Source organism: Lathyrus oleraceus, chromosome 3, assembly GCF_024323335.1.
Source record: "Lathyrus oleraceus cultivar Zhongwan6 chromosome 3, CAAS_Psat_ZW6_1.0, whole genome shotgun sequence".
In the NCBI taxonomy this organism is placed as follows: Eukaryota; Viridiplantae; Streptophyta; class Magnoliopsida; order Fabales; family Fabaceae; genus Lathyrus; species Lathyrus oleraceus.
The window spans coordinates 1,707,870-1,996,227 of record NC_066581.1 but is presented as its reverse complement, the minus strand read 5'-3'; the positions used below and the strand labels follow the sequence as shown (position 1 = coordinate 1,996,227).

The window sequence follows — 288,358 nt, the reverse complement described above, 5'->3', positions numbered from 1 at the left end:
CTACTGGTTAAGGGCTTGACTATAAATCTAATAAGCATCAGTCAACTATGTGACCAAGGTTTAAATGTTAACTTCACTAAAACTGAATGTCTGATTAACAACAAAGAAAGTGAAGTAATCATGGAAGGAGTCAGAACCAAAGACAACTGTTACATGTGGAACTCTCAAATTAGTTACTCCTCAAAATGTACCTCAGTCAAGGAGAAAGGGATGAAGATGATTATATCTACTAGAGAAACTCCCAAATTGAAAGTCTGTGGGAAATTTCAGACAAGGATGTCACACCAGAAACTCAGACTTAACATCACTTCCAAAGGGTTGAAACTCCTCCATATGAAGTTGATGGGACCCATGCAAGTGGAAAGCCTTGGTGGAAAGAAGTTTGCAGTGGCAGATGATTTCTCCAGATACATCTGGACCAAAAACAAATCTGATGTGGTTGAAATCTTCAAAGATTATTATCTGAAACCTCAAGGAGAAAAGCTTATGGTGGCTCAAACAGATGTGGATAATATTGGGTATGGTAGGAGGTCAGATCAGATGGTAGAACATGTTGCTCGTCAATGCAGTCTGAAGTTGGGAAGAGCTTTGTTGGACTTGGGCTACAAGTCAAGCAGATAGAAGAGTCTATTTTTCTATCTCAAAGCAAATGTGCCAAGAACAATGTTAAGAAGATTGGCATGAAGAGTGCAAGGACTCCTGCTCCTACACATTCAAAAGTCTTCAAAGATGAAAATGGTGTTTGTGCTATATATCGAGCTGAATACATAGCAGCTGGAAGTAGCTGTTCTCAACAGGGTTGGTTGAAACTAATGGTGACTGAACACAATGTCACACAAGATGTCAGGACAGATGCGCATACCTCAAGTGAGAGGTCTAATTCTCAAGATCAATCTAGTGGCAGTTCTAAATCTGAAAGTGAAGAAGATGCTACCTCCTCAGACTAAGTTGTGATGATGGTCCCCCTATTATGATGACATGCGTGTTGTTCTGGATGTTGTTATGACTGTTTTAGAAGCTTGGATGTTTTGTTTATGTTGAAATGTTTGTATCTTGTGACAATCCTTACTGATGCCTTGATGTAATATTTGGTCTCTTAATGAGTTCCATGGATTTCTAATTATCTCACCTTTGGTCAATTTTGACTTAAAAGGGGGAGAAATGATCATGTGGAGAGTTGCAGTTAAATATGTGGTTGTGGAGATCTACAGTGCTGATGTAGCTAGCTAGGCTAAACAGATGACAACTGATGATGTTGAATAGAATGATGTTCTATGATGTTCTGTTCTGTGATGTTGGAAGAGATGTCTGATGTAAGACAGAATGGTTCTGTTCTGTGATGTTGAAGGAGATGTTAGAAGGAAATTCTGAATGTTAACATGTTGAAGCAGATGTCAAAATGATATTCTGATTGTTACAGGTGATGTGGTTACAGGTGTTGTGGTTACAGGTGCTAAGAGATGTATGTGGTGCACAAATTTAGGGGGAGAAGTAGTACCGTTGTGCATTTGTGTGTCTTACTAAGTGCATCCATAACTAGTAATTCTGTTTCTATTGCACAAATTTAGGGCGAGCATAAGTACCCTTGTGCATGTGTGCATTACTAGTAGCCATAACTAGTAATTGTTTTGCTTCTGCTACTGATTAAACTACTGTTATGTTGTTTAACTGCTGATAGTTTACCTTGTGAAGAAAAAGGACAGATATATCTTTTAGCCAAAATTTGCCAAAGGGGGAGTTTGTTGATTCTAAGTGTTGGCAGCGATTTTGGTAAAACAAAGAGTGTTCACAAGATGTTATGTGTGATGTCTTAACATGAGATATCCTATGTACCTGCTGGAGTTCAAGAACATGTTCATGCAGGATTGTTTCAGAATGCCACATACAATGCCATGGCTTCTGATATTGGATGTACCTGCTGGAGCTTAAATGAAAGACATGTTCATGCAGGATTGTTTCAGATGACATACACAAGGTCATGGCATCTGATATGGTTGTACCTGCTGGAAGTTATAAAAGGAATTATTGGATTATGAAGGATTTTTCAAGGATGTCAGACCCGATGTCATGACATGCTGTACACAGAACATTCAGTGTGAATGTCTGGTGTTTTGTGATTGCATAATTAATGGCAATCTTTGTATGATTGAAGATCTGATTAGCTGGCGCATTCAATCATGGATTACAACCAGATTTACTTATTTTCCAAGGAGATCTAACCAGCTGTTATAAAAAGATTTGATTGGAAAATAGATTTAGGGTTTTCAAGATGTCCAAGCCCAGCTGAAAGCTTCCATAAAAAGGGACTTAGAAAACCTGTTTGAACACACAACCAATACTGAGCGAAATATAGAGAGAGAGCTAGGGTTTGTGTCTGTTTAGTCGTGAGACTTGTAAGCCATTCAAGTCATCCATTGATGATTGAATTGGACTGATTTTTGGTTGTAATTTGTCACTCTAAAGCTGTTAAGCAAGAGTGTGTGTCTTCTTGATCAAAGCTGTGAAGCAAGATCAAGAGTGTGTCTTCTTGATTCAAACTGTGAAGTAAAATCAAGATTGTGTAATTGAAAAGTATTTTCTTTTCTCAAGGGATTGTTATTTAAAATCACTAGTGTGTGATTGTAGGGAAGTGAGTGGGTTCTCATATCTAAGAGTGCTTAGGTAGAAAATGCACGGGTAGAGATTAGGTGAGAAAGACTGTAACTTGTTGAAGTGTACGGAGAGTCTTTGAACTAATTCTATTTTAGTGAATTTTCTCCTTGGCTTGGTAGCCCCCAGACATAGGTGAGTTGCACCGAACTGGGTTAAAAATTGCTTGTGTCTATTGCATTACTATTATTTATCTTTATCCTGTTTGCATTATTCAGATATTAGTGTCGTGACATTACCTTCGACATCTCATATCTGATACCAGAATTTCAATGATCAATTTGAAAATGCCCAAACAATGTTCTCTTCTCCCTTACGCATAGGAGAAGGATTTTAAAAATTATATAAAAGCAATTACTTAGATCAATGCAAAATAACAAGAATATCAACAACAGTCCAATTGTCGCAAGCCTTTCCATGTGTCACAAAATTGGTGCAGTCTTCCTCTTTGTCATCCTCTAGCACAGTAGCTAAGTGTTGTTCATTGCCATGAATGAAGCCTCCGCTATGGAAGCTAAGTTGCATATCTTCTGTCTTTGCAGTTGATGAATCTTTCTGGAACCCCAAATTGGTTCTGCCTTTGTTGTCGGAGACCTCTACCATACGCCCCCACTGATCAACATTGCCTTCTTCCACAATCTTCTGAGCATCTTTCAATGAGGACATAGGTGCCCCAACTCTCTTTTTAGCAGCAATAGATAAGGCTTGGAACGGAGTTCAACCTCATCCTCAGCTTCAACGTAAGAGAAAGATGATAAGTTACTAACCAACAACACTTTCTCTCCACCAACAATCACTAGCTTGCCATTCTTCACAAATTTGAGCTTCTGGTGCAAAGTTGAAGTAACAGCTTCTGCCTCATGGATCCATGGCCTTCCCAACAAGCAACTGTAGATCGGGTGGATATCCATTACTTGAAAAGTAATTTGGAAGTCACTCAGACCTATCTTGACTGGAAGATCCACTTCACTAATAACCATCTTGCGCGAACCATCAAAAGCTTTGACGATTACACCGCTATACCTCATAGGCACTCCTTGGTAAGATAACTTTGACAAAGTTGACTTCGGAAGTACATTCAGTGACGACCCAATGTCAACAAGCACATTTGACAAAGCATCTTCTTTGCAATTCATAGAAATGTGCAAAGCCAGATTATGATTTCTGCCCTCCTCAGGGAGCTCTTCATCATAGAAGCTAAGATTGTTGCAAGAAGTGATATTAGCCACAATATGATCGAATTGATCCACTATAACATCATGTTATACAAATGCTTTCTCTAGAACTCTCTGCAGTGCTTCTCTGTGTGCTTCGGAATTCAGGAGTAGAGACAACACTGAGATCTTTGAGGGGGTTTGGAGCAACTGCTCCACCATATTAAACTCACTCTTTTTGATTTACTGAAGTACCTCATCATCATCGTCGGGTTTCAAATTGCTGGATTCACCAGACTTACCTTTTGAAACACCAACCGGATCTACACTAGGTACCTCCACCTTCTTACTCACAACTGATTCTTCCTTATCCTTTGGGAACACCGGCACAAACACTCGACCACTGCGGGTCACCTTGGTAACATCAGTAATGCTCACTACTAAACTAGTCATAGATCAACATTGTAGCATTATATTGATACGGCACAACTTTATCAGATGAATAAGAGACTGGGCCCGCTAACCGTATTACCAACTGCGATACTGATCTTTGACTGTCGTTGTTATTGGAGTCATAATGGATTACCAACTTCTCAGGCTGCTTGAAAACAGGCACTATGACATTAACATCGTCATCTAAATGACGGGATTGAACAATTTGAATCATGCCTTCATCCATCAGTCGTTGGATGTCCCTTTTCACAACTTCACTACCCCTCAGGTTAACACTACAAACAGCACAACCATCATGGTCGTGCTCACATTCACTTACCAAACAAACATCCTTATGCATCTGCACTAAGGACCTCCTGATAAAACGCACATCAAAAACTTTGAATTCGCCAGGACAACCATCCATCATATTCATGGAAGAGTTCCCATGAGCGGGCAAAGGGTTCGCTTTCGCATTCGGTGCTCGGTCCTCGAAGGACACCATACCACTCTTCATCATCTTTTGAACCTCGTACTTGAGCGGATAACAATTTTCAATATCATGTCCTGGTGCTCCTTGATGAAAAGAACAACGGATTTCAGGTTTATACCACCAAGGAAGTGGCTCTAGAACCTGTGGCGGGTTTCTTGGTTGGATCAGGTTCTTGAGAACCAAGGATGGATAGGTACTCCTAGGGAGCCCTTTTTGTGTGCATATGTATTTGGTACAAAATGATGTTTACAAACAAATAGAATGGGGGGATGAGAAAATAAATCATTAATTATATTTTTGTGTTTGGCAAGACCTTCAGTCTTGTGCCTACATACCAACATAAGAATGAGGGATCAAAACCTCATAGTTCGTGATACAAATTTCAAAATGGATGCATTGCTTTTAACAAAAATTAAGTTTGAAAGGCACAAAGGCCTAAAAATGGTTTGAATGAGTTAGTTCTTTTTTGGCTTTTTGAAAGTTTAAGTCAAGTATAGTTAAGTTTATTTACAAGTTTGGTTCAAGAAAAGAAGTTGGAAGATGCAATGGCATAAGGCCAAAGTTTCTATCTTTTTGCAAAGTGGTCAAAGTTTAGAACAAAATAAGTTCAACCAAAGAAGATTTTTGAAAAGGGAGGGAGAGATTTTGAAATTAAAGAAATGGGGAGAAGATGAAGAGACTAATCCTATGCACAAAATTAAAAGTTGAGAGTTGAAAAGATCTGACCAAATGGGTAGCAATCCAATAGACAGGAATGTTAATAGAAACCCAGAATTCCCTTGGACTTTTAGAATCAAGAAACACACAAATGCACAATTATATTATCTTGAAGAGTAAGGGCATCAAATCAAGATAGCCACATCTAAGCTTTATCCATTCCATGATCTTCTTCAAAATTAGCCCATGTAACAGATCAATTCCACAAGTCACAGGTTCAAAATAGCAGCTTCACAATGATCATGTTGCAGATGAACTCAGAAGGATCTTGAATGATATATCAGATGAGGTTTCAAATTGCAAGCACTTGGTTTCTCAATAAGTTGGCATTGTCCAAGTCCTTTAGCATAGGAATGTGGCCTAAGTTCTAAGTCCATTTGTCCAAGATCAAGCCAATAGTCCACACAAATGTTTTAGGGTTTTTGTTGTTATTATGTACATTAATGGTCAAAGACCACATAAACAAGCAAATTATATACAAACAAGATATATCACACAATATGGTCCAAATGGACAAAGTAAAAATTGCATTAACATAAACAATTAGAATGATATGAACAATGGCAAATGTATAAAAGCTAGAATTAAATGACATTAAAGTAAATGGCTTGAAATTAAAAGTTAGTAGTTAATAGGTTAGAAGTTAGTATTGTTTTGCTTTTGCTTTTCATTTTTTAGACATTCTTTGGAGAACACTCAACCCACTTATCACAAGCATGGATCCTTGAACCAAGACATCGTCCAAAGGAAGGAAAAAAGACTAAGTTTCCACACAATACCATGAAAGAGGGGAGACTTACAATCTCACTAACTAGAATGCTATGCCTTTTATGTCACAAACTTAGTGCTATGTTAAGCAATCGTAATTGGACTTATGTAAAAGTCACAACTATTTAAGGTCGGGCAATAGAATTTTGGTGTTAATGCATGTTAGAGACATAATATTATGGACTATGCTCATGAAACATACCACACACAAAGAATATGCAAAAGGTGTGGCCTAATCTCATCCATACTCATGTTAATTTTTCAATCAACTAGTTTTAAGACTTTGAGATATCATAGGCCAAATAGATGAATGCATAAAGAAGGGGAATGAAATGAAGAGGGAGGGGAATAGATGAAAACTCCAATTGATCAAAGGAGGACTTTTAACAAATTAATATCATCCATTCATTTTTGGAGATGGAATGTACATTCCATCAATCCCCTAAATCCAATGATATTAACTTGACAAAGTCAAATCAACCTTGATCAAGGCCCAAAACAAGAGTCAAACTCAAACAAGTCATCACAATTGTTCAACAAATTTATTTGGCATTTATTCAAATTAAAAATACTAAAATAATACATTTAAATTAAATATGGTTTGTCAAATTCCTAAAACCTCATCAAAACACCAAATAAATGGCCATGAGATTTATCATAGGTCAAACAAGGTCAAAGGACCTTGGAGAAAGGTTTTCAGAATTTTTGAAGACTTAAAAGTATTTTTAAACAATTAAAAACAAATGCAAAATCAATTAAATCATGAAAAATATTAATAATGATCCAAAAAATAATTTTAATTTAGAATATGGAAGAGGAAATTATTTGAAATTTTTGGTGAAACTCTCATATTTTTTTTATCAATATTAAAATTAATATGAATTAATGAAAATCAAAGGAATAAAAATTAAAACCAAAAAATCAAAAAAACGTGGACCACTTGATCTGCCTGATTAATTAAGGTGGTAGATCAAGTGGTTGGGCGCGCGCGTTCCGTGATGCGCTTGAGTCAAACATCCACACGCTTGGTAATCAAGATGTACGCTCATGATTAGAACAATTTGAATTCATCTAATGGCTTTGGACCATGCCACATCATTTCCGGAACCAAGCGTTGGGCGTCTTCTCAGGCGACCTTGGTCGGACTGGTCCATTCATCACCACATCATAAATGAAAAAGGAGGACATGATCTGAAAGAAAAAATGGCGTAGAGCACGAATCTGGCCTCAATTTTAACTAACTCCTCAAATATTGAAAGATATAAGGAGTTGAATTTTGAGGTATTTCAACTGAGTTGCTTCGATTTGACCTCTAAGCAACTCAATCTTCTAGCCTACATTGGTAGGACTTCAGACAACCAAAGAATCAAGAGAATTGAGCAAGATTGAGAGAGAATCGAAGAGATGGAATTTTCTGGAAAATACCTTCAATGTAGGTCTGGATTCAACTGTTCTTGGCTTGGCTCATGCTTGATCTCACTCAAAAAATTTGTATAAGTAGAATGAAATACACAAAAGGTCTTGGATCCCTGGAGTTTTGAATCTCAAAACAGTGAGCTTCAAACTCAATTTCAAGATGAAATTCTCAGGATTATCCTCTCAAATGGAAGGGTTAGGGGTTTAGGATCAAAGCTGGCGCGAATCTGTGTTCAATTTTGAGCATATGGACCTCTATTTAAAGCTAAATCAAGTGATAATTGCACCTTCCAAATCATTTTCCAAAATTTGCAATGGATGATGCCTGGGTGCATGGGCGTGTACAGACCCATGAGATCATTGCTTTAGGTCCACAAATGAGTGTGAGAGAGTCTGAAATCAACTTGGATTGCAAGGCAAGTGTACATGAAGACTTGAAGTTTGATCTTTGCCAAATGATGATGCCATGTTCAACCCATGCGCAACCTATTCAATTCTTATCCAAAATGGATGAACTTAGACTTTTTGGAAAGGTTAGATCAAGAGGAACAACTTTCATGTTCAACATTTTTCCATTTGAAGCTTGTATCATGATGCATTTTGAAGTGGAAATTTGGAAATTTCAACATGTTGAAATTTTTTCTAAGTGTCAAGCCATATATCTCAACATTCCACCTTGCTTAACTTTTTATGTGAGCTTCAAATGAGAAACGTGTCTTCATCAAAATTGTATATATTTCAAAGAACTTCAAAATCCTAACCAATTTCATGTCATTTGGATTTGAAATGATAGAGTTATACATTTTTGAAGTTTGGAAAAATCATCTGTTCAATGGTATAGGTCAAAAGTGACCTATAATGTAGCCTCATATTACATGCTCATAAAAGTTGAATTAGCTCTCACTCCAAACATCAAAGTTGAAGTAGACATCTTGAATATGATTTTGAAACTTGGAAATCTTTCATCTCATAAAAATTGAAAAAGTTATGGCCTTGGGAAGTTGACTTTCAAATTAGGGTTTAGAAAAAAAATGACCTATAATGTTTCAACATAGAAAATTCTTTACCAAGCAAAACTAGCTCTAGGTCTCAACACGAAAGTTGTTTGGAATGTCAATTAGAGTAACGTTTCTCTTGGAATCATTTTCATATGGTGAAAATTGTAGGAGATAGGACTAGGGAGACCCAGTTTTGATTAGATGAATTCATCTGGCCAACCACCATCAACCAACTTGCTAATCTTCAATTCTCTTGACTTTTTAGGCTCATGGTAGATCATATATGCATAAGATGATGAATTTTGAAGTTTACCTTAAGAAATTTTTAGGCTCAGTTAGAACGTCTATTCTATAAAGAAGGGAAAAGATCCCTAACATTTGAAGAACAAAGTGGTGCATGCTTAGCACAATATGCATAGAAAAGGAAGATTTGAGCTTGGTCCATGTAGCTGTGTAGATTTTGAAGCTTGCACTATTTGGGTAAAGAAGAGAGCTTTGGAGCTTAAGATGTTGTACGCCTGCGAAAGACCTATGTCTATGGTTGTGGATGAGCCATCAACTCTCCCTAACCAATATGTAGAGGAGTTGGAAGACGCACTCTCCAAGATAAAGCAAGAGAGAGAATTGTGGGAAGACAGGTTCCATGCCTTGAACCTAGAGCACGTAGAGTTGCAGCTTAAGTCGAGAGACAAAGATGCACTTATTGAGGTTCTTGAAGAGCGTGTAGTGAAGAGACAAAGAGAGCCAAAGGATTTATTTTCCTCCGGTGTTCCTCAACCTTCCGGTGCTTGGAAGAATATTGTTGATCGAATCGTCGTTGAGAAAGCTCAGATGCATACGGCCTTTGAGTCCGAGATCAGACGCATCCGAAGGAAGTATACTCCCGTGGACAGTTTAGCTAATTCACTTAATAGGGATCCTTAGGATGATATTTTCCTTTTCTCTTGTATTTGTATTTTTGGTTTCTGGAATTGTACTCAGTGTAATCCTTCCAAGTTTTATGAATAAAAAGAGAGTTTATGGTCAAAATTGTTATTATTGTTATTAATTGAAACATTTTAAAATACGACCTTATATGTTCCTTGAAAATTAAAATAAAAAACATTACATTTCATGCATCATTTTCATAAGCAGGTTTTTCTTCAGCCAGATGCCTTATGGGTTCTTCTTCTATGTATCAGTCAAGCTGACTCATCACTACTACATTTGCACTAATCGCCAAAGAAGAATGAAGCATCTTAAACAAGAGAACAAAGAGCTTAAGGATGAGATTTCTAGAATCACTGCCTTGATGGAGTCCGTGATTGCTACTCAGAATAAACCATCTCTGCCTCCTACAACTCCTCCTCACACGACTGTTATTTCAGAGATTGCTTCAACATCTGTGCATGTGGTTGCTAGCCAGTCTTTGCCTTCCATGCCTGTTGGGTTCCCGTGGGGAAATCCACCCAACTTTTTACCTGCAGGTTATGCTCTAACCTTTTCTTCTATGTCGGCATCTAGCCTGGTCATGTCTATACCTCATCCTGTTGTGTATACTTTGCCTCGTATTGAGGAAACCATTTATCATTCTGAGCCTTATGAAGGCCCCGATGTTTATATAAAGATGGACGAGATGAAAGACAAATTTCTTGAGCTGCGAAAGGAATTGAAGACCTTAAGGAGGAAATACTTATTTGGTAAAAGTGATGTTGAGTTGTGTTTGGTGCCCAATGTCAAGATCCCAGTCAAATTCAAAGTCTCAGACTTTGAGAAGTACAAAGGGGATACTTTCCTTATGAGTCATCTTGTCATGTATTCTCCCAAGATGTTTACTCATACCGACAATGATCAGCTACTCATCCATTACTTTTAAGATAGTTTAACTGGTTCTACACTCAGATGGTATATGGGCTTAGATAGTGCTAATGCACATACTTTTAATGACTTGGGCGAGGCCTTTGTCAAACAATACAAGTATAATGTTGATATGGCTCCACATCAAGATTAGTTGAGATCGATGTCCCATAAATACAAAGAAATATTCAAGGAGTACGACCAAATATGCAGAGAGCTTGCTGCTCAAATCAACCCACCTCTAGAAGAGAAAGAAATAACCACGATCTTTTTGAAGACACTGATTTCATTTTACTATGAACGCATGATTGCTAGTGCTCCTAATGACTTCACTGAAATGGTGAACATGGGGATGAGATTGGAAGAAGGTGTCCGAGAGGGCCGTTTATCCAAAAATGAAGCTTTTATGAGCAAAAAGTACGGTGGTAGTTTCTCTAAAAGGAAGGAAGGGGAAACTAATGCAGTGTCAAAGGGGAGCCAGAGAAGGCCTCTTGTGAAGAAGAATTCCCAATACCATCAACATCATCATCAAGTATCATCAGTAATTCCCGTGTTTACCAATAATTTAGTAAATCAATAAGTTTCTGTTCAGCAACAACGTCAGCAATAACCATAACAACGTACCAACTACAACAACAACAACAATCATCATTAGAATTTATCCTTCTTTGGTTATCAAGAATCTGATCCAACTAAGGAATCCTCCACATACTCCTGAACCTTTGCCATCATGGTTCAAACCTGACTTGCACTGTTCTTTTCATTAGAGAGCTCCTGGCCACGATATTGAAAACTGCCATCCTTTGAAGTATGAGGTTCAGAAACTGATTAAGAGAAATATGGTATCCTTTAAGGATAGAGAACCTAATGTTAAAGCAAATATGTTTCAATCTCATGGAAATTCCTCTATGAACATGGTAGATGGTTGTCCCGAGAATTTCAGAGTCTTCGACATTTGTTATATTCGCTAGTCTTTGGTGGAGATCCACAAGACTTTATGCTTAATCAGTGATTGTGTACATGACCACGACGGTTGTGTTATCTGCAACATCAACCCTCGAGGATGTGTGATAGTCAAGAGGGATATCCAGAAATTGGTAGGTGAGGGTAAGATTCAGAGCCAGCAGTCCTGAGATATGGGTAATTATGTGAACGTTATAGTAAAGATGTTCAAAACCCCTGAGCGGGTTGTTATTCATTTTGATAGCAGCAGCAACAAGAATGTTAATAGATCGGTATTGCCCTTGGTTATACGGTTAGTGGGCCCCGTCCCCTATTCATTTGATAAAGTTCTGCCATATAAGTACAATTCCACCATGATTGAGAATGGGCAAGAGGTTCGTCTTCCCGCTGCAAATTCAGGTGTAAGCATTGCAGATGTAGTGAAGGTGACCTGTAGCGGTCATGTTTTTGGCCTTGTATCTCCTAGAGTTATGGAAGATGTTTCTGACCCGTTGCGGTCGTGTTTTGTGAGAGTTAATGGCATACTTGTTAATTTATCCAAGTTGGAGCCCTTCTCATATGTGATGTCATGGTTTATGTCTTCATATTTGTGAATGAATGGTTGAGTGTTCTCCAAGGAATGACTTAAACAATAAAAACTCTTCAACTAACACTTCAATAACTTCTTCTTATTATTGCTTTAATTCCAAGTCATTTACTTAATGTAATTTAAATTTTAGTATTATTATCATTCATTGTCATTTAAATTTCATACAAGATGTATCTGTTTCAATCATTTTTACATTGCTCACTTGAGCCATATCATTTGTGCTTGTATATACTGTGTGCTTTTAATTTTATTCTGTTTGTGGTCTTATGACCTTAAAATGCATAATAAACACAAAAACCCTAAAAAATATGTTAGTGGACTGCTGGACCTTTGCCCTTGACTTAATCTGAACTTTTGGACTTAGAAGTAGGAAACATTCCCATGCTTTGAAGGACTTGGCCAACGTAATTATTTTAAGACTGAGCTATCTTTGAATGTGCCTTTCATCTGATGCAAACCTTGAAGTGCTCTTGGTTCACTTGTTACTTTGTCTATGTGCTTAATTGTTATATTGTTATTATGATTGATGTCTGATGATTATTTCTTTGAGTTTTCCAAAGAATATTTCATCTAATACATTTGAAGACAACGAAGACTGCTTACTATTGGAGTGCTTGCTTGGATATTATGGCTATCTTTATTTGAAGCTTGGGTCTTCATATTATTTTCTCGGATGTATGCTTATGCTTATTGCTTGCTCAAAAGTCCAAAGGAAATGGGTTTCTATATGATATTCTTGTCTCGAGGATTGCATCCCATTGGTCAAATATTTTCAACTTTTAAATTTTAAATTTTTGTCTAGGGTAATCCCTTCATCTCCCCTCATCTTCTTAAATTTTAAAGTCTCTCCCTCTTTTTAAAAACCTTCTTTGCTTGTGTTTTCAACTTAGACATGTTTAAATGAGTAGAAACTTTGGCCTTATGCCATTAATTTTCAAAGTTTTTTTTCTTAATCAAACTTATGAATAAACTTAATCATATTGACCTCAATTTCAAAAGATAAAAAGAATTAACAACTTCATTTAAATCTTTTGGTGTTTTTCGTGCCCTTTTCCTTTTAAACCTTTGTTAAAATCAATCCACCAACATCTTTGAAATTTTTACTATGAACTACGGGGTTTTGATCCTTCATTTTTATGTTGATACGTAAGCATAAGACTGGAGGTATTGTCAAACACAAAAATATAATAAATGAATTATTTTCTCACCCCCATTCTATTTTTTTTCAAACATCTTTTCAACCAAAACACCTGCACACAAAAAAGGGCTCCCTAGGAGTACCTAGGAGACTTTGGGTGCTAATAAATTCCCTCTGTGTTACCAACCCCCTTACATGTAATCTCTGACATTTTGTTAGTTTTGATTTAAAAACTTATTATCTTTTGGTTTTGTTCATACTTTTCCCTTTTCCCTTGGAAACAATAAAAGTGCGGTGGTGACTCTGATTTTTTAGTGGCGTCAGGTTTATCTATAACTCGACGGTCACGAATGCACCGCTACACAATACACTATAAGGTACGATGCACTTTAGTGATTTTATTTAGCTTGAAGCCCAGATAAGCGATTCTATAAATAGAACTCTTGTGATGAAGTTTTCTCACTTGATGAAATTTGTGTTGTGAAACCCTAGTTGTATTCTCTCTCTCTCTCTCTCTCTCTCTCTCTCTCTCTCTCTCTCAAAGTCTTCATTCATAGTAGCTAATATAACGCCCCCATTTTTATTAAATTATTTTAATTGAGTTATTTCTGAATTCTTTGTGATTTATATATATTTTATTTAATTAATGTGTGTGAATAGTTAAATAGATAAGAGGGTAAGGGTGTATCTCTTATAGATAGATGTGTAGAGAATAAGTTGTGACTTATTGGAGTCAATAGAAATTATTTAGAATCATAATAATTAGAGTAAAGAGTATTTTAATTAAATAGATAAATAAGTGTGATGGGGGTTTGTGACCTTGAGAGGGGAGTATGAAGAGTAATTAGAGGTTGATAAATTTATTTAGAATTATTTAAATAATTAAAATAACATTTTAGTTTATTATTTAAATAAATAATAAAATAAAAAGGGAATAAGAGTTTGTAGAGATTTTGGGGGCAAGGTGGGAATTAGAGAGAAAGGTGAGGGTAAGGTAAGAATATCCTAATGAGGGAATTAGGTTTTTATTTTAAAAAGAGAGTTAGGAGAATGGAGTGATATAGTACGTAGAAAAAGGGAAAAGAAGCAAAAGAGAGGAAAAACTAGGGCAAAGAGAAGAACAAGAGGATAGCTAGAGCTTGGAGAAGAAGAACATCATCCAATTCAGAATTCTTGCTAGGAATCAAGGTAAGGGGGAGAAAGGGCTTTCAATATGTGTGTATTGTATGATGGGGTAAAAAAGAGAAGTCATTACTCTCCTTAGGGTTTATGTATTTACAATGATTGTATGATTGATTGTTGTGGTTTCTCATCAATCCATGATTGAATGCTGATTTGTAATGTTTATATATGTGATTGTGTGGTTGAAAGTATGTTGATTTATCAAGAATTTATTAGTATGAATTTCTTTAATTGATTAATGTTTGAAGATTGTGACCATGAAGGTGTTAATGGTGAATTGGAGATGATGAACATGATAATGGATGTTGTAATGTGTTATTAATTTGTGAAACCATTGAGTAATAGAGGAGTTAAGGGTGTTATAATAGTAGAAATTTAGCCTAAACTAGTATATTTTCAAAAATAAGTTGTTAGTATGTTAGGGAGTGTTTGGAAGAAGTTTAGAAAAATGTGATTTTGTGATAAAAATTGAAAACTGGAATTTTTCGAAAATCGACTTAGACAAATCGATTGGTCTAAGGGTGTAATCGATTGGTTCTTTTGAAAAAAAGTTGAATTTTTTGGCAGAAGAAGCAACCAATCGATTAGTATGGGTGTACAATCGACTGGTTTGGTAAAAAAATAGGAATTTGGGAAAAACATTCAGTAGCCAATCGATTAGCTATAGTGTGTAATCGACTGGTTCCAGTCTGGGAGTGGAAAATCAGTGAAACAGAAAGACGTGACAGTCGATTAGTCCCAGATAACAATCTTTTGGTTCATACGTTATTTTGACCATAACTTTTGATTCGTAAGTCTGATTTAGGGGTTTTCGAAGCGTTGGATAGATAATGCACAAATATACCTCATAATAGTCCTTGATGAAATAATTTAGTAATATTCAAGTGTCTCATGTATGGATAATTGTGATGGTCTGTATGACTGATTAACAAACCATTGAGTTACAATAATGAGATGTTGATGTATCGTGAATTACATGATTGAATATTGGTGATTATGATATTTTTGGGTTGCTAAAGTTGATGTTGTGGTTAGTTGTAGTAATATTGATTAATTTTTGTGTATGGTATATGATGTTAAGATATGATATTGAGAATAATATTGATGATGTTGTTGTGATTGGTGAATAATAGTTTGGGTAGGGAGGACTATTATTGTTGGGTCAATGCATATTTTGTTTATTGTCGAGAGAGGAATTTAAACATTATTTTGTTGTTATATTGACGTGTTTGACATGAATTCATGATGTTGTTGTTGTTTATGAAAGAGGCAAGTTGCAATCCGAGCAAGGTGGATTGATGACTTGTCCCAAATCGGAGCAGGGTGGATTCAGGATTCGGGTAGGGTGAACCCAGCTCACTAAGAAAACTTTTGGTGATATGATACCACATTCATATGAGTTGTTGTTGTTCCATGATTCATATATCATAAATGAAATGTATGTGTGAAATATGATTATATATGATTAAGATGATGTTGTGTATGTTGTTGATGATGATTATGATGTTGTTATGTATAATGGTGTTGATGATTTAAGTGTGAGAATATGTTGTTGTTTATTGTGTAATGAATGTATACTTATTGTATATTTCTATACCATAGCATTCCTTACACCGTTCAAATTGAATGTTCTTTCTCACCCCTTATGTTTGAATGTTGCCTTCACATGAGCCTCGTGCAGATCTTCAAGAGTAGATCTCGCTGAAGTAAGTGGAAGTTGACTCTTGGAGTACTTCCTTAGTTTATCATTTTCATTAGTGGTGTATTACTTTGATTATGTAACATCGGTTTGGGAACGCTTGTTTTACTTATTATGTTACTTATGTTGAGGTTAAGTACCATTTTTGTTTCAGGGAGATTCCGACTGGTTCATTCGAGTTGATCGATATAACTCCTTTTATTTATGTTATGAAAGTTAAATTTTTAGACTAAATATCATGACATGTTATACCTTTAATAATTGTTTAATGATAATTCTGTTGTGATGATACCCTGAGAGAAGGTGAGCATGCGATGACAGGTTTATATGAATTAAAGTAACTCGTGTTATGAAGTAGGATATGTTTTATGTGTGTGACATCCTATGTGGTTATACTTTTCATTAAATTATGCGATAATTTGTATGAGGGTAATAAGGTGTTACAACTATCATTGAGATTGAAGGCACTCTATTCATGTGGACCGAGTAAAGGTGTTGTTATTTAGTGCTCATGATCATTCTTCAGATTCTGCATCAACAACTAATCACCACAAGAGGTAATTAATCTATCATTGATTATGTTTATTCATAATGACTGACTTAAGGGGGATTTTGTTTTCTGTTGCATTTTACATCACAATTTCCCTTCAAGAATACCTTCCAAAAGAGAGGTAACTTTAAGGTCCCTCCTCAAATACCATATTTCTTCTTCACTCTTTATTGCATCTTCACAATCAACAAGGAAGACGTTAGAGAAAGGGTAATTCAAGTAAAAATGGTCTTCTTCTCCTTCTCTAATTTAGCATCAACGTGTATGAATGAACCTTTTTAATTGTTTTCTTTATGTTGTGGAGGGGAGAATAATACCACCAACATAGCCAAGCTTCTTGTATAAGTCCATATTATAGTTCGTAAAGTATAAATCATCATGGAACTTATCCTCCTCTTTATAGACATGGGATCTTTCCCTGTCATGAAGTAACTCTAACTTATTTACTGAATAATTCGTGCACACATATGGAAGACCAAGTTCTTCATTACAGATCTTGGCATGAGCTTCTTTAGTAAGAGGGGTAACCAAAGTGATCCTTAAAATTATTCACGTTGTTAGAGTAAGTCTCGAAGAATAGTGTTTTTCCTCAAAGAAAACAAGCATGAACCATGAGTATAATTGGGACTATTTTGAGTTTTGAAGAGATGGAAGAACAATGTCACTTTCAGCTTACCTGTCTTTGACTCACAAATACTGGAAAACCTTGACAAACTTCTAGCTCACCAGATGCAACAGTGAATGGGCCATCAACAAGTGGTTCATAATACTAACTTAAAACTCATTAAAAGGAAAATGGAAGCCTATAAGAGAGGAAATAAACACTATTAAAGAGGATTCATACCCGTCATATTGGATGCATATCCTCTTATCTCCATCTTGGAAAATACTCCCTAGTTAGAGGAAGGAAACACGTCAATCGAATACTAGTCTAAAACGCCCTCATAATAGAAATGGTCACCAATATGTCTCAGTCCATCCAGTTGCTCGAGATGTCCCTATTTTCCTTCCTTGTTGAAGTTGATTCAATCTCCATGATCAAGAGTGAAACAAATAAAAAATCAAATACATACAAGATGTGTCAAGCAAGCAAGTTCTGACACTAGCACTCGTAGTAGAAAATGGCAACAAGAGAAAAAAAAACTCAAGAAAGAAAAAGAGAGATCAAGTGTTAATTATTCCGAAAATCCTTTAAAAAAAGTTGAAATAAAAGAAAACGTTAAAATTTACCTTAGAATATGGATCAACCCAACATGCATGGAAAGTACTGATGAACAATATCTCTGAACTTGACCAAATGATGGAACAGGAAAGCTCACGGAGAAAAACGACAAAGAAAGCAAAAAAAAACTCTTTTGCATATCGCTAATGGCAGAAAATTTCAAAATGAAGCTTCAAAAGCCTCTTATACAATAATCATCCACAAAGGATTGGACGAACCAATGTGCACCACCAACACTTGAAATCTCCTCAAAATTTGTTTGAAGTACTCAAGTATTTTAAGAAAGAAGAAACATCATCACAAACTAGCGTATGGACATGTGTCAGTGGTTCCTAAAAAAACATTACCTACTGAGAAAAAAGCATTTAAAACACATGTTCCCATAAAGAATGATTCCTCATCAAAGACCTTCAAATCTCTATATCATGTATTAAAAACATACTATATCCACCACCAGGATAGCAGTAATATGAATTTTGTCAGGTCCACCTGGAACAAGATGCAGTTACTCCTAAGTTGCTTAGAAAATTAGAAATTTCCCGATTTTGACGCCTAACGATACTCCTTCTACCCTCCCGCCACATTTCCAATGATTTCCTATAGGATGGTGAACCTGCGCAAAAAACACATGAGCGCATCGCACGCTCGATGATACAATAGAGTCACAATCGAACTTTATTTATTCCCAAAGGAAAGGGAAAATCTCGATAAAACCCGTCGCATCCGCGAAAAACAACCGGCGGGCTAAAACAAAACAAACAGAGCCGCCACCGTGCGTTATTTATCCCAAAGAGGGAAAGGAAACGCTTGAAGTAAACCTGGAAAAGACAGACATGGTCTCGCGACCAAAGAGAGATGGGATCGGGAGTCGGTTACACAAGGGGAAGGTATTAGCACCCCTCACGTCCGTCGTACTCGACGGGATCCACGCTCAAAAGGAAAGAATAAGGTTGCTAAATATTGCTCACAAACATCACACACACACACTAGAAACAACACAGGTGGAATAAGAGGGGAAAGGGCTTGCTAGGATATCGCATCCTATGCCTACGTATCTCATCTGGAATGAGAATCAGAGCTACCGTAGTTCGGCTCACGCACGCCGAAACAAACACATGCACAGACGCTGAGACGTCAAAACAAACGCACAAGCAGGCAAACATGGAAACCGAATGCCAATCGCTGGACTTACATCAGACTCCACACAAACAAGCACCAATAGGATACGGAATGCCAATCGCTGGTCTTACATCCATATCCTAATACACACAAGAAGGTTAACAAACAAACAAGTTAATAGGGAGTCTGGAACTCGAGCCTAATAACTGACAAGCAAACACACACAAAAAAGGAAAAGGGTGCCCGGAGAGATCTCGCACGATCTCCTGCCTACGTACCTCATCTGGTATGAGGATCAGGGCAACGTAGTTCCCCTTAACAGGGGAGAAACTTTCTCCTAACCAGAGACTGGGAAATGACATACTAGAAGGGAGACTAACTCGAGCCTAATAGTTATCATGCAATCCACAATGGTCCTAGGTCAAGGTTTCTATCTAATTTGCACAGGGAGCAAGCTAAACCTAAGCAGCATAAGCAAAGCAAACAATCCCACAAATAGCACACACTATATACAAACAAAGTGGGCTCACACAAGGTTAGGCTGTGAAACACAAGGCAACTAGAATCGAGTGATGTTAGCTCTTAACACTAACATTGAGAGTTAGGGTGAAGCAGATGAAATGGGAAGTGAAGATAAGACTTCACAGCTCTTATCCCTGGCCTGAGAGAGCTTCAGATGATAGAAGGTGTGGGAGTTCAGAAAGTTGGAACTCTCTCCACAAGTTAATGACTCTATAGATCTTGGGTTAATATCCACAATGCATCAACATGTAATGTGAGCAAAGGGATGACACACAGACTAACAGGAGATGGGTTACACATCTATTTTATCTATCAATTGCCTTATCAAAGGTCTTTTCCTGCTTGGCACAAACATAAACAATCACAAGCATTGCCTCTTAAGGAGGACTTCAGACAGGTGCCTGACCACATAACAGGCCAGGTCTTCCAGACTACATGGAGAAGAGATGTTATACCTAGGTTAAGCAACCCACAAGCAAATGCAAGTTCACAATGAACTATAGCAACTAAGGTACCTGAAAACAGTCTAACACAATCAGTATACAAGTCAACAAAAGTCAAACAGACAGACTAGTGGTCAACAGTCAACAGTACACAATCAAACAAGCAAAGCAACATTGCACAATGCACAAGCTCAACTCAAATGAGATAAAATCCACCTACAAAACCAATCAAGGTTAGTCAGCATCAAACAAGTAATGCAAACATTAGCAATGTGAATCAATCCTCTTAAGGCAATGCACTTCCTTGACCTGAAACCAAAACTCAAACATAAGTCCAAACCACTAGGACAAGGCCTAGGGTCAAAGTTGGAGAAATAATTCAAAACAGAACATGAAAATTGACATGAATCAAATTAAACCAATCAAGAACACAATCCAAAAGGTCTCATGTCATTATCATCAACCAATTTCATTTCACAAAGCACATAAGGCAAAGCATGCAAGTTGAAAGCTCATTGAAGCAAACAGAATGAACCAATCCACATCAACTCAAAAATGGTTCAATAAATCCCAAGAAAAATCATGGCTAAATAGCATACATCACATGATCCACACACCAAAATTCAAGGCATTTGGACAAGTAGAAGCATGGTAATAAAATTATTAAGTCAAGGTAAGCACAAACAAGCTCAAATGGGGCACAATTTCATACATCAACTTAACACAAGCCTAAAACAGAATTGACAAATGATAAATGTCTCAAACCAAAGCCACAATAAACTCCAAAGTGTCTAGAAACAATATGCAAAATTTCAAGTCCATATGATAAACATCAAGCATTTCACAAATCATTGAAGTTCATGACTATCCAAAAGTCCACAAATGGTCAACCAACAAGAAAAAATACCAAACAAATCAGAAAACATTCCAAAAATTCCATAAACATTCATGATCCATCCTAACATCCAGAAGAAGCATCATGCAAGAAATCACATCATTTGGCATTTAATTGGCATGGTAAAGAAAATCCACAAATTGAGCAAGCAATGGTGTGACACACATTGTCACACCTACATTAATCAGATCATAACTCATCAACCAGAAATGCTAAAAATACAAACTCAACACCAAAATTTCAATAAAAGTGTCTAGTTTAAGCATGCAAAGTTTCAAAATCATTGGATCAAAACTCATCATTTCACAAAGCAAATGGCAAGGTAGGTACAAGATAGCATACATGTGAACAATCCCTAAGCCAAATTAAATTCCAACCGTGCACAATTTCTGGAAAAAATCTCATAAAAAACTAGAAATCATGAGGAACAACATGCAAAAAATCCCAGGCCAATTAGATCATTATTCATTGAGTTATGAATTTTTGAAATGAATGAAAAATTAAAAAAAACACATGAAAGCATGTACATGAAATGGCATGGTATAACATGGAATAATACAAAACCAAATTTGGAAATGTTCATGGCCGGAATCGAAGTGAGCTATGTTTCAAATTGAGGCGCGTTTTCAATGAAACTCACCGTTTCATTTAAACCTATGTGGCACGGGAATCTTCCTGGCCAATCAATTTGACACGCCATACTCAATGCAACCAATACATGGCCAGCAACAGAAAAACACATGCATAAAGGCGCGAGAGAGATCAAAAGCGTTCTGGAATTAAAAACCCTAGGTGCTTCAACAGATTCAACGTGTTCTTGAGCTTAAGAACACTTTTGTCCAGAAATTCATAAAATTCATACCATTGGATAGGTCTTTCAACAAGCAACACGAATCTGAGATTATTTTGCCCTAATTCATCCTATGTTCAAAGTTTCGAAGCAAAACATTTTCATGTGCCAAACTTATAATCAACATAACTAAGTCATTACTCCATGAAATTCAATGATCTAAAGTGCAGATTAACCACCAATAAAAAACCTACAACATGCATCTATCAATTTTAAGAATCATGACATTCGAAATCTGACCTTCAAGGATGTGCAGAAGTGGAATCGATGCTCTCAAGCTTGGCAAGGCACAAACAGATGCTCCTCAGCTCTTGGATGAATGAATGGAGGAAAGTTTGGATGTTAATCGTGCTTGATCTTGCTCAAATCTCCACTTTCCATTAATGGATGCAACCTTCAACAGTCCTCAAAGTGCACGATTCTTGCTGGATCTAGCTTCAAGGATACTCCACAATGCTTATTGATGAGGATTTGATCAAGAACAATGCAAGGTTTATGAAGAAAATTGAAGAAACGTAAGAGAGAAAAATTGTGAAGATTTGTGAATTAGATCTAGATCTGAGAATTCTGTTGTTGTTAATCCCAAAACAGTTATGCTTATCCTTTTATATGGTGTGCTAATGATGTTGGTAATCACAATTAAGCCAAATGCAAATGGATTAGTGAAATTGAAGGTGTTTTGGCCAATTTGCAAATGCACCCTACATGCATGAAATAGATGCTACAGTACATGAATTATGCTTCAATTCACTTCAAAATGACATGTAGAAGCCAAATGCAATGCTTGGAAGTGAAAACAATGCATACTTTTTGAATTTGGATTTTCCCTCCAAAATTCAAATGAAAATGCCAATATTTTTGTGACCAAAATGCATGGAATATGATGCATGTTTTGGATAGCTCATGTAAAGATAGAAATGTTGCAAAAAGAACCACTTCATTTGGCCTTATGGTTCAAAAGTTACGCACTTGTGAAGTTCAAATTTTCTTGACCAAGATTGATCCATATCTTCTCAACCATACATGAGAAATTCATGTTCTTGGACCTTTTGGAAATGGTAGAACAAGATCTACAACTTTCATGTTCAACAAAATTTCATTTGAAGCATTTTTGATGATGTAATCTTGAGGAGAAAACCTTTCCATTTTTGGCAATTTTGAATTACAAGTCACTTACTATTTTTGGAAACTTTTTGTCCTGACTTTATTTTCTTCAATTTTGATGTTTGAAATGTCAAATGAGACTTGTTTGGACATGAATGAAGTATTTATAACCACTTCCCACCTCCAAATCCAACAATTGACTTTTGGTTGACTTTTTCAGTTGATAGATGACTTGGTCATTCACTAATGAATTTGAGCCTCAATCTCCTGATGAAATGGCTCCAAAATGAAACCCTAGCTTACACAAGCTCATTAAAACCATATGATGATCCCCATCTCCACAAAGACCCCATCTCCTTGACAAACCCTAATTGGTACAATTCAACTGATTAGGGTTGACCAGAGGTCAAAACCCTAATCCCAAGGAACTGATCAAGCACAATGAATCTCTTGGTGATGATAAGACCATGATGATGATGATGTACCATTTCAACCAAGATAATGATCAATCTCCTTGAGGAAACTAAGAAACCCTAATTGAAGCACAAACCCTCAGATGGCTAGTGATCAATTCATGAGACCCTCAGGCTTGAATCTTTTAACCTCTTTATCCTATGAGAAAGACCTAGGAGGATGACTTGCTTATTGTCTCCACATGATATGCAAAGATGCAATGCCTAATGTCCTAAAAAACGAAATGCAATATGTTAAGCTAGTCCCAAGAAAGGAGGGCAAATTTTGAGGTGTTACAGTTGCCCCTATTCAATCCACTGTGAACCTGTCGATATGAATAGCCTCGGCTTTCAGATGATCAGGGTGAAGAGTGATTGAATACCGAGAACAGACGAACAATTTACGCTCTGATGGGAAATAATTAACAATTCCTGTCGGAGTTGGAAAAGAAGCAATCTCGAAAGAAGAATCCGTCTGGTACGGAGAAAATCGGCCTGAATACCGAAACAGAAATGCTGTCTAGATTCCAAAATAAATGGTAACTCGAGAATCACCGTGGCCTGAACGCCGCTCATCAGTCTGACTACTGACCATCAGAATATGAAAGTATTGATATCAGTCTGAATACCGAGAGATTGGCCTGAATGCCCAGCAACTGGCCTGAATGCCGCTTTGGTCTGAACACCACCTCGGTCTGAATACCGGAAAATTAGCCTGAATGCCGCAAGCTGCGTCGATCTGAACTTCGGAAGCTTCCTCGATCTGAACATCGGAAACTTGGGTCTGAATACCCACCTCGGTTTGCGCACCGGAAGACTGGCTTGAACGCCACTTTGGTCTGAACACCACCTCGGTCTTAATACCGGAAACTTGGCCTGAATGCCACAAGTACTTCAACCTGATTGTTGGAAACTTCTTCGATCTGAAAATCGGAAACTTCCTCGATCTGAACATCGGAAACTTGGGTCTGAATACCCACCTCGGTCTGATCACCGGGAACACGTCTTGCCTGTCAGTATCGGCAGAAAGGAACAATGATACATGAGACGGCACGCGTGCCAATGACCCATGCTGGGAATAACAAGCCACGAACCGGCTATCTTATATTCAACCCTAGCCAACAAACACTTCGCGTTTAGTTGGGGATTATTTCTTCCTCTTTTCTTTACGTTTTGGACCCTGAAACTTCCTGGATCATAATTCCATCTCCGCCCGACAGAAGTCTTTCCTCCAATATCGCACTACTGGGGAGTACTGTTGATTCAAATCATGATACCAAACTCCTCAGAGTAACATCTTCACCTTCTGGCGAAACCACCTCTCAAACAATAACCACGGTCTGAGACTAGCTTATGCTTGCAATGCTGATGCATGACTTTTTTCAGCGTAATGCTCCATAATCATGGAAATGCTACGCGATTTATTATGCAATATGCTATGCTTATCTACATGATGAATGCATAAAAGGTATCCCCCTCAAGGGACTCCTGGGGAGCTCAAGGCACTCTGCTGAGGAGCTCGACAACACTCCAACTCCACCCTGCTGGGGAATACCACTGTTGCTGGGAAATAGGCCACCCTTACCAGGGATAACCTCCTCTGCACTCGATCCGCTTGGGGACTTCGCTGGGGAAAGAACCACCAACTCAACTCTGTGGGGAAACAGCAACCTCTGACTTGCTAGGGATATAGCAATCCCGACTCTGCTTTAGAAAAACCAACACCAATGGATACTTCCGCTGGGAAATAGCAACCTTCAGGCCTGGCTGCTGAGGAATCACCGATCTCAAACCTGCTGGGGGAGATAACCATCCTGACCCTGCTAGGGAAGCCACAGACCTAGAATCTGCTGGGAAATAGCATCCCACTCTGCTTGGAGAAACCAGGAAAATCTGGCACGGAACACCCGTCGACTCGTCGAACCAGGGCATTCACCCTCCAAATCCAATGTCAGCTTTCCGATTTTGAGAACTCCCAGACTCGTCTGGACTTTTCTGATTCATCACCTGGTATTCCTGACGTCTCCGTACTCCACGGCGATCGAACTTCTGGGATTGGTACAAACTTTCTAATCTTCAGACTTTGTAGAGTCTTCTTGATTAATATCCAGGATCGTCGTACGTCTTCGCCGTCTTTTCACCATTCTTCCATCCATTCGTCCCTGATCGGACTCCTCGGGGATCTTTTGTTAAAAGCTTCCACATCACAACCTGCAAGTGAGTGAAAATATCTAACAGTACCTGCAAAAGAGATCGTTAGATAAAACCGTGCCCCAGGCGTGTCAAGATTTCAACACTTGGGTCGCTCAACCTTCCGAATAAGATTTCAAGCTTTCAGTCTTATAAACATGCATTGGAAGGGACCTGTACGTCTTAAAATGCAAAAATTCTTTATCACAAACAATTGGATATTTTTGCAATCAAAGCGATAATGAAAAACAAAAACAAAATTATTTGACTGAATATGCATTTTATTGATTGAAAAAGTGTGGCTCAAATTGAGCAATACAAAGGAAGCAATTCCTGAAAAGAGGTAATTACGCACAAAAGGAAAAATCTATCCTAATGGCAATGTCAAACCGCGATCTCATCGAGTTCCAACTCGGTTACACCCCATATGTCCTCAGACTCTCCTTGCTTTCTGCCTTCTGAACAAGACGCTTCCGACTGATCCCTACCGGGGATTATCCATGTCATATCCAAAGTACAAACGATCATGCCAGACGCAGTTGTTCGTTTCAATCCCTCTTTTGCCTGGACCGCCCTTTCGGGTTTTCAGTCCACCGGGATACCCCTTTTTGCCCAAGTCGCCCTTTCAGGTTTTCGACTTGCCGGGTGTACATTTTTCTCTTTTTATCCCTAATTTTTGCCCGAACCTTTTTTCATTTTTTTTCGGTTCGCCGGGATGCTTATTTTTGCCTGGACTATTTTATTCTTTTCGTCCAGCGGGTCTCTTATACGATGTATTTTTTAACTGCGTCCGCATTCACAGGGGATGGAAAATCTTTGCCATCCATGGTCGTTAACAACAAGGCTCCGCCAGAGAAAACCTTCTTGACCACGAATGGACCTTCATAATTGGGTGTCCACTTGCCCCTACGATCGTTTTGAGGAGGAAGGATCCTTTTCAGCACCATATCACCTACGTGATACACACGAGGTCGCACCTTTCGGTCAAAAGCACGCTTCATCCGCTGCTGGTACAACTGCCCATGACAGATGGCCGCCAACCTCTTTTCCTCAATCAGGCTCAACTCTTCATACCGAGTTCTTACCCATTCAGCCTCTTGCAATTTCACGTCCATCAGGACTCTCAAAGAGGGAATTTGAACCTCAACCGGTAGCACGACTTCCATTCCATATACCAAAGAGAAAGGCGTTGCCCCAGTAGATGTACGCACCGACGTTCGATACCCATGCAATGCAAATGGCAACATCTCATGCCAGTCCTTATAGGTCACAACCATCTTCTGCACAATCTTCTTTATATTCTTATTGGCCGCCTCAACCGCCCCATTCATCTTCGGACGATAAGGAGAAGAATTGTGATGCTCGATCTTGAATTCACGACACAGTTTTGCCATCATCTTATTGTTCAAATTAGAACCATTATCAGTAATGATTCTCTCAGGAACCCCATATCTGCAAATGATGTCTTTCTTCAGAAATCTGGCAACGACCTGCTTTGTCACGTTCGTATAAGAAGCTGCTTCCACCCACTTGGTGAAGTAATTAATAGCCACTAATATGAACCGATGCCAATTCGAAGCCGTAGGCTCTATCTTCCCAATCATATCAATGCCCCACATAGCAAACGGCCATGGAGACGACATCAAGCTCAACGGATTTGGAGGCACGTGTACCTTGTCAGCATAAATCTGGCATTTATGACACTTCCGCACGAAATTAAAACATTGGGCCTCCATTGTCATCCAATAATAACCCGCTCTCAGCAGCTTCTTCACCATTGCATTCCCACTGGCATGGATACCGAACGACCCCTCATGAACCTCTTTCATCAACTGGCTTGCTTCTTTGTCATCAACACATCTGAGCAAGACCCAATCGAAATTCCTTTTGTACAAAACCCCATCCTTATTCAGATAGAACACCATGGCCAACCTCCGCAGAGTCTTTCGGTCCTTCTTGGATGCTCCCTCAGGATACTCTTGGGTCTCCAGATAGCGCTTGATATCGCAATACCACGGCTTCTCATCATCAGGCGTTGTGTCAACAACAAACACATAAGCCGGTCTATCTAGACGTCCCACCTCAACACTGGGGAACTGATTCCACCACTGCACCTTAATCAAGGCAGCCAGAGTAGCCAAAGCATCTGCCAACGGATTCTCTTCTCTCGGTACATGATGCAATACCGCCTTGGTGAAAAACGTCAACAATCTCCTCGTATAATCCCGGTATGGAACTAAATGAGATTGATGCGTATACCATTTTCCGTTAACCTGATTCACAACCAAAGCTGAATCTCCATATATAACAAGGTTCTTGATCCTCAAATCAATCGCCTCTTCCATCCCTAGGATACAAGCTTCGTATTCAGCCACGTTGTTGGTGCACTCAAATGTTAGCCGGGCAGCAAAAAGAATATGGGATCCTTTCGGCGTAACCAAAACAGCACCAACTCCGCTACCATTCACGTTAACGGCCCCATCAAACATCATAATCCATTCGGATTCAGGGTCAGGCCCCTCCTCCGGGATCGGTTCCTCGCAATCTTTCGATTTGAGAAACATGATGTCCTCATCAGGGAATTCAAACTTCATCGGTTGATAATCCTCAATAGGTTGCTGAGCGAGGTAATCAGACAATACACTCCCCTTGATTGCTTTCTGAGAGGTATACTGGATATCATATTATGTCAAAATCATTTGCCACCTCGCAACCCGTCCGGTCAATGCTGGCTTCTCAAAAATGAACTTGATTGGATCCATCTTGGAAATCAACAAAGTGGTATGAACCAGCATATACTGCCTTAGTCGGCGAGCAGCCTAGACCAAAGCACAGCAAGTTTTCTCGAGCAGTGAATATCTTGTTTCACAGTCGGTAAACTTTTTGCTAAGGTAATATATGGCATGCTCTTTTCGACCAGACTCGTCATGCTGCCCCAATACGCACCCCATAGACCCCTCGAGGACTGTCAGGTACAGAATTAACGGTCGTCCCTCCACAGGAGGCATCAGAATCGGAGGCTCCTGCAAATACTCTTTTATTTTTTCAAATGCCTGGTCTTCTGTTGCTGCGAAAAGCATTGTCATACTTCCAAGGAACTGCCCTACTGTTCTCAACAAATCTCCTACCGGAAGCAACAATGGTGGTAGGAGTACCAACATTTACTGGTGCAGATATGGTTACTGGAGTACCAACAGTTACTGGCGCACTGACAGTTCTTGAAGCACGTCCAGGACCCTCGGACGGTTTAAAGTAGATGGTGGCAGTTGATACCACCCCACGATCTTTCACAGCCCGACTAAACTGTAGGCAACCATCATCCATCAAACCCTGGATACCTCTCCTCAACTTTTCACAACCATTCTCGTGATCACCACAATCTGAACAACTTTCATCACAACCCGAGAAACACTCCCCCTTTCAACAGACGTTCTTTTACCACACACAGCGAAGTCTGAACATCGTCGACATCCACTACCAAATCTACAGCTTCCCCATCTTCCACATTGTTCACCCTAGGCCCACCATGCTGAGGCATAGGGTTACTCACAACATTCGGAACAGGAGCAAAGTGGATTGTCTTAGCATGAATCAGATCCTAGACTTTATGGTGAAAAGCCCAACAATTTTCAATATGATGCCCCGGTGCACCGGAATGAAAGTCACAACGGACATTGGCATCATACCCAACAGGTATCCTCGTCAACGGAGCCATGGTGCGAAGCTCAACAAATTTCAACCTGAGCAGTTCAGGAAGCAACTCAGCATATGTCATCGGCAACGGATCAAAATGACGCTCCGACATTCTCTGTCTTGGCTGAAATGGGCATTGTTGTTGTTGTTGTTGTTGTTGTCTTGGATGTTGTTGTTGAGCTTGAGGTTGGGGTGTTGGGATAGTTATAGCGGCGACTTGACGATATTGTCCTCTGTTTGCACTCCTCCAACTGTGCACAGCATTAGTCTCCTCCCTCCTTCTGGGTGCCCCAGAAAATGGCTTCTTCGAACTGGAAGATGAAGAACCAGAATCTTGAATCTTACCGACTTTAATGAGACTCTCAGTCCTTTCTCCGCATATAACAACGTCAGAAAAGCTACCGAACGGGCAACTTCCCATACGGTCCATAAACACACCCTGCAACGTTCCAATAAACATGTCAGTCAGCTCTCTCTCCAACATAGGAGGTTGCACCCTTGCAGCTAATTCACGCCACCTTTGGGCGTACTCTTTGAAGCTCTCACCATTCTTCTGAAACAAACTCTATAAATGAGTTCGGCTCGGAGCCATATCCATATTATGCTTATACTGCCTCAAGAAGGCTTCACCCAAATCCCTCCAGCTTCTAACAGATTCTCTCTTCAGGTTCATGTACCAGTCCAAAGACGCTCTAGACAAGCTGTCTTGGAAAAAGTATATCCACATCTTCTCATCATCAGTGTATGCGGAGATCTTTCTGTAATAAGCCTGCACATGAGTGCGAGGACAAGAAGTGCCATTATATTTGTCAAAGGATGGCGCCTTGAATTTGTAAGGGATTCTCAGCCCATCAACCAAGCCCATATTCGTGACATCAAAGCCCAAAGAGTTCTGACACTCCATGGCATAGATTTTCTCAGCAAGGGCATCAACTTTTCTATCCCTCTCTTCAGTCCTTCCCACTTCATCATCATCACTAAGGAGAGTGAACATATCCTCTTGTCTATCAACCAACGGAGCGGGATGACGAGCCGGAGCACGGGCCGCTCGAACATTAATAGTCTCTGGAGCGATAGGTTGTTCGTTGATTCTGATACCCCTCAATTCATCACCCACAGCATAGTTATTGACGGGAATGGTGGCAACAACAGTGTCACTAACAGGGACTCCCTCTGGCGAATTACGGTTGACAGGTGGAATCACAACTTCCTGTCTCTGGGCCAAGGCTCGCAGCTCCTCTTGCCCTTGTACAACCCCTTGCATCATGCTCATAAATTGGGCCATATTCGCCCTCATCTCTGCCAATTCAGCCTGAACTTGATCCATGCTTCTTTGTTGATTCAGTCTTGTCGCGTAACGGTGCAGACGATGATCAGCAATCCTGCCTACGTAGGGAACCAGAGTGAGAAATCTTCTTCAAGAAGGCCTGTAATGCAAGAATGATATGTGTATGATGCGTGTAATGCGTATGCTGGTTAACTTTTTTCTTTTTATGCATTATATTTTTTTTGAAAATAAACATGCTATGATGCAAAATGATGGAACCATGGCAGGTTGGCTGAGTATCACAAGGCATAGGACCAGAACTTCGGCATCAGAACCCTCGGTCACCAATAGAGGAAGTCATCATCTGAGCAAGTCATCATATGAGAAAGTACCCTCAAATTCGGCCCAGGGATCCGAAATGCACGGAACCCTCTGATAAACACCACGGTCAAACCTTCGGCGTCTCAGAAATAAATCCATAAGTCTGACTGACCCAAAGTCACCATCACAGAATTACTGGCAGAAACTGTACCTGTAAGGATCAAACCCTCCCCTCACAGCTGAATTCTAACAAGGTCATCCTAAGGCGGATAATGGTCTCGACAATCGGGCAAGATACTCAACGGGTTTGCCCTTTCGGGTGTGCCGTTGTAGCTCTCATAAGATCATCTCAACCAAAGATCCGGGAAAGAGTGGTCACCGAATTCAATAGCTCAAAAGAGATAACCCAACCTGAGTGGAATACTCCAAATGGAAGGACTCTCTCAAATGAACCTCGTCCGGCTGTGGCATCACAGCTCCGCATCATGTCATACAACAAGTGCGGAAACATGAGACCACACTAATCCTAAGTGTATACTCGGGCCTGGGTTTTAGCCCCACTCAGAACACCCACCCCAAATCAGAGGAACCAACCTGTATAGACTCCAGCACAATGATAATATGATGCATGCAACAGTGTAGCACACATAGAATGCAATGCAAACAGATAAGTATGCAAAGCAATAAATAACTAACACACAATAGACAGTAAACAAACAAACGCTAGGAAAGGCCCGCTAGGGAAAATAAGTCCCCAGCAGAGTCGCCAGCTGTCGCTCCCCAGGATTTCCCGAATCCAGGTACAAACGCGAAAAGAGGCGGCGAGGAGAAAAAGAATAGAGTCGCCAGCTATGTACTTTTATCCCAAGAAAAGGGAAAGGTAGTACTGCATAACCTAGGGAGAATGGATAAAACAAGTCTCGAACCAAAGAAATCTGGGTAAGGGGGCCGGTTACATGAAGGGAAGGTTATCGCACCCCTTCACGTCTGTGGTACTCCACAGGATCCACGATTGCTAGTCTATGTCTAAAGTGTGTATAAAAGTCCTATATGCAATGAAAAAGAAAGAAACTCAAAGTAGGGAAAACAAAGAGTTATTGCTCGCACAGGCCCTACCCTGTTGCATACGTATCTCAAGAAGGATTGAGAATCAGAGCATCGTAGCTCGGCTAACCTATTTCTATTTGTTGTGTTTTTTAGATGGACGACGTTACTGCGCAATCTACCGGATGCTCGACCTTTGGAGACTTACTCACCTATAGTAGAAGGAGTCAACGCATCCTTAAGGGAAGATAGAGTTTGTTTGTGTTTTAGGATGCTCATGCAAGAAAGGAAGTCCTAGACGAAGGAACCGTGCTACCTTAGTTGACATGCAAACCAGAGACTACGCGGAGTCTAGCAATCCTATGGGGATACAACAAGCAAGTCTCAAGAGAGAACAACAAACTGGAAATGGAATGCCAATCGTTGGGCTTACATCCAACTCCACAAAGCAAACGGGAAATAGATAGCCAATCAATGGTCTTACATCTAACTCCACAAAACAGGAAACAAGCGGGAAACCGAATGCCAATCGCTGGTCTTACATCAGACTCCACAAAATAGGAAACAAATAGCCAATCGCTGGTCTTACATCTGACTCCACAAGCAAACAAACAAACATGCTAAGTAAACAAGCAATCAAGCACACACGCTATATGCAAACAAGAGGCTTATACAAGGTTGGGCTTTAGTCAAGGGGTCATATCAACCTCGACAAACAAGCCGGCACTGGAAGGGTCCTGAAGAAGCTCTTAACCACTGACATTGATCGTCAGGGTGAGCAGATGAAAGGGAATGAGGGTAATACCTCATAGCTCTTAACCCGGGCCTGGGTGAGCTTCAATCAATGAAAACGTGGGAGTCTAGAATGTGGGACTCTACTCCACTTGACTGACACTATATACAAGGATCTTGGGTGTTTATTCAAAATGCATCAGCACGTAGTGCGAGCAAGATGAAAGACTCAACTGAATAGCAGGGGATTGATTGTAAATCCCTTCTATCTTCCAATTTCCTCTTCACTTAGGAGGTCTTGAAGTACATGGCACAAATATAAACAATCACAGACATTGCCTCTTAAGGAGGGCTTCAGACAGGTGCCTGCCAAAAGAAATGACAGGTCTTCCAGACTACATGGAGGATAGAATGGTTACCTAAGTGGTATACCAACCACAAGCAAAGCAACTCAAGCAATGAGTTAGAGCGACTAAAGTACCTGTAAGAAAGTCAAACAAGTCAATATTCACATCCAGATAAACCAAACAAACAGTCAACAGTGTTACAACCAATCAACAGACAACAACAGTGCAAGGCATAAGATGCAAGCAACTCAAGTTGTTTCATCATTCAAAGGACCTACAAAACAGCAAGGTTAGTTAACCAAAGTAACTTGTATCTCATGGAATGAGATCACATCAACCATTATTGCTAATTGCTTGAACCTGAAATACAAAGCTCAAAAGATGAGTACAAACCACTAGCACCAAGGCTAGAGTCAAAGGCAAAGTAAAAAGTCAAAACAGCAACCAATATTCAACATGAAGCACATTTATTCAAGTAAGAACATGTCCTAAAAAGGACCAAACCTAAATCAAATGGCAAAGTCATCTAATGATCATGCTAAGGCAATGGCACACACAATGCACATAATTGGACTTCAAGAATCAAAATTCCATATTAAAACAGAAATGAATCAAACGATCATGAAAATTTTTATGTGCACACAACATGTCAAACACAATCACCATGCCAAAAATTAAAATCAACAGAGCTCAATTGATATGGAAATGAAAATGAACAAGATCAACATCAAATTGTGTGACATACATTGTCACACCATGCACTCATGTGTCTAAAACAGAAATGAAAAATGCTAAAAATGCACAACCAAGCCTCAAAGATCATGCAACATGTTGGGAGTCATCACATAAAATTTCATGGCAATTGGACAATTATTGGGCATTTCACAATAGAATGAATGAAGCATGTCACATTTGTATACATGTCCAAAGAAGCCAACACAATTAAAACTCCAGACATGGTAAAATCATGAAATCACACCACAAAAATACTACACATCTCAAGGATCATGTAGAAAAAAGTTTGGAATTAATTGGATCATTTTCTATTTTTTAGTGATTTTTTGAATTTGGCATGAAATAATGAAATAAAATTATGAAACATGGAAAATAATATGAAATGGATATGGAAATTTGAAATGCATTCATGCAGATTCGAACAGAGGTCATGAGGCTCAAGGAGCGCCTCTCAAAATGACAGCGTTTTGCTGATGAGGAAATAAGTGGAAAAAAAGAGGAAGCGCTCATGACTGGAATCGAACACACGACGCAAACATGACCAGCACGCTAACAGTAACATTTAAAGCCTGAACCAGAGCAAACCCTAAGCGGTGGTTGACACGGTGGTTTCTGTAACACCCTTCTAAATACCCCAAATATTTAATTAAAAATATTAACATCAAATCAGAGTAATTATGCCCCGAAGGGTGTCACACAATCATCCAATATCCTGTCATGCTCATTTATTTAATCAAATAAAACAATTGCATAATTCGCAGCGGAATTAAAATCCAATATCAATGCAAACATGCATCACAATACATGTAAGCTTATTCGACAATCATCAATGAAAACAAGTAGAACATCCCGACCCGATGTTACATCTATCAGAGCATGACCACTAAGGACAACACTAGACTCCAAGGACTAGCTTCTACTCAACTCTGCTCGTTACCTGAAAAATAGTTGTAAGGGTGAGTTCCTCAATCAATATAATAAGCATTATACAACATCATGTAATGTTAAGTAAATAACGCATCAATTCACCCTAACCAGACTACACGCTCAGCAACGGCAGTATCCGTTCAAACATCATATTCAACAATCACATATAGCATATGTATAATCTCAACCATACTCAACATCAACAACACAACACACAACACACATATAATACTGGAATACATCCATTCATATTATATGCCATACATTCATTATGCAATGAGACTCCACACATGCGGTACCGACTATTCTTGAACATATAGTTCAAGCTCACCGATCAACTCCAGATACGGCTACTAAGCTCACTAGTCCCACTCATTTGAGATCTAATGACTCACTCACTAATTCCTCACCATGGGAATTAGCTACAGCCCCGAAGGCTAGACTATGCACACTAATCATCTAGCATGCAAACATCAACAACAAACCCACAATGGTTCACTCACTAATTCCTCACCATGGGAATTAGCTACAGCCCCAAAGGCTATGCTATGCACGCTAATCATCTAGCAATGCAGCACCAACAACAATTCACAACGGACATAAGCTCACACTCTAAGCCATACAACAGTCCATTCGCACATGCATGCATAATATATACATTCACAGTATCATGCACATTATTATACATCATCAATATTTCATCACATAAGCATGTCAGATTATGCCAAACAACAACCACAATATTAGTACATTCCACTAATCCTTATACTGCTCAAAACAGCGGGAATTAATCCCTATTACACCATAGGTCAACATAGACCAACCCTCAAATAGGTACACAACATTTAAACAACAATTTTTCCATCTCAACTGGAGGGAGTCAGCGCAAAAGCCCTTTGCGTCGACGCATACAGTCGACGCTTAACTCACGGGTCAGCGCAAAAGCCCCTTGCGTCGACGCATACAGTCGACGCTTGCCTCACGGGTCAGCGCGAAATGCCTTGCGTCGACTCGTGCAGTCGGCGCGTGCCTCACGGGTCAGCGCACGCCGACCCTATGGTCGACCGCTCGCGCGCAGACTCAGATTTTCTGCGTTATTCCAGGGTTCCGTTAGCTTACGCTTATCCTGTTTTCCGGCCGCTTCCTCATCTAAAACCATCTCTAAAAAAAAACACAATTTGTCTTGTAAATTGGTAGCGTCGATTCAAGTTTTCAATTGGGATTCATGCCATAGTCTAACATTTACGACTCACACAACTATCGATTCAATTTACAGATTTTAACACAGTTTATCCAACATCAATTTCAGCATATACAGTCCCAATTAGGGTTAAATCGACGGCTTATCACTACCCATTACATATTATCCCATAATACCCATTAATCGATGATAAACCCCCCTTACCTGAGTTAATCTGTCGAACCTGTAAGCTTCAAGCTCTTCCTTCTTCAACCTTTGCTCTACAGCTCTTTGCCCTTTTCCTCTTCTCTGCAGCTTCTCAGTTTCACGTGAAACCTTCTTTTCCAAAAAATGAAATCTTTTTACTGATTCCAACTTATATATTTTTCCAAAATAATAATAATAATAAATCCAAAATTCCAATTATTTAATTAAATTAATAAATTAAATATTAATTTAAATTAAATAAGTGTCTTATTTATCTTGGGGTGTTACAGTTTCCACCGTCTTCTTCATGAAGACGGTGGCACTACAGTGCCATGCTCAAATTTTTTTCCAGATTTCATAAACAAGTACACTAATCGAAAGCTTATCAGATGTAGGTTCCAAATTTATCATCAATTACTCCTAACAATCCATGAATAATGAGAATCGAAGGAAAACATTTTCACATCCAAAACATTAACTCAGCATAACTCGGCCAATTCTCAACCATTTTTCATGAATTTTATATCAGCAGGATCAGCAAGAGAAGATCTACAATATTACATGCATAAGAGGAAGAATTAAGAGACTCGAAAACCTAACCTCTTGAAGAGCAGTCACTGCAATCTGTAGATTCAAGGCCTGGCAAGTATCCAGATCTACTCCTGAGATGATATTATGAAGCTTTGTGAGTGAATTGAAGCTTGGAGATGCTTGGATCTAGCTCAAAAGTCAGTTTCCATCTTCATGTTCTTGAGCTTGCACAACTTGATTCTAGCTTGAATTCTTCAAATCAAGGCTTGATCTACACTCAATGATGATCAGAGAACAATAATATCCAATAAAATCAATGGCTTATGTGAAGAAAATTGAAGTTTCAATTTGGAGCAAAAATGGAGGGAAGAGAAATTTTGAGATCTAGAATGAGCAAAAACTGAAAAATTCTGTTATGATTAGCCTTTTATATGCTTCCCTAATCACTTTGCTAATTACACTTAGGCATGGCTAATGAAAGTTTAATGAGATATGAGGTGTAATGCCAAATGGAAAATTCACCCTATGCATGGCCATCATGAACGTGAACAGTAGTATGCATGGTGTGTTTCCACTTAAAATGATCTCATGCACATGATATAATGGCTAGAAAACTCATATGATCAACCAATTTTAAATTCATGATTTTCCCTCCAAAAATCACATACATGGCCAAATGATTATATGAATAAATTTCATGCCATGTAATGAATGATTTGGAAAATATATGTCATGAGGAGCATAATGCAAAAAGAGGCACTCCATTTGGAGTTTTGGATCAAAAGTTATGGCTCTTGGAAGTTCCATGCACACTTGGCAATCATTTGGCCATAACTCCTCAATCATTCATCATATGCTCACGATCTTGGACTTTTTGGAAATGGGAGAGAAAGATATTCAACTTTTATGTTGGACAAAATTTCATTTGAAGCTTCTTTGATGTTGGAAAGTCAAGTTGAATGTGGTCCAAAAACATGCCATTTTTGGAAACTTGAAATCACAGGTCACTTTCCATTTTGGGAAACTTTTGATCTGGCTTCAAATCCTTCAAGGTAGATGTTTGACATGATGAGTAAACCTCTTTTGTACATGAATGAAGTGTCTCAAACCCTTTCTCCACCTCCTAGCCCTAAGTTGACTTGCAGTTGACTTTTATGGGCCCAGATGACCTAAAACTGCACTGTGGACTTTGAGCCTCTAACACTTGGTCAAGTTGCTTCAAAATGATCCTTGGTTCATATAAGCTCTCTAGAATACTCATGTGGCCTTCATCTCAATGAAATGCTTGGTCTCTTTGCACCGATGAATTCTCTTGATGCCAGTTCTTGACTGATAAGATGCAATGTAATATGCAATGTTAATGCAATGTTAATGTAATGTCAATGACCTAAAAATGAAATGAATGAATGAATGGGGGGTGCAAATTTGAGGTTCTAAAGTATGATGGATGAATTTCATTAGGTTTTTTCCCACGGGTTTTAAATGTATATGAATGTATAAATAATGCCTTGAATGCTTAATCCTTATCGTGTTTCACTAACCCTTTTGTTGAGTTTTTGTGAAGGCTCACATGACTTTTGCAGGGATAGCTCGTTGGATATTTCACTTTGCTCTTGGGATACCATTTGGGAGATTTATTTAGATTTCCTTGTTGGCTCATTTACTTTATGCATGTTTGTTTTGTATGTGTTCGTATCCCCACAGATAGCGCGGTTCCTTCGTCGAGGACTGCCCTTTTTCCCTTGAGCATCCCCCAAACCCTAAAACCCAAAGCAACACGTTAACTCCTTCTACTATAGGCGAGTAAGTCTCCAAAGGTCGAGCATCCGGTAGATTGCGTAGTAACGTCGTTCGTCCAAAACCCAATCCATAACCCCGTAGTTAGCCGAACTACGGCTTGCTCTGATTCTCATTCCATATGAGATACGTAGGTGTAGCACCTCAAATTTGCACCTCCCATTTTGTACATTCATTTTCGTCTTAGGTCATTAAAATTACATTGTCCACTGCATAGCATTGCATTGTCCATTTGCCTAAGTACAGGCCATCAGTCAAGACTGGTTAGGAGGATCAGTTGTGCAAACAAGCAAGTGAAATTCCTATTGAAGCAGAGCCCTATGATTGATCCAACATGCTCATGTGATCTAGGGATCATTTTGAAGTGGTTTGGCCAAAGGTTGGATGATCAAAGCTCAACAGTCAAGCTGAATTTCATCTGAAACCCTAGAAAGTCAATTGTGGTCAACTGTGCCTGAAATCATGGATTTGAAGGTGGGAGATGGTTTGAAAGGCCTCATTCATGACCATACAAGTCTCATTTGACATTTCAAAGATCAACATTGAAGAATTTGAGGTCAGATGAAAAGTTTCCAAAAATAGTAAGTGACCTGTAATTTCAAACTGCCAAAAATGGAAAGGTCTTCTCCTCAAAATTACATGTCCAAAGAAGCTTCAAATGAAATTTTGTCCAACATGAAAGTTGAAGATCTTTCTCTCAACTTTCCAAAAAGTCCAAGAACATGAATTTCTCATGTGTGGTTGAGAAATTATGATCAAATCATTGTCAATGGAATTTGAACTTCAAGAAGGCATAACTTTTGAACCAAAAGGCCACATCATGTGGTTCTTTTTGGAACATTTCACTTTTGATCTCTTCTATCCAATTCATGCATCATATTTCATCAAATCTCATCACAAAAATATTGCATTTTCCATGTGAATTGAATTTGAATTTGGAGGGAAAAAGTGCAATTTGAAAAGTAAGCATTTTCCACACTTCCAATCAATTGCATTTGGTCTTAAACAACATTTGGAGTGTGTTTGGTTCATAAAACATGCACTGTAGCATTTTTTCCATGCACATGAGGTGAATTAGTAATTTTGCATTACACTTGCATTGCACTTAATTTCATTTGCATTTGGTTAATTGGGATTAAGAACTTGATTAACAGCACATATATATTGCAAATCCTAACAGAATTGGTAATTAACACTTCATTTGAATCAGATCTAGATCAAGTTGCAAAATCTCAAGAACTTTTTCTCTCACTTTTTTCTGCAAATTCTTCATAGACCTTGCCAAGTTCTTGATTCATCCTTGATCTACAAGCATTATTGGACTTTCTGCAAGCAAGGATTCATCAATTTCGAGCAGAATTTGGAACTGTTGCATCAAGCTTCATCAATGGCAGTTGCTGATTTGAGCTACATCAAGAGCAGTTGAGCCTCGTTCCTTCATCCATTCATCTTCCTCAACACTATAGAGCTTCTGTTTCAGCTTTTCCAAGCCAGATTCACACGATTTTAACTCTGCATCTTCATTGAGGTAAGAATTCGATGCTCATGATTCTTGAAATTATTAGATGCATCTTGTAGATCTTTGAACATAGGTGATGATGAACTTTAGATCGTGGAAAACCATGCAATATTGAAGTAGTTATGTGGATTTGAATTTTGGTTGATAAAACTTTCTTTGATCGATCCAGGCTTGATAGTAAGAATTAGGTGAAATTGATGATAGCATGTTAATGTACATTAGAAGACGAGTGTAATGATGTATCGTTTGTGAATTTTCGTGAACATTTGTTCTTGAGCTGGAAATCCATGAAGAACGCGCATGAACCCTAATTTTTCTTATCCAGAATGCGTGTTTGATCTTCGTTTGCCTTTGCTGCATGTAATTTCTTGTTTGTCATCATGCATTGGACCATCTGGCAATGACTTGGCCGATTCATTGGTTATTAGCGCGCGCCGTGTCCACGTAGGTTTAATGAAACGCATAGTTTCATTGAGCGCGCCAGGATTTGAATTCAAACGGAGTTCGATCCTCCGCTCCAGCATGTTCATAATTGGCCTTTTGCATTTTTCTCTTGTATGCTATCCATGTTCACATGCCTTCATCATGCATTTTTTTATTTTTTCTCCACATTAAAAAATTCATAACTCCAAAAATATTTGTCCAAATGAGATGAGATTTTTTCCATTGTGTTCATCAAGATCTCTACTATTTTTTGAGGATTTTTCCAGAATTTGTGCACGTGTGGATTTTTATTTTTCTTAGGGAATGTGTGAACATGTGTTTTCTTTCACCTTGCTTGCTATTTTGGTTGTGAAATAGTGATGGTTAATCCAATGAAGCTGAAAATTTGCATGTGTAAACTAGAGATCCTTAGGGACATTTTGGCATTGAGTTTGTGATTTTATCATCTCTGGTTGTGGAGATATGCTATGATGAATATAGGTGTGACAATGTGTGTCACACCATTTCTTGTCCAACCTGTTGATTTTCTTTACCATGCCATATGAACTTCAATTGACGTGAATTTTTGCATGTTGACTCTTCTGGATGTTAAGTTTGAGTGTGAATGTTTGTGGAATTTTTGAGTGTATTTCCAATTTGTTTGAGATTTTCTTTGCTGATTGGTCAAGTTTGTACTTTTTGATAGTCATGAATTTAAAAGATTTGTGAAATGCTTGATGTTTATTGGATGGACCTGAAATTTTACACATGTATTCTAGACCCTTTGAAGTTTGTCTTGGCTTTGGTTTGATGTCCATATCATGTTCGGATTCTGTTTTATGCTTGTGTGAAGTTGATGTATGAAATTGTGCTTCCTTTGAGCTTGTATGTGCATACCTTGCCTTATGGATTTTATTTGACATGCTTCCACTCATCCAAATGACCTGAATTTTGGTATGATGATCATGTGATGAATGTTGTTTAGCCATGATTTTTCTTGGGATTTATTGAAATGTTTTTGAGTTAATGTGGATTGACTCATTCTGGTTGCTTCTATGAGCTTTGAACTTGCATGCTTTGCACTAAATGCTTTATGACATGAAATTGGTTGATGCTATGGATATGAGACCACTTGGACCTTGTTCTTATTTGATCAAGCTTGATTATTGTCAATTTTCATGTTCTGTTTTGGTTTATTGATTCCTCTTTGACCCTAGGCCTTGTCCTAGTGGTTTGCCTCTCACATTTGAGCTTTGTTTCAGGTTAAAAGCACAATTGCCATGCTTGATGAGGTTCACTCATTTGGAGTTGATCCCTTGCTTGTTGATGACTAATCTTGAGTTTGTTTTGTAGGCTTTGAGACTTAAGCCCAGGCCTTGTGGCTTGCACCTTTGTGCATTGATGCTTGTTTGTCTGTTTATGTACAGTTAACTGTTGACCATTGTCTGTTTGACTTTTGTTTGAGTTGTGTACTGATTATGTTGGATTGTTTTCAGGTACCTTAGTTGCTATAGTTCCTTTGTGAACTTGCTTTTGCTTTGCTTGATAGCTTGAGCATTGAGGTATAATGTCCCTAACTCCATGTAGTCTGGAAGACCTGACCTGTTATTTGGTCAGGCACCTGTCTGAAGTCCTCCTTAAGAGGCAATGCTTGTGTTTGTTTATCTTTGTGCCAAGCAGGAAAAGTCCTTTGATAAGGCAGTTGGCAGATAAAAGAGATGTGTAGTCCATCTCCTGCTAGTCAGTTGAGTCATCCCTTTGCTCACACAACTGGTGTTGATGCATTGTGGATATTAACCCAAGATCCATGTTGAGTCAGTCATAAGTGTAGAAGGGTTCCCACTTTCTGAACCCACACTCCCTTTGTCTAAAAGCTCTCCCAGGCCAGGGATAAGAGCTGTGAGGCACACCCCTCACTTCCCATTTCATCTACTTCACCCTAACTCTCAATGTTAGGGTTAAGAGTTAACATCACCCGATTACAGTTGGCTTGTGTTTCACAGCCTAACCCTTGTGTGAGCCCACTTTGCTTGTATATAGTGTATGATATTTGTGATTGTTTGCTTTGCATGTGTTGTTTAGGATAGCTTGCTCCCCGTGCAAGTTAGATAGCAACCTTAACTTAGGGATGATTTGCATGATAACATCTAGGCTCGAGTCGTAGTCTCCCTAGTTGTGTCTCCCTTTGCTATCTGGTTAGGCTAGTCCTTTGTCCCTGCGTAGGGGAACTACGTCGCCCTGATCCTCATACCAGATGAGGTACGTAGGCAGGAGATGAGCTGATCTCTCTGGGCGCCCTTTTTGTTTTGTCTTGTGTGTGTTAGGAGATGGATGTAAGACCAGCGATTGGCGTTCCGTATCCTCTTGTTGTGTGCTTGGAGTCCGATGTAAGTCCAGCGATTGGCATTTGGTTTCCAGTGTGCGTGTGTTTGGTTCGGAGTCTGATGTAAGCCCAGCGATTGGCATTCGGTTTCCATGTTTGCCTGCTTTGTGTGGAGTTTGACATAAGTCCAGCGATTGGCAGTCGATTTCCTGTGTTGTTTTGTTTGGCGTGCGTTAGCCGAGCTACGAGTGCTCTGATTCTTCTTAGTCCAAGAAGATACGTATGCATAGGATGCGACACCCTAGCGAGCACATTTCCCTAGTCCGAACTACGTCGACTCTGATGTCTATGCCTGATAGACTATGTAGGCCCAGGATGCGATATCCTGCCGAGTCAGTTTCTTTTGTTTTCTTGTGTCTCTTTCAGCCAGTGTGTTTGATGTTTGTTTGAGCAGTGTTTAGCAACCATATTCCTTCCTTTTGTGCGTGGATCCCGTCGAGTACGACGGATACATAGGGGTGCTAATACCTTCCCTTCGCATAACCGACTCCCGATCCCATTCTCTTTGGTCGCGAGACCATGTCTTTTCCAGGTTTACTTCGAGCGTTTCCTTTCCCTCTTTTGGGATAAATAACGCACGGTGGCGGCTCTGTTGTCTTGTTTTCCCGCCGGTTTTTTGCGTAATGCGATAGCTGGCGACTCTGTTGGGGATAAGAGAAGTTGACCTCTTGCTGGTCCATCTTCCCTAAGCGAGTCTCTCCTAGCGCTCTCTAGGTTAGGGTTTTGGTTGCTGTTTGCTGCTGTATTTATTGCATTCATTTATTTATTGTTTGCATTTATGTGTGCATTAATGTTTGAATTCATTCATATTCATCTGTGTTGGCTGTGCTGTGTTCTCTCTGTTGGGGTGGGAGTTACTCGAGGTAAAATGCCCAATACCCAGGCTATGAGTGAAATCTAGGAAACCTAGGAATAGAGTGATTCATGGGAAGCGGGTGGTATGCGCCACTTAGCGGAACATTGATATCACGAGCAGTTCAGACCCTGGTGGGATATTATCGTTACATACTTCGGGTGTGTATATGATGATATTCTGCGAAAGGTTATTTATGTTGCGTTTCTTTCGACCTTACCCTGGCCTAGATGACACCCGTGAGTTGGGAGGGAATGATCATTATTACAGGTACAGTTGGTGACTTGTCGGTGACTTGTTGGTGACTTGTGGACCTGTTGGTGACTTGGTTCCTCAGATTGGTTTCAGATGACAGTTTATCAGATGACTTTGGGTTTCAGATGAATTGTGGTTCCGAGTTTGAGCCGAAGCTTCGATCCTGTGTTCTGAGATGCACAGCCTGCCAGTCTTGTCTGCATCATTTGCATCATAGCATGTTTATTTTCAAAAAAAATACGCAATAAAAAAAAAGAAGAATTGAGGAAAAAAGAAAAAAGAAAAAGCTAATCTCTGCATGCATATCATTTCTCAGGTACATTCCAGAGTCTGTTCACTGATAGAGATGGCAACAGTCCCAGAGCCGAAGCGGAAGACTTGTTCCTATAGCTTTCACTGTGAGCCTTTGACGTCTCTGATAGAGTTGAGCAACCTTGTGACCAGTGGTAATCTGAAGGGGTTTGTTGATCAGTATGGGGATATTCTGACACTGTTGAAGATGGTAGTTGATCCGGTGCCGTTGCAGACTCTTCTTCAGTTCTACGACCCAGAGCTTCGTTGCTTCACCTTTCAGGATTATCAGTTGGCGCCTACTCTCGAGGAGTACTCCATTCTGTTGAATGTTCCTATCTTACATCAGGTGCCTTTCTTGGACGTGCCTAAGGAAGTTGATTTCAGAGTTGTTGCTAGAGCTCTCCGTTTGGGTATCAAGGAAGTCAGTGATAATTGGAGGTCCAGTGGGGATGTCGTGGGTCTGCCTTTGAAGTTTCTGCTGAGGATTGCTAGAGGAGAAGCAGAGAAGGGGAATTGGGAAGCTTTTCATGCTCAATTAGCCATCATGATCTATGGGATCGTCTTGTTCCCGAGTATGCCCAACTTTGTGGACTATGCTGCAGTCATCATCTTCCTTGGAGGAAACCCGGTTCCTACTCTTTTAGCTGACACTTATTATGCTATCCACAATAGGCATGGTAAGGGTGGAGCTATTCGATGTTGCCTGCCACTTTTGCTCAGATGGTTCTTGTCTCTTCTGCCAGTCAGTGGACCTTTTGTGGATGCTCATAACACTCATAGGTGGACTCAGAGGGTCATGTCTCTTACTTCATATGATATCAGATGGCAGTCATACCGGATGGATGTGCGTGACGTTATTATGAGTTGTGGAGAATTCCGGAACGTGCCACTTATGGGGACTAAGGGTTGCATCAATTACAACCCGGTTCTTTCTCTTCGCCAGTTGGGGTTCATGATGAGTGGAAGACCGCTTGATGCTGAGATAGCTGAGAGTGTGTATTTTGAGAAGCTAAGCGACCCTGCTAGATTGGAGCAGATTGGAAGAGCTTGGAAGTCTATTGGTGTCCAGGATGGATCTGTCTTAGGGAAGAAGTTTGCCATTGCTATGCCTGATTACACTGATTGGGTCAAGAAGAGAGTGGAAACTTTGTTGTTGCCCTATGATAGGATGAATCCGTTGCAAGTGCAACCACCTTTGATCCTTGCTGAGAGTGTACCTGCTGAGCAGTACAAGCAAGCCTTGATGGAGAATCGCAGGGTGAAGGAGAAAGAGCAAGATGCCCAGATGGAGTTGTATCAAGCCAAAGCTGATAGGTTGAACCTGACTCATCAACTCAGAGACATCCGGAGTGTAGATGTTGGTGGAGTAAGGAGCAAGAAGAGATCTTATGAAGAGATGGAGAACTTGCTGAATGCAGAGCATAGAGAGTGTTTGAGATTGCAGAGAGCTGAGGCCAGTTATCAGAAGAAGATCAGAGACTTGGAGAAGCAACTCAGAGACAAAGATATCCAGTTGAAGAAAGAAGTCGACCAGAGACTTGCATCAGAGAACCAACTTGGAGCAGAAGTTGTAGAGCTTAGAAGACAGTTGAAGGAGAAGATTACTCCCTTGCCAGAATGTTCAGAGTGTGAACTGTTGATAGACCAGTGTCACTACTTGAAGACGCTCATTCCTGGAAGTCGTTTGTCTTAGCTTGTATTCCTGATGTATATGTTGAGAATCACCCCCAGGCCTGTTGGGTGGGATTCGTTGTTGTACTTTGATGTATCTGGATCTTTGTTGACTTTGTTGTATGATCCTGTTGCTCATTTATAGATGAGGTTGTTGGTTTCACTCTGTACTTTTTGCTCTTGTATGTTGTTCCTGTGCTTCCGTGTTGTTCTTGTTGCAGGTTGCCATCTTTTGAAGATGAATCAGGCTTTTTGAATGCCTGAGAAATGAGCATATCACGTGCATCATATGCATTAGCATCATACTCATACTCATATCATATTGCATAACAGGTGTTCCCGTTCCCGACTTCTCACTCTGGTTCCTGTGTCAGGCAGGATAGCTGATCAGAGACCGCACCGGTATTCAACCAGACTCAATCAACAGAGAAGTATGGATCAGGTTCAGACCGAGTTGGCCGAGATGAGGGCGAACATGGCCCAGTTTATGACGATGATGCAAGGGGTTGCGCAAGGTCAGGAGGAGCTTCGAGCCCTGGTTCAGAGACAAGAGATCGTGATTCAGATGTCCAACCGTGCTTCGCCTGTTGTTGCACCTGCTCATGAGAATGTCAATAATGCTGCTCCCGCTATCGACTATGCCGTCGGGGATGAATTAAGGGGGATAAGGATTAATTGACAGCCTCTTGCTGCTGAGACTGTCAATGTTAGAGCTACCCGGGCTCCGGTTCGTCATCCTGCTCCTATTGTCGATAGACAAGAGGACATGTTCACGCTGCTGAGTGAGGATGATGAGGTGGTCAGAGTTGAGGATAGGGATCGTAAGGTTGATGCCCTGGATGAGAAGATCCGTGCGATGGAATGTCAAAACTCCCTTGGCTTCGATGTGACTAATATGGGGTTGGTTGAAGGGTTGAGGATCCCTTACAAATTCAAAGCACCTTCTTTTGACAAGTACAACGGCACTTCCTGCCCTCGCACCCACGTGCAGGCTTATTATCGGAAAATCTCTGCTTATACCGACGATGAAAAGATGTGGATGTACTTTTTCCAGGATAGTCTATCTGGGGCTTCTTTGGACTGGTACATGGAGCTAAAGAGAGATTCTATCTGTTGCTGGAGGGATCTGGGTGAGGCCTTCTTGAGGCAATATAAACATAACATGGATATGGCACCGAGCCGGACTCAGCTGCAGAGTCTTTGTCAGAAATCCGGTGAAAGTTTCAAGGAGTACGCCCAGAGGTGGCGTGAACTGGCTGCTAGAGTTCAACCCCCTATGCTGGAAAGGGAGTTGACTGACATGTTCATCGGTACTCTTCAAGGTGTGTTCATGGACCGGATGGGGAGTTGCCCATTCGGTAGTTTTTCCGATGTGGTCATATGTGGAGAGAGGACGGAAAGTTTGATCAAGGCTGGTAAGATCCAAGATGTTGGGTCCTCGTCTTCAAAGAAACCTTTTGCTGGGGCACCTCGCCGAAGAGAGGGTGAAACTAATGTTGTTCAGCACCGCAGAAATCACAACAGAAATCAGTACTGTCAGGTTGCTGCAGTGACCATTCCTGCACCTCAACAACGTCAACAACCGCAACAACAGAGGGTTCAACAACAGATGTCGCAACAACAACAACAACAGCAACGTCCCTATCAGCCGAGGCAGAGAATGCCTGATAGACGTTTCGACCCGCTGCCCATGACCTATGCTGAGCTACTGCCTGAGTTGCTCAAACTAGGATTTGTGGAATTGAGGACTATGGCGCCATTGACAAAAATACCACCTGGGTATGATGCCAATGTGCGCTGCGACTTTCATTCTGGTGCGCCGGGACACCATATAGAGAACTGCAGGGCTTTTCATCATAAAGTCCAGGATCTGATTGATGCCAAAACCATCAATTTCGCGCTTGTGCCGAATGTTGTGAACAACCCTATGCCTGCGCATGGTGCCCATCGGGTGAACTATATCGAAGAGGCAGAAGATGAAGATCTGATTGTTAGAGTTGAAGATGTTCAGACTTCTCTGCTTGTTGTCAAGGGACGTTTGTTGAATGAGGGTGTCTACCCGGGCTGTGATGAAGGTTGTGTTGATTGTGCTGAATCAGATAATGGGTGTGATCAGTTGCGAGCTGGTGTTCAGAATTTGATAGATGAAGGCAGTTTACAGTTTGTCCGGGCTGATAATAGAGATCATGGGGCAGTGTCAACTGTCACTATATATTTCAAACCGTCTGAAGGACGTGGGCAAAGAGTTGGTAATGCGCCTACAACCAGTGGTACTCCGGTCACCATATCTGCACCAGTTACTGCCAGTAATCCGACAACCATCGTCGCTCCGGTCAGAAGGGTTGTTGATAGCCGGGTTGTTCCCTGTAAATATGATAATGCCTACCGTAGCAACAGAAGGGTTGAGAATCGGGTCAGGTCGACCAATTAAGCGCCTGTGACAATCAGTGTGCCAGTTAGTAGAACTCCTATGGTTGTGAGTCCCGTTGTGGACAACGTTGGTGGACCAGGAGGGTTTACTCGCAGTGGACGACTGTTTGCTCCCCAACCGTTAAGGGACGCTAGTGCTGAGGCTTCTGCTAAGTCGAAGGGCAAACAGGTTGTTGTTGATGAGGAACCGGCTCAGAAGGATACGCCTGAGGGTTCGTTTGAAAAGGACGTGGAGGAATTTATGAGAATAATAAAGAAAAGTGACTACAAGATCGTAGATCAGCTTAACCAGACTCCGTCCAAGATTTCAATTCTTTCTTTGCTGCTGTGCTCTGAGGCACATCGCAACGCCTTGTTGAAGATGCTGAATATGGTGTATGTACCTCAAGAGATTTCCGTCAACCAACTGGAGGGTGTGATTGCTAACGTGAGCACCAGGCATGGCTCGGGGTTCACTGACCTTGATTTGACACCTGAGGGGCGAAACCATAACAAAGCCTTGCATATCACGATGGAGTGTAAGGGGGCTGTTTTGTCGTATGTGCTGGTCGACACTGGTTCGTCTTTGAATGTGCTGCCGAAGCAAATTCTGAAGAAGATATCTGTTGAAGGAGTTGTGCTTACTCCCAGTGACCTGATAGTTCGTGCATTCGACGGATCCAAACGTTCTGTGTTTGGTGAAGTTACCTTGCCTGTGAAGATAGGTCCGGAGGTGTTTAACATCATCTTCTATGTTATGGACATTCAGCCTGCCTACAGTTGTTTGTTGGGACGTCCGTAGATCCATGCAGCAGGGGCAGTCTCGTCGACTCTCCACCAGAAGCTCAAGTATGTCTGGAACGGTCAGATTGTGACCGTGTGTGGTGAAGAAGATATCTTGGTGAGTCACCTATCCTCGTTCAAATATGTCGAGGTGGATGGCGAGATCCACGAAACCTTATGCCAGGCGTTTGAGACTGTTGCTCTCGAGAGGGTGGCGTTTGCTGATCAGAGAAAGCCAGGTGCTTCGATTACTTCGTACAAGCAGGCCAAGGAGGTTGTTGACTCTGGCAAAGCTGAAGGTTGGGGCAAGATGGTGGATTTGCCGGTTAAAGAGGATAAGTTTGGTATTGGCTATCAACCTTTGCAAGCGGAGCAGGGTGTACAAGCAGGTCCGAGTACCTTTACCAGCGCTGGGCTGATGAATCACGGTGACGTCTTTGCGGCCAGTAGTGAAGATGGTGACAGTGATTATGATCTCGACAACTGGGTTCGCCCGCGTGCACTAGGGGAAGTGATCAGCAATTGGACAGCAGAAGATGTAGTCCAAGTTACTCTTCAAACAGAGTAATTTTCTTTTGTTTTTTCATTCTGCACAAAACCCTACGTTCTGCCCAAGACGTAGTGGTTCATTGTAGGGCCACAGCATGTTTTACAATGATTATCATTAATAAAGGACATTTTGCAAACGATTTTGTGATCCCTGTCTTTCTATTTTTGTTTTCACTTTTTCAAAAATAAAAATGGCAATGTTTTTGTTTTCGTGACTTTATTGAACTCTTTTTCTAAAACAAAGCATTAAAACATGCAGAAGTGATCTCACGGCATCTACTATGAACAGTTCTGTTATGGCTCAGTATGATTTCGACAATCCCATCTACCAAGCTGAAGAGGAGAGTAAGGAAGACTGTGAACTCCCTAAAGAATTGGTTAGATTGTTGAAGCAAGAGGAAAGGGTCATCCAACCTCATCAGGAGGAGTTGGAGATTGTGAATCTTGGTACTGAGGACGCTAGAAGGGATATTAAGATCGGGGCTGCTTTGAAGACAGAGGTCAAGAGCAGGTTGATTGAGATGCTGAGAGAGTATGTGGAGATATTCGCCTGGTCTTATCAAGATATGCCTGGGCTGGATACTGATATTGTGGTGCATAGACTACCTCTCAGAGAAGAGTGCCCTTCGGTCAAGCAGAAGCTTCGTAGAACGAGTCCTGATATGGCAGTGAAGATCAAGGAAGAGGTTCAGAAGCAGTTCGATGTTGGTTTCTTGTCAGTGACGACATATCCCCCGTGGTTGGCCAACATCGTTCCCGTGCCGAAGAAGGATGGCAAAGTCAGAATGTGTGTCGATTACAGGGATCTGAATAGAGCGAGTCCGAAAGATGATTTCCCATTACCTCACATTGATGTATTGGTGGATAACACGGCTCAATCCTCGGTATTCTCTTTCATGGATGGTTTCTCTGGTTATAATCAGATTAAGATGGCGCCAGAGGACATGGAAAAGACGACATTCATTACACCTTGGGGCACGTTCTGCTATAAGGTGATGCCATTTGGGCTGAAGAATGCCGGTGCTACCTATCAGAGGGAAATGACAACTCTCTTTCATGACATGATGCACAAAGAGATTGAAGTGTACGTGGATGATATGATTGCGAAGTCGCAGACAGAAGAGGAGCACCTGGTTAATTTGCAGAAGTTGTTTGACAGATTGGTAAAGTTCAAACTGAGGCTGAATCCAAACAAGTGTATGTTTGGTGTGAGATCAGGGAAGCTGTTAGGCTTCATTGTCAGTGAGAAAGGGATTGAGGTTGATCCAGCGAAAGTCAAAGCTATTCAAGAAATGCCTGAACCGAAAACAGAGAAGCAGGTTCGTGGGTTTTTAGGGAGATTGAATTACATTGCGAGGTTTGTATCTCACCTAACTGCCACGTGTGAACCTATATTCAAGTTGCTAAGAAAGAATCAAGCAATCAGGTGGAATGATGATTGTCAGAAAGCTTTTGACAAGATAAAAGAGTATTTACAGAAACCTCCAATCCTTATTCCTCCAGTTCCTAGGAGACCTCTGATAATGTACCTATCAGTGACTGAGAACTCGATGGGGTGCGTATTGGGACAGCATGACGAGTCTGGTCGAAAAGAGCATGCCATATACTACCTTAGCAAAAAGTTTACCGACTGTAAAATCAAATAATCACAGCTTGAGAAACTTGCTGTGCTTTGGCCTGGGCTGCTCGCCGACTGAGGCAGTATATGTTGAACCATACTACCTTGTTGATTTCTAAGATGGATCCAATGAAGTACATCTTTGAGAAGCCGGCTCTCACCGGACGTGTTGCCCGTTGGCAGATGATTCTAACAGAGTATGATATTCAGTACACGTCGCAGAAGGCCATCAAAGGTAGTATTTTGTCAAACTATCTCGCCGAGCAACCGATTGATGATTATCAGCCTATGATGTTTGAATTACCAGATGAAGACATCATGTATCTTAAGATGAAAGATTGTGAAGAGCCTCTTGTCGAGGAAGGACCGGATCCTGATGACAAATGGACACTGATGTTTGATGGGGCGGTGAATGTGAACGGTAACGGTGTTGGTGCAGTGCTGATCAATCCAAAAGGTGCTCATATACCTTTTTCTGCCAGATTGACTTTCGATGTCACCAACAACGAAGCTGAATATGAGGCTTGTATCATGGGGATAGAAGAAGCCATTGATTTGAGGATCAAGACGCTTGACATCTTTGGAGATTCCGCTCTAGTGATTAATCAGGTCAATGGAGATTGGAATACTAACCAGCCGCATTTGATTCCCTACAGAGATTACACCAGAAGAATACTGACGTTCTTCAAGAAGGTGAAGTTGTATCATGTCCCTCGGGATGAGAATCAGATGGCTGATGCTTTGGCTACTTTGTCTTCTATGATCAAAGTTCATTGGTGGAATCATGTGCCACATGTTGCGGTGAATCGACTCGAGAGGCCTGCGTATGTGTTTGCAGCCGAGTCTGTTGTGATTGATGAGAAGTGTGAAAGAATTCTTTAACTTGAATTAACTTTTAATGATAGCAAATTGTGTGATCATCATCCAAATTAGTTGTGCATTGCATTACATGATATATTTGTGTTCTTACTTTGTCCTTTATCCCACTTTATTGTTACATAAACATACATATAAATCTACATTGAAAATTCCCTTAAAATAACTATTAAAATGCATTTTATATCAGTATGTATCAATACATGAGCCTTTGCATCGATACATGTAACCTGTGATTAATCACAAAACAATTTTTGTTCAGTATGCATCGATGCATACGAGCCATGCATCAATACATGGAAGGCCAAAAACTCTATGTATCGATACACACGATTCCTGCATCGATACAGGACTACTTGAGACTGCCTGTGCATCAATACATGAGCATTAAGCATCGATACATATCAGTGTAAAAATCACATGCATCGATACACACGATTTATGCATCGATACATGAGTAATTGATTTCACCAAATATTCACACAACTTACAGTATGTATCGATACACACTCCTATGCATCAATACACAAAGTTGTTTTAAGTCATAACAGCAACTGTTTTTGCAGAATATAAGAACAGGTTTCAACAGCAGATGCAGGCAACGAATTCATTGAGGGAAAACAATTGAACACAGATCAAAAGCAGTGTTGGAGCAATTGTTTGTGAGCACATAGAAACCTGAAAGAGACTTCATCTTGTTCATCTTCTCAATCACTTTTCTTCAAGAACATTTACACATAACAATTCTTGTTCTTTGGATTAAAGAAGCATCGAGATAACGTTCAGTGGTACGATCAAGGATCTAGCTGTGGGTTGCAGTGGAACGATCGAGGATCTAGCTGAGTCGAAGATTGAAGGGGGTTTCTAGGAAAAACCTACTGGTTTGTCCTTCAAGAACTGGTGTGTTCTTGAGGGTTTGGGAGTCACATTTGCAGAACATATTCAGCCGCAGCGTTGCGTTTGGAGATCGGGGGATTTCGCAAGCAGGTCGTGGAACCGGTGAATTGTTTGCAACTTTGTGCAGGAAAATCTTGATCGAGCTCAGATCAAGTGAAGGTTTATACAAGAAGAGGTTCTTAGATTGTAGAATTCTGTCTTTGTATCAAAACCTTGTATCAACGGATTCGGCAATAATTGATAATCAAAGTTCTCAATTTCATTTGAAATTGAGAGGGAGACGTACCCACACGCGAGGACGACGTGGGGAACTTCCTTACCAAATCTCTGCGTATCGTATTCTTACCTTAATCTTCTTTACGTTTCAAAACTGTTTTGCAATTTCTATTAGTGTGTGGTGATTGATCATTTTTCTGGACAGCAGTGATAATAAAACCTTTAGTCATACACCATTGCTGTTTATCATCAATCACATACACACCAACTGTTTGACAAAATGGTTAACTTGATTGTGTTCATTGGAAATAGAATTTAAGGATAAGCGCATTCAATTTGTTAGAATTCTGGTGTGAATTATTTCTGTCATTCTCATTAAAATCCAGCAACTGCACTTGCGTGTCTAGCTTTCTAGTAGCGGTTCAGAATAGACGGAAGTCGATTCGGGACCGATTTTTCCGCCATTTTTGAAAACTCTGATAAAACGTTAAATCCGTTAACTTTTTAAAGAGGTGATCTATTCACCCCCCCTCTCGATCACTAGCCACACCGTCTAACAAGTGGTATCAGAGCCTGGTTCGCTGGTGCTCTGTGGCTGCCTGTAACAGTATGGATTCTGAACCAAAGGGGGCGTATAATAGAGCGCCTATTTTCAACGGTGAAAATTATGGCTACTGGAAAGACTGCATGCGAGTTCATATAAATTTTGTGGATAGGTTAGTATGGGCTGCCATTGAAAACGGTCCGTTTCAAATTACAATGACTAATGCGGCTGGCGCCATAGTACCTAAACCAGAAGATGATTGGAATGAGAAAGATGAGAAAAAGTGGTCGTGTGATTGGAGAGCTCGAAACATGTTAATTTCAGCACTTGGTGTTGATGAGTATTATCGAGTATCCCATTGCACGACAGCTAAAGAAATGTGGGACGCTTTAGAAGTTGCCCATGAGGGTACTACTGAAGTAAAACAGTCCCGCATTAACACACTCAATCAAGAGTTTGAGCTCTTTCGCATGAAACAAGGAGAATCCATCTCCGACATGCAAAAGAGATTCACCCATCTAACTAACCGATTGAATGCTCTTGGAAAACCTATTTCCAATGAAATTGCTACTAATAAAATTCTCAGGTGTCTTAGCAGGGAGTGGCAACCTAAAGTTACAGCAATCAAGGAAGCCAACGATCTTACAAGACTTACGATTACAACACTGTTTGGAAAGCTGGAAGAACATCAGCAAGCTTTGGAAAGTCTTGAAAAATATGAGAATAAAAGTAAGAAGGAAAAGGAGAAGAAAAGAGACAAAGAGGGAGAGAAGAAGCCAATAGCTCTTATGGCCTCTAGCTCTAAGTCCTCACGAAAAGAGCAAAGCGACAATGATTCAAGTAGTGACAAAGACTCGGATGATGAAGAAATGGGACTGTTTGTAAGGAGATACAATAGATTCATTCGAAAGAATGGAGTCAAGCATTCCGACAAAAATCTCATGAGGTTTCGAAAACAATCTACAAATTCGAAACAAGAAGAAAACAAGAAGAGTAGAGGAAGAGGATCATGCTTTAATTGTGGTAAATCCGGACACTTTAAAACGGACTGCCCTATGAAGTATAAGGACCAAAGAAAAGATTCACCAAAAGGGTACAGCAAACAAAGAAGAGCGTATATTGCATGGGAAAGTGATAGTGATTCATCAAGCACACAAAGCTCAAGTGATGGTGATGAAGCTGCAAATCTGTGCCTTATGGCTCACACTAAAAATCTGTCCTACCACAAGAAGAAAAACAATGACAAAAAGGTAAAACAAGTCTACTACAATAATTTCTCCTCTATGTCTTTTTCGGAATTAAAAATAGCTTTTGAAAAACTGCATAACGAAGCTGTAGATGCTTTTAAACGACTAGCTTCCGACAAACATATCTTCTCCTTTTTGGAAGGAAAAGTAAATAAAGCTGAAATTGATTTAGAAGCATTGAAAACTAGTATTGCAGAAAATTCAAAAACTATTGACATTGACGGATGTAGTAGAGTTAGGTATTGTGACGCTTGTTATGTTTGGCAAAAAGAGGTAAACACTCTTAAGGTCAAATTAGAGAAAGCGCTACAACCTAAAATTACTTATGCCGTTGACCCCAAGTTGTTTAAGAAGTCATTGAATCCTCCATATGCAAAATACTCTTTTATTCTAAAGGATTCAATGAACAAGAAACAACAAACACATCATCATGGTTTATGTCATTATTGTTGTCATGCTGGCCATACCATTGAGAAATGCAAATTTAGGAGATTTCTAGTCCCTAAAGGTATTTATCAATGGAAGCCAAAAGGCAACCATGTTAACACTTACCCTCTTGGACCCAATGAAAATTGGGGACCAACTTCTCTCTTTTGATGTTGTAGGATGAGTGCCTTGCCTTCGTAGATAGAAGATGGTTTCTTGACAGCGGCTGCTCAAGGCACATGACCGGTGACATATCGCTTTTTATAGACTTCAAGGCGAAGAAAAAGGGATATGTTACTTATGGAGACAACGACAAAGGAGCTATACTCGGCAAAGGTAGTGTAGGTAATCCCTCCACCACTACTATTTCAAATGTCCATTTAGTTGAGGGACTTAAACACAATTTGTTAAGCATAAGTCAACTATGCGACATGGGCTATAAAGTGTCGTTTACAAAAACTTGCTGCATAATTGAACATGTTGAACAAAACATTGTGTTTAAGGGTGTAAGAGTAAACAACATCTATATGCTTGACTTGTTTGATGTACCGTTAACAAATGCTAAATGTCTAGTCACCTTGAATGATGATTCTTGGCTTTGGCATAGACGTTCAGCTCATGTTAACTTCGATTTGCTAAACAAGGTTGTATCTAAGGATCTAGTAGTCGGTCTACCAAAAATAAAATTTTCAAAAGACCACCTATGTGACGCGTGCCAAATGGGAAAGCAAACAAGGGTGTCTTTTAAATCTAAAAATGTAATTTCAACTTCACGACCCCTTGAGCTTCTCCATATGGACCTCTTTGGACCTTCTAGGACAAAGAGCCTAGGTGGAAATTACTATGGCTTTGTAATAGTTGATGACTACTCTAGATTCACTTGGACTATATTCCTTCATAGCAAAGATGAAACCTTTTCTGCTTTTAAAAATTTTGCAAATCTGTCCCAAAACAAAATGAATTCCAAAATAGTTACAATTCGTAGTGATCATGGTGGTGAGTTTCAAAATTACCACTTTGAGAAGTTTTGTGACAAGTATGGCATTGAGCATAACTTTTTTCAGCTCCTCGCACTCCACAACAAAATGGTGTTGTGGAGCGTAAAAATCGTGTTTTAGAGGAGTTGGCAAGAACAATGCTTAATGAGGGTGGATTACCAAAATACTTTTGGGCCGATGCTGTTAGCACAGCCTGTTATGTTCTAAACAGAATCTCAATTCGCCCTATTTTAAACAAAACCCCTTATGAACTTTTGAAAGGAAGAAAACCAAACTTGTCACATCTTCACGTATTCGGTTGTAAATGTTTTGTTCTGAATAACGGTAAGGAAAACATTGGGAAGTTTGATGCAAAAGCGGATGAAGGTATTTTTCTTGGTTACTCAATGTCAAGTAAAGCATATAGAGTGTATAATAAGCGTTTACTTACTGTTGAAGAGTCGGTTCATGTTTCGTTTGATGAGTCTTATCCGAAAAATGTCGGAAAAGGTATTTCTTTCGATGACGCATGTATATCTACAGAAGACATACTCAAGGAAGCTGTTGAGGAAACTGATCAGTCCAAAACAGCTGCCCATGAGAAGGAGGGAGATACTAGTCATGAAGAAATTGAGGAAGAAAAGACAGCTGAAGTGAATGATCTTCCAACAGCTTGGAGATCCTCAAAAGACCATCCCATCGACAACATTTTGGGAGACATTTCAAAGGGAGTAATGACCCGGTCTAAGATAAGTAATTTTTGTTCTCACTTCGCGTTTGTTTCACAAGTAGAACCTAAAAATGCCAAAGAGGCCTTGATTGATGAATTTTGGCTAATGGCCATGCAAGAAGAGCTTAATCAATTTAAAAGAAATGACGTTTGGGAACTTGTCCCTCGTCCGCGAGATCATCATATCATAGGCACTAAGTGGGTTTTTAGAAACAAACTTGATGAAAACGGAGTGATTACTAGGAACAAGGCACGCTTAGTAGCACAAGGATATAACCAAGAGGAGGGCATAGACTATGAGGAAACTTATGCTCCAGTTGCTCGCCTCGAAGCTATACGTCTTTTGCTTGCCTATGCGTGTTCTAAGGATTTTAAGCTTTACCAAATGGACGTAAAGAGTGCCTTTCTTAATGGTGTCATAAATGAAGAAGTATATGTTTCACAACCTCCCGGTTTTGAAAATGCTGAAAATCCAGATCATGTTTACAAATTAAAAAGAGCTTTGTATGGTCTTAAACAAGCCCCTCGGGTTTGGTATGAAAGGCTTAGCAAATTTCTAATTGATCATGGATATTCAAGAGGTAAAGGGGACAATACTCTCTTTATTAAACACAAAGGGAAGCACATTCTTTTAGTTCAAGTTTATGTCGACGATATCATATTTGGTTCAACTAACATACACTTGGTCGAAGAATTTTCTAAGGTTATGCAGGGTGAATTTGAGATGAGTCTAATGGGGGAGCTGAACTACTTCCTAGGACTGCAAATAAAGCAACTTGATGAGGGTACAGCAGTATGTGAAACAAAATACTGCAGAGAACTACTCAAGCGCTTTGGAATGAATGACTCAAAATCTATTGACACCCCAATGCCTACCAACGGAAATCTAGACAAGGATGAGCATGGTAAGTGTGTAGATGTCAAAAGGTTCAGAGGTATGATCGGATCTCTCTTGTATCTTTCTGCTTCTAGGCCTGACATCATGTTTAGTGTTTGTATGTGTGCACGCTATCAATCAAATCCTAAGGAATCGCACCTTAAAGCGGTAAAGCGCATATTTAGATACCTTCACGGAACACCTAAATATGGGCTTTGGTACTCTAAAGGAAGTGATTGTAGCTTAGTAGGGTACTCCGATTCTGATTTTGCTGGCTGCAAATCAGATAGGAAAAGCACCAGTGGCACATGTCACCTGTTTTCAAACTCCTTGGTCAGTTGGCATAGCAAAAAGCAAGTTTCTGTGGCTTTGTCAACTGCTGAGGCAGAATACGTTGCAGCCGGTAGTTGTTGCGCTCAGATTTTATGGCTGAAGCAGCAACTACAAGACTTCAACATTCAACTCAAACGTATTCCTATCAAATGTGACAACACTAGTGCCATAAACCTTACAAAAAACCCTGTTTTACACTCACGCACTAAACACATAGAGATAAGACATCATTTCCTTCGTGATCATGTTGAAAAAGAAGACGTTGTCTTTGAGCACGTTGATTCCAAAAATCAGCTCGCTGATATTTTAACTAAACCATTGGCAACGGAACCGTTCTTCAACATTCGTCGCGAATTGGGAATCTTAGATCTTTCTCAATTGATGTCATAAGCATGTTATCTCTTAATTATATTATGCCTCACCATGGTTAATAAGAGCTGTTTTAGATGTCAATTATCCATCTCACGAGTTCTCCACCAGAGGTAATATCAATCCTTTCTACAATCTTCTTATTGCTAAGTGATTGTGTATGTTACATCAAGTGTTCTTACTCTAGTTGATACAAAATTTGATCACTTATACTCCTGTCCATATTGTGTGCACACTAAAATTTGACTTCTGAATCTCTGTTGAGCATAATCATCATGACAGTGCATAATGCATATTCATACTGCATTAAAAATTCATTAAAAACTGGTTCAGCATCAGTATGCATCGACACAAACAAAGCCTGCATCGATCCACATATTCAAAAATTCAATTTTTTTAAAAACTGCTTCAGGATGTATCGATGCATCCATCGCATGTATCGACACACAGGGCAATTGCAAACACTTGGCATCGACGCATCCATCGCATGTATCGATACACAGGACAATTTTGAATACTTGGCATCGACGCATGACTATCTGCATCGATACATACTGATGCTATCTGCATTAAATGCATTTCTTTCTCTCTCATGCATCGACACATCAGCCTATCATATCACTTCCTATCTCATTACTTCATCTCATCTGCCCTCAAAACCCCAAAACCAGTGGCTAACCCTAATCCTTCTCATCTTCACTCTCTCTCACAAACGTAGTAAAACCCTAAATCTCAAATCACCATGCCTCCACGCACTATTCCAGTCAGAGCCAAAGGAAAAGGAAAGGGAAAGGAAGCAGCCGGTACTTCTCAGCAACCACCAGATGTTCCTTCAAATGCCTTAGACATTCTTCATCCTGCCGTTGTTGCTGAATTTGAGGAATCCTTCAAGGCCAGGTTGGTAATGAAACCTCATATCTTTGATAAAACAGATGTTGTTCATTTGCACCTAAATGAAGTAGTTGAACTGTTACATGCACAAAGACTTGGGTCCTTTCTATCTACAAAAGATGAGTATCATGAGGATTTCATCCGGGCCTTTTATGCTGGTTTACAAACTGGTAGAGGCTATATGTTCCGGTGTTCTATCGGAGTCAGAACATATACCTTTGAAGCCTCTGATTGGGAAACGGTGTTTCAAATGCCGCTTCCGTCGATGGCTGTCAAGTCCTGGCATGACCTGCATTTTGATCCTGAATTTGACCTGAGGGACTTTACAACTTCTATCCTAAAGATTGACAGACCGTTGAGTGAGGACGAACACGTCACGTCAGGTATGATCAAACAAACTCCGCGTATTCTTCACTGGATCATTACACACATTCTGCGTCCAACCAACAGTGGCCACTCTCGGTTGGATAGGCCTAGCATACATCTTCTCTACATTCTGCAAAATAAGATTCTCTTAAATTGGGCGAACTACTTTGTAAAACGTCTATTTTATGTGCGAGACAGCTCCAAAACTGTGGCTCTAGGGTATGCCTCTCAAATAATGAAAATTCTTAAGTTTTGGAAAGTTGCAATACCTATTGTGCCTCTCCTATCTCCGTCGGCAGCTCAAGAGTTTGATTCTGCCACTCTATCGCATATGGGATATAGGTGGGACAAAGACCGTAAATGCTTCTATTTCTTCGAAAGAAAATCCAAAACCAGAATTTACAACTTTGACGTGCCTTCGGAACGCATCCATGTTGCTGAAGAACAGCCTGATGAAGAAATGCAGGATGCGCCTGAAACAGATGTGCCTCAAGCTGAGGCCAATACTGGTTGGGGTGAGTGGGTGCCACGAAGGTGGTCTCCCACCAACTACGTACCTGAACCTACAGCCCCTCCATTCTCCGGTGGTACTTCAGCCTCAACACCAAATGCGGACATCACTCATATGCTTCAACAGATGGAAATTGTCAACAAAGAACGCCATGAAGAAGCCCGGTACTGGCATGTTCAACAAACTGAATGGCACAACGAGCATCGGGACTGGCATGATGAGCATACACGGATGTATCACAATCAACACGCTTGGCACCAAGACTTGGTTAAATGGCATCAGGTTTTCTACAACGAAATGTCCGGCTTTATGGATGACTGCCGTGAAAATCCTGGGATTATGGACAGCTTTAGAAGCATTGAAGTTCAGAACCGATTTCGGCAATACTCCTTCATGGGCCAAAATCCAGACACAATGCCTCCTCCTCCGCCTCCGCCAAGCTACCGAGATCCCGACAGACATGATGAAGAGTCCTGTGGTGGCAACAATCCAAATTAACCCACCATCCTTGCATCTCACTGCATTTCATTTCATATTGCTCAAGTATCATATTGTTGCACAATATACGGTTTAGCTTATGTAACTCTTAAACTCGTCCGTACCTTTAAAATGCTTTTCAATTTCTGTTTATCTCTATTTGTTATTGCCCTTACCTTTTGAATGATTCTTTGTGAATGATTCTTTAACTTGCAGCTTCTTTCTTTGTGATTGATAGCCTATTATCCATTTTTGCCATGCCCTGCAACACTTTCTGCCTGATAACTATGATTCTTCCTCTTTTTGATGTTGACAAAGGGGGAGAAAATGCAGATATGCACAAACTCAGGGGGAGTATCACACATCTTGCCAAGAATTTGCCATCATCAAAAAGGGGGAGTTTGTGAAAGAATTCTTTAACTTGAATTAACTTTTAATGATAGCAAATTGTGTGATCATCATCCAAATTAGTTGTGCATTGCATTACATGATATATTTGTGTTCTTACTTTATCCTTTATCCCACTTTATTGTTACATAAACATACATATAAATCTACATTGAAAATTCCCTTAAAATAACTATTAAAATGCATTTTATATCAGTATGTATCAATACATGAGCCTTTGCATCGATACATGTAACCTGTGATTAATCACAAAACAATTTTTGTTCAGTATGCATCGATGCATACGAGCCATGCATCAATACATGGAAGGCCAAAAACTCTATGTATCGATACACACGATTCCTGCATCGATACAGGACTACTTGAGACTTCCTGTGCATCAATACATGAGCATTAAGCATCGATACATATCAGTGTAAAAATCACATGCATCGATACACACGATTTATGCATCGATACATGAGTAATTGATTTCACCAAATATTCACACAACTTACAATATGTATCGATACACACTCCTATGCATCAATACACAAAGTTGTTTTAAGTCATAACAGCAACTGTTTTTGCAGAATATAAGAACAGGTTTCAACAGCAGATGCAGGCAACGAATTCATTGAGGGAAAACAATTGAACACAGATCAAAAGCAGTGTTGGAGCAATTGTTTGTGAGCACATAGAAACCTGAAAGAGACTTCATCTTCTTCATCTTCTCAATCACTTTTCTTCAAGAACATTTACACATAACAATTCTTGTTCTTTGGATTAAAGAAGCATCGAGATAACGTTCAGTGGTACGATCAAGGATCTAGCTGTGGGTTGCAGTGGAACGATCGAGGATCTAGCTGAGTCGAAGATTGAAGGGGGTTTCTAGGAAAAACCTACTGGTTTGTCCTTCAAGAACTGGTGTGTTCTTGAGGGTTTGGGAGTCACATTTGCAGAACATATTCAGCCGCAGCGTTGCGTTTGGAGATCGGGGGATTTCGCAAGCAGGTCGTGGAACCGGTGAATTGTTTGCAACTTTGTGCAGGAAAATCTTGATCGAGCTCAGATCAAGTGAAGGTTTATACAAGAAGAGGTTCTTAGATTGTAGAATTCTGTCTTTGTATCAAAACCTTGTATCAACGGATTCGGCAATAATTGATAATCAAAGTTCTCAATTTCATTTGAAATTGAGAGGGAGACGTACCCACACGCGAGGACGACGTGGGGAACTTCCTTACCAAATCTCTGCGTATCGTATTCTTACCTTAATCTTCTTTACGTTTCAAAACTGTTTTGCAATTTCTGTTAGTGTGTGGTGATTGATCATTTTTCTGGACAGCAGTGATAATAAAACCTTTAGTCATACACCATTGCTGTTTATCATCAATCACATACACACCAACTGTTTGACAAAACGGTTAACTTGATTGTGTTCAATGGAAATAGAATTTAAGGATAAGCGCATTCAATTTGTTAGAATTCTGGTGTGAATTATTTCTGTCATTCTCATTAAAATCCAGCAACTGCACTTGCGTGTCTAGCTTTCTAGTAGCGGTTCAGAATAGACGGAAGTCGATTCGGGACCGATTTTTCTGCCATTTTTGAAAACTCTGATAAAACGTTAAATCCGTTAACTTTTTAAAGAGGTGATCTATTCACCCCCCCCTCTCGATCACTAGCCACACCGTCTAACAAGAAGCCGTGGTACTTTGATATCAAGAACTTCCTCAAGAGCCAGGAGTATCCTGAAGGTGCGTCAAAGAATGATAAGAAAACCCTGAGAAGGCTAGCTGGAAGCTTTTATTTGAATCAGGATGATGTGCTGTATAAGAGGAATTTTGACATGGTCTTGCTCAGATGCGTGGATAGACACGAAGCAGACATGTTGATGCAAGAAGTGCATGAGGGTTCGCTTGGTACCCATGCTGGTGGTCATGCAATGTCGAAGAAGTTGTTGAGAGCCGGTTATTACTGGATGACTATGGAATCCGATTGTTTCAAATATGCTCGGAAGTGCCATAAGTGTCAAATCTATGCCGATAAGGTGCATGTACCACCAAGCCCTCTGAATGTCATGAATTCGCCTTGGCCGTTTGCCAAGTGGGGCATTGATATGATTGGGAAGATTGAGCCTACTACTTCGAATGGACATCGCTTCATCTTGGTTGCGATTGACTACTTCACCAAGTGGGTGGAAGCAGCTTCCTATGCTAATGTTACCAAACAGGTGGTTGCCCGGTTCATTAAGAAAGAAATCATTTGTCGTTATGGAGTTCCTGAGAGAATCATCACTGACAATGGTTCGAATCTCAATAACAAGATGATGAAAGAGCTGTGTAAGGATTTCAAGATTGAACATCACAATTCTTCTCCTTACAGACCAAAGATGAATGGTGTTGTAGAGGCGGCAAACAAGAATATCAAGAAGATTATGCAGAAGATGGTCGTGACGTACAAGGATTGGCATGAGATGTTGCCTTTTGCTTTGCATGGGTACCGTACCTCAGTGCGTACGTCGACCGGGGCAACCCCGTACTCCCTTGTGTATGGTATGGAAGCAGTCCTAGCTGTAGAAGTGGAGATCCCTTCTCTGAGGGTTTTGTTAGATGTCAAGCTGGACGAAGCCGAGTGGATTCGAACAAGGTTTAACGAGTTGAGCCTTATCGAAGAGAGACGGCTAGCAGCTATGTGCCATGGGCAGTTATATCAGAGAAGAATGAAGAGAGCCTTTGATCAGAAAGTGCGTCCTCGAAGCTATCAGATCGGTGATCTAGTTTTGAAGAGGATCCTTCCTCCCGGTACAAATAACAGGGGCAAGTGGACTCCTAATTATGAAGGTCCATATGTTGTGAAGAAGGTCTTCTCCGGTGGAGCCTTGATGCTTACAACTATGGATGGTGAAGATTTCCCGTCCCCTGTTAACTCAGATGTAGTCAAAAAATACTTCGCGTAAATTGACCCGCTGGACAAAAAGAATAAAATAGTCCAGGCAAAAAGGGCATCCCGGCGAACCAAAAAAACAGAAAGAAAAGGTTCGTGCAAAAATTAGGGATATAAATGAAAAGAATTTTTACACTCGGTAAGTCGAAAACCCGCAAGGGCGACTTAGGCAAAAATGGGTATCCCGGTGGATTGAAAACCCGAAAGGGCGATCCAGGCAAAAGAGGGATTAAAGCGAAGACTACAGTCCAAGTTATCTGTACTTCATCGCGCTTTGTCGTCTGCCATCTCGAAAGATGTGATCAGTCTAGTCATTCTTCTTAGAAAGCAAAGAGTTGGGAGAAAAGCTGATGATCTGTGAGTTATAACAGAATTGGGAAATAGTGGATGTCGTATTCACATTGCCATTAGGATAGATTTTTCCTTTTGTGCGCAATTACCTCTTTCTAGGAATTGCTTCCCGATGTATTCGCCTTGTCAGGCCCATTTTTCAATCAATAAAAGTCGTTATTCAGATAAATAGCTCTCCTGTTTTTTATTTTACTGTTTTGTTTGCAAAAACGTCCGAATTTTTGATAAACATTGCATATAAAAACATGAAGGCTAAACAATAATGTGCTGAAAGCTAAAACATTTGAAAATCACTTTGAATGTTGAGGACACTTGAGCGTATCTTGTCCATGTATCCCCTGGGGCATTTTGTTGTGCTGTTTTGCAGGTTGTCATCTGTAGGGATGTGTCCACAGCAGATATTTCCCAAGCCAGTACGGAAGTTGTCAGAGCTATGTTCCCCTGCAGAGACGCCTTTGGATATTGTCTTCTATCCCCAGCAGATCTAAGGATTGCCTATCCCCAGCAGGCTTGGAAGTGGGTGTATTCCCCAGCAAATATTTCCCCAATTGAGATCCCCACTGAGTATGAAGGGTGTGGTATCCCCAGCGGAGGTGTCAGTGGAATGTTGTTCCCCAGCAGTTGAGTTTGAAGTATTGTTATCCCCAGCGTGGTCGTGAGCACTCATCCCTAGCACGGTTGTGTATGTCTCTCCCCAGCACAGAGTCTGGTATATGACTTTCCCCACCAGCGTTTTGCTCTTCCTCAACAGAGTTGGTGTGTTATTCCCGACAGAGTTGTTTTCCCTAGCAGATCTCCCGAGTAGAGGTTGGTGTTGATGATTTTCCTCAGCGAGTCCCCGAGTGGAGCGGGTTCAAAGAAATTTATCTCCAGCAGAGTTTATCCTACCTGTGGATTGGATGAGTTTTCCGTAGCGGAAGGATATCTGCATCACCAAGCTGAGTCTATCCTACCTGTGGATTGGGTGGGTCGTCCCCAGCGGAGTAGCATTTATTTCCCAAAGCAGAGTTTATCCTATTTGTGGATTGGTTGGCTTTCCCCAGTGAAGTCACCTGATTATCCCTAGCAAAGTCGATTTGTTACTCCCCCTAGCGAGTTTCCTTGTTTACTTTCCCCGGTGGAGTAGTATTGATGGTTCCTCAGCGCAGTCGCCGTTGGGTAGTCCTCAGCAAAGTTGCTTTGATTATTCCCCAAGCGGAGTCCCCGAGTGGATTGGGTCCTATGAAGGATGTCCCTAGTGGAGTCTATCCTTTCCCCAGCATCAATGTTATATTTTCTCCAGCATGAGTGGGAAGTCGGTGCTCTCCCCGCAGAGTATTCCTCAGACAGAGTCTCCCCACAGAGTTGGAGTATCTGATCAGTTTGGCTCCCCAGCCAGAGTTTATCATTTTGCATGTAGTAATCATTGCATCCTCAAATCGCGTAGCATTCCCATTCAATATGGAGCATTACGCCAAAGAAAAATTCAAACATATGTATTCATGTGTTAACCTAGTCAGACCCTATCCCCGGCAGAGGTGGATCTTTGTTCAACATCCGTACGGCACGTTTGCTACAGTTGCTCCTGACGCCATTCAGGGTTGATACCCCAGAGAGGTTTATTTCCTCATCCGTTGGTGAAAGGAAAGCATGTTTTCTCCCCAGTGAGATCCCCAGCAAGTGTTTAGCCTTGCCCCAACATATGTAGATGTCATCTTGTGATACTAGTCAATGTCATATCAGCACCCGGGTGTGTTATTTCTTTGGTGTCGGTCAACGCCATCTTTCGGTGTACACTTCGAGTCTTTCCCAGTCATTCGTTGATGTCTGGTCTTCTTTGGATGTCGGTCAACATCATCTTTTGATGTTCGTAACACCCTTTATCCTCCCCAGAGGTCACCTTTCCGTTGGTGTCGATAAACGTTGAGTTTTTTCTATTCGTCCGTGGATGTCTAGTCGAATTATCCCCAATAAGAGTCACCTTTCTCCGTTGGTGTCGATAAACGTCGAGTTTTTCCTATGCGTCCGTTGACGTATAGTTGCTTGTGCCCCACAGATCATTTGTTAATGGCTGTTGATTCCCCTCAAAGTTACCTCTCCGTTGGTTTCGATAAACGTCGAGTTTTTCCCGATCGTCCGTTGACGTTTGGTTGAGTTATATTTTCTCTCCCCAGAAGAGTTACCTCTTTGTTGGTTTCGGTAAACGATGAGTTTTTCCTAGTCGTCCGTTGGTGTCTAGTTGTACCCTTCCCCATGTGGATTTACCTCTCCGTTGGTTTCGATAAACGTTGAGTTTTTCTCATTCGTCCGTTGACGTCTGATTGTATATCCTATTCCCCAGTCATTCATTAATGTCTGGTCGATTCCCAGCCAGAATCCCCAGTAGAGTCGTCGGTGGACGTCCTATTCTGTTTCCGGTTGTTGTATCCCTTCCTTGGTGAAGTGGTCTCCTTCTCCGTTGGTGTCGATAAACGTCGAGCTTCTCCCGTCCGTCCGTTGACGTCTGGTCAAGTCTTCTCCTTCTCCGTTGGTGTCGATAAACGTCGAGCTTCTCCCGTTCGTCCGTTGACGTCTGGCCGAGTCTTCTCCTTCTCCGTTGGTGTCGATAAACGTCGAGCTTCTCCCTTTCGTCCGTTGACGTCTGGTCGAGTCTTCTCCTTCTCCGTTGGTGTCGATAAACGTCGAGCTTCTCCCATTCTTCCGTTGACGTCTGGTCGAGTCTTCCCATTCATCCGTTGATGTTTGGTCACCTCTCTGTTGGTTTCGATAAACATCGAGTTTTTCCTGGTCGTCCCCAGTAGAGTTACCTCTCCGTTGGTTTCGGTAAACGATGAGTTTTTCCCATGTCGTCCGATGACGTATGGTTGTATCTCTTCCAGTCATTCATTAATGTCTGGTTACCTCTCCGTTGGTCTCGGTAAACGTTGAGTTTTTCCTATTCGTCCGTTGACGTCTAGTTGTGATTTTTGTTCCCATTCATCGTCGTTTGATGTCTGGATGTGGCTGTATCTTTTGAGAGAAAAACCAAAATCAAAATTCCCAGTAAATAAATATCAGATCCCAGTGGACGTTTCTGTAGGTGGATCCCCGCATTGTGCAAATTTCTACGGTTCTTGGTATTCAATCCCTGTTTACCCGGAAAGTCTGACAGCCGTTGCTCTCATCCGTTCGGGTTCCCAGTTGATTGAATAGGGGCAGCTGTAGCACCTCAAATTTGCACCTCCCATTTTGTACATTCATTTTCATCTTAGGTCATTAACATTACATTGTCCACTGCATAGCATTGCATTGTCCATTTGCCCAAGTACAGGCCATCAGTCAAGACTGGTTAGGAGGATCAGTTGTGCAAACAAGCAAGTGCAATTCCTATTGAAGCAGAGCCCTATGATTGATCCAACATGTTCATGTGACCTAGGGATCATTTTGAAGTGGTTTGGCCAAAGGTTGGATGATCAAAGCTCAACAGTCAAGCTGAATTTCATCTGAAACCCTAGAAAGTCAACTGTGGTCAACTGTGCTTGAAATCATGGATTTGAAGGTGGGAGATGGTTTTAAAGGCCTCATTCATGTCCATACAAGTCTCATTTGACATTTCAAAGATCAACATTGAAGAATTTGAGGTCAGATGAAAAGTTTCCAAAAATAGTAAGTGACCTGTAATTTCAAACTGCCAAAAATGGAAAGGTATTCTCCTCAAAATTACATGTCCAAAGAAGCTTCAAATGAAATTTTGTCCAACATGAAAGTTGAAGATCTTGCTCCCACCTTTCCAAAAAGTCCAAGAACATGAACTTTTCATGTGTGGTTGAGAAATTATGATCAAATCATTGTCAATGGAATTTTAACTTCAAGAAGGCATAACTTTTGAACCAAAAGGCCAAATCATGTGGTTCTTTTTGGAACATTTCACTTTTGATCTCTTCTATCCAATTCATGCATCATATTTCATCAAATCTCATCACAAAAATATTGCATTTTCCATGTGAATTGAATTTGAATTTGGAGGGAAAAAGTGCAATTTGAAAAGTAAGCATTTTCCACACTTCCAATCAATTACATTTGGTCTTAAACAGCATTTGGAGTGTGTTTGGTTCATAAAACGTGCACTGTAGCATTTTTTCCATGCACATGAGGTGAATTAGTAATTTTGCATTACACTTAATTTCATTTGCATTTGGTTAATTGGGATTAAGAACTTGATTAACAACACATATATATTGCAAATCCTAACAGAATTGGTAATTAACACTTCATTTGAATCAGATCTAGATCAAGTTGCAAAATCTCAAGAACTTTTTCTCTCACTTTTTTCTGCAAATTCTTCATAGACCTTGCCAAGTTCTTGATTCATCCTTGATCTACAAGCATTATTGGACTTTCTGCAAGCAAGGATTCATCAATTTCGAGCAGAATTTGGAACTATTGCATCAAGCTTCATCAATGGCAGTTGCTGATTTGAGCTACATCAAGAGCAGTTGAGCCTCGTTCCTTCATCCATTCATCTTCCTCAGCACTATAGAGCTTCTGTTTCAGCTTTTCCAAGCCAGATTCACACGATTTCAACTCTGCATCTTCATTGAGGTAAGAATTCGATGCTCATGATTCTTAAAATTATTAGATGCATCTTTTAGATCTTTGAACATAGGTGATGATGAACTTTAGATCGTGGAAAACCATGCAATATTGAAGTAGTTATGTGGATTTGAATTTTGGTTGATAAAACTTTCTTTGATCGATCCAGGCTTGATAGTAAGAATTAGGTGAAATTGACGATAGCATGTTAATGTACATTAGAAGACGAGTGTAATGATGTATCGTTTGTGAATTTTCATGAACATTTGTTCTTGAGCTGGAAATCCATGAAGAACGCGCATGAACCCTAATTTTTCTTATCCAGAATGCGTGTTTGATCTTCGTTTGCCCTTGCTGCATGTAATTTCTTGTTTGTCATCATGCATTGGACCACCTGGCAATGACTTGGCAGATTCATTGGTTATTAGCGCGCGCCGTGTCCACGTAGGTTTAATGAAACGCATAGTTTCATTGAGCGCGCCAGGATTTGAATTCAAACGGAGTTCGATCCTCCGCTCCAGCATGTTCATAATTGGCCTTTTGCGTTTTTCTCTTGTATGCTATCCATGTTCACATGCATTCATCATGCATTTTTTTATTTTTTCTCCACATTAAAAAATTCATAACTCCAAAAATATTTGTCCAAATGAGATGAGATTTTTTCCATTGTGTTCATCAAGATCTCTACTATTTTTTGAGGATTTTTCCAGAATTTGTGCACGTGTGGATTTTTATTTTGCTTAGGGAATGTGTGAATATGTGTTTTCTTGCACCTTGCTTGCTATTTTGGTTGTGAAATAGTGATGGTTAATCCAATGAAGCTTAAAATTTGCATGTGTAAACTAGAGATCCTTAGGGACATTTTGGCATTAAGTTTGTGATTTTATCATTTCTGGTTGTGGAGATATGCTATGATGAATATAGGTGTGACAATGTGTATTACACCATTTCTTGTCCAACTTGTTGATTTTCTTTACCATGCCATATGAACTTCAATTGATGTGAATTTTTGCATGTTGACTCTTCTGGATGTTAAATTTGAGTGTGAATTTTTGTGGAATTGTTTAGTGTATTTCCATTTTGTTTGAGACTTTCTTTGCTGATTGGTCAAGTTTGGACTTTTTTATTGTCATGAATTTAGAAGATTTGTGAAATGCTTGATGTTTATTGGATGGACCTGAAATTTCACACATGTATTCTAGACACTTTGAAGTTTGTCTTGGCTTTGGTTTGATGTCCATATAATGTTTGGATTCTGTTTTATGCTTGTGTGAAGTTGATGTATGAAATTGTGCTTCCTTTGAGCTTGTATGTGCATACCTTGCCTTATGGATTGTATTTGACATGCTTCCACTCATCCAAATGACCTGAATTTTGGTATGATGATCATGTGATGAATGCTGTTTAGCCATGATTTTTCTTGGGATTTATTGAAATGTTTTTGAGTTAATATGGATTGATTCATTCTGGTTGCTTCTATGAGCTTTGAACTTGCATGCTTTGCACTAAATGCTTTATGACATGAAATTGGTTGATGTTATGGATATGAGACCACTTGGACCTTGTTCTTATTTGATCAAGCTTGATTATTGTCAATTTTCATGTTCTGTTTTGGTTTATTGCTTCCTCTTTGACCCTAGGCCTTGTCCTAGTGGTTTCCCTCTCACATTTGAGCTTTGTTTCAGGTTAAAAGCACAATTGCCATGCTTGATGAGGTTCACTCATTTGGAGTTGATCCCTTGCTTGTTGATGACTAATCTTGAGTTTATTTTGTAGGCTTTGAGACTTAAGCCCAGGCCTTGTGGCTTGCACCTTTGTGCATTGATGCTTGTTTGTCTGTTTATGTACAGTTAATTGTTGACCATTGTCTGTTTGACTTTTGTTTGAGTTGTGTACTGATTATGTTGGATTGTTTTTAGGTACCTTAGTTGCTATAGTTCCTTTGTGAACTTGCTTTTGCTTTGCTTGATAGCTTGAGCATTGAGGTATAATGTCCCTAACTCCATGTAATCTGGAAGACCTGGCCTGTTATTTGGTCAGGCACCTGTCTGAAGTCCTCCTTAAGAGGCAATGCTTGTGTTTGTTTATCTTTGTGCCAAGCAGGAAAAGTCCTTTGATAAGGCAGTTGGCAGATAAAAGAGATGTGTAGTCCATCTCCTGCTAGTCAGTTGAGTCATCCCTTTGCTCACACAACTGGTGTTGATGCATTGTGGATATTAACCCAAGATCCATGTTGAGTCAGTCATAAGTGTAGAAGGGTTCCCACTTTCTGAACCCACACTCCCTTTGTCTAAAAGCTCTCCCAGGCCAGGGATAAGAGCTGTGAGGCACACCCCTCACTTCCCATTTCATCTGCTTCACCCTAACTCTCAATGTTAGGGTTAAGAGCTAACATCACCCGATTACAGTTGGCTTGTGTTTCACAGCCTAACCCTTGTGTGAGCCCACTTTGCTTGTATATAGTGTATGATATTTGTGATTGTTTGCTTTGCCTGTGTTGTTTAGGATAGCTTGCTCCCCGTGCAAGTTAGATAGCAACCTTAACTTAGGGATGATTTGCATCATAACATTTAGGCTCGAGTCGTAGTCTCCCTAGTTGTGTCTCCTTTTGCTATCTGGTTAGGCTAGTCCTTTGTCTCTGTGTAGGGGAACTACGTCACCCTGATCCTCATACCAGATGAGGTACGTAGGCAGGAGATGAGCTGATCTCTCCGGGTGCCCTTTTTGTTTTGTCTTGTGTGTGTTAGGAGATGGATGTAAGACCAGCGATTGGCGTTCCGTATCCTCTTGTTGTGTGCTTGGAGTCCGATGTAAGTCCAGCGATTGGCATTTGGTTTCCAGTGTGCGTGTGTTTGGTTCGGAGTCTGATGTAAGCCCAGCGATTGGCATTCGGTTTCCATGTTTGCCTGCTTTGTGTGGAGTTTGACGTAAGTCCAGCGATTGGCAGTCGATTTCCTGTGTTGTTTTGTTTGGCGTGCGTTAGCCGAGCTACGAGTGCTCTGATTCTTCTTAGTCCAAGAAGATACGTATGCATAGGATGCGACATCCTAGCGAGCATATTTCCCTAGTCCGAACTACGTTGACTCTGATGTCTATGCCTGATAGACTACGTAGGCCCAGGATGCGGTATCCTGCAGAGTCAGTTTCTTTTGTTTTCTTGTGTCTCTTTCAGCCAGTGTGTTTGATGTTTGTTTGAGCAGTGTTTAGCAACCATATTCCTTCTTTTTGTGCGTGGATCCCGTCGAGTACGACGGATGCGTAGGGGTGCTAATACCTTCCCTTCGCATAACCGACTCCCGATCCCATTCTCTTTGGTCGCGAGACCATGTCTTTTCCAGGTTTACTTCGAGCGTTTCCTTTCCCTCTTTTGGGATAAATAACGCACGGTGGCGGCTCTGTTGTCTTGTTTTCCCGCCGGTTTTTCGCGTAATGCGACAGTAGGCATAAGACGCGATGTCTTAGCGAGCACAATTCCCCTTAACCCCTAGGTAGCCAAGCTACGAAGACTCTGATTCTCCTATTCAGATGAGATACGTATGCAGTGGATGCGACATCCGTGCGAGTCATTTTCCTTTGACCCCTTTTTTTTAGTAAATAACACACTAGATAAACCCACACCCTTTAGACAAGAACTACAAAAGTGGATCCCGTAGAGTACTACGGATGCGTAGGGGTACTAATACCTTCCCTTCGCATAATCGACTCCCGAACCCAAGATTTGGTTGCGAGACCCTGTCTTGTCCTTTCCTTTTTCCAGGTTTACTTCGAGTGTTTCCTTTCCCTCCTTTGGGATAAATAACGCACGGTGGCGACTCTCCTGTCTTTCTTCGCCGGTTGTTTTTTTTCGCATTCCATTTTTCAGGTTGCGACAGTTAGTAATTAAGCAAGCATCGAAAGAATACAGGTGTGTTAAAGAAAATTTAATCATGTATTTTGTGGTTACCATCAGATTACTCAAGAGGTTTGAGCAAGTCAACCTCCAACACATACCACGGAAAGAGAACCAGAGAGCAAATGATTTGGCGCAGGAGGCTTCAGGGTACAAAGCGTCGAAAGACCCGGATGAAGAGGTCCAAGTAAGAGATAAAGTACGAGCGACATTGTTATCACCATCAGACTTGTCGATTATGAAGTTGGGAGTTGTAGATAAAAATCATTTTTAAATTCTGACCGTCGACGACGGGGGGAAAGTGATTGGCGTAAACCGCTAGTCGATTATTTACGCAATCCTGTAGGGTCGACAGATTGAAAGATAAAATATAGGGCCCTTAGCTACGTCTTGGTGAATGATGAATTATTCAAAAAGACAGTTGAAGGATTGTTACTAAAATGCCTGGGAGAAAGTGAGGCATATGTGGTTGTGTCTAGCGTACATAGTGGAGCGTGTGGGGCACATCAAGAAGGTTTGAAGATGAAATGGCTCTTGATGCGCTCAGGAGTTTATTGGCCTTCAGTGTTGAAAAATTGCATTGAATTCGCTAAAAGATGTCAGGAATGCCAATTGCATGGGGGCATACAGCATGTGCCTGGAAGCGAGTTACATACAATTGTGAAGCCCTGGCCATTTCGAGGGTGGGCACTGGATGTTATCGGAGAAATAAAACCAGCCTCGTCGAAACAACAAAGGTATGTTTTGGTCGGTATAGATTATTTCACAAAATGGGTCGAAGCCGTGGCATTAACAAATGTAGACCAAGAGGCTATGATGGATTTTGTCCAAAGCCATATCATCTGCAGGTTTGGCAGAAACAATCACAACCGACCAGGGGTCAGTCTTCATTGGTCGAAAAGTGCAAGATTTTGCAAAAGAAATGGGAATCAAATTACTGACTTCTACCCCCTATTACGCATAGGAGAATGGCCAAGTCGAGGTTGCCAATAAGGTGATCATCGGCCTAATAAAGAAACATATAGGCAAGAAGCCAAGAAATTGGCATAAGATGTTAGACCAAGCTTTGTGGGCATGTCGAACGTCACCAAAAGAAGCAACTGGAACAACTCCATTTCGACTGGTATATGGGCATGATGCAGTGTTGCCAGTAGAGATTCAGGTTCATGCAGTCAGAACCCAAAGGCAATATGAAATACCTTCTGAAGATTATTGGAGCATGATGACAGACGAACTGGTCGACTTAGATGAGGAGAGAATGTTAGCCTTGAATTCCCTACGAAGGTAGAAAGAAAAAGTCTTCAGAGCCTACAATAAAAAGGTGAAAGGAAAAATGTTTGTTGTCGACGATCTAGTTTGGAGAGTGATCTTGCCTATGGATAGAAATGATAGAGTTTTGGGTAAATGGTCCCCTAATTGGGAAGGACCATTTAAGGTTTTGCAGGTTTTTCCTAATAATGCCTACGAGGTCGAGGAGTTGGCACCATATAGGAGAATCCTAAGGGTGAATGGAAAGTACTTGAAAAAATATAGGCCTCTCCTTCAAGAGGTCAAGATTTTGACAGACTAAATGACTGTCGAATGAACTATGTTGGAGAAAACTATGTTGGAAACCAGCTACAAAAGGCACAGAGAATAAATACACAGTGCTAAAATAAGAATGATAACATTAAAGTGGCAAGAAGCCATTGTTGATACATTACACAAAAAACAACACAAAAAAAAAATAAAAGCGGTCAAAGTTGGCCGAACTTGGATTGAAAAGATTTAAGCTCAAAATTGTAATGAAGAGACGTAGGCTCCAAGGTGTCGGCCTGGGCTTTAAGCTGTTCAAGATTCTTCTCAACAGTCGAAAGCTCTTCAGCTACCGCTAAGGCATCACCGGTCGTTTGCTCCACAGTGGCCTGGGCAGGTTTCAGAACCTCGTCGATAAAGCACGACTCCTCCTTGGTGATTGACTCCAACTCACTGTCCAAAGCAGCAATTTGACGTCGAAGGGCATCAATTTGTTGGCGTATTTTAGTGGCCCTTGTTTGTTTGGAGATCAACTCTCTTTTCTTCTCCTCCATAATCCCCAACAGTTTGGCGACCTCCGCGTCGGTGTTCATCACCAACTCCAGTTTTTCCTCAACGAAGGCCTCAGTAGAAGCAATCTTGCATTCAGTTTCCCTAACACTATCGAGATGGAGCAACATGGGAACCAGGAGTTGTTCTAGAGCGGCGGTTGCATGCTTGGCATATTTTGAGAGCTGGAGATCTTTAAGTTGGGCAAGCACGCGCAAGATCTCTGGACTGACAGTAGGCTCATGCATGAGCACAAAAGGGAGGTCAGGATTCAAGGCGTGAAGGAAAACTTTATCCATCAAAGCTTTGGTTTTCGTCGCCTCAGAGCGCATTTTGCCAGAGTGATGAAGCTGCTCAGAGTCAGAAGAGGCATCACGCGATCTCACCAGGTTACAGAGCCTAGCAATTGCTTTTAAGGCAGAAGGCTTTATCGCCAGCCCCTGGAAAGATGAAGGAGAAGCAGCCGACAGAGGAGTAGTTTGAGAAGAAGGAGAAGCATTAGAGAGAGGAGGTGGTTGAGGAGGTGGTGTCTTATTGGTGTCGACACCCACTGGTCCCCTTGGATCCTGCAAAGGCAGGGAAGCTGAAGAGAGACTAGATTCAGAACTAGTCGAACTGGAATCCGTATACATTGCAGGACTAGTAACTGAGTCAGAGTCACTATCACTAATCTGGATAGGGAAGCCAATGAACTCACCAACGGTGTTGAAAGATTGTAGTGGTTGAGCTGGAGAAGAAACCGGAGACGAAGGAGTGTAGTCGGCGATGGGTTGAGACGGCTCAGCAGAAGCATCAACCTGTTGTAAGGAAAAGATGTGTGTAAGAGAAGTACAATAATCCAAGGGAGTAGACAGGAAAACAAGCAATTACCTGTGTCGACGCAGGGGAGACGGAACCTTGATTTTTTTTCCCAAGGCAGCAGCAGCGGAGGTGTTGGTCGACTGCGAAGTCCCCACAACTAGATCAGGGGCCTTGTTAAGAATGGAAGTGTCGACCACAATGGTGTCGACATCTACATCAGGAGCCTTTGGAGTGGGCACTTTATGGTGTCTCTTTTTCTTGGTTTCGCCACTCCTAGAGGGAGAGTCATGCTTCTTCCTTTTGTGGCCATGGTGGCTTTTGGATTTATGCTGGGAAGTTGGCTGGAGACACGAAGAGAGGTTATAAGCAGATATTCTAGCCAGAAGATCAAACAAGCCGACAAGAAATACCTCAGATCCTGTGGCGGTAGAGCATTTGTGTTTTTTGGATTTTTTGGAGTGAGGGGAGACAGGGGGGTCTGTCGAACGTGGTTGACCCTACACATAAGTAAGAAATTAGAGACCACGTAGTGTTTCCCTTAAAAAATCACAGGAGTAAATGAGATTGCTTCATATAGTTGCATACCGAAGAACTAGGTTTTTTCAAGACTTGAGCAATGGGACGCTCATCATCATCAGAGGATTTCTCAAGAGCAGCCTGCAAAAGGGAAATGATGATTAAGAATAAAAAACAAAAAGGTTAAAGGAAACGGAAACTCAGTCAGAGTCAAACCTGAGCCTCTTGTGTCGAAGGAGTAGGTTCTTTGGCAAGAGCAGGATCCATAAGGTCTAGAGGGATTGCTGCAAACAAACAGAAGAAATACAAGTGAGCGACGAAATCCAGCTGAAATGAGGTGTTAACTTTCCAGAAAAGTGTTACCAAGTTGTGTGGATTCGAACAAGCTAACATATTGAGGATCAATATGAAGTGGCCCTGAGTAGTCAGGCAGATAATGCTTCGTCGGGACCACTCTGTCGGCCTTTTTCTTATAGGCATTTTGTACGTGTGAAATGGGACAGTAAAACCACTCCGGGACCAAATGGCCAAGGGGCTAGATGGCAAAGGAGGGAACTTGAGGTTTCCAAAATGAAGGGCGTAAAGATACTTGTCTTTCGCGTAACCAGGGATTTTAAGTTTTGGGAGCCTGTCGGTTACTTTCTCCTTTAGTTCGACCGCGGCCTCCCAGATGGTCCGACGAAAATTATCTGGTCGATACACAACATGGAAATAGTTCTGGAAAGCGCGAATTTTCTTGACGTGGAGAGCCTTACACTTGGTCGACTTCGCCTACAAGTAAACAAAAGATTGAGTTAGTTCAGATAGTTTGGCCTCAGGAGCGCCAACATAAACAGCAAAATACGACTGCCACCAATCATCGAATTCCTTGGTGCAGAAGAAGGTTGGTCAAAAAGGAACGGAGGGGAGTCGTGGTCGGTTTTCCCATATGGTTTCAAGATCCTCCTGGATCTCACTCCAAGGTTAACCACAGAGGATATTGTTGAGCAATTCTTGAGATGAGAACAAGGACTTGGGAATAAATTGGCAAAGGCCAAATTGTCTGGCCACCAAGTTAGGTTGATAAGCCACTAAGCCAGGATTGCTACTGGAGGTTTCAGCCGACAGGAATCGAGGGACCAGAAGAATCTCCATATATGACAAGGTTCTTACCCATTCAGCCTCTTGCCACTTCACGTCCATCAGGACTCTCAAAGAGGGAATCTGGACCTCAACTGGTAGCACGACTTCCATTCCATATACCAGCGAGAAAGGCGTTTCCCTAGTAGACGTGCGCACCGAGGTTCGGTACCCATGCAATGCAAACGGAAACATCTCGTGCCAATATTTTTAGGTCACGACCATTTTCTGCACAATCTTCTTGATATTCTTATTGGTTGCCTCGACCGCCCCATTCATTTTCGGACGATAAGGAGAAGAATTGTGATGCTCGATCTTGAACTCCCGGCACAGTTCTGCCATCATCTTATTATTCAAATTAGAACCATTATCAGTAATGATTCTCTCGGGAACCCCATATCTGCAAATAATATCTCTCTTCAGAAATCTGGCGACGACCTGCTTCGTCACGTTTGCATAAGAGGCTGCTTCCACCCACTTGGTGAAGTAGTCAATAGCCACTAATATGAACCGGTGCCCATTCAAAGCCGTAGGCTCGATCTTTCCGATCATATCGATGCCCCACATAGCAAACGGCCACGGAGACGACATTAAACTCAATGGATTTGGAGGCACGTGCACCTTGTCAGCATAAATCTGGCATTTATGACACTTCCGCACGAAATTGAAACATTGGGCCTCCATTGTCATCCAATAATAACCAGCCCTCAACAGCTTCTTCACCATTGCATTCCCACTGGCATGGGTACCGAACGACCCCTCGTGAACCTCTTTCATCAACTGGCTTGCTTCTCTGTCATCAACGCATCTGAGCAAGACCCAATCAAAATTCCTCTTGTACAACACCCCATCCTTGTTCAGATAGAACACCATGGCCAACCTCCTCAGAGTCTTTCGGTCCTTCTGGGATGCTCCCTCAGGATATTCTTGGGTTTCCAAATACCGCTTAATATCATAGTACCACGGCTTCTCATCATCAGGCGCTGTGTCAACAACAAACACATAAGCCGGTCTATCCAGACGTCCCACCTCAACACTGGGGAACTGATTCCACCACTGCACCTTAATCAAGGCAGCCAGAGTAGCCAAAGCGTCTGCCAAAGGGTTCTCTTCTCTCGGCACATGATGTAATTTCACCTTGGTGAAGAACGTCAACAATCTCCTCGTATAATCCCGGTATGGAACTAAATGAGATTGATGCGTATACCATTTTCCATTAACCTGGTTCACAACCAAAGCTGAATCTCCATATATGACAAGGTTCTTGATCCTCAAATCAATCGCCTCTTCAATCCCCAAGATACAAGCTTCGTATTCAGCCACGTTGTTGGTGCACTCAAATGTTAGCCGGGCAGCAAAAGAAATGTGGGATCCTTTCGGCGTAACCAAAACAGCACCAACACCGCTACCATTCACGTTAACGGCCCCATCAAACATCAGAATCCCTTCGGATTCAGGATCAGGCCCCTCCTCCGGGATCGGTTCCTCACAATCTTTCGATTTGAGAAACATGATGTCCTCATCAGGGAACTCAAACTTCATCGGTTGATAATCCTCAATGGGTTGCTGGGCGAGGTTATCAGACAATACACTCCCCTAAATTGCTTTCTGAGATGTATACTGTATATCATATTCAGTCAAAATCATTTTCCATCTCGCAACCCGTCCGGTCAATGCTGGATTTTCAAAAATATACTTGATCGGATCCATCTTGGAAATCAACAAAGTGGTATGAACCAGCATATACTGTTTCAGTCGGCGAGCAGCCCATACCAAAGCGCAGCAAGTTTTCTCGAGCAGTGAATATCTTGTTTCACAGTCGGTAAACTTTTTGCTAAGGTAGTATATGGCATGCTCTTTTCGACCAGACTCGTCATGCTGCCCCAGTACACACCCCATAGACCCCTCGAGGACCGTCAAGTACAGAATTAACGGTCGTCCCTCCACAGGAGGCATCAGAATCGGAGGCTCCTGCAAATATTCTTTTATCTTTTCAAATGCCGCTTGGCAATCATTATTCCACCTGACCGTTTGATCGTTTCTCAACAATTTGAATATGGGTTCACACGTGGCTGTTAGATGAGATATGAACCGTGAAATGTAGTTCAATCTACCTAAGAAACCACGAACCTCTTTCTCTGTCCTCGGTTCAGGCATTTCTCTTATTGCTTCTACTTTAGCAGGATCAACCTCGATTCCTCTTTCGCTTACAATAAACCCCAGCAACTTACCGGACCGCACTCCGAAAGTGCACTTGTTCGGATTCAACCTCAGTCTGAATTATCTCAACCGGTCAAACAACTTGGCTAGATCTACCAAATGCCCCTCTTCTGTTTGGGACTTTGCTATCATGTCATCAACATAGCATTCGATTTCATGATGAATCATATCATGAAACAAAGTCACCATGGCTCCCTGATAAGTAGCACCGGCATTCTTGAGACCAAATGGCATCACCTTATAACAAAAAGTGCCCCATGGTGTGATGAACGTTGTTTTCTCCATATCATCTGGCGACATTTTGATTTGATTATAGCCAGAAAAGCCATCCATGAAGGAAAACACCGAGAACTGAGCGGTATTTTCTACCAACACGTCAATGCCAGGTAATGGGAAGTCATCCTTCGGGCTAGCTCTGTTCAAATCCTGGTAGTCCACACACATTCTCACCTTCCCATATTTCTTTGGCACTGGCACAATGTTTGCGACCCAAGGCGGATAATTAGTGACAGCGAGCACAATGTTCACTGGAGGACAATCTGCTCTCAATGGTAACTTGTGCACAACGATATCGGTATCTAATCCTGGCATGTCTTGATAAGACCAGGCGAAGATATCAACATACTCTTTCAACAAGGCCACCATTCTGCTCTTGACGTTTGCCTCCAAAGCAGCCCCAACTTTCACTTCTTTCCTGACCTCGTCGGTACCCAGATTCACAATCTCAACTTGCTCCTCGTGCGGCTGAATCACCTTCTCCTCTTGTTTCAACAACCTGGCTAATTCCTCCGGTAGTTCACAATCTTCTTCGCCTTCTTCTTCGGCATGATAGATCGGATTGTCGAAGTCATATGAGGGTGTAACGAGATTGTTATCAATGAGATCCGGCGAATGATCGCATCTGCATGAATGTTGATTCATGCATTGCTTTAGAACCGGAGCGAAGTAAATTGAAAAGGAAAATGAAAACAAGCATTCCCATTTTTATTTTTGTTTTTATTAAACTTCAAAAATAAATGAAAAACAGGGAACACCGCTTTTATCTGAAAAACATCCTTTTATTTATGATGCAAAAAATTGCAAAATGAAACATGAGGTGGCCCTTACAATGAACTGTTACGTTTCGGGCAAAACGTATGGCTTTCATGCAGACAAAATTGAAAAAACAGGAAATATTACTCTTCAAGTAGAGTGACAGTGATGATCTTTTCAGCCTTCCAGTTCTGGACTTCCATCCCTGGTACGCACGGCTTTATCCATTGATCTATCTCGCAGTCACTGTCAACTTCTTCACCCACCATACAGATGTGATCTAGATCCAGCATTCCAGCACTGGTGAACGTGAATGACGGACGACATCCTCTGCCCTGTCCATACGAGCCTCGGCCCGGCTGATAACCAACCCCAAATCTGTCTTTCCTGGAGGCAATGTCCATCATCTTCCCCCAACCTGGAGCTTCTCCATTCTTCACCACCTCGGCAGCCTGCTTGTACGAAGAAATGGACGGCTTCTCCTCCTTAGCAAAAAGAGCATTCTCCACCTTGACGGTTTCAAATGCTTGACTTGGTGTTTCCATAATTTCACCGTCCATCTCCACATATTTGAATGATGATAGGTGGCTGACGAAGATGTCTTCCTCTCCACAAACTATGACGACCTGCTCGTCCCATATATACTTCAATTTTTGGTGCAAAGTCGAAGTCACTGCTCCAGCAGCATGGATCCACGGCCTACCCAACAGACAACTGTATACCGGCTGAATATCCATGACATAGAATACAGACTTAAACACCTCAGGCCCGATCTTCATAGGGAGCTCCACTTCCCCGAACACAGCCCGCTTAGAACCATCAAAGGCTCTCACTACCAGGTCAGTGGGCCTCAAGATCAACCCTTCACAATCCAGCTTCGCCAAGGCTTTCTTTGGCAACACATTTAATGATGAGTCGGTATCAACCAACACGTACGAGAGCACTGCCCCTTTACACTCCATGGCAATGTGTAATGCCCTATTATGATTCCGCCCATCCACGGTTAGATCAAGATCAGTGAAACCCAGCCCATGGCTGGAATTGACGTTTGACACCACCGTCTCTAACTGATTGATTGTGATCTCCTGGGGAACATAGGCTTTCTTCAGTATTTTCAACAAAGCCTCCCTATGCCCCTCGGAGCTCAGCAATAATGACAAAATTGAAATCTTGGATGGCGTCTGTTGCAAGTGGTCAACAAGCTTGTACTCTGACTTCTTGATGATCCTCAGAAATTCTTCAGCTTCATCATCAAGTTCTCTCTCCGACCCACCAGGCGCCGGTGTCACCACAGGAGTGAAGGAGAATTGCGGTCCAAAACGCAGCGGAAATGAAAATTTTCTCCTTTAGAGATCCTTACGAATGGTCATGATCAGTGATAGAATATTTACCTCTTATGACGATTGAAACCTTTGGTGCAGATCTCTTGTGACGATCAAAACCTTTGATGCAGATCCACGAAGCGATCATGAACGTTGAACAATGACAACGTCTCTACTTAGTCCACACGAACGGATTCCTTCAATCTCAGTGCTAGCTGTTATGAATGAAGGCTTTGAGTGAGAGAGAGAGAGAGAGAGAGAGAGAGAAAACGAAAATAATGCAACCGCTATTAATGGTTCTGCACAAGGGTTCTATTTATAGAACCACTTGTGTGGGCTTCAAGCTAAAAACCCCACTTAAGTGTATTTTGGCCCATATCTTATAATATGCGCAAATTCACTTAAGCTCATGGTACCTTACCATATTTCGTATTCTACTCAAGTACACCGTACCTTACGATGTTCTATAACTTACTTAAGAGCACCGTACCTTACGGTATTCCTTAGTTACTCTATCTCTCATCAATCCGTCCTTTGTGTGTGACCCTGTAGGTTTTCGTGACGTTGGCAATTATATTAAATCACACATTTAACATAATAAACAGTGAGCGGTATCTAGCAACACATCACTGCTATCCAATACACAAAAATGTCATGTGATCTGACAAAACCTTCTGTGATAATACTTATGTGTATAATTACCCTTTTGCCCTTATGTCTATATTGAACACAAGGCATAGACCGTGTCATCCTTGTCCAGTTCAATATTGGGCCCATAGACATTTATCCTGTTATGCAGGATGGGCAAATTCCATCTAGGTCACTCATGTCCCTCAGCATGCTTCATGGAGTACCCATCAACTGTCTTTATGGTTATCCAGTTACGGACAATGTTGGATCAGCAATAAAGCACTCGACTCTACATCTAGGGTCCATAGTGGTTTCAGGTCGAAGAGTGGAATACACTATTATCACCATGAGAATAACTTGTGACACTTCGCATAACTTTCTATATAGTATTCCCATAGCAGGTCAATCCGGTATAAATATTACTCCTAATATTCATACCTATGTTTAAGACTCGATAACTCTTTATCCATGATCCATGAGATGTGATCATCAGTCTACAAACATAATAGTCTTAATGCTTTAGTGTTATCCCACTTCACACTAAAGCTCGACTACGGATACTTTAAGAATAGTGTCCTTATGTTTAATGTGTTCTCATGATTAAGTCACACTTAATACATTAAACGGACTATCTATTCCAGGGACTTTATTAATCGACCATAATAAAGAAAATGCCTTTTTATTATTAATAAATAATTCGATACAAGTACCAAAAAGTATTGGCCTCTAGGGCTTACACCAACAAGGAGTACCCTCGCTCACCACCTGTTTCCGTCTTGCCCTGGCTAAAGCCTCGACCTTATCTTTCTTTTCTTTCTCTCCACCCCCATTCCTCAAAGTGTCTGGTGCAAACAACCTTCCACTGCGAGTGAAACCACTGGGTCCGGCATTATCCACCTTTGAAACGGTGATTTCATCCGCAGCCTGATCATCTAACTTTTCCCCATTACAGTATACTTCTCCACCATAATGCCACGGCACGGCATCATCATTGTCATAAGGAATAGGCCCAGGTACCGTGATGGTAACTGGAGCCACATCTGCCAGCGTTGACAAATCAACCGGGTCGAAGTAAATAGTTATGGTGGATACATCCTCCCTCTCCGAATCAATTTTCTCAAATCTGAGGCTTCCCTCATCCATCAGCCTCTGGACAGCCTCCCTCAATAATACACACCCATCAGGAACAACGGTGCACGCAGCACAACAGTCATCACAGCCCGGGAAGACCCCATTTCTCAACAATTGCCTCTTGACCTCAGCCAAGGGAGTCTTCAACTGGCTCACATCCGTCACCCAGATTCGGCCCTCATCCTGAGAAATTGCATTCACCCCCATTTGACCATGCGCGGGCATGGGATTAGCATTCACGTTTGGAGATGGAGCAAAATTGATTGCCTTAGAATCCACCAAGTCCTGGACCACATGCTTAAAAGCTTTACAATTTTCTACATTGTGTCCAGGGGCGCCTGAGTGGAATTCGCACTTGGCGTTCTCATCATAGCTGGGAGGCCTCTGATCGGTTATCACTGGAGCCAAAGTTCTCAGCTGAACCAACCCCAAGTCCTTCAACTTTTTCAACAGGAATGAATAAGTCACAGGTGGTATATCAAATTGACGGTCAGTCATTCGCCCTCGCACCTGATACCCGGCCCTCTGCGGTCTCTGTTGAAATGGTTGTCGTTGTTGCTGCGGTTGTTGTTGCGGCTGTTGATTATCAACAGGAATTGTTACCGCAGCAGTGTGCTGGTAGTAACGATCCCTACTCTGTCCCCTCTGGGTATACACAACACTTGTATCACCCTCCTTCTTCCTCTGACCGTTACCAAAGGGTTTCTTTGATCCTGATGACGAAGCACTACCTTGTATCTTCCCCAGCTTCAACCAGCTCTCAATTCTCTCCCCGGCCACCACTATATCAGCAAAATTGGTAACCGGGCATCCAACCATTCTTTCTGCAAATGTCCCCTGAAGGGTACCCATGAATAGATCTGACATTTCTCTATCCACCAACGGAGGTTGGACCCTGGCAGCCAGCTCCCTCCATCTCTGCGCATATTCTTTAAACCCCTCATTAGGCTTCTGAGACATACCCTGCAGCTGGGTACGACTAGGAGCCATGTCAGCGTTAAATTGATATTGTTTAAAGAATGCATCGCCAAGATCCTGCCAGCTTTTAATGTCAGAAGATTTCAATTTGGTGTACCATTCCAAAGATCCTCCAGACAGACTGTCCTGGAAGAAGTACATCCAAAGTTTCTGGTCCATTGTATAAGCAGAAATCTTTCGGACGAAAGCCTGGAGATGAGTTTCCGGGCAAGAACTCCCATTATACTTGTCAAACGCAGGCGCTTTAAACTTTTGCGGGATCACAATCCCCTCAACAAGCCCCATATTTGACATATTAACAACCCCCGGAGTAGCATAACTCTCTAGAGCCCTGATTTTCTCCGCCAGCACTTGAATTTCTTTGTTTGGTGGTTGGACACCGTATTGCCCAAACTGTTCATTAAGCACGGAGAACTGGTCCTCTTCTCTATCTTCCTCGGCCCCGAAGAAAGGAGGAAACAGACTGTCCTTCAAATTGTTGCCCACCGGACCTGGTCTACCGCCTATGGCAACACCAAAACCACCAGCATTATTAGTCACCACACCAACAGTTGTCTTCTTTCCGAGATCTCCTCCATCCTTGGAACCATCAAGGCCATGGTTGGAGACACCCTCTAAATTAATACCACTGTTCGCAGCCGAAGCCCGCTCGAGCTTCTCCACTTTATCAGCAAGTGCTTTCTGCCCCACGGCAAACCCTTGCATGACATTGATCAGTTCATTCATTTTCTCCTTCAGCTCGAGAAAATCTGCGTTGGGTAGATCCATCAGCCTGGATGTGTTGCGTCTAGTAGGATATCTGTGCGGACGTGCTGCATGCAAAGGAATGATTCTACGTGCGCGAGCAATGATTCCTAAAACAATCAAGCACGTTAGAAACTGACACCTGTAAAATAGACGACAAGTTATTATGATTCATGCATGAATGCAATGTCTATCCATATGAGAAACACTCTGTCTTTCGATCCTGGCTTCATCGAGACAGATAATAATCCGGCAGCAATATTCTGACATTCAATCATCTGGTTTCATTATACAGAGCAGAAAATTATGATTTAGCAAAGATATCACCCAACCATGTGTGTGCTGTGTAAGTGAAGCATGGCAAAGCAAATAAAGCTTGAAGATCAATCACTGAATGAAAATAACCACTGTATATCAAAAGTGCACTATATGTGCGAGAGCCATACATCAAGTTTGATGCAAATCAAATTACAATTCTCCAGAAACAGAAAGGAAATACAAGCAATTGAATTCCGTCAACATGCCTGACGGTAATCCAACACAAATAAGAAAGGTCTAATCTGACGAAGGTCCCACAGAAGGCCCTACATCATCAACCATCCTGGTAAACTTCGCGGCAAACCTGAGCTCAGTGTTCTCCTGCTGCAATCTCCCCACCTCTTTCTGGTGAATCTTCATCTGTCGGAAATAATGATCCCTCTCAGCAAGATAATGATCTCTCTCGGCAATATAATGTTCTCTCTCAGCAATGATCTTCACATTCTCTGCTTCCTTAATCTTCAACTTTGCCTCCCACTCAGCGATAAGGGTTCTAACTCTGTCTTCCCTCTAATCCCTCACAAGGATTTGTCTCCTCTTGTCGTCTTCGATGACCTTCGAAGCTCTAGCCAACCTCTCCTTGGTGATGTCGTGCTCCCTCATGGATGACTCTAAAGCTTGGCTGACCTTGCCATAATAAGCGGTGTCTATCTCAAAGCGCTTCACCACAAGAGCATGTCTCTTATCCTGGTCTTCCATTTTTCCTTTGATTTCCTTATTAGCCATTTGGATTCTAGCAACACTCATCTCCAATTCAGTCTTCTCTACATGCAGCTGATCTCTCTCCCTCTTCATCTCCAGGAACTCTTCCATACTGACAGAAGAATGAGATTCCTCAATCAACAGATACCAAGGATCACCCACAGGAAATGGTAGACGAATGAGCTTCACTCTCTTGCTGAGCCAATCATCAAACGGAGGAAAAGACCTATTATTAGCTCTACCCCAAGAAGACTTGCCTTTCCTTTGAATGTTGTGCCATGCATCCGACACTTGCCTCAACCGTGACTGGTTACCCTCAATCGGGAAGTAGAAAGTTTCCTGAATCTCACTCTTGAGAGGAGGAAACTCCATAGAGAATCCCATTTGTCTCTTAAGAAGTGTCGGGTTATAATTAATGCAACCCTGAACTCCTATAAGATGCACATTAGGAAAACCCCCACAACTGCAAATGAAATCTTGTCCAACCCCACTACTATGAGTCCAAGCTATGCCTTTGGCTCGCAAACCCATCAACTTGGTCGCCCAATTTACAGTATGGTCAAGAAGAACAAAAGCACCCTTGGAAGGCAAATATCCCATGAACCATTTGTATAACAGCTGAGCACAACACCTGATCAATCCCCCAAGCCGCTTCTCATTCCTGTTATGGATCGAGTAATAAACATCCCCAACCAGGGTAGGAATAGGATTCTTCTGAACAAACAAACGGATGGCCTTAATATCCACGAAGTTCTTCTGATTAGGGAACAAGATGATTCCATAAATGCTCACAGCAATCAAAGCACAGACAGGTGTAATCAATGTTCACACCTCACGGAACATCCCCACATGGTCAGGTGTAATCAATGTTATCATCTCCTTCAGCACACTGATCTCTGGATCAAAGAAACTGTAGACAACATCGTCCTTCAAACCGGTCCTCATATCTGAGCAAAGAAGTCTCTCAACCAGGATCTCAATCAAGAATGTCCCCTGCATATGGATAAACATGATTTAGATGCGGATAAATGCAAAATGTGAATGATGCTGATGTATGAATGCAATGCATTGTGCCATCCTCTAAGTCATCTGATCGTCAACTGTACAGAAGCCCCGGTCTCTGAACTGATCACAACCATCTGAGGTACTGAGTAACCACAAATCCTACTTGGGATTCCGAAATAAACGGAACGGAAGGATACACCACCATCATCACCATCATCATAGAGAAAACACTGAACTGATAGCCACAACAATCTCTGAATCAACCCAGGGAATCCTAAAATAAACGGATCCCTACTGATAAATACCACAGACAGAACTCCGGCGTCTCAGAAATAAATATCCATAAATCCGACTTATAAACAGGACTCTGATCAACGGCTGAACCATTAGTCACCATCAAAGTCACCATCAAAACATACATCTGTAAGAATCAACCCTCCCCTCACAGGTGAATTCTAATCAGGTCATCCTAAGGCGGATAATGATCTCGATAATCGGACAAAGATACTCAATGGGTTTGCCCTTTTGGGTGTGTCGTTGCAGCTCTCATAAGATCATCTAAACCAAAGATCCGGGAAAGAACGGTCACCGAAGTCAATAGCTCAAAAGAGGTAACCCAACCAAAGTGGAATACTCCACAGTGGAAGAGCTCTCTCAGATGAACCTCGTCCGGCTTGTGGTATGTCACGTCGCAACAACATGCCCAACCAACATGTGAGGAACGTGAGACCACACTAATCCTAGGTGTATACTCGGGCCTGGGTTTTAGCCCCACTCAGAACACCCACCCCAAATCAGAGGAACCAACCTATACAGATTCAGCACAATGATAATATGATGCATGCAAACATATATGCAAATAATCACAATATAATAAACATAAATGCAATAAATAGAGCAATAAAAGCAACCAAAAGAATAGAATTAGCACCCCCTCACGTCCGTCGTACTCGACGGGATCCACACTCAAAAGAATAGAATTAGGTTGCTGAAACTGCTCAAAGAATGCATACACGCTGGAATAAGACACAAATAGAAGAAGAGGGGAACGGGCTCGCTAGGATATCGCATCCTATGCCTACGTATCTCATATGGAATGAGAATCAGAGCTACCGTAGTTCGGCTAACGCACGCTGAAACAAAACACACACAAAGACGCTGAGACGTCAGAAGAAACACATAAACGGAAATAGACTGCCAATGGCTGGTCTTACGTCCAACTCCGAACACACAAACACAAACTGGAAACCAAATGCCAATCGCTGGACTTACATCAGACTCCACACACAACAACAAACAAGGAAACCGACTGCCAATCGCTGGACTTACGTCAGACTCCAAGCAAACAAGAGGTTAACCGGATGCTGGGTCGTCAAAAGCAACAAAAAAGTTGAACAAACAAGCTAACAGGGAGTCTAGTACTCGAGCCTGCTAGCTGTCAAGCAAACACACACAAAAAAGGAAAAGGGTTGCCCGGAGAGATCTCGCATGATCTCCTGCCTACGTACCTCATCTGGTATGAGGATCAGGGCGACATAGTTCCCCTTAACAGGGAAAGAACTTCTAACCTAACCAGAGACAAGGGAGATAACAAGCTACTAGGGAGACTACGACTCGAGCCTAGAAGTTGTCATGCATATGATTCCTATGTTGAGGTCTCTATCCTAACTTGCACAGGAAGCAAGCTAGCCTAAACACAGCACAATATCACACACAAGCACAAGAGAGCAAGCGCACACACTATATGCACACAAGGGGGCTCATACAAGGCTAGGTTGTAGAAACAAGCCAACTGGAATGGGGTGTTTTTAGCTCTTAACCCTAACATTGAGAGTTAGGGTGAAGCAGATGAAATGGGAATGAGTGTTATGCCTTATAGCTCTTATCCCTGGCCTGGGAGAGCTTGAATCAAATAGAAAGTGTGGGAGTTCAGAATGAAGGAACTCTTCTCCACATATGACTGACACAACAAGATCTTGGGTTATTATTCAAAGTACATCAACACATGGTGTGAGCAAAGTGAATGACACAACTGAATAGCAGGGGATGGATTGCACATCCCTTTTATCTGCCAATTTCCTCTTAAGAGGACTTAACCTGCTTGGCACAAAATTAAACAACCACAAACATTGCCTCTTAAGGAGGGCTTCAGACAGGTGCCTGCCAAAGTAACATAGCAGGTCTTCTAGACTACATGAAGATCAAGGAATTATACCTCAGTGGTATGCTAACCACAAGCAAAGCAAAGCAAAGTTCAAATGAACTTAAAGCAACTTAGGTACCTGTGGAAACAACTAAACCAATCAGTACAAAATTCAGACAACAGTCAACAACAGTTAATATCAAACAGATAACCCAATATGCAACACATAAGCCATAAACACAAGTGAATTGTCCTCAAAGCCTACAAAACAGCAAGTGTTAGCCAACCATAACAAATGATCAAGCTCAAATGAAGGAGCAACATCAATCATGGAGGTGCATACTTGAACCTGAAATTCACAACTCAAATGTAAGTAACAAGCCACTAGGTCAAAGCCTAGGGTCAAAAGTGGATCAAAAAGCCAAAACAGAACTTGATATTCAACACAAAGCATGTTTATTCAATCAAGAACAAGTCCTAAAAGGACCCAACCAAAATCAATAAGCAAGTCTATTTCATGTGCAAAGGAAGTCAAAGACCAATTCAAGGAATACATTTGATAATCATGAATGAAAATTCCAAATCAAAACAGAAATGATTCAAATATTTCTGGAAAAATTCATGAGCATTCAACACATCCAAAACATCCATCATACAAAAAATCAGAAGCATTAGAGGCCATTTGATATGGAAATTAAATTGCACAAGTAAGACAGCCAAATGTGTGACACTAATTGTCACACCATGCAAACATATCCATAAAACAGAAATGGTAAATGAGAAAAATGTCAAACCAAAACCAAAACATCCAGCAATGTGTCTAGAATCATCATTCAAAATTTCATGCTCATTGGATTAAAATCAAGCATTTCACAATAGAAAGAGTAAGGCAAGGTCACAAATGCACCTATGTTCAATCAACCTAGAGCAAACAAAATTCCAGCCATGCATAACTTAAAAATTCACCATCATAAGAAACTAGACAAATAGAGGATCATTTTGCAAAAAATTGGGAACGATTTGAGGCATTTTTCAATTTGTTATGAATTTTGGAAGTTAGCATAAAAAATTTGAAAAGAAAATGAAGCATACATGAAAATTGGAGGGAAATAGGAAAAGAGGAATTAATTTGAAAAAGTGGCGTAGGCAAGAATCGAAGGGAGTACGCCCGTTTAATCAGACAAACCCTAGCATGTGGTACGCGTATGGTACGCGTAAGGTACTCGTAGGCGTATGGTACGTGGTGGTTTCCACCGTCTTCTTCGCGAAGACGGCGGAGCTACAGTGTACGTGCTTCAAAAAAAATCCAGAAATAGGCAAATTGTACATCATTAGAAAGCTCGTGCTATGTACATTACAGATCAATCAATAACTAAACCTAATTCATCACCAATCATGAGAATCGATCAAAAACATTTATGAACATCAAACTTTAATTCAACATATCTCAGCCATTTCTCAACCAAATTCCATGAAATTTATATCAGATTGATCAGCATGAAAAGCTCTACCTAAACATGGCAATGGATTGAAGAATTAAGAGATTCGAATTTTTACCTCTTGAAGAGCAGAACAATAAAACCAGTGATTCAAGCTCCTAAAGCGTCCAGATCCACTCCTATATTGATGACTTGAAGCTTTATGAAGAAATTGGAGCTCGTAGTGGCTTAGATCTTGATTAATTTTCCACTTCCATCTTCATGAATTTGCTTGGAGTATGCTTGATTTCTGCTCAAATTCAATGATCCAATGCTTGATTCTTCATCCACTACACTTAATAAACCAGAATATGGAAGAAAAATACTATGCTATGTGGAGAATTTTCAAGTTTTGATTGAGAGAAAATTTTGGAGGGAAAAATTTCTTAGATCTAGAAATGGTGAAATGATCAAGTTCATCTCAAATTCTGTTAGGGTTTCTATTTATATGATGTCCTAATCTCAATTTAATTAAAAGTTAATCATGTTTAGTTGAAATTAATGAAAATAAGGTGTGGTGACAAAAATTGAAATTTTGCATGGTGCATGTAGTAAATGGACGTGAACAGTACCAAACCAATGATCAAATGCACTTAAAAACACTCCATGCACATATTAGCAATGGTCATTTGTTCCCATGATGCACCAATTTTAAATTTTCAAGTTTCCCTCCAAAATTGACTTGAATGCACAAATGATCATATGTTCATATTTCATGCAATGTGATGGATGTTTTGGAAACTTCATGTCATGACAAGCATTTTGCAAAAAGAACCACCAAATTTGGAGTTATGAATCAAAAGTTATGCCATTTTGAAGTTCCATGCACACTTGGCAATGATTTGACCATATCTCCTCAACCATTCATCATAAATTCATGATCTTGGACTTTTTGGAAATAGGAGAAAGAGATCTTCAACTTTCATGTTGGACAAAAATTCATTTGAAGCTTATTTGATGATGTAAGATCATGTTGGATTTGAATAAAAAACTTTCCATTTTTGGAAACTTTCAATTACAGGTCACTTTCCATTTTTGGAAAGTTTTGATCTGACCTCAAATTCTTCAAGATATGCATTTGAAATTATTAATAAGCCCCTTTTGAACATGAATGAGATGTTGAAACTCATTTCTCCACCTCCTAGCCCTCAGTTGACTTTCTGTTGACTTTCTGGTTGAGAGATGACTTAGAAATGCCCTGATCAGCCTGAGCCTTAACCACTTGATGAAATGGCTCCAGAATGAAACCCTGGTTTATACAAGCTCAATAAAATCAATATGATGATCTCCATCTCAAGAAAGACCTCATCTCCTTGAAAATCCCTGACTGGTAGAATGCAACTGATTAGGGTTGACCGGAGGTCAAAACCCTAATCCCAAAGAATCTGAGCATAAACAATGAGCCCTTGAGGATGACATAACCATGATGATGATGTACCCTTGCCAATAAGATAATGCTCAACCTCCTTGAGGAACCAAAAAAACCCTAATTGAAGCACAAACCCTCAGATGATTAGTGATCAATTTATGAAACCCTCAGGCTTGCATCTCTTAACCTCTCCATCTTCTGAGAAAGACTTAGGAGGATGACTTGTCTATTTTCACATGATATGCAATATGCAAATGCCTAATGCCCTAAAAAATGAAATGCAATATTCTAAGCTAGTCCCAAGAGAGGAGGGCAAATTTTGAGGTGTTACACATTGTACTGGTACAGTGCAACCTTATCAGATGAATACGGGACTGGGCCCGCTAACCGTATTAGCAACGGTGATACTGATCTTTGACTGTCATTCTTATTGTTGCTGCTATCATACTGGATTACAAACCGCTCTTGTTGCCTGAAAACGGGCACTATGACATTGACGTCGTCATCTACATGACGAGATTGAACAATCTGAATCATGCCTTCATCCATAAGATGTTGGATGTCCCTTTTCACCACATCACACCCTCTTGGGTTCACACTACAAACAACACAACCATCATGATCATGTTCACAGTCACTCACCAAACAGATATCCTTATGCATCTGCACCAAGGATCTTCGGATAAACCGGACATCAAAAACCTTGAATTCTCCAGGATAACCGTCCACCATATTCACTGAAGAGTTCCCATGAGCGGGCAAAGGGTTTGCTTTCACATTCGGCGCGCGGTCCTCAAAGGACACCATACCACTCTTCATAAGCTTTTGAACCTCATTTTTAATGGATATCAATTTTCAATATCATGTCCGGGTGCTCCTTGGTGAAAAGCACAACGGAGCTCAGGTTTATACCACCAGGGAAGTGGTTTTGAGATATGCCGTGGGTTCCTCGATTGAATCAAGTTCTTGAGAACTAGCGAGGGATACAGCTCTGCATACGATATAGGAATCGGGTCGAAAGAGACCTTCTTCCTCTCAAAGTTCTGCTGATGCTGATTATTGTTGGTATTGTTGTTGTAGTTGTTCGTTCTTTGTTGCGGTTGTTGTTGATGTTGATGTTGTTGTTGTTGTTGAATTGGTGTTGCTTGTTGGTTAGAAAATACTGGAATTACTGATGACACTTGATGATGATGATGATGTTGACGGGGGTTGTGGATTTATTCTCATCTGAGGCCTCCTCTGCCTCCCACTGATTACTGCATTCGCTTCACTATCCTTCTTCTTGCTGAAACTGCTGCCATATCTCTTACTTGTCGATGCCTCATCTCTTGACAAACGTCCTTCACACACTCCTTCCTCAAGTCTCATCCCCATATTTAGCATTTCAGTAAAATCACTGGGGGCACTCGCGATCATGTGTTCATAATAAAATGAACTCAGGGTCTTCAAGAAGATTTTTGTCATCTCTTTCTCCTCCAAAGGAGGAGTAATCTGGGCAACCAACTCCCTCCATCTTTGTGCATATTCTTTGAATGTCTCTTTGTCCTTCTGATACATAGACCTTAACTACTCTCTATCCGGCGCCAAGTCCACATTATATTTGTATTGCTTCACAAAAGCCTCTCCTAAGTCATTGAAAGTGTGAATGCTTGCACTATCCAACCCCATGTACCAATGGAGTGCAGCACCAGTCAGGCTATCCTGGAAGTAGTGGATAAGCAATTGGTCATTGTCTGTCTGAGTTGACATCTTGCGGGCATACATCACAAGATGACTGAGCGGACAAGAGTTCCCCTTATATTTTTCAATGTCGGGCGCCTTGAACTTCATCGAGATTTTAACATTGGGCACTAAACACAACTTGACAGCACTCTTCCCAAACAGGTATTTACCTCTCAGCGTCTTCAATTCCTTGCGCAGTTCAAGAAACTGATCTTTCATTTCGTCCATCTTCTTATAAACATCCGGACCCTCAGAATGCTCGAAATGATAGATGGTATCCTCTACGCGAGGCAAAATGTGCACAACGGGAGGTGGCACGGACATGACGGGGCTAGATGTCGGCATGGAAGCAAATGTAGGCGCAAAGCCTTCAGGCACGAAGTTGGGCAGCATTCCCCACGGGAATTCGACAGGCAAGTTCGGCACGAAGTGGGCGGTAGCAGCAGGCATGGTAGAGGTAGTCACCTCTGAAGTAACAGTCCTCATAGAAGGAGTTGCATGTGTTGGAGAAGCTTGACTTTGAGCGGCTAGAACTGACTCCATCATGGCAGTCAGATGGGCGATCTCGTCCTTCATCTCTCTATTCTCTTGCTCTAGATGCTCCATGATTTTCTGATGATTGGCTCGGGTATTGTACCGGTGAGCCAGCTTGGCTAAAGCACAGAAGAAACACCAATCAGACATCTGGCGAAAACTTGCTTATGCAAATGATGCATGAAATGCAATGCTTAATTATTTTTATTTTTCAAGGAACTTACTATATCATTTGCAAATATATAATATTTAAACGGTAATTGCAACAATTTGATATAACCAAAAATCTCTTTTTATTTATATAAATTGGAAGGATTACACTGAGTACAATTTCATAAACCAAAATAAAAAGATACAAGAGAAAAGGAGACTAGTCATCCTAAGGATCCCTAACAACAATGTCAGAAGATTTGGCTGAAGGCGCGTACTTCCTTCGAATGCGACGGATCTCGGTCTCAAAAGAAGCTTTCATTTGAGCCTTCTCGACGACAAGCTGATATGAAATTCTGGTATCAGATATAAGATGTCGAAGGTAATGTTACGACACTAATATCTATTAATATACAATGCATAATTAAACAGAATTGTAAAGCAAATCACACAAGCAATTGTTAACCCAGTTCGGTGCAACTCACCTACGTCTGGGGGCTACCAAGCCAGGAAGGAAATTCACTATAATAGAATTAGTTCAAAGACTATTCGTACACTTCAACAAGTTACAGTCTTTCTCACCTAATCTCTACCCTTGCAACTTCTACCTAAGCACTCTTAGATATGAGAACCCACTCACTTCCCTTACAATCACACACCCGTGATTTTAAACAACAATCCTTGTGAAAAGAAAATACTTTTCAATTACAACACTCTTGATTTTACTTCACAGTTTCAATCAAGAAGACACACTCCTGATCTTGCTTCAAAGCTTTGATCAAGAGGACAAATCAGTCCAATTCAATCATCAATGGATGACTTGAATGACCTACAGACACAAACCCTAGCTCTCTCTCTAAATTTCGCTCAGTCTTGGTTGTGTGTCCAAACAGGTTTTCTGAGTCCCTTTTTATAGAAACATTGGACATCTTGAAAACCCTAAATATATTTTCCAATCAAATCTTTTCATAACAGCTGTATAGATCTCCTTGGAAAATAAGTAAATCTAGTTGAAATCCCTGATAGAATGCGCCAGCTAGCGATATCTTCAATCAACCAATGATTGCCATTAATTGTGCAATCACAAAACACCAGACATTCATACTGAATGTTCTGTGTACAGGATGTCATGACATCGGGTCTGACATCTGGAACATTTAAAGCAGGTACAGCCATATCAGATATCATGACATTATATATGTCATCTGAAACAATCTTGCATGAACAAGTCTTTCATTTAAGCTCCAGCAGGTACATCCAATATCAGAAGCCTTAGCATTGTAAGTGGCATTCTGAAACAATCCTACTTTGCATATGTTCTTTAACTCCAGCAGGTACATGTGATATCTCATGTTAAGACATCACACATGACATCTTGTGAACACTATTTGTTTTACCAAAATTGCTGCCAACACTTAGAATCAACATGATCAACAAACTTCTTCCAAACAACGGAAGGCTGAGGCATGCTAGAATATGAAACCTCTGGCTCTCTCTGTCTCTTCGTCACTCGGTCTTCAAGTAGCTCAATCAGTGCATCTTTGTCCTTAGACTCCAACTACAACTCTTCATGCTTCTTGCTCAAAGCACGAAAACGCTCTTCCCACATATCCTTCTCTTGCTTCATCTTGGCGAGCGCATCTTCGAACTCCTCTACATCTTTGTTAGGAAGAGTTAATGGCTCACCCACAACCATAGACATAGGTCTTTCACAAGGATAAGGCATCTTCAACTCCAAAGCTCTCTTCTTCACCCAAAGAGTGTAGGCTTCCAAAGCTACACAATTGCATGGACCAAGCTCGGATCTTCCTTTCCTATGCACATTATGCCAAGCATGCACAATCTTCTGCTTCAAATGTTGGGGATCTTTACCCTCTTGATAGAAAAGACCTTTTAACAAAGTTTTATTAGGTTTTTCTCTCAAGGGGAACCCAAGTTGTCGACAAGCCAAAGCAGGGTTGTAGTTAATTCCTCCTTGTGTACCAATGAGAGGCACATTAGAGAATTCACCGCAACTATCAATAATCTCCAAACTGCTTAAGGACGGATCATACCAAACTATATCATCATTAATGAGAGACATAAGTCTCTGATACCACCTTAGACATTGTTTGTTCTCCAGAAAAGAAGGCGTCTGAGGCAAGTGCGAAATAAACCACTTGTACAGAAGAGGAATGCAACAGACAATCGTTCCACCACCCTTAGAATTCCATAGATGCAAAGAGAAATACATATCACCCAACAAAATAGGCATAGGATTCCCAATCAAGAAAAGTATAATGGCGTTAACATCAATAAAACCGTCAATGTTAGGGAACAAAACTAATCCATAGATGAGCAACACAAAGATAGCTTCAAAAGCATCCATACTACTAGCTTGAGCAAAAGTGGTAGCTTCCTTGATGAGGAAAATAGATGGCAATCCAAAAAATCCTCCTTTCTTCACCCAATGAGCCTCTATCTCAAACTTCTTCAAGTGAAGAGCTTCAGCAATAATACTAGATCGGGGAATCTCCTCCTGTCCACTAAAAGGCACACTACTAGAAACAGGTATCCCCAAAAGATGAGAATACTCCTCCAAGGTAGGCACAAGATGAAAATCTGGGAAAGTGAAACAATGGTAGAGAGGATCGTAGCACTTCACTAGCGCACTCAAGAGTCCTTCAACCACATCAATAGACAAGATGGACAGAAGCTTCCCATGATGTTGTTTGAAGTCCAAGGGATCTAATACAAAAGATGCTAGCTTCCTTAACTCTTTCAAGTCGGGACATCTGAAACTGTACTTCTTAGTGTTCCTTCGTCCACAATCCATGGTCTGAAAATATTTGCAAATGATACCTTAGTTCCTTGAAATTTTCGTGTGATGGATGTTATGATGTGCATGAATGCATGAATGCAACAATCACAAATAAGGGATCACACACAAGGTAAACAAAGGTCAAGGGATGAATCAAGTCATTGTCAAGATCAATCATCCATTTTGGTGGATTATGGCTTTCGTCTTATCAACACCCAAGTTCTATTGATATTGACAAGACTTGATTGGATCAACCAAGAATCAAGGGTTTGTTACAAGTCACGAGCATGGAGTCTGGGTAAGAACCATCCCAAAGGAGTGAACTAAGGATAAAAACCTGTAGATCATGTTCTAAAAAGTTCCCAGAGTCTTAATTCCATCTATCGGATATTACAGGTTAAGATGACTGACTCATCGACCCATAATATTCTCAAGAGAAACTTGTCTGAGTGTAGTATCGCGTAACAACTATTATCAAGTCTACACTTGAATAGTTTCCGCACTACGTCCTAAATAGGCCAAGATGGGTTAAATGTTCTAAGGTCCTCAGCTTCTCGGACCCAATTAGAAATAGTAATGCCTAACCATAAATACTTGTGTGACATTTCCAAATCCAAAGGAGTCTCCACTTAGCGGATGGATCTCAAGCCAACTTGTTAAGAAATACTCCACACAAGTCTAACATGACTATACCATCCTCCTATCTTAATTGCACTCAAGTTCGGGTTAGAACTTATCTCACCACTCAGAGATCACCAAGCACAACAAGCAGATTATATCACACATACATATATACAAACATTACATATATACAAATATATTCACACAAAAAGTAGGCCAAACCCACTGGAGACTACTCCCCAGCAGAGTCGCCACTTAATTTATGTAGCGGGAAATTCATGATCGCCAAGCTATTGACAAGCTAGAGATCAAATAACAAGAGTCACCACCGTGCTTTTATTGTTTCGAAGGGAAAAGGGAAAAAGTACAAACAAAACCCAAAAGTAAGAAGTTTTCAAATAAAAACTAATAAAAGTCAGAGATCACTGGTAAGGGGGTTGGTTACACAGAGGGAAGCTGTTAGCACCCAAAGTGTCCTAGGTACTCCTAGGGAGCCCTTTTTGTGTGCATATGTATTTTGTACAAAGTGATGTTTACAAACAAATAGAATGGGGGGATGAGAAAAGAATTTATTAATTATGTTTTTGTGTTTAACAAAATTTAAGTTTGAGAGGCACAAAGGCCTAAAAATGGTTTGAATGAGTTAGTTCTTTTTTACTTTTTGAAAGTTTATGTCAAGTATAGTTAAGTCTATTTACAAGTTTGATTTAAGAAAAGAAGTTTGAAAATGCAATGGCATAAGGCCAAAGTTTCTATCTTTTTTGCAAAAGTGGTCAAAGTTTAGAACAAAAGTAGTTCACACAAAGAAGATTTTTTTTTGAAAAAATGGAGGGAGAGATTTTGAAATTAAAGAAATGGGGAGAAGATGAAGAGACTTCCCTATGTACAAAATTAAAAGTTTAGAGTTGAAAAGGTCTGACCAAATGGGTAGCAATTCAATAGATAAGAATCTCAATAGAAATCCAGAATTCCCTTGAACTTTTAGAATCAAGCAACACACAAATGCACAATTATATTATCTTGAAGAGCAAGGCATCAAATAAAGATGGCCACATCCAAGCTTATCCATTCCATGATCTTCTTCAAAGTAGCCCATGTAACAGATGAGTTCCACAAGTCACAGGTTCAAAATAACAGCTTCACAATGATCATGTTGTAGATGAACTTAGAGAGATCTTGAATGATGTATCAGATGAAGTTTCAAATTGCAAGCACTTGATTTCTCAATAAGTTGGCATTGGCCAAGTCCATTAGCATAGGAAGGTTGCCTAGATTCTAAGTCCATTTGTCCAAGATCAAGCCAACAGTCCATTCAAAAGTTTTTTAGGGTTTTTGTTATTATTATGTACATTAATGGTCAAAGACCACACAAACAAGCAAAGTATACACAAATAAAATATATCACACAATATGGTCCAAATGGACAAAGTGAAAATTGCATTAACATAAACAAATAGAATGATATGAACAATGGCAACTGAAATAGAGTACTAAAAATAAATTGCATTAAAGTAAAAGCTTGAAATTAAAAGCAATTAGTTAGTAGGTTAGAAGTTAGTATTGTTTTTATTTTGCTTTTCATTTCAAGACATTCTTTTGAGAACACTCAACCCACTTATCACAAGCATGGATACTTGAACGAAAACATCTTCCAAAGGAGGGAAAGAAAGCCAAGTTTCCACACAATACCATGAAAGAGGGGAGACTTATAATATCACTAACTAGAATGCTTATGCCTTTTATGTCATAAATTTAGCGCTATGTTAAGCAATAGAAGTCACAACTATTTGAGGTCGGGGTATAGAATTTTGGTGTTAATGCATGTTAGAGACATAGTATAATGGACCATGCTCATGAAACATACCACACACAAAAAGAATATGCAAAAGGTGTGGCCTAATCTCATCCATACTCATGTTAATTTTTCAATTAACTAGCATTAGGACTTTGAGATATCATAGGCCAAATGGAGTGAATGAATGAAGAAAGGAAATAAGATGAAGTGGGAGGGGGATGAATGAAATCACAAATTGGTCAAAGGAGGACTTTTACCAAATTAATATCATTCATTCATTTTGGGAGATGGAATGTACATTCCATCAATCCCCTAAATCCAATGATATTAATTTGACAAAGTCAAATCAACCTTGACCAAGGCCCAACAACAAGAGTCAAACATAAACATAGTGCATTTAAATTAAATATGGTTTGTCCAATTCCTAAAATCTCATCAAAACACCAAAGAAATGGCCATGAGATTTATCATAGGTCAAACAAGGTCAAAGGACCTTGGAGAAAAAAATTCATAGTTTTTGGACATTTAAAAATATTTTTAAACAATAAACAAATGAAAAATCAATTAATTCATGAAAAATATTAATAATGATCCAAAAAATAATTTTAATTCAGAATGTGAAAGAGAAAAATATTTGAAATTTTTTGGTGAAAGTCCCATATTTTTTGGGTCAATATTGAAGTTAATATGAATTATTGAAAATAATGCAATTAAAATTAAAATTAAAATATCAGAAAAAAACGTGGACCACTTGATCTCCCTTATTTATTGAGGTGGCAGATCAAGTGGCCAGGAGCGCGCTATACACCATAGTCCTTAGTCAACGCGTGGCAACTTTGGTAATCAAAACCAACGCCTAGGATTAAAACAAAACGAATAGATCATGTGGTTCAGAGTCTTGCCAACGCATCGCCGGGGCCAGAGCTCCGTGTAGCGGGGTATTCGTTACCATTAGAGATATTGACTAAATCCAAGGTAAACCATACAAGTCGAGTCGCCACCGCACTTCTATTTATCCAAAGGAATGGTTAGAAAGCGAACAAAAACCTAAAAGTTTTATCGAATCAAAAACTAGTAAAAAATGTCAGAGATCGGGGTAAGGGGGTTGGTTATGCAATGGGAAGGTTTTAAGCACCCAAAACATCTTAGGTACTCCTAGGGATCCCTTTTCACACTTGTTGTAAGGTTGGTATTTTGTGAAAATTTGCTTGTGCAAACATGATTGAAGAGATGAGAAAAGAATATACAAGTTATTTACAATTTTGTGTTTGAATGGATAAACCCATTCCTACATACCATCTTAAAAAAGATTAGGATCAAAACCTCGTAGTTCGGGGTAAAAATCTCAAAAAACAAGTCGGGGAATTGATTGGTCCAAAAGCCTTAAGGTCTTTTGTTATCCAAGGGAGAAAACTCAACCCAAACAAACCACAAATCCACCATGTGAGGATAGCTTCAACATGCTAGTGAGGGGTTAACCCTATAATAAGCATGGAAGACTCATTGTCCATCACTAAGGATATAGGTGAGTATTATATCTACCTCAAGGATAACTCAAACCTAATAGCTAAAGGTTATGAAAAGTTTTAATAAGAAAGTGGCCATTGAAACCACAAAAGTATTTGAATGGGTTATATTTACCAATGAAAAGTATTTACAAAATATGGTCAAAGTTGAGTTAAAGATTCAATTCAAAATAAGTGTTATGAAAAGAAAGTTTGAAAATCAGAAGCATAATGCTTAGGTTTCTAATGTTTGAAAACAAGTGTTAATGTTTTCACAAAAGTTTTGGCTTGGGTTAGAATGCAGAGAAGAAGAAGAATGGCTAAAGTCCTAATCATACAAGAGATGAAGGATAAGAAACAAGACCACAAATGGAGTTCCTCTCTTGAGATCATATTGATGATCCAAGTAGCTCCCATCCTTTGGAATATGCAAGCAAAATAAGTGTAAGCTCAAGCAATCGAATTAATCAAGCATGCTCTTAGAAGATCCCCAATGGCTCTTGTATCTTTCATTTTGGATGAACATGGCAATGGTTCTTCAATTTGGCTCAAATAGGATTCCCTAGCACAAAAGCACACACATCAAAGAGTTCTATGAAGTAAATCAAGAATGAACAAGAGTGAGTTTAGAGATTTGTTCCTTCTACTCCATCTTCAGCATTAAGGCCATTTTACTCCAATTTGCATAGGGAATGTCCTAAAAACTAAGTCCATTTGTCCATTTTTGCATTTTTTGGTCCACAACAATCAAAACAAAACACAAGCACAATAATATATACACAATTATGTGCTCAAGTGAGCAAAAGGCAAATTGCATTAACATAAACATGTGCTCAAATGAGCAAAGGAAAAAGCAAATGAATAATATGTACAAGAATAGTAAATTGCATAAATGTAAAGAGTAAGGATTAAATGTTAATGGTTAATGGTTAGTGTTAGAGTTAATGTTAGTGTGCCATAAGGCAATTTAGCGCTATGTTAAGCAATCGTAATTGGACTTATGTAGAAGTCACAACTATCTGAGGCCGGTCAATAATAATGTAGGCAACAACACAAGTTAGAGATTTTGATTAGTGAATCAAACTCCTACAACTTCCCATGCCAAAAAGAAGATGAGAAATGATCTTGTATTGATTTAGGTTCTTCGCTTGATTAGGAATCAACCTATCCTTAATGCAAAGCCATTCACTTGATCCATGATCAAGTTGAATTAGATTTGAATCAAGAAAGGTTAAACCTCCATGTATCAAGGCTAACCACCAATCTTTAACTCATTCATCAAAAAAGAAAAAGAAGAAGAAGAAGAATAAGATGAATATTAAAGTACATTAATGGAAATGGAATGAAATAATCAACAACCATTGACCAAAGATAGAGAAGATCAAGGTCAAACAATGGTAAACAGAAGTAGGATGAGGATTAGAAGTCAAGAAACAAATAAAATATTTTTGGTATTTTTCAATATTAAAATAAAACTTGAATTAAAATAATAAAGAAAGGTCAAACTTCAAACTCACTTCAAATCAACTTTGAAAAGTCCAAGTCAATTATCCCAAGTTCAACAAGGTCAAACAAAGTTTGACAAAAAATTTCAGCATTTTTAGAAGTCAGAAACTATTTTAAATCAATTAAAAATGCATAAAAATAACCTAATTGAACTAAAATCTCAAATAAATCTCAAATCAATTAATAAATTGATGAGAATATTTTTCATAGATCTATCATCATTCAAAGAGGTTGGAAAAATATTTTTGTATATTTTGGATATCAAAAACTATTTTAAATGAATTAAAAATAACCAGAAAAGAGAAAATTCCTAAAAAATATCAAATGATAAAATAAAAAATATTAAAAATCATTTTTAGAAACTAGAAATTAAAAGGAGAAAAATGAAATTGGTCTCATATTTTTTGGACCAATAATGAAGGAGCTATGAATTTTTAAAAAGAATGGAATTAAAAGAAATAAAAGAAATAAAAATCAGAAATTAGAAAATGTGAAAATGTGTGGACCGTCTGATAAGACCTCATTAATTGACGTGGATCATCACGCGGCTAGGAAGCGCGCGTTCACCATATGCACGAGTCAACTGAATAACACATAGCCTTTAAATAAGTCATAACGTTGGATGGACGAGATCTGATCTGGAAAATGAGATGGATGGTTCAGATCTAATCTGGAGATGGGACGGTGACCAGCGCCACCGTCTTCTCCGGCCAAGCTCAAAATTGCAGAGAAACAAATGTTAACCAAATGCTACGATCCAGGCACCAATCGAAAGCTAGGGTGATGTACATCACCCCTGTACCGACCAAATCCACTATAGGTTTCTACATTGAGAGAAATCAGAGATGGAATTTTAATGGTGTTCAACTGAACTTGCTAGATTTCAAAAATTTGAAGCTCAAGAATGTTGCCTCTATGCAGAGGACTTCAGATCACACAACAACAACAAGAAATAAGCACAATATAAGTTGATTTGAAGAAAATAAAATGTGAAATGAACCTCTGATTTGCAGAGCTTGGAGTCATAATTTCTTGGTGCTAATGCTTGCAGTACACTCTATGAATCAAGGTGATGAGGTTTAGGAACTTTTAGATCTAAGAAAACAATCGATGTAAGTGAATTCTAGATCTGAAAATTGAGAGAAAAATGAGAGAGTTCCTTTGGAGTGAGGGTGAGGATTCAGTTGCACAGCATTTAGGGCACCTTCAGGTTAGTGAAATGAAGAGCAATGGCATTGTATTTATAGGCAAGGCAATGCTTAAATGCATGATCACAACTTTGCATGAATGGAAAGGGCCTCCATGCATGGGCCTGTACAGGCGCATGGAGGGCCCAATTCCACTTAGATTTGGCAGCTGATTCTAAGCATGTACAAAAATGGACGTGCAAATTGTGTATTAATGGATCAAGCAATGTAAATTTAAATGATTTTCAAAAATGGACCATTATGTTCAAGTCTTCGAAAATGCCATGTCCAAACTTGAAACACCACCTCATGAGTAATGGTTGGAAAGATTTTTGCATGAGGATTAATTGTTATGTTGATCACAACTTCATTTGATCCTTGGAAATTGATGAAAAGTTGTCATGAAGTGTAGGGTGCAAAACATGTACATGTGAGATTTTCAAAATTGGCCAAAGTTCAAGCCCTTCTGTTTCAATGATGAAAGCTCCAAATGACAAAGTCTTCAATATCAAAGTTGTAGATATTTTCAAGGCAATAAATTTGGACTTAAATTTTGCATCATTTGGATTTTCGATGAAGAGGTTATGGGTACTTGAAGTTGGACTTTTTCTCATTTCAAGGCCTTTGGTCCAAAGTGACCTATAATGTTTTGCATTATCACATGTACTTATTTTAGGATTTTGAAATTTTCATAAACATAACATTTAAAGTAGACATCTTAAGCTTTCCAATGTATTTGATCCCACCTCAAAATCATGAAAAATGCAGGAGTTATGTCCTTGGGAAGTTGACCCAAAATTAGGGTTTCAGTCAAAATGACCTATAATGTCTTGGAATGGATGATGACCTTACAAGCTTCAAATAAATTTTGGATGAACATGAAAGTTGTTCATATGGTCCTTAAGAACATGTTTTCTCTTCGGGTCATCTCCATTTGACAAACACATAAAAAGTTAGGTCTCAGTGTATTTCAAAATAGTCTGATGAATTGACTAATCAACTTCTCAAGTCCAAACCTCATGTCTTGATGAATTGATGATTGAGGATACTCAAATAAGTTCAAATATGCATGAAATGATGAATGAAAGAACTTCCCTCGATTGCATTTGATCATGGGTTGAGGTTGCTTCATGAGCAAGGCACAGTTGATGAATAGATGAATTAGGGTTTCCTTGTGAAACAAGCCTCAAACCCCTTAATTTGCTTTGATAAAAATGATGAATTGAGATACTTGGGAGGCATATTTGATGGATGAGAGCTTTGGTAACCATTGCCATGTTTGCTTTCATCTTCTCTTGGCCATATTAATGCACATAGGATCTTCTAGAAGCTTTGGATCTTGTGACTGCTCCAGCTACAAATAAGAGATGTTAGTGACATATTTTTGTGCTATTGGTTAGTGAATAAAATGATAAAATCAATAATATATAATTCAAGCATGCTTGGTGATCTCAAACCAACTCTCAAGGGATCCCCCCAAAGGTAAGGAGCCAAGATGCTTATGATCCTTGAGGCAAGATGTAAATGCAATGTTATGATGCCATGAGGGATCTTAGGGTCAAAATTAGGGTCTTACACTCCGGTCATCTTCTCCGATGGACCTCACCGGACTGGTCCACCATCAACCATCACCAACATGAAAAATAAGGACATGATTTTAAAGTAAAAATGGCACTAAGCTCGAATCTGACCTCAATTCATCCTAACTCCAAGTATATTGAGAGATACATGGAGTTGAAATTTAAGTACATGAACTGAGTTGCTTTGATTTGACCTCAAAGTAACTCAAACTTCTTGCCTACATTGGTAGGACTTCAGATAACCAAAGAATCAATAGAATTGAGCAAGAATTTGAGAGAATCGAAGAGTTCAAAATTTCTGGAAAATACCTTCAATGGAGGTTTGGATTCAACTGATCTTGATCTTGCTTGTGCTTGATCTCACTTCACTCGCTTGCAGAAGAAGGATTAGATGGTTAAGAGGCTGTGGATTCCTAGAGATTTGAATTTCAAAACAGTAGAAATTCAACCTCAAATTCAAAAGAATTTCTCAGGCTTAGCCTTTGCAAATTAAGGATTTGAGATGGGTGATCAAAGCTGGCGCGAATGTGTGGTCATTTCTGAGCAATTGAAGCTCTATTTATAACCAAAACAGTTGATAATTGCACACTTCAAATCACTTTCCAATTTTGGAAAATGGTGATGCAAGGGTGCTTGGGCACGCACAGGCCCATGAAATCATTGCTTGAGGTCCACAAATGAATGTTGGATAGTCTGAATTGAGCTTGGATTGCAAGGCAAGTGTGCATTGATGTTTGAAGTTTGATCCTTGCCAAGTGATGTCACCATGTTCATGCCATGCGCAGCCTATGCATTCCTTGTTCAAAATGAATGAATTTGAGCTCTTTGAAAAGGTGATATCAAGAGGAACAACTTTCATGTTCAACACTTTTTCATTTGGAGCTTGGAACTTGGAGAAATTTGAGGTGGAAGTTTGGAAATTTTTGACATATCAAATTTTTTCTAAGTGTCAAGCCATATGTCTCAATATTCCATCTTGCTTAACTTTTTATATGAGCTTCAAATGAGAAAAGTGTCTTCATAAAAGTTGTATCTCTCTTAAAGACCTTCAAAATAGTCACCAATTTCTTATCATTTGGATTTGAAATGATAGAGTTATGCATTTTTGAAGTTTGGAAAAATCACTTGATCAATGGTATAGGTCAAAAGTGACCTATAATGTAACCTCATATCACATGCTCAAAAAAGTTGAATTAGCTCTCACTCCAAACATAAAAGTTGAAGTAGACACATTTAATTTGACTGTGTAACTTGAAAATCTTTCATCTCATAAAAATTGAGCAAGTTATGACCTTGGGAAGTTGACTTTCAAATTAGGGTTTAGACAAAATGACCTATAATGTTCCAACATAGAAAATGATTTTCCAAGAAAAACTAGCTCTAAGTATCAACATGAAAGTTGTTTGGAATATCATTTAGAGCACGTTTTCTCTTGGAATCATTTTTATATGATGAAAATTGTAGGAGATAGGGTCTAGGGAGACCTAGTTTTGATCAGATGAATCCATCTGGCCAACCACCATCAACCAACTTGCTAACTTCCAATTCTCTTGACTTTCTTGGCTTATGGTAGATCATATATGCATAAGATGATGAAATTTGAAGTGTCCCTTGAGAAATTTGATCAATTGGTGAGATAGCTTGTTGGAGAAGTTACTCAAGATACCCAATCAAACTAGGGTTTCCAAGGCAAATCACCCTCAAACTCTTGAAGAAAACTTGATCAATATAACATGTAGAGATCGTTGGGATTCATATATAATGATCACAACCATTCTTGAATCAATTCTTGGTTGTGCTCTTTGTTCATGAGGGTCTCAAACCCTAGATGTGAACTTGATGAATCAATGAAATCATGCCCTTCCTACAAAAGAGTTAGGCAAACACAAAGACATATTTTGGTATTTTAGTTAGTAAAATGATAATATACAAGTATGATATAATCACAAAGTGCTTGGTGATCTCTTCCAAAACAAACCCAATGAAAAGGGGTAAGGAGGATGCCAAGATATGATCCCAATGCTAATGCATATGATGAAATTGCATGAGGGATCTTAGAGTCAAAATTGAGGTCTTACAAATAGAAACATGAATAGTGATTTTAGTGAAAATAATAGGAACAATTATGAGCTTTTGTTTAACTTCAATAGAGAGTTAGCACAAAATATTAAGAAAATTAAGATTTTCATGATTAAATGTATTGCCAAAAAAGTCTACGGATATTTTTAAATAGTTAAAAATAAATTTAAAAGAATAAAATGAAAAAAATTTGAATCTTTTTTAATAAAAACAAATAAAAACAAAATGATTATTTATTTTGTCTCTATTTATTTTTTTCTTAATATTTTGATTAAAAAAATAAAAATAAAAGGAATTAAAAATAAAAAATAATCGGACGCGAAAATGCGTGAAAAAATAAAATGAACGCATTAAAATAATATACGCGAAATATACTTCCATAAAACAGACGAATAAAAATCAAATTTTATAATGAAAAATGTTCGGTTGAAAAGACTCAGGTTGATCAAATTTCGAATGTAAATGAGATCGAAAAAATTAAACGAGCAGACCAGGTTAAACTATGGGAATCGTAGATAAATAAAATTGACAATTGTAGGCTCGAACTCGAAAATTTTTGTCCACTAACTTTATGCGCATTTGAAAATCAATTTAACTGATTTGTCTGCAAAACAGAAATTTTATTGTAAGCAAAACAAAATGAAGTTGGATGCATGAAAGTTAGAAATGCTCTGACAAAATTGGGGTATGAGAGATAGGCATGACAACATAATTCGTACCTCCAGATACCCACAAAAACCTGCTCTTATTTTGATGGAGAAAATCTACTTTGACTGGGTTTGCGTTCGGATTTGCGTTTTTTCATATTAGAAAATATGATGGAGTTTCGAGTAATTGGGACACTAGTCTCACTCTGAACCCGTCCCATTCATTTCATACATAGTTTATTATTTAATTTTGATAATTTAAAATATTAAATATATGACCAGTGTTTTGATATTTTGATTTCCACTTATTATTTTAAATATTTGAAATGCATGTACGTAATTTTTTTAGGTTGTTTTATTTTATTATGTGTAATGTAATTTAATTTTAAAAATAAATAAATATTTCTTCTAAAAAAAATAATTTTACTAATGGATGGTGGCGGACGGAGATATCCAAATCCAACTCAAACTGGTCGTTTGAGACAAATTTGAGTTTTAATTCTCCATCCTAGATAGAGATAAGACTGGAGAACGAGAATTGTTTGAACATTCGAGTTTGGGATGGTAATAGTCGCCTTCGATCCACCCGTTGCTAAATCTAAACTCATAGATAATATATTATAATATATTAAAATCTAATGCAACAGGTTATGCTGCGACAAATAATATGTCATGTAGGTTATATTTTCCACATCAATTAAATGGCCCGTTTGTTTTGCCTTTTTTAAAAATGATTTTTATAGTGTTATATATTTTAGTGTAAAAAAAAATTTACAAAGAAACTTTTCATAAAAGCTTCAAATGAAAATTTTGTTTGAATAGTTATTCTTAAAATCTTATTTTAGGTATTTTATCATTTTATCGAAACTTTTTTTGGATATCAAAATTTCAAAAAATCACTTATTTTTGAAGCTATTTCAAATAGCTTTTTCTAAAAATCATTTTTGAGATACAATTTTTTTTAAAAATTGTGATTTTGACTATGTTTTGATCTTCAATAATGTATAGTTATGTTATACAATGAACAATTCAATCTTTTAATTTATAAAAAATAAATTTAGAAAAACTTGTAATATTTCGAAAAACATTTTTATAAAATCCATTTTCAAAAATATAAAGAAAAAATTCATTTTTTTAAAACTAAAACAAACTGGCCCAAAATCTGATATATCACCTTTGAGATTGAATTTTGGAACAAATTTACACAATTATACTTCAACTTCTATTCCAAAAATCATATATTACAAAAAAATTATTATTAAATATCTCGTAATAATTAATTACAATTAAACATAATTATCACTTTTTATATAATTAAACACAATATTCAAATAAATATAATTTAATTAAAAAAATATATTAAAAACATCCTTGCAACTTGGGGGTTACCATCTAGTGGCTATAAATACTTGAACAGAAAGATTTGGGGAGATACTTCACTAATTTCACATATTCAAGTTATGCAAACTATCTTTTCTCTTAAGTGAGAGGAAGATTTTTGTATTTTTCATGAGTGCAATAATACTTTTTTATCTAAAAATAAAAATATGTATTTAAGTTTAATTTTAAATTTGATGAAAATTTTAATTTAATTTTTCTTAATCAAATATCATCTAAATCTTATATAAATCCAAAGAAATCAAATATAAACCTAATATAATTAAATTTAAAGTTAAACTTTTGTAGTAAAAAAAATATTTTTGATTAAAAACTAGAAATTGAGATTTTGTATAGACGGTGGTCAAATATTATCTTCATTCAACGACGCAGAAAACATTTAGTAACTTACCATTTGCAAGCAAGTAAATAAATAAAAAATCCGGGGGCAATACAGGGGCGCTTTTTCTTTGTTTCGTAACAGATAGGCTGGCATATGACCGGTCATTATTGAGAATCAAATGTATTGCGTTGATCACGTTGATGACGGCTCATGCTTAACCACATTTTACCTGTCATTGTTTTCTTCCCATTATTTTATTTCCTTTTAATCCTATTTCCAGACTTTATAAATTAAAATACTAACCATCTTTGTCTGTCTATTATAAGTGAGTAACGTGCACCCAAGTACTATTCTTCTTAGTTAGAGTCATTGATTCATAGTGCCCATCATCATCACTCATCAACACACTGTTTCTTCTTCCTTCTACTATATTTACAGATCAATTTATCAATCAAAACATTCATACATTGATCTGATTCATGATGAGCAGCAGCAACCACAACAATGGATCACAGTTTGGGGACACTACGCTGACCAAAGTGTTCGTCGGAGGTCTTGCTTGGGAGACTCCGAAAGACACACTCAGGGAACATTTTCAAAAGTACGGCGAAATCCTTGAAGCTGTTATCATTTCCGATAAGGTTACCGGCAGATCCAAAGGCTACGGATTTGTAACGTTCAAGGAAGCAGAGGCGGCAAACAAGGCTTGCGAGGAACCGACTGTCATGATCAATGGCCGCCGAGCCAACTGCAATATCGCATCTCATGGTGCTCGCCGTCAAAGGTCTTCTCCCGCCACTCCTCCTCTTTCTCCTCCACCTGTTCCTCCTCCATACACCCCAGGTACTTAAGAGTGTATTAATAATATTTATTATCGATTGTATAGATGAATATGATAGTTCTCTAACACTAACTTAAAATGTATTATTACTATAGCAACGAAGAACTGTGAGAGCCAGCAGGTTCAGTGGTATTATCCGGTGGGAACACCCACACCTGCACCTCCTTCTCCATTCCATCATCACGCCATTCCTTTTTACGGGTATATCTATATTTTTTTTCTTTTCCTGCTGTCGTAAGTAACTACAAATGAATTAAACATTTGACAATTAAGGAGTTTCATTTTACTGTTGTAAACTAAAAAATGGGCGTTGAGTAGAGACAGGATGGGCCAGCATAAATATGATAGGTAGATCTTTTCTTTTGGGTGAAAGGGACATTTATAATTTAATCTGTTTCATTTTAACTATTCAGGTATACACCCACCACCTACATTGCACCAGATCATATGAATTACAATTATTATAACTACAATTACAATTACAATCACAATCAGGTAAGTGATTAATTTTACATATTTGCAGCAATATGATTACATAAGCCAATTGATATTTATTTATTCTGAAAAAGTGGTGGACGTATGCATGCAGAAGGTGAACTATGGAATGGGTGGGATGTATGTGTACCCGGCTCGGCAGGGTGTTGTGCCAGTGATGCATCCTTTCTACAGAACCGAAGCTATGGGTGTCCCTGCACCTCAAATCTTCCATCCACTACCACCTCATTATTCCCCCTCCATCACTCCTACTACTGCTACTATTACAGGTAACCACACTGTCTCTGTTGTCAGGGATATAAGCTTTTCACCTAATAAGAAGTGAAGTGAGTTATTCTTCTTTTATTAATTTCTAGGCTGTCATATTTAATAATTGTTGAAAAAAATGGTACTATATACTAACATTTGCAATAGAACATGTCAGATCGTGTTACCTTGAAGATTGGTTTATATTTTACTACTAGACTGAAGTGAAAGTTTGTTTTTGTGACTGATAGGTCCAGTTGGCACTGGTGAATGCTTCAAAAGAGTAGTGGTATGAGTGAGTGAGAGAGAGAGGAGCTTAGTTGGCATATGCATGGGTGATGGTCGCAAGTGAAAGCACGCAGCTGCATTATTACATCTCATATTTCTTCTGCATCTGCTTTTGGATTCTTTATTTTTAATTCTTAATCTCATTCTTTCATTCTCTCTCTAACATCTCAACATCATGAGCTGTCAACTCTTTCATTACTACAACAAAAAAAACAATTAATATGCCATTGTCTATCTTCAATTACCCATACCTAGTGGGTTGCTAGCTTTTCCTCACTTCAACTCTTCAACCTAAATAAAATTTATTTATTTTTTTCTTTTTTAATAATTATTTTTATTTATAGTCTTATTATAAATAAATAAGAAATATTAATTTCTATTTTTTCGGTATGGTTATTCAATCTAAAAAGAGGTTCAATAAATTTGACAATTTATATAGCAAAAATTTATTTTAAAAATATTGTTTTTGTCCTTGGGCTACGCAAATTCAATGCAAATATTGAATTTAAAATCAAATGACAATTTCAAATATGTGATATCATTAATGCTGAAAAACTCACCAAGAATCTTCGTCTCAATCAGGAAGAGAACTAATAGAAATGCAACTGAAATAACAGAAAGTAGTTGCAATGTAAACTTGATTATCCGAATGCTTCATTAGACTGGAAAACTTGTACACTATTTCATACATATACAAGAAAAGAATGGATAAATTAGTGGCAATCTATGTATACATGTGTCACTATACGAGTGGACATGATAGTGTACGTTAACCTAAACCCCAAAACTTATATATTAAGATTTACACGACAATCTAAAATGTCATCAACGACAAATCCTCTAATAAATAAAACAATTCACAAACATGCAACCGAAAATATTAACATTATACAACACATGTCATTGCACGCTCATCTTCACTTAGTATATCATTACAACGGTATCGATTTATTTCAAATGATAAAATATTGCAACTTAGACTTTTTGTCTCAATCTTCAAATCATGATAAATTATTTTCAAAATAAAGAGTTATCATATTCAACTCTTGAACAACTTCAACATAAATTGAATAAAAAATGAAACTCCAACAAACATTATAAGCAAACAAACGTTCCTAATCCTGGCGTTACAGGATCAGAACAAGACTTCTAAACAAAGATGAAACTAAACGAAGTTACTCCAAGAGCTAACTCCCACTTACAATAACAAATTCTACTCTTGGATTTCTGCAATATGTCCATGATGGACAACATGAAAGTAAAGAGGGTGAGAAACAACAAACTAATATAAACAACGTAAAGAATGCTAAGATAGAGAATACACAACAAACACATATTCATTACACAATCAACCACCACATAGTCTTACACCCTTCACATAAACATGTACAAATTTACAACCTATCATCAACATCATGAAACAATCAATTACATAATACGGTTATGTATGCAAATGTACTCCACAACTGACTCATTATGCATGCGGTATCATTCATGAACACTCAGGTTCATTTCGCTCCCGATCCCCACCATAGGACCGGAGCAAACCAAATCGTTACCATCACCATAGGTAACGCTTCACCAATCCCCACCTGGAACCGCTACTCGCTCTCGACCTTCATCATAGAACCAGAGCACACCAAATTGGACCGAAGTACATACACTATGATGCATGACTCTTAATAACATGCTTTTTCACCAAAAGGTTCACCAAAAGAATCATCATGCATATCTCACCATTTATGTACATCATCATTCATCATAAGAAACAATTCATCAATGTTTAACCTCAATAAACAACAACAAACAATAGCAACTCAACAAATGTAACTTCATAAGCATTCATTCATGTTACTTCACCAAAACAACAACACATCATCGTATAAACCTAACGATCCGCTAACTGATCATACAAGTCATCACAAACATCCCTACAGTGGGTAAATAACTAAAACTCAAATATTTCACCAAACACTATCATGGTGTAGCTTTGCGCGTTAGACTTCTAACGCTTCGAACGACACCTCATTTGGACTTATAGAATAAAAGATACAGCCAAAATCGTCAAACAACGCAATAAAACAAAAGCAAGGTTTTTACCATTTAGCCTATGACAATCGATTGTCATAGGGTGACAATCAATTGTCAGCAAACATGTTTCGCTAATGACTTCACAAAAAATCACTTTTTTGGGATGTGCAATCATTTGTAGCCCTGGTGCAATCAATTGCATTGCTTGTTTTTTTTCAAAAATTCAATTGTTGCAATTGATTGTCATCTGGTGACAGTCGATTATCACTGTAGTTTTTTTCCAAAAATTCTAAATTTTACCATACGATCTCCACCCCTCTTACCCCTAAACCTTAATACATGTCTCCGACTAATTTTTCTCAAAATTCATTTATTCAAAAACGAATTTAGCAGTGATTCATGTTAGCATAATCATTAGCATAAACAACACTAATTTCATCACAACTCATAACAATTTCATCAAAGATTTTAACAGAAAATTCATTATCAATCATGAATAAAACTTAAGATTTCACATCCTCATCAATGGAAAAACTTCATACATACGTATTCATGCTTATTCAAACATTGATTCAATCATAACAACACCTATAAACATAAAATCAGCAAAATAATTTCTAGAAAATTCATCATATAATAATTCATCACAAGAAGCTTAGAACCCTAGTAAGATTAAGGACTTATCATCACTACCTTATCATGTAATACACCTAAATTTGTATCACTTTCTCCCCCTTACCTTAAACTCTCAGTAATGATGATGAATCAAATAACTTTTATGGCTTCCCTCTTCAAAACCCTGACTTTTGCTCTTCTCCCTTTAAAAGTTTTTTCTCTCCTTTTATCTCTTTTCTCAAATTAAAGGTACTGATAAAATAGGCTCATTTTCTCTTACTTCCAATATATCCTTAGAGTTTTCTACGCACTTCTTTCCAATTACCTCATTAACCCTCAATTTTCTTAATTCACACTATTGCCCCAACTCCCAAATTCTCCATATTGGCTCAACTCTATCATTTTACTATTTTATTTAATTAAATCAAATAAAATACTATTGATTCTAATAATTAATTAAAATTCCAATTAATCCTAAACAACTACACCAAACTCTTACTCTCTCTATACCTCTACTTCAAGGATTCTTACCCCCGCAACCACATAACAATTAATTAAAATACCAATTAATCAAATAAGATTCTAAATAATTCAATTAAATTAATTAATCAAATTTGGGGTGTTACAACTCTCCCCCACTTAGAAAATTTTGCATCCTCGAAAATTACCTGAAGGAAACAGAGTCGGATACGACTCCCTCATCTGACTCTCCAGCTCCCAAGTTATTCTTCCATCAGATGGTCCTCTCCACACTACCTTCACCAAGGCAATCCCATTACCATGGAACTACTTCACTTCCCGATCCTCTATCCGCATGGACGATGCCTCAATAGTCAGATTCTCACTCACCTGTATATCATCCACTTGGATCACATGAGACGGATCTGAAATGTATCTCCTCAACTAGGACACATGAAACACGTCATGAAGTTTAGCAAGCGGCGGTGACAAGGGAATCTGATAGGACACATATCCTATCATTTGCAAGATCTGGTATGGACCAATAGAACGCAGCATGAGCTTTCGAGACTTCAAAGCTCGACCGACACCGGTTACTAGAGTAACTCTAAAAAGTACATGGTTTCCCTCTTGGAACTCAAGTATTTTCCTCCTTTGATCATGGTAACTCTTCTAGCCAATCTGTGAAGCTCTCATCTTATTTTGGATCATCTTGATCTTCTCAGAAGTTTGTTGCACAATCTCATGTTCAATCACTGTACTCTCTCGAGATTCATACCAACATAAAGGTGTCCTACACCTCCTACCATACAACTCCTCAAACGGGGCCATCCCAATACTCAAATGGAAATTGTTATTGTAAGTAAACTCAATCAGCGGCAAGTAGTTATCCCAAGCACCTCCTTGTTCTAGCACACAAGTTCTCAATAGATCCTCCAAGGATTGGATATTGCTCTTTGTTTTCCCATTAGTCTGCGGGTGATAAGCAGAACTCAATTTCAGCTTAGTACCCAAAACTTCTTGCAAACTCTGCCAAAACGTTAACGTGAACCTCAAATCTCTATCCAACATAATGCTCGATATAATACCATGCAGACTAATAATCTTCTCAATCACTACGTCAAATAAGGGAAAAGAGGGCGCTTTTTTGGCCTATAACAGCGCTTTAAAGCGCCCTCTAATCTGGCGCTGGCATAGGTAAAGACAGCGCTTTTTTTCCTGGTGAAAGCGCTCTCTAAAGTGGCTCTTTAAGCCCTTTAAGGGCCACTTTAGAGGGCGCTTTTTAAAGAAAGCGCCCTCTAAAGTGGAAACTTTTAAGGGTTTAGAGGGCGCTTTTACTGGAAAGCGCCCTCTAAAGTGGAAATTTAAAGGGTTTAGAGGGCGCTTTTACTGGAAAGCGCCCTCTAAAGTGGGTGGTTATTTAAATTTTTTTTTTAAAAAGCGCTATATTTTTTTATTTGTTTTAGACAACCTGTATATTGAAGCAGTACACCTAAAACTGTATAATTTGAAGCCCTTTTTCACACATTGCATTCAATAAGCCTTATATACAACAATCCATACATATACAACAATCCACTGATATATAATCGTTTAACTTCTAAAGTTTCTAAATATACAATCAATTCATAACTTAAAAAGAAATAAAACTAAGTAGCAAAAGCATCTCTGAGATGTATGTTTTTTTTGCTAGCCGCAGTCTTCTTAGCAACAACCTCTTTTTGTTCAATATCAATAGCATGAACCTAAAATATCATAAAATTAGTTAGGTGAAGTATAAGATCAAGAATTAACATTTTCTATGCATAAATATCATATAATTGTGTTTATACCTTTTTTTTATGCAACTGACTCGATTTGCTGTAATAAAAGCCATTTTACCTGTAATAAAGAAAACAATTAAAATCATTTGACCTGTACGTTTTTCACTAAGTTCTCTTTCTTTTCTTGGTTGGAATATGTTCTACATGTCTCTTAACAACACGGACGGTTGGATTGATCCAAATACCCTCATTATGATCATTTCTAATATATGAATCATTTGATATAATATTCTCATCTTGATCATTTTTGGTAAACGATTCAATCTCAACATCAATATCACCTTGATCTCCAGTGTTTTCATCAATTACTTTGTTGGAAAAAAGAACTATAGACCATTTCGTACTTTTCGGATCATTGACATAGAACACTTGTCTAGCTTGAGAGGCTAAAATAAAAGACTCATCTTTGTATCCCACCCTATTAAGATCCACTTGCAAAAATCCTGACTTATCCATTCGAATGCCGTTATTATTTTCAACCCACTTGCAACCAAGTATAGGAATCTGAAACTTCTCATAATCAAACACCCAAATGCGCTCGATAACACCAAAATACGACAGATTTGCAAATTTGGGGTTTAAGTCCTTCACACTTGATATGTGCATTGCTTCAGCTACCACGATGACACCACTATTCTGCATAGTACTTTTATCATCTTGTTCTTTGGTATAAAATGTGTATCCATTAATCGCGTATGCGCTATAAGAAAAAACATGGAAACTTGGACCATATGCTAAGCATCTCAACCTTTCTGTTATTGAAGCGGGATCTGAATAATACTTTGAATAAATATGATCCTTAAACCAAGGTATAAAACATCGATTGTGCTCTCGTACTATCCAATTTTCATTTCTATTGGGATTTAAACCTCGGAGAATATCCTTGTGAATTTCAACATCCGGCTCAACCTCATTCTCATTGTGCAGAACATACAAATGCACTTGATCCCGTTCGACCCTTGATACTGCCACGATTTTATTTCCAATTAGATTTTTTCCTTCTTTCTTTTCGACAAGCTGAGACTTGGGGAGTCCGATTGACTAAACATTAGACAAATATTCAGTACAAAACTCAATCGCTTCTTCAACAATGTATCTTTCAACCATACAACCTTCTGGTCGACTTCGGTTCTTCACGTACCCTTTTAATATTTTCATATAACGTTCAACAGGGTACATCCATCTCATATAAGCTGGTCCACACAATTGTGTCTCTTTCACAAGATGAACAACTAGATGTACCATTATGTCAAAAAATGATGGAGGAAAAAACATTTCAAGCTCACACAAAGTAATAACGATTTCTTTTTGCAACATTGGTAAGATCGCAGGATCGATCACCTTACTGCAAATTGACTTGAAGAAAGAACACAACTTAGTTATAGAGCTTCTTACTTTTTCTGGAAGAATAGAACGTATACCTATTGGGAGAAAATGTTCCATTATAACATGGCAATCATGGGTCTTTAAACTCTTTAACTTGAGGTCTTTCATAGACACAAGTCTTCTAATATCTGAAGAGTACCCTTCTGGAACTTTAACTTCACTTAGAACAATTCTCGTTACTTTTCTCACCATGCAAATTCCAACATGTATAACTTCGATCAATTCCATGCCTCATTAGATGCGATGTCAACTGAACTGCGTCAACCCGTTTCCCATAACAACAACCCAAGCAAGGACATATCATTCTACTGGGGTCTTCGGCGTGCGCAACGGCAAACTTAACGAATTCTGATACCCCATTCTCGTACTCTCTCGACAATCGATTGGAAGACATCCATGTATTATCCATTACTAATTAGAATAAACAAAAAACAATTTCAGAAGAGAAACCAAAAATGGGATGAGACAAAACAATTTTGCTTTATTGAGTTAGTCTCTGTGCAGGGCATTCATGTCTCCAACAACAACCCAAAACCAAAACAATTTTGGTTTATTGAGTTAGTTTCTCAACATTTTCAGATATCTCTGACTTCAATAGCATGAGAATGTATGAACCATGCATTAAGCATTAGTGGTATGCACTAATTTGTAGCATAGTTATATATCATCATATAGTTTTTACAAAAGATAAACATTGACTAGAAAATATATATGTAGAATTGTATAATGGTCTAACTGAAAGCTAACAGAAGAATAGTCGACTCTAATTTACTCTATCAAATAACATCCATACCTAATCTTCTTAAGTTACTAGCTACGCTATGTATGCTAGAATAAATACACTCATAAGCTGCATAGTGTACCTTTGATTGGTAGAAGGTGTTTTAGATATTGCTGCCTCCTTTTTCTACATCGAGAAACAAATGGAACAGTTGGTGAAATTTAACCCATAATGCCTAGTCTCCATTGCTAGCATTGCAACACAATAATTATTGTTGAGAATACTCAATAAATGTATGAACCAAGAAAAATGAAACCAAAAATGAACAATAGCGAACGTCAGAAGAGAAACCAAGTAATATGAAGATTAGAAAAATACCTATGGTGTCAAAATCGAACAGCTAACAACGAATTAATAGAAGGAGGAAACGTCGTAAATCTAACAGAGGTGGAAGGAGAACGCCTTAGAAGTAGCGAAAATCGTAGCAGTGAGAACCCTAACGTGAAAAAGAACGAAAATAACAGAGAGTGAAATAACAAAACGCGCAGTATGTTATAATTTTAATGTTTACTAAAGGGGACCTTAGAGGGCGCTTGTGGAAAAAAAGTGCCCTCTAAAGGGGGCCTAAGAGGGCGCTTATGAAAGCGCTCTCTAAGGCTTTCCAAAAGCGCTTTATAAACTGGAAATGCACATGGACTTATAGAGCGCTTTTTTAAAAGCGCCCTCTAAGGGTAACCTTAGAGGGCGCTTTCTAAAAAGCGCCCTGTATTGTTGTCCCTCTATCTCCTCCTTATTTTTTCGCTTCACCTTAGAGGGCGCTTTATTACAAAAGCGCCCTCTAAAGTGCGTTGTCTATTCCAGTTGTTCGCTCCTTATTTTTTCGCTTCACTTTAGAGTGCGCTTTTGTAATAAAGCGCCCTCTAAGGTGCGCTGTCTATTCCAGTTTTTGGCGTAGTGAATATAGAACTCAATTAACTTCTGCAAAGGATAACCGATCTTAATCGGTATGAAATGAGCTGATTTAGTCAGCCTATCAACAATCACCCAAATAGAATCACATCCCTTCGTAATTTTCAAAAAACTTGTCACAAAATCCATAGAAATTTTATCCCACTTCGACTCCGGAATACTTAATGGTTTCATCATACCCAACAACTTTTGATGTTCAATCTTCAACTTTTGGCAAGTTAAAGAAGCATACATAAACTCAGCTACTTCCTTCTTCATTCCTGGTCATCAAAACAATTTCTTCAAGTCTTGATACATTTCAGTGGCACCTAGATGAATACTCAACCCACTTCTGTGACCCTCCTCAAGAATACTCTTCTTAAACTCAGGTACGTCTGGAACACAAACCCTGTCTCTGAACCTCATCACGCCATTCTCATCAATCTTGAAGTCACCACCCTTATCTTGATTGATTAACACAAGTCGGTCAACCAAGCCCACATCCATCCTCTTACCCTCTCTGATCTCTTCAAAAATACTACTTGTCAGTTTCAACATACCCAACTTCACACTACTAAGAGTCTTTTCACATGCCAAACTTATGTCTCTAAATTTCTTAATCAATTCTAACTCTCTAACTATCAACATCGACATGTGCAATGACTTCCTACTCAATGTGTCGTAACCCAAAATTTGACTACCTAATCTTTCTATTTTCACCGGGTCAACCCCAATAACAAAAAGTCAAAGGGGGGACCTTTTTTACTTTTTATGAGAATTTTTTGTTTTATGTTTGTTCGTTTAGGTTTAAATCTGGTTTTAAGGATAACATTAGGGCTAGGATTGACTTCAATTATTGATAAATGTTTAAATATTAATTGAATTTATTTTTAGCAAATTCGCTTAGAATATTAAGCTGTTTTAGGTGGGCTGAGTTGATCTTGGTATTTTAATTGGATCTTTTAAAAATTAATTAGTTTTGGTCAATTTCTAAAAATTTCAAATTTAATAGTTATATTTTCGAGGGTCAAAATTATTAGTTATTAAGCATTATTATTTATTAAACATTATTATTATTATTATTATTATCAATATTATTATTTATTTTTATTTCTCATTATTTCAATATGATTATTTATTATTTAATAAATATTAAAATTAAGTCATTATTTAATCAGGTTTTCTATTTGGCATCTTGGGTCATCATTATTGGGGTTTATCCATGTTGGTCATTTGAACTAGCCCAAACTGGGCCCTTTCCATGTGGGTCAAGTATGACCCACTCTAATTGGGTCAGACGTGGCCCAAATCCATCCCCAACCGGGTCAGGATAGTGACCCGCCTCCGAGTCCATCATCTTCAACCTCTAAACCATAAGACACGCATAATTGAAAACAGAAAAATATCAAAAAATTGCAAATTTCAATTCCATCCAAACTTTCCATTTACATTGAAATCACGAATCAAATATGGACTAAATACATCATTTCAGTTACAATTCAAACCTAATTTCTATTTCTAAACAAAATCAGAATTACAATCAATCAAATCTCAATCAAATCCGGACTTCCTAAATCAGATAATCTAATTAAAAACTAAAACCTAAAAAACTCTATAAAAACCTAAGTGGAATCAGAGTTGAGGACGCAAAAATAAGAACCCAAAAAGAATACTTGTTACTGTAAATATGATCCCTCGCATAAAGCTCGAATTTAAATAGAGATTAGGGTTTCACATTGAAACCCTAATTCTTTAGAGCCGACCTTCTTTCCAATCCAGCAACACCTTGCATAAAAAAGAAACAAAAAGGGGAAGAATAAGAAACCAGATCGAACAAAGGAAAGACAAGAATGCGGAATTTACCTCGTCACCGGAATAAGCCTCAATTCCGTAGGTTGGCCTTCATAATTTCATACTCTTATTTGAACTGTTGTCTGTGTTGATTTGTTGTGGTTTTAAATTTTGTTTTTTTTATATATTTGAAATGGGGGTTTTGGTTTGATTTTGATAATTAAGGGTTGGATTGGGGTTGGGGGAAGGGAAATGTACGAATCGGCTAAGGCTTAGGGTTTAAATTAGGGAAATTTGGGGGTTTGGGGGAAACTTAGGATTAAGGTTCATTGGGGTTAGGGTTAGGGTTCCTCGTATGAACCCTAGGGTTCTTTGCTTCCCAGGTAAGGTTATGGTTCATCACAAACCCAGGTTGGGGTTCATAGGGTTAGGGCCGAGGTTCTTAAGATCTAAGGGTTTCTTGGTTGATGTTCATCACCCAGATGAACATCGATTGAAGATCCCGATTGAGCTTCAACTGAAGATATGGGGTTTGCGACGGTTTTAGGGCGGAGGGCGGTGGTCTCTGGGTGGGGGTTTGCATCTCTGGGTTGATGTTCATCATGTTTATGATGAACATGATGAATGTGGCGGTCTGGTTGGTGGACCACTGTGGGGAAGGGTGGCAAGGGAGGGGGATTCTAGAGAGAAGTTAGAAAAAGCTCAGAGTGAAGAGAGAGACAGAGAGAGAGAGAGAGAGAGAGAGAAAGGAGAAGAGAGAATAAGAGTTTACTAAGGGAGTGCGTTCATATACCTCCCTTATGATCTCTCAGATGCGTGCCAAGTGGCACTCCAATGGGAGCTAGATTGGTTGACCATCCCGGTCAACCAAGGATCTGGTATAGGCATGTACACCGTCTTTCCCTATTGATCTTAAATTTGGACCTCTTAACTTGCGTACTTTGACCAGTCAACCTGATCAAAGGTAGGGGTTGCGCCTCACCATCCCCTTCAGATCATGCAGATGGTGTAGAGGGAGTCAATGGTTGACTCTCCCTCATCGTAGGCTTTGTCTCATGAATGGGCCTCAGAGTCTTAGTGGACTTTTCCCCTTGTTATTCGCACCCCCTCCTAATGGCCCATTACCAACTTAGTATAGAATACACCCCCTTCATTTGTATTCATTTTTAATTTATTAATTACTTAATTAATTACTAATTATGATTTATCTTTTTTAATATTTAGAATTAATTTAAATAAAATAAAATTATTTTTTTGTTATTTTTTTTTATTTGTGACATGTTTATCTAATTAATTAATTATGATAGTAGTATTTTAATTGATTAGGGATTTATATTATTTATATTAGGGGTAATTAAATCAAGAATTTGGGAATAGAATCGAGAATAATTATTAGGGTTTAAGGGATGTAAAAATGGGACAAAATAGGGATAAAGAATATGTCTTGTGACATCTAATTTAAATTACTTAATGTGAGTGATTTTGTATTATATTTTTATATCATATTTAATATATTATTTTTAATCAAATTTAATGATATTTTTAAGTTAAAATGGATAAAGACATGTGATATAATTTGGGATAAAAGGAGTTATCTAAGGTTAAATTGAGATTAAAATCAGGATAAAGGGGTTATCACGTAGCTATGACTCCTAATTTATTTTCTTAAATAAATTAAAACAATATTTTTGCAAGGGATAAAGGGATAAAATCAATTCAAATTCACTTCAAACCGTAAGACCTCTACCCTAGTGTATTGAGGCATTTTCTAAAATCATTTATCCGCCCCTGATGTGTAAGAATTTTCAAGGGATAAAAGCAATCAACCAATCAATATTTTCAAGAAGAACTATGGTACTCTGATCCCTCGCCTAGTGCGGAGGTACATAGGCATGGAGTTGTAAACTCTAGCGAGTACAAATTATAAAAAAAGTTGGGTCTCTCATCCATTTAAATGTAGTACCTTCTATAAATAAATAAATAATCAACAATTAATTAGAAATCTAGCAAACACCTTAGAAACATATACTAGTCCTAGAATTGGAGGAGGATCCCATTGAATACAATGGAGGTAAAGGGTGCCTAATACCTTCCCTTCAGTTAACCGACTCCCAAGACCTAGCGTTTCACCCTTAGTCTACAAGTTTTATCATTATTTTCCTGTTCCTTAGGAATGAATAAAGGAATGTGGCGACTCTAATTTTCCAGCCGCGACAGCTGGCGACTCTGCTGGGGAATTCTATATAATTTCCTTGAAGAGAGACCGTCTTAACCTCTGGTTTTAGGGTTTTGTGTGTTCCTTTGGTTTGATTGCTTTTATTTTTTTATTTTCTTTTATATTTTATGCTCCTTATTATTCTCTTATATTAAACTGTCATATCATTGGTTAGGATTGATACTATGTGAGAAGCTAAAACCCAAGCTTGAGAAGAAATATAAGCTTAAGTAAGGGGTTGTCCTGTCTTCGCCACTAGGGTTCTCATCCCGTGGGGTCTTTGATCATAATTCCGTTCATAGTATATCAATTCAAAAGGTTTGTCATGAGAAGGCGAGCACTTCTTCGTGATGGAACTCTGAATTTGGTCCATGACTTTAGGGACCTCTTCTAGAACACCCTCAAATCAGGGTGACCTTATGCTATCAACTCGCAAGGGTGGTTAATAAGGTACCACCTAGATGAGAACTATCCCGAAGGATTACCATAGGAAGGATTGCTCCTTCTCATGGTAAAACAAGGGTATAGTCTATGACTCTAGGGATGACATCTTACCCAAAGCTTTATATCCTACAAGTGAGGAGGTTAGGTAGTCTAACCTTAGATCCAACCTAATCTTAAGAATCCTACCCAATATAGGGCATACTTACATGATTACGCCAACATAAAAAAAACTTTAAAGTTAAGAGACATTTATATCATCATACCATTAGCATTAAAATAAACCTTTTACGTATATTTACCATCATTTAGGTAATTTTCAAAATCTATTGTAGGTAGTTTATGGGAATGAATAAAAGGACAACCCTCTATATCAAGGAAACCGTGTCAGATCTCCAAAGTTTAAAGGTTTTTCAAGGGCTGATGCCCAACTCCATGCAAAGATACATCTTCTCATACATGTGGTGGTTTAGATGAGTATTCTTCTTAAGATGACAACTTGTCTCTTCTTCAAAAATCAACTAAACATACCCTTTTATCATTTGTACCCCGAACTACAGGATTTTGATCCTTCATTGGTACGTAGGCACAATACTTTATGTCTTTTCAAATCAAAAAGCAATAAAACACAGTTCTCTTCTTATCTCCCAAATCTTTAGCAAGCAACAATAACCAAATACAAATATCTCAAGAGGTTCCTATAGGATATTATAGATGATTAGGGTGCTAGTACCTTCCCTTTTCATGACAAAACCCGTGAACCTTCAATCTCTTTATTGCATTGTTTTGCATTGCATATTTATGGGTTATTTGATCTTTTCCCCTTCCCTTGTATAAATTAAATTTTGGTGGTGACATTTTGTTTTGTGAGTCAAGTTAACCTAATAGCTTGGTCTTCGATTCTCACCATGATAAAACCCATGATATTTCTTGCATGATACTTGTGCTTATGTTTCAATCCAGGGAAAATGGATTATATTTGACTTATTGTTGTCGCATCGCGCGAAAAACCGGCGGGAAAAGAAAGAAACAACAGAGCCGCCACCGTGCGTTATTTATCCCAAAAGAGGGAAAGGAAACGCTCAGAGTAAACCTGGAAAGAACATGGTCTCGCGACCAAAAAGAATGGGTTCGGGAGTCGGTTATGCGAAGGGAAGGTATTAGCACCCCTACGCATCCGTAGTACTCTACGGGATCCACGCACACTAGAAAGGAAAATTGGTTGCTAAACACTGCTCAAATACTCACACACACTGGCTGAAAGAAACGCAAGAAACTGACTGAAACTGACTCGGCAGGATGTCGCATCCTGGGCCTACTTAGTCTATCAGGCATAGACATCAGAGTCGAAGTAGTTCGGATTGGGGAAACGACACATGCTCGCTAGGATATCGCATCCTATGCATACGTATCTTCTCGGACGAGAGAAGAATCAGAGCATTCGTAGCTCGGCTGACACGCACACAAACAAACACAAACACAGGCAAACGTGGAGCCCGACTGCCAATCACTGGACTTATGTCAGCATCCGAACCTAAACTCACACAAAGAGGCAAACGTGGAGCCTGAATGCCAATCACTGGACTTACATCAGCATCCGAACCAAACGCACGCACACTGGAACCCAAATGCCACTCGATGGACTTACATCAGCTTCCAAGCACACAACAACACAACAGGTTAATAGGGAGTCGGGGACTCGAGCCTATAACTTTCAAACACACAAAAACAAACAGACAACAAATTGCTAAGGAGTCAGGCACTCGAGCCTAGCAACTGTCAAACAACACACACAAAAAAGAAAAAGGGCGCCCGGAGAGATCAGCTCAATCTCCTGCCTACATACTTCATCTGGTATGAAGATCAGGGCGATGTAGTTCCCCTACGCAGGGACAAAGGTTCTAGCCTAACCAGACAACAGAGGGAGACACAACTAGGGAGACTACGACTCGAGCCTAGATGTTATCATGCAAAATCAACCCTAAGTTAAGGTTTCTAGCTAACTGGCACAGGGAGCCAGCCTATCCTAAACATGACTTGCACAGGAAGCAAGCCATACCTACACTTAACTTGCACAGGAAGCAAGTCTAAACTAATCCTAACTTGCACAGGAAGCAAGTCAAACAACCCTATCTTGCACAGGAAGCAAGTCAAACAATCCTATCTTGCACAGGAAGCAAGTCAAACAATCCTACAAGCACAGATAGCACACGCTATACACAAACAAGTGGCTCAAACAAGGGTTAGGTTTTAGTCAAGGGGTCATATCAACCTCGACAAACAAACCTCTGGAACTGGGTGAATGTGCTCTTAACCTTGCCATTGAGAGACTAAGGTGAAGCAGATGAAAGGTGAGTGAAGATGAGACTTCACAGCTCCTATCCCTGGCCTGGGAGAGCTCAAGACAAGAATGTGTGGGTTCAGAAAGTGGGAACCCTTCTACACATTTAAAACTGACTCAACTGTACAATTGTACAAGATCTTGGGTTTGTATCCGCAATGCATCAACACAGTGGTGTGAGCAAAGCAGATGACACACTGAATAGTGGGGGATAGATTGCATATCCCTACCTTCCACTAATTGCCTCTTCACTTAGGAGGTCTTTGACTCTATGCAAGGACAAAATTAAACAGTCACAAACATTGCCTCTTAAGGAGGACTTCAGACAGTTGCCTGGCCAAGTAACAGGCCAGGTCTTCCAGACTACATGAAGTAAAAGAGACATACCTCAATGCAAATTGCTTATACAAGCAAAGCAAAGCAAAAGTTCACAAGGAACTAAAAGCAACTAAAGTACCTGAAATCAGTCAAGCACAGTTAGTATACAAGTCAGAGTTAAATCAAAATGAAACAGACATCAACCAGTCAACACAAGCAAGTGAATGTGCAAGGCACAAGGCTTAAGGCATGTGAGCCAAGCCACCTACAAAACAAACAAGTTAGACAATGATATTCAAGCAAGCTCAATCAAATTGTAATGATCTCTTTGAAGCATTTGTAGCTTAACCTGAAAACATAAGCTCAAAAGTGAGTACCAGGACCACTAGGGCAAGCCTAGGGTCAAAAATAAATGAGAAAGTCAAAACAGCAAGGGATATCCAATCAAAGTCGAGTTTAAACATTCAAGAAACAAACTCAATTGGGTTCACATTCATATCACTCACTACCATCATTTCATGAACCATTTAGGTCAAAGCATGGCAAACAGAAGCTCATAGAAGTCAACAGCAAGACTTGCATCAAAAGCAAACTAAAACATTTCCAAAAATCACCAAATAAATCATGGTCACTCCTAACACATAGCATGGTAAGCATGTCAAATTTCATCCCATTTGGACAAGTGGAAGGCAGTCAATGAAAATCAGAAAGTCAAAGCAATTTTGAACATGCTCAATGAAGTCAACCAAACATGCATCAACTTAGAAAAATCATAAGTCAGAGATGGTGTATGATAAATGAATGGGACTAAAACCATGGCAACGATGAGGATGTCTAGTTATCTCATGTCAAATTTCATGTCCATCCAATAAAGTATGAGAATTTCACAAATGAAATGGGAACATGTGTCACAAAAAGTCAACATTTGACTAGGCAGGGGAGAAAATCTCAAACAATTAGGAAATGCCACAAATAATTCCAAGAAAATTCACAAGCCAACTAGACATACAAGAGTAGGTTCATGCAAAATTTCAATCCATTTTGAGGTCAAGAAGCATGGTAATGAAAATCATTAAGTTGGACATCAATGGTGTGACACAAATTGTCACACCCTAATTCAAAAAATCATATCTCACAAACCACAAATGAGAAATTCACAAACTCTACACCAAAATCACCATGAATGTGTCTAGTTCGAGCACAAAATATTTGGGAGCCATTTGATACATTCTCATCATTTCACAATTGATTTGGCATAGTGTACAAAATTTGGTCACATGTCACAAACCCTAAGGCCATTTAAAAACCACTCATCCAAAAATTCTGGAAAAATAATGATAAAAAAGTAGAGATCATGATGAACACAACACAAAAAATCCCATTCAAATTGGATCAAAATTGGGCAAGTTATGAATTTTGCAAGATTGGTAATCAAAGTGAAATAAAATGAAGAAATTAATTGAATTAATATTGAAAGAATGGCATTTTTGTAATTCCCTGATTCACTTAACCAAACACAGTCGTTTTGGGCAAGAATTGAAATGTTTCTATTGGCTAGTGAAATGAAAAGCCATGCACGTGGGAAAAGGGAAGAAATTCTGGGCAAGCTTGAAGAAAATTAGGGTTTCCACTGTTCATCACCATCCCAAATCGTGATTTTCAAAATTCTCCAGAAATGTCAATTGAGCATACCATTGTGTTCATCAAACATCAAACAACAACATCCTAACATTGGTTTTCATTAAATCAAGCTAGGCAAAGAGAAATAAGTAAGACAAGTTTGGATCATCAATGTTCATTTCAAAATATCTCAACCATTACTTGACCATTCTTAAAACTAAAACCATCCATGAAATCAGCATCAAAAGATCTACATTAAGCATGCATCAATTTGACAAAATAGGGAGGTTGAAAATTTACCAAATTGGGAAGGGCAGTTGTGTTCTTGATGTTGTTTGGTGCTATTGAAGTGAAACAGTTGCCCTAGAGCCCTCCTGATGATGAATGGTGAAGGTTGTTTGGATTGCAATGGCTTGGAGTGAGCTTATGCCAAGCCTTGCAACTTTGGATTGCTGTGCTGCTACTGATTTAGGATGATGCTTTTTGTGGTCATGCCAAGCCTTGCAACTTTGGATTTTGACAGGCTTTCTAGAAAAGTGGCCAAAGTGCAATTTTTGGAACAATGTTTTTATGCTGTATTGTGGCTGCCAAGCTGGTTTGATTTTGATGAATGGATGAAGGAAAAAAAACCAAGGCCAAGGTTCAGTTCATTGAGGGCTCTTGACTGAGTTTTGAAAGATGCCAATGAGTGAATTTTTTGGAGAATGAGTGCACAATGGTTTGTGTTTGTTGGTTAGGTTGGCTGCAGAGTTTGTTAGTGACAGAAAATGAAGTTTGGTTTGCTGTTGGATGTTGCTCTTGGCATGGCAGGGTTTGTTCCTTGGGAATTCTTTTGACAGAAAACTTTTGAATGCAAACAGCAAGATGAATGCAGTTTTAGGATGAGTGAGCCATGGCTTTGTGTTATGCAGCTGTTGTCTACAAGTGACAGGAAATGATGCAGGATATGTTGTCAAGCCAGGTTTAGTTCATTGTGTTTGGACAGAAGCATTGGAAATCAAATAGCAAGGTGAGGGCAGTTTTAGGATGAGGGAGTTAAGCAACGTTTTTTTTTTGCTGTTGGATGTTGCTAGCAGTGTTATCCAAAATGATAGAAAAATTCATGAACCAGGCTGCCCTTAGCAGTTGCTTTTGGTTTTTAGTTTGAGTGAAAATCTTGGTCTGTCCCATATGGCTGCAGCTAGTAGTGTTCAGTGACAGAAAAAATCCATCACCAAACCTGCTGTTGAGAGGTTGCTTCTGTGGCAAGGCAGGGTTGCAACTTTGGAATTTTGGACAGCTGCCTTTGAAAATGTCAAGGCAAGGTCTTTAGCATGAGTGAAAATTGGTTGGTCATCTGTTGCCAAGGGTTTGTGGTAAGACAGAAAATGAACAAGACTGCTCTGCAGTACCAAGCATGGCCATGGTAATATGGAGTTTTTGACAGCTTTCTTCCAACAGTGCCAAAGTGAAGCCTTTGCAGCATGGTGTTCTGCTGTGTTGTGCAGCCAGTAATGTACTCCCATGACAGAAAATATGATGCACAAAACTGCTATGCTGTGGTAAAAGCATGGTTGTGGAAGTATGGTGAAAACATGTACTTTTTCTCAATCCAAGCAAGCAAGGGATGGCTTTCTTTTTGCTGGTTTTTTGGATGCAAATTGAGGCTTCAAACTGACAGAAAAATGATTAAGAATGCTGCTAGAAGTACCAAGCATGGCAAGGTTCATGGGAGTATGGAGTAGCATAGTGAAACTTGTACTTTTATCCAAATTTCAAGCAAGTTAAAGAATGGCTTCATGTACTGCATAATTGAGCTTGCAAACATGTTTTAAATGACTTTTCTGAGCTATTCCAATTGGCCAAATGTTAGAAAAATGTTTATTTCAAAAAGTCAAACATTGGTCAAACTTGCATTTAAATGAGATAGGTCAAAAAATGCCATTTTGATTGGTGAAGTTTTGGCTCATGAAATTTATATTTTTGGAAAGAGGGGATCAAATGTGACTTGTAGGAAAAAACCCCACCAAAATTGGCCAAACGGTTTGGGAGATATGGCCCTTTGAAGTTCAAGATTTTCTGAAATCGATTTGATCATAACTTGCCAACCACACATGGGAATTGAGAATTCTTGGACTTTTTGGAAATGGGAGAACAAGATCTTCAACTTTCATGTTGGGCAAAAATTCATTTGAGGCTTGTATCATGATGTAAGTTTGAGGATCAAGACTTTCCATTTATGGCAGGTTTCAGTTACAGGTCCAGTTTCCATTTTTGGAAATTTCTGATCTGGCTTCAAATTCTTCCATGATGGTGTTTGACATGATATATGAGGACTATTTGGCCATGAATGAGCTCTCACAAACCAATTCCAATCATCAAATCACTGATTAAATGGACAGTTGACCAACAGTTGACTTTTAGGGTTTCTGACTGTCTGTGTATGAGCTGATGATCTCCAAGCCTTCAACCCTTGACTTGAACACTTCAAATGGACCTCTAAGTCATGTGAACTTGTTGGACAAACCCTAGAGCCTTGGCTCCTTGAGAATCACCCTTGCTTGATTGGTTGACTGATCCCCTGATCAGTTTGACCTAATTCCTTGATTGGCTTGCACTTGAGGCAAATGGGGCAATGCAATGCTATGCAATGGACCATGATATGCTATGACCTAATATGAAAATGTATGTACAATGATAGGTGCAAATTTGAGGTGCTACAATTGTCATACACATATTCATTGTATGTGTGTGTGTAGCTTCATTTACCCACCTTGTGCCCTTTAGACCCTTCTAAACCCTAGTCCAATTTTAGGATTTTTCAAACTTGAACGTCTTTCATAAAAAAACCTTTACTTTAGGTAATTGAATTTTCAAACTTTCTTTCTTAATAAATGCTTTAAAACAAACTTTAAGCATATCAAAATCTTTTTATAAGACTAAAAAAGACAAATCTCATTCAAAACTTTTGTCACTTGACTTTTTCATTTTTAAACCCTTTCTCAAAAGAGACTAGACATGAATCATCTTTATAGTTAAGATATAAATCTCCTACCCCATATTAATGATTGAAATTGATGTTGATTCTTTTCCATATGAAGGAGTTAGTGGCATACTTGTAGATTCTATATCCAAGTTGGAGCCTTTCCTTCATAATGATGCAAAGATCCATCTTCTCATATTTGTGGTGGTTTAGATGAGTATTCTCCTTAAGATGACAACTTGTATCTTCTTCTAAAATCAACTAAACAAACCCTTTTGTTATTTGTACCCCCAAACTACGTGATTTTGATCTTTCATTGGTACGTAGGCACAAGACTTTATGTCTTTTCAAATCAAAAAGCAATAAAACACACTTCTCTTCTCATCTCCCCAATCTTTAGCAAACAACAATAACCAAACACAAATATCTCAATAGATTCCTATAGTATACTATAGATGATTAGGGTGCTAGTACATTCTGTTTTCATAACAAACCCATGGACCTTCAATCTCTTTATTTCAATGTTTTGCTTTGCATATTATAAAATGTATTCCATTTTGAATTTTCAAAGCCATCTCAGCATCATCATCAACCTCGCGTCTCTCTCTCTCTCTCTCTCTCTCTCTCTCTCTCTCTCTCTCTCTTATTCTTCTTCTTTCATTTTTTTCCAGATTTTCTATCAATCATATCTCTTTTGTTTCTTAATCATTCTTCACAAAATAAGACCAAAGTTGCTTAGAAAAATGCAAGGAACACAATGATATAATTGGTTTCAATTAACACTCAAAGATGAGGATGCACGAAGGCCAAAACCAGACCTGAAACCCTAGGTTTCGTGCAACATAAACTCACATTAAAAACAAGATAAATGACATGTGAGCTAATGATCATTCAGAAATCAAAATGAAATGACGTATGTATGATAAGTTTCAAAGTGCAAGAATGCTTACATATTGGAGCAAGGTCCAACTCTTCTTCTCAAAATTCCAGAAGCAATATAATGTTTCTCCTAATGCTTATGAGTTCCTAGAAGTTGGTTGGAACCCTTAGTTTGCAAAATGCACGAGCAAAAATGACAGAATGGAGGTTAAGGTTGAAAAGCTCTCAAGAATGATTTTTTTCTTGGAAAGCTTGATGTGTGAATAGCTGAGGCCTTGCCCTCTATTTATAGTGATCCTTGAGGGTTTAATAAATATCAAATATCATAAAATAATCATGTACTTTACTGGCTTGCTTGCTTGGTTGGTTTTTGCACAAAACACTAAGTGTGAATCATGGCAAAACTGTGAAGTGCATGGAGTGTTTTGCATTGCTTTTTCGGAAGTATAGGGGTTGACTTGAAGTTTAGAGTTGGTGTGTATCTGAACCAAAACCATTTGGGATCTCAATGGTACTAATTATTGGATTAAAGTCACTTTACATAAGTGGAAGTGGGACCTTTATGCCAAAAATGGAATTATTCAATGTGTAATGACTTAATTGCTTGGATGACAACTCACAAGTTTGTGTAATCTTCTGATTAGAGTGAGGTTTAGAATCAAGAAGGACATGTACTTAGAGATCTTGCAGATTTACTTGAGTTTTCAATGTAACATTGGCTTGTAACTTGAGTTATGAACCACTTCATGATGCTATCTTCCTAAATTCGATTATCTTAGCTCAAGCATGGGAAATTCTTGGCCTTGGACATTTTGGAAACATGAAATTATTATATACAACTTTCATGTTTTAAGTTTTCCTTGAATCAATTGCATAAAGTTAGTCATTTGACTAGGTCAGCATGCTAAAAATTTCACTAAGTACTTATCACTTGAAAAGCAAATAAATCCTCCACTTCATGGCCCCATATCTCTTCATCCATGCATTTTTGGGGTTTCAGCACATAGGATAAAGTTTGAGTATGAAGCAGGACCTTTAATTTTATCATTGGAGCAAAGAAAATGGTGGCTTGGATCACAAGTCATGGCCTTGGAAAGTTGGATACTTGGACATGATTTTTAGGGACTTACTGAAAATTCCAAATTCTCAATATTTGCCCCTTTTACAAGTAATCTTGATTTTTCTTGATTAAACTTGATCAAATGACTTCATTGATCACATTTTCCTAATACTTGACTTGAAAAGTCCATAGTTGACCAAAAATCTTAAAAGTCAAACTTTGACTTTAGGCATTTGTTGACTTTTAAAGAATTGTGTTCAAAACTTTCATCTGCTCATGAACCTAACTTCTTGAGCCATTTGAATTATATGAGTGGGTTATGAGGACAAATTTTAGGACCTTGGATCATGCCTTAAGCCATAGGATCATGCTTTGGTCAAAGAGTTAACATTAAGATGACTTTGACCAAAAAACCTTAATTTGGAGTGTCAGATGAATTGTGGCTTGATGAACTTGAATTAAGGCGAGTACAAACTTTGATTGTTGATGGAGGGAGAATCTTGATCACCTTTAGATATTTATGATCACACTAATCCTCGATTGATCCATCCCTTTAACTTCTTGATGTTAAAACCCTAACTTGCAAACAAAGCAAAGCAAGACATATATAGTTTTTTGTATTTTTTTGAGGTTAGGAAAGCATAAGGATAAACACAAAAGTATTTGATGACCTTGATGTTATGAAAATGATAAAAATGATAAGGGATATTAGGGGTGAAAATTAGGGTATTACAGCTTCCCCTATTTAAGTTTCCTCCATCAGGAGATATGAAGGTTGAAATCTTCGTCTCGACAAGATTGGAGAGGCTTAAATATTAAAATGCATAAGTTTTTTACCCTAAGATACCACAATGATGCTTATGATAAGATGTGAATGCAAGAATATTAATTTCATGGGTAAGGATGCTACGTGAGACACACTACTGCTGGAGAAACCAAGCAGAGGGAAGGAGGGGTAAGACTGGGGAATAACACCAAAGGCTAACAAACTAGGGAAAGTCTTTAAATTACCTGGGGTAAAATTAACACTCCACCTGGGAACGAGAATGTAAGTTCTGATAATTGAATGAGAACCAACTTCCAATATTAGAGAAAGGATCCAGTTTCTTCTTTAATGGACTTTCATTTGAGAAAAAAGTGTTCACTAAATGGGAGATGGGGACCAATTATGAAGAAAAGCTTCTCAAAGTGTTTTGATGAAGACATGCTCAACAAATATGCATTGCAAAAAGAATGCCCCAAGACTCAAGCACAAGCTTCTCTTTTAAAAGCATTTCAAAGTCTTGAAGATATATATTGATTTGATCAAATTGTTAAGGTATTAAGTTCTCAATCTCTCTATGATAAGTCAAGTGCTCTAGTTTTTGTCATTTATACATATCTTGACGGTTTAGGTCTCTTAATATTTTTCATTTGTCATTCATTTCAATTCCAAATGCATTCTGCCATTCTGCTTGTGTGGTAATCGATTACCAATACTAAGGTAATCAATTACCAGCTATGTCTGCTGCCCTGTGAGACAAATTTTACAGCATGTAATCGATTACATCTTTTGGGTAATCGATTACACAGTGCATTTTTTCAATTTTTTTAACATTGGCTCAAGTGTAACCAATTACACCATATTGGGTAATTGATTACCACTGAATCAGTGGTAGAAAACATTTCTTTCTTTCATGAAAATTTTCTATGAAATGTGTTCTTGAAGCATGACATCCTTTCATGTATCATAACCATTTAGAGAGGTATCTAAGGGTTATATATAACACATTTCTGCAGAATTTGAACACACCTCCTTTTTCACCAAATATTTTCAAACAATCTTCTTCATTCATCTTTTCAAAATTATTTCACCAAAATACTTTAAAGGTGAAGATCAGTCAATAGGTTGATAGATTATTCCATTTGTCAAAAACTTGTAAAAACACATATTGTTGCTTTGTCCTTGTTGTCCAGGATTGTTGGAAATAAGAGGTTCATTAAAAGGGAGGATTGTTCTTTTTTTGAACTTAGTAAAAATCCAAGAGGATTGTTCTTGGTGTGATTGTTAGTGTCTATATAGAAAGACTAGAAAGAGTCTTGTAAAAGTCCTAACAATAGTAAAAGCTCTTTCATATTGAAAGGGGACTGGAGTACTCTCGATCTGTAAGGGGAACCGGGATATCTCTCCGTGTTCTTTACTTTCTGCACTTTACCGTTCATTGCATAACCAAACCAGAAAAGAAATAACAAGTTTTCATAAAACCGGAATTTTTTTCAAAGAACCTAATTCACCCCCCCCCCTTCTTAGGCGCATACTCAACTTACACCAATGACTCCATTGGGGATCTTCAAAACAAATTTCTCAAGTAAAGAGAAAATAGCATCATCTGAAAGGAATCTCGTCAAACTTCTCTAGTGGAAATTTTCCAGAGAGATAGCCATTTGATGAAAGGATGATTTTTGATAACGGACTTACTGGGGAAATTTCCATTAGCCGTAGTTAACTGGTGGAAGATGTCGATGACAATTGAAAAAGATGTCGATGATGAAAAACAAAAGATGATTAATGAAAAACAGAATTTTGTATTTAAAAATTGTGAATCACTTTCTTTTCAAATTTTCCAATTAAAAAGGGTTCTTGAAAGGTATGAGAAAGGACAAATTGGGTTGGAAGGTGTCCTTAGCCAACAAATATATTCTAATGACAAAAGTGGACTTGGTTATTCAAAGTTATCCAAACCAAGTTCTCGTAAAACTATCTTTGTTAAAGCTAATGACCAACCAACAAAAGAGAAAGTGAATAAGCCAAAAGATGTTCATCACTATCCTAAAAGAAAAAGAATTTCTAAAAATAAATCTTATGTTCCTAGATATAGAAGCAACTTTGAACCTACTTGTTTTTATTGTGGAGTAGTTGGCCATACTCCTAATGCATGCTATGTTAGAAATCTTAGCATAGCAAGTGAGCATTACGTATTGGTAAAGAAAGGCACTAATTATGAAGGATCCAGAGAAATTTGGATACCTAACAAAATGTAATTTTGTTTTGTAGGTATGCTTGAAAACCACATGAAACCTTTGGTATCTTGATAGTGATTGTTCCAAGCATATGACGGGACACATTAACAAATTTTCAAATCTAACATTAAAGGCCAAGGGTTATATCACATATGGTGATAACAACAAAGGGATAATTCTTGATATAGGCAAAGTTGGAGCACCACATTTCACATCCATTGAAGATGTCCTTTATGTCGAAGGACTAAAGCATAATCTTCTAAGTATTAGCCAACTTTGTGACAAAGGCTTCAAAATCAAGTTCACCAAGGATAAATGCTTGATTGAAGATGAAGTCTCACATGAGGTAAAACTCAAAGGTACGAGATTTAATAATATATTTTTGATTTTCCTTGATGATGTGTATTTGAAGGTAAAATGTCTTATGGAAAATAATAATGAGTCATGGCTTTGGCATAAAAGATTCGCTCATATTCATATGGAACATTTGAATAAACTTATAAAGCATGATCTTGTTATTGGATTGCCTAAGATAAAATTCGTCAAAGATAGATTATGTGATGCATGTCAAAAGGGAAAACAAACTAAGTCAACTTTCACATCAAAGAATATGGTGTCCACTACAAGGCCACTACAATTGTTGCATCTGGACTTATTTGGTCCATCAAGAACAAGAAGCTTCAGAGGTAATGTATATGCTTTAGTTATTATTGATGATTTATCTAGATACACTTGGACTTTCTTCTTAGTGCAGAAAAGTGATGCATTCAAGGCGTTCAAGAAATATGCAAAGCAAATTCAAAATGAGAAATCTCTAACTATTGTCTCCATAAGAAGCGACCATGGTGGAGAATTCTAAAATGCCTCCTTCGAAGAGTTTTGCGAAGAACATGGAATATTTCATAATTTCTCGGCACCAATGACTCCTCAACAAAATGGAGTGGTGGAGAGAAAGAATAGGTCACTTGTGGAACTTGCAAGAACAATGATTAGCGACTCAAATCTTCCAAAGTATTTTTGGGCGGATGCGGTAAGGACGACATGCTATGTAAGTAATAAAATTATTATTAGACCTATCTTGAAAAATACCCCTTATGAACTATTCAAAGGAAGGAAACCAAACATCTCTTACTTTCACTTTTTTGGATGCAAATGCTTCGTCCTCAACAATGACAAAGACAATCTAGGTAAGTTCGACGAAGGTATATTTCTTGGATATTCTCTTACTATTAAAGCTTATAGAATATATAATAAAAGAACTTTAACAAGTTAAGAATCTATGCATGTTACCTTTGATGAAACTAACCCCTCCAAGGAGGATATTGTTTTGTGATGATGATGATGATATTGTAGAAGTTCCTCAAAAATATATTTCAAGTGAAAACAATGATAATCAACAAAAACATCAAGATGAACAAGATCTACAAAAGATAAACGACAATGATCTACTTAAGGAACAAAGAACTCTTCAGGATCATCCAATTGATAAAGTCATTGGTGATATTAGTCAAGGCGTTGCAACAAGATTAAATCTCAAAGATGCATGCTTAAATATGGTGTTTGTTTCATAAATTGAACCCTCCAAAGTTGATGAAGCTTTAGGTGATGACCAATGGATAATTTCTATGCAAGAAGAGTTAAAACAATTTGAAAAGAATAAAGTTGGGAACTTGTCCCTAGGCCAAGTGGTAAACACATCATAGGTACCAGATGTGTGTTTAAGAACAAGCTTGACGAGAATGGTATAATTGTTCGAAAAAAAGCAAGGTTGGTGGCCCAAGAATACAATCAAGAGAAAGGCATTGACTTTGAAGAAACGTTTACTTTAGTTGCAAGGTTAGAAGTTACCCGTTTATTACTTGCTTAAGTATCTTCATTAAATTTTCAATTATTCCAAATGGATGTCAAGAATGCATTCTTGAATGGCTACATCAATGAAGAAGTCTATGTAAAATAACCTCTGAGTTTTGAAGACTTCAAGAATCCTTCAGATGTTTTCAAATTGAGGAAATCTCTTTATGGCCTAAAGCAAGCACCAAGAGCATGGTATGATCATCTCAGCAACTTTCTTTGTGAAAAGGGATTTGAAAAAGGTAAAATTGATAAGACCTTGTTTAATAAGAAAATAAAAGTTAAAATTATTGGTTCAAGTCTATGTTGACGACATCATATTCGACTCAAAAAACAAAGAAATGTGTGAAGAGTTTTCATTAATGATGCAAGGAGAATTCGAGATGTCCATGATGAGTAAGATGAACTATTTTCTTGGACTCCAAATTAAGCAACTAAAGGATGGCATCTTCATGAACCAATCAAAGTACTGCAAAGAGTTGCTAAAAATATTCGACATAGATAGTTGCAAGGCATTGTCTACTCCAATGGGATTCAGATCTTATGTTGATCAAGGTGAATCAGGTGTTTCGATAGATACCATAATGTATCGAGGTATGATTGGTTCCTTACTTTATGTGATGGCAAGTCGTCCTGATATAATGTTCAGTGTGTGTCTTTGTGTGTGTTTTCAAGCCAATCCAAAGGAATCACATCTCACTGCTGTTAAAAGGATCATGAAGTATCTCAAAGGAGCAACAAATGTCAGCCTATGGTATCCTAAAGGTAGTATTTGCAATTTAGTTGGTTATTCTGACACTGATTATACAGGAAGTAAAACTGATAGAAAAAGCACTAGTGGTACATGTCACATTCTTGGAAATGCATTAGTATCATGGGCTTGCAAGAAACAAGCATGTGTTTCCCTTAGCACTGCCGAAGCGAAATACATAGCAGCAGGTAGCTGTTGTGCTCAAATACTTTGGCTTAAGCAACAACTTCATGACTACGGACTCGATCTTGTATGCATTCCTATATGTTATGACAACACAAGTGCGATAAACATTACAAAGAATCCGATCATGCACTCAAGAACCAAACATATTGACATTCGACATAATTTTCTTCGTGATCACGTGCTTCAAGGAGATGTCGAAGTCACATTTGTGGATACTCATAATCAACTCGCCGACATCTTCGCAAAACCATTGGCACGAGAACCGTTTTACAAAATTCGAAGGGAACTTCGGATTTTAGATGATTGTGACATTTGATTGTTCAAAAACTAATCAATTAAAATACAAAGGTACACTCTCTTCTTATCCAATATCTTTTATTTCGAAAGATATATATATATATATATATATATATATATATATATATATATATATATATATATATATATATATATATATATATATATATATATATATGCGTGTGTGTGTGTATGTCTGTTTGTGTCTTTTGGAAATTCATTGCATGGTGACCTTGGCGAAGTCACTGTTTTTTCTTTGGAGGTAATCAATTACCACTTTGGGTGTAATCGATTACATCCCTGATTTGTGATTCACTACTGTTTCTATTTATGAGGTAATCGATTACATCCCTGTTACGTGACTCCTTTTTGTCTCTGCTTTATGGTGTAATCGATTACACATATATATATATATATATATATATATATATATATATATATATCCCAGTTTTTTTTAAATAAATTTTGTGTCTTTTGGATAAGTATTTTTTTTTATATTTATACTCAATTTTTTTTACAACTCTCATTTATCACTTTCCAATATCACTCTTCATCTACCCTAAACCTTCAAACTTCTCCTCTCTCATTTATCTCCATAACCTAAAATCCATTTAAACCCCACTTACAAACCCTTCTATACTTCCATTCTCTCTTCCCTAAACTCCTTTCCAAACTCCTTCCAAACCCTAAACCAAAACTCTTTCCTAAAACCCTAACTTTTCCAACTCTCATGGCTCCATCAAGGGAAGATAAAGGAAAAACCAAAATTGATGAAGGTAGCTCAGAACATCAAGAAGCTGTTGTAAGACCCCAATTTTGATCCTAAGATCCCTCATGATATCTCATCATATGCATTAGCATTGGGATCACACCTTAGCATCCTCCTTACCCCTCATTCATTGGGTTTTCATTGGGAGAGATCACCAAGCACCATTAGATCGTATCATACTTTGTATTTTATCATCTTTACTAACTAAAATTCCAAAAATATGTCTTTTCATTTTGTCTAACTCTTTTGTAGGTAGGGCACATGCTCACCTTTGATCTATCAAGCTTATATCTAGGGTTTAAGACCCTCATTGCTAAGAGCTCAGTCAAGAATGAGTTACAATGACTTTAGGCATCATATATGAATTCCCATGAGTTTCACATGTTATTTTGATCAATAATTCATCAAGAGTTTGGAATTGGTTTACCTTGGAAACCCTAGTTCTTCTCGGTATCTTATGTAACTTCTTCCACAAGCTTCTTCGCCAATTGATCAAATATTTCAAGGGATACTTCAAATTTCATCATCTTATGCATATATGATCTCCCATGAGTCCCAAAAGTCAAGAGAATTGCAAGCTAGCGAGTTGGTTCGTGGTGGTTGACCAGAGGAATTCATCTGATCAAAATTGAGGTTCCCTAGACCCTATCTCCTACAATATTTGTCATATGAAAATGATTCCAAGAGAAAAGTTACTCTGAATGACATTCCAAACAACTTTCATATTGAGATTTAAAGCTAGGTTTGCTTGGAAAGTTATTTTTTATGGTGAAAGATTATAGGTCATTTTGTCTAAACCCTAATTTGGAGGTCAACTTCCCAAGGCCATAACTTGCTTAATTTTTATGAGATGAAAGATTTCCAAGTTGAAATATCAAACTCAAGATGTATACGTCAACTTTGATGTTTGGAGGAAGACCTAATTCATCTTTTATGAACATGTGAAATGAGGATACATTATAGGTCATTTTGGACCAATGCCATTGAACAAGTGATTTTCCTCAACTTCAAAAATGCATAACTCCTTCATATTAAATCCAAATGAGGTCAAATGTATGACCATTTTTAAGGAAGTTGGGAGAGCTACAACTTTGATGAAGGAACTTTTCTCATTTGGAGCTCACATAAAACGTTAGACAATGTGGAATAAGTGAACATATGGCTTGGCACTTAGAAAAACTTTTGATATGTTTAATTTTCCAAACTTCCACCTCAAAATAAGCATGATAAAAGCTTCAAATGAAAAAGTGTCCAACATGAAAGTTGTTCCTCTTGATCTAAACTTTCTAAAAAGTCCCTTTTCATCCATTTTGGACAAGATTTGAATAGGCTGCGCATGGCTTGAAGGTTGCATCATCATTTGGCAAGATTGAACTTCAAACTTCCATGCTCATTTGCATAGCATTCCAACATGATCTCAGACTTACGTACACTCAATTATGGACCAAATGGAATGATTTCATGGGCCTATACACACCCATGCACCCATGCATCACTCATTGACAAATTTGGAAGTTCACTTAAAGGGTGCAAATATCATTTGAATTAGCTATAAATAGAGACTCTATGCATCAGAAATGAGGACCCCTTCGCGCCAACTTTGATCCCAAACACCAAACCCTTCCATTTGAGAGGATAAACCTGGGAATTTCCATTGGAAATTGAGTTTGAATCTCACTATTTTGAGATTTAAAACTCCAGGGATCCAAATCCTTTTGATCATTCTAATCTACTCCCACAAGCATTCTGAGCAAGATCAAGCACGGATCAAAGCAAGAACAGTTGAATTCAGACCTGCATTGAAGGTATTTTCTAGAAAATTTCATCTCTTTGATTCTCACTCAATTCTCCATAATTCTCTTTGATCATTGGTTGTCTGAAGTCCTACCAATGTAGGCAACAAGATAGAGTTGCTTTGAGGTCAAATCGAAGCAACTCAGATCGTGCACCTCAAATTTCAACTCCTTGTATCTCTCAATATACTTGGAGTTAGGATGAATTGAGTCCAAATTCGAGCTCAGTGCAATTTTTACTTTGAAATCATGTCCTTCTTTTTAATTTTGGTGATGGTTATGACTGAACCAGTCCGACAAGGCTCGCTTGAGAAGGAGACCGGAGTTGTAGCTCCGGTGTTGAGTTGGTGTGTTCAAAGCCACATGCGTTGGTTGAATTACCAAGTTTGTGGCGCACTAACTAGAGTCCATAATGGATTGCGCGCTTCTGACCACTTGATCTGCCACCTCAATTAATGAGGGAGATCAAGTGGTCCACGTTTTTTCTGATTATTTTATTTTCATTTTATTTATTTTATTTTTATTAATAGATATTAATTTTAATATTGATCCAAAAATATGAGAGTTTCACCAAAAATTTAAATAATTTCCTCTTTCATTTTCTGAATTAATATTATTTTTTGGATCATTATTAATATTTTTCATGATTTAATTGATTTTGTGAATATTTTTAATTGTTTAAAAATAGTTTTAAGTTTCCAAAAATTATGAAATTTTTTCTCCAAGGTCCTTTGACCTTGTTTGACCTATAATAAATCTCATGACCATTTATTTGGTGTTTTGATGAGGTTTTAGGAATTTGATAAACCATAATTTAATTTAATGCATATTTTAGTTGATTTTAATTATTTAAATGCAAAATAAATTGTGTTGAGCTTCTAATTTTGACTTGTTGAGTTTGACTTGTGTTGTTGGGTCTTGGTCAAGGTTGATTTGACTTTGTTGAGTTAAGATCATTGGATTTAGGGCACTGATGAAATGTACATTTCATCTCCCAAAATGAATGAATGATCTTAATTTGGTAAAAGTCCACCTTTGACCAATTTGTGTTAATTCCATTTTCCCTCCCTCTTCATATTATTCCCCTTCTTTATTCATTCATGTCATGGGCCTATGATATCTCTAGATCCTAAGACTAGTTGATTGCAAAATAAACATGAGTATGGATGAGATTAGGTCCACCTTTTTGCATATTCTTTTTGTGTGTGGTATGTTTTATGAGCATAGTCCATTATAATATGGCTCTAACATGCATTAACACCAATATCTCTATTTCCCGACCTCAAATAGTTGTGACTTCTACATAAGTCCAATTACAATTGCTTAACATAGCGCTAAATTGTTGACATAAAAGGCATAACATTCTAGTAAGTGAGATTGCAAGTCTCCCCTATTTCATGGTATTGTGTGGAAACTTGGCCTTTTTTCCTTCCTTTAGAAGATGTCTTGGTTCAAGGATCCATGCTTGTGATAAGTGGGTTAAGTGTTCTCCAAAGAATGACTTAAACAAAACAAAAGCAAAAGCAATACTAACTTCTAATCAACTAACAACTAACATTTAATTTTAAGTCATTTACTTTTATGCACTTTAATTTTAAATCTTTATTCATTTGCCATTATTCATACCATTAAATTTGTTTACTTAATGTCATTTTCACTTTGCTCATTTGAGCCTTATCTTGTGATTATATTGTGTTTGTATATACTTGTTTGTGTTTGTGGTATTTTGACCTTAATGTACATAATAAGAACAAAAACCCTAAAAAACATTTTGTGTGGACCGTTGGATTTGATCTAAGACATTGGACTTGGAATTAGAAAACACTCCCTATGCAAAGGACTTGGCTAATGCCAACTTTTCTGAAACCAAATGCTTGTGAAGTGAACTTTCATCTGATACAATTATTGAAGATCCATTTGAGTTCATCTACAACATGATCATATTGAAGCTATTATTTTGAACCTGTGTCTAATGCTCCTCTTTGAAGTCATCTGATACATGGGGAATCATGGAGAAGATCATGGAGTTACTAAGCTTGGATGTGGCCATATTTATTTGATGCCTTGCTCTTCATCTTGCTATTTGTGTATTGATATTGCTTGATTCTAAATTCTAGGGGAAATTTGGATTTCTATATGACATTCTTGTCTATTGGTTTGCAACCCATTGGACAGATCTTTTCAAACTCTCAACTTTTAATTTTTTGCTTAGGATTAGTCTCTTCATCTCTTCCCCATTTATTTAATTACAAATCTATCCCTCCCTTTTAAAATCTTCTTTTCTTGTGTTTGTTTTCTAAACTTAGACCATTTTGCAAATTAGAAACTTTGGCCTTATGCCATTAAAATTTTAAACTCTTTTCTTAATCAAACATGTAAATGAACTTAACTACACTTGACTTGAAATTTCAAAAGAAAAAAATAACTAATACTCATTCAAACCTTTTTAGGCCTTTTGTGCCTTTGTTAAAATTAAATCTTTGTTAAAGCAACTCATTCACTTTGAAATTTATTCCATGAACTACGAGGTTTTGATCCCTCATTTTTATGTTGGTACGTAGGCACAAGTCTGAAGGTCTTGTCAAACACAAAAGATATAATTAATGAATTATTTTCTCATCCTCACACTCTATTTATTGCAAACATCATTTTGTACAAAAACACATATGCACACAAGAAAGGGCTCCCTAGGAGTACCTAGAACACTTTAGGTGCTAACACCTTTCCTTTGTGTAACCAACCCCCTTACCTGTAATCTCCGGGATTTTATTAGTTTTGATTTGAAAACTTCTTATCTTTGGGGTTTGTTCATACTTTTTCCTTGTCCCTTGGAAATAGTAAAAGATGGGTGGCGACTCTGGTTTTATTGACGTCTAGCTTATCCATAGCTTGATGGTCATGAATTTACCGCTATAGAAATTAAGTGGCGACTTTGCTGGGGAGTAGTCTCCAGTGGGTTTAGCCTACTTTTGTGTGTGTATATAATTGTATATTTGATGTTTGTATATTTGTTTGTATGATATAATCTGCTTGTTGTGCTCGGTGATCTCTGAGTGGTAAGATAAGTTCTAACCCAAACTTGAGTGCAATTAAGATAGAAGGATAGTATAGTCATGTTCGACTTGTGCGGAGTAGTCCTTAACAAGTTAGCTTGAGACCCATCTACTCAGTTGAGACCCTTTTGGAGTTATGAATGTCACACAAGTCATTTGTGGTTAGGCATTACTATCTCTGATTTGGGGTCCGAGAAGTTGCGGACCGTAGAACATTTAACCCCTCTTTGCCTATTTAGGACATAGTGCGGAGACTGTTCAAGTGTAGACTTGATAACAGTTGTTACACGATACTACACTCAGACGAGTTTCTCTTGAGAATATTATGGGTTGATGAGTTAGTCATCCAAACCTGTAATATCCGATAGATGGAATTAAGACTTTGGGAACTTTTTAGAACATGATCTACAAGTTTTTATCCTTATTTCACTCCTTTGAGATGTTTCTTACCCCATACTCCATGCTCGTGACTCACAACAAACCCTTGATTCTTGGTTGATCCAATTAAGTCTTGTCAATATCAATGGAACTTGGGTGTTGATAAGGTGAAAGCCATTATCAACCAAAATGGATGATTGATCTTGACAATGACTTGATTCATCCCTTGACCTTTGTTTGTTTTCCTTGTGTGTGATCCCTTATTTGTGATTGTTGCATTCATGCACGTCATAACATTCATTACACAAAAATATCAAGGAACTGAGGTCTTATTTGCAAATATTTTCATACCATGGATTATGGATGAAGGAACACTAAGAAGTACAATTTCAGATGTCCCGACTTGAAAGAGTTAAGGAAGCTAGAATCTTTTGTATTAGATCCCTTGGACTTCAAGTAACGTCATGGGAAGCTTCTGTCTATTTTGTCTACTGATGTGGTTGAACGACTCTTCAGTGTGTTGGTTTAGTTTTATGACCCTCTCTACCGGTGATTCACTTTTCCTGATTATCAGCTTGTGCCTACGCTAAAGGAGTATGCCCATCTCTTGGGAATACCTATTTCTAGCAAAGTACCTTTTAGTGGATTGGAGGAGATTCCTAGATTTCACATCATTGCTGAAGCTCTTCACTTGAAGAAGTATGAGATTGAGGCTCATTGGGTGAAGAAAGGAGGATTCAGGCTCATCAAGGAAGCTACTTCCTTTGCTCAAGCCGGTAGTGTGGATGCTTTTGAAGCTATCTTTGTGTTGCTCATCTATGGATTAGATTTGTTCCCTAACATTAACGGTTTTGTTGATGTTAACGCCATTAGAATCTTCTTGATTGGAAATCTTGTGCCTACTCTGTTGGGTGATATGTACTTCTATTTGCATCTAAGGAATTCTAAAGGTGGTGGAACGATTGTGTGTTGTGTTCCTCTTCTGTACAAGTGGTTTATTTCGCACTTGTCTCAGACGCGTACTTTGTGGAGAACAAACAATGTTTAAGGTGGTCTCAGATACTTATGTCTCTCACTAATGATGATATAGTTAGGTATGATTCCTCATTGAGTAGCTTGGAGATTATTGATTGTTGTGGTGAATTATCTAATGTGCCTCTTGTCATACCCCAAAATTCACCCTACTCCGATACAACTTTCATCTGATCCATGGCCCTACTGCACATGCATGCTTTCATTATCTCATCATCATAATTATATTAACTTTCATAACCAAATACATATTGCATGGGATCAAGGCATGATTTAAAAAAAAAGGGGGGGGGGGGAACCGGATTTGCCTTGCACGGACTCCAAAAAAGAGTCTTTTTTTTGCACAAAGGGTATTTGGTTCCTCCCACTTTCCCACTTGCTTTCCCTATAAATAGATGCACCATTCCCCTTCAATTTTCATGCTTTCTAGCCCCCAAAAATTATGAAAAAATATCATTCAACCCCTCTTCTCCAAACCTAAATCAAAATCCAAAAAACCTTTCCCTCCCAAAAGTCACCACCACCAACTTTTTATTCATTTCACATTTTTTCCTCAAAATTTCTCACTCTCTAACACTCATAACCCAACCCCTTTACTAAGCTTTCACCATAAATATTTTCATCACAAACCCATTCCTTCACATTCAAGCTCAACACCATTTCTACCTAGCTCTTTTTCACATTTTTGTGGGTAATGATTTTAACTTAAACTCTTTAACTTTTTGTTTCTTTTTTTTATTAAAAATGGTTGCTTGTTCTTGGTTGGTTTTTTGAGATGGTTTAGATTCAAGCTTGCAAAAAAAATGATTGACTTTGGTTTACTCACCTTTTTTAAAGATTTTTTTACTCTTACTATCTTTTTTCACCTTTTTGTGGTTGCTTTGTGTGTGTTATCTTTTTCTTTTATTATGGCCTTATTATTGTATTTATTTGGTTAATGAGATCTATTAAATCATGGCTATGGTTGTTTAGAGTTGATTAAATCTTCAATGTTTCAAACCTATCTATGGTTGATCAATAGATCATTCATGATACTTTGAGGTATTGATAGATAAGCAAATTATTGTGATATTGTTTCTTTATCTTGTAATTTACTTTTATGTCATTATCTTGTAATTTACACTAAAGTACTCATCATCATCATCATTGTACAAATTCATCATGCATGTTTATTTACTTGTTATCTATTTTTATTGTCATCAAACATTAAAAACAACAAAAACATGATAAAATGATAAGACGAAAATATTCATTCCACTCTTAATCAACTTGGACTTAGGGGATTTCATTTTAGGACCCTTGCTTGGAGGTCTTTCCCTTATCTTTGTGATACTTTGTAAATGTTGGATTTTATTTGTAACTTACATTCATGTTGTAAGAATGGCATCATGGCACCACCTTAGGGGGACATGTTTGTAAGACCATTATCCTTTGTTTAGCTTAGGTCACTTTTGCACACAAAAGGCTTTCTCTTGGGCTACCTTACAATGAGACTCTTTAATTTCTTGTTGGTTACTTCGCATTCATGTTGCATAAGCCAAATTTCATAATCAAAATAAAACAAACCCTTGATTCAACGTCAAGTGGAATTTTTATAATCAAATTCAAAACACCTAATAATTACGATTATCATTGTGCGTCACGAGCCTTAAGTGGTGGAGAATGAGTGAGAATGGAGCATTCCTACCCTTACTCTGATTATTTTGGACGCAAGACGCTTGGCGTGTTGTCTAGAATAATCACCTCCGCCCATAGACTTTAGTACAATATAATCACAAACATTATTTCATAAAATCCTTATTCAAGGTAAAAAAACAATACAACTCATTGAACTTTTTTTTATGCCTTAGGGCATCATCCCGAAAACCCTTTTTTCAAAGGTAAAATCAACCAATACACAAATATTTCTCCTCCGAACTACGGAGCTCTGATTCCTCATCCCCGAATGAGTGATACATAGGCACAAGGGCCACAATCCTTGGCGAGTGCTATAATAACAAAAATACCCCCCCTTCTTTTCACACATTCTTTTGAAAATAAAACAATAATAGATAAATCCCATGTATGTAAAACAACCCAAATGGTTCCCATGGAGTACCATGGACGTAAGGGGTGCTAACACCTTCCCCTTACGTAACCGACTTCCGAACCCAAATCTCGGTTGCGAGACCGATTCCTTATTCTCTTTTAAGCGCTTCCCGTGCGCGTCTCTTTTCCGAGGGTTTTATCGACTATTTCCCCTCTCCTCTCCGATAGAGGTGAACTAAATAAAATTTGGTGGCGACTCTTCTGACTTTGCCTCTCTTTGGCATCTCTTTAGTCCCGGTTTCGTTATCGTGAAATCCCGGTAGCGACACCTTTCATTGGTACACAAGGAGGAATCAACTACAACCCTTCTTTGGCTCGTCGTCAACTTGGGTTCCCCTTGAGAGACAAACCTAATAACACTTTGTTAGAAGGTCTTTTCTATCAAGAGGGTAAAGATCACCAACATTTGAAGCAGAAGATTGTGCATTCTTGGCATAATGTGCATAGGAAAGTAAGATCTGAGCTTGGTCCGTGAAACTGTGTAGCTTTGGAAGCTTACACTCTTTGGGTGAAGAAGAGAGCTTTGGAATTAAAGATGTCTTATGCTTGTGAGAGACCTATGTCGTTGGTTGTGGCTGAGCCATCAACTCTCCCTAACCAAGATGTAGAGGAGTTGGAAGACACACTCTCCAAGATGAAGCAAGAAAAGGACGTGTGGGAAGAGCGTTTTCATGCTTTGAGTAGAAAGCATGAGAAGTTGCAGCTTAAGTCTATGGATAAAGATGCACTTATTGAGCTTCTTGAAGACCGAGTAATGAAGAGACAGAGAGAACCAGAGGTTTCATCTTCCTCTAGAATGCCTCAGCCTTCCGTTGCTTGGAAGAAGATTGTTGATCAGTTAGTTCTTGAGAAGACTCAGATGAAGACTTCTTTTGAGTCAGAGATTCGACGCATCCGAAGGAAGTACGCGCCTGCAGCCAAATCTGCTGATGTTGTTATTAGGGATCCTTATGATGACTAGTCTTCTTTTCTCTTGTATCTTGTATTTTGTTTCTGAAATTGTACTAAGTGTAATCCTCCCAATTGTATGAATAAAAGAGATTTTTTATGGTCATATCAAGTTGTTGCAATTGCTGTTATAAACATATATATTTGCAAGTGAAATAGTAAGTTCCTTGAAAATAAAAACAAATCAAGCATTGCATTTCATGCATCATTTGCATAGCAGGTTTATCTTTCGCCATATGTCTTATTGGTATTTCTTCTGTGCTTCAGCCAAGCTGACTCATCGATACAATACCCGCGCCAATCACTCAAGAATCATGGAACATCTAGAGCAAGAGAACAAAGATTTGAAGGACGAGATCGCCCGCCTGACTGCCATGATGGAGCCAGTTTTGGCTGCTCATAACCAATTTTCTCCAACGCCTGCAACTCCTCCTCCTCAGAGGACTGTCATTTCCGAGGTTGCTACCTCTACCTTTCCTGCTACCGCTACTCACTTTGCGCCTACCATGCCTGCCAGATTCCCGTGGGGAATGCCGCCCAACTTTGTACCCGAGGGTTTTGCACCTACTTTTGCTTCCATGCCGGCATCTAGCCCGATCATGTCTGTGCCACCACCTGTTGTTCATACTTTGCCCCGAGTTGAAGATGCCATATATCATTCTGAGCCGTCTGAGGGTCCGGATGTTTATGAAGAGATGGACGAAATGAAAGACCAATTCCTTGAGCTACAGAAGGAGTTGAAGACCTTAAGGGGTAAAGATATGTTTGGTAAGAGTGCTGCAGAACTTTGCTTGGTTCCAAATGTCAAAATCCTGATGAAGCTCAAAGTCCCTGACTTTGAAAAGTGTAAGGGGAATACCTATCTGCTCAGTCATCTTGTCATGTATGCTAGAAAGATATCGACACAAACTGATAATGATTAGTTATTGATTCACTATTTCCAAGATAGACTGACTGGTGCCGCTCTGAGGTGGTACATGGGTTTGGATGGTGCGAGTGTCCGCATGTTCAACGATTTGGGTGAAGCAGTACAAATATAATATGGATATGGCGCAAGATAGATATCAGTTGAGGTCGTTGTCTTAAAAGGATTAGGAGACATTCAAAGACTACGCTCAGCGGTGGAGAGAGCTTGCCGCTCAGATTACCCCTCCTTTGGAAGAGAAGGAGATGGCCAAGATTTTCCTCAAGACCATGAGCTCATTTTACTATGAGCGGATGATTGCTAGTGCCCCCAGTGATTTTACCGAGATGGTAAACATGGGGATGAGGCTAGAAGAAGGTGTCCAAGAAGGAAGGTTATCTAGGGAGGAGGTTTCGTCTAGCAAGAAGTATGGCAGTGGGTTTGCTAAGAAGAAAGAGAACAAGACTAATGTGATATCTGTTGTGAGGTAGAAAAGGCTGTAAGACCCTAATTTTGACCCTAAGATCCCTCATGGCATTATATCATTGCACTTTGCATTTGCCTCAAGGATCATAGCATCTTGGCTCCTTAACCCTTGGGTTGGGACTTGTGTGAGTTGGTTTGAGACCACCAAGCATGCTTGAATTGTATATTATTTCTTTTCTTATTTTTTTTAATAACCAAAAGCATAAAAATATGTCACTAACATCTTTTGTTTTGTAACTTGAGCAATCATAAGATCCAAGGCTCCTAGGAGGCCCCTATGCTCTAGGAATGGCCAGATGAAGTTGAAAGCAAGCATGATAATGGTTCACAAAGCTCTCCATCATCATATATGCCTCCCAAGTATCTCAATTTGTCAATTTGATCAAGATAAACCCAGGGGCTTGAGGATTGTTTCCCAAGGAAACCCTAATTCAACTGTGCATTGACTGTGCCTTGCTCATGAAGCAACCTCAACCTATGATCAAATACAACAAAGGGAAGTTCTTTCATTCATAATTTCATGAATATATGTGCCTATATGAGTGTCCTCAATCATCAATTCATCAAGTTTTGTAGTTTGGACTTGAGAAGTTGATCAGTCAATTCATCTGACTATTTTAAAATCCACTGAGACCTAACTTTTGATGTGTTCGTCAAATGAAGATGACCCCAAGAGAAAAACTGTTCTTAAGAACCCTATGAACAAATTTAATGATCATCAAAAATTAATTTGAAGCTTGGAAGGTCATCATCCATTTCAAAACATTATAGGTCATTTTGACTGAAACCCTAATTTTGGGTCAACTTCCCAAGGACCTAACTCACCCATTTTTCATTATTTTTAGGTGGGATAAAATGCATTGGAAATTTTAAGATGTCTACTTAATTTGTTATGTTGGACAAAATTTCATAATCCTAAAAGAAATACATGTGATAATGCAAAATATTATAGGTCACTTTGGACCAAAGGCATTGAAATGTGAAAAAGTCCAACTTTAAGTGCCCATAACTTTCTCATCAAAATCCAAATGATGCAAAATTTAAGTCCAAATTGATTGTGTTTAAAAGATATACAACTTTTATGTTGAATTTGTTGTCATTTGAGGCATGAATCATTGAAACAGAAGGGCTTGAAGTTGGTCCATTTTGACAAAAGTCTCATGCATATGTTTGCACCTTGAACTTTATGACCAATTTTCATTAATTTCCAAACTCCAAATGGATTTTTGTTCAACATAACAATTGTTCCTTATGTCAATACCTTTCCAACCATTACCTACAAGGCCATGTTTCATTTTGGTAAGAGGCATTTTCGAAGAGGAGAAGATTTAGGTGCATTTTTGGAAACAATGTTGAAACTTCATGCACACTGAATTCAATTGCATTTGCACGTCCATTTCATCTTATTATGACTTCAGCATGCCAAATCATTTGTATTTGGGCCTCCCATGCGCCTGTACAGGCCCATGCATGGATGCCCTCACTTCATGCACACATGCATTTCCCATGCCTTGCAGCTTGCTTTGCTATAAATAGAGGTGTTCAGCTTCACCATTTTCCAACCTGAAGGTACCTTATATGCTGCAGAGTTGAATGCGAAACCTCACCTAAAGGAACTTTGTTCTTTCACTTCAAATTTTCAGATCCAATTTTCAACTTCCTTGGTTGATTATTGGACTCTAATTCCTTAGCCTTGCTCCATCTCCATCTCAAGAACACACTGCAATCAAGAGTTGAAAGAGACCGTGCTTCATAGAGCTGCACTTCAAAGGTTTCTATCCAAACTTTTTCAATTCGAAACTCACTAATTCTTGATCATTTCTTGTGTTTATTGGCTCCTCTGAAGTCCTCTCATAAGAGGCAATGGAATTGTGTATTCAATTTTGTAAATCCATTAAGTTCAGTTTAAACTCCATAGTTTTCCATCTCTGATTTCTCTTGCTATGAGAGTCTAGAGTGAAAATCAATGGCACAGGGGTGATGTACATCACCCCAAATTTCCAATGATATGAGGATCGCTTGTTTTGGTTGAGTTTTTCATACCTGCAACTTTTACCGGAGATGACCAACTCGCTGGAGAAGACGGTGGTGTACACCACCGTCCCTGTTGCCAGATTGATTCCAGGCCGTTCGATTGTGTTTCCAGTTTAAATCGTGGCACTTGGATGTTATGACCTTTTTTAATTCATTGTGTTGCTCAGTTTACTAGAGCCTATGATGCGCGCGCGCCTGTGAGCCATTTGAAGTGCCACATCATTTAATGAAATGAATCCAACGTGCCAGGCTTTTTCCAATTTTCTGATTTTTCTATTTTATTTTCATTATTTCATTTTATTTCAAAAAATCATAACTCTTTCATTTTAAATCCAAAAAATATGGGACCAATTGCATTATTTCCCTTTTTAATTCTAGTTTCTAAAAATGATTTTTAATATTTTTTATTTTGTCATTTGATATTTTTTGTGAATTTTCGCTTTTCTGGTTATTTTTAATTCACTTTAAACAGTTTCCAATATTCAAAAAATGCAAAAATATTTTCTTAACCTCTTTGAATGATGATGAATCTATGAAAAATATTCTCATCAATTTATTAATTGGTTAGAGATTTATTTGAGATTTTAGTTCAATTAGGTTATTTTTTATTCATTTTTAATTGTTTAAAAATAGTTTCTGGTTTCCAAAAATGCTGAAATTTTTTGTCAAACTTTGTTTGACCTTGTTGAACTTAGGATGATCCATTTGGACTTTTCCAAGTTGATTTGAAATGGATTTGAAGTTTGACCTTTGTTTGATTATTTTAATTCAAGTATTATTTTAATTCTCAAAAATACCAAAAATATTTTATTTGTTTCTTGACTTCTAAGTTTCATTTTGCTTCTGTTTACCATTGATTGACTTTGGTTCTATTCATATTTGATCAATGTGTGTTGGTTATCTCATTTAAATTTCAATTCATGTGCATTCTTATTCATCTTCTTTCTTTCTTTCTTCTTTTGATCAATGAGTTAAAGATTGGTGGTTAGCCTTGACATATGGGAGGCTTAACCTTCCTTGATTCAAATCTAATTTATTTTGATCATAGATCAAGTGAATGGCTTTGCATTAAGGATAGGTTGCTTCTTGGTCAAGCAAAAAAAAACCTAAATCAATACAAGATCATTCTTGTTTTCTGTTGGCATGGCAAGTTGTAGGAGCTTGGCTTACTAGTCATGGTCTCTAACTTGTGTTTGTTGCCTATAGTTTTATTGATCGGCCTCAGATAGGTGTGACTACTATATTAGTCTACTTACGATTGCTTAATATAGCGCTAAATTGCCTTATTGCACACTAACACTAACTACTAATCATTAACTTTTTAATTCAAGTCGATTAATTCTTGCAATTTACTTTAATGCAATTTAATATTCTTGTACATTAATTCATTTGCTTTTTCCCTATGCTCACTTGAGCTCATGTTTATGTTAATGCAATTTTCCTTTTGCTCACTTGACCACGTTATTGTGTATCTACTATTGTGCTTGTGTTGTTTTGTTTGTGTGAACCAAATGCAAATGGACAAAATGACTTAGATTTTAGGACCTTACCTATGCTAATAGAGTTTAAAGAGCAACTAGGCCTCCTGCCTTTAGAATGCCATAAAATGTCAAAGAGCAACTAGGCCTCATGCCTTTAGAATGCTTAATATTGAAGATGAATTGAAAGGACCTAATTCTAAACTCACTCTTGTCCATTCTTTCTATTGCATTATGGAACTTTTTGATTAGTGTGTTCTTGTGCTAGGGATCCTAATTTTGCCAAGTAAAAGAACCATTGTCATGAGCATCCAAAGTGAGAGATACAAAAGCCATTAGAAGATTCCTAGGAGCTTGATTGTTATATGCTTGGTTGCTTGAGTTATTTGCTATTTGATGGCTAATTCCAAAGGATGGGATCAACTTGGATCATTACTATGATCTCAAGAAGGGAACTTCATATGGTTTTATTTCTTTTCCTTCATCTTTGCATGATTAGGACTTAGCCATTCTTCTTCTTCCCTCCACTCTAACCCAAGCCAAAACTTTTGTGCAAACATTAACATTTGTTTTCAAAAACTAGAAACCTAAGCATTATGCTTTTAATTTTTCAAATTCTTTTCATAACACTTATTTTGAATTGAATCCTTAAGTTAACTTTGACCATAATTTGTGAATACTTTTCATTTATAAATACAACTCACTCAATTGTTTTTGTGGTTCCAATGGCCACTTTTGCCAAAGCTTTCATAAACATTAGCTATTAGGTTTGAGTTATCCTAGAGGTTGATATGATACTCACCTATATCCTTAGTGATGGACTATAAGTCTTCCATGTTTATTATAGGGGTTAACCCCTCACTAGCATGTTGAAGCTCTCCTCACATGGTGGATTTGTGGTTTTAGGTTGAGTTTTCTCCCTTGGATAACAAAAGACCTTAAGGCTTTTGACCAATCAATTCACCAACTTCTTTTGAGATTTTTACCCTGAACTACGAGGTTTTGATCCTAATCTTTTTTTAAGATGGTACGTAGGCAATGGGTTTATCCATTCAAACACAAAATTGTAAATAAATTGTATATTCTCTTCTCATCTCCTCAATCATGTTTGCACAAATATTTTTTCACAAATACCAACCTACCTTACAATATTAGTGAAAAGGGATCCCTTAGAGTACCAAGGATGTTTTGGGTGCTTAAAACCTTCCCATTGCATAACCAACCCCTTTACCCAGATCTCTGACATTTTTATTAGTTTTTTATTTGATAAAACTTCTCAGTTTTTGTTCGCTTTCTAACCTTTCCTTTGGATAAATAGAAGTGCGGTGGAGACTCAAATTGTATGATTTACTTTTGGTTTAGTCAATAAATCTAAAGGTAACGAATACCCCACTACAGAAAAGTGGCGGCTCTGCTGGGGATGTCATTTGCCTAGTGGGTTTTGCGTACTTTTCACTTTTGTTGTATTGTATTGTATATTATTTTATGACATATTTTTGTGCAAATTTGGGATTACTCTATTGATTGTAATGTATGAATTTCTTGATATATCAATTGCTTGTGTGCTTGGTGATCTCTTGTGAGATGAGTTCTATACCCGAACTCGAATGAACTTATGATAGGAGAATGGCATAGTCTTGTTGACTTGTGTGGAGTTATTCCTTAGCAAGTTGACTTGCAAGCCCATTCACTTGGTGGAGGTTATGTTGGGATCAATAATGTCACACAAGTAGTCGTGGTTAGGCATTACTATTTCCAATGTATGCCTTAGAAGCCAAGGACCTTAGTTTACCAAGCCCATCTTGCCCTATTTTCAGGACATAGTGCGAAGATCCTTCAAGTGTAAGATTTGATACGATTGTTACGCGATACTACACTCATAAGAGTCTCTCTTGAGAATATTTTTGGAATACGAGTATTCGTTTATCCGATAATATCCGAAGGATGGGATGATGACTATGAGAACCTCTTGTAGAACATGATTGTCAGGTTTAACCATAGTACACTCCCTTTGGGTGGTTCTTAACCGAGACTCCATGCTCGTGACTTGCAACAAACCCTTGATTCATGGTTGATCTGTTCTTGTGTATCCTTAATATCAATGGAACTTGGGTGTTGATAAGGTGTAAACCATAATCCTCCAAAATTGATGATTGATATTAAGGATGACTTGATCCATCCCATGACCTTTGTGTGGTGTGATTTGCTTGATCCTTGAGTGTGATTGTTGCATCCGTGCATTCATGCATTCATGTGCATCCATATCATCAACAATGAGAAACTTTTCAAGGAACTTAAGAGGTCTATTTGCAAATTTTCAGACATGGATAAGCAAAGAAGGAATACGAAGAAGTACAGTTTCAGACAACCCGACTTGAAAGAGTTAAGGAGTTTGACATCCTATGTATTAGACCCCTTGGAGTTCAAGGCTCGTCATGGGAAGCTTTTGTCTATTCTTGCTACTCAGGTGGATGAAGGTCTGATGAGTGTATTGGTGCAGTTCCATGATCCCTTGTACCATTGCTTCACATTCCCGGATTTCCAGCTTTTGCCTACGTTTGCGGAGTATGCCTATCTTGTGGGTATACCTATTCTAGATCCGTTGTCGTTCAGTGGCTTGGAGAGAGTCCCTACTTCTCAAGAGATTGCTGATCTGTTGCATATAGATGAATCTATTGTTGGTGCTCATATGACTACCAAAGGTAGAATTCAAGGTCTCCCATCTGATTTCCTCATTGCTCAAGCTACTTTGTATGGGAAGGCCATATTTGTACTTCTCATCTATGGGCTAGTGTTATTCCCCAACATCGACAAGTTTGTGGATGTGAACACCATTAGGATTTTCTCTACTCTTAATCCCATTCCTACTCTGTTGGGTGACACTTACTTGTCTTTGCATGTGAGGAATGCAAAGGGTGGTGGTACCATTGTATGTTGTTTGCCTCTATTGTACAAGTGGTTTATTTCGCACTTGCCACAGACGCTCGCCTTCAAGGAGAACAAAGGATGTCTACGGTGGTCCACGAGACTTATATCTCTCACTAATGATGATATCTTTTGGTATAACCGTGTATATGATGGTGTGCAGATTATTGATTCTTGTGGTGAATTCTCCAATGTGCCTCTTCTTGGTACATATGGTGGGATTAACTACAACCCTGTTTTAGCACGTCGTCAGTTTGGGTTCCCCTTAAAGGATAAACCTAATAACATTTTGTTAGAAGGTGTGTTCTTTCAAGAGGGTAAAGATCCCCAAAACTTGAAGGGTAGGATGGTCCGCGCTTGGCGCAAGGTTCATAGGAAGGGAAGGAAAGAGCTTGGTCCAAAGAATTGTATTGCTTTGGAACCCTACACCTTGTGGGTTAGGAGAAGAGCTTCGTAGTACCTTATGCCTTATGACTATCCAAGACCTACACCTATGGTTATGGCTGGGCCTTCAACCTTCCGGTCTCGAGAGCTTTGGACGATTGTTTCTAGGGTTCCATAAGATGTTCATTTTCCTTCTCTCTTGTATTGTATTTGGTTACCAAGACTGTAATTCTTTGGTGTAAAATTTTTTCCAGATATTATTGATATGATTATTCCATATATGTATAAATGATTAATATTTCCAAAATATATGCAAATAGAACCCTAAAAGTTCCTCTGATTAAAAATAAAATCATATGCACAAGCATTGCATGCATCATGTGCATAAGCAGGTTTTGTTCCAAGGCTTATCGTTCAGTGGTCTAACTCTGTGCTCTTCATTTATTTTGAAGACAAGCTGACGCACCGGTACTACACCAGAGCCAACTTATCTAAGCTAGTGGATCACCTAGAACAAGAGAATAGAGAATTGAAGGAGGAAGTGGCAAGATTGACTGCCCTGATGGAGTCTTTCTTGGCCGCCCAAAGCCAATCGTCTCCAACGCCTTCAACTCCTCCCTAGAGGACAGTCATTTCTGAGATTACCTCTTCAACCGTGCCTATTGCCAGTGCCCACTTCGCGCCTACTGCTATGCCAGCCGGGCTTCCTTGAGGGATGCCTCCCAACTTCGTTACAGAGGGTCTCGCCCCTACTTTTGCTTCTCTACCGGCATCTAGCCCGGTCCTTGTTGTTCCTCCTCCAGTCGTGCATACTTTGCCGAGTGTAGATGACACCATTTACTACTCTGAGCCATCTGAGGGCCCATATGTCTATGAGAAAATGGATGCTATGAATGACCAATTCCTTGAGCTGCGCAAGGAACTCAAAACTCTCAGAGGGAAGGACCTCTTTGGAAAATCTGCTACTGAGCTTTGCCTTGTTCCTAATGTCAAGATTCCTGTCAAATTCAAAGTGCCTGAATTTGAAAAGTATAAAGGAAACACTTGCCCGCTCAGCCATTTGGTTATGTATGCACGAAAAATGTCGACTCAGACCGATAATGATCAACTCCTGATCCACTATTTCCAGGATAGTCTGTCCGGTGCCGCACTGAGATGGTACATGGGTTTGGACAGCGCGAACATCCGCTCCTTCAACGACCTTGGCGAAGCCTTCGTCAAGCAATACAAATACAACGTCGATATGGCTCCTGATAGGGACCAATTGAGGGCCATGTCCCAGAAGGATAAGGAAACTTTTAAGGAGTACGCCATGAGGTTGCGAGAATTGGCTGCACGGATTGTGCCTCTGCTGGAAGAGAAAGAGATGACCAAGATCTTTCTAAAGACCTTGAGTTCATTCTATTATGAGCGGATGATTGCTAGTGCTCCTTCTGACTTCACCGAGATGGTGAATATTGGGATGCGTCTAGAAGAAGGAGTCAGGGAAGGGCGCCTGACTAGAGAAGAAGGCTCTTCTGCCAAACGTTATGGGGCATTTGCGAAGAAGAAAGATGGAGAGGCACATGTTGTGACCTCCCATGTCAAATCCAGAATACCCTCTATGAAGAGGAAGACCGTGCGTCCCGCCGGTAACCAGCACCAGGTGGCTCATATAGCACCTATTTTCAGAGAAAATCAACAATATCAGCATCATAACCAGCAACAACAACATCATTAGTATCAACAATAACAACACCGTCCTCAACAGCAGACCTACCAGCCTCAAAACAACAATCAGACAGTACAAGCTATGATAGGAAGAGGGTCAATTTTGATCCTATTCCAATGACCTACGCAGAGCTATATCCTTCTTTAATAGAAAGAAAACTGATCACTCCACGTGACCCACCTGTTATACCTACCAACCCTCAGTGGTGGTATAAGCCTGAGCTTCATTGTGTTTATCATTCCGGTGCTCCCGGACATGATGTGGAGAACTGCTACCCATTGAAGACCAAGGTTCAAGACCTTGTGAGAAGCGGTATATTGTTTTTCAAGAACGTAGGTCCTAATGTCAAGAAGAATCCATTGCCCGAGCATGGGAAATCTGCTGTCAACATGGTTCAGGGTTGCCCTGGCAAATACAAAGTCCGATATGTCAGCCATATCCGACAATCTTTGGTCGAGATGCACAGACTGTTGTGTGGATACAATCACTATGAGCATGACCATGACAGTTGTCGTGTCTGCACTGTCAATGAGAGGGGATGTCGTCAAGTTAGAAAAGACATCCAAGAAATGTTGGATCAAGGTGTAATTGAAATACTTCAGAATCGCGATGAGGATGATGAAGTTAATGTGATATCACCAGTATTCAGGATACCTGAGCCTGTTGTCATCCGATATGATGGCAGCAAGCAAAAGGCTTCTCCTACTCTCATAATAAAGTTAGTCGGCCCTATGCCATATTCTTCTGACAAAGTTGTTCCCTATCATTATAATGCTATGGAATTGGAAGATGGGAAGGAGGTGCCTCTACCCTCTACTTCTGTTGTTAACATTGCTGATGTCAGTGGCCTGACCCGTAGTGGTCGTGTTTTCTCGGCGCCGCCGAAACCCTAAGCTGACACCAGAAGGGTTGATACTGCTGACAATGTCGTTCGTCCTTTGGGGATTTCTTCTGTTTCTCCGAATCCGGCACTTGCTGTTAATATACCTGTCGCTGCTGTTGCTAAAACTCCTGTTCCTGCTGGCCAGAATGGTATGATAAAAGAGGACTGTGATGAGATGCTGAGGCTCATCAAGAGGAGTGAGTACAATGTTGTAGATCAACTTCTACAAATGCCTTCAAAGATATCTGTGTTGTCTTTGTTGATGAACTCTGAACCACACCGTGAAGCTCTGCAGAAGGTGTTGGATGTGGCGTATGTAGATCATGACATCACGATAGAACAATTTGATAGCATTGTTGCAAAATTACTGCTTGTAACAATTTGAGTTTCTGTGATGCTGATCTCCTCGAGGAGGGAAGGAACCATAATTTGACACTTCACATCTCCATGAATTGCAAGGATGATGCCATGTTTAATGTGCTGGTAGACACTAGATCATCACTGAACGTGTTGCCAAAATCCACTCTCTTTAAACTTTCATATCAAGGGTCTCCCATGAGGCAGAGTGGAGCGGTCGTGAAAGCTTTTGATGGATCCCGCAAGACTATGATTGGCGAGGTTGAGCTCCCAGTCAAGATCGGACCTAGTGATTTCCAAATCACTTTTTAGGTCATGGATATCCACCCATCATATAGCTGTTTGTTGGGCAGACCATGGATTCACGAGGCAGGCGCCATGACATCCACCCTACACCAAAAGTTGAAATTTGTCAAGAACAAAAAGTTGGTGGTGGTAGGGGGAGAGAAGGCTCTCTTGGTTAACCATCTGTCTTCTTTATCTTACATTGATGCTGAGGAAGAGGTTGGGATGCCATTCCAAGCCTTGTCTATTACTGAGCCTTCTAAGAAAAGAAATTCTTCATTTGCATCCTACGATGATGCGAAGTTGGCCATTGACATGGTGCAACTACTAGTTTAGGATAAATGATCAAACTGGAAGACAATAAATCCCGGACTGGCATAGGGTATTCTTCAGGCACTTTCAAAAAGCATGGGATGTTTCAGAGTGGTGGTTTCATCCACACGGTTGAAGACCAGGAAGCTGCTGCTTTTGTGGAAGAGGATGCAGAGGAAAATTCTGGCAACTTCGTCATCCCTGGAGGAGTCTGCAATAATTGGGTCGTTGTTGATGTTCCAATAGTTGTCCATCAGTCCACGTAATGTTCATTTTGTTTAAAAACTCTTCTCCCATGCCAAAAGGAGAAATGATGACATTGTTGGCACATAAATACAATGATATTCATTCAATAAATTCATGTTAAATGTTTGTTTTTCCAAATTATTTTCACTTTTTTGCTTTTTGCATGAAATTGGTGATCACCATAAAACCCTAAAAATTCAATAAAATCAATCTTTTCATCTGCATAATGATTTGCCTTGTTTGAATTCTAAAATCTCTTTTATATCCAAAATCATGATGCAGGTTGATCAAACCCATTGAATATAATGATCCAACACCATCTCCCAACTTTGAGTCCCTTGTATTTGAGGTCGAAGAAGATGATGTTGAAGAGATTCCTGACGAGATTACCCGTTTGCTTGAGCACGAAGAGAAGATCATTCAGCCACATCTTGAGAATCTAGAAACAGTCAACTTGGGGTCTAAAGATTGTGTTAGTGAAGTGAAGATTAGGGCACTCCTGGAAGAATTTGTTAAGAAGGGGTTGATGGGGTTGCTACGAGAATATGTCGACGTCTTTGCCTGGTCATATGAAAACATGCCTGGTTTGGATACTGATATCGTGCAACATTTCCTGCCTTTGAAGCCTGAGTGTGTGCCTGTGAATCAGAAGCTCAGAAGAACTCATCCCGATATGGCAGTGAAGATCAAAGAAGAAGTGCAGAAGCAAATTGATGCGGGGTTTCTGGTGACTTCTACACATCCTCAATGGGTGGCCAATATTGTGCCCATGCCTAAGAAAGATGGAAAAGTCCGAATGTGTGTGGACTATAGAGACTTGAATAAAGCTAGTACGAAAGATGATTTTCCTCTACCACATATTGATATGTTGGTAGACAATACAACTAAATTCAATGTCTTCTCATTTATGGACGGATTTTCCGGATATAATCAGATCAAAATGGCACTTGAGGATATGGAGAAGACAATATTCATCACACCTTGGGGAACATTCTGTTATCGAGTGATGCCCTTCGGTCTGAAGAACGCCGGAGCCACGTATCAACAAGCTATGACTACCTTGTTTCATGATATGATGCACAAGGAGATCGAGGTATATGTTGGTGATATGATTGCGACGTCGAGAACGGAAATTGAACATGTAGAGCACTTGTTGAAGCTTTTTCAGCGCTTGAGGAAGTATAAACTTCGTTTGAATCCTAACAAGTGTACATTTGGGGTCCGTTCCGGCAAGTTATTGGGCTTTATCGTCAGTGAGAGAGGTATTGAAGTTGATCCTGCCAAGGTCAAAGCAATACAAGAGATGCCTGCGCCCAAAACTGAGAAGTAAGTCCGAGGTTTTCTTGGCCGCTTGATTTATATCTCCAGATTTATATCCCACATGACAGCCACATGTGCGCCAATATTCAAGCTCCTCCGGAAAGATCAGCGTCATGATTGGACCGAGGATTGCCAGAAGGCCTTTGACAATATTAAAGAGTATTTGTCTGAGCCTCCGATTCTGTCTCCGCCTATGGAAGGGAGACCCTTGATTATGTATCTGACTGTTCTTGAAGACTCTATGGGTTGTGTCCTTGGTCAGAAAGATGAATCAGGGAAGAAAGAATAAGCCATCTACTATCTGAGTAAGAAGTTCACTGATTGTGAGTCCCGATACTCGTTGCTTGAGAAAACATGTTGTGCTTTGGCTTGGCTGCTAAGCGCTTACGCCAGTATATGTTGAATCATACGACTTGGTTGATATCCAAAATGGATCCAATCAAGTATATCTTTGAGAAGCCTGATTTAACTGGGAGGATTTCCCGTTGGCAGATGTTGTTGTCTGAGTATGATATCAAGGAGCTCAGAAGGCTATTAAAGGTAGTATCTTGGCTGACCACTTGGCACATCAACCAATTGAGGATTATCAGTCAGTTCAATATGACTTCCCAGATGAGGAGATTCTGTATTTGAAAATGAAAGATTGCGATGAGCCTACGCTCGATGAAGGGCCCGAGCCGGGTTCCCGATGGAGTATGGTGTTTGATGATGCTGTAAATCAGTATGGAAATGGTATTGGGGAAGTGATTATTACTCCCCAGGGCACACATTTTCCTTTTACAGCAAGGCTAACTTTCAAATGCACGAATAATATGACGGAGTATAAGGCCTGTATTATGGGTTTGGAAGAGTGTATTGATCTTAGGATCAAGCATCTTGATGTTTATGGTGATTCTGCCCTTGTTGTTAATCAGATTAAGGGTAAACGGGAGACGAATCATCCTGGCCTCATCCCATATAGAGATTATGCGAGGAGGATTTCAACGTTCTTTATTGAGGTTGATTTCCATCATATTCCTCGAGATGAGAATCGGATGGCAGATGCTCTTGCTACACTTGCTTCGATGATTGTGGTGAAATTCTGGAATGAAGTCCCCAATATCACTGTGATGTGCTTGGATAGACCATCTCATGTATTTGCAGTCGAAGAAGTGAAAGATGATAAACCATGGTATTATGATATCAAGTGTTTTCTCCAGAGTCAGATTTACCCGCCTAGGGCATCTGTTAAAGATAAGAAGACTTTGAGGAGATTATCTGGAAGTTCTACCTCAATGTCGATGTGCTTTATAAGAGGAATTTTGACATGGTTTTGCTCAGATGCGTGGATAGGCACGAAGTAGACCTGTTAATGACTGAAGTCCATGAAGGTTCATTTGGTACTCATTCCAATAGACATGCCATGGCTAAGAAGATGTTGAGAGCAGGCTACTATTGGCTGACAATGGAGTCTGTCTGCTGCAAATATGTTGAGAAATGCCATAAGTGTCAGATTTATGCGGATAAGATTCATATTCCTCCGACACTTCTGAATGTTATTTCTTCACCATGGCCTTTCTCCATGTGGGGAATTGACATGATTGGTATGATTGAACCTAAGGCATCAAACAGTCACCGTTTTATTCTCGTAGCTATTGATTACTTCACCAAGTGGGTTGAAGCGGAATCATATGCAAATGTGACCAAGCAGGTGGTTGTGAAGTTTATCAAGAATCAACTCATATGCCGTTATGGTATGCCAGACAAGATCATTACTGATAATGGATCTAACTTGAACAATAAGATGATGAAAGAGCTGTGTAGCGAGTTCAAGATTGCACATCATAATTCTTCTCCTTACAGACCCAAGATGAATGGGGTTGTTGAAGCTGCTAATAAGAATATTAATAAGATTATCCAAAAGATGGTTGTTACGTATAAGGATTGGCATGAAATGTTGCCATTTGCTTTGCATGGTTATCGTACATTTGTCCGCACTTCAACAGGGGAAACCCCTTTCTCCCTTGTATAGGGCATGGAGGTTGTGCTCCCCGTGGAGGTTGAGATCCCATCAATGCGAGTCTTGATGGAAGCCAAGTTGACTGAGGTTGAATGGGTTCAGAGTCGTTATGACCAATTGAATTTAATAGAAGAGAAGAGATTGACTGCCATGTGCCATGGTCAGTTATATCAGCAAAGGATGAAGAAAGCCTTTGATAAGAAGGTCAAGCCTCGTGTGTTTCGAGAAGGTGACCTTGTGCTCAATAAAGTTTTGTCTTTCGCGCCCGATTCCAGGGGCAAGTGGACTCCAAACTATGAAGGTTCATATGTTGTTAAGGGAGCCTTTTCAGGCGGTGCTTTGATACTTACAACTATGGATGGGGAGGATTTCACTCGTCCTGTGAATTCAGATGCAGTCAAGAAATACTTCGACTAAAATAAAAACGGAATAGCCCGCTAAGTCGAAAACCCGAAAGGGCGGCTTAGGCAAAAATGAGTGTCTCGGTGGATTGATAACCTGAAAGGGCGATCTAGGCAAAAGTTAGGGACATATAAAAAAAATAAATGAATATATCCCGCTAGATTGAATACCTCACCATGGGGCAATCTAGGCAAAAATTAGGGATTTGGCAAGTAACTACATCCGGACAAGACTTTGTTTTTCAAGCTGTCTTTTGTTAGAGATCCTCGCTCAGTCATCGTCAACTGGAGCTTCAAATACATTGGATTCAGAGTTGGTGGAGAAATGGTCATTATGTTCAATGTATCCCTTTTCCAATATATATCACCAATTTCAAATTTGTAAAGATCCATGGAGTCTTGCCATTTGCAGACTACCATTCCATCAAATAAATTTAAGCCTTTACCCAATTCTTTGCACTCTTATTTGTTTCTATTCAACAAATGTTTGCACATTTTTATTGATAAATATCATTGTTTTAAATAAATAAAATTTTTCATAAATTATTTTTCAACAAAGTGAACATTCACAATGACTGAAAGGATAGTTGGAACATCTTCAGTGCTCTCCCAAGGATAGTATGATCTCCAAAAGGGTAAGACATTTGTTCATTATTCCTGGCATGCTTGTATCCTCTTCATTATCTTTCAGGTTGTCTCCTCCGTGAGCGCAGAAAAAGGTTAAGTATCACCAAATGCCCCAGAGAATCTGGAGTTTTGGTCCTGTTTTGTTTAGAGATGTATATCTCTAACCCCTTCAACTCCCCAAAGAGTCCGGTTTTTGGAGTTTGGCCTTGGTCTTCTAGCTCCCCCAGTTGAGTTGGGATTTAGCATTTGTCTTATCAATTATATGGTTGTCATCCCTTGTGGTGATCGACCTAAAATCTCTTATAGATTGATAAGTTGATATGCTATCCTTTCGAGGAAGTTGGTATCCCCTTATTCAAATTGGAGTTCTTCCGCAGAGTGAACAGGAAATCCCGTCATGAATGGAATTTTCAACACAGTGGATTTGTAGTTTATCCTCAGCAGATTCGCGTACTGTGATATCCAGCAGGTCTGCTTCCCATCCATCCTCAACAGGGTTGTTCATATTTAAACTTCCCAAGTTTGGTCACCAGCGGATTATTTCCAACTGATCGCCTTCAGGTTATCCTTATTTTGATCACCAACAGTCGTCCCCCCAGGAGAGTTGTCTGATCGAAGCCTGATTATTGCTGTTACTTCCTTCTTCTCTGATGGTTTTCCCTCTTAGCAGAATGGGTGATGAAAATGTTTTATCCCTAGTGGAGCATTGTTCCTCTTCCTCGGCAGAGTTTGTTTCTCCAGCAGTGTGAGGAATTGTGGTGGTTTTTGAAACTTATGTTTGGTGGTTGTTCCCCACAGAGTTTCCTATCTTGTCCCGATAGATTCCCCAGTAGATTTTCTTTTACGATGGGATCTTATCCGTGTAGTTCCCCCCCAGCTAAGGCTCTGTTTGATCCTGATTTGGCGTTGGAACCTCTGAGAAAGATATGTTCTTTCCTTCCCCCAGTGGAGTGACTAGTTCTCCTTCTCCTCAACAGAGATATTCCTCCGTGGTTAGAAGTGCCTTTTTTGGTGTGCTTCTGTTTGGTGGTTGTTCCCCGTGGAATTCTACATCACCTCCTGATAAGATCCCTAGTAGATTTCTTCTCTGATCTTATCCTGTTCTCTGCGTACTGTTGGAAGATCCCCAACTTTGGTTGTGATCCCTTGGCTTATTCCCAACAACAATCTTTGATTCCCGGTGGTCCTGTAGTTTTCCTAGCAGTGATCTTTGTCCCTGGCAACAATTTCGCTCGTTTCCCAGATTGGATTTTCTCCCCTGCAGAGAATTGGTGTTTCCTGTTATTGGTTGCCCCCCCTAGATTGGATTTTCTCCTATGGGCCTGGCTTTTCTCTTTTGAGATGTAGTACCAAATGTATGTCCATTTTTTCCTGGACCTGTCTGTGTTAGATATGTTTGTTTGTCAGCATCAATCATACATAAACCATGCATATACATGCATAATTATAACATTCAGATATTCATGTTGCATTCTTTGCCATATATCTTTGTTTGTGTCTCCTGCTATTTGGTGGTATATATTCCCCAAGAAGATGTTTGTGTCTGATCTCTCCATATAGAGTCAGCCGCATAGGCAGAAAATGCCTACCCTTTCTTCCATTTTCCCCACTGAGTTATGTCCTCGTGGATGATTGTTGTTTCAGTTTCCTCCCAGAATATGTATTGGGATGGAATTACCCCCTGAGTTATATCCTCATTGGGTTGAGTTTTGTTTCTTGGTGTCTCTCTGGTTTGTTCCTAGATTGACTACTCCTGTTATTTCCCTTTGCAGCCTCCCCGTAGTTTAGATGAATGATTGCTCAGTAACCAGCAATTGTCCATCTTTTCCCCGGCGGAATTCTGTGGCCTTCAACCTAGTAACCGGTAGTTGTAAGTCCTATTTCTGTGGTTTTCTACCCAGTAACCAGTAGTTGTAAACCCCATTTTATCCCCTTGCAGAGTTAACCCTTGATTTTGTTCATCCTAACCGATGTCGGTTACTCTCTTTCGTGGTTTTCTGCCCGGTAACCGGTAGATGTAATCCCCTCTTTGTTGGTTATCTTTATCCAATATTCGGTATTAATATTCCTTCACCCTTTTGAGTATCTCCCCCAGTAACCGGTGATATATCTCCTGGATGATTGCTTTTGATCAAGCAATTTATCCCCGACGAGTCATCTTTCATTCACCCTTGTTCGGTAATGATTGTTTCTCCCCTTGATGTGTCATCATTTTATACCCAATGTCCGGTATCCCAATGTCCTTTCTTTTTGGTCGATTTATCCTTTATTAACCCAGTAACCGATTGTGGATAATCTTCCATGCGAGTATGTTATCTACGTTCTGACGGTAATAGATAATATATCTCATGCGCTCTTCAGTCGAAGTCTTTTTCTTCCCCAGTCGAGTAAGATTCGTATTTCCTCATGGAATCGAATATCCATCCTGTAATTGAGTTTGCTTTTTCATCCCTCCTTTCAGAAGATGAGTGTCTTGGAAATATTCCCCAATTCACGCCTTGGTTGGTCACCTATTATATGCCCAGTAACCGGTATCCCTGGTATTCCTTCCCTCTGCTCCCTATTATGACTTTTTGTCCCCCGTGGAGTCAAATTTTCCTGAGTTGAAATATACCTTTTTAGGTCTTCCTCAGATGTTTTGGATGATTGATATCTCTCACCCTTATATCGATCTTAGATATTCATTCTCCTCGAGCGTGTTGTTCTCTCACCCTTATACCGATGTTTTGATCACATGTCTCTTTGAGCTTATTACCCAATAACCGATAATACCTCATTTGTTTTTCCTCAGCCGAGTCCTTCGTGGATTTCCCTAGTCTGAGTCCGGATTTTTATCCGAGGTATCCCTTGTGGATAGTTTATTGTATTGGCATATTCCCCAATACATGCATCTTTGCGTCAGCTCGAGTCTTTCCATCGATTTATTTTCATGGAATCCCTTCGTGTCTCTCAGCAAGTTCCAAGTCGTAACCTGCTCACGCATTTTATCCCCTTTACTCCCCGGTGAAGTCCCAGAGTCTCTGTCACATTTATGAGTATATTACTCATGTGGATTTTCAGTTTCTCCTGATTTCTTTTTCCTTTGTGGACATATATCCCCACAGAGTATTACTTTTGCATACATACATTTGCATCATGAGGTCTCTTAAGGACCAAAATTCGTCTCTTTGTTATTATTTAAGCACATTTTACCTCGTTGAGATGAAGATTTTAACGTTCAGTTCTCCGGCTAGAATGACCTTAAATAGGGGCATCTCTAAGACCCTAATTTTGACCCTAAGATCCCTCATGGCATCATATTGCACTTTGCATTTGCCTCAAGGATCATAACATCTTGGCTCCTTAACCCTTGGGTTGGGACTTGTGTGAGTTGGTTTGAGACCACCAAACATGCTTGAATTGTATATTATTGCTTTTATTATTTTGTTTACTAACCAAAAACACAAAAATATATCACTAACATATTTTATTTTGTAGCTTGAGCAATCATAAGATCCAAGGCTCCTAGGAGGCCCCTATGCTCTAGGAATGGCCAGATGAAGTTGAAATCAAGCATGACAATGGTTCACAAAGCTCTACATCATCATATATGCCTCCCAAGTATCTCAATTTGTCAATTTGATCAAGATAAACCCAGGGGCTTGAGGATTGTTTCCCAAGGAAACCCTAATTCAACTGTGCATTGACTGTGCCTTGCTCATGAAGCAACCTCAACCTATGATCAAATACAACCAAGGGAAGTTCTTTCATTCATGATTTCATGAATATATATGCCTATATGAGTGTCCTCAATCATCAATTCATCAATTTTTTTAGTTTGGACTTGAGAAGTTGATCAGTCAATTCATCTGACTATTTTGAAATCCATTGAGACCTAACTTTTGATGTGTTCGTCAAATGAAGATGACCCCAAGAGCAAAACTGTTATAAAGAACCATATGAAAAACTTTCATGATCATCAAAAATTTATTTGAATCTTGGAAGGTCATCATCCATTTCAAAACATTATAGGTCATTTTGACTGAAACCCTAATTTTGGGTCAACTTCCCAAGGACCTAACTCACCCATTTTTCATGATTTTTAGGTGGGATAAAATGCATTGGAAATTTGAAGATGTATACTTAATTTGTTATGTTTTACAAAATTTTATAATCCTAAAAGAAATACATGTGATAATGCAAAACATTATAAGTCACTTTGGACCAAAGACATCGAAGTGTGAAAAAGTCCAACTTTAAGTGCCCATAACTTTCTCATCAAAAGTCCAAATGATGCAAAATTTAAGTCCAAATTGATTGTATTTAAAAGATATACAACTTTGATGTTGAAGGTTTTGTAATTTGAGACTTGAATCATTGAAACAGAAGGGCTTGAAGTTGGTCCATTTTGACAAAATTCATATGCACATGTTTGCACCTTGAACTTTATGACCAATTTTCATTAATTTCCAAACTCCAAAAGGATCTTTGTTCAACATAACAACTGTTCCTTATGTCAAGACCTTTCCAACCATTACCCACAAGGCCATGTTTCATTTTGGTAAGAGGCATTTTCGAAGAGGAGAAGATTTAGGTGCATTTTTGGAAACAATGTTGGAACTTCATGCACACTCCAATTCAATTGCATTTGCACGTCCATTTCATCTTATTATGACTTCAGCATGCCAAATCATTTGTATTTGGGCCTCCCATGCGCCTGTACAGGCCCATGCATGGAGGCCCTCACTTCATGCACACATGCATTTCCCATGCCTTGCAGCTTGCTTTGCTATAAATAGAGGTGTTCAGCTTCACCATTTCCCAACCTGAAGGCGCCTTATATGCTGCAGAATTGAATCTAAAACCTCATCTAAAGGAACTTTGTTCTTTCACTTCAAATTTTCAGATCCAATTTTCAACTTCCTTGGTTGATTATAGGACTCTAATTCCTTAGCCTTGCTCCATCTCCATCTCAAGAACACACTACAATCAAGAGTGGAAAGAGATCGTGCTTCACAGAGATGCACTTCAAAGGTTGTTATCCAAACTTTTTCAATTCGAAACTCACTAATTCTTAATCATTTCTTGTGTTTATTGACTCCTCTGGAGTCCTCTCATAAGAGGCAATTGAATTGTGTATTCAATTTTGTAAATCCATCAAGTTCAATTTGAACTCCATAATTTTCCATCTCTGATTTCTCTTGCTATGAGAGTCTTGAGTGAAAATCAATGGCACATGGGTGATGTACATCATCCCAGCTTTCCAATGATATGAGGATCGCTTGTTTTGGTTGAGTTTTTCATACCTGCAACTTTCACCGGAGATGACCAGCTCGCCGGAGAAGACGGTGGTGTACACCACCGTCCCCGTTGCTAGATTGATTCCAGGCCGTTGGATTGTGTTTCCAGTTTAAATCGTGGCCCCTGGATGTTATGACCTTTTTTTAATTCATTGTGTTGCTCAGTTGACTAGAGCCTATGATGCGCACGCGCCTGTGAGCCATTTGATGTGCCACATCATTTAATGAAATGAATCCAACGTGCCAGGCTTTTTCCAATTTTCTGATTTTCCTATTTTATTTTCGTTATTTCATTTTATTTCAAAAAATCACAACTCTTTCATTTTAAATCCAAAAAATATGGGACCAATTGCATTATTTCCCTTTTTAATTCTAGTTTATAAAAATGATTTTTAATATTTTTTATTTTGTAATTTGATATTTTTTATGAATTTTCTCTTATCTGGTTATTTTTAATTCATTTTAAATAGTTTCCAATATTCCAAAAATGCAAAAATATTTTCTTAACCTCTTTGAATGATGATGAATCTATGAAAAATATTCTCATCAATTTATTAATTGATTTGAGATTTTAGTTCAATTAGGTTATTTTTTATTCATTTTTAATTATTTAAAAATAGTTTCTGGTTTCCAAAAATGCTGAAATTTTTTGTCAAACTTTGTTTGACCTTGTTGAACTTAGGATGATCCATTTGGACTTTTCCAAGTTGATTTGAAATGGATTTGAAGTTTGACCTTTGTTTGATTATTTTAATTCAAGTATTATTTTAATTCTCAAAAATACCAAAAATATTTTATTTGTTTCTTGATTTCTAAGTTTCATTTTGCTTCTGTTTACCATTGATTGACTTTGATTCTATTCATGTTTTATCAATGTGTGTTGGTTATCTCATTTAAATTTCAATTCATGTACATTCTAATTCATCTTCTTCTTCTTCTTCTTCTTCTTCTTCTTCTTTTGATCAATGAGTTAAAGATTGGTGGTTAGCCTTGACATATGGGAGACTTAACCTTCCTTGATTCAAATCTAATTCATTTTGATCATAGATCAAGTGAATGGCTTTGCATTGAGGATAGGTTGCTTCTTGGTCAAGCAAAAAAAAACCTAAATCAATACAAGATCATTCTTCTTTTCTTTTGGCATGGCAAGTTGTAGGAGCTTGGCTTACTAGTCATGGTCTCTAACTTGTGTTTGTTGCCTATAGTTTTATTGAGCGGCCTCAGATAGGTGTGACTACTACATTAGTCCACTTACGATTGCTCAACATAGCGCTAAATTTCCTTATGGCACACTAACACTAACTACTAATCATTAACTTTTTAATTCAAGTCATTTAATTCTTGCAATTTACTTTAATGCAATTTAATATTCTTGTACATTAGATCATTTGCTTTTTCCATTTGCTCACTTGAGCTCATGTTTATGTTAATGCAATTTGCCTTTTGCTCACTTGAGCACATTATTGTGTATCTACTATTGTGCTTATGTTGTTTTGTTTGTGTGAACCAAATGCAAATGGATAGAAGGACATAGATTTTAGGACCTTACCTTTGCTAATGGAGTTTGAAGAGCAACTAGGCCCCATGCCTTTAGAATGCCATAAAATGTCAAAGAGAAACTAGGCCTCATGCCTTTAGAATGCTTAATGTTGAAGATGAATTTAAAGGACCTAATTCTAAACTCACTCTTGTCCATTCTTTCTATTCTATTATGGAACTTTTTGATTTGTGTGTTCTTGTGCTAGGGATCCCAAACTTGCCAAGTAAAAGAACCATTGTCATGAGCATCCAAACTGAGAGATACAAAAGCCATTGGAAGATTCCTAGGAGCTTGATTGTTATATGCTTGGTTGATTGAGTTATTTGCTATTTGATTGCTAATTCCAAAGGATGGGAGAAACTTGGATCATTACTATGATCTCAAGAAGGGAACTCCATGTGGTTTTATTTCTTTTCCTTCATCTTTGCATGATTAAGACTTAGTCATTCTTCTTCTTTCCTCCACTCTAACCTAAGCCAAAACTTTTGTGCAAACATTAACATTTGTTTTCAAAAATTAGAAACCTAAGCATTATGCTTTTGGTTTTTCAACTTCTTTTCATAACACTTATTTTGAATTGAATCCTTAAGTCAACTTTGACCATACTTTGTGAATACTTTTCATTTGTAAATACAACTCACTCAATTGTTTTTGTGGTTCCAATGGCCACTTTTGCCAAAGCTTTCATAAACATTAGCTATTAGGTTTGAGTTACCCTAGAGGTTGATATGATACTCACCTATATCGTTAGTGATGGACTATAAGTCTTCCATGTTTATTATAGGGTTAACCCCTCACTAGCATGTTGAAGCTCTCCTCACATGGTGGATTTGCGGTTTTAGGTTGAGTTTTCTCCCTTTGATAACAAAAGACCTTAAGGCTTTTGACCAATCAATTCACCAACTTCTTTTGAGATTTTTACCCCGAACTACGAGGTTTTGATCCTAATCTTTTTTTAAGATGGTACATAGGTAATGGGTTTATCCATTCAAACACAAAATTGTAAATAAATTGTATATTCTCTTCTCATCTCCCCAATCATGTTTGCACAAATATTTTTTCACAAATACCAACCTACCTTACAATATTAGTGAAAAGGGCTCCCTTAGAGTACTAAGGATGTTTTGGGTGCTTAAAAACTTCCCATTGCATAACCAACCCCCTTATCCAGATCTCTGACATTTTTATTAGTTTTTGATTTGATAAAACTTCTCGGTTTTTGGATAAATAGAAGTGTGGTGGCGACTCAAATTGTATGATTTACTTTTGATTTAGTCAATAAATCTAAAGGTAACGAATACCCCGCTCCAGAGGCCTCATGTAAGAAGAAGTCAATAACCCCGTCAACACCAACATCAAGTATCATCTGTAATTCCGGTATTTTCTAACAATCAGTCAACACCAATTCAACAACAACATCAACAACCGCCACCGCAATGAACAAACACGTACAACAACAACAATACCAACAATCATCAACAACAATAAAACTTTGAGAGGAAGAAGGTCTCTTTTGACCTAATTCCTATGACTTATGCTGAATTGTATCCATCGTTGGTTCTCAAGAACCTTTTCTAACCGAGAAATCCACCTCAAATATCTTAACCCCTTCCATGGTGGTACAAACCAGAACTCCACTGTGCCTTTCACCAAGGAGCTCCCAGTCATGATATTGAGAGTTGTTACCCTCTGAAGTATGAAGTCCTAGAGGTTGTATGGTTGTGAAGAGAGACATCCATAGGTTGATGGATGAAGGTATGATTCAGATTCTCCAGTCATGTAATGTGGATGACAATGTGAATGTAATAGTTCTGGTATTCAAGACACCAGAGAGAGCGGTGATTCAATTCGATATCAGTAGTAGTAACGGTGTCAGTAACAGATCGGTATCGTCGTTGGTTATACGGTTAGTGGGCCATGTCCTATATGCATCCGATAAGGATGTCCTATATCAGTACAATGCTACCATGTTAGAGAATGGTCAAGAGGTTCCTTTGCCTACGACCAATTCTGTTATGAGTATAATTGATGTTACTAAGGTGACCCGTAGTGGTCATGTCTTTGGGCTGGTGTTCCCTAAGAATGTGGAAGATATATATGTTAATAAGAAGGTTGATTTGCCTGTAGTAGATCCTGCTAGCACTCCAAAGTGTCAATTAGGTGAATCCAGCGGTTTGAAGCCTAACAATGACGATGAGGTACTTCGATTAATCAAGAAAAGCGAGTTTAATGTGGTAGAGCAGCTCCTCCAGACCCCCTCCAAGATTTCAGTGTTGTCTCTGCTTATGAATTCTGAAGCGCACAGAGAAGCACTACATAAGGTGTTAGAGCAAGCGTATATGGAACATGATGTTACGGTGGATCAGTTTTATCATATTCTGGCTAATATCACTTCCTGCAACAATCTTAGCTTTTATTATGAGGAACTCCCCGAGGAGGGTAGAAATCACAACTTGGCTCTACACATTTCAATGAATTGCAAGAAGGACGCTTTGTCAAATGTTTTGGTTGACACTGATTCTTCATTGAATGTACTCCCGAAATTAACTCTGTCAAGATTATCGTATTAAGGAGCACCAATGAGATATAGTGGTGTGATCGTCAAAGCATTTGATGGATCTTGTAAGACCGTAATCGGTGAAGTGGACCTTCCTATGAAGATAGGTCCGAGTGATTTCCAGATTACTTTCCAAGTAATGGATATCCACCCGGCCTATAGCTATTTGTTAGGAAGGCCATGGATACATGAGGCAGGGGCCACTACTTTAACTTTGTTGGTAAGCCACCTGTCGTCTTTCTCTTATGTGGAAGCTGAGGATGAGGTTGGAACCCCATTTAAAGCCTTATATATTGCTGAGGAAACGAGAGTTGGGGCACCGATGTCCTCATTCAAAAATGCGCAGAGAATTGTTGAAAACGGTAAGTCTGACCAGTGGGGCCAAATGGTAAAGGTCGCCAACAACAAGAGCAGAGCCGGTTTGGGTTTCCAACGAGGATCATGTGTGATTAGGGCTGAAGATGTGCAACCCGGTTTCCGTAGCGGAGGGTACATTCATGGTAATGAACAACACTTAGATACTGTGATCGAGGGTGATAAGATGAAGACTGCACCAATTTTGTGACGCATGGAAAAGCTTGCAACAATTGGATTGTTGTCGATATTCCTATTATTGTGCATCGATCTAAGTAATTGCTTTTGTTTTTTTTGAAAATACTTCTCCTATGCCTAAGGGATAAGTGAACATTGTTTGGGCATTTTCAAATTTGATCATCAATAAAATATAATTCTATTCATCCACATCTATGATGTTTTATTTTTACTTTTTGTTTTATTCTTAAAAATGGTAATCACAAAAAACATAAATAAATAATAATTGTCCATCTGCATAATATTTGGTCATAAGTCACTTCTCTAAAATCAAAATATCAAATCATTATGCATGTTGGTTTCTAAACCCATTGAATACAATGATCCTACTCCTTCGCCAAATTTTGAATTCCCTGTGTTTGAGGCCGCGGAAGGTAGTAATGAATAAGTATTAGATGAATTGTCTCATCTTATTGAGCACGAGGGAAAAGTCATTCAACCATTCGAAGAGCATATTGAACTAGTTAACTTGGGTTCCGAGGATGATGTGAAGGAAGTCAAGATTGGGTCTCGACTGTGCCCAGAAGTGAAGAAGGGGTTGATTGATCTTCTCCGAGAGTATTCAAATGTATTTGCTTGGTCCTATCAAGACATGTCTGGGTTGGATTCTGAGATTATGGAGCATAGATTGCCGTTGAAGCCAGAATGCCTGCCAGTCTAGAAGAAGTTAAGGAGGACTCATCCTGATATGGCAGTGAAGATCAAAGAAGAAATGCAAAAGTAGAATGATGTCGGTTTCCTTGTGACGGTCGAGTATCCGTTGTGGGTGGCTAATATTGTGCCTGTTCTGAAGAAGGATGGAAAAGTATGTATGTACGTTGATTATAGAGATTTGATCAAATCCAATCCGAAAGATGATTTCCCTCTGCCACACATTGATATGTTGGTAGACAATAAGGCTAAATTCAAAGTCTTTTCGTTTATGGACGGATTTCCCGGATATAATCAGATAAATATGGAACCCGAAGATATGGAGAAGACCATATTCATTACACCTTAGGGAACATTCTGTTATAGAGTGATGCCTTTCGGTTTAAAGAATGCTGGTGCAACTTGCTAGAGAGCAATGACTACTCTTTTCCATGATATGATGCTCAAAGAGATTGAAGTTTAAGTCGATGATATGATTGCTAAATCGATTAATTAAGAGGAACATGTTAAGCATTTGTTGAAGTTATTCCAGCGTTTGAGGAAGTACAAACGCCGCCTGAATCCCAATAAGTGTACTTTTGGTGTTCGTTCTGGTAAGTTGTTAGGCTTTATTGTCAGCGAGAAAGGTATTGAAGTAGATCCTTCCAAGGTCAATGAGGAAGACCTAAAAAGGTATATTTCGACTCAGGGAATTTGACTCCACAGGGGACAAAAGTCATAATAGGGAGCAGAAGGGAAGGAACACCAGGGATACCGGTTACTGTGCATATAATAGGTGACCAGCCAAGCGTGAATTGGGGAATATTTCCAAGACACTCAACATCTGAAAGGAGGGCTGAAAAGCAAACTCGATTACAGGATGGGCATTCGATTCCATAAGGAAATATGAATCTTACTCGACTGGGGAAGAACAAAAGACTTCGACCGAAGAGCGCATGAGATACATTATCTATTACCGTCAGAACGTAGATAACATACTCGCATGGAAGATTATCCACAACCGGTTACTGGGTTAATGAAGGATAAATTGACCGAAAGGAAAGGACACCGGGATACCGAATACTAGGTATAAAATGATGACCAATCAAAAGGAGAAACAATCATGACCAACCAAGGGTAAATAAAAGATGACTCGCTGGGGATACATTGACAAAGGCAATGATCCAAGAGATATATCACCGATTACTAGGAGATATACTCAAAAGTGAAGGAATATCGATATCGAATATTGGATAAAGATAACCAACAAAGAGGGGATTACATCTACCGGATACTGGGTAGAAAACCACAGAAGATTAACCGTCATCAGTTAGGATGAACAGAAATAAGGGTTAACTCTGCAAGGGGATAAAAACGGGGTTTACAACTACCGGTATGAGGGTAGAAAACAACATAAATAGGACTTACAGCTACCGGTTACTGGGTAGAAGGCCACAGACTCCATCCGGGAAAAGATGGACAATTACTGGTTACTGAGCAATCATTCATCTAAGCTGTGGGGAAGTGCAGGTGGCAAATAAAAGGAGTAGTCAGTCTAGGAACAAGCTAGAGAGACACCAAGAAACAAGACTAAAACCAATGAGGATATATCTCAGGGGAAAACTCCATCCCAATATATGTGTTGGGAGGAAACTAAAATAACAATCATCCATGAGGACATAACTCAGTGGGGAATATGGGAGAAAGGGTAGACACTTTCTACCTATGGGGCTGACTCTATCTGGAGAGATCAGACACAAACATCTGCTCGGGGAAATATATCACCAACTAGCAGGAGACAACAATCAAAGGATATATGGCAAAGAATGCAACATGAATATCTGAATGTTAGTAATATGCATGTATATGCGTAGTTTATGTATGATGAATGCGGACAAACAGACATATCTAACACAAACAGTTCCAAGAATCAATGGACAAACATCTGGTACTACATCTCAAGAGAGAAAGCCAGACCCACTAGGGAACATCCAAACTGATGGGGGCAACAGATACCAGGAAGCAAAGATCTCTACAGGGAAAGGAGAACCAATCACTCCAGCTGGGGAAGGGATCAACACATCTTCCTGCAATCAGGCAAAGTCTTGGCTAGGAAATCGAACCACAGATAAAATCCATCGTAGAAGCAATTCTACTGGGGAAGTTATCAAAGAGAGAAATGAAACTATGTGGGGAAATAACCGCCAATCAAAAGTTCCAAAACCTACGACTTTCCCTGCACTGCTGGACAAATCATTCTACCGAGGAGAATAGAACACTACTCCAGTGGGAAAGGAAAGATAAATATCTTCAACAACCACTCTGCCCGGGAGGAAAACACAAACGGGCTCTGGTCAGGCAATCTCACTAGGGAAACATTGTTGACGACCGAATCGGGGATTACCCATACGCAACTATCGGGGATACCCTGCTGGTGGCCATACTGGGGAGTAAAAGTTGGATCAACCCTGCTGAGGATGGTCAAGGAGCAAATGCTAGAGATCAAAAGTAGACAAATCCAAAGGGGAAGAGCTACAAACCAAACTTGATGATGACTCCGCTTATGCTGGGGAATTTTCGGCTTACTCTGGCGGAGAAATTTCTAACTCGAAGTGAGGGATGACCAACTCCTTTGGAAAGATTAGCATATTCAATTTATCAATCTATAAGGGATTTTAGGTTAATCCACGCAAGGGATGAAACCATATAATTGATAACACAAATGCTAAATCCAGACTCACTGGCGCCTAGAAGATTGAGACCGCATCCAAAACTCCAAACTTTCTGGGGATTTGGTGGGATGTACAACTTTCTTCTGCGCTCGCGGAGGAGACAACCTGAAAGATAATCAAGAGGATACAAGTATGCTGGGAATATGAACAAATGTCTTACCCTTTTGGGAATCATACCATCCTTGGGAGAGCACTGAAGACGTCCCAAGTATCCTTTTGTCATTGTGAATGTTCACTTTGTTTAAAAAAAAAATTATGAAAATTTTATTTATTTAAAACAATGATATTTTCCAATTAAACATGCAAAACATTTGTTTGAATAGAAACAAATAAGAGTGCAAAGAATTGAATAAAGGCTCAAATTTATTTGATGGAATGGTAGTCTACAAATGGCAAGACTCCATGGATCTTTACAAATTTGAAATTGGTGATATATATTGGAAAAGGGCTACATTGAACATAATGACCGTTTCTCCATGTCGCGTCACGCGAAAAAACCGGCGGGAAACAAGACACAACAGAGCCGCCACCGTGCGTTATTTATCCCAAAAGAGGGAAAGGAAACGCTCAGAGTAAACCTGGAAAGAACATGGTCTCGCGACCAAAGAGAATGGGTTCGGGAGTCGGTTATGCGAAGGGAAGGTATTAGCACCCCTACGCATCCGTCGTACTCGACGGGATCCACGCACAAAAGGAAGGAAAATGGTTGCTAAAACACTGCTCACACACCCACAACTGGCTGAAAGAGACACAAGAAAACAAAAGAGACTGACTCGGCAGGACATCGCGTCCTGGGCCTACTTAGTCTATCAAGCATAGACATCAGAGTCAAAGTAGTTCGGACTGGGGAAACGACACATGCTCGCTAGGATGTCGCATCCTATGCATACGTATCTCCTTGGACGAAGGAGAATCAGAGCATTCGTAGCTCGGCTGACACGCACACAAACAAACACTGGCAAAGGCAAACGTGGAGCCTGAATGCCAATCACTGGACTTACATCAGCATCCGAACCAAAACACACACAAAGAGGCAAACGTGGAGCCTGAATGCCAACCACTGGACTTACATTAGCATCCGAACCAACAAACCCACACTGGAACCTAACTGCCACTCGATGGACTTACATCAGCTTCCAAACACGCAACAAGACAAAACAAAGACACAGGCGCCCGGAGAGATCTGCTCATCTCCTGCCTACGTACCTCATCTGGTATGAGGATCAGGGCGACGTAGTTCCCCTACGGAGGGAAAAAGGACTAGCCTAACCAGATAACAGAGGGAGACACAACTAGGGAGACTACGACTCGAGCCTAGATGTTATCATGCAAATCATCCCTAAGTTAAGGTTTCTAGCTAACTGGCACAGGGAGCCAGCCTATCCTAGTCATGACTTGCACAGGGAGCAAGCCACACACACCTTTAACTTGCACAGGAAGCAAGCCAAGCAAAACCTAACTTGCACAGGAAGCAAGTCTAAACTAACCCTAACTTGCACAGGAAGCAAGTCAAACAAACATACAAGCACAGATAGCACACACTATACACAAGCAAGTGGCTCAAACAAGGGTTAGGTTTTAGTCGAGGGGTCATATCAACCTCAACAAACAAACCTCTGGAACTGGGTGAATGTGCTCTTAACCTTGCCATTGAGGGGCTAAGGTGAAGCAGATGAAAGGTGAGTGAAGATGAGACTTCACAACTCTTATCCCTGGCCTGGGAGAGCTTAAGACAAGAATGTGTGGGTTCAGAAAGTGGGAACCCTTCTACACATTTGATACTGACTCAACTGTACAATTGTACAAGATCTTGGGTTTGTATCTGCAATGCATTAACACAGTGGTGTGAGCAAAGTAGATGACACACAGAATAGCAGGGGATAGGTTTCTTATCCCTTGGGTTCTGCCAATTGCCTCTTCACTTAGGAGGTCTTTGACTATGTACAAGGACAAATGTAAACAGTCACAAACATTGCCTCTTAAGGAGGACTTCAGACAGTTGCCTGGCCAAGTAACAGGCCAGGTCTTCCAGACTACATGAAGATTAGAAATATACCTCAATGCAAATTGCTTATACAAGCAAAGCAAAGCAAAAGTTCACAAGGAACTGAGCAACTAAAAGCACCTGAAATGGTCAAGCAGATGTTAGTATGCAACTTCAAAACAAAGCAAAAAGAAACAGACATCAACAGTTAATTAGAGGCAAATGGATGTGCAAGGCATAAGGCTTAAGGCATGTGAGCCAAGCCACCTACAAAACAAACAAGTTAGTCAATGATATTCAAGCAAGCTCAATCAAAAGAAATTGGTCTCATTGGTCATTTGTTGGTCAACCTGAAAACACAAGCTCAAAAGTGAGTAACAGGACCACTAGGGCAAGCCTAGGGTCAAAAGTGAATGAGAAAGCCAAAACAGCAAGCAATGTCCAATCAAAATCAAATTCAAACATTTAAGAAGCAATCCCAATTGGTTTCATGTTCATATCATGCATCATCATCATTTCACAAGCAAAAGAAGTCAAAGCATGGCAAATGAGAGCTCATAGGAGTCAACAACAAGACTTGCATCAAAAGTAATCTCAAACATTTCCAAAATTCACCAAATAAATCCTGGTCAATCACAACCCACAGCATGGTAAGCATGTCAAATTTCATCTCATTTGGACAAGAGGAAGGCAGTCAATGAAAATCAGAAAGTCAAAGCAATTTTGGACATGCTCAAAGAAGTCAACCAAACATGCATCAACTTGAAAAAATCATAAATCAGTGATGACATATGATAAATGAATGGGACTAAAACCATGGCAAAGCTTAAGATGTCTAGTTATCTCATGTAAAATTTCATGTCCATCTAATAAAGTATGAGAATTTCACAAATGAAATGGGAACAAGTGTCACAAAAAGTCAACATATGACCAAGCAGGGGAGAAAATCTCAAAAAATTAGGAAATGCCACAAATAATTCCAAGAAAATTCACATGTGAACTAGACATCCAATAGTACATTCAAGCAAAAATTCCAACCAATTTGAGTTCAAGAAGCATGGTAATGAAAACCATGAAGTTGGACATCAATGGTGTGACACAAATTGTCACACCCTAATTCAAAAAATCATAACTCACAAACCAGCAATGATAAATCCACAAACTCTACACCAAAATCACCATGAAGGTGTCTAGTTTAAGCACAAAACATTTGGGAGCCATTGGATAAAGTGTCACCATTTCACAAATGTTTTGGCAAAGTGTACAAAATATGAGCACATGTCACAAACCCTAATACCAATTAAAATCCACTCATCAAAAAAATCTGGAAAAAATATGATAAAAAACTAGAGATTGTGATGAACATAATGCAAAAAATCCCATGAAATTTGGACTTGAAATGAAGATGTTATGAATTTTGTAAGTTGGATGGATCAAAGTGAAATAATTGTGAAAAAACAACATTATTCAATGAGACATGGGGTCCGGCCATGGCATTTTTGTAATTAACCAAGTCACTAATTGAAGCACGGTCGTTTTGGTCAAGAAGAGGAAATGTTCTGATTGGCTGAGGCAATGAAAACGCGAAAGGCTCATGCAAAACACGTTCAGATGAAGAAATCTGGAAATTGGCTAGGGTTTACTGTAGCATCTTCATCTTCATCACAAAATCGTGAAAAACAATTTCCCAGAAATGGCCAACCAGCATATCAATAGAACCAGCAAACAACACACATCATGAATCCAACAACCATTAACATGGAATCGAGCCACATAGCATGCATCATACAAAACAAGTTTGAATCATCAAATTTCCACTCAACATTTCTTTCAAAATACACTACCATTTTCAGTGCTTCAAAGCTCAAAATGACCATGGCAAGGAGATCTATCTAATGCATAGCATAGTTTTAAGAAATGAGGGGATCGAGTTCTTACCAAAATCGAAGGACAGTCGTGATTCAAGTGTTGTTTGGCTTCAAATGCTCGAAACAGATGTTCCACACGCTCCCAAATGATGAATGGTGGAAAGACTTTAGCTCATCAAAGCTTGTTTTCGCTTGAAACCAAATCTGCCATGGATGGTATGTTGGAGCACAGTCCAGCAAAAGCTCCTTCCAGTTGTGAAATGGCAGTTGAAATGTGTCCACAATGATGCTTGGATGGTGAATCGAGCAAGGCAAGGCTCAGTACTTTGGAGTATTTTTGCAGATTTTGGAAAATGGCAAGGAAATGAAATTTGAGAGAATGAATGAATTCTGTGTTTGGAGGCTGCAGCTAGGGTTTTCAATTGGCAGAAAAAATGATATATATCTGCTGTTTTGTGGTACTGAATCAAGGTCCATGAAAATGTGGGATAGAGTTGGTAAAAAAGTGTACTTTTGGCCAATTTTCAAGCAAGTTAGGAATGGCTGTGTGTACTGCACAAAAATGACTTTGCAACATGACCAAAATATGATTTCTGAACATATTTGAATGGCCAAATTGATTAGAAATGGCTATCTCAAAAATTCACTTTTGTACCACACTTGAAAACAATTCATGCAAGTCCAAAAATGCCATTTTGATTGGTGAAGTTTTGGTACATGAAAGTTACATTTTTGGAAAGAGGGGATCAAATGTGACTTGTGGGAAAAAACCCCACCCAAATTGGCCAAATGGTTTGAGAGATATGGCCTTTTGAAGTTCAAGAATTTTTGAAAATGAATTGATCATAATTTGCCAACCATACATGGGAATTGAGTGTTCTTGGACTTTTTGGAAATGGGAGAACAAGATCTTCAACTTTCATATTGGGCAAAAATTCATTTGAAGCTTGTATCATGATGTAAGTTTGAGGATCAAGACTTTCCATTTTTGGTAAATTTCAGTTACAGGTCAAGTTTCCCTTTTTGGAAATTTCTGATCTGGCTTCAAATTCCTCCCTGATGGTGTTTGACATGATATATGAAGACTATATGGACATGAATGAGACCTCTCAAACCAATTTCCATCATCAAATCACTGATTAAATGGACAGTTGACCAACAATTGACTTTTAGGGTTTCTGACTGATTGTGCATTGACTGATGACTTTTGAACATCCAATCCTTGACCAAAACACTTCAAATGGATCCCCAAGTCATGTGAACATGTTGGACCAACCCTAGGGCCTTGGCTCCTTGAGAATTGTGCTTGCTTGCTTGACTGACTGATCTCCTGACCAGTTTGACCTAATTCTCTTGATTGGCTTGCACTTGAGGCAAATAGGACAATGCAATGTTATGCAGTGGGCCATGTTATGTTATGACCTAATATGAGAATGTATGTACAAGAAGTAGGTGCAAATTTGAGGTGCTACAGCTGCCCCTATTCAATCAGCTGGGAACCCGAACGGATGATAGCGACGGCTGTCAGACTTTCAGGGTAAACAGGGATTGAATACCAAGAACCGTAGAAATTTGCACTCTGCCGGATATGATACAAGAAGAACCACGTCATTTACTGATGACGCTTGCAATTGACAACTTCAGAAAGGCGAAACCATTTACCGATGGTTATAAGCTGGTAACTTGATATTTACCGATATCAACTTCAGCAAGACCATTTACCGATGGCTGCTGGGAAACAACTCTGATGTAAAAGGAAGCAAGACCACTTACCGATGGTGGTTTCAAAGAAACTTGACATTTACTGATATCAACTTCAACTCGACCATTTACCGATGGCTACTGCAACTGGGGATCCGATATTTACCGATATCGAAGAAAACGGGGCCATTTACCGATGGCGGATAAAACTGGGCATTCAATATTTACCGATATCGAAGCATACGGGGCCATTTACCGATGGAGTCTCCACTTGGGGAGGAACAAAATCTTTGTGGTGTAATCAGACAAGACGTTTACCGACGACTTCTGGGGATCTTGATTTTATCAACAAGGAAACAAAGCATGACCAGACATTTACCGGTGACTGGGATGAGACTCGATGTTTACCGACATCGAAAGATGATGTTTACCGACATCCAAAAAAAAACGACCAGACATTTACCGATGACCGGGGAGCACTTTACTAAGGAAAAAACAAATATTTGCAACTGGAAAACAGATAGGACATTTACCGATGACTCTACTGGGGATCCCTAGCTGGGGATTATCAGACATTTACCGATGACTGCAGAAAAGACTCGATGTTTACCGACATCGAAAGATGATGTTTACCGACATCAAAAAAATGACCAGACATTTACTGATGACTGGGGAGAAAAACCCGATGTTTACAGACACCGAAACAATGGTGTTTACCGACACCAAAAATGATGACCAGACATTTACTGATGACTGGGGAGAATACCCGATGTTTACAGACACCGAAACAATGGTGTTTACCGACACCAAACAAAGAAACACACGCGGGTGCTGGCATGACACTTACCGGTATCACAAGAACGACTTTTTAGATATGTCAAGGCAAGGTTGACCACCTGCTGGGGGTCTCACTGGGGAGAAACAAACTTTCTGTCACCAACGGGTGAGGTAATAAACCTCTCTGGGGATATCAATCCTGAATGCTGTCAAGAGCAACTGTAGCAGACTTGCTGTGCTGATGTTGAATGAAATGATCCGCCTCTGCCGGGGATACGGTATGGTGAGGTTAACACATGAATGTATATGTTTGAATTTTTCTATGGCGTAATGCTCCATATTGAATGGGAATGCTACGCAGTTTGAGGATGCAATGATCACTAAAATGCAAAAATGCAAAAATGATGAAAAACTCCGGCTGGGGAGCCAAAACTGATCGGGTACTCCAACTCTGCGGGGAGACTCTGCAAGGAGAGAAACGACTTCTCACTCATGTTGGAGAATAGCACTGCTGCTGGGGAAAGGTAAACTCCGCTGGGGATATCCTTCAGTCCACGGATAGGATAAATGCTGGAGATAAATTTCAATGAACCTGCCTCACTCGGGGAGGAAATCGGCAAATACAGGCCTGCTGGGGATAGGCAATCCTTAGATCTGTTGGGGAATAGAAGGCACTATCCACAGACGTCTCCGCAGGGGAACATAGCTCTGATAGCTTCCAAACTTGCTTGGGGAATATATCTGCTGAGGAAACGTCCTCACAGATGCCAATCCTGAAAAACAACACAACAAAATGCCCCCAGGGGATACATGGACAAGATACGCTCAAGTGTCCTCAACATTCAAAATGATTTTCAAATGTTTTGTCATCCTGCAAGCCATTGTTTAGCCTTCATGTTCTTATATGCAATGCTTATCAAAAATTCGGACATTTTTGCAAACAAAACAGTAAAAATAAAAACAAACGAGCCATTTATCTGAATAACGACTTTTATTGATTGAAAATGTGCCTGAAGAGGCAAATACATTGGGGAGCAATTCCTAGAAAGAGGTAATTGCGCATAAAAGGAAAAAATCTATCCTAATGGCAATGTGAACACGGCATCCACTATTTCCCAATTCTGTTATAACTCACAGATCATCAGTTTTCCTCCCAACTCCTTGCTTTCTGAGAAGAATGACTGGACGGATCACATCTTTCGAGATGGCAGATGACAAAGCTCGATGAAGTACAGACAACTCAGACTGTAGTCTTCGCTTTAATCCCTCTTTTGGCTGGATCGCCCTTTCGGGTTTTCAATCCACCGGGATACCCATTTTTGCCTAAGCCGCCCTTGCGGGTTTTCGACTTACCGGGTGTACAAATTCTTTTCATTTTATCCCTAATTTTTGCCCGAACCTTTTCTTTCTGTTTTTGGTTCGCCGGGATGCCCATTTTTGCCTGGACTCTTTTTTTCTTTTTGTCCAGCGGGTCAATTTATGCGAAGTATTTTTTGACTACATCTGAGTTAACAGGAGACGGAAAGTCTTCACCATCCATAGTTGTAAGCATCAAGGCTCCACCGGAGAATACCTTTTTCACAACATATGGACCTTCATAATTAGGAGTCCACTTGCCCCTGTTATCTGCACCGGGAGGGAGGATCCTCTTCAAAACTAGATCACCGATCTGATAGCTTCGAGGACGCACTTTCTGATCAAAGGCTCGCTTCATCCTTCGCTGATACAACTGTCCATGGCATACAGCTGCTAGCCGTCTCTCTTCGATAAGGCTCAACTCGTTAAACCTTGTTCGAATCCACTCGGCTTCGTCCAGCTTGACATCCAATAAAACTCTCAGAGAAGGAATCTCCACTTCAACAGGTAGGACAGCTTCCATACCATACACAAGGGAGTAAGGGGTTGCCCCGGTCGACGTACGTACTGAGGTACGGTACCCATGCAAAGCGAAAGGCAGCATCTCATGCCAATCCTTGTACGTAACGACCATCTTCTGCACAATCTTCTTGATATTCTTGTTCGCCGCTTCTACAGCACCATTCATCTTCGGTCTGTAAGGAGAAGAATTGTGATGTTCAATCTTGAAATCTTTACAAAGCTCTTTCATCATCTTGTTATTGAGATTCGAACCATTGTCAGTGATGATTCTCTCAGGAACTCCATAACGACAGATGATTTCTTTCTTGATGAACCGGGTAACCACTTGTTTGGTAACGTTAGCATAGGAAGCTGCTTCCACCCATTTGGTGAAATAGTCAATCGCTACCAAAATGAAGCGATGTCCATTCGAAGCAGTAGGCTCAATCTTCCCAATCATATCAATGCCCCACATGGCAAACGGCCAAGGCGAATTCATGACATTCAGAGGGCTTGGTGGTACATGCACCTTATCAGCATAGATTTGACACTTATGGCACTTCCGAGCATACTTGAAACAATCGGATTCCATAGTCATCCAGTAATAACCCGCTCTCAACAATTTCTTAGCCATTGCATGTCCGCCGGCATGAGTACCGAAGGAACCTTCATGAACTTCCTGCATTAACATGTCCGCCTCGGGTCTGTCCACGCATCTGAGCAAGACCATGTCAAAGTTTCTCTTATACAGCACATCATCCTGATTCAAATAGAAGCTTCCAGCTAGCCTTCTCAGGGTTTTCTTGTCATTCTTCGACGCACCTTCAGGATACTCCTGAGTCTTGAGGAAGTTCTTGATGTCATAATACCACGGCTTCTCATCAATCACAACAGACTCGGCTGCAAACACATACGCAGGCCTCTCAAGTCGATTCACCGCAACATGTGGCACATGATTCCACCAATGAACTTTGATCATAGACGACAAAGTAGCCAAGGCATCAGCCATTTGATTCTCATCCCGGGGGACATGATACAACTTCACCTTCTTGAAGAACGTCAGTATTCTTCTGGTGTAATCTCTATACGGAATCAAATGCGGCTGATTCGTATTCCAATCTCCATTGACTTGATTGATCACTAGAGCGGAATCTCCATAAATGTCAAGCGTTTTGATCCTCAGATCAATGGCTTCTTCTATCCCCATGATACAACGCTCATACTCAGCTTCGTTGTTGGTGACGTCAAACGTCAATCTGGCAGAAAAAGGTATATGAGCACCTTTAGGATTGATCAATACTGCCCCAACACCGTTACCGTTCATATTCACAGCCCCATCAAACATCAGTGTCCATTTGTCATCCGGATCCGGTCCTTCCTCGACAAGAGGCTCTTCGCAATCTTTCATCTTAAGATACATGATGTCTTCATCAGGGAATTCAAACATCATAGGCTGATAATCTTCAATCGGTTGCTCGGCGAGGTAGTCTGACAGAATACTACCTTTGATGGCCTTTTGTGACGTGTACTGAATATCATATTCTGTTAGAATCATCTGCCAACGAGCAACGCGTCCGGTGAGAGCTGGTTTCTCAAAGATGTACTTCACTGGATCCATCTTAGAAATCAATAAGGTAGTATGGTTCAACATATACTGCCTCAGTCGGCGAGCAGCCCAGGCCAAAGCACAGCAAGTTTTCTCGAGCAGTGAATATCTTGTTTCACAGTCGGTAAACTTTTTGCTAAGGTAGTATATGGCATGCTCTTTTCGACCAGACTCGTCATGCTGTCCCAATACACACCCCATCGAGTTCTCAGTCACTGACAGGTACATTATCAGAGGTCTCCCTGGAACTGGAGGTATAAGGATTGGAGGTTTCTGTAAATACTCTTTAATCTTGTCAAAAGCTTTCTGACAATCATCATTCCACTTGATCGCCTGATTCTTTCTGAGCAGTTTGAAAATTGGTTCGCACGTGGCAGTTAGGTGAGATATGAACCTTGCAATGTAGTTCAATCTCCCTAAAAACCCACGGACTTGCTTCTCCGTTTTCGGTTCAGGCATCTCTTGAATAGCTTTGACTTTTGCTGGATCAACCTCAATCCCTTTTTCACTGACAATGAAGCCTAAAAGCTTCCCTGATCTCACCCCAAACGTACACTTGTTCGGATTCAACCTCAGCTTGAACTTTCTCAACCGATCAAACAGCTTCTGCAAATTAACCAGGTGCTCCTCTTCTGTCTGCGACTTCGCAATCATATCATCTACGTACACTTCAATTTCTTTGTGCATCATGTCATGAAAAAGAGTCGTCATTGCCCTCTGATAGGTAGCACCAGCATTCTTTAGCCCAAATGGCATCACCTTATAGCAGAACGTGCCCCAAGGTGTAATGAATGTCGTCTTTTCCATGTCCTCTGGCGCCATCTTGATCTGATTATATCCAGAGAAACCATCCATGAAAGAGAATACCGAGGATTGAGCCGTATTATCAACCAATACATCAATGTGAGGTAATGGGAAATCATCTTTCGGACTCGCTCTATTCAAATCCCGGTAATCGACACACATTCTGACTTTACCATCCTTCTTCGGCACAGGAACGATGTTGGCCACCCATGGGGGATAACTTGTAACAGCCAAAAAACCTGCATCCCACTGCTTCTGAACCTCTTCCTTGATCTTAGTTGCCATGTCAGGACTCGTTCTACGAAGCTTCTGCTTGACCGAAGGACATCCTTCTCTAAGAGGTAATCGATGCACCACAATGTCTGTATCTAACCCAGGCATATCTTGATATGACCAGGCGAATATCTCCACATATTCTCTCAGCATCTCAATCAGCCTCCTCTTGACAGAGTCCTCTAAAGCAGCCCCAATCTTGATTTCTCTTTGGCGTCCTCAGTACCCAAATTAACAACCTCCAACTCCTCCTGATGAGGTTGGATGACCCTTTCCTCCTGCTTCAGCAATCTGACCAATTCTGCAGGGAGTTCACAGTCTTCCTCACTCTCCTCTTCAGCTTGGTAGATGGGATTGTCGAAATCATACTGAGCCATAACAGAACTGTTCATAGTGAATGCCATAAGATCGCTTCTGCATGTTTAATGCTTTGTTTTAGAAAAAAGAGTTCAATAAAGTCACAAAAAACAAAAACATTGCCATTTTTATTGTTTTTTTCAAAAAATAGAAAGACAGGGATCACAAAGTTTGATTTCAAAAAATGTCCTTCATTAATGATAATCATTAAAACATGATGAGGCCCTACAATGAATCACTACGCCTTGGGCAGATCGTAGGATTTTCATGCAAAATGAAAAAACAACAGAAAATTACTCTGTCAGAAGAGTAACTTGAACCACTTCTTCAGCCGTCCAGTTGTTGATAGACCCCCCTGGTGCACACGGGCGAACCCAGTTGTCCAAATCACAATCACTGTCACAGTCTTCACTACCGGTTGCAGAGACGTCGCCATGATTCATCAGCCCAGCGCTGGTAAAGGTACTCGGACCCGCTTGACCATTCTGCTCTGCTTGGAGAGGCTCGTAACCAACGCCAAATTTGTCTTCTTTGACAGGCAAGTCCACCATCTTGCCCCAGCCTTCAGCTTTGCCAGAATCAACAACCTCCTTAGCCTGCTTGTAAGAAGTAATTGAAGCACCTGGCTTCCTCTGCTCAGCGTACGCCACTTTCTCAAGAGCCACAGTCTCAAACGCCTGGCATAAGGTTTCGTGGATCTCGCCATCCACCTCAACATACTTGAACGAGGATAGATGACTCACCAGAATCTCTTCTTCACCGCACACAGTCACAATCTGACCGTTCCAGACATACTTGAGCTTTTGATGGAGAGTCGACGAGACTGCCCCTGCTGCATGAATCCATGGACGCCCCAATAAACAACTATAGGCGGGCTGGATGTCCATAACATAGAAGATGATATCGAATACCTCAGGACCTATCTTCACAGGCAAGGTAACTTCCCCACACACAGAACGTTTGGATCCGTCGAAAGCACGAACGATCAGGTCACTGGGAGTAAGCACAAACCCTTCCACATCAATCTTCTTCAGAATCTGCTTAGGCAGCACATTCAGCGACGACCCGGTGTCTACCAATACGTGAGACAACACTGCCCCCTTGCACTCCATGGTGATGTGCAAGGCTTTGTTATGGTTTCGCCCTTCAGGCGGTAAGTCCAGGTTGGTGAATCCTACACCATGCCTGGTGCTCACATTGGCCATCACACCCTCCAGTTGATTGACAGAAATCTCCTGAGGCACGTAAGCCAGATTCAACATCTTCAGCAAGGCATTACGGTGTGCCTCAGAGCACAACAACAGTGAAAGTATAGAAATCTTGGACGGAGTTTGATTCAACTGATCTACAATCTTGTAGTCACTCTTCTTGATTATCTTCATAAACTCCTCCACGTCCTTCTCAAATGACCCCTCGGGCGCTTCCTTCTGGACAGGCTCTTCCTCAACCACAGCTTGCTTACCCTTTGCTTTGGCGAGAGCCTCAGCATTATTGTCCCTCAAAGGCTGCGGTGCGAACAGACGACCGCTTCTGGTAAAACCTCCTGGACCCCCTACATTATCCACAGCCGGACCAACAGTTGCAGGAACTCTATTCGGTAAACCAATTGTCACTGGAGCTTGATTCACTGGTCTCGTCTGACTTTCAGCCCTTCTGTTACTGCGGTAAGCATTATCATACTTCCACGGCACGGCTCTACTATTCTCAACAGCCCTTCTTCCAGACGCGTCGATAGTAGTTGGAGCACTGATGGTTACAGGCACGGAAATGGTAACTGGGGTACCATTTGTTGCAGGTGCACTAACGACCCTTTGTCCACGTCCTTCAGACGGTTTAAAGTAAATGGTGATAGTTGACACTGTTCCACGATCTTTTACAGCCCTACTGAATTGCAAACAACCCTCATCCATCATACCCTGGATACCGGCCCTTAACTGGTCGCAACCATTCTCAGATTCTGCACAGCCCAAACAATCCTCATCACAGCCCGAGTAGACACCCCCATTCAGCAGACGGCCCTTCACAACTAGCAGAGAAGTCTGAACATCATCAACATTAACAACCAGATCTTCAGCTTCTTTCCCCTCAATATTGTTCACTCTATGCCCACCATGCTGAGGCATAGGGTTGTTTACGACGTTAGGCACTGGAGCGAAGTTGATCGCCTTGGCATCGATCAAATCTTGGACCTTGTGCTGGAGAGCCCGACACTTCTCAGTATGATGCCCTGGTGCCCCAGAGTGAAAGTCACAACGGACGTTGGCGTCGTACCCAGGAGGCAATACTGTAGGCGGAGCCATTGTACGCAACTCAACCATCCCCAACCTGAGTAGTTCGGGCAGCAGTTCGGCGTACGACATGGGTAGCGAATCAAAACGTCGATCAGGCATCCTTTGTCTGGGCTGATACGGACGTTGCTGTTGTTGTTGTTGCGGTTGTTGAACTCTTTGTTGTTGTTGTTGACGAGGTTGAGGTGCCGGAATGGTCACTGCAGCAGCTTGACGGTATTCACTTCTGTTCTGATCTCTGCGGTGTTGAACAGCATTAGTTTCACCCTCTCTTCGACGAGGTGCCCCAGCAAACGGCTTCTTAGAAGAAGAGGAACCAGCATCTTGGATCTTCCCAGTTTTAATCAAGCTCTCAGTCCTCTCTCCACAAATGACAACATCAGAAAAACTACCGAATGGGCAGCTCCCCATCCGGTCCATAAACACACCCTGAAGAGTACCGATAAACATATCTGTCAACTCCCTCTCCAGCATAGGGGGTTGAACTCTAGCAGCCAGTTCACGCCACCTCTGGGCGTACTCCTTGAAGCTCTCTCCGGATTTCTGACATAGACTCTGCAGCTGAGTCCGGCTAGGCGCCATGTCCATGTTATGTTTATATTGCCTCAAGAAGGCCTCACCCAGATCCCTCCAGCATCGGATCGAATCTCTCTTTAATTCCATGTACCAGTCCAAAGAAGCCCCAGATAGACTATCTTGGAAAAAATACATCCACATCTTTTCATCATCGGTATACGCAGAGATTTTTCGATAATAAGCCTGCACATGGGTGCGAGGGCAAGAAGTACCGTTGTATTTATCGAAGGACGGTGCTTTGAACTTGTAAGGGATTCTCAAACCTTCCACCAACCCCATATTGGTAACATCAAAACCGAGAGAATTCTGACATTCCATAGCTCTAATTTTCTCAGCAAGGGCATCAACTTTACGATCCCTCTCATCAACCCTTCCCAGAACGTCTTCGTCTTCACTGAGCAGAGTGAACATATCCTCTTGTCTGTCAACAATCGGAACAGGATTACGGGCCGGGGCACGGACTGCTCTGGCATTAGCGGCATCTGGAGCAATAGGTTGACCGTTGATTCGAATACCCCCCAACTCATCACCTACAGCATAGTTGTTGATGGGTACAGCAGCAGCAACATTGTTATCATTGACCGGGCCTCCCTCTGGCGGAGCATGGTTGACCGGTGGAATTGCAGCCTCTTGTCTCTGAACCATGGCTCGAAGTTCTTCTTGACCTTGTGCAACCCCTTGCATCATATTCATAAACTGGGCCATGTTAGCCTTCATCTCAGCCAACTCAGCTTGAACTTGATCCATACCTCTCTGTTGATTCAGTCTTGTTGAGTAGCGGTGCGGACGTTGATCAGCTATCCTGCCTGAACAGGAACCAAGAGTGAGAAGTCACGACCAAGAACACCTGTTATGCAAAATGATATGAGTATGGTGCTAATGATGCGTATGATGCACATGATATGTTCATTCCTCAGGCATTCAAAGAGCCTGAGTCATCCTCAAAAGATGGCAACCTGCAGCAAGAACAACATAGAAGCACAGAAACAACATACACAAGAGTGATGAGTACAAGGTGAAACCAACAACCTCATCTATATGAGTAACAGGATCATACAACAAAGTCGACAAAGAAAATCCAAACAATCGGAGTACAACAATGAATCCCATCCAACAAGCCTGGAGGTGATTCTCAACATACATATCAAAGATACAAGCTAAGACAAACGGCCTCCCGGAATGAGAGTCTTCAAGTACTGACACTGGTCTATCAACAGGTCACATTCTGAACATTCTGGCAAAAGAGTGATCTTCTCCTTCAGTTGTCGTCTAAGCTCTACCACTTCTCCTCCAAGGTGGTTCTCTGATGCCTGTCTCAAGTCTACTTCCTTCTTCAACTGGATGTCTTTATCTCTGAGTTGCTTCTCCAAGTCTCTGATCTTCTTCTGATAGCTGGCCTCAACCCTCTGCAACCTCAAGCACTCCCGGTGTTCTGCATCTAACATGCTCTCCACCTCCTCGTAGGATCTCTTCTTGCTTCTCAGTCTGCTAGCATCTTCTTCTCGCACTCCTCTGAGTTGATGAGCCAAGTTCAACCTATCAGCTTTGGCTTTGTACAGCTCCATCTGGGTATCTTGCTCCTTCTCTCTCAAACGGCGATTCTCCATCAGGGCTTGCTTGTAGTGCTCCGCAGGCACACTCTCAGCAAGGATCAAAGGTGGTTGCTCCTGCAACGGCTCCATCCTATCGTAGGGTAACAACAAAGTTTCTACTCTCTCCTTGACCCAATCAGTGTAATCAGGCATAGCAACGGCAAACTTCTTCCCTAAGACAGATCCATCCTTCACACCAATAGACTTCCAAGCTCTCCCTATCTGCTCCAATCTGGCCGGGTCACTCTGCTTCTCAAAATACACACTTTCAGCTACCTCAGCCTCAAGTGGTCTTCCCTTCATCACAAACCCCAACTGGCGAAGAGAAAGAACCGGGTTGTAATTGATGCAACCCCTAGTCCCTATGAGTGGCACATTACGGAATCCTCCACAGCTCATAATGACGTTACGCACATCCATCCGGTAAGATTGCCACCTGATATCATAGGAGGTAAGAGACATAACCCTCTGAGTCCACTTATGCGTGCTCTGAGCATCCACAAAAGGTCCACTGACTGGCAGAAGAGACAAGAACCATCTGAGCAAAAGCGGGAGACAACACCTGATAGCCCCACCCTTACCATGCCTACTGTGAATAGCATAGTAAGTGTCAGCCAACAGAGTAGGAACTGGATTTCCTCCAATGAAAATACTGACTGCAGCATAGTCAACAAAATTGGGCATACTCGGAAACAGGACGATCCCATAGATCATGACGGCCAACTGAGCATGAAAGGCTTCCCAACTTCCCTTCTCTGCTTCTTCTCTAGCTACCCTCAACAGAAACTTCAAAGGCAATCCTACAACATCCCCACTGGACTTCCAACTATCACTGACTTCCTTGATACCCAAATGGAGAGCTCTGGCAACAACTCTGAAATCAACCTCCTTGGGCACATCCAAGAAAGGAACCTGATACCGGACCGGGACACTCAGCAGAATGGAGTACTCCTCAAGAGTAGGCGCCAACTGATAATCTTGAAAGGTGAAACAATGAAGCTCTGGGTCGTAGAACTGTAGAAGAGTCTGCAACGGCACCGGATCGACTACCATCTTCAACAGTGTCAGAATATCTCCATACTGGTCAACAAACCCCTTCTGGTTACCACTGGTCATAAGGTTGCTCAACTCAATCAGAGACGTCAAAGGTTCACGGTGAAAGCTGTAGGAACAAGTCTTCCGCTTCAACTCTGGGACTGTTGCCATCTCTATCAGTGAACAAGCTCTGGAATGTACCTGAGAAATGATATGCATGCAGGGATTAGTTTTTTTTCTTTTTTTTCTTTTTTTTTTTTTTTTTTTTTTTTTTTTTTTGCGTATTTTTTTGAAAATAAACATGCTATGATGCAAATGATGCAGACAAGACTGGTTGGCTGTGTCTCTCAGAACACAGGATCAAAACTTCGGCTTGAACTCGGAACCACAAATTCATCTGAAACCCAAAGTCATCTGAGACCCCAAAATTCTGAACCAATAGTCACCAACAGGATCACAAGTCACCAACAAGTCACCAACAAGTCACCAACAAGTATCTGTACCTGTAATAATGATCATCCCCTCCCCACTCACGGGTGTCATCTAGGCCAGGGTAAGGTCGAGAGAAACGCAGCATAAATAACCTTTCGCAGAACATCATCATATACACACCCGAAGTATGTAACGATAATATCCCACCAGGGTCTGAACTGCTCGTGATATCAATGTTCCGCTAAGTGGCGCAATACCACCCGCTTCCCATGAATCACTCTATTCCTAAGTATCCTAGATTTCACTCATGGCCTGGGTATTGGGCCTTTTACCTCATGTAACTCCCACCCCAACAGAGAGAAACAGACAACCAGCCAGATGAATAATGAATGAATGCAAACATTAATGCAAACATAAATGCAAACAATAAATAAATGAATGCAATAAATAACAGCAAACAGCAACCAAAACCCTAACCTAGAGAGCGCTAGGAGAGACTCGCTTAGGGAAGATGGACCAGCATAGGTCAACTTCTCTAGGTCCCCAGCAGAGTCGCCAGCTGTCGCATCACGCGAAAAACCGGCGGGAAACAAGAACAACAGAGCCGCCACCGTGCGTTATTTATCCCAAAAGAGGGAAAGGAAACGCTCAGAGTAAACCTGGAAAGAACATGGTCTCGCGACCAAAGAGAATGGGTTCGGGAGTCGGTTATGCGAAGGGAAGGTATTAGCACCCCTACGCATCCGTCGTACTCGACGGGATCCACGCACAAAAGGAAGGAAAATGGTTGCTAAAACACTGCTCACACACCCACAACTGGCTGAAAGAGACACAAGAAAACAAAAGAGACTGACTCGGCAGGACATCGCATCCTGGGCCTACTTAGTCTATCAGGCATAGACATCAGAGTCAAAGTAGTTCGGACTGGGGAAACGACACATGCTCGCTAGGATGTCGCATCCTATGCATACGTATCTCCTTGGACGAAGGAGAATCAGAGCATTCGTAGCTCGGCTGACACGCACACAAACAAACACTGGCAAAGGCAAACGTGGAGCCTGAATGCCAATCACTGGACTTACATCAGCATCCGAACCAAAACACACACAAAGAGGCAAACGTGGAGCCTGAATGCCAACCACTGGACTTACATCAGCATCCGAACCAACAAACCCACACTGGAACCTAACTGCCACTCGATGGACTTACATCAGCTTCCAAACACGCAACAAGACAAAACAAAGACACAGGCGCCCGGAGAGATCTGCTCATCTCCTGCCTACGTACCTCATCTGGTATGAGGATCAGGGCGACGTAGTTCCCCTACGGAGGGAAAAAGGACTAGCCTAACCAGATAACAGAGGGAGACACAACTAGGGAGACTACGACTCGAGCCTAGATGTTATCATGCAAATCATCCCTAAGTTAAGGTTTCTAGCTAACTGGCACAGGGAGCCAGCCTATCCTAGTCATGACTTGCACAGGGAGCAAGCCACACACACCTTTAACTTGCACAGGAAGCAAGCCAAGCAAAACCTAACTTGCACAGGAAGCAAGTCTAAACTAACCCTAACTTGCACAGGAAGCAAGTCAAACAAACATACAAGCACAGATAGCACACACTATACACAAGCAAGTGGCTCAAACAAGGGTTAGGTTTTAGTCGAGGGGTCATATCAACCTCAACAAACAAACCTCTGGAACTGGGTGAATGTGCTCTTAACCTTGCCATTGAGGGGCTAAGGTGAAGCAGATGAAAGGTGAGTGAAGATGAGACTTCACAGCTCTTATCCCTGGCCTGGGAGAGCTTAAGACAAGAATGTGTGGGTTCAGAAAGTGGGAACCCTTCTACACATTTGATACTGACTCAACTGTACAATTGTACAAGATCTTGGGTTTGTATCTGCAATGCATCAACACAGTGGTGTGAGCAAAGTAGATGACACACAGAATAGCAGGGGATAGGTTGCTTATCCCTTGGGTTCTGCCAATTGCCTCTTCACTTAGGAGGTCTTTGACTATGTACAAGGACAAATGTAAACAGTCACAAACATTGCCTCTTAAGGAGGACTTCAGACAGTTGCCTGGCCAAGTAACAGGCCAGGTCTTCCATACTACATGAAGATTAGAAATATACCTCAATGCAAATTGCTTATACAAGCAAAGCAAAGCAAAAGTTCACAAGGAACTGAGCAACTAAAAGCACCTGAAATGGTCAAGCAGATGTTAGTATGCAACTTCAAAACAAAGCAAAAAGAAACAGACATCAACAGTTAATTAGAGGCAAATGGATGTGCAAGGCATAAGGCTTAAGGCATGTGAGCCAAGCCACCTACAAAAAAACAAGTTAGTCAATGATATTCAAGCAAGCTCAATCAAAAGAAATTGGTCTCATTGGTCATTTGTTGGTCAACCTGAAAACACAAGCTCAAAAGTGAGTAACAGGACCACTAGGGCAAGCCTAGGGTCAAAAGTGAATGAGAAAGCCAAAACAGCAAGCAATGTCCAATCAAAATCAAATTCAAACATTTAAGAAGCAAGACCAATTGGTTTCATGTTCATATCATGCATCATCATCATTTCACAAGCAAAAGAAGTCAAAGCATGGCAAATGAGAGCTCATAGGAGTCAACAGCAAGACTTGCATCAAAAGTAATCTCAAACATTTCCAAAAATCACCAAATAAATCCTGGTCAATCACAACCCACATCATGGTAAGCATGTCAAATTTCATCTCATTTGGACAAGAGGAAGGCAGTCAATGAAAATCAGAAAGTCAAAGCAATTTTGGACATGCTCAAAGAAGTCAACCAAACATGCATCAACTTGAAAAAATCATAAATCAGTGATGGCATATGATAAATGAATGGGACTAAAACCATGGCAAATCTTAAGATGTCTAGTTATCTCATGTAAAATTTCATGTCCATCTAATAAAGTATGAGAATTTCACAAATGAAATGGGAACAAGTGTCACAAAAAGTCAACATATGACCAAGCAGGGGAGAAAATCTCAAACAATTAGGAAATGCCACAAATAATTCCAAGAAAATTCACATGTAAACTAGACATCCAATAGTACATTCAAGCAAAAATTCCAACCAATTTGAGTTCAAGAAGCATGGTAATGAAAATCATGAAGTTGGACATCAATGGTGTGACACAAATTGTCACACCCTAATTCAAAAAATCATAACTCACAAACCAGCAATGATAAATCCACAAACTCTACACCAAAATCACCATGAAGGTGTCTAGTTTAAGCACAAAAATTTGGGAGCCATTGGATAAAGTGTCACCATTACACAAATGTTTTGGCAAAGTGTACAAAATATGAGCACATGTCACAAACCCTAATACCAATTAAAATCCACTCATCAAAAAATCTGGAAAAAATATGATAAAAAACTAGAGATTGTGATGAACATAATGCAAAAAATCCCATGAAATTTGGACTTGAAATGAAGATGTTATGAATTTTGTAAGTTGGATGGATCAAAGTGAAATAATTGTGAAAAAACAACATTATTCAATGAGACATGGGGTCCGGCCATGGCATTTTTGTAATTAACCAAGTCACTAATTGAAGCACGGTCGTTTTGGTCAAGAAGAGGAAATGTTCTGATTGGCTGAGGCAATGAAAACGCGAAAGGCTCATGCAAAACACGTTCAGATGAAGAAATCTGGAAATTGGCTAGGGTTTACTGTAGCATCTTCATCTTCATCACAAAATCGTGAAAAACAATTTCCCAGAAATGGCCAACCAGCATATCAATAGAACCAGCAAACAACACACATCATGAATCCAACAACCATTAACATGGAATCGAGCCACATAGCATGCATCATACAAAACAAGTTTGAATCATCAAATTTCCACTCAACATTTCTTTCAAAATACACTACCATTTTCAGTGCTTCAAAGCTCAAAATGACCATGGCAAGGAGATCTATCTAATGCATAGCATAGTTTTAAGAAATGAGGGGATCGAGTTCTTACCAAAATCGAAGGACAGTCGTGATTCAAGTGTTGTTTGGCTTCAAATGCTCGAAACAGATGTTCCACACGCTCCCAAATGATGAATGGTGGAAAGACTTTAGCTCATCAAAGCTTGTTTTCGCTTGAAACCAAATCTGCCATGGATGGTATGTTGGAGCACAGTCCAGCAAAAGCTCCTTCCAGTTGTGAAATGGCAGTTGAAATGTGTCCACAATGATGCTTGGATGGTGAATCGAGCAAGGCAAGGCTCAGTACTTTGGAGTATTTTTGCAGATTTTGGAAAATGGCAAGGAAATGAAATTTGAGAGAATGAATGAATTCTGTGTTTGGAGGCTGCAGCTAGGGTTTTCAATTGGCAGAAAAAATGATATATATCTGCTGTTTTGTGGTACTGAATCAAGGTCCATGAAAATGTGGGATAGAGTTGGTAAAAAAGTGTACTTTTGGCCAATTTTCAAGCAAGTTAGGAATGGTTGTGTGTACTGCACAAAAATGACTTTGCAACATGACCAAAATATGATTTCTGAACATATTTGAATGGCCAAATTGATTAGAAATGGCTATCTCAAAAATTCACTTTTGTACCACACTTGAAAACAATTCATGCAAGTCCAAAAATGCCATTTTGATTGGTGAAGTTTTGGTACATGAAAGTTACATTTTTGGAAAGAGGGGATCAAATGTGACTTGTGGGAAAAAACCCCACCCAAATTGGCCAAATGGTTTGAGAGATATGGCCTTTTGAAGTTCAAGAATTTTTGAAAATGAATTGATCATAATTTGCCAACCATACATGGGAATTGAGTGTTCTTGGACTTTTTGGAAATGGGAGAACAAGATCTTCAACTTTCATGTTGGGCAAAAATTCATTTGAAGCTTGTATCATGATGTAAGTTTGAGGATCAAGACTTTCCATTTTTGGTAAATTTCAGTTACAGGTCAAGTTTCCCTTTTTGGAAATTTCTGATCTGGCTTCAAATTCCTCCCTGATGGTGTTTGACATGATATATGAAGACTATATGGACATGAATGAGACCTCTCAAACCAATTTCCATCATCAAATCACTGATTAAATGGACAGTTGACCAACAATTGACTTTTAGGGTTTCTGACTGATTGTGCATTGACTGATGACTTTTGAACATCCAATCCTTGACCAAAACACTTCAAATGGATCCCCAAGTCATGTGAACATGTTGGACCAACCCTAGGGCCTTGGCTCCTTGAGAATTGTGCTTGCTTGCTTGACTGACTGATCTCCTGACCAGTTTGACCTAATTCTCTTGATTGGCTTGCACTTGAGGCAAATAGGACAATGCAATGTTATGCAGTGGGCCATGTTATGTTATGACCTAATATGAGAATGTATGTACAAGAAGTAGGTGCAAATTTGAGGTGCTACAGCTGCCCCTATTCAATCAGCTGGGAACCCGAACGGATGATAGCGACGGCTGTCAGACTTTCAGGGTAAACAGGGATTGAATACCAAGAACCGTAGAAATTTGCACTCTGCCGGATATGATACAAGAAGAACCACGTCATTTACTGATGACGCCTGCAATTGACAACTTCAGAAAGGCGAAACCATTTACCGATGGTTATAAGCTGGTAACTTGATATTTACCGATATCAACTTCAGCAAGACCATTTACCGATGGCTGCTGGGAAACAACTCTGATGTAAAAGGAAGCAAGACCACTTACCGATGGTGGTTTCAAAGAAACTTGACATTTACTGATATCAACTTCAACTCGACCATTTACCGATGGCTACTGCAACTGGGGATCCGATATTTACCGATATCGAAGAAAACGGGGCCATTTACCGATGGCGGATAAAACTGGGCATTCAATATTTACCGATATCGAAGCATACGGGGCCATTTACCGATGGAGTCTCCACTTGGGGAGGAACAAAATCTTTGTGGTGTAATCAGACAAGACGTTTACCGACGACTTCTGGGGATCTTGATTTTATCAACAAGGAAACAAAGCATGACCAGACATTTACCGGTGACTGGGATGAGACTCGATGTTTACCGACATCGAAAGATGATGTTTACCGACATCCAAAAAAAAACGACCAGACATTTACCGATGACCGGGGAGCACTTTACTAAGGAAAAAACAAATATTTGCAACTGGAAAACAGATAGGACATTTACCGATGACTCTACTCGGGATCCCTAGCTGGGGATTATCAGACATTTACCGATGACTGCAGAAAAGACTCGATGTTTACCGACATCGAAAGATGATGTTTACCGACATCAAAAAAATGACCAGACATTTACTGATGACTGGGGAGAAAAACCCGATGTTTACAGACACCGAAACAATGGTGTTTACCGACACCAAAAATGATGACCAGACATTTACTGATGACTGGGGAGAATACCCGATGTTTACAGACACCGAAACAATGGTGTTTACCGACACCAAACAAAGAAACACACGCGGGTGCTGGCATGACACTTACCGGTATCACAAGAACGACTTTTTAGATATGTCAAGGCAAGGTTGACCACCTGCTGGGGGTCTCACTGGGGAGAAACAAACTTTCTGTCACCAACGGGTGAGGTAATAAACCTCTCTGGGGATATCAATCCTGAATGCTGTCAAGAGCAACTGTAGCAGACTTGCTGTGCTGATGTTGAATGAAATGATCCGCCTCTGCCGGGGATACGGTATGGTGAGGTTAACACATGAATGTATATGTTTGAATTTTTCTATGGCGTAATGCTCCATATTGAATGGGAATGCTACGCAGTTTGAGGATGCAATGATCACTAAAATGCAAAAATGCAAAAATGATGAAAAACTCCGGCTGGGGAGCCAAAACTGATCGGGTACTCCAACTCTGCGGGGAGACTCTGCAAGGAGAGAAACGACTTCTCACTCATGTTGGAGAATAGCACTGCTGCTGGGGAAAGGTAAACTCCGCTGGGGATATCCTTCAGTCCACGGATAGGATAAATGCTGGAGATAAATTTCAATGAACCTGCCTCACTCGGGGAGGAAATCGGCAAATACAGGCCTGCTGGGGATAGGCAATCCTTAGATCTGTTGGGGAATAGAAGGCACTATCCACAGACGTCTCCGCAGGGGAACATAGCTCTGATAGCTTCCAAACTTGCTTGGGGAATATATCTGCTGAGGAAACGTCCTCACAGATGCCAATCCTGAAAAACAACACAACAAAATGCCCCCAGGGGATACATGGACAAGATACGCTCAAGTGTCCTCAACATTCAAAATGATTTTCAAATGTTTTGTCATCCTGCAAGCCATTGTTTAGCCTTCATGTTCTTATATGCAATGCTTATCAAAAATTCGGACATTTTTGCAAACAAAACAGTAAAAATAAAAACAAACGAGCCATTTATCTGAATAACGACTTTTATTGATTGAAAATGTGCCTGAAGAGGCAAATACATTGGGGAGCAATTCCTAGAAAGAGGTAATTGCGCATAAAAGGAAAAAATCTATCCTAATGGCAATGTGAACACGGCATCCACTATTTCCCAATTCTGTTATAACTCACAGATCATCAGTTTTCCTCCCAACTCCTTGCTTTCTGAGAAGAATGACTGGACGAATCACATCTTTCGAGATGGCAGATGACAAAGCTCGATGAAGTACAGACAACTCAGACTGTAGTCTTCGCTTTAATCCCTCTTTTGGCTGGATCGCCCTTTCGGGTTTTCAATCCACCGGGATACCCATTTTTGCCTAAGCCGCCCTTGCGGGTTTTCGACTTACCGGGTGTACAAATTCTTTTCATTTTATCCCTAATTTTTGCCCGAACCTTTTCTTTCTGTTTTTGGTTCGCCGGGATGCCCATTTTTGCCAGGACTCTTTTTTTCTTTTTGTCCAGCGGGTCAATTTATGCGAAGTATTTTTTGACTACATCTGAGTTAACAGGAGACGGAAAGTCTTCACCATCCATAGTTGTAAGCATCAAGGCTCCACCGGAGAATACCTTTTTCACAACATATGGACCTTCATAATTAGGAGTCCACTTGCCCCTGTTATCTGCACCGGGAGGGAGGATCCTCTTCAAAACTAGATCACCGATCTGATAGCTTCGAGGACGCACTTTCTGATCAAAGGCTCGCTTCATCCTTCGCTGATACAACTGTCCATGGCATACAGCTGCTAGCCGTCTCTGTAACACCCTTCTAAATACCCCAAATTATTTAATTAAAATAATAACATGTTAATCAGAGTAATTATGCCCCGAAGGGTGTCACACAATCATTTCACAAACATTTATCAAAACATCCTGTCATGCTCATTTATTTATCAAATAAAACAGTTGCATAATACGCAGCGGATACAAAACATCAACATTCAAAGCATGTACTACATTACATGTAAAGTTGATCAACAACTAAATTAAAACATAGTCAAACATCCCCTCCCGATGTTACATCTACCAGAGCATGACCCACTAAGGACGACACTAGACTCCATAGCACTAGCTTCTACTCAACTCACTGCTCGTTACCTGAAAAAAATGTTGTAAGGGTGAGTTCTTCAATCAATATAATAAGCATTATAGAACAACATGTAATGCTAAGTAAATAACACATTAATTCACCCTAATCAAACTACGCACTCAGCAACGGCAATATCCATCCAACCATCATATTCAACAGTAAAAATCTCAATCATATTCAACATTAACAACACAACACACAACACACATATGATACTGGAATGCATCCATTCATATCATATGCCATACATTCATTGTGCAATGAGACTCTTATGCATGCGGTACCGACTATGTTGTGAACATATAGTTCAACCTCACCGTCCAAATCCAGGCACGGCTACCAAGCTCACTAGTCCCACTCATTTGAGACATAGTGACTCACTCACTAATTCCTCACCATGGGAATTAGCTACCACCCCAAATGGGCCATGATATGCACGCTAATCACCTAGCATGCAAACAACAACAACAACAATCAACATGACTTACTCACTAATTCCTCACCATGGGAATTAGCTACCACCCGAAGGCCACAATACGCATGCTAATCACCTAGCAATCCAACATCAACGATAATCAAGAATAGACACATGCTCACACTCTAAGCCATAGAATAGTCTATTCACAAATGCATACATTCACAACATCATGTATACCATTCCACATTATCAACACAATTTATCAAAAAAGCATATTATATCATGCCAAACAACAACCACAATATTAGTACACTCCACTAATATCTATACTGCTCAAAACAGCGGGAATTAATCTCTATTACATCATAGGCCAACATAGGCCAACCCTCAAATAGGCACACAACATTAAAATTAACATTTTTCCACTCTGCAACAGCGTTAACCGGTTAACGCCCTGGGTTAACCGGTTAACGCAGCACAACACGCCTTCTGTCTCAAAATTTAACAGTGTTAACCGGTTAACGCCCTGGGTTAACCGGTTAACGCAGGCAAAACAGCACCACTTTCACAAATTTTAACAGTGTTAACCGGTTAACACCCTGGGTTAACCGGTTAACGCAGACAAAACAGCATTTCCTGCGCTAACACAAGGCAGAATGCAGAATCCTCCGCATTTTCCGCCGTTGGAGGACTTCCGGACCTCCGATTCCGATTCCGTAAAAAGCTATACCTTCGGAATTTCACAACTAACCCAAACACAGATTCAATTACAGTCTACATACAATTTATCCAACATGATTCTTCAGCATCAACAATCCCAATTAGGGTCAAATTAACGGCTTATCACTACCCATCACATATTATCCCATAATACCCATTAATCGACGATAAACCCCCCTTACCTGAGTTAATCCGGCGAATCTCTAAGCTCAAGCCCTTCCTTCTTCAACCTTCAGCCCTCGCTCTGTCTCTTTGCCCTTTTTCCTCTTCTTTCACGATCGTTCTCTGTTTCACGTAAAACCTTTTCTTACCAAATGGGATATTTCCTTAAGTCCAACTTATATATTTTCCAAAATAATAATCCAATAATAATAATAATAAAATTTCCAATTATTTAATTAAATTAATGAATAAATTATTAACTCAATTCAAATAATTATTTTATTATTATCGGGGTGTTACAACTCTCCCCCACTAAAAGAGTTTTCGTCCTCGAAAACATACCTCAAGCGAATAACTCCGGATAAGACTCTTTCATCTGACTCTCAAGTTCCCAAGTCACATTGCCACCTGCTGGTCCTCCCCAAGCTACCTTCACCAAGGCAATCTCTTTACCCCGCAACTGCTTCAACTCTCGACCCTCGATCCTCATAGGTGATGTTTCAACAGTCAGGTTATCTCTCACCTGTACATCATCTACTTGGACTACATGCGACGGATCATGAATGTACCTCCTCAACTGAGACACATGAAAAACATCATGCAAATTCGCAAGCGACGGCGGCAAAGCGATACGATAGGCTACCTCTCCTATCCTCTCCAAAATCTGATAAGGACCAATAAATCGAGGAGTCAACTTCTTTGACTTCAAAGCTCGACCAACACCAGTTATCGGAGTAACACGAAGAAACACATGATCTCCCTCTTGGAACTCAAGTGACTTCCTTCTCTTATCATGATAACTCTTCTGACGACTCTGAGCAATTCTCATCTTCTCCTGAATCATTCTAATCTTTTCTGTAGTTTGTTGAACAATCTCCGGTCCAACCACAGCACTCTCACCGGACTCATACCAACATAAAGGTGTCCGACATCTCCTACCATACAAAGCTTCAAACGGTGCCATACCAATACTCGAATGAAAACTATTGTTGTAGGTAAACTCAATCAAAGGCAAATAACAATCCCAAGCACCTCCTTTTTCCAAAACACAAGCTCTCAAAAGATCCTCTAATGACTGAATCGTCCTCTCAGTCTGACCATCAGTCTGCGGATGATATGCAGAACTCAATCTCAGCTTAGTTCCCAAAGCCTTCTGCAAACCTTCCCAGAACTTCGATGTAAATCTAGGATCTCTGTCCGAAACAATACTCGACGGAATACCATGTAAACTTACAATCTTCTCAATATACAACTCGGCTAGCCTCTCTAACGGATAATCCATTCTGATCGGAATGAAATGAGCCGACTTCGTCAATCTATCAACAATCACCCAAATAGCCTCAAAATTCTTATTTGTCCTTGGTAAACCAGAAACAAAATCCATACTGATACTATCCCACTTCCACTCTGGAATAGCCAACGGTTGCATTAGCCCAGACGGCTTCTGATGCTCAATCTTTGACTTCTGACAAGTCAAACAAGAATAAACAAAACTCGCAATTTCTCTTTTCATTCCCGGCCACCAAAATAACTTTTTCAAATCATGATACATCTTCGTAGCTCCAGGATGAATACTCAAGCCACTACGATGTCCTTCTTCCAGAATACTCTTCTTAAGTTCAGTAACATCCGGAATACACACCCGACTACCAAATTTCAAAATACCATTCTCATCAACTCTAAATTCACCACCTTGACCTTGATTCACTAACGTCAACTTATCAACCAAAAGCATATCGGATTTCTGACCCTCTCTGATCTCGTCCAGAATACCACTTGTTAACTTCAACATTCCCAATTTAACACTATTGTGAGTACTCTCACACACCAAACTCAAGTCTCTAAACTGCTCAATTAAATCCAATTCCTTAACCATTAACATAGACATATGCAATGATTTCCGACTCAATGCGTCAGCCACAACGTTTGCTTTACCCGGATGGTAATTCAAACCAAAATCATAATCCTTCAGAAATTCTAACCATCTCCTCTGTCTCATATTCAACTCTTTCTGATCAAACAAATACTTTAAACTCTTATGGTCACTGAAAACCTCAAATCTTGACCCGTACAAATAATGCCTCCATAACTTCAGAACAAATACCACAGCTGCCAACTCCAAATCATGCGTCGGATAGTTCCTCTCATGAACCCTTAGTTGTCTCGAAGCATAAGCTATAACCTGCTTATTCTGCATCAACACACCACCTAAACCCAACAATGAAGCATCACAGTAAACCTCAAATGGTTCCGACGAACTCGGTAATATCAGAATAGGAGCAGTAGTCAACCTTCTCTTTAACTCTTGGAAACCTTCTTCACATTTTGAGTCCCAAACAAACGCTTGCCCCTTTCTGGTCAACATTGTCAACGGTAACGCCAACTTAGAGAATCCCTCAATAAACTTCCTATAGTAACCTGCAAGTCCAAGAAAACTTCTTATCTCAGAAACTGACTTCGGAGCTTCCCACTTAGACACCGCTTCTATCTTAGAAGGATCAACAGCAACACCACCTCTTGAAATCACATGACCAAGAAAACTAACCTCTTCTAACCAAAATTCACATTTTGAGAGTTTAGCAAATAACTTCTTTTCTCGTAGAACTTCCAACACCACTCTCAAATGCTCAGCATGTTCTTCTTCAGATTTCGAATACACCAAAATGTCATCAATAAACACCACAACAAACTGATCTAGATACGGATGAAAAATCCTATTCATATACTCCATGAATACTCCAGGCGCATTAGTCACCCCAAAAGGCATTACAGAATACTCATAATGTCCATACCTTGTTCTGAAAGCAGTCTTCTGAATATCTTCAGTCTTCACACGTATCTGATGATACCCAGATCTCAAATCTATCTTGCTGAACACACTAGCACCAACCAATTGATCCATCAAATCATCAATCCTCGGTAAAGGATACCGATTCTTGATCGTCACTTTATTCAGTTGTCTGTAATCCACACACAACCTCATAGTACCTTCTTTCTTCTTAACCAACAACACTGGTGCACCCCACGGTGACACACTCGGACGAATAAATTTCTTATCCAACAAATCTTCCAACTGACTCTTCAATTCAGCTAGCTCAACAGCAAACATACGATAAGGAGCCATCGATATCGGTCTAGTACCAGGTACCAAATCAATCGTGAACTCAACTTCACGCTCTGGCGGTAATTCATTCACTTCTTCCGGAAACACATCAGGAAAATCACACACCACAGCTAGATCACCAATCACCAGTTTATCTTTAGCCTCCAAAGTCGCTAACAGCATAAACAACTCTGCCCCATCTGCTACTTCCTCATTCACCTGCCTCGCTGATAGAAACAAACTCTTGCCTTCCTCAATCTCAGGAAATATCACAGTCTTATCAAAACAATTGATAGAAACCCGGTTAAACACCAACCAGTTCATACCCAAGATAACATCAATCTGCACTAATGGAAGACACACAAGGTCTATCCCAAAGTTCCTACCAAAAATACTCAACGGGCAACTTAAACAAATTGAAGTAGTAGTCACTGGACCCTTCGCAGGAGTGTCAATCACCATACTACCAAACATCTCAGATATTTCTAACTTAAGTTTCACAGCACAATCCAAAGATATAAAGGAATGAGTAGCACCGGTGTCAATAATAGCTACAAGAGGAAAGCCATTAATATAACACGTACCTCGGATCAAACGCTCATCTGCAAAAGTCTCAGAACCTGATAAAGCAAAAACCTTGCCTCCCGACTGATTCTCTTTCTTTGGCTTAGGACACTGTGGACTGATATGACCCACCTCTCCACAGTTGAAACAAGTCACAGTCTTCAACCGGCAATCTGCAGCCAAATGACCACCTTTTCCACATTTGAAACACTTCTTCTCATTACTGGTACACTCATGGATACGATATCCAGCCTGACCACATCTGTAACACTTAGCAGGAGCACTAGAATCTCCTCCACTAGGCCTCCTCATTCCACTCTGCCTCTGAAAACCTTTGCCAGCTGCATACGGTTTCCCACGATCAACCTGATTCTTACCCTTCCTATCAACCCTCTGCTGATAGTTCTCTGCTCTGGCTTTGGAATCCTGTTCAAAAATCCTGCAACAGTCAACCAAATCAGAAAACACCCTGATTCGCTGATATCCAATTGCCTGTTTGATCTCGGGACGCAACCCGTTCTCAAACTTCACACACTTCGAAAATTCTCCAGCAGCCTCACTATAAGGAGTATAGTACTTTGACAGCTCTGTGAACTTCGCAGCATACTCAGTAACAGACCTGTTACCCTGCTTCAATTCCAAGAATTCTATCTCTTTCTTCCCTCTGACATCCTCTGGAAAGTACTTCCTCAGGAGTCTTTCCCTGAACACAGCCCAAGTAATCTCAGCATTTCCAGCAGTTTCCAACTCAGTGCGGGTAGCAACCCACCAATCATCAGCTTCTTCTGACAGCATATGTGTACCGAACCTGACCTTCTGGTTATCAGCACACTCAGTTACTCGGAAGATCCTCTCTATCTCTTTCAACCACTTCTGAGCACCATCTGGATCGTATGCTCCTTTGAACATCGGAGGATTGTTCTTCTGGAACTCACTCAACTGACGAGCAGCTCCCATCCCCACAACATTCGGATTTCCTCCAAGTACTCCAGCTAGCATACCCAGAGCCTCAGCAATCGCAGCATCATCTCTACCTCTTCCAGCCATCTCTATTCTGAAACCCAACAACTAAAACAAATAAGTACCGATAGGGTTACACAACACCTATCCCGTACCGGGGAACAGAATAACTACGACTCAACACGACCAACTATGCTCTGATACCACTAATGTAACACCCTTCTAAATACCCCAAATTATTTAATTAAAATAATAACATGTTAATCAGAGTAATTATGCCCCGAAGGGTGTCACACAATCATTTCACAAACATTTATCAAAACATCCTGTCATGCTCATTTATTTATCAAATAAAACAGTTGCATAATACGCAGCGGATACAAAACATCAACATTCAAAGCATGTACTACATTACATGTAAAGTTGATCAACAACTAAATTAAAACATAGTCAAACATCCCCTCCCGATGTTACATCTACCAGAGCATGACCCACTAAGGACGACACTAGACTCCATAGCACTAGCTTCTACTCAACTCACTGCTCGTTACCTGAAAAAAATGTTGTAAGGGTGAGTTCTTCAATCAATATAATAAGCATTATAGAACAACATGTAATGCTAAGTAAATAACACATTAATTCACCCTAATCAAACTACGCACTCAGCAACGGCAATATCCATCCAACCATCATATTCAACAGTAAAAATCTCAATCATATTCAACATTAACAACACAACACACAACACACATATGATACTGGAATGCATCCATTCATATCATATGCCATACATTCATTGTGCAATGAGACTCTTATGCATGCGGTACCGACTATGTTGTGAACATATAGTTCAACCTCACCGTCCAAATCCAGGCACGGCTACCAAGCTCACTAGTCCCACTCATTTGAGACATAGTGACTCACTCACTAATTCCTCACCATGGGAATTAGCTACCACCCCAAATGGGCCATGATATGCACGCTAATCACCTAGCATGCAAACAACAACAACAACAATCAACATGACTTACTCACTAATTCCTCACCATGGGAATTAGCTACCACCCGAAGGCCACAATACGCATGCTAATCACCTAGCAATGCAACATCAACGATAATCAAGAATAGACACATGCTCACACTCTAAGCCATAGAATAGTCTATTCACAAATGCATACATTCACAACATCATGTATACCATTCCACATTATCAACACAATTTATCACAAAAGCATATTATATCATGCCAAACAACAACCACAATATTAGTACACTCCACTAATATCTATACTGCTCAAAACAGCGGGAATTAATCTCTATTACATCATAGGCCAACATAGGCCAACCCTCAAATAGGCACACAACATTAAAATTAACATTTTTCCACTCTGCAACAGCGTTAACCGGTTAACGCCCTGGGTTAACCGGTTAACGCAGCACAACACGCCTTCTGTCTCAAAATTTAACAGTGTTAACCGGTTAACGCCCTGGGTTAACCGGTTAACGCAGGCAAAACAGCACCACTTTCACAAATTTTAACAGTGTTAACCGGTTAACACCCTGGGTTAACCGGTTAACGCAGACAAAACAGCATTTCCTGCGCTAACACAAGGCAGAATGCAGAATCCTCCGCATTTTCCGCCGTTGGAGGACTTCCGGACCTCCGATTCCGATTCCGTAAAAAGCTATACCTTCGGAATTTCACAACTAACCCAAACACAGATTCAATTACAGTCTACATACAATTTATCCAACATGATTCTTCAGCATCAACAATCCCAATTAGGGTCAAATTAACGGCTTATCACTACCCATCACATATTATCCCATAATACCCATTAATCGACGATAAACCCCCCTTACCTGAGTTAATCCGGCGAATCTCTAAGCTCAAGCCCTTCCTTCTTCAACCTTCAGCCCTCGCTCTGTCTCTTTGCCCTTTTTCCTCTTCTTTCACGATCGTTCTCTGTTTCACGTAAAACCTTTTCTTACCAAATGGGATATTTCCTTAAGTCCAACTTATATATTTTCCAAAATAATAATCCAATAATAATAATAATAAAATTTCCAATTATTTAATTAAATTAATGAATAAATTATTAACTCAATTCAAATAATTATTTTATTATTATCGGGGTGTTACAGTCTCTCTTCGATAAGGCTCAACTCGTTAAACCTTGTTCGAATCCACTCGGCTTCGTCCAGCTTGACATCCAATAAAACTCTCAGAGAAGGAATCTCCACTTCAACAGGTAGGACAGCTTCCATACCATACACAAGGGAGTAAGGGGTTGCCCCGGTCGACGTACGTACTGAGGTACGGTACCCATGCAAAGCGAAAGGCAGCATCTCATGCCAATCCTTGTACGTAACAACCATCTTCTGCACAATCTTCTTGATATTCTTGTTCGCCGCTTCTACAGCACCATTCATCTTTGGTCTGTAGGGAGAAGAATTGTGATGTTCAATCTTGAAATCTTTACACAGCTCTTTCATCATCTTGTTATTGAGATTCGAACCATTGTCAGTGATGATTCTCTCCGGAACTCCATAACGACAGATGATTTCTTTCTTGATGAACCGGGTAACCACTTGTTTGGTAACGTTAGCATAGGAAGCTGCTTCCACCCATTTGGTGAAATAGTCAATCGCTACCAAAATGAAGCGATGTCCATTCGAAGCAGTAGGCTCAATCTTCCCAATCATATCAATGCCCCACATGGCAAACGGCCAAGGCGAATTCATGACATTAAGAGGGCTTGGTGGTACATGCACCTTATCAGCATAGATTTGACACTTATGGCACTTCCGAGCATACTTGAAACAATCGGATTCCATAGTCATCCAGTAATAACCCGCTCTCAGCAATTTCTTAGCCATTGCATGTCCGCCGGCATGAGTACCGAAGGAACCTTCATGAACTTCCTGCATTAACATGTCCGCCTCGGGTCTGTCCACGCATCTGAGCAAGACCATGTCAAAGTTTCTCTTATACAGCACATCATCCTGATTCAAATAGAAGCTTCCAGCTAGCCTTCTCAGGGTTTTCTTGTCATTCTTCGACGCACCTTCAGGATACTCCTGAGTCTTGAGGAAGTTCTTGATGTCATAATACCACGGCTTCTCATCAATCACAACAGACTCGGCTGCAAACACATACGCAGGCCTCTCAAGTCGATTCACCGCAACATGTGGCACATGATTCCACCAATGAACTTTGATCATAGACGACAAAGTAGCCAAGGCATCAGCCATTTGATTCTCATCCCGGGGGACATGATACAACTTCACCTTCTTGAAGAACGTCAATATTCTTCTGGTGTAATCTTTATACGGAATCAAATGCGGCTGATTCGTATTCCAATCTCCATTGACTTGATTGATCACTAGAGCGGAATCTCCATAAATGTCAAGCGTTTTGATCCTCAGATCAATGGCTTCTTCTATCCCCATGATACAAGCCTCATACTCAGCTTCGTTGTTGGTGACGTCAAACGTCAATCTGGCAGAAAAAGGTATATGAGCACCTTTAGGGTTGATCAATACTGCCCCAACACCGTTACCGTTCATATTCACAGCCCCATCAAACATCAGTGTCCATTTGTCATCCGGATCCGGTCCTTCCTCAATAAGAGGCTCTTCGCAATCTTTCATCTTAAGATACATGATGTCTTCATCAGGGAACTCAAACATCATAGGCTGATAATCTTCAATCGGTTGCTCGGCGAGGTAGTCTGACAGAATACTACCTTTGATGGCCTTTTGTGACGTGTACTGAATATCATATTCTGTTAGAATCATCTGCCAACGAGCAACGCGTCCGGTGAGAGCTGGTTTCTCAAAGATGTACTTCACTGGATCCATCTTAGAAATCCATAAGGTAGTATGGTTCAACATATACTGCCTCAGTCGGCGAGCAGCCCAGGCCAAAGCACAGCAAGTTTTCTCGAGCAGTGAATATCTTGTTTCACAGTCGGTAAACTTTTTGCTAAGGTAGTATATGGCATGCTCTTTTCGACCAGACTCGTCATGCTGCCCCAATACACACCCCATTGAGTTCTCGGTTACTGATAGGTACATTATCAGCGGTCTTCCTGGAACTGGAGGTATAAGGATTGGAGGTTCCTGTAAATACTCTTTAATCTTGTCAAAAGCTTTCTGACAATCATCATTCCACTTGATCGCCTGATTCTTTCTGAGCAGTTTGAAAATTGGTTCGCACGTGGCAGTTAGGTGAGATATGAACCTTGCAATGTAGTTCAATCTCCCTAAAAACCCACGGACTTGCTTCTCCGTTTTCGGTTCAGGCATCTCTTGAATAGCTTTGACTTTTGCTGGATCAACCTCAATCCCTTTTTCACTGACAATGAAGCCTAGCAGCTTCCCTGATCTCACCCCAAACGTACACTTGTTCGGATTCAACCTCAGCTTGAACTTTCTCAACCGATCAAACAACTTCTGCAAATTAACCAAGTGCTCCTCTTCTGTCTGCGACTTCGCAATCATATCATCTACGTACACTTCAATTTCTTTGTGCATCATGTCATGAAAAAGAGTCGTCATTGCCCTCTGATAGGTAGCACCAGCATTCTTTAGCCCAAATGGCATCACCTTATAGCAGAACGTGCCCCAAGGCGTAATGAATGTCGTCTTTTCCATGTCCTCTGGCGCCATCTTGATCTGATTATATCCAGAGAAACCATCCATGAAAGAGAATACCGAGGATTGAGCCGTATTATCAACCAATACATCAATGTGAGGTAATGGGAAATCGTCTTTCGGACTCGCTCTATTCAAATCCCGGTAATCGACACACATTCTGACTTTACCATCCTTCTTCGGCACAGGAACGATGTTGGCCACCCATGGGGGATAACTTGTAACAGCCAAAAAACCTGCATCCCACTGCTTCTGAACCTCTTCCTTGATCTTAGTTGCCATGTCAGGACTCGTTCTACGAAGCTTCTGCTTGACCGAAGGACATCCTTCTCTAAGAGGTAATCGGTGCACCACAATGTCTGTATCTAACCCAGGCATATCTTGATATGACCAGGCGAATATCTCCACATATTCTCTCAGCATCTCAATTAGCCTCCTTTTGACAGAGTCTTCTAAAGCAGCCCCAATCTTGATCTCTCTTCTGGCGTCCTCAGTACCCAAATTAACAACCTCCAACTCCTCCTGATGAGGTTGGATGACCCTTTCCTCCTGCCTCAGCAATCTGACCAATTCTGCAGGGAGTTCACAGTCTTCCTCACTCTCCTCTTCAGCTTGGTAGATGGGATTGTCGAAATCATACTGAGCCATAACAGAACTGTTCATAGTGAATGCCATAAGATCGCTTCTGCATGTTTAATGCTTTGTTTTAGAAAAAAGAGTTCTATAAAGTCACAAAAAACAAAAATATTGCCATTTTTATTGTTTTTTTCAAAAAATAGAAAGACAGGGATCACAAAGTTTGATTTCAAAAAATGTCCTTCATTAATGATAATCATTAAAACATGATGAGGCCCTACAATGAATCACTACGCCTTGGGCAGATCGTAGGATTTTCATGCAAAATGAAAAAACAACAGAAAATTACTCTGTCAGAAGAGTAACTTGAACCACTTCTTCAGCCGTCCAGTTGTTGATAGACTCCCCTGGTGCACACGAGCGAACCCAGTTGTCCAAATCACAATCACTGTCACAGTCTTCACTACCGGTTGCAGAGACGTCGCCATGATTCATCAGCCCAGCGCTGGTAAAGGTACTCGGACCCGCTTGACCATTCTGCTCTGCTTGGAGAGGCTCGTAACCAACGCCAAATTTGTCTTCTTTGACAGGCAAGTCCACCATCTTGCCCCAGCCTTCAGCTTTACCAGAATCAACAACCTCCTTAGCCTGCTTGTAAGAAGTAATTGAAGCACCTGGCTTCCTCTGCTCAGCGTACGCCACTTTCTCAAGAGCCACAGTCTCAAACGCCTGGCATAAGGTTTCGTGGATCTCGCCATCCACCTCAACATACTTGAACGAGGATAGATGACTCACCAGAATCTCTTCTTCACCGCACACAATCACAATCTGACCGTTCTAGACATACTTGAGCTTTTGATGGAGAGTCGACGAGACTGCCCCTGCTGCATGAATCCATGGACGCCCCAATAAACAACTATAGGCGGGCTGGATGTCCATAACATAGAAGATGATATCGAATACCTCAGGACCTATCTTCACAGGCAAGGTAACTTCCCCACATACAGAACGTTTGGATCCGTCGAAAGCACGAACGATCAGGTCACTGGGAGTAAGCACAAACCCTTCCACGTCAATCTTCTTCAGAATCTGCTTAGGCAGCACATTCAGCGACGACCCGGTGTCTACCAATACGTGAGACAACACTGCCCCCTTGCACTCCATGGTGATGTGCAAGGCTTTGTTATGGTTTCGCCCTTCAGGCGGTAAGTCCAGGTTGGTGAATCCTACACCATGCCTGGTGCTCATATTGGCCATCACACCCTCCAGTTGATTGACAGAAATCTCCTGAGGCACGTTAGCCAGATTCAACATCTTCAGCAAGGCATTACGGTGTGCCTCAGAGCACAACAACAGTGAAAGTATAGAAATCTTGGACGGAGTTTGATTCAACTGATCTACAATCTTGTAGTCACTCTTCTTGATTATCTTCATAAACTCCTCCACGTCCTTCTCAAATGACCCCTCGGGCGCTTCCTTCTGGACAGGCTCTTCCTCAACCACAGCTTGCTTACCCTTTGCTTTGGCGAGAGCCTCAGCATTATTGTCCCTCAAAGGCTGCGGTGCGAACAGACGACCGCTTCTGGTAAAACCTCCTGGACCCCTGTAGCACCTCAAATTTGCACCTATCATTGCACATATCATTTCATAGTAGGTCATAGCATATCATGGTACATTGCATAACATTTGCATTGTTCCTCAGTTGCCTCAAGAGCAAGCAAGCAAGAATTAGGTCAAACTGATCAGGAGATCAGTCTACCAATCAAGCAAGGTTGTTTCTCAAGGAATCAAAGCCCTAAGGTTTGCCCAACAAGTTCACATGTCTTGGGGGTCTTTTTGAAGTGTTCAAGTCAAGGGTGGAAGGCTCAGAGGTCAGCAGTCAATGCACAACCAGGTCAAAACCCTAAACAATCAACAGTCAAATCAAAACAGTGGATGGTGGCCATTCTTGTGGAATTTGGGCACCATGGTCAATAAGCAAGAGTTCATATGTCTTGGGACATCATTTGAAGTCAAAATCTCCAGGAATTAGGGTTTGGAATTCATCAGAAGTGCACAGTCAAGTCCAAAACCCTAGAAAGTCAAAGTTGGTCAACTGTGGTTGATTCTTTGGATTTGATGGATGGAAATGGTTTGAAGGAGTTTATTCATGTCCTAATGGGTCTTATATGTCATGGCAATCAACATCATGGAAGAATTTGAAGCAGATCAGAAAATTTCCCAAAATAGAAACTGGACCTGTAATTTCAACTGCCAAAAATGGAAACTTCTTGATCCTCAACTTGCATCATGATACAAGCTCCAAATGAATTTTTGCCCAACATGAAAGTTGAAGATCTTGTTTTCCCATTTTCAAAAAGTCCAAGAACTCTCAAATCCCATGTGTGGTTGTCAAGATATGATCCAATCATTTTCACCAATTTTTGAACTTCAACAAGCCATATCTCCCAAACCATAAGGCCAAATTTGGTGGGGTCTTTTCCTACAAACCACATTTTTCATCCTCTTTCCAAAAATATAAATTTCATGACCTAAAACCTTGCCAATCAAAATGGCATTTTTGGACCTTTTTCATTTAAATTCAAAGTTTGACCAAACTTTGACTTTTTGCTTCTTTGACTTTTTCTTGACTTGACCAATTGGGAAATGTTTTAAACCGTATTTGAGACATGTTCCAAGTTCGAATTCATGGTCATACCACCATTGTATCACATTTTGGACCAAAAGTGCATAAGTAGGCAAATGGTGCAAAAAGCTATACATAAGCAAGGCAAGTACAACAACTCATGAAGCAGCAACAAACAGCAGAGTTTTGGTCTGCTAGCATCTCATGCCAAGCCCAATTGCACAAACATACACCTCCATTTTTTTCACTTATGCAAGGATTAGTAAAATTGCAATTCCATTCATTTGAGATAATCAAGTTAAGCACTCCTTAAACCAACCTACAACAGCACATATAAACTTTTTTTCTGACACTTTCAAAACCCTAGGGATTGCAGCCACAGAAAAAAGACTCTCACCTTCACACTTTGCATTTTTTGGCATAAAGGAAATTCTGCACGAACCATTCAAAACCCTAGAGTAACCTTCACTCCTTCATCATCCAAGCACCGTTGGGAACTTCTTTTCACCTCCATTCCCCTGCTGTAAACCCCTTCCTCACTTTGTTTCTCATCAAACTCAACAATGGCAAGGTTAAGAGCACACTCACCCTATTCCAGTTGGCCCTAGTGCCTAACCTTTGATGTTTGAGCCCCCTTGTTGGTGTGTTTATTTTATGCTGTATGTGTTTGTGATTGCCTTGTTTGCTTCCTTAGGCTCTAGTTTGTGCTTGCCCTTGTGCAATAGCTTTGTGCTTGACTTGCTTCCTGTGCGAGTCAAGTCTGTGTGGCTTAACCCTTGTGTGAGCCATGTTTAGAGTTGTTTGGCCGAACTACGGCAACTCTGATTCTCATGTTCAGATGAGATACGTAGGCACGAGACGCGATGTCTTGCCGAGTTCTGACTAACCACTAACACTAACTCTTTTCTCTCACCCCTGTTGTGATTGAGATATCCCTTTTCTCTTGCCCTAGTTGCAATCGAGACTTTGCTTTTTCCTGTGTCTGTTCAGGATAGGTTGGCCCGTGTGCCATTTAGCTAGAAACCTTAACTTAGGGTTGACTTTTGCATGACAACATCTAGGCTCGAGTCGTAGTCTCCCTAGAGTTGTGTCTCCCTATGTTATCTGGTTAGGCTAGGTCCTTTGTCCCTGCGTAGGGGAACTACACCGCCCTGATCTTCACACCAGATGAAGTATGTAGGCAGGAGATTGAGCTGATCTCTCCGGGCGCCTTTTTTTTTTTTGTGTGTGTTGTCTGACCTTTGCTAGGCTCGAGTCCCTGACTCCTTAGCATTTGCTGTCTGTCTGTTTGTTTGTGTTTGACAGTTGTAGGCTGAGTCCCAGACTCCCTATCTATCTGTTGTGTTGTTTAGGTTCGGATGTCAATGTAAGTCCAGTGATTGGCATTTGGGCTCCATGTTTGCCTCTGTTGTGTGTTTTAGGTTCGGATGCTGACATAAGTCCAGTGATTGGCAGTCGGGCTCCACGTTTGCCTTTGTCTTGTTTGTTTGTGTGCGGGTCAGCCGAACTACGAACGCTCTGATTCTTCTCTCGTCCGAGAAGATACGTATGCATAGGATGCGATATCCTAGCGAGCATGTTTCGTCTCCCCAGTCCGAACTACTTGGACTCTGATGTCTATGCTAGATAGACTAAGTAGGCCCAGGATGCGACATCCTGCCGAGTTCAGTTTCAGTCAGTCTCTTTCTATTCTTTCAGCCAGTTGCGTGTGTGAGTTTTGAGCAGTGTTTAGCAACCATTTTCCTTCCTTTTGTGCGTGGATCCCGTAGAGTACTACGGATGCGTAGGGTGCCTAACACCTTCCCTTCGCATAACCGACTCCCGAACCCTTTCCCTTTGGTCGCGAGACCATGTTCTTTCCTAGGTTTACTTCGAGCGTTTCCTTTCCCTCTTTTGGGATAAATAACGCACGGTGGCGGCTCTGTTGTTTCTTTCTTTTCCCGCCGGTTTTTCGCGCGATGCGACAGCTGGCGACTCTGCTGGGGATACTAGAGAAGTTGACCTGTGCTGGTCCATCTTCCCTAAGCGAGTCTCTCCTAGCGCTCTCTAGGTTAGGGTTTGGTTGCTTTGTGCTGTGTTTATTATTGCCTCCATTTGTATATATTTGCATTTACTGTTTGCATTTATTATGTGCATTGATGTTTGCATTTATTCATATTCATCTGCTGGTTGTCTGTTTCTCTCTGTTGGGGTGGGAGTTACTTGAGGTAAAAGGTCCAATACCCAGACCATGAGTGAAAATCTAGGAAACCTAGGAATAGAGTGATTCATGGGAAGCGGGTGGTATGGCGCCACTTAGCGGAACATTGATATCACGAGCAGTTCAGACCCTGGTGGGATATTATCGGTGCATACATCGGGTGTGCACAGGATGATATTCTGCGAAAGGTTATTTATGCTGCGTTTCTCTCAGCTTTACCCTGGCCTAGACTACGCCCGTGAGTGGGAAGGGTTATTCATTACAGGTACCGTTGGTGACTTTGGTTCTGTTGGTGACTCTAGTTCAGACAACAGTGTGATCAGTTTGACCATAAGTTGGATTTATGTTCTGATCTTGACTGAAGCTTCGACCTAGTCAGAGTTTGCACAACCAGCCAGTCCAGTCTGCATCATGTGCATCATAGCATATTTATTTTTCAAAAGAAACGCAATGAAAAAAAATCAGAAAAAAAAAAAAAATCAAAAAAAGAAAATTTTCAAGGAACTCAAAGGAGTTTATTTGCAAAAAATTTCAAAACATGAAAAAACCGGGAAAATTTTTTCACCTGATATATCTGAGGAGATATTCTCATATATGATCAAAATGCTAAATATTTCAAAGTTTGCAAATAAAACCCTCGAATTCCTTTGAAATAAAAACAAGCATATGCATAAACACTTCATGCATCATTTGCATCAGCAGGTTCTGTTCCGGTCTCCTGTCCTGTGGTCTGACCCTGCGGTCTTCATTTATTTTGAAGACGCACTTTGCCGGTATTATACCAGAGCCATCTCTGCCAGATTGATGGATCATCCTGAGCAAGAGAATTGTGAACTCAGAGAGATATTTGCCAGACTTTGTACTGTTGATGGATTTATTCCTGGTTAACCGATCCCGGGCTGGCATTGGCTACTATTCTGGGGCATGCAATGAGCAAGGTCTGTTCAAGAGTGGAGGATTCATCCATGACGATCAACTTGAAGAAAAGGATGCTGCTATCTTGGAAGAGGACGCAGGGGATTTGAACAATTTCATCATCCCCGGTGGGATCTATCACAATTGGGTCACTGTGGGCGTTCCTACAGTTGTTCATAAGTCAGAGCAATAATCACTTTGTTTAAAAACCCTTCTCCCATGCCAAAAGGAGAAGTGATGACATTGTTGGCAGCATTTTGTGCAATGATATTTTCATTCAAATAAATTCATGTTAAACATTTGTTTTTCCTTTTGTTTTCCCTTTTCGCTTTTGCATGAAATTGGTGATCACAAAAAAACCTTTAAAAAAAACAAGAATAAAACCAATCTTTTCATCTGCATAACGATTGTCTTGTTTGATTTTTCAAAGAGCTTTTCATCTCTAAATCTTTATGCAGGTTGTTTCTCAAACCCATTGAGCATAATGATCGGACGTCATCTCCCAATTTTGAATTCCCTGTATTCGAAGCGGAAGAAGATGATGTTGAAGGGATTCCTGACGAGATTTCCTGACTTTTTGAGCAAGAAAAGAAGATCACACTCAGCTGCATCTCGAGAATCAGCAGAACAGCCAACTGGGGCATTATCAAAAAAAAAAGAAGAAGAAAAAAAAAAGAGAAAAAAAAAAGAGGAGGGTGCAAAACCAAATCAAAAAAATCAATCAAAAGCAAAATCAAAAGCAAAATCAAAAGAAAAAACAAAAGAGAAATAGCACCCTCAAAGTCCCAAGTTGACTAATGCTGAATTCGATCGAAAAGAAGAGATCAACTGCCATGTGTCATGGTCAGTCATATCAGCAGAGAGTGAAAAAACATTCAACAAGAAGATCAAGCCTCGTGTGTTCCGAGGAACCTTGTGCTCAAGAAAGTCTTGTCTTTCGTGCCCAATTCCAGGGGCAAGTGGACTTTACAAGCTAAGAACGTCCATACGTTTTCAAGAGAGCCTCTTCAGGCAGTGCTTTAACACTTACATCAATGGATGAAGAAGTTCACTCGTCCTGTGAATTCTGATGCAGTCAAGAAATACTTCGCCTAAACAAAAAAAAAAAGAGAATAGCTCGCTAAGTCGAACACCCCAAAGGGCGACTTAGGCAAAAAGGAGCGTCTCGGTGGATTGAAAACCCGAAAGGGCGATCCAGGCAAAAGTTAGAGACATTGAAAAAAAAAGAGAATTTGCATCCCGCTAGATTGAACACCTCACACTGGGGCAATCTAGGCAAAAATTAGGGATTTGGCAAGTAACTGCATCTTGACAAGACTGTGCTGTACATCTGTCATCCGTCAGGGATTCTCGATCCGTCGTCGACTGAAGCTTTGAATACATCGAAAATTCAGAATGGTAGAGGAAAGGTCATTATGTTCAATGTAGCCCTCTCCAATATATATCACCGATTTCAAACTTGTACAAATCTATGGAGTCTCGCCCTTTGCAGACTACCATTCCATCACATCTATTCGAGCTTTTACCCAATTATTTGCATTCTTATTTGTTTCAACTCAACAAATGTTTTGCATGTTTTAATTGATAAAGTATCATTGTTTTTCAAAATAAACAAATTTTTCAAAAAAAATTGTTCTTAAACAAAGTGAACATTCACAATGATGGAAGAATACTTAGGAGACCCACAGTGCTCTCCCGGGGGTGGTATGATTACCAACAGGTAAGACATTTGTTCGTATCTCGAGCATGACTATATCTTTGTCCTGCAGAACCTCGTATGGTCTCTCCTCAGTGAAGTTGCCCGATGCAGTGTTGGTTGAAGTTGTTTACCTTCATGTTTCCGGCAGTACAGGTTCTTACTCCAAATCCCTGTTAGCTCTATTGTGGGGCATCCCCAGTAGAGTGCTATTTGAGCCTTGTCATGGGGCATCCCCAGCAAGTTTGCTGTTTCGGACATTATTGTGGGGCAGCTCCCCTAGCAGAGTGTTTACTGAAGACTTTAACTTTCGCCTTTCCAGCAGGCCAGTCTTCCTCTCCACCAGCATGGGTGTTTTTCTTTGAAGATTCAGTATTTGGTAGATCAACATCCCAGTACTATGTCATGCCCTCAGATGGATCCCCTAGCGGAGTTGTTGGCATGATGAGCTTTATCAATACCTTTGTATTTCTCATCGGAGATCTGGTGGCTTAGGGTGGTTGATCCCTGGACCTGCGCGTTGAACATGTCTGTTTGTCAACATTCATCATACATTCATCATGCATAATGCATACACGCATAATCATGGCATTTGGATACTCATGTTGCAGCTGTTGCCGGGTATCTGTAGTTTGTTACCTCCTGCTATTTGGTAATACAGAATCTCTCCAGTAGATTTTCCTTAAGCAGATATGGGTATGTCTGATCTCTCCATGTAGAGTCTACCCCTTAAGCAGAAAGTGTCTATCCTTTCCTGCCATTTCCCCACTGAGATACATCCTCGTGGATGACGGTTGCTTCCGTTCCCTCCCTACACGGGATGGGTTTTCCCTATTGAGCTCTTTCCTCATTAGGATGAGTCTTGTTTCAGTCTGCCTTTTTGGATCGATCCTAAAATTGGCTTTCTGTTGTCTCCTGTGCTTCCCTGGGGCATGAATGAATAGTCGCTCACTAACCGGCACTCATTCATCTTATCCTCAGCGGAATTTGGTGGCCTCTACCTACAAACCGGTAGTTGTAAGTCCTATCTTTGTGGTTTTCTACCCACTAGCCGGTAGTTGTAAAATCCCATTTTCATCCCCTGGAGGATATTGTTTGTTGGCCTCTACCTACAAACCGGTAGTTGTAAGTCCTATCTTTGTGGTTTTCTACCCACTAGCCGGTAGTTGTCAAATCCCATTTTCATCCCCTGGCGGATATTGTTTGTTGGCCTCTACCTACAAACCGGTAGCTGTAAGTCCTATCTTCGTGGTTTTCTACCCATAAGCTGGTAGTCGTAAAATCCCACTTTTATCCCCTTGGTGGAGTTAACCCTTTGTGCTCATCCCGATGATGACTGGTTACTTTTCCGTGGTTTTCTGCCTACAAACCGGTAGATGTAATCCCCTCTTTGTGGTATTAATGGTCTTGTCCCCTTTGGATACTTGCCTTGATCAAGCAGTATTGTCCCCATTGGGTCTTCACCTTCTTTTTGGATACTTGCTCCGAGTAAGCAACTGTATCCTCTTTGGATTGGTCATCTTTGCATACCTAGTCCTGGTACCGATGCCTTTCCTTTCGGTCGATTATTCATCTAACAACCTACAACCCGGTTATGGATAATCTTCCATGCGAGTTTATTATCTACGTTTTGACGGCTATAGATAATATATCTCATGCGCTCTTTGGTCAATCTTTCGATTGTTATCACCAGCAGAGTAAGATTCGTATTCCCTGCGGAATCGGATGTTCATCCTTTAACAAGTTTGCCTTTGCTCTCTTCAGGATGTTTTCGGTCGTTTATCCATCTAACAACCTACAAACCGGTTATGGATAATCTTCCATGCGAGGTTATTATCTACGTTCTGACGGCTATAGATAATATATCTCATGCGCTCTTTGGTCAATCTTTTGATTGTTATCACCAGCAGAGTAAGATTCGTATTCCCCACGGAATCGAATGTTCATCCTTTAACAAGTCTGCCTTTGCTCTCTTCAGGATGTTTTCGGTCGTTTATCCATCTAACAACCTACAACCCGGTTATGGATAATCTTCCATGCGAGGTTATTATCTACGTTTTGACGGCTATAGATAATATATCTCATGCACTCTTTGGTCAATCCTTCGATTGTTATCACCAGCAGAGTAAGATTCGTATTCCCTTTGGAATCGGATGTTCATCCTTTAACAAGTTTGCCTTTGCTCTCTTCAGGATGTTTTCGGTCGTTTATCCATCTAACAACCTACAACCCGGTTATGGATAATCTTCCATGCGAGTTTATTATCTACGTTCTGACGGCTATAGATAATATGTCTCATGCGCTCTCGGGTCGAAGTCGTCCTCCCCAGCCGAGTAAGATTCGTATTTCTGGTGAAATCGAATGTCCATCCTTTAACAAGACTACTTTTCTAGCCCTCTTCAGGATGTTGAGTGTTTTGGAACACAAACCAATTCACGCTTTGGCACTCAGGCCAATTTTGCCGGTTCTCAAACCGAAGAAGTTTCCGACGATCAGGTCGATGTACTTACGACGCTCAGCCTTGGTTATCCCAGTGTTACCATTTATTTTGGTATCCAGGTCGACGTTTCCGTTTCGGTATTCAGGCCGATTTCTTTTTCCGTTCCACACGGATTTTTCTCTCAAGACTGTCTCTTTGCCGATCCTGACAGGCATTCTTGTATCATTTTCAGTCGGTGCAAATTTCTACGGTTCTTTTGTATTCAATCCCTGTTTACCCTGAAAGTCTGACAGCCATTGCTATCATCCGTTCGGGTTCCCAGCTGATTGAATAGGGGCAGCTGTAGCACCTCAAATTTGCACCTATCATTGCACATATCATTTCATAGTAGGTCATAGCATATCATGGTACATTGCATAACATTTGCATTGTTCCTCAGTTGCCTCAAGAGCAAGCAAGCAAGAATTAGGTCAAACTGATCAGGAGATCAGTCTACCAATCAAGCAAGGTTGTTTCTCAAGGAATCAAAGCCCTAAGGTTTGCCCAACAAGTTCACATGTCTTGGGGGTCTTTTTGAAGTGTTCAAGTCAAGGGTGGAAGGCTCAGAGGTCAGCAGTCAATGCACAACCAGGTCAAAACCCTAAACAATCAACAGTCAAATCAAAACAGTGGATGGTGGCCATTCTTGTGGAATTTGGGCACCATGGTCAATAAGCAAGAGTTCATATGTCTTGGGACATCATTTGAAGTCAAAATCTCCAGGAATTAGGGTTTGGAATTCATCAGAAGTGCACAGTCAAGTCCAAAACCCTAGAAAGTCAAAGTTGGTCAACTGTGGTTGATTCTTTGGATTTGATGGATGGAAATGGTTTGAAGGAGTTTATTCATGTCCTAATGGGTCTTATATGTCATGGCAATCAACATCATGGAAGAATTTGAAGCAGATCAGAAAATTTCCCAAAATAGAAACTGGACCTGTAATTTCAACTGCCAAAAATGGAAACTTCTTGATCCTCAACTTGCATCATGATACAAGCTCCAAATGAATTTTTGCCCAACATGAAAGTTGAAGATCTTGTTTTCCCATTTTCAAAAAGTCCAAGAACTCTCAAATCCCATGTGTGGTTGTCAAGATATGATCCAATCATTTTCACCAATTTTTGAACTTCAACAAGCCATATCTCCCAAACCATAAGGCCAAATTTGGTGGGGTCTTTTCCTACAAACCACATTTTTCATCCTCTTTCCAAAAATATAAATTTCATGACCTAAAACCTTGCCAATCAAAATGGCATTTTTGGACCTTTTTCATTTAAATTCAAAGTTTGACCAAACTTTGACTTTTTGCTTCTTTGACTTTTTCTTGACTTGACCAATTGGGAAATGTTTTAAACCGTATTTGAGACATGTTCCAAGTTCGAATTCATGGTCATACCACCATTGTATCACATTTTGGACCAAAAGTGCATAAGTAGGCAAATGGTGCAAAAAGCTATACATAAGCAAGGCAAGTACAACAACTCATGAAGCAGCAACAAACAGCAGAGTTTTGGTCTGCTAGCATCTCATGCCAAGCCCAATTGCACAAACATACACCTCCATTTTTTTCACTTATGCAAGGATTAGTAAAATTGCAATTCCATTCATTTGAGATAATCAAGTTAAGCACTCCTTAAACCAACCTACAACAGCACATATAAACTTTTTTTCTGACACTTTCAAAACCCTAGGGATTGCAGCCACAGAAAAAAGACTCTCACCTTCACACTTTGCATTTTTTGGCATAAAGGAAATTCTGCACGAACCATTCAAAACCCTAGAGTAACCTTCACTCCTTCATCATCCAAGCACCGTTGGGAACTTCTTTTCACCTCCATTCCCCTGCTGTAAACCCCTTCCTCACTTTGTTTCTCATCAAACTCAACAATGGCAAGGTTAAGAGCACACTCACCCTATTCCAGTTGGCCCTAGTGCCTAACCTTTGATGTTTGAGCCCCCTTGTTGGTGTGTTTATTTTATGCTGTATGTGTTTGTGATTGCCTTGTTTGCTTCCTTAGGCTCTAGTTTGTGCTTGCCCTTGTGCAATAGCTTTGTGCTTGACTTGCTTCCTGTGCGAGTCAAGTCTGTGTGGCTTAACCCTTGTGTGAGCCATGTTTAGAGTTGTTTGGCCGAACTACGGCAACTCTGATTCTCATGTTCAGATGAGATACGTAGGCACGAGACGCGATGTCTTGCCGAGTTCTGACTAACCACTAACACTAACTCTTTTCTCTCACCCCTGTTGTGATTGAGATATCCCTTTTCTCTTGCCCTAGTTGCAATCGAGACTTTGCTTTTTCCTGTGTCTGTTCAGGATAGGTTGGCCCGTGTGCCATTTAGCTAGAAACCTTAACTTAGGGTTGACTTTTGCATGACAACATCTAGGCTCGAGTCGTAGTCTCCCTAGAGTTGTGTCTCCCTATGTTATCTGGTTAGGCTAGGTCCTTTGTCCCTGCGTAGGGGAACTACACCGCCCTGATCTTCACACCAGATGAAGTATGTAGGCAGGAGATTGAGCTGATCTCTCCGGGCGCCTTTTTTTCTTTTTGTGTGTGTTGTCTGACCTTTGCTAGGCTCGAGTCCCTGACTCCTTAGCATTTGCTGTCTGTCTGTTTGTTTGTGTTTGACAGTTGTAGGCTGAGTCCCAGACTCCCTATCTATCTGTTGTGTTGTTTAGGTTCGGATGTCAATGTAAGTCCAGTGATTGGCATTTGGGCTCCATGTTTGCCTCTGTTGTGTGTTTTAGGTTCGGATGCTGACATAAGTCCAGTGATTGGCAGTCGGGCTCCACGTTTGCCTTTGTCTTGTTTGTTTGTGTGCGGGTCAGCCGAACTACGAACGCTCTGATTCTTCTCTCGTCCGAGAAGATACGTATGCATAGGATGCGATATCCTAGCGAGCATGTTTCGTCTCCCCAGTCCGAACTACTTGGACTCTGATGTCTATGCTAGATAGACTAAGTAGGCCCAGGATGCGACATCCTGCCGAGTTCAGTTTCAGTCAGTCTCTTTCTATTCTTTCAGCCAGTTGCGTGTGTGAGTTTTGAGCAGTGTTTAGCAACCATTTTCCTTCCTTTTGTGCGTGGATCCCGTAGAGTACTACGGATGCGTAGGGTGCCTAACACCTTCCCTTCGCATAACCGACTCCCGAACCCTTTCCCTTTGGTCGCGAGACCATGTTCTTTCCTAGGTTTACTTCGAGCGTTTCCTTTCCCTCTTTTGGGATAAATAACGCACGGTGGCGGCTCTGTTGTTTCTTTCTTTTCCCGCCGGTTTTTCGCGCGATGCGACAACCCCCTACATTATCCACAGCCGGACCAACAGTTGCAGGAACTCTATTCGGTAAACCAATTGTCACTGGAGCTTGATTCACTGGTCTCGTCTGACTTTCAGCCCTTCTATTACTGCGGTAAGCATTATCATACTTCCACGGCACGACTCTACTATTCTCAACAGCCCTTCTTCCAGACGCGTCGATAGTAGTTGGAGCACTGATGGTTACAGGCACGGAAATGGTAACTGGGGTACCATTTGTTGCAGGTGCACTAACGACCCTTTGTCCACGTCCTTCAGACGGTTTAAAGTAAATGGTGATAGTTGACACTGTTCCACGATCTTTTACAGCCCTACTGAATTGCAAACAACCCTCATCCATCATACCCTGGATACCGGCCTTTAGCTGGTCGCAACCATTCTCAGATTCTGCACAGCCCAAAAATCCTCATCATAGCCCGAGTAGACACCCCCATTCAGCAGACGGCCCTTCACAACTAGCAGAGAAGTCTGAACATCATCAACACTAACAACCAGATCTTCAGCTTCCTTCCCCTCAATATTGTTCACTCTATGCCCATCATGCTAAGGCATAGGGTTGTTTACAACGTTAGGCACTGGAGCGAAGTTGATCGCCTTGGCATCGATCAAATCTTGGACCTTGTGCTGGAGAGCCTGACACTTCTCAGTATGATGCCCTGGTGCCCCAGAGTGAAAGTCACAACGGACGTTGGCGTCGTACCCAGGAGGCAATACTGTAGGCGGAGCCATTGTACGTAACTCAACCATCCCCAACCTGAGTAGTTCGGGCAGCAGTTCGGCGTACGACATGGGTAGCGAATCAAAACGTCGATCAGGCATCCTTTGTCTGGGCTGATACGGACGTTGCTGTTGTTGTTGTTGCGGTTGTTGAACTCTTTGTTGTTGTTGTTGACGAGGTTGAGGTGCCGGAATGGTCACTGCAGCAGCTTGACGGTATTCACTTCTGTTCTGATCTCTGCGGTGTTGAACAGCATTAGTTTCACCCTCTCTTCGACGAGGTGCCCCAGCAAACGGCTTCTTAGAAGAAGAGGAACCAGCATCTTGGATCTTCCCAGTTTTAATCAAGCTCTCAGTCCTCTCTCCACAAATGACAACATCAGAAAAACTACCGAATGGGCAGCTCCCCATCCGGTCCATAAACACACCCTGAAGAGTACCGATAAACATATTTGTCAACTCCCTCTCCAGCATAGGGGGTTGAACTCTAGCAGCCAGTTCACGCCACCTCTGGGCGTACTCCTTGAAGCTCTCTCCGGATTTCTGAAATAGACTCTGCAGCTGAGTCCGGCTAGGCGCCATGTCCATGTTATGTTTATATTGCCTCAAGAAGGCCTCACCTAGATCCCTCCAGCATCGGATCAAATCTCTCTTTAATTCCATGTACCAGTCCAAAGAAGCCCCAGATAGACTATCTTGGAAAAAATACATCCACATCTTTTCATCATCGGTATATGCAGAGATTTTTCGATAATAAGCCTGCACATGGGTGCGAGGGCAAGAAGCACCGTTGTATTTATCGAAGGACGGTGCTTTGAACTTGTAAGGGATTCTCAAACCTTCCACCAACCCCATATTGGTAACATCAAAACCGAGAGAATTCTGACATTCCATAGCTCTAATCTTCTCAGCAAGGGCATCAACTTTACGATCCCTCTCATCAACCCTTCCCAGAACGTCTTCGTCTTCACTGAGCAGAGTGAACATATCCTCTTGTCTGTCAACAATCGGAACAGGATTACGGGTCGGGGCACGGACTGCTCTGGCATTAGCGGCATTTGGAGCAATAGGTTGACCGTTGATTCGAATACCCCCCAACTCATCACCTACAACATAGTTGTTGATGGGTACAGCAGCAGCAACATTGTTATCATTGATCGGGCCTCCCTCTGGCGGAGCATGGTTGACCGGTGGAATTGCAGCCTCTTGTCTCTGAACCATAGCTCGAAGTTCTTCTTGACCTTGTGCAACCCCTTGCATCATATTCATAAACTGGGCCATGTTAGCCTTCATCTCAGCCAACTCAGCTTGAACTTGATCCATACCTCTCTGTTGATTCAGTCTTGTTGAGTAGCGGTGCGGACGTTGATCAGCTATCCTGCCTGAACAGGAACCAAGAGTGAGAAGTCACGACCAAGAACACCTGTTATGCAAAATGATATGAGTATGGTGCTAATGATGCGTATGATGCACATGATATGTTCATTCCTCAGGCATTCAAAGAGCCTGAGTCATCCTCAAAAGGTGGCAACCTGCAGCAAGAACAACATAGAAGCACAGAAACAACATACACAAGAGTGATGAGTACACGGTGAAACCAACAACCTCATCTATATGAGTAACAGGATCATACAACAAAGTCGACAAAGAAAATCCAAACAATCGGAGTACAACAATGAATCCCATCCAACAAGCCTGGAGGTGATTCTCAACATACATATCAAAGATACAAGCTAGGACAAACGGCCTCTCGGAATGAGAGTCTTCAAGTACTGACACTGGTCTATCAACAGGTCACATTCTGAACATTCTGGCAAAAGAGTGATCTTCTCCTTCAGTTGTTGTCTAAGCTCTACCACTTCTCCTCCAAGGTGGTTCTCTGATGCCTGTCTCAAGTCTACTTCCTTCTTCAACTGGATGTCTTTATCTCTGAGTTGCTTCTCCAAGTCTCTGATCTTCTTCTGATAGCTGGCCTCAACCCTCTGCAACCTCAAGCACTCCCGGTGTTCTGCATCTAACATGCTCTCCACCTCCTCGTAGGATCTCTTCTTGCTTCTCAATCTGCTAGCATCTTCTTCTCGCACTCCTCTGAGTTGATGAACCAAGTTCAACCTATCAGCTTTGGCTTTGTACAGCTCCATCTGGGTATCTTGCTCCTTCTCTCTCAAACGGCGATTCTCCATCAAGGCTTGCTTGTAGTGCTCCGCAGGCACACTCTCAGCAAGGATCAAAGGTGGTTGCTCCTGCAACGGCTCCATCCTATCGTAGGGTAACAACAAAGTTTCTACTCTCTCCTTGACCCAATCAGTGTAATCAGGCATAGCAACGGCAAACTTCTTCCCTAAGACAGATCCATCCTTCACACCAATAGACTTCCAAGCTCTCCCTATCTGCTCCAATCTGGCCGGGTCACTCTGCTTCTCAAAATACACACTTTCAGCTACCTCAGCCTCAAGTGGTCTTCCCTTCATCACAAACCCCAACTGGCGAAGAGAAAGAACCGGGTTGTAATTGATGCAACCCCTAGTCCCTATGAGTGGCACATTACGGAATCCTCCACAGCTCATAATGACGTTACGCACATCCATCCGGTAAGATTGCCACCTGATATCATAGGAGGTAAGAGACATAACCCTCTGAGTCCACTTATGCGTGCTCTGAGCATCCACAAAAGGTCCACTGACTGGCAGAAGAGACAAGAACCATCTGAGCAAAAGCGGGAGACAACACCTGATAGCCCCACCCTTACCATGCCTACTGTGAATAGCATAGTAAGTGTCAGCCAACAGAGTAGGAACTGGATTTCCTCCAATGAAAATACTGACTGCAGCATAGTCAACAAAATTGGGCATACTCGGAAACAGGACGATCCCATAGATCATGACGGCCAACTGAGCATGAAAGGCTTCCCAACTTCCCTTCTCTGCTTCTTCTCTAGCTACCCTCAACAGAAACTTCAAAGGCAACCCTACAACATCCCCACTGGACTTCCAACTATCACTGACTTCCTTGATACCCAAATGGAGAGCTCTGGCAACAACTCTGAAATCAACCTCCTTGGGCACATCCAAGAAAGGAACCTGATACCGGACCGGGACACTCAGCAGAATGGAGTACTCCTCAAGAGTAGGCGCCAACTGATAATCTTGAAAGGTGAAACAATGAAGCTCTGGGTCGTAGAACTGTAGAAGAGTCTGCAACGGCACCGGATCGACTACCATCTTCAACAGTGTCAGAATATCTCCATACTGGTCAACAAACCCCTTCTGGTTACCACTGGTCATAAGGTTGCTCAACTCAATCAGAGACGTCAAAGGTTCACGGTGAAAGCTGTAGGAACAAGTCTTCCGCTTCAACTCTGGGGCTGTTGCCATCTCTATCAGTGAACAAGCTCTGGAATGTACCTGAGAAATGATATGCATGCAGGGATTAGCCCTTTTTTCTTCTTTCCTTTTCTCTTTTTCTTTTTCTTTTTTTTTTTTTTGCGTATTTTTTTTGAAAATAAACATGTTATGATGCAAATGATGCAGACAAGACTGGTTGGCTGTGTCTCTCAGAACACAGGATCAAAACTTCGGCTTGAACTCGGAACCACAAATTCATCTGAAACCCAAAGTCATCTGAGACCCCAAAATTCTGAACCAGTAGTCACCAACAGGATCACAAGTCACCAACAAGTCACCAACAAGTCACCAACAAGTATCTGTACCTGTAATAATGATCATCCCCTCCCCACTCGCGGGTGTCGTCTAGGCCAGGGTAAGGTCGAGAGAAACGCAGCATAAATAACCTTTCGCAGAACATCATCATATACACACCCAAAGTATGTAACGATAATATCCCACCAGGGTCTGAACTGCTCGTGATATCAATGTTCCGCTAAGTGGCGCAATACCACCCGCTTCCCATGAATCACTCTATTCCTAAGTATCCTAGATTTCACTCATAGCCTGGGTATTGGGCCTTTTACCTCATGTAACTACCACCCCAACAGAGAGAAACAGACAACCAGCCAGATGAATAATGAATGAATGCAAACATTAATGCACACATAAATGCAAACAATAAATAAATGAATGCAATAAATAACAGCAAACAGCAACCAAAACCCTAACCTAGAGAGCGCTAGGAGAGACTCGCTTAGGGAAGATGGACCAGCATAGGTCAACTTCTCTAGGTCCCCAGCAGAGTCGCCAGCTGTCGCGTCACGCGAAAAAACCGGCGGGAAACAAGACACAACAGAGCCGCCACCGTGCGTTATTTATCCCAAAAGAGGGAAAGGAAACGCTCAGAGTAAACCTGGAAAGAACATGGTCTCGCGACCAAAGAGAATGGGTTCGGGAGTCGGTTATGCGAAGGGAAGGTATTAGCACCCCTACGCATCCGTCGTACTCGACGGGATCCACGCACAAAAGGAAGGAAAATGGTTGCTAAAACACTGCTCACACACCCACAACTGGCTGAAAGAGACACAAGAAAACAAAAGAGACTGACTCGGCAGGACATCGCGTCCTGGGCCTACTTAGTCTATCAAGCATAGACATCAGAGTCAAAGTAGTTCGGACTGGGGAAACGACACATGCTCGCTAGGATGTCGCATCCTATGCATACGTATCTCCTTGGACGAAGGAGAATCAGAGCATTCGTAGCTCGGCTGACACGCACACAAACAAACACTGGCAAAGGCAAACGTGGAGCCTGAATGCCAATCACTGGACTTACATCAGCATCCGAACCAAAACACACACAAAGAGGCAAACGTGGAGCCTGAATGCCAACCACTGGACTTACATCAGCATCCGAACCAACAAACCCACACTGGAACCTAACTGCCACTCGATGGACTTACATCAGCTTCCAAACACGCAACAAGACAAAACAAAGACACAGGCGCCCGGAGAGATCTGCTCATCTCCTGCCTACGTACCTCATCTGGTATGAGGATCAGGGCGACGTAGTTCCCCTACGGAGGGAAAAAGGACTAGCCTAACCAGATAACAGAGGGAGACACAACTAGGGAGACTACGACTCGAGCCTAGATGTTATCATGCAAATCATCCCTAAGTTAAGGTTTCTAGCTAACTGGCACAGGGAGCCAGCCTATCCTAGTCATGACTTGCACAGGGAGCAAGCCACACACACCTTTAACTTGCACAGGAAGCAAGCCAAGCAAAACCTAACTTGCACAGGAAGCAAGTCTAAACTAACCCTAACTTGCACAGGAAGCAAGTCAAACAAACATACAAGCACAGATAGCACACACTATACACAAGCAAGTGGCTCAAACAAGGGTTAGGTTTTAGTCGAGGGGTCATATCAACCTCAACAAACAAACCTCTGGAACTGGGTGAATGTGCTCTTAACCTTGCCATTGAGGGGCTAAGGTGAAGCAGATGAAAGGTGAGTGAAGATGAGACTTCACAGCTCTTATCCCTGGCCTGGGAGAGCTTAAGACAAGAATGTGTGGGTTCAGAAAGTGGGAACCCTTCTACACATTTGATACTAACTCAACTGTACAATTGTACAAGATCTTGGGTTTGTATCTGCAATGCATTAACACAGTGGTGTGAGCAAAGTAGATGACACACAGAATAGCAGGGGATAGGTTGCTTATCCCTTGGGTTCTGCCAATTGCCTCTTCACTTAGGAGGTCTTTGACTATGTACAAGGACAAATGTAAACAGTCACAAACATTGCCTCTTAAGGAGGACTTCAGACAGTTGCCTGGCCAAGTAACAGGCCAGGTCTTCCATACTACATGAAGATTAGAAATATACCTCAATGCAAATTGCTTATACAAGAAAAGCAAAGCAAAAGTTCACAAGGAACTGAGCAACTAAAAGCACCTGAAATGGTCAAGCAGATGTTAGTATGCAACTTCAAAACAAAGCAAAAAGAAACAGACATCAACAGTTAATTAGAGGCAAATGGATGTGCAAGGCATAAGGCTTAAGGCATGTGAGCCAAGCCACCTACAAAAAAAACAAGTTAGTCAATGATATTCAAGCAAGCTCAATCAAAAGAAATTGGTCTCATTGGTCATTTGTTGGTCAACCTGAAAACACAAGCTCAAAAGTGAGTAACAGGACCACTAGGGCAAGCCTAGGGTCAAAAGTGAATGAGAAAGCCAAAACAGCAAGCAATGTCCAATCAAAATCAAATTCAAACATTTAAGAAGCAAGACCAATTGGTTTCATGTTCATATCATGCATCATCATCATTTCACAAGCAAAAGAAGTCAAAGCATGGCAAATGAGAGCTCATAGGAGTCAACAGCAAGACTTGCATCAAAAGTAATCTCAAACATTTCCAAAAATCACCAAATAAATCCTGGTCAATCACAACCCACAGCATGGTAAGCATGTCAAATTTCATCTCATTTGGACAAGAGGAAGGCAGTCAATGAAAATCAGAAAGTCAAAGCAATTTTGGACATGCTCAAAGAAGTCAACCAAACATGCATCAACTGGAAAAAATCATAAATCAGTGATGGCATATGATAAATGAATGGAACTAAAACCATGGCAAATCTTAAGATGTCTAGTTATCTCATGTAAAATTTCATGTCCATCTAATAAAGTATGAGAATTTCACAAATGAAATGGGAACAAGTGTCACAAAAAGTCAACATATGACCAAGCAGGGGAGAAAATCTCAAACAATTAGGAAATGCCACAAATAATTCCAAGAAAATTCACATGTAAACTAGACATCCAATAGTACATTCAAGCAAAAATTCCAACCAATTTGAGTTCAAGAAGCATGGTAATGAAAATCATGAAGTTGGACATCAATGGTGTGACACAAATTGTCACACCCTAATTCAAAAAATCATAACTCACAAACCAGCAATGATAAATCCACAAACTCTACACCAAAATCACCATGAAGGTGTCTAGTTTAAGCACAAAAAATTTGGGAGCCATTGGATAAAGTGTCACCATTTCACAAATGTTTTGGCAAAGTGTACAAAATATGAGCACATGTCACAAACCCTAATACCAATTAAAATCCACTCATCAAAAAAATCTGGAAAAAATATGATAAAAAACTAGAGATTGTGATGAACATAATGCAAAAAATCCCATGAAATTTGGACTTGAAATGAAGATGTTATGAATTTTGTAAGTTGGATGGATCAAAGTGAAATAATTGTGAAAAAACAACATTATTCAATGAGACATGGGGTCCGGCCATGGCATTTTTGTAATTAACCAAGTCACTAATTGAAGCACGGTCGTTTTGGTCAAGAAGAGGAAATGTTCTGATTGGCTGAGGCAATGAAAACGCGAAAGGCTCATGCAAAACACGTTCAGATGAAGAAATCTGGAAATTGGCTAGGGTTTACTGTAGCATCTTCATCTTCATCACAAAATCGTGAAAAACAATTTCCCAGAAATGGCCAACCAGCATATCAATAGAACCAGCAAACAACACACATCATGAATCCAACAACCATTAACATGGAATCGAGCCACATAGCATGCATCATACAAAACAAGTTTGAATCATCAAATTTCCACTCAACATTTCTTTCAAAATACACTACCATTTTCAGTGCTTCAAAGCTCAAAATGACCATGGCAAGGAGATCTATCTAATGCATAGCATAGTTTTAAGAAATGAGGGGATCGAGTTCTTACCAAAATCGAAGGACAGTCGTGATTCAAGTGTTGTTTGGCTTCAAATGCTCGAAACAGATGTTCCACACGCTCCCAAATGATGAATGGTGGAAAGACTTTAGCTCATCAAAGCTTGTTTTCGCTTGAAACCAAATCTGCCATGGATGGTATGTTGGAGCACAGTCCAGCAAAAGCTCCTTCCAGTTGTGAAATGGCAGTTGAAATGTGTCCACAATGATGCTTGGATGGTGAATCGAGCAAGGCAAGGCTCAGTACTTTGGAGTATTTTTGCAGATTTTGGAAAATGGCAAGGAAATGAAATTTGAGAGAATGAATGAATTTTGTGTTTGGAGGCTGCAGCTAGGGTTTTCAATTGGCAGAAAAAATGATATATATCTGCTGTTTTGTGGTACTGAATCAAGGTCCATGAAAATGTGGGATAGAGTTGGTAAAAAAGTGTACTTTTGGCCAATTTTCAAGCAAGTTAGGAATGGCTGTGTGTACTGCACAAAAATGACTTTGCAACATGACCAAAATATGATTTCTGAACATATTTGAATGGCCAAATTGATTAGAAATGGCTATCTCAAAAATTCACTTTTGTACCACACTTGAAAACAATTCATGCAAGTCCAAAAATGCCATTTTGATTGGTGAAGTTTTGGTACATGAAAGTTACATTTTTGGAAAGAGGGGATCAAATGTGACTTGTGGGAAAAAACCCCACCCAAATTGGCCAAATGGTTTGAGAGATATGGCCTTTTGAAGTTCAAGAATTTTTGAAAATGAATTGATCATAATTTGCCAACCATACATGGGAATTGAGTGTTCTTGGACTTTTTGGAAATGGGAGAACAAGATCTTCAACTTTCATGTTGGGAAAAAATTCATTTGAAGCTTGTATCATGATGTAAGTTTGAGGATCAAGACTTTCCATTTTTGGTAAATTTCAGTTACAGGTCAAGTTTCCCTTTTTGGAAATTTCTGATCTGGCTTCAAATTCCTCCCTGATGGTGTTTGACATGATATATGAAGACTATATGGACATGAATGAGACCTCTCAAACCAATTTCCATCATCAAATCACTGATTAAATGGACAGTTGACCAACAGTTGACTTTTAGGGTTTCTAACTGATTGTGCATTGACTGATGACTTCTGAACATCCAATCCTTGACCAAAACACTTCAAATGGATCCCCAAGTCATGTGAACATGTTGGACCAACCCTAGGGCCTTGGCTCCTTGAGAATTGTGCTTGCTTGCTTGACTGACTGATCTCCTGACCAGTTTGACCTAATTCTCTTGATTGGCTTGCACTTGAGGCAAATAGGACAATACAATGTTATGCAGTGGGCCATGTTATGTTATGACCTAATATGAGAATGTATGTACAAGAAGTAGGTGCAAATTTGAGGTGCTACACTCCACCAACTCTGAATCCGATGTATTTGAAACTTCAGTTGATGATGACTGAGCGAGAATCTTTGACAGATGACAATTGTAGAACAAAGTCTTGTCAGGAGGCAGTTACTTGCCAAATCCCTAATTTTTGCCTAGATTGCCCCAGGGTGAGGTACTCAATCTAGCGGGATACATATTCATTTTTTATGTCTCTAACTTTTGCCTGGACCGCCCTTTCGGCTTTTAATTCCACCGAGACGCTCATTTTTTTGTCTAAGCCGCCCTTTCGGGTTTTCAAATTAGCGAGCTATTCTGTTTTTATTTTAGGCGAAGTATTTCTTGACTGCATCTAAATTCACAGGACGAGTGAAATCCTCCCCATCCATAGTTGTAAGTATCAAAGCACCGCCTGAAAAGGCTCTCTTAACAACATATGGACCTTCATAGTTTGGAGTCCACTTGCCCCTGGAATCGGGCGCGAAAGACAAAACTTTCTTGAGCACAAGGTCACCTTCTCGGAACATACGAGGCTTGACTTTCTTATCAAAGGCTTTCTTCATCCTTTGCTGATATAACTGGCCATGGCACATGGCAGTTAATCTCTTCTCTTCTATCAAATTCAGTTGGTCATAACGACTCTGAACCCATTCAGCATCAGTCAACTTGGCTTCCATCAAGACTCTCATTGATGGGATCTCCACCTCTACTGGGAGCACAACCTCCATGCCGTAAACAAGAGAGAAAGGGGTTGCCCCTGTTGAAGTACGGACAGATGTATGATAACCATGCAAGGCAAGTGGCAGCATCTCATGCCAATCTTTGTACGTAAAAACCATCTTCTGGATAATCTTCTTGATATTCTTATTAGCAACTTCAACGGCCTCATTCATCTTGGGTATATAAGGGGAAGAATTATGATGTGCAATCTTGAACTCGCTACACAGCTCTTTCATCATCTTGTTGTTCAAGTTAAATCCATTATCAGTAATGATCTTATCTGGCACACCATAATGACATATGAGTTGATTCTTGATAAACTTCACAACCACGTGCCTGGTCATGTTTGCATATGATGCCGCTTCAACCCACTTGGTGAAGTAATCAATTGCTACGAGAATAAACATGTGACCGTTGGATGCTTTTGGCTCTATCATGCCAATCATGTCAATTCCCCACATGGAGAAAGGCCATGGTGATGAAATCACATTCAGAAGTGTCGGGGGAATATGAATCTTATCTGCATAAATCTGACACTTGTGGCATTTCTTCACATACTTGCAGTAGTCAGACTCCATTGTCAACCAATAGTAGCATGCTCTCAACATCTTCCTAGCCATGGCATGTCCATTGGAATAAGTACTGAATGAACCCTCATGGACCTCAGTCATCAACAAGTCTGCTTCGTGTCTATCCACACATCTGAGCAGAACCATGTCAAAGTTCCTCTTATAAAGCACATCGCCATTGAGGTAGAAACTGCCATATAATCTCCTCAAAGTCTTCCTATCTTTCACCGATGCCTCTGGCGGGTAAATCTGACTTTGGAGAAAGCACTTGATATCATAATACCATGGCTTATCATCTCTTACTTCTTCCACTGCAAATACATGAGTTGGTATATCCAAACGCATCACATTGATATTGGGAACTTCATTCCAGAGTCTTACCACGATCATTGAAGCAAGTGTAGAAAGTGCATCTGCCATCCGATTCTCATCTCGAGGAATATAATGGAAGTTAACCTCAGTAAAGAACTTTGAAATCCTCCTTGCATAATCTCTGTATGGGATGAGGCCAGGCTGATTCGTCTCCCATTCACCCTTAATCTGATTAACAATAAGGGTCGAATCACCATAAACATCAAGATGTTTGATCCTAAGAACAATACACTCTTCCAATCCCATGATACAAGCCTCATACTCAGCCATATTATTCGTGCATTTGAATGTTAGCCTTGCCGTAAAGGGAAAATGTGTGCCCTGAGAAGTAATAATCACTGCCCCAATACCATTTCCATATTGATTTACAGCGCCATCGAACACCATGCTCCATCAGGAACCAGGTTCCGGCCCTTCATTGAGCGTAGGCTCATCACAATCTTTCATTTTCAAATACAGAATCTCCTCATCTGAGAAGTCATACTGAACTGACTGATAATCCTCAATTGGTTGATGTGCCAAGTGGTCAGCCAAAATACTACCTTTAATAGCCTTCTGAGCTCGATACTCAATATCATACTCAGATAACAACATCTGCCAACGGGTAATCCTCCCAGTTAAAGCAGGCTTCTCAAAGATGTACTTGATTGGATCCATTTTGGATATCAACCAAGTCGTATGATTTAACATATACTGGCGTAAGCGATTAGCAACCCAAGCCAAAGCACAACATATCTTCTCAAGCATCGAGTATCGAGACTCGTAATCAGTGAACTTCTTACTTAGGTAGTAGATAACATATTCTTTCTTCCCTGATTCGTCTTGCTGACCAAGGACACAATCCATAGAGTCTTCAAGAACTGTCAGATACATAATCAAGGGTCTCCCTTCCACAGGCGGAGACAAAATCGGAGGCTCGGACAGATACTCTTTAATACTGTCAAAGGCTTTTTGGCAATCCACAATCCAATCATGCCGCTGATTTTTCCAGAGGAGCTTGAATATTGGTGCACATATGGCAGTCATGTGGGATATAAATATGGAAATATAATTTAAGCGGCCAAGAAAACCTCGGACTTGCTTCTCAGTTTTGGGCGCAGGCATCTCTTGTATTGCTTTGACCTTGGTAGGATCAACCCCAATACCTCTCTCGCTGACAATAAAGCCCAATAACTTGTCGAAACGGACTCCAAATGTACATTTGTTGGGATTCAGACGAAGCTTATACTTCCTCAAACGCTAGAAAAGCTTCAACAAATGCTCTACATGTTCAACTTCCGCTCTCGAATTTGCAATCATATCATCAACATACACCTCGATCTCTTTGTGCATCATATCGTGAAACAAGGTAGTCATAGCTCGTTGATACGTGGCTCCAGCGTTCTTCAAACCGAAGGGCATCACTCGATAACAGAATGTTCCCCAAGGTGTGATGAATGTTGTCTTCTCCATATTCTCGGGTGCCATCTTAATCTGATTATATCCGGAAAATCCGTCCATAAACGAGAAGACATTGAATTTAGCTGTATTATCTACCAACATATCAATATGTGGTAGGAGAAAATCATCTTTTGGACTAGCTTTATTCAAGTCTCTATAGTCCACACACATTCGGACTTTTCCATCCTTCTTACGCACGGGCACAATATTGGCCACCCACTAAGGATATGTAGAAGTCACCAGAAACCCCGCATCAATTTGCTTTTGAACTTCCTCTTTGATCTTCACTGCCATATCAGGATGAGTTCTTCTGAGCTTCTGCTTCACAGGCACGCACTCAGGCTTCAATGGCAGGAAATGTCGTACGATATCCGTATCTAGACCAGGCATGTCTTCATATGACCAGGCAAAGACGTCGACGTATTCTCGTAGCAACTTAATCAACCCCTTCTTAACAGATTCTTCCAAGAGTGCCCCAATCTTCACCTCTCGAACACAATCCTCAGACCCCAAGTTGACTGTTTTCAGATTCTCGAGATGCGGCTGAATGATCTTCTCTTCGTGTTCAAGCAGACGGCTAATCTCGTCAGGAATCTCTTCAACATCATCTTCTTCGGCCTCAAATACAAGGAATTAAAAGTTGGTAGAAGGTGTTGGATCATTATGTTCAATGGGTTTGATCAACCTGCATAATTATTTTGGGTATAAAGAGATTTTAGAATTCAAACAAGGCAGATCATTATGCAGATGAAAAGATTGATTTTATTCTATTTTTAAGCTTTTATGTGATCACCAATTTCATGCAAAAAGCAAAAAGTGAAAATAATTGGTAAAATAAATATTTAACATGAATTTATTAAATGAAAATATCATTGTACTTATGAGCCAACAATGTCATCACTCCTCATTTTGGCATGGGAGAAGGGTTTTTGAACAAAATGAACATTACGTTGACTTATGGACGACTGTTGGAACATCAAAAGCGACCCAATTATTGCAGACCCCTCCAGGGATGACAAAGTTTCCAGAATCTTCCTCTGCATCCTCTTCCACAATAGCAGCGGCTTCCTCGTCTTGGACGGTGTGGATGAATCCACCACTCTGAAACAACCCATGATTGTTGAAAGTTCCAGAAGAGTACCCTATGCCAGCCCGGGATTTACTGTCTTCTATCTTGATCATTTGTCCTAAACCGGTAGTTGTGCCATGCTCAATGGCCAACTTCGCATCATTGTAGGACGCAAATGAAGAAGTTCCTTTTTTAGCAGGCTCAACAATAGATAAAGCTTGGAACGGCGTTCCAACTTCATCCTCAGCATCTATGTAAGAAAAGGAGGACAAATGGCTAACCAGGAGAGCCTTCTCTCCCCTTACCACCACCAGCTTCTTGTTCTTGACAAATTTTAGTTTCTGGTGTAGGGTGGATGTCACGGCACCTGCCTCGTGAATCCATGGTCTTCCCAATAGACAACTATATGATGGGTGGATATCCATGACCTGAAAAGTGATCTGGAATTCACTTGGTCCGATCTTAACTAGGAGCTCAACCTCGCCAATCACAGTTTTGCGGGATCCATCAAAAGCTTTAACCACTACTCCACTTTGCCTCATGGGAGGCTCCTGGTATGACAATCTAGCAAGAGTGGATTTCAGCAACACATTCGGTGATGATCCAGTGTCCACTAGCACATTGGACATGGCATCATCCTTACGGCTCATAGATATGTGTAGTGCCAAATTATGGTCTCTTCCCTCCTCAAGGAGATCAGCATCACAAAAACTCAAATTGTTACAAGCGATAATGTTTGCAACAATACTATCAAATTATTCTATTGTGATGTCATGATCTACATACGCCACATCCAACACCTTCTGCAGAGCTTCACGGTGTGGTTATGAGTTCATAAGCAAAGATAGCACAGAGATCTTTGATGGCGTCTGTAGAAGCTGATCTACAACGTTGTATTCGCTCCTCTTGATGAGCCTCAGCATCTCATCACAGTCTTCTTTCAAGGTGCCACTCTGGCCAACAGAGACAGGAGTTCTTACAACAGAGGCAGGTTTATTGGCAACAAGTGCCGGATTCAGAGCAATAACAGTATTCCTAATCGGGCATTCAACATAATCAGCAACATCAGCCCTCCTGGTGTCAGCTTGGGGTTTCGGTGGAGCCGAGAAAACACGACCGCTATGGGTCAGGCCGTTGACATCGGCAATATTAACAACAGAGGTTAAGGGCAGGGGCACCTCCTTCCCACCCTCCAATGCCACGACATTGTAGCGATAGGGGACATCTTTATCAAAAGAATATGGCACAGGGCCAGCTGGTTTAATAATTAAAGAGGGAGAAGCCTTCTTCTTGCTGCCATCATACCAGATGACAACAGACACTAGGATCCGAAACACCGGAGATATGACATTGACCTCATCATCAGCATCGCGATTCTGAAGTATTTCAATTACACCTTCATCCAGAATTTCTTGGATGTCTTTACGGACTTGGTGACATCCCCTCTGATTGACAGTGCAAACACGACATCTGTCATGGTCATGCTCATAGTGACTGTAATCACATAACAGTTTGTGCATCTGGACCAACGATTGTCGAATATGGCTGACATATTTGACTTTATATTTACCAGGGAAGCCCTGGACCATGTTGACAGAGGATTTACCATGCTTGGGCAATGGGTTCTTCTTTACATTAGGACTTACGTCCTCGAAACACAAGATACCACATCTCACAAGGTCTTGAACCTTGGTCTTCAGCGGGTAACAGTTCTCCACGTCATGTCCGGGGGAACTGGAAGGATAAACACAATGTAGCTCGGGCTTATACCACAACTGAGGGTTGGCAGGTATAGCCGATGGGTCTTGCGGAGTAATCAACTTCCTCTCTATCAAAGAGGGATAGAGCTCTGCATAGGTCATAGGAATAGGATCAAAGGTGACACTCTTCCTCTCATAGCTTGTACTAGTCTGATTGTTGTTTCGAGGCTGGTAGGCCTGCTGTTGAGGACGGCGTTGCGGTTGTTGATATTGTTGATGTTGCTGTTGCTGGTTATTGTTGTGCTGATAGTGCTGATTATCTCTGAAAACAGGTGCTATGTGAGCCACCTGATGCTGATTACCGACGGGACGCATGGTCTTCCTCCTTACTGAGGGTCTTCTTGGTTTAATATGGGAGGTCACAACATGTGCCTCGCCATCTTTCTTCTTTCCAAACGCCCCAAATTGTTTGGCAGAAGAGCCTTCTTCTCTGGTCAGGCGCCCTTCCCTGACTCCTTCCTCCAAACGCATCCCCATGTTCACCATCTCGGTGAAATCAGAAGGAGCGTTGGCAATCATCCGCTCATAATAAAATGAGCTCAAGATCTTCAGGAAGATCTTGGTCATCTTTTTCTCTTCCAGCGGAGGCACAATCTGGGCTGCTAACTCTCGCCACCTCTGGGCGTACTCTTTGAAAGTTTCTTTGTCCTTCTGGGACATGGCTCTCAATTGATCCCTATCGGGAGCCATATCCATATTGTACTTGTATTCCTTGATGTAGCGGGGTATTCGTTACCATTAGAGATATTGACTAAATCTAAGGTAAACCATACAAGTCGAGTCGCCACCGCACTTCTATTTATCCAAAGGAATGGTTAGAAAGAGAACAAAAACCTAAAAGTTTTATCGAATCAAAAACTAGTAAAAATGTCAGAGATCTGGGTAAGGGGGTTGGTTATGCAATGGGAAGGTTTTAAGCACCCAAAGCATCCTAGGTACTCCTAGGGAGCCCTTTTCATAAGTGTTGTTCTAGTCTAAAGGGTGTAGGTATATCTAAAGTACTATTTAATAAAAGGAAGGTTAAAAGAAAATGAAAATGACTCGCAAGGATGTCGCATCCACTGCCTACGTATCTCATATGAGTATGAGAATCAGAGTCTTCGTAGCTCGGCTACCTATGGGTTAAAGAGAAGTGTGCTCGGTAAGACGTCGCGTCTTATGCCTACGTATCTCATCTGGAATGAGAATCATAGCAAAACGTAGTTCGGCTAACTAGGGGTTAAGGATTGCCATTTGAACATGGACTTATAAAAGAGGACACCAGCTGTGTCAAAGGAGGGTGGGCAGTGTGTTCAACGTCCTAGCAGTAGGTGTCGCAGCTCGCTGGATCGAGTCTTAGGCAGTTACCTCTTTGCAATAGAACGGGCTGACATGCCACAAGATCAGAGATGCACGGAAGGTCTAAAAGTGGGGAAGCTCTGCTCTAGAGTTGTCATGCAATATGGACCTATGTGTTAGGATTTACAAAGGGGAACATCTACTTAATGTTAGCATGAAAAGAATAAGGGAATTCTACCTATGTTATCATACAAAGGGTTCTACCTAATGGGTGCTACCTAAACGGAACAAGAGTCGACGGATGGAGCGCAAAGAGGAGTTACGGATAAGGGTAAATGGCGATGCCGGAGGCAATCGAGTTACAGGTAGATGGCGATGCCTGAGGCAATCGACTTACAAGAGGATGGATGAATGCGTGCTGGTTCTGTTAAGTTTTGAAAATGATTACTCGACGTTGGATCGAGCTTTTGATCTTATTTTGAAATGGTTATCGGATGTTCGTTTTAATTCTTGTATTAACAGGTGACTAAAGAAATAAAGAAATAAATATTATACAATTTATGGGAGAGGGGTACATTTTTTATGAATGGGGATTGTTCATGACAAACAAACAATAAGAATATATGCCTCATACATCATACAAGTAGGCAACAGTTATCAATCAGATCAGATAAATAAACAATATATAATCAAACCAAATAATCAAATAATGGAGCATTTAAACAATGCATGGGAGTATGAACATGTTAAATAATCAAGCAATAGAAAGCATGAATGAGAGAAACAAGTATAAAAGATAACAGATGAATCAAACAGATAATTTAATCAGGAAATGAGGTAAGGACCAAATAAAATCAAGGTAAAAGGCCTCTAATACATGGCATATGAGATGAACAAGGGAGGATCAAAAGATCTCTTCAATTGCCATAAGAAATCCCTAAGTCAAACATCGATCATAAAGAAGTCAACTAAAAATTCAAGTCAACTTAAAAAATAACAAATAAATAGAAAATTAATCAAGAAAATTATGAAAAATTAAATTAAATAAGGTGGGGTCAGGATCATCAGCCCCCAAAAATATTTTTAAAATAACGAAAATTGGTACATAAATTAATTAAAATAAAACCGAGGTCAAACCAAAAGTCAATTAACGAGACTAGGTTAGAAATAAATCAAGAATAAATAGTAAATTTATCAAGAAAATTATGAAAAATTAAACTAAATAAGGTGGGGTCAGGACATCATCATCCCGCAGAAAGAGTTTAAAAATAACGGGAAATTGGTACATAAATTAATTAAAATAAAACCGAGGTCAAACCAAAAGTCAATTAATGAGACTAGGTTAGAAATAAATCAAGAATAAATAGTAAATTAATCAAGAAAATTATTAAAAATTAAACTAAATAAGGTGGGGTCAGGACATCATCATCCCCCAAAAATATTTTAAAAATAACGAAAATTGGTAAGTGAATTAATTAAAATAAAACAGAAGTCAAATTAAAAGTCCACCAACCAAACTAGGTCAAAAATAAATCCAAAATAAATTGAAAATGTGAAATAAAATTCCAAGAAAAGGTCAGGTTGACCATGAGATAGTGGTCAACCTTCATCCCAAAAATCAAATGCTAACAATAATTTTAAGTCATAAAAATAAAATCAGTAAAAAAAGTATGTTAAAACGGACCAGTTAGAATAGATAATTAAAATAAAATATTAATATTAAAAAAAATCGAAAATAAAAATTATATAAAATTAAATAAAATGTTAAGAAAAGTGAAAAATATTTTTGGGTAATTTTATGGACGAAGAAAATATTTTAAATAAGAAAAAGGAATACGAAAATGGAAGGATTAATGGTGATGAACATGGTAAGCAAGCGTAGATATATCAAAACATGGCCATGAAAGAGATGATTACCTAATGGACAATAGAAGTGGAATGGAATCTGATATGTGATGAAGCTTTGCCTCCTTGCCACGAAATTCCAATCCTCCTTTAGGGTTAGGGTTTCAGCTTCTTAAATAGGGTGGATTAGGTGTTCTCATGGGCTTTTTAATAAGTGATTTATCCATAAGAATAAAAGTTTGAAGTGAGGTGTAAAATGTTGTTATTTTGGGCCAAACTTAAGTGAATGAATGTCCAATTCATGGCCAAAAGAGGTAAAAAAACGTGACTGGTTTGTGCAGCATGCTTAGAAAATCTGATAGGGCCAGCCAGACCCAAAATCTGCCTAGAAAATCAAGTCATGGTGCCCACTTTAAATGAATGTATCTCTCAAACCATGGATCTAAATGAGATAATTCCAAAAGGATGTGAAATATTACATGGCAAGGTACATTTGTTGTGAAGAAAGTATTTTAAAATAATGCCTTGAAGTGCAAGAAAACTGGCCAAGAAGTCTTGACAAATTTTGAAGATTTTGGACTTAGAAATTTTTCTAAGTGTCCTAAAAAAATGTCTCACTTTGACCAAGCATAACTTTTTCAATTTTAATCAAAATGAAACAAACTTTATATCTCTAGAAAGCTATGAACAAGAGGAACAACTTTCATGTTGGAGAAAGTTTCAAACGTAGCTTTTATCTTGATGCAAAATGGGCTTAAAGTAAGTGCAACGATCATGAAAACTTGCCCTAAATAGAAAGTCAACCATTTCCAAATTAAGTAACTTTTCCAATTCCTGATTAAATGATGAATCCATGATCCAACCTTGATCAAATTTCACATGTAGGATCCCCTAGGCATGGATTTTGAGATTCCACTCTCAAAATGTCAGGAGTTGACTTTTCTGGCCCCACAGTTCACTTTTCCCAAACTGTCTGATTCTCGATTCCATTGATCAATTGAAGCACTTCTAGCTCAAATAAAGAGCTGATTTTTTGTATGTAGACCCTTGTGGACATATGGAGGGCCATGGAAAAGGGTTTCACCCAAAGAATAAAAAATAAACTGATTTTATACCAATTCCTAGTTTTAGGGCAAAATGATCAGGAACTGATTGCACTGATTGCCAATGGATCTTTCTGAGATAATTGTGAATCTTCCTAGGCCAAGATGCCTCTCTAATCATGACATGGATGAGCTCCTCTACTTCCAACCAAACATTTCCTGTTGCAGGTAGCCATGAAAACCTAATTTCTGATTAAATCCAGATGAACACTCTGATAGCTTTGAATCCTTCACTGATGAACTGAGGACCATAATAAGATACTTGGACCCCCCCCCTGAGACCCTTGAGACTTGTATACTTAGAAAATGAAGTCCAATTCTCAATCTTGCTTTGTGTGGGCTCCTCCTGTTAAGGAGTGATCAATCAAAACCTGATCTCCATGTCACTAATGCAGTATGCAATGAGTATGACCTAATATGATGCTAATGAAGTGTAAAACATAATCCCATGCTTCCAGGAAAAATGAAGGGTAAATTTTGGGGTATTACAGCTGCCCCTATTCAATCAACTGGAAATCCGAAAGGAAGATAGCAACGACTTTCGCACTTTCGAGGTATCAAGTGATTGAATACGATAAAAGCCCGAAAATTTACATTGAAGTGAAAAAATGAAGTAATAATGCCTGTCAAAATCGCCCAAGAGGTGGTCTTGAAAAAGAATCCGTCTGGTACGGTGAGATTCGGTCTGAACACAGAAACAAGGAATGTTAGCTTGAATACCAAAATAAATGGTAACACGGAAATACCCATGGCCTGAATGCCGCTCACCAATCTGAATACTGGAAATGACTTCGATCTGAGCATCAGACGATATTAGATTATCAAACATCGGTCTGAACACCGGGAAACTGGCATGAATGCCACTTCGGTCTGAATACCGGAAAACTGGCCTGAATGCCACAAGTTGCATCGACCTGAATGTCGGAAACTTCTTCGATCTGAACATCGGAAAACTGGCCTGAATGCCACTTCGGTCTGAATACCGGAAACTTGGCCTGAATGCCACAAGTTGCGTCGACCTGAACGTCGGAAACTTCTTTGATCTGAACATCGGAAAACTAGCCTGAATGTCACTTCGGTTTGAATACCAGAAACTTTCATGCCTGTCAGCATCGGCAGAAATAGGGAAAATGATAATTGAGGCGGCGCGTGGGCCAATTACCCCTGTTGGGAATAATAAAGATAAGTCATGAACGAACTTCAGTCTGAGGATTGGAAACTAACTTCTGGCTTATCGCTTGGGATACCGAGAATGTTTTATGCTTCACATGCGTATGTTTGAATTTTTCAATGGCGTAATTCTCCATGAAAATGGAAATGCTACGCAATTTGGGAGGATGCAATGCAATATGATTCTACATGCAGGGATGCGAAATGCTTGATTAGAGAGAACACCAAGCTGAGGCAAGGAATTCTACTAGGGAAATGATCACAATCTTCTGGACCCTGGCAAGGCTGTTGGAGATGCACAACACAAAGAACTCCGTGGGGAAATGACCCGCCACATGGTGTTCTGGCAAATAACAAAATACCGAGGCTCTGACTGGGGAGAGAATGGCACTGAAAACTTGTTGCTGAGGAAAGCGACAGTGGTTCTGGCAACCATAATTTGCGAGAGAGACGACTCAGTAGGGGAAGCAAACACCAATACGGTATCGAGATTCTGCTTCAAGGAAAGAGACCATGGGTCTAGCGTTGAGATCATCGATATGGCATCGAACTCTGAGGAGTAGCCGCTTCTGCTGGGAAGATACAGTCTGGCACTATCAACTCCGCTGGGGATATACAGTCTGACACTATCGACTCTACTGGGGAGTGTATAGTCTAAAACACATGCTTGGGGATTACTGTAGTGAGAATCTGCTGGGGATTGAAGAATCCAATGCTCGGACCAGCTCTGCAGGGAAAAGATACCAAATTCCAACTGTTGAGGAAAAACATCCGCGATCATTTAATGGGGACCTTAAGGAAATGCCCCGAGTGTACCTGTTCTGAATAGACGATCCAAAGCACTTAAAATTTACAACAATTTTCAATGTTTATTAAGCACGTACCTGTAAAGCTCTTATGTTTCATGATGTAATGTGTATCAAAAATTCGGACGTCGTTTTTGCAAACAAAACAGTAAAATGAAAATGAACATAAAGATGTACTGAATAACATGATTTTATTGATTGAGTGGCCTCTGAATAGGTATTTACATCAGGAAGAAATCCCTGGAAAGAGGTAATTGCAAAATAGATAAAAACATAAATTAATCTAATGGCAATGTGAAATGGATTTCTATCGGGTTCCAATTCTGCTATGATTCGCTCGTCTTCAAGATCCTCCAGATGATCAGCTTTTCAAAAAAGGTGATTGGACTGTTTCCTATCCTTCGGAAGTTTTCGGTTGTCGACACGAGATGATATTCAAAACTACTCAGAACACAGCCATTCGCTTAATCCCTAACTTTTGCCTGGATCGCCCTTTCGGGTTTTTAATCCACCGGGATACCCATTTTTGCCTAAGTTGCCTTTTCAGGTTTTCAACTTACCGGGTGTACAATCTTTTCATTTTTTAATCCCTAACTTTTTCCCGAACCTTTTTCATTTTCTTGGTTCGCTGGGATGCCCATTTTTTGCCTGGACTATTCTTTTTATCGTCCAGCGGGTCTATTTTATGCGAAGTATTTTTTAACTGCGTCTGAGTTCACAGGGGAAGTGAAATTTTCACCATCCATAGTTGCAAGCATTAAGGCTCCACCATCAAAAACCTTTGTGACAATATACGGTCCATCATAGTTAGGAGTCCACTTGCCCCTGTGATCTGTCTGAGGAGGAAGGATCATTTTCAACACCAAATCTCTGACTTGGAAGCATCGAGGATGCACTTTCTGATCAAAGGCTCTCTTCATCCGACTTTGATACAACTGCCCATGACAAATGGCTGCCATTCGCTTCTCTTGGATAAGACTCAACTCATTGAACCTTGTCTGAATCCATTCAGCTTCGTATAACTTGACATCCAACATGACTCTTAGAGAAGGAATCTCCACTTCAACAGGTAGGATTGCTTCCATACCATACACAAGGGAATAAGGGGTTGCCCCGGTCGATGTACGTACTGAAGTACGGTACCCGTGCAAGGCGAAGGGTAGCATCTCATGCCAATCTCTGTACGTAACGACCATCTTTTGCACAATCTTCTTTAAGTTCTTATTTGCTGCCTCAACAACACCGTTCATCTTAGGACGATAAGGGGAAGAGTTGTGATGTTGAATGTTAAAGTTCTTGCACAACTCTTTCATCATTTTGTTATTGAGATTAGAACCATTATCAGTAATGATTCTTTCGGGAATCCCATAACGACAAATGATTTCTTTCTTGATGAATTGGGCAACTACATGTCTGGTGACCTTCGCAAATGACGCTGCTTCGACCCACTTGGTGAAATAGTCGATGGCAACAAGGATGAAGCGATGCCCATTAGAAGCAGTCGGCTCAATCTTTCCAATCATATCAATGCCCCACATAGCAAACGGCCACGGCGAAGACATCACATTCAGAGGATTTGGCGGCACATGCACCTTGTCAGCATAAATCTGGAATTTATGACACTTCCGAGCATATTTGAAACAATCAGATTCCATGGTCATCCAGTAATAACCCGCTCTCAACAATTTCTTAGCCATTGCATGTCCGCCGACATGAGTACCGAAGGAGCCTTCATGAACTTCCTGCATTGACATGTCTGCTTCGTGTCTATCCACGCATCTGAGCAAAACCATGTCGAAGTTCCTCTTATACATCACATCGTCTTTGTTCAAGAAGAAACTGTCTGCCAATCTTCTCAAAGTCTTTCTATCATTGTTGGATGCCCCTGCAGGGTACTCTTGATTCTTCAGAAAGCACTTGATGTCGTGGTACCAGGGCTTGTCATCAACTACCAGTTCAGCAGCAAACACATACGCGGCCCTATCAAGGCGCATAACATCGATACTGGGAGCATAGTTCCATCGAATCACCTTGATCATGGAGGACAGAGTAGCAAGAGCATCTGCCATATGGTTCTCATCACGAGGTATATGATACAACCTTACTGTTGTGAAGAAAGTCAACAGTCTTCTCGTGTAGTCTCTGTAGGGGACCAGATTAGGCTGGAGAGTATTCCAATCACCATTCACTTGATTGATCACTAGAGTTGAATCTCCGAAGATGTCCAGAGTCTTGATTCTCAAATCAATGGCTTGCTCGATACCCAAGATACAGGCTTCATACTCAGCTTCATTATTGGTGCACTCAAAAGTCAGATGAGCGGTGAAAGGCATGAGGGCACCTTTCAGAGTGGTAATGACAGCACCAATTCCACTTCCTTTGGCATTGACGGCCCCATCACACATTAAAGTCCACTTTTCATCTGGATCAGGTCCCTCCTCCACAACTGGCTCTTCACAGTCTTTCATCTTGAGGAACATGATGTCTTCATCCGGAAAATCAAACTTCATCGGCTCATAATCATCAATCGGCTGCTGAGCAAGATAGTCTGACAGAATACTCCCTTTGATGGCTTTCTGGGATGTATACTGGATGTCATACTCTATCAGTACCATTTGCCAACGAGCAACCCTTCAGGTGAGAGCTGGCTTCTCAAATATATACTTGAATGGATCCATTTTGGAGATCAGTAAGGTTGTGTGAGTCAGCATGTATTGTCTCAATCGCTTAGCAGCCCATGAAGTGCACAACATGTCTTTTCAAGCATTGAGTATCTCGAGTCGCAATCTGTGAATTTTTTACTCAGGTAGTAGATGGCATGCTCTTTCCTACCTATCTCATCATGTTGACCGAGAACACAACCCATGGAATTATCAAGTACTATCAAATACATAATCAGTGGTCTCCCTAGGACTGGAGGCATAAGGATTGGAGGATTCTGCAAATACTCTTTTATCTTCTCGAAAGCCCTTTCGCAATCATCATTCCACCTGATGGCCTGATCTTTTCTCAACAATTTGAATATTGCCTCACACGTGGCTGTTAGGTAAGAGATGAACCTTGCAATGTAGTTCAACCTTCCTAAGAAACCACGGACTTGTTTTTCTGTTCTTGGCTCAGGCATTTCTTGTATCGCTTTCACTGTACGCGTACCGTACGTGTACAACATGCTTTGGTTTAGACTGTACGCGTACCATACGCGTATCATGCTAGGGTTTGTCTGGTTCAGCCGCGCGCACACACTTCGAATCCGGCTTCAGACATATCCATTTTGTTCATTTCTTTTTATTATTTTCATGATATTTCAATGTTTATTTCATTTTTTCCATGATCTTCATAAAATCACTAAAAATAGTATAATGATCCAAATAATGCCAGTTTTTTTCTACATGATACTTGAGATGTCTGGAATTTTATGGTTTTGATTTTATGATTTTACCATTTTTGGAATTTGAATTGTGTTAGAGTGATTGAACATGTATGCTTTTGTGACCTTGCTTCATTCATCCTATCATAAAATGCTCATATATGATCCAAATGCCATGAAATTTTGCATGATGATTCTTAACATGTTGACGGATTTGTGTGACTTTATTTGGAATTTTTTGCTATTGTCTTCACTGTTTGGGACACATGTACTTTAGGTGTGACAATGTGTGTCACACAATTGGATGTCTAGCTTATGCATTTTTATATCCAGGTCAACTGAACTCTGATGATTCTGATTTTTGATATGATGATTGTGTTTGGTGTGTTGAATGCTCATAAAAATTTCCAAAATTGTTTGAGTCATTTCTGTTTTGATATGGAATTTGATTCTTGATGATCAATTGCATGCTTTGAAATTGCTTATGCCTTCTCATGCTCATGTAAGGACTTTGATTAATGATTTTGATTTGGTCCTTTTTAGGACATGTTCATGATTATTTAAATGAGCTTTATGTTGAGTTTTAGTTGCTGTTTTGACTTTTTTCTCCATCTTTGACCCTAGGCTTTGCCCTAGGGGTTTAGACTCACATTTGAGCTTTTGTATTTCAGGATCAAGCCTTTAGCTCCATGGTTGATGTTGCTTCCTCATTTGAGCTTTTGATTTTGCTTTGTTTAACTAATGGTGATTGTGTTGTAGGTCCTTGGGTGGACTCACTTGAGTTGCATTTGGCTTGCATTGTGTATATTGGTTGTTTGACTGTTGTTATCTGTTGGTTGTTTGTCTGAACATAGTACTGATTGTTTAGTTTTTCTCACAGGTACTTTAGCCGCTTTAACTCATTGTTTGAGTTGCTTTGCTTTTATTGTGGTTGGCATACCACCTAGGTAACTTCCTATTCTCCATGTAGTCTGGAAGACCTGTCATGTTATTTTGGCAGACACCTGTCTGAAGCCCTCCTTAAGAGGCAATGTTTGTGATTGTTTATCTTTGTGCCTTGTACATGGAAAGACCTCCTAAGTGAAGAGGAATTGGCATATAGAAGGGATGTGCAATCCATCCTCTGCTATTTAGTTGAGTCTTTCATCTTGCTCGCACTACGTGCTGAGGCATTTGAATAAACACCCAAGATCATTGTATATCGAGTCAGTCAAGTGGAGTAGAGTCCCTCATTCTGGACTCCCACACTTTCATTGATGGAAGCTCTCCCAGGCCAGGGATAAGAGCTATGAGGTCTGATCCTCATTTCCCATTTCATCTGCTTCACCCTAACTCTCAATGTTAGGGTTAAGAGCTCAAAACACCCCTTCCAGTTGGTTTGTTTGTCGAGGTTGACATGACCCTTGACTAAAGCCCAGCCTTGTATGAGCCACTTGTTTGCATATAGTGTGTATGCTTGCTCTCTTGTGCTTGTGTTTGATTATTTGCTAATTAGGCTAGCTTGCTTCCTGTGCGAGTTAGGATTAGAGACCTCAACATAGGGATCATATGCATGACAACTTCTAGGCTCGAGTCGTAGTCTCCCTAGTAGCTTGTTATCTCCCTAGTCTCTGGTTAGGATAGAAGTTTTTTCCCTGTTAAGGGGAACTATGTTGCCCTGATCCTCATACCAGATGAGGTACGTAGGCAGGAGATGAGCAGATCTCTCCGGGCGCCCTTTTTCTTTTTCAACCCTCTTGTTTGTGTTTGGAGTCTGACGTAAGTCCAACCATTGGCATTCGGTTTCCTGTCTGTTTGTGCGAAGTCTGACGTAAGTCCAGCGATTGGCAGTCGGTTTCCTGTGTGTGCTTGTTTGTTCGGAGTCTGACGTAAGTCCAACGATTGGCAGTCAGTTTCCTGTTTGTGTTTGTTTGGCGTGCGTTAGCCGAGCTACGGGTGCTCTGATTCTTTCTATGGTTAGAGAAGATACGTATGCATAGGATGTGATATCCTAGCGAGCACGTTTCCCATATCCCCAAACTACGTCGACTCTGATGTTTGTGTCTGACAAACTACGTAGGCCCAGGATACGACATCCTACCGAGTCCGCTTCTTCCGTCTTTCCTGTGTTTTATTCCAGTTTGTGCAGTGTTTGAGCAGTATCTTTAGCAACCTTTCTGTAGCACCTCAAATTTGCACCTCCCATTTTCTACATACATTTTCATGTTTAGGTCATTAGCATTGCATTGTCCACTGCATAGCATTGCATTGTCCATTGCCTAGTACAAGTCATCAGTCAAGACTGGTCAGGAGATCCAGTTGTGCAAGCAAGCAAGTGCAATTCCTATTGAAGCAAAGCCTTAGGGTTGATTCAATCAGTCAAGATGCAATTCATCTAAAACCCTAGAAAGTCAACCAAAGTCAATTGTGCATCCAATCATGGATTTGAAGGTGGGAGATGGTTAGAAAGGCATCATTCATGTCCATACAAGTCTCATTTGACATTTCAAACATCAACAATGAAGAATTTGAGGTCAGATGAAAAGTTTCCAAAAATAGTAAGTGACCTGTAATTTGAAATTGCCAAAAATGGAAAGGTTTTCTCCTCAAGTTTACATCATCAAGCAAGCTTCAAATGAAATTTTGTCCAACATGAAAGTTTAAGATCTTATTCTCCCATTTCCAAAAAGTCCAAGAACATGAATTTCTCATGTATGGTTGAAAAGATATGGATCAATCATTGCCAAGTCAATTTGAACTTCACAAGTGCATAACTTTTGAACCATAAGGCCAATTGAAGTGGTTATTTTTGCAACATTTCTCTCTTGACATGCACTATCCAAAACATGCATCATATTCCATGCATTTTGATCACAAAAATATTGGACTTTTCATTTGAATTTTGGAGGGAAAATCCAAATTCAAAAATTGTGCATAGCTTTCACTTCCAATCATGTGCATTTGGCTTAAAACAGGTTTTGCAAGTAAATTAGCACAAAAACCGTGTACTGTAGCATTGGTCTTCATGCATATAGGGTGAATTTGCAAAATTGGCATTACACCTTCATTTCCACTAATTCTAATTGCATTGCTTAATTGTGATTAAGAGTTTCATTAGCACAACATATATATAGCATAATCATAACAGAAATTGGATTAACACATCAAAATTTTCAGATCTAGATCTATTTGCACAATCTTCACAATTCGGTTCTCTCACTTTTTCATCAAAATTCTTCATAAACATTGCTTTGTTCTTGATTAATCCTTCATCCATAAGCATAATTGGACACTTTGGAAGCAAGATCTATCCATTCTCGAGCTGATTTGAAGACTGTTGCAAGTTACCTCCATCAATGGCAGTTGGATTTTCTGGCCAAATCGTGCAAGGTTGATCATCAAGCATTCATCCAAATCATCATACAAGAGCTGAGGAAGCACTATTTGGACTTCTCAATGCCTGAAAGCTACAATTCTAGTTTTGCATTCTCTTGAAGGTCAGAATTCGACTTTCTTAATTCATGAAATTGATAGATGCATGTTGTAGATCTTTCATTGGTGAATAATTTGAGCTTTGAATCCATGAAATCCATGTAGAAATGAATTAGTTATGTTGATTTTAAGTTTGGCATGTGAATGTTCTTGCGTTCGAATCTTTTGATATAGTGTGAATTAGAGCAATCCAAGCCTTGATCCATGTTGTATGATGAAAGACGAGTCCATTGATGTAATTGTTTTTGAATTCTGGCACTTTTGTTCTTGAGGCTCAAGAACACGATGAAGATGTTGAAGATCCTAGGGTTTCTGTTTCCAGGCATGGTTTGATCTTCATAGCGTGTGTTTTGCATGAGATTCGTGTTATTTAGCCATGTAGTGGTCCACGTGTAGACAACGTGGCGTGTTGATTGGTCCAAAATGATTTGCATTGCCACGGAGCTTTAATGAAACGCAGAGTTTCATGGTAAAGGCGCCTCAATTTGAATTGCAACGCGCTTCGATTCCAGCTGATGGACATTTCCATATTGCTTTGTATTATTTTCCCTTGTTCACCATGCCATTCATGTACATGCTTTCATGTGTTTTTTAATTTTTCATTCATTTCAAAAATTCATAACTCAATGATGGATGATCCAAATGACCTGGGAATTTTTGCACCTTGTTCCTAATCATGTCTAGTATTTTATGAGATTTTTTCCAGAAATTGTGCACGGTTGGAATTTAATTTTGCCTAGGGATTGTTCATATGTATGCTATCTTGCACCTACCTTGCTATTTGATTCATGAAATGATGGATTTTAATCCAATGCTTTTGAAACTTTGTGTGCTTAAGCTAGACATCTTTAGGGACCTTTTGGTGTAGAGTTTGCATTTTTCTCATTTCTGGTTGTTGAGTTATGATCTGATTAATGTAGGTGTGACAATGTGTGTCACACCTTTGCTTGCTTGACTTGTGGATTTTCTTTGCCATCCCAATTCAATGCCAAATAATCTGATTTTTTGCATGATGCTTCTTCTGGATGTTAGGGTTGATCATGATTGTTTATAGAATTTTTGGATTGATTTCTGAATTGTTTGGGATTTTTCTTGCTGGCTTGTCATTTGTGGACTTTTTGATAGTCATGAACTTAAATGATTTGTGAAATGCTGGTTGTGTATCCTATGAGCCTGAAATTTTGCACAATGATTCTAGACACTTTGAAGTTTATTGTGGCTTTGGTTTGAGACATTTATCATGTTTGGATTCTGTTTTAGACTTGTGCTAAGTTGATGTAGCATTTTGTGCCCTAATTGAGCTTGTTTATGCTTACCTTGCCTTATGGAATTTATTTTCCATGCTTAAACTTGTCCAAATGCCTTGAATTTTGGTGGGATGATCATGTGATGTGTGCTGTTTATCCATGATTTTTCTTGAGATTTATTGAATCATTTTTGAGTTGATGTGGATTGGTTCATTTTGTTTGCTTCAATGAGCTTTCAACTTGCATGCTTTGCCTTATGTGCTTTGTGAAATGAACTTGGTTGATGCTATTGATATGAGACCACTTGGATATTGTTCTTAATTGATTAAGCTTGTTTCTTGTCAAATTTCATGTTCTGTTTTGGATTATTTCTCCAACTTTGACCCTAGGCCTTGTCCTAGTGGTTTGGACTTATGTTTGAGTTTTGGTTTCAGGTTAAGGAAGTGCATTGCCTTAAGAGGATTGATTCACATTGCTAATGTTTGCATTACTTGTTTGATGTTGAATAACCTTGATTGGTTTTGTAGGTGGCTTTTAGCTCCTTTGAGTTGAGCTTGTGCTTTGCCTTGGTGCATTGATGCTTGTCTGTTTAATTGTGTACTGTTGACTGTTGACCACTAGTCTGTCTGTTTGATTTTTATTGACTTGCATACTGATTATGTTAGATTGTTTTCAGGTACCTTAGTTGCTATAGTTCCTTTGTGAACTTGCTTTTGCTTTGCTTGGTTGCATAAGCACTGAGGTATAATTTCACTGACTTCATGTAGTCTGGAAGACCTGTCCTGTTACTTGGGCAGGCACCTGTCTGAAGTCCTCCTTAAGAGGCAATGCTTGTGTTTGTTTATCTTTGTGCCAAGCAGGAAAAGACCTTTGATAAGGCAATTGGTAGATAAAAGAGATGTGTAGTCCATCTCCTGCTATTCAGTGTGTCATCCCTTTGCTCACATTACATGTTGATGCATTGTGGATATTAACCCAAGATCCTTGTTGAGTCGGTCATGTGGATAGAAGAGTTCATGCTTTCTGAACTCCCGCGCCTTCTATTTGAGTCAAGCTCTCCCAGGCCAGGGATAAGAGCTGTGAGGCACACCCCTCACTTCCCATTTCATCTGCTTCACCCTAACTCTCAATGTTAGGGTTAATAGCTAACATCACCCGATTCCAGTTGGCTTATGTTTCACAGCCTAACCTTGTGTGAGCCCACTTTGCTTGTATATAGTGTGTGCTATCTGTGTGTATGTTTGCTTTGCTTGTGATGCTTAGGTTTAGCTTGCTCCCTGTGCAAGTTAGCTAGAAACCTTGACCTAGGACCATGGTGAATTTGCATGATAACTATTAGGCTCGAGTTAGTCTCCCTTCTAGTTTGTCATTTCCTAGTCTCTGGTTAGGCTAGTCCTTTGTCCCTGCGTAGGGGAACTACGTCGCCCTGATCCTCATACCAGATGAGGTACGTAGGCAGGAGATGAGCTGATCTCTCCGGGCGCCCTTTTTGTTTTGTCTTGTGTGTGTTAGGAGATGGACGTAAGCCCAGCGATTGGCATTCCGTATCCTATTGTTGTGTGCTTGAAGTCCGATGTAAGCCCAACGATTGGCATTTGGTTTCCAGTGTGTGTGTGTTCGGTTCGGAGTCTGATGTAAGTCCAGCGATTGGCATTCGGTTTCCATGTTTGCCTGTTTTTGTGTGGAGTCTGACGTAAGTCCAGCAATTGGCAGTCGGTTTCCTGTGTGGTTTTGTTTGGCGTGCGTTAGCCGAGCTACGAATGCTCTGATTCTTTTTTAGTCCGAGAAGATACGTATGCATAGGATGCGACATCCTAGCGAGCACGTTTCCCCCTGCCCGAACTACGTCGACTCTGATGTCTGTGCCTGACAGACTACGTAGGCCTAGGATGCGATATCCTGCCGAGTTAGTTTCTTTTGTTTTTTGTGTCTCTTTTCAGCCAGTGTTTGATGTTTGAGCAGCGTTTAGCAACCTTTATCCTTCCTTCTGTGCGTGGATCTCGTCGAGTATGATGGATGCGTAGGGGTGCTAATACCTTCCCTTCGCATAACCGACTCCCGATCCCATTTCTCTTTGGTCGCGAGACCATGTCTTTTCCAGGTTTACTTCGAGAGTTTCCTTTCCCTCTTTTGGGATAAATAGCGCACGGTGGCGGCTCTGTTGTTTCGTTTCCCGCCGGTTTTTCGCGTAATGCGACACTTTCTTCTGTTCTTTCTAAGCGTGGATCCCGTCGAGTACGACGGATGCGTAGGGGTGCTAATACCTTCCCTTCGCATAACTGACTCCCGATCCTATCAATCTCTGGTCGCGAGACCATTTCCTTTCCATGTTTACTTCGAGCGTTTCCTTTCCTTCCTTTAGGATAAATAACGCACGGTGGCGGCTCTGTGTCTTTTCCCGCCGGTTTTATCGCGTAATGCGACAGCTGGCGACTCTGCTGGGGACTAAAGAAGTTGACCTTCAGCTGGTTCATCTTCCCTAAGCGAGTCAATCCTAGCGCTCTTTAGATTAGTTGTGGTTGCTTTTACTACTTTATTTATTGCATTCATTATTATACTGTGATTGTATATATGTGCATTTGTGTTTGCATGCATCATATTATCATTGTGCTGGATTCTGTACAGATTGGTTCCTCTGATTTGGGGTGGGTGTTATGAGTGGGGCTAAAACCCAGGCCCGAGTATACACCTAGGATTAGCGTGGTCTCATGTTGCCTTTCATGTTAGGTCAACATGTTTTTGGCGACGTGACATACCACAAACCGGACGAGGTTCTTTGAGAGGGCTCTTCCTTTGTGGAGTATCCACTTTGGTTGGGTTATCTCATCTGAGCTATTGACTTCGGTGACCGTTCTTTCCGGGATCTTTGGTTTAGACAATCTTATGAGAGCTACAGCGGCACACTCGAAAGGGCAAACCCGTTGAGTATCTTGTCCGGTTGTTGAGACCATTATCCGCCTTAGGATGACCCTGTTAGAATTCACCTGTGAGGGGAGGGTTTGATTCTTGCGAGTACAGGTTCCGTCAGTGATTCTGTGATGGTGACTAAGGTTCAGTCGGATTTATGTATCTTTATTTCTGGACGCCGGAGGTTTGACCTGGGAATTGATCAGAGGGTTCCGTTTATTTCGGATCCCTGGGCTGAATTTGAGGGTACTTGCTCAGATGGTGACTTGGTTCTGAAGTATGGGTTCCAGATGACCTTGGGTTCCAGATGATTTTGATCTGTGGTTTCCGGTGCCGAATTCATGCCGAAGTTTTGATCCTGTGCCATGAGATACTCAGCCAACCTGCCATGGCTCCATCATTTGCATCATAGCATATTTATTTTTAAAAAAAAAAATAATGCAAAAAAAAAACAAAAAAAAAATGAAAAAAGTTAACCCGCATATGTATATCCTTTTCAGGATCATTCATGATGAACAACATACGCATCATACACATCATATACATATCATTCTTGCATTACAGGTGTTCTTGAACAAGACTTCTCACTATGGTTCCTGTTTTAGGCAGGATTGCTGATCGTCGTCCGCACCGCTACGCTACAAGACTGAATCAACAGAGAGGTATGGATCAAGTTCAAGCTGAGTTGGCAGAGATGAGGGCTAACATGGCCCAGTTCATGACCATGATGCAAGGGGTAGTTCAAGGGAAAGAGGAGCTGCGTGCCTTAGCCCAGAGACAGGAAGCTGTGATTCCACCGGTCAACCGTGCTTCACTAGAGGGGGTCCCTGTTAATGAAGTTGTTGCTGCTACTATTCCCGTCAACAACTATGCTGTGGGTGATGAGTTGAGGGGTATCAGAATCAATGGACAACCTATTGCTGATGAAACTGCTAATGTTAGAGCAACCCGTGCTCCGGTTTGCCATCCTGCTCCGTTGGTAGACAGACAAGAGGACATGTTTACTCTCCTTAGTGAGGATGATGAGGTGGTAAGGATTGAAGAGAGGGATAGGAAGGTTGATGCCCTAGCTGAGAAGATCCGAGCCATGGAGTGTCAGAACTCTTTGGGTTTTGATGTAACCAATATGGGATTGGTTGATGGGCTGAGAATCCCTTACAAATTCAAGGCGCCATCTTTTGACAAATATAATGGCACTTCTTGTCCTTGCACCCATGTGCAGGCTTATTACAGAAAAATTTCAGCATATACAGATGATGAGAAGATGTGGATATACTTTTTCCAGGACAGCTTGTCTGGAGCGTCCTTGGACTGGTATATGGACCTGAAAAGAGAGTCTGTTAGAAGCTGGAAAGATTTGGGTGAAGCCTTCTTGAGGCAGTATAAGCACAATATGGATATGGCTCAGAGCAGAACCCAACTGCAGAGCTTGTCCCATAAATCTGGTGAAAGTTTCAAGGAGTACGCCAAGAGGTGGCGTGAGTTAGCTGCAAGAGTGCAACCTCCTATGTTGGAGAGAGAGCTGACTAACATGTTTATCGGAACACTGCAGGGTGTGTTCATGGACCGGATGGGAAGTTGCCCGTTCGGTAGCTTTTCCGATGTGGTTATCTGCGGAGAGAGGACTGAAAGCCTTATTAAAGCAGGGAAGATTCAAGATGTTGGTTCTTCATCTTCCAGTTCTAAGAAGCCATTTTCTGGGGCACCCCGAAGGAGGGAGGGGGAGACTAACGTCGTGCAACACAGAAGGAATACAAACAGAGGGCAGTATCGTCAAGTGGTCGCTGTGACCATCCCAACTCAACCTCAGCAATAACAACAAAGAGCTCCACAACAACAACAACAGCAACACCCGTTCCAACCTAGGCAGAGAATGCCCGAGCGTCATTTTAATCCGCTACCAATGACGTATGCTGAATTGCTTCCTAAACTGCTCAGGTTGAAATTTGTTGAGCTTCGCACCATGGCTCCGTTGACAAGAATTCCTGTTGGGTATGATGCCAATGCTCATTGTGATTTTCATTCCGGTGCACCGGGGCATCATATTGAAAACTGTCGGGCTTTCCACCATAAAGTCCAGGATCTGATTGATGCCAAAACAATCAACTTTGCTCCTATTCCGAATATTGTGAACAACCCTATGCCTCAACATGGTGGGCCCAGGGTGAACAATGTGGAAGGAGAGGAGGCTGTAGACTTGGTGATCAGTGTTGATGAGGTTCAAACGTCGTTGCTTGTGGTAAAAGAGCGTCTGTTGAAAGGGGGAGTGTTCCCGGGTTGTGATGAGGGTTGTTCTGTTTGTGCTGATCAAGAGAATGGTTGTGAAAAGCTGAGAAGCGGTATCCAAGGTTTGATTGATGATGGTTGCCTCCAGTTTGCTCGGGCTGTAAAAGATCGTGGGGTGGTATTAACTGTCACCATTTACTTCAAACTGTCCGAGGGTCCTGGACGTGCTCCGAGAACGGTTAATGCACCCGTAACTATTGGTACCCCTGTCACCATATCTGCGCCAATAACTGTTGGTGCTCCTAGTACTATTGTTGCTTCTGATAGAAGACCTGTTGAGAATAGTAGGGCCGTTCCTTGGAGGTATGATAATGCTTTCCGCAACAACAGAAGGTCGGAGAATCAGGCCAGATCAGTGAATCAGGCTCCAGTGACAATTGAGGTGCCAAACAAAGCTCCGGTAACTGTTGGTCCGACTGTGGACAATGTAGGAGGACCTGGAGGGTTTACTAGGAGTGGTCGTCTGTTTGCACCGCAGACTTTGAGAGATAACAATGCTGAGGCTCTCGCCAAAGAAAAAGGTAAGCAAGATGTGGTTGAGGAAGGACCTGTGCAGGAGGAGGCGCCCGAGGGTTCATTCGAGAAAGATGTAGAGGAGTTCATGAAGATCATTAAGAAAAGTGATTATAAGATTGTGGACCAGCTGAACCAAACTCCGTCGAAGATTTCTATCCTCTCATTGTTGTTGTGTTCTGAGGCACACCGTAATGCCTTGCTGAAAATGTTGAATCTGGGTTACGTGCCTCAGGAAATTTCTGTCAATCAACTTGAGGTTGTCATTGAGAATGTGAGCACAAGGCATGGTTTGGGGTTCACAGACCTAGATCTGACACCTGAAGGTCGCAATCATAACAAAGCCCTGCACATCACCATGGAGTGTAAAGGCGCCGTGTTGTCACATGTGTTGGTCGATACGGGCTCTTCTTTGAATGTGTTTCCCAAGAAGATTTTGAGCAAGATTGATGTTGAAGGGGTTGTCCTCACTCCGAGTGATCTCATAGTCCGTGCTTTCGATGGGTCCAAGCGATCAGTATTCGGTGAAGTCACGTTGCCTGTGAAGATAGGCCCGGAGGTATTTGATATTGTCTTCTATGTGATGGATATTCAGCCAGCATATAGTTGTCTATTGGGGCGTCCCTGGATACATGGGGCTGGGGCAGTTTCGTCGACTCTCCACCAAAAGCTGAAGTATGTATGGAATGGTCAGGTTGTGACTGTGTGCAGCGAGGAGGACATCCTTGTGAGTCATCTATCCTCTTTCAAGTATGTGGAGATGGATGGCGAGATTCATGAAACGCTGTGCCAGGCTTTTGAGACCATTGCTATTGAGAAGGTGGCTTTCGTCGAGCAGAAGAAGCCAGGTGTCTCAATTGCATCCTACAAGCAGGCTTTGGAGGTTGTCAATTCTGGCAAGGCAGAAGGCTGGGGCAGGATGGTTGATATACCCATCAAAGAAGACAAATTTGGTATTGGCTACCAACCTCTTCAGTCAGAGCAAAGTGTTCAGAAAGGGCCGAGTACCTTCACCAGCGCTGGGTTGATGAACCATGGAGACGTCTTTGCAGCCGGTAGTGAAGACAGGGACAGTGATTGTGATCTGGACAACTGGGTGCGCCCGTGTGCTCCAGGGGAGATGGTGAACAATTGGACAGCCGAAGAAATTGTCCAAGTTACTCTTCAGACAGAGTAATTTTCTTTTGTTTTTTCATTTTGCACAAACCCTACGTTCTGCCCGGGGCGTAGTGGTTCATTGTAGGGCCTCATCATGTTTTGAAATGATTATCATTAATAAAGGAAGTTTTACAAACAAATTTGTGCTCACTGTCTTTCTGTTTTTGTTTTTGTTTTTCAAAACAATAAAAATGGCAATGTTTTTTTTGTTTTTGTGACTTTCTTGGCCTCTTTTTCTAAAATAAAGCATTAAACATGCAGAATCGATCTTGCGGAATCCACTAAAAACAGTTCTGTTATGGCTCAGTATGATTTCGATAATCCCATTTACCAAGCCGAAGAGGAGAGTGAGGAAGATTGTGAACTCCCCAAGGAATTGGTCAGATTATTGAAACAGGAGGAAAGGGTCATCCAACCGCATCAGGAAGAGTTGGAGATTATTAACCTGGGTACTGAGGACGCCAGGAAAGAGATCAAGATTGGGGCTGCTTTGAAGGAAGATGTCAAGAGAGGGCTGACTGAGATGCTGAGAGAGTATGTGGAGATATTCGCCTGGTCGTATCAAGATATGCCTGGGTTAGATACAGATATTGTGGTGCACAGGCTACCTCTCAAAGAAGATTGTCCTTCGGTAAAGCAGAAGCTTCGCAGAACTAGTCCTGATATGTCTGTTAAGATCAAAGAGGAAGTTCAGAAGCAGTTGGATGCGGGTTTTCTGGCAGTTACCAATTATCCCCGTGGGTGGCCAACATCGTTCCTGTGCCAAAGAAGGATGGCAAAGTCAGGATGTGTGTCGATTACCGGGATTTAAACAGAGCCAGTCCGAAAGATGACTTCCCATTACCTCACATTGATGTATTGGTTGATAATACTGCTCAATCCTCGATTTTCTCCTTCATGGATGGTTTCTCTGGCTATAATCAGATCAAGATGGCGCCAGAAGACATGGAAGAGACGACATTCATTACACCTTGGGGCACGTTCTGCTATAAGGTGATGCCATTTGGGCTGAAGAATGTCGGTGCTACCTATCAGAGGGCTATGACGACTCTCTTTCATGACATGATGCACAAAGAGATTGAAGTGTACGTGGATGATATGATTGCGAAGTCTCAGACAGAAGAGGAGCACTTGGTAAATTTGCAGAAGTTGTTTGAAAGGCTGAGAAAGTTCAAACTGAGGCTGAATCCGAACAAGTGTACGTTTGGGGTGAGATCTGGGAAGCTGTTAGGCTTCATTGTCAGTGAGAAAGGGATTGAGGTTGATCCAGTGAAAGTAAAAGCTATTCAAGAAATGCCTGAACCGAGAACAGAAAAGCAGGTTCGTGGATTTTTAGGGAGATTGAACTACATTGCACGGTTCGTATCTCACCTAACTGCCACGTGTGACCGATATTCAAATTGCTAAGAAAAGATCAAGCAATCAGGTGGAATGATAACTGTCAAAAAGCTTTTGATAAGATAAAAGAGTATTTGCAGAAACCTCCAATCCTTATACCTCCAGTTCCTGGGAGGCCTCTGATAATGTACCTGTCAGTGACTGAGAATTCGATGGGGTGTGTATTGGGACAGCATGACGAGTCTGGTCGAAAAGAGCATGCTATATACTACCTTAGCAAAAAATTTATCGACTGTGAAATAAGATATTCGCAGCTCGATAAAACTTGATGTGCTTTGGCCTGGGCTGCTCGCCGACTGAGACAGTATATGTTGAACCATACTACCTTGTTGATTTCTAAGATGGATCCAGTGAAGTACATCTTTGAGAAGCCGACTCTCATCGGACGTGTGGCTCGTTGGCAGATGATTCTAACTGAGTATGATATCCAGTACTTGTCGCAGAAGGCCATCAAAGGTAGTATTCTGTCTGATTACCTTGCCGAGTAACCCATCAATGATTATCAGCCGATGATGTTTGAATTCCCTGATGAAGACATCATGTATCTAAAGATGAAAGATCATGAAGAGCCTCTTGTCGAGGAAGGACCGGATCCTGATGACAAGTGGACACTGATGTTCGATGGGGCTGTGAATGTAAATGGAAACGATGTTGGGGCAGTACTCATTAATCCCAAAGGTGCTCACATACCTTTTTCTGCCAGATTGACTCTTGACGTAACCAACAACGAGGCTGAGTATGAGGCTTGTATCATGGGGATTGAAGAAGCCATCGATCTAAGGATCAAAACTCTGGACATCTATGGAGATTCCGCTCTAGTGATTAACCAAGTCAATGCAAATTGGAATACTCATCAGCCGCATTTGATTCCTTACAGAGATTACACCCGAAGGATCCTGACTTTCTTCAAGACAGTGAAGTTGTATCATGTACCCCGAGATGAAAATCAGATGGCTGATGCCTTGGCTACTTTATCTTCTATGATCAAAGTCCATTGGTGGAATCATGTGCCACATGTTGCTGTGAATCGACTCGAGAGGCCTGCGTATGTGTTTGCAGCCGAGTTTGTTGTTGATGAGAAGCCGTGGTACTATGATATCAAGAATTTCCTCAAGAGTCAAGAATATCCTGAAGGAGCGTCAAAGAATGACAAGAAAACCCTGAGAAGGCTAGCTGGAAGCTTTTATTTGAATCAGGATGATGTGTTGTACAAGAGGAACTTTGACATGGTTCTGCTCAGATGCGTGGATAGACACGAAGCAGACATGTTGATGCAAGAAGTACACGAGGGATCGTTCGGTACCTATGCTGGTGGTCATGCAATGGCCAAGAAGTTGCTGAGAGTCGGTTATTACTGGATGACCATGGAATCCGATTGTTTCAAATACGCTCGGAAGTGCCATAAGTGTCAGATTTATGCAGATAAAGTGCATGTACCGCCAAGCCGTCTGAATGTCATGTATTCGCCTTGGCCGTTCGCGATGTGGGGTATCAATATGATTGGGAAGATCGAATCTACTGCTTCTAATGGACATCGCTTCATCCTGGTTGCGATTGATTACTTCACCAAGTGGGTGGAAGCGGCTTCCTATGCTAATGTTACCAAGCAAGTGGTTGCCCGGTTTATTAAGAAGGAGATTATCTGTCGTTATGGGGTTCCTGAGAGAATCATTACTGATAATGGTTCGAATCTCAATAACAAGATGATGAAAGAGCTTTGCAAAGATTTTAAGATCGAACACCACAATTCTTCTCCTTACAGACCAAAGATGAATGGTGCTGTAGAGGCGGCAAACAAGAATATTAAGAAGATTGTGCAGAAGATGGTCGTGACGTACAAGGATTGGCATGAGATGCTGCCTTTCGCTTTGCATGGATACCGTACCTCAATACGTACGTCGACCGGGGCAACCCCTTACTCCCTTGTGTATGGTATGGAAGCAGTCCTACCTGTTGAAGTGGAGATTCCTTCTCTGAGAGTCCTGTTGGATGTCAAGCTGGACGAAGCTGAGTGGATTCGAACAAGGTTTAATGAGTTGAGCCTTATCGAAGAGAAGCGGTTAGCAGCTGTGTGCCATGGGCAATTGTATCAGAGAAGGATGAAGAAGGCCTTTGATCAGAAAGTGCGTCCTCGAAGCTATCAGACAGGGGATTTAGTTTTGAAGAGGATCCTTCCTCCCGGTACAGATAACAGGGGCAAATGGACTCCGAATTATGAAGGTCTATATGTTGTTAAAAAGGTTTTCTCTGGTGGAGCCTTGATGCTAACAACTATGGATGGTGAAGATTTTCCATCCCCTGTTAACTCAGATGTAGTCAAAAAATACTTCGCATAAATTGACCCGCTGGACAAAAAGAATAAAAGAGTCCAGACAAAAAAGGGCATCCCGGCGAACCAAAAAAAAAGAAAAAGGTTCGGGCAAAAGTTAGGGATAAAAATGAAAAGAATATGTACACCTGGTAAGTCGAAAACCCGCAAGGGCGGCTTAGGCAAAAATGGGTATCCCGGTGGATTAAAAACCCGAAAGGGCGATCCAGGCAAAAGAGAGATTAAAGCGAAGGCTACAGTCTGAGTTCTCTGTACTTCATCGCGCTTCATCGTTTACCATCTCGAAGGATGTGATCGGTCCAATCAGTCTTCTCAGAAAGTAAAGAATTTGGGGGAAATTGAGGATCTGTGAGTCATAACAGAATTGGGAAATAGTGGATGCCGTATTCACATTGCCAATAGGAGAGTTTATTTCCTTTTGTGCGCAATTACCTCTTCCTAGGAATTGCTTCCTAATGTATTTGCCTTTTCAGGCCCATTTTCAATCAATAAAAGTTGTTATTCAGTTAAATTGCTCTCTTGTTTTTATTTTACCATTTTGTTTGCAAAAACGTCCGAATTTTTGATAAACATTGCATATAAAAACATGAAGGCTAGACAATAATGTGCGTAAAGATAAACATTTGAAAATCATTTTGAATGTTGATTACACTTGGGTGTATCTTGTCCATACAATCCCTTAGGGCATGTATGTCTTGCTGTTTTGCAGGTTATTATCTTTGACTGCTGGCAAGAGCAGATAAGCCGCGGTTTGTTCAGAGATGTTTCAACACTATCCGTTGGTATGAGGAGTTGGGATGTCTAAAGAAAGTTCAGGACTTGTCTCCCTAACCTATTCGAGATCAGGAATTTCCCAGCAAGGTGGAGGATGTCTCCCCAGCAGGCTTGAAAGTGGCTCTTTCCCTAGCAAGTCTGAAAACTATTAGAACTGTTCTTCCCCGGCAGAGGCATCGGTGGGTAGTTTTTCCCCCACCAGCAGGTCTGAAAGTTGATCTTTCCCCAACAAGCCTGAAGACCGTTAGTCCCCACTGAGTCTGAAGGTTGCTATTTCCCCAGCGGTGGTGCCTGCGGGTAGTTTTGTTCCTCAGCAGTCGGGTCTGAAATACTGTAATCCCCAGCAGGGTCGTGAATGCCTTTCCCTAGCAGGGTTGTGATTGTTTTCCCTAGCAATTTTGAAGTGGGTGGTCGTCCCAACGGAGGTGTCTGTGGGTAGTTTGTCCCTCAGCAGTCGGGTCTGAAGTACTGTAATCCCCTGCAAGGTTATGAGCGCCTTTCCCCAGCAGGGTTGTGATTGTTTTCCCCAGCAATTTTAAAGTGGGTGGTCGTCCCAGCGGAGGTGTCTGTGGGTAGTTTGTCCCTCAGCAGTCGGGTCTGAAGTACTGTAATCCCCTACAAGGTTATGAGCGCCTTTCCCCAGCAGGGTTGTGATTGTTTTCCCCAGCAATTTTGAAGTGGGTGGTCGTCCCAGCGGAGGTTTGTGTTGATGGTTTTCCCCAGCGAAGTCCCCAAGCGGATCAAGTTCGGTGAAAATTATCCCTAGTAGAGTTTATCCTGCTTATGAGTTGGTAGTTATCCCCAGCGGAGGTGAGCATTGGTTGTTTCCCCTAGCGGAGTCCCCAACTGGATTGGATTCAGTGAAAGTTGTCCCCCGTGGGATTTATCCTTTCTCCAGCAGCAGTGCCATTCCCCAGCATGTTTGAGAGGTGGGGTGGTCCCTCTACCACGTCCAGAGTGTCAGATCAGCAAAGCATCCGCCCAAGATTTGTTGTGTCTCCCCACAGAGTTGGAGGATCAAGTCAGCAGAGCAACCAGTTCTCCCCAGCAGGAGTTTTCTTCATTTGCATCTTGCATGTAGTGATCATTGCATCCTCAAATTGCGTAGCATTTCCATTCGATATGGAGCATTACACCATAGAAATTCAAACATATGCATACATGTGCTAAACCGGATTGAACCATATCCCCAGCAGAGGTGGATCATCTTTCAACATCTGAACGACACATTTGTAATAACTGCGCCTGACAGCATGCAGAGTTGACAATCCCCAGAGAGGTTTATTTCCTCACCCGTCGGTGAAAGGAAAGCTTGACTCCCCAGCGTAGTCCCCGACAAGTGTGTGGCCTTGTCCTGACATATGTAGATGTCATCCGTGCGATACCAGTGGGTGTCGTGTTGATCCCTGTGTGGGTCCTTTTTTGGTGTCTGTAGACATCATATTTCGATGTCTGTAACATTAGCCTTTCTCCCATTCATCCGTTGATGTCTGGTCGAGTTCTTCCTATTCGTCTGTTGGCGTCTAGTCGTGGTTTCTTTCTCCCATTCATCCGTTGATGTCTGGTTGAGTCTTTCCTATTCGTCCGTTGGCGTCTAGTCGTGGTTTCTTTCTCCCATTCATCCGTTGATGTCTGGTTGAGTCTTTCCTATTCGTCCGTTGGCGTCTAGTCGTGGTTTCTTTCTCCCATTCATCCGTTGATGTCTGGTTGAGTCTTTCCTATTCTTCCGTTGGCGTCTAGTCGTGGTTTCTTTCTCCCATTCATCCGTTGATGTCTGGTTGAGTCTTTCCTATTCGTCCATTGGCGTCTAGTCGTGGTTTCTTTCTCCCATTCATCCGTTGATGTCTGGTTGAGTCTTTCCTATTCGTCCGTTAGCGTCTAGTCGTGGTTTCTTTCTCCCATTCATCCGTTGATGTCTGGTTGAGTCTTTCCTATTCGTCCGTTGGCGTCTAGTCGTGGTTTCTTTCTCCCATTCATCCGTTGATGTCTGATTGAGTCTTTCCTATTCGTCCGTTGGCGTCTAGTCGTGGTTTCTTTCTCCCATTCATCCGTTGATGTCTAGTTGAGTCCTTCCTATTCGTCTGTTGACGTCTAGTCGTGGTTTCTCTTTCTCCTATTCGTCCGTTGACGTCTAGTCGTGGTTTCTCTTTCCATTCATCATCTTTCGATGTCTGGTCGTGGTTCCTTTTTCCGATAAAAAATCAAAATCCCTAGTAGAGTCGTCGGTAGACGTCTTGTCTGGTTCATTGATAAATATCAAATCCCCAGTGGAAGTTGCCATTGGTGAACGTTCTTTTCTTGGATCATCCCCCGTAGAGTGCAAATTTCTACGGTTCTTTGGTATTCAATCCATGTGTACCTTGACGGTCTGACAGCTGTTGCTCTCATCCGTTCAGGTTCCCAGCTGATTGAATAGGGGCAGCTGTAGCACCTCAAATTTGCACCCCCCATTTGCACACTCATTTCATTTTTAGGACATTAACACTGCATAGTGCATTGTATTTCATCAGTCAAGACTAGCATCCAGAGGATTCATCTGTGCAAGAGGAGCAATGCATTTCCATGAGAAAAAGGCCCTATGGTTGTTATAGAGAGCTTACATGAATCAAGGTTCATTTTGAAGCCATTGTACCAAGTGCTAGAGGCTCAAAGTCCACAGTGTAGTTTCAGGTCATCTAGGGGCCATAAAAGTCAACTGAGGGCTAGGAGGTGGAGAAATGGTTTGAGACACTTCATTCATATCCCAAAGAGGTTTATTCAACATGTCAAACATCTACCTTGAAGATTTTGAAGCCAGATCAAAAGTTTCCAAAAATGGAAAGTGGCCTGTAATTTCAAGTTTCCAAAAATGGCAAGTTTTTGGACCAACTTCAACTTGACTTTCCAACATCAACGAAGCTTCAAATGAAATTTTGTCCAACATGAAAGTTGAAGATCTTTCTCTCCCATTTCCAAAAAGTCCAAGATCATGAGCATCTGATGAGTGGTTGAGAAGATATGATCAAATCATTGCCAAGTGTGCATGGAACTTCAAAAGGCCATAACTTTTGACTCATAACTCCAAATTGAGTGCTCCTTTTTGCATAATTCTTCTCATGACATGACTTTCCAAATCCATCAAGGCATTGCATGAAAATTTATCATATGGTCATTTGCATATTCATGCTTATTTTGGAGGGAAAATGCTAATTTTGAAATTGGTGCATCATGGGAACAAATCACCATTGCCATTGTGTTAATTGGAAGCTTTTAAGTGAAATTAATCATCCATTGGTTACTGTTCACGTCCATTTGCTCCATGCACCATGCAAAATGTCATTTTTGGCCAAACACCTTATTTTCACTTAATCTCAACTAAACATGATTAATTTTGATTAAGAGTGGATTAACACAGAGTATATATACATAATCATAACAGAATTGTGGAGGTTTTGCTCATTCTAGATCTCAAACTTTTTCCCTCCAAAATCTTCTCCCAATCCAAATTCAAATTTTCTTCATATAAGCTAGTGATTTTCTTCCATATTCTTGTTCTCGGACATTAATTTAGTGTAAATCAAGCATTTGATCATTGAATTCGAGCAGAATTTGTGCATACTCCAAGCAAGAACATGGAGATGGAAATTGTTGTTTGAGCTAGATCTAAGCCTCTCCAAGTCTCGATTCATTCATAAAGCTTCATAACAAGTGTTCAGGAGTGGATCTACACACGTGCCAAGCCTTGAATCACTAGAATTCGCTACTGCCATTGTTGGAGCTTCAAGAGGTGCAAAATTCAAATCTCCTAATTCTCTTTTTTATGCACATAGAGTTGTAGTGCTTTTTATGCTGGAAATTCTGATATGAAATTCATGAAAATTGGTTGAGATTTGGTTGAGTTATGTATGTTTAAAGTTTGATGTTCATAAATGTTTTTGATCGATTCTCAAGATTCATGATGAATTAACCTTAGTTGATACTTGATCTGTGATGTACGTAGTAAGAGCTTTCATTTGGTATAGATTTTGCAAGAATCTGGAAGATTTTTGGAACAGGTCACTGTAGCTCCGCCGTCTTCACGAAGAAGACGGTGGAAACCACCATGTACCGTACGCGTACAACATGCTTTGGTTTAGACTGTACGCGTACCATACGCGTATCATGCTAGGGTTTGTCTGTTTCAAGCGCGCGCACACACTTCGAATCCGGCTTCAGACATTTCCATTTTGTTCATTTCTTTTTATTATTTTCATGATATTTCAATGTTTATTTCATTTTTTCCATGATCTTCAAAAAATCACTAAAAATAGTATAATGATCCAAATAATGCCAGGTTTTTTTCTACATGATCCTTGAGATGTCTGAAATTTTATGGTTTTGATTTTATGATTTTACCATTTCTGGAATTTGAATTGTGTTAGAGTGATTGAACATGTATGCTTTTGTGACCTTGCTTCATTCATCCTATCATAAAATGCTCATATATGATCCAAATGCCATGAAATTTTGCATGATGATTCTTAACATGTTGATGGATTTGTGTGATTGAATTTGGCATTTTTTGCTATTGTCTTCACTGTTTGGGACACATGTACTTTAGGTGTGACAATGTGTGTCACACAATTGGATGTCTAGCTTATGCATTTTTATATCCAGGTCAATTGAACTCTGATGATTCTGATTTTTGATATGATGATTGTGTTTGGTGTGTTGAATGCTCATAAAAATTTCCGGAATTGTTTGAGTCATTTATGTTTTGATATGGAATTTTGATTCTTGATGATCAATTGCATGCTTTGAAATTGCTTATGCCTTCTCATGCTCATGAAAGGACTTTGCTTAATGATTTTGATTTGGTCCTTTTTAGGACATGTTCATGATTGTTTAAATGAGCTTTATGTTGAGTTTTAGTTGCTGTTTTGACTTTTTTCTCCATCTTTGACCCTAGGCTTTGCCCTAGGGGTTTAGACTCACATTTGAGCTTTTGTATTTCAGGATCAAGCCTTTAGCTCCATGGTTGATGTTGCTTCCTCATTTGAGCTTTTGATTTTGCTTTGTTTAACTAATGTTGATTGTGTTGTAGGTCCTTGGGTGGACTCACTTGAGTTGCATTTGGCTTGCATTGTGTATATTGGTTGTTTGACTGTTGTTATCTGTTGGTTGTTTGTCTGAACATAGTACTGATTGTTTAGTTTTTCTCACAGGTACTTTAGCCGCTTTAACTCATTGTTTAAGTTGCTTTGCTTTGCTTGTAGTTAGCATACCACCTAGGTAACTTCCTATTCTCCATGTAGTCTGGAAGACCTGTCATGTTATTTTGGCAGGCACCTATCTGAAGCCCTCCTTAAGAGGCAATGTTTGTGATTGTTTATCTTTGTGCCTTGTACATGTAAAGACCTCCTAAGTGAAGAGGCATTGGCAGATAGAAGGGATGTGCAATCCATCCCCTGCTATTCAGTTGAGTCTTTCATTTTGCTCGCACTACGTGCTGAGGCATTTGAATAAACACCCAAGATCATTGTATATCGAGTCAGTCAAGTGGAGTAGAGTCCCTCATTCTGGACTCACACATTTTCATTGATGGAAGCTCTCCCAGGCCAGGGATAAGAGCTATGAGGTCTGATTCTCATTTCCCATTTCATCTGCTTCACCCTAACTCTCAATGTTAGGGTTAAGAGCTCAAAACACCCCTTCTAGTTGGTTTGTTTGTCGAGGTTGACATGACCCCTTGACTAAAGCCCAACCTTGTATGAGCCACTTGTTTGCATATAGTGTGTATGCTTGCTCTCTTGTGCTTGTGTTTGATTATTTGCTGTTTAGGCTAGCTTGCTTCCTGTGCGAGTTAGGATTAGAGACCTTAACATAGGGATCGTATGCATGACAACTTCTAGGCTCGAGTCGTAGTCTCCCTAGTAGCTTGTTATCTCCCTAGTCTCTGGTTAGGATAGAAGTTTTTTCCCTTTTAAGGGGAACTACATCGCCCTGATCCTCATACCAGATGAGGTACGTAGGCAGGAGATGAGCAGATCTCTCCGGGCGCCCTTTTTCTTTTTCAACCCTCTTGTTTGTGTTTGGAGTCTGACGTAAGTCCAACCATTGGCATTCAGCTTCCTGTCTGTTTGTGCGGAGTCTGACGTAAGTCCAGCGATTGGCAGTCGGTTTCCTGTGTGTGCTTGTTTGTTCAGAGTCTGACGTAAGTCTAGCGATTGGCAGTCGGTTTCCTGTTTGTGTTTGTTTGGTGTGCGTTAGCCGAGCTACGGGTGCTCTGATTCTTTCTCTGGTTAGAGAAGATACGTATGCATAGGATGCGATATCCTAGCGAGCACGTTGCCCATATCCCCGAACTACGTCGACTCTGATGTTTGTGTCTGACAAACTACGTAGGCCCAGGATGCGACATCCTGCCGAGTCCGCTTCTTCCGTCTTTCCTGTGTTTTATTCCAGTTTGTGCAGTGTTTGAGCAGTATCTTTAGCAACCTTTCTTCTATTCTTTCTGAGCGTGGATCCCGTCGAGTACGACGGATGCGTAGGGGTGCTAATACCTTCCCTTCGCATAACCGACTCTCGATCCTATCAATCTCTGGTCACGAAACCATTTCCTTTCCAGGTTTACTTCGAGCGTTTCCTTTCCTTCCTTTAGGATAAATAACGCACGGTGGCGGCTCTGTGTCTTTTCCCGCCGGTTTTTTCGCGTAATGCGAAAAAGTGGCAACGTTACAGTCATACTCAAAAATCTTATTTATTGAAGTACAAACATCCGAAACATCGGAATCAAGTTCTGCAAGTACATCAGAATCAAACACCATGTTTGGAATATCAGCAACAACATCAGAAAAATTAATTACATCATTGGGAATTACAAAATCAGCAGGAACAACATTTGTAAATTCTTCAGCATCTTCAGGAAAGAGAGGATCAACATCTGCGTTCTCAATAACCCCTTCAACAACCCCTTCAACAGACCTTTGGGCAGATAAGTCTTCAGCTTGGAGGATACCATCGTCAATCAAGGCCTGGATACCCTGCTGCAGCTTCACACAACCCCCACTCTGTGCAACACAACCCAAACAACCGCTCCCACAGCCGGGGAAAACATCTGCCTTTAGCAAGTATTCTTTGATTTATAACAGCGGAGTCTTCAGCTTCAACACCTCCTTGACTAGTTTGGCTTCTCCTTCAACCATGTTAACATTTACTCTACCATGCTGCGGCATAGGATTGTTCACAACATTAGGAGCCGGCGTAAAGTTAATGGCCTTTGAATCAATATGGTCCTGAACTATGTGCTTAAAAGCTTTGCAGTTCTCGATAGTGTGGCCAGGTGCCCCAGAGTGGAAATTACACCTAGCATTGGCGTCATAACCCACTGGAAGCCTGCCAACGGGAGGAGCCAAAGTGCGTAACTGCACAAGTTGCAAATGTTAAAGGTTGGGAAGCAACTGGGCATACGACATCGGAAGAGTGTCGAAACGCCTATCCATCATCCTCTGTCTCTATTGATAAGCAGGTCTGTTACCCTGTTGTTGTTGGTATTGATTTTGGTGATGTTGAGGTTGTTGTTGTTGCACTGGTGCTTGTAAGACCCCAATTTTGGGCCCTAAGATCCCTCATGGCCCATATCATTCATATCATAACCTCAAGGATCAATGCATGCCTTTGCTTTCCTCTTAGTGGATAGATTGCCTTGTGGGTTTGTTTCTTGATCACCAAGCATACTTTGCATTTGTATATCTTTGCTTTCATATGTTTATCATTCAAAAAAGAACAAAAATATTGTCAGTCTAACCTTGTTGCTTGCAGTTGAAGCAATCATCAGCAATTAGGTCAAAGACAGTCATTGATCAGTCAAAGCAATGGATGGTGGCCATTCTTTTGGAATTTGGGCATCATGATCATTAATCAAGAGCTCATACATCTTGAGACATCATTTGAAGACAATTTCTCAAGGAATTAGGGTTTGGAATTCATCAGAAGAAGTTCAATCAGTCCAAAACCCTAGAAAGTCAAACTTGGTCAACAGTTGATTTAATCAGTGATTTGATGGATAGAATTGATCTGAAGGAGTTCATTCATGCTTGTATAAGCCTCATATATCATGTGCAACCTCATCATGGAAGAAAATCAAGCCAATCAGAAAATTTTCCAGAAATAGCAAGTGGACCTGTAATTTCAACTGCCAAAAATGGAAACTTCTTGATCTTAAACTTACATCATGATACAAGCTCCAAATGAATTTTTGCCCAACATGAAAGTTGAAGATATTGTTCTCCCATTTTCAAAAAGTCCAAGAACATCAAAATCCCATGTGTGGTTGTCAAGATATGATCAAATCATTTTCACCAATTTTTGAACTTCAACAAGCCATATCTCTCAAACCATAAGGCCAAATTTGGTGGGGTTTTTTCCTACAAACCACATTTTTCATCCTCTTTCCAAAAATATAAATTTCATGACCTAAAACCTTGCCAATCAAAATGGCATTTTTGGACCTTTTGCATTTAAATTCAAAGTTTGACCAAACTTTGACTTTTTGAGTTTTTGACTTTTTCTTGATTTGGTCAATTGGGAAATGTTCCATATCACATTTGTGACTTGTTCCAATTCCAAAACCATGTCCATACCATCATTCCATCATCATTTTGAATCAAAATGCAAATTTGGCAATTTGGCAAAAGAAGCTTCACAAAAGTAAAAATCAGTACAGCATTTCACTTGTACAACCAAAGCAGCAGAAATGCAGTCTGTTTCCAGCCTGTGCCCAGCCCAAATTCGCAGCAAAAACACACCTCCACTTCCACTTTGTCCACAATTAGCAACTTTGCAAATGAAAGCATTTACACTAAGGTAGCTTAGCACATGGTTAAGTGATGATTAACAGATGATATTTAAGGGATTCTTCTGCATTTCCAACCCTAGTTTCGCAGCCTCCACAGACCAAAAAGGACATACTCTCCTTCTTGCATTTTGGCCAAAAGAAAAATTCTGCAAAAATCCTTGAGGAAACTCGAGTAACCTTGGTTCATCCATAGTCCAAACAACATTTTGAAGCTTCTTGGACCTCCATTCCCCTGCTGTAACAGCTCTTCCAAGCTCTGCTTTTCATCAAGCTCAACCATGGCAGATTGAGCTGTGAGTTTTTTCCAACATCAATGAGCCAGACAACCTCAAGCTTTCATCATTTCAAGGCATTGTGAGCATCTTTTCAAGCACAGCAACATCATTCCATCACTATTTTCAGTTTTTCTTCAAAAACAAGTAAGCCCTCGACCTTCTCTTTTCATCAAAACATGCCATGTATCTTGTAGTCCTCACCATGCTTGTTCCATAGTAGCTTGAATCATGTTAAATGGTTGACTATACTGCTTTAAATCTGGAATTTCATTTTCATGAGCAAGTACATTTTCCTTCGATTTGGTTTGTTTAAGTTGTTTTAATGGAAGTGACCACCATATCTATGTGGTTTGATGCATGCTGAAGCTAATGATATGATTGATTTTCGTTTATGGGATTTCTGTTCATTGTCGATCCTTGGAAATGATGTTGAATCCTGCTGTTTGAAACCCGACCCCTGTCCAGAAATCCACTTGGTTTGTATTTTGCATGCTGGCTGTTATTGTTACATATTGCATGAACCTTATGAGTGTGATGCCATGATATTTGTATAATGATGAATTTGGCTTGATGATAAATATTGAATGATGCTAAAACCAATGCTGCTGAGTTGAACGATAAACTTGCCCCAGAAATGCACTTGGATCATGTTCTACTTGGTTGTGTTATGATGTTACAAGAATAAATACCATGCTGTTGTTTGGTTGCATTGTGAACATTACCAATTGCCATGTCAGTTGTATATTGTTGGAATTTCAATTGCCATGACCTCAATGTCGATTACATGAACCATGCTGTTACTGCCTACTGTTGTGTTTGAACCCTAAACTCAGGCCCAGAAATTCCCACGATTCTGCTTGTCTTGTTGATAGCTGATGATGATGATGTTGTTGTTTCATAGTTGAGTTCATTTAAGTGATCATGGCATGCTTGTTTGTTTGGTTGATATTTGAACATTGTTGATGAGCTTGGTTGTATGAACATGAGAACACGATGCCATTGCCAAAACCCTGCTGCAGTCATTGAAACCTATGCCATGCCCAGGAATTTGGTCTGAATGTGTATTGGTTTGTTGCATCATTGCCATGATTAGTTATTGCTGTTCATTTGTTGTTGTTTAATCAATTGCTTGAAGCTGAGCTTGATACCATGCTGAAACTTGCCATGATAAATCCTGTTGTTTTTCCAGAAAACTAGATGCATGTATATTGGCTGCTGCTTTTGTTCTTGTTGCACGATGACATCGTTTCTAATGCCCTGCTTTTGAATGAGGCCTTGTTTCGAATTTCGTTTATTAAAGATAGTGATGCTTGCTGTTGTTTTGATTACATGATGATGATGAGTTTATGCTGCTGTTTGTTCAATCCTTTAAACTTGCCAAGAATTCTCATGATTAGGATTGTTTTGGTTGTTAGCTGTTGATGCATGATGTTGGTATTTCATAATCGTGCTCCTTTGGTTGACTATGGTGTGTGGGCTGTTTGGTGGATGTTTGAACATTGATAGACATGAAACCATGCTGCTGTTTCGAAACCTACCATGTCCAGAATTTTCGCATAATCTGTTTTGTTTTGTTGATTAGTCAATGTGTTATGATGATGTTGTTTTGCTGTTAATGCTCATTGCCATATGCTGGATATGTTTTGTTCATGTCCATGAATGCTGATTATTCACAAATGCCATGCTATTGTTTTGTGTTGTTTGTTGATGAAGAATGATGAATGCTGCTATTGCTGAACCTTGCTGCTGTTTTGCATGAACATAACTATGTCCAGAAATCCACCATAATTCATGTTATGTTTGTTTGTGCTGTATGCTGTTGTTTAGCTGCTATGTTGGTTTGCCATGATAGAATATTGATTAATGATTACATGATGATGATGTTGTTGCTGGTCGAGTATTTTGTGATGATGCTGTTGAACCAAGTTCCAAAACCATGCTGTTGTTATAAACCCTAAGGGTTTATGTTGAAATCCTGAAACATGAAAGTTGGTTGGTTGTTCTACTGTTCCATTGGCCTTTGGCCAATGAGAACATTTCGTTTCCATGCATCAAAACGCACAGCATTGATAAGTGATGCGTTATTTACGCTTGTGCCACTGCTTTGACTTTGGTTTGACCATTTGCTATGCCTTTTGCTCCTGCTTGCACCAATTAATCACCTACTTTCCACAATTTATTTCTCATTCACATTTCATCCAAAAATTATGAAATTTTTTCCATCATGATCACAATTGAGTCTAGTATTTTATGGTGAATTTTAATTAATTTTCCATGTTCTGGATTTTTTAATGATAAATGATTTCCCAACATATATGCATAAATGATACATTGTGCCATTTCAATTGTGAAATACTCATGTCATATCCAATGCCTTTGAAATTTTTTGTGGTAAAACTAGACACATTGATCTTCATTTCCATATAAAGTTTGTGCATTTATCATTTGTGGATTGATAGTTATGATTTTTTGAAGTTGTGTGTTGCATTTGGTGTCATACCATGATCATGCATTTTCACAATTTTTGTTCACACACTTCCCTACATCCAATTGACCCCAAATTTTGCATGAATGATCCTTTACATGTCTAGTTGATGTATGATTTTTCTTGGAATTAATTATGCTGTTTTCCATTTGATTGAGAACTTTCTTCCATATGTGGTCATTTGTTGACTTTTTGTGCTATGCCTTGCCAAATCCTTTGTGAAATTCTCAAATCTTATTGTATGACCATGAAATTTCATATGTGATAACTAGACATCTCAAGCTTTGCATTGGTGTTAATCTCATTCATTTCTCTTCTGTTTTCAAATTGATATGATTTTTTGAAGTTAACCCATGCTTGTTGACTTTCACCATGCTTACTTGAATTTGCTTTGACTTCATGATTTTCATTGACTGCCTTCCTCTCATCCAAATGCATTGAAATTTGACATGTATACCATGTTAGATGTTAGGATTGAGTATGATTTATTTCATAATTTTTGAGATTGCTTGAGTTGACTTTTGAATGAGGTCTTTGCTGTTGACTTTTGTATGCTTCTCTTGCCATGCTTTGCATCCTTTTGCATATGAAATGACCATGATGCATGATATGATTATGAATCCAATTGAGAATGCTTCTCAAATGTTTGAACTTGGTTTGGGTTGACTTTTCCTTGCTGCCTTGACCTTTTCTTTCATCTTTGACCCTAGGCTAGCCCTAGTGGTCTTCTAAGCTTATGTTGAGTTCATCTGTTTCAGGTTAAGCACCAATGCCTTGAGGATCATTCAAATATTTGCTTGAGTTGAATTATATGATGTTCTAACCTTTGTTTTGTAGGTGACTCATATGCTTGAGTCTTTGTGCCTTGCACAATTGGTCCCTCTGTGGTTGACTTTTGTTTATCCATTTGCTTTTGATTTTGACTTTTGAGCTGTTTGCTAATAAGTTTGACTTTTTCAGGTGCTTTAGTTGCTTAAGTTCTTTGAACTTGCTTGCTTGCTTTGCTTTTTAGCATTTGCTTTGAGGTATAATTACTTCTTCTTCATGTAGTCTGGAGACCCGGTCTGTTATTTGACCGGGCAAACTGTCTGAAGTCCTCCTTAAGAGGCAATGCCTGTGTTTGTTTAAATTTGTCCTAAGCAGGAAAAGTCCTTCAAGTAAGGCAATTGGTGGAAGGTAGGGATAAGCAATCTATCCCCCACTATTCAGTGTGTCCTCTCTTTGCTCCCAGTACCTGGTTGAAGCATTGAGATAAATACCCAAGATCTAATCGAGTCAATAATGTGGAGAGAGTTCCTACTTTCTGAACTCCCACACTTTCTTATATGCTCTCCCTGATTAGGGATTGAAGCAATGAGGCACACCCCTCATCTCCTATTCATCTGCTTCACCTGAGTCTCTCAATGGCCAGGTTAAGAGCGACCTTCACCTATTACAGTGGACTTTCAAAGTCAAACCCTCTTGTGTGAGCCCCCCATTGTTTGGCTATAGAGTGTGTTGTTTGTTATTCATTGATTGATTGATTGCTTCATATGCACTTGCTTGCTTATATGCTATGCATTTATCATCATCATCAATTGCCATTAATGCATGATCATCTCATTTATCTTTGTGGTGCTATCATTGCTGTTTACCCATTGAGGACAATTGTAAGTCCATTTCTTTGGCCATTGCTCCTATGATATGGAAGTGAGTATAAGACCATCACTTTGGCCACTCATCTTATCTTTGCTTGATACATTTATTTGATTGTATGTGAGGATACAACTGTAAGTCCCTGCAAGTTGGCATTTGTATTCCTAGGATCATACTGTGTATGTTAGAGTAAGCCCAGACAGATTGGCATCTGACATCCATGTTTCGCTTTCTCTGTTTATGTGAGGTTGCAACTGTAAGTCCCTGCAAGTTGGCATTTGCATTCCTATGATCATGTGTTGCTTTTGTTCTTGTATGTGAGGATCCACTGTAAGTCCCTGCAACGTGGCATTGGTATTCCTATGAGCATATCTGTGGAGTTAACCTAAGTCCAGATAGATTGGCAGTTGACTTCCATGTTTCATTCTTGTTTTCTTCTGTGGAGATTAGTGTAAGTCCATTGAGTGGCATCTGATATCCATTTCTGTTTTAGGAGACTGGTGTAAATCCATCTATTGGTATCCGGTATCCGCTTTTTATTTCTTTGCCTGTGGAGATTAGTGTAAGACCATTGAGTGGCTTCTGACATCCCGTTTTGTTTTAGGAGATTGGTATAAGACCATTGATTGGCATCCGATATCCGCCTTTGCTTTGTTTGTTTATTATTATCCATTCCTATTCCAAAGGACACACTTGAATCATCTGCCATATGATTTCAAGAAGTGAACCTTCTAAGGAGTTTTACTATCCATCCTCATCCATTCATCATTCATTATGTCCTAAACCTTTTCACATTATACCTTTCAAACTTGACATAAGTGTTGTGCAAACATCTTCATGTTTTCTAACTAAAAACCTGGACTCAAGTCCTTGACTTTTTTTCAAACTCCATTTCATAATACTTATCTGAATCAATCCTAATCATACTTTGACTTCATTTTCATAATCACAAATCAATTAACTTCACTCATTCACTTGTTTTGGCTTTGTCCATTAATCTTTTCACATTAGCCATAGGTTTCAATTATCATTGTGGTTGATGTAAATCTTGCCTATCCTTAGTGAGTCGACAGTAAGACTTCCGTACTTCAAACAGGGCTAACCCCTCTAGTACGTCGAAGCTATCCTCGCGTGGTGGATGTTGTTCTTGGTCGAGTGTTCTCCCATTGATAATGAAAAGCCTCAGTGCTTGTGTTTAAAACTGGATCCACCAACTTTTGGAAATCTTTTAGCCGAACTACGGCGTTCTGATCCTTACCTTTGATGGAAGGTACGTAGGCAACGGGTTCATCCGTTCGAACCCAATAATAATAAAATGTATATTCTTTTCTCATCATCCCAATCATGTTTGCACAATCTTTATGTCATAACAAATAACAATATTTTACAACAAGTGTGAAAAGGGCTCCCTAGGAGTACCTAGGACGTGATGGGTGCCTAACACCTTCCCATTGCGTAATTTACCCCTTACCCAGAATCTCTGATCTTTTTATTAGTTTTCTACGTGTAAAACTTCTTAGGCTTTTGTTCGCTTTTTAGCCAGTCCTTTGGATAAATAAAAGTGCGGTGGCGACTCGAAATTTCAATGTATCTCATAGCTTATGATTTAATCGATAGATCATATAGCGACGAATACACCGCTACAGAAAAGTGGCGACTCTGCTGGGGATATAAGATCGAATCCCTGGTTGTAGTGCCTACTTTTCACCCTTGTTGTGCTATATTGTTATTCTTTATGTGACATATTTTTGTACAATTTGGGATGAATGTATTGATTGTAATGTGTGAATTGCTTGATATACAATTGCTGTTTGCTTTGGTGATCTCTGTGAGATGAGTTCTATACCCGAACTCGAGTGCTCTCTAGGATAGGAGAATGGCATAGTCTTGTCGACTGGTGTGGAGCAGTCCTTAGCCAGTTGACTTGCGAGCCCATTCACTTGGTGGAGGTCATGTTGAACTAATAATGTCACACAAGTTATTTGTGGTTAGGCATTATTCTTTCAATCATGTTCCGCAGAAGCCAAGGACCTTAGTTTACCAAACCCCTCTTGGCCTATTTTTAGGACCGTAGTGCGGAGGTCGTTCAGATGTCAGTTCTGATACGATTGTTACGCGATACTACACTCATAAGAGTTTCTCTTAAGAATATTCTTGGAATACGAGTATTCGTTCCTCCGATAATATTCGAAAGATGGAACGATGATTATGGGAACCTCTGATAGAACATGTCTGGCAGGTTTAAACCCTAGTACACTCCCTTTGGGTGGTTCTTAACCGAGACTCCATGCTCGTGACTCTCAACAAACCCGTGATTCGTGGTTGAGTCGTTCAAACATTGTTAATATCAATGGATCCCGGATCAGGTGTAAAACCTAAAATCCACCAAAGCGGCTGGTTGATATTAAGAATGTCTGAACCGGTTCATGTACCGCTAGTATCAATGGAACTTGGGTGTCGATAAGGTGAAAACCTAAATCCACCAAAATGGATGATTGATATTAGGGATACATAGAGCTTTCCCACGACCTTTGTTTGGTGTGCTTTGTTTGATCCTTGAGTGTGTTTGTTGCATTCATACATTCACGCATTCATCTACATCCATGTCATCAAAAAAAAAAAAAAAAAAAAAAGAAAATTTTCAAGGAACTCAAAGGAGTTTATTTGCAAAAATTTTCAAAACATGAAAAAACCGGGAAAATTTTTTCACCTGATATATCTGATGAGATATTCTCATATATGATCAAAATGTTTAAATATTTCAAAGTTTGCAAATAAAACCTTCGAGTTTCCTTTGAAAAAAAAACAAGCATATGCATAAACACTTCATGCATCATTTGCATCAGCAGGTGTTTTGTTCCGGTCTCCCGTCCTGTGGTCTGACCCTGCGATCTTCATTTATTTTGAAGACGCACTTTGCCGGTACTATACCAAAGCCATTTCTGCCAGATTGATGGATCAGATTGAGCAAGAGAGTTGTGGACTCAGAGGGGATTTGCCAGACTAAGTGCTTTTAATGGATTTATTCCTGTTGATGGATTTATTCCTGTTGATGGATTTATTCCTGTTTAACCGATCCCGGGCTGGCATAGGCTACTGTTCTGGGGCACTTAATGAGAAAGGTTTGTTCAAGTGGAGGATTCATCCATGCCGATCAATCTGAAGAAGAAGCTGCTACTTTCTTAGAAGAAGATGCAGAAGATCTGAACAATTTCATTATACCTGGTGGTGTCTGCCACAATTGGGTCGCTGTGGATGTTCCTACGGTCATTCATAAATCAGCATGATTTGTTCACTTTGTTGAAACCCTTCTCCCATGCCAAAAAGAGAAGTGATGACATTGTTGGCAGCATTTTAATACAATGATGTTTTCATTCAATTAATGCATTGTCAAACATTTGTTTTTCCATTTGTTTTCACTTTTTGCTTTTGCATGAAATCAGTGATCACAAAAAACCCTGAAAAAACAAAAACAACATTTTTCATCTGCATAAATGATTTGCTTGTTTAAAATTCAAAAGCTTTTCATTATCCAGAATCATTATGCAGGGATTTCTAAACCCATTGAACATAATGATCCAACGCCATCTCCCAATCTTGAAGTCCTTGTATCTGAGGCAGAGGAAGATGATGTTGAAGGGGATTCTTGACGAGATTACCCACCTTCTTGAGCACCAGAGAAGCTCATTCAGCTGTATCATGAGAATCAGCAAAACAGTCAAACTGGGGGCATTAAAAAAAAAAAAAAAAAAAAAAAAAAAAAAAAGAAGAAGAAAAAATCAAAAACCAGGAAAATTTTTTCAAAATTTTTCCAAGGGAAAAAAGAAAAGATTATACCCTCCAGTCCCTAGTTGACTGACGCTGAATGGATTCAAAGTCGTTATGACCAGCTGAATTTGATTGAAGAAAAGCGTTTAACTGCCATGTGCCATGGTCAGTTATATCAGCAGAGAATGAAGAAAACATTCGACAAGAAGGTCAAGACTCGTGTGTTCCGAGAAGGTGACCTTGTGCTCAAGAAAGTTTTGTCTTTCGCGCCCGATTCCAGGGGCAAGTGGACTCCAAACTACGAGGGTCCATATGTTGTTAAGAGAGCCTTTTCAGGTGGAGCTTTAATGCTTACAACAATGGATGGGGAGGATTTCACTCGTCCTGTGAATTCAGATGCAGTTAAGAGATACTTTGCCTAAGAAAAAAGTATATGCAAATGAAAAAAGAATGAAAAAAAACAGAATTGCTCGCTAAGTTGAAAACCCGAAAGGGCGGCTTAGGCAAAAAT

At 40.2% G+C, this 288,358-nt stretch overlaps 1 protein-coding gene across 1 annotated transcript; it reads left to right on the top strand.

Moving 5' to 3' along the window:
• Nucleotides 1-110,422: 110,422 nt before the first annotated feature.
• Nucleotides 110,423-112,447, top strand: LOC127132040 (probable RNA-binding protein ARP1). Its single transcript, XM_051060909.1, has 5 exons — nucleotides 110,423-111,041; nucleotides 111,135-111,240; nucleotides 111,453-111,534; nucleotides 111,629-111,803; nucleotides 112,032-112,447. Exons 1-5 carry the CDS (start codon nucleotides 110,678-110,680, stop codon nucleotides 112,073-112,075), a joined length of 771 nt encoding a protein of 256 aa, XP_050916866.1. The 5' UTR covers nucleotides 110,423-110,677; the 3' UTR covers nucleotides 112,076-112,447.
• Nucleotides 112,448-288,358: the final 175,911 nt, after the last annotated feature.

Coding starts and splice junctions, on each gene's coding strand:
- LOC127132040 (XM_051060909.1), top strand. CDS start 110,678: ATGATGAGCAGCAGCAACCACAACAATGGATCACAGTTTGGGGACACT. Junction 111,241..111,452: donor CACGCCATTCCTTTTTACGG/GTATATCTATAT, acceptor TTAACTATTCAG/GTATACACCCACCACCTACA. Junction 111,804..112,031: donor TACTACTGCTACTATTACAG/GTAACCACACTG, acceptor TGTGACTGATAG/GTCCAGTTGGCACTGGTGAA.